The sequence below is a fragment of the Microtus oregoni genome, unplaced genomic scaffold (assembly GCF_018167655.1).
Source record: "Microtus oregoni isolate MIOR12 unplaced genomic scaffold, Mior012 000055F_ref0000237, whole genome shotgun sequence".
Lineage (NCBI taxonomy): Eukaryota > Metazoa > Chordata > Mammalia > Rodentia > Cricetidae > Microtus > Microtus oregoni.
In genome coordinates, this window is record NW_024543831.1 from 11895635 (window position 1) to 12115482 (window position 219848).

Here is a 219848-nt window from a genome sequence, read left to right on the forward strand (position 1 = left end):
CATCAGCTTCAGGAACAGTGAGCCCAGTCGGACCTGGAGGAGAAAATGCCAAAAGAAGACAGAGGTCCAGGCACCTTCACCAGTGGCTTCTAGCTATAACCTGGCATGTTGGGCCCGAGTTTTTAAAAACAAAAGCAAACGAACAAGCAAAACGAAGTTGATGAAATGAACTGCCTTCCCCCTTAGGGATGGTTGGGGGGATTTAGGTTTGAGCGACTCGTCTGCTCTTTAAACGGCAGCAGCAATAGGTCAGATTCATAAAGTGAAGCCAAAGATATAACTGGACTGAAAATAAGACCAAACCCAAGAAAGAGATGCAAAGGGCTGAGGCCTGTGACGTGGGCGACTTTGGGAGCTAAGAGCAATAGTAGGGACTTCCCATGAAGGGGAATTAGCAGAGTCTTAGTTGAAGCCAGAGTACACCCCAGTCCTTGAGGGGATGCTGGGAGGGGTGGAAAGCCTGCTTGCTGTTAGCTGTTCACAACCTTGGCTGACTAGAGTATGTATTATCTTTGATGTGCCACAGTAAGGGTGGGGGGATAGAGGAGGAGAGAGAGCATATGGGGGAGGGGGTCTGGAAAAAGACAAAGGACCAAAGGGATGGGGAAGGAGACAAAAGAGAGTACTTGATCAATGTGATCAGTGACCAAAGCATAGCATACATACATTACATGTATATGACAATATCATAGTGAACACTCTTTTTCTGGAGTGGGGCAGGTTTTCACTATGTAATCAAGGCTGTTCTGGAACTTGCTCTGTAGGCCAGGCTGGCCTCAAACTCAGAGATCCCCTTGACTCTGCCTCCTGAGTGCTGGAATTAAAGGCATGGGCCACTATACCCAGCAGCTCAAACTTATTCTAAAAAGTAACTAATATATATCAATACAAAAGGTTTAAAAGGCACAAGATGTAAACTTTCTTAAAAAGTAAAGCCCTCTAGTCAAGAAACATCCATTTTACTGTCACAGTAAAATGTTTCTTACATATGCTATTCAATCGCTGATTTTCAATTTATTAATCAAATAAACTACAAAAAAACAACTTGGAATGATTTTTTTTAATGGCACAATGAAATAAGCTCTTTGTGTGATACTTGTAGTTTTCCTATAAATCTCAGATGTATAGAACATCAAAATATGCTCACAAACAAAGAGCTACAAGCAAATTAAGCAATCAGACCTACAATAAAATAAGAATTGGTGAATTCACTCCAGGCAAAATATTTCTTCCGAAGTCTGAGCAAGAGTCGATCCTCCTATGTGGTACATGCAGATACATGTGTGCAGTTACATGTACATGCTACCACGCATCAACGTGGAGGCCAGAGGAAGCCTTCAGGTCCTGCTCTATAACTCCCCACTGTGTTCCTTTGAGGCAGGGTCTCTCAGTACTTGGAGCTGCCTGGAGGGCAGCAAGAGCCATTGGACTGAGGTTACAGGACTGTGGAACCACACGCAGATTTTTTCCACGGGTGCTGAAGATTCAAACTCAGGTCCTCATGCTGGCACAGCACATGCTCCTACCCACAGAGCCATTTCCTCAGACCCAGATTTTTTTTTTTTAATAAGAGAAAAGAGGTAGAATTATCCAGCTACCTTCCAGGAGATAGCATAACCTTGACGTTGAGCTGGAACAAGCACGTATAAGTGGGCCAGTCTGCGGGTCTCTAACCCAGGGGACCACGTGACCTCCTGAGTCTGATAACTGGGATTTTTTACTACAAACTAATCTCCTATGTGACCTTGAAGAAGTGATTGCCTGCTCTCTGCCTTCCTTCTTTCATATTTAAACAGAGGAACTAGCCTCCCAGTAGGCCTTCAAAGGATGAAAGGAAATAAGTCATGGAAAGTACCTTAATGCTGCTTAATAGGCCCGGAACACATAAAACTTAATAAATGTTAGCTGTTACTGTCTATTACGAACATAGATTCTAAAATTCTAAATAAGATAATACCAAGTCGGGCACAGCAGTGCACAGAGGGAAGAGAAAGGTTCATGGAAATGTGGGCTTTCTCCCTAGAATACAGGGGCGAGTTCAGTCAGGTAATTCATTAATGTAATGTGTAACCTTAACAAATTATTCATCTGATGCAACCCTCACACACTGCTTCCTTAACTCAATAAACCCGGAGTATGGTAAATGAAAAAAACTTTACAAGCAATTTCCATTCGAGTCAGATGGAAAAAGGCTATCTTCTATCACCGTTTTTGTTTAGCCCTGCACTGGAGGTCTTAGGCGATGTGCTAAGTTAAAGTAAATGAAATTGCCAATTTTTTTTTAGGTCACAAGCTCCCCAAATCAGCAATTTATGTGATCTAACCTATAATAGAAGCAGATAAAGGCAATAAATTTTAAGAATTGGAGAGGAAAAAAAACTACTCGTATTTGCAGACAATATGAATGCTCTATAGAAGATCCAAGAGATGAATTATCAAACAGATAAATTATTAGGACTAGTGAGAGAGCTAGGAAGGTTGCTGTGTTCAAGATCAACTTAAAAATGATTCGTATCCCACAGGCGTCTGGAGAAATGACTCAGTAGTTAAGAGCACTTGCTGCTTTTACAGAGGACCAGAGTTTGATTCCCAGCACCTACACCAGGTGTCTCACCACTGCCTGCGCCTCCAACTCCAGGAGATCCAACAACCTAGTCTGGCCTCCACCGGTTCACACACACATGGGCATAGGCACACATTCAGACACACAAATAATAAAATCTTTAAAGAGTTATTTGTGTTCCTGTACACCTGTAATAATATTAGAAAATGTGGTGAAAGGCTGGGGCTGCAGCTTCATTGGCAGTGCACTTGTCTAACATGCCTGAATCCCTGGGTTCAATCCCAATGATGCATAAACTTGGCTTGGTGGTGCCTGTAACACTAGCACTGGGGAGGTGGAGGCAGGAGGATCAGAAGTTAAAGGTTATCCTTGTGTACATACAGGCCGTTCAGGATGTATGAGGCCCTGTCTCCAAAGCAAAATAAAAAGACTAGAAAATGTGACAGGGAATAGGTTCTATTTATAGTAACAATAAAATCCTTAGAATACATTGAGAAAAATTATGCCTGACCTTTCATAACCAGTATCGCTATGGCCTGAATTTCATGTCCTGAAGCTTAATCACCAGTGTGAGAATTCAGATATGAGCCTTTTGGAAGGGATGAAGTTGTGAGGGCAGATTCCTCATAGATGGGACAAGGGCTTTATGAAGTGCTTGGGGTGGGGCTGAGCCTGTCTATTCCACCTTTGACCCCTCCAGAGGATGCCACATTCTAGATACAGTCTTTGAAGCAGAGACTGGCTCTCACCTGACACCAAACTTGCTGAGACCTTGATCCTGGAACTTTGTGTGTTCTCCAGAGCTTTGAGAAAATAAATTGTTTATAAATTATCCAGTTTTGGGCATTTTGCTACAGCAGTATAAAACCTAAGAATTAGACAAGGAATGACCAATGGAAATTTATACTATACACATTCTGAATAGGAAGATTCCGTATTATAATTGTATCACTTCTCACCAAATTAATCTACAAAGTCAATTAAATTTCTGCCCAAATCCCCATAGGACTTTTCATGGTAAATGACAGACTAATCATAAAACCCATGAGAAATAAAATGGGCTACAATACAAACAAACAAATGGGCCTTTGCTGAGCTGAGAGGTGGAGTGCTGACCTCCCTCCATGTGCAAAGCCTGGACTGTCTCCAGCACAGCACAGCACAGCACAGCACAACAAAACAAAACAGAACTTTGCCTGATAAGGCAAGAACCTTACAGATTCTAGGCTAGCCTTTCTGTAAGGCCAGGGTGCCAGCCTGCTCGGCTCCTGGTAAGTGACCCCCTCCTGCATCAGGAGGGTTGCTTGTATCCTCACATGTTGGAAAGCAAGGACAGAGAGCCAGCAAGTGGACTGTTTTACATCTTGCCTCAGGAGGCTCTAACCCCACCACAGCAGCTCCATTCTTGTACCCCAGCCACCCCCAGAGGCCCCACTTCCTTATACCATTCCTTGGGGCTGGGGGTTTAACGTATGAACTTTGTCCATACAAAATAGTAAGCAACTTTTGTTTACTTGATTTCCAGAAAGGGTCTGTGTCTCCCAGACGCATCTAGAACTCTATGTAACTGAGAATGACTGATTTCTTGGCTTCTACATTCCAAGAGCTAGATTACAGAAGACTCTATCATGCCCAGTTTGTGCTGTGCTAGGGATGGAACCTAGGGCTTCGTGCAAGCTAGGCAAGCATCTACTACACTAAATCCCTAGCCTCTGAAAGAAATTTCTTAAACAAAAGCAAATGCCAAAAAGGGCATACCAAAAGGACACACTCAAAAGAAAAATGATGCTTTAGATTCTACTTGTTTTAAACTTGACACCTATAACTGTTGAAACTTCCACTCAATCCAACAAAACATGCACATGCCCATGGCCCACCCTTTCCACCCATAGGTCCACACCCTCACACAGTATGCACATTGTTATGTATGTGTAGTAGTAACCAAGAGAAGTGACGTCACAGGCCGTCATTTAGCACTGGGATATCTGCACAATGGAGAGAGCCCTTGAGTGGGGGCTGGCAAACCCCCACCTATCTGCCCAACAGCCTGTTTCTGTGCAGCCTAGTATGTAATTAAGTGGCCTATGTTATTAAGTAGCTGGACAAATGAAAAGCCAGCAGCAAAACAAGACTGTGTAACAGAGGCCCTCTTGATCTGCCAAACCTCAAGCATTTTACAGGCTGACTTTCCACACAGGGGCTTGCTGATCCTTAACCTAGAGTCACAGGTAACACCCAGGGACCGTCCTTCTAAGAGACAGGGACAGGTGGAGGAGATGGCTCACCTGGAAAAGTCCTTGCCACGAAAGCAGGAGGACCAAGTTAGATTCCCAGCACTCATGTATAAAGTCAAACGTGGTGGTATATACTCACAATCCCAGCACTGAGACAGCAGAAACAGGAGCATCCCTGGGGCTTGTTGGCTAGTCAGCCTAGTCTAATTGATGAGCCCCAGACCCCAATGATGGGCCTGTCTCAAAAGTAAGGTAGAATGACATACAAGATTGACCTCTGCATATATGCACTAGTATGTGCATACATACACATGTGAACATGCACATATTTAAAAAAAACAGAAAAAAGCATAAATGATATACCAGTTCCAAGACATTATTACACATGTGGACATGCACACATGAGTTGACATGTTAAAACATCCTTAAGGATACCCATGTAAGTAACAGGACTATGCAATTGCTCGAGATTCATCAGGAAGTGGGGTGAGCCAAAGGAGAGGTCCTATTTCTTTCTGAAATGTTTGGCTTCATAAAACAAGACCTGGGGCAAACATGTAAATGTTGGTAGCACTGGATGCTGGGACCCAGGTGGTGGGTATGTGATTGCTACAGATTTATATGTATTTGAAATATTTGTGATAGTTAAAACACTTTTCTATTTAAAAAAAAGTTCCATGTGTGAGGGTACTCAGCAGATGGACCTGCTGCCTCCCTCTCCCAGCTTTGCGCTTGGTGCCTGGCTGGCCCAGCTGGCCTGGCCTGACTCTAGCTGTAGGCTGTGCAGTTGTCCATAACCAGATAGGCAGGTTGATGGCCTGGCCTAGGGCTCTGCTCACAGTGGCAGGCTTTTTTGTTTTGTTTTGGTTTTTTGCAGTTGCCTGAGTGTGGGAGGAGCCAGCGGCTTGCCAGCTGAGGCCCTGGCTGCAGGGTGCTGGCTGAGGATGCAGACTGGCAGCCAGTCTAGGGTCTGCCACAGTGTCCAGCAGCAGGCAAGGGCCCGATGCCTCAATCCACACTTAAAATGTTGGGTGTTATGGTCTTCAACAAGTCATCCAGCTCTGTTTCCCAGGGGTCTGGGGCATTGGGCAACTCACATCCTGAGCTCTGTCTTTAAACCATGGCAACAGGGACTGAGCAGACGCCAGCCTAAAAGTGCCTGGCTTTTGTCTTCATTCTGCACGGCCTTTGCCTGCCTTCCTATCAGAGCTGATGCGCCTGGAGGGGCCCCAGAGAGGAAGAACTGGCTGAAAGAGGACCATGTGTGGGATTCATGAGGCAGAGAAGAAGGAGGGTCACCACTGTCTGCCATGGCTTTAGCATGATAGATGCCACATACCAACGGGTGCCAGTTTAGTCTCTTCTCTGCCCTGCATCTGGCTGCTCCCTCCAGTTGCCGACCCTTATCACTGAGCGGCTTTATTTTCTCCTGGGTGTGTTCCTACACCCAAACCTCCTTTCCTCCCTGTCAGCCATGAAGTGAACAGCTTCTTCCACAGGGTCCCCCTACCACCGTATTCCATCTAAGCTCAGGCCTTAAGAATGGGTTCAACAAACCTAGATGCAAAGCCTCTGAAAATGTAAACCAGAGCGAATCTTTCTTGGGGTTGCCTTGCTTGGGTGTTTATTCCAGCAATGAAACATTTAATCACCACACCCCAGACAAGGGACCCTGGGAGGCACAGTTGTCCAGCGACCTGGGTACTCATGCATGGTCCAGAGCTCAATGACTTGGCATGTTCAGGTTTCTAAGACTGACTCTCCCTAGACCCCCAATTCCCTTCCTACCCACACCTCTACTTCCCATCCCTCCACAGTTGTGTGAAGTCTGATTCCCACGGTAGGTCCTTTAGTGCATAACTCACACAGTTTTACCTCAGCCTAGTGAATTCTCTAAGGCGGGTAAAGAGGCAAGGCTGTGCTGGGCCCTGAGTGCTAGCAGATAGTGAAGGTGCATGCTTACCTCAGGGGGCCTTCCCCTGCTTCCCACCACAGCACCACGGGGGTACTTGCTTTGTCCTGAGTCTTGGTAGAATTAACTTGTGGTATTTACTTATTTGTGCATGTACACGCACACACACACACACACACACACACACAGAGAGAGAGAGAGAGAGAGAGAGAGAGAGAGAGAGAGGTGGGGTGGGGAACAGGGTCTGGCATGATGGTTCAGCTGGTAAAGTTACTTTCTATGCAGCCCAAACACAATACCAAGGACCCACTTGGGGCAAAGACAGGACTGAGTCCTCTGGACCTCCACTCGAGTGTGCTGTGGCATGCTCATCTCATCCCCACCACCGCAAAATAAATTAAAAAAATGTAAGAAAATAAAAGTTTTGAAATGGGTAGAAACTAAATAAATATGAAAAAAAATCAGGATTTGATTTTTCTCCAACCCACCTATTAACATAAACTTGAAATGGGATAAATGATAAAATGTGGAAAAATGATACTAAAAAGATAATAGAATAAAACAAGCCAGCTGAGGGAGGGAGATCAGCCTGGGCTAAGTATAGCAAGGATCCCGTCTCAAGGAACTAAAACCAATCTAACAGACAAAAAAGATTTAGGTAGCATTTTATAAAATCACTTTCAAATTCCAGTTTAGCAAGGAGATCAGACATTCTATAGGAAAGATTGAAAATGTGACCAGAAATGTTTTTGTACATGAAAAATATCATATGCAACAGGCCTGTAGTAAAGAATTCAACAATATTGAACACAGGATGATGTGGGATTTTCTTCTGTATATGTGTTGCTTTTATTGGTTAATGAATAAAATTGTTTTAGCCAATGGCTTATCAGAGCAAAGCCAGGCAGGAAATCTGAACAGAGATAGAGAGAAAGAGTAGGCAGAAAATAGGACACAGACTCTGGAACCTTCCTGGTAAGCCACAGCCAGTATATCAGGTGATATACTGATTAATAGAAATGGGCTAATTTACGATATAAGAGCTAGCTAGGAATATGCCTAAGCTATTGGCCAAGCAGCATTATAATTAATATAGTTTCTGTGTGATTATCTGGGTCTGGATGGCCAGGACCAAAAGAGCAGTCTCTGGTTACAACAGGGTTCATAACAGCACAAATCAATAGGAAAAAGACATTAGGAGCCCGGTGGTGGTGGTGCACGCCTTTAATCCCAGAAATTGGGAGGCAGAAGCAGGTGGATCTCTGTGAGTTTGAGGCCAGCCTGGTCTACAAGAGCTAGTTCCAGGACAGACTCCAAAGCTACAGAGAAACCCTGCCTCAAAAACAAACAAAACAAAACAAGAAGACATTAGGGCAGAGCATACAGCTTGGATGTGTGGCCTAACAACAATACATATGAATAACCAGAAAGTATATGAACCATTTGTAACTGTACTAGTAACTTTTAAAAATGCAGCCAGAGTCATGAGATATGCATTTATATCTGCCAAGCTGCCAGAGCTCAGAAAGATAATGCAAGAAGGACATTAGGGGAGGGGAGACTTTGAATAAGAGACACACCCCCTGCTGGCACTTTGTCACTGTTGGATGTGCGGTCAAAGCCCTAGAACCTTCCATCTGCTGGTATCAGAACTTTCGTTTCTAAATCTGGTTCCTACAGAGGTGACCAGGCATACGGAAAGCAAGGAGCTTCCATCACAATGGTACCGGGCGGGCTTGGAAAATGGGAACTGCCCAGATGTGTAGTCCCAATCCCAGTCACCTCTCCTCCAGCTCTCCCAAGGTCACTTCAGTCCTCCAGTCAGATTTGAGGGAACCAGAGTGGCTGTGATTTCACCTAAAGAGTCCCAACCCAGTATTTCTCTGCCCTGAGTCTCATAGCGCCCCCTAGTGTGGCAGTGGTAGGAAAACTCTTAAGCTTTCTAGTTCTAAAACCAGAAGGCAGTGGCTGCTAGGATTTCATCTGTGCTTTGTTCTCTGGTGTGTAGAAGGAAATAGAAAACACTTCCTGTTTCTACGAGGAGATACTTTAGTTTCTATTTTTAAAATAATGTCTCATGAAATTTCCCAGACTGGCCTCAAACTTGTCCTCCTTCAACAACCCTGTGTGGAAATTGTTTTGCTTTGGTTTCTAATACCTGGCTCCTTACTTTTAGGATGATAGCAAGGAGGCAAAGGGGAAGGGGGAAAAAGAGTCATTGTGTAACAAGTTATTGTTTGTTGCAAGGTTAAAAAAGTTGTGGAGATGATGGTGTTAGAGCAAGGTAAGCACCGAATCATACATCGCAAAGTGGGGTATGTGCGTGTGTGCGTGTGTGCGTGCGTGCGTGTATGTGTGTGTGTGTTCATATGGCCCAGGCTGGTTTGTGTGTGTGTGTGCGTGCGTGCGTGTGTGTATGTGTGTGTGTTCATATGGCCCAGGCTGGTTTGTGTGTGTGTGTGCGTGTATGTGTGTGTGTGCATGCGTGTGTGCGTGCATGTGTGTGTGTTCATATGGCCCAGGCTGGTGTGTGTGTGTGTGTGTGCGTTTGTTTGTGTGTGTGTGCGTGTATGTGTGTGTGTGCATGTGTGTTCATATGGTCCAGGCTGGTTTGTGTGTGTGTGTGTGCCTGTGTGTGTGTGTGCGTGTGGTGTGTGTGTGGTGTGTGTATGTGCATTCTGCCAGACTGGTTTGGATCTCCTGAGCTCAAGATATCCTCCCGCTTCATCCTCCCAAGAGTATAGGACTGTGCCACCACGTGCAAAGGACTTGCCTGGGACAGCAGGATGCTCCTCTAGTGTGTATAATATCTGGTATTTTCCTGAGATTGCCCAAGAACAAAAATTGCCTTTCTTTTTTCTTTTTCCTCTTTTGAATTTTCTCTGAGGACTTTAGCTCTTTCCCCATTGTGCTAAAAGTGCTTTACAAATGACTGTGGCTACCAAAGGGTCTTTCACATTTAAGGTTATATATGTAACTTGCAGAGCTGAGAGCAAACACAAGAGGAAGCAAAGTCGTAGGGACCCTCCAGCCTTCAGTGAGGAGCGTGTACTTCATGAGAGCATCACACCAGCAGCTCCCCTCTCGTTAGGCAGGAAACGTGTTCTCTTTATAGAGTGCCCTGAGTTTCTCCCTTAGAGTAGGACCCTCTGCAGCCATGACCTGAAGGAAGGGACATGAGCTCTCCTCATCCAGATCTTCATTTTCCCTGCCTCTGTGACACCTGACCCGGGGCCCAGAAACTCCCTAGCAGTCCCTGGCAATGGGCCAGCACCTCTGTGCCTTTTCTGGGTTTCTGTTCCCATGTTCTGCTCCTAAGGTCTTTATTTCCTTCCCAGTTTTCATAGCTGCTTTGAAACCATATATTTACAAACAATCTCCTTCTGCACTCTGTTTCTAAGCTTCAACTTTAAAAGAAAAACCATGGATCTATTACTTGGATTGGATCCTGCTTGCCATGTGTCCTTGGTGCTTGTCCAGAAGTCACAGGGCTGGGATTGGCACCAGATAAAAGTGAAATCGTGGTACTTTACACCAGGTAAGGTTTCTGTACCCCACACTGGGGAAATTGCCAGTGCTTTTTCCTCCACTGCCGCAGATCCCAGAGGTTGCTACCCCATCAGACCCACTTTCCTGCCCAGGACCACCTTGGTCCTGCCACCTCCAGATGCCTTTCTACTCACACTACCACAGCCAGAGGCCTTCCAGATACACAGATGCTCAGTGCTTCCCTGACCTTTAGAGCAAGTCGGGTCAGCATTGCTGCCCTTAGCATGACATTAGAGGCCTTTGGAGAACTGGCCTCTGCCTAGTCTTCTTTGTAGCTTCTCAGTGAGCCATGCTTTCTTAGCAACCTCCCAGCTTGGCCCATGCTGGCCACTGCATGGAGTGCCCTTTCGCTCCTTTTATTCCTGGATAGTTCAAAGCCTGTGTTAGGGGAAGGAACCCTTATACTCCAGCCTCATTGTTTCCTTGAGTGTAGAGGGACATCCATCAATGAAACATCCCTAGATTCTCATCTTACTACACACCACTTTCTAGGTCTTCAGCTGCTCATCTCAAGAAAGCTCTCCATGACTTGCCAAGTTGGGGTTAGTCTTCCATAGTTAATATATGCATATTTCCTCTTTTCTAAAAAAAAGTATTACATTTATTTAATTTTTTTGTGTGTGCATGTATGTATGTATGTACATGTGCATGCCATAGCAAGTAGAGGTATGAGGACAATGTGCAGAAGTTTGTTCTTTCCTTCTAGCCTGTAGAAACTAAACTCAGGTCATCAAACTTAAGAGAAAATACCTTTAGCCACTGGCAATCTCACCGCTCCGATTTCATCTTTTCTATAAAGCTATAACACTGGCATAGGAAAGGTGGGGAGAAACCGGGAGTCTTTCTCCAACTAGGCCAGACTGTACAAAAGAAGTTTCTTTTACAAATCTTGCTTCCTAATTTCTTTCCAAACACAGGGGATCTTAAAGCAGCAGAATACCCAGTTTCACTAATGGACTTTCCAAGTCCACATTGCAACTAATTTTGAAGAAGTATATACTACCTGTTGAGTTTTTGTGCCAATTTTAAAAAATCCACTATTATCTGCAAGAATGATTAAGGCATGACTCCTTTTCTTCCTGTGTGTCATTGACTGCATCCCAGCCTGCTTTTGTGGGGTTTGTAAAATACAGCTAAATGTGGAGAGCCAACAGGTGGAGGGGAGGTACAGCCCGCACTCCGGAACCGGCAGATAAATCGAGGTGTCTGGGGCACCCAGAGTTCCAAATGCTTAATACTTATCAGCAGCGGAAGCCACGGACACAAAGATGCACTTAGCTGCACTGCTCCAGGGAGAAAATGGGGGTAATTGAAATTAACTTGGCTCCTGCCGATTTTCCCTCCTCTGCTAATCACCGGGAAATCTGCTGCTGGATGAACAGGAGGGCCTGAGGGCCAATGCCCTGGGGAGTCCAGGGCTCAATTAAGCTCTGGAAAATTGGATTTCTGGCCCTGAGGCCAGGGGGCTGGGGTTGGTGTTGAGGCATGAGCTGCCAAAAGGTATTAGGCCAAGAGCTGGCCAGATGGGTTCAGCAACTAATTCAATCTGGCTTCCCAGAAACAAGACTTGGAAGGCTGGAGCCGTGAGCCTGAAGAACTGAGACTCTGGCTCCTAGGCTACAGCCCTGTGCTGCCTGGGCCCTCCTTGTGGCCCAACTCAAGGAGCTTTGTGCCTGGCACCTGATCTCTGTCAGCAGTGTATTGACAATCCTGCCAACCAATAGTGAATAGCAGTTAGGACTAGGAAAATCTCAGTCTTCAGGTGGGCGTTAGCTTGCTATAGTATGGGAATGCCTGTGGGTGATTCTTCAGCCCAGGCATTCATGTTTCTGAGAACTGTCACAGTCTATTAAGAAAGCAAAAGAGTAGTCAGGAAATGGGATGGGAGAGGCTGACAAAAAAGAAGATGGGCAGGGTTCACCAGAGTGCAAAAGAGACCCTCAGGATGGTGACAGAGGAACGTGCAGAGAAAGAAGCGGCAGAGAGGGACATCTACACAAAACAGGACAGAAGGGATATAGGCAGCTTAGAAAGAGAAGAGAGGAGGGAGGGAGAGTCCAAAGTAAGGGAGGCAGGCAGGAAGGCAGAGAAACCTGGAAGTGAAAGCAACCAAGGGAGCCTGGAGCAGGGCTTGAACTGGTAAATGGGACTTCTGGAGGAGAGGCAGGTGAGGTTTGGATGGTGGGAGAATTCAGCCATGGCTGGGAGCAAAATAGTCGTTGCTGGGGTGGCTGTAGGGATGGCCATTGTAGGCAGATGCTTCCTTGTCCCAACTACCTGCTCCCAAATAACCAACACAGAGGCTTAATATTAATTACAAATGCTTGACTGGTAGCTCGGGCTTATTACTAGATAACTCTTGAACTTTAATTAACCAGTATTTCTTATCTATGCTTTACCATGTGGTTCATGGCTTGTTACCTCATTTTTCTACATGTCCTGCTTCCTCCATGGCTGATTGGCATCTCCTCTGACTCCTCCTTCTTCTCCCCAGAGTACTCTGTGTCTGGCTGTCCCATGTATATTTCCTGCCTGGCTACTGGTCTGTCAGCTTTTTAGTAACCAAGGAGCATGATACATATTCACAGTGTACAGAAGGATTATTCCACAGGCTTCCCCTGTCTTATGTAACTAAAAAAGAAGTGCTTTTTAACATAGTAAAACTACACACATAGCAGAACAGTTATCAGTTATTAAGAATTACAGTTACGTATCCAGTCCATTTGGATTTGACAAAATTAGAGAAAATACTCTACCATCTATCTTATTTTTGTGAATCCAAAGTTTTGTATCTAATTTACCTTTTATCATAACTAAGGAAAACCATAACAATCTCGTCTTCAACTCCATCAGAGAACCCAGAAGGGTGAAATGTTACCTAATGACAGGGACATCTCACTCTTTGGATAGTTGCCCAGAGATCCTCTGTAATGTTGGGGCATCTGACTCTGGCCTATAGGCCTAGCATATCTGACAGATTTTCTTTTTCAGAAGCAGGAAATTCTGAAGGATTGTCCTACCCTGTCTTGGCAGAATTTGGCAGTCACCTTTATTGCATCCTACTGGTTTAGTTTGGACAGTATCTGTCGGCAATTGAGGCAAGGGCAGTTTCTTTGCACGTGTGACTAACTTTTGCTATAAAGAAAGCAAACTCCATATGGAGTTTCTTCAAAGCCCACCACCTTCTCTGAAGTAGATTGGTGCTTCCAGAGGCAGATGTGTCTTATAGTCATTAAAAGTCTTGGGTTTTTAAACATATTAAAATGCCATATTCTGTAGGTCTTTGAAGTGTTTGAAGATCATCTATCTGTCTAAATATATCTGTGTATAACCTTAAAAACAAACCTAACATGACCATAATTTTGGCTATTATAGATGACTATTAATCTGTATTCCTTAAATATACATTACATTTTTAAATGAGCTACATGAGCACAATACCTCAAGCAAGAGTAGAATTATAGGTACAGCCTAACAATAATATCTTTAAATTTGTATCAATAAACAAAATCCATACCAATGTAAAATATTTAAGATTAATAATTGTTTCTGGATTAATGTAGATTCAATAATCTATTCTTTTATTCTATCATTTCTATACATGCCCCCTTTTCTTTTAAGAATGAGATCCCTGAATCTAATCTTCTTTGTTTAGCTTTTCTCCTGACCATTACTAATAACAACTTATAACCACCACCCCCTTAAATGATAATAAATATCTATAACCCATTTTTTGGGAATATGGGCATAGTTTTTTAGACTACTTCCTGTTAACTGGGGGTGCTATTAATCTTTGAGGAAACTTTGAGAAAATCAGGGTAATTGTTAAGTCTTGGCTGTATTATTCTATGAGGCCAGATCATCTCAGAAGGCAAATGTTCTTCCTGACTAGAGGATTCTTTAAGACTTTTCCTGCCTCCATCAAGACTAATAAAGGTTTTAAACAGCCACATTTCCTTTATTCTTGGGTTCTTACTCTTATTCTGTCTTCCTGCCTCTCTCACTTGCTTTATTCCCTGGGCACAGAACCTTACATTATGATGTAGGTGGCACAGTTTGACAAAGACTCTCTAAGCCAGCCCAGTTCTGGGCCTGTCAGAGCTATGATGGACAGGTGCTTTCAAGCCTGCATATTATCCCCCATAGTTCTGATTGACATGTAAAGCCAAAGTTAGTCCTTTATCACTTTCAGCTAGTCCTTCCTCCCAGAGGAAGTGGGGAAACCTATGGCTAACTGAGGTGCCTATTTAACATATCAAAGCAGGTTCTCTCTCCCAGCATCCCTCAGTCCCTACAGGGTGAGGCTGGCATACTCCATCTCCTACCAGCCCAGGGGCTGGGCTGCCCTTCACCCATCTGCCCTTCCCTGTATAATCCAGTTGGTTAGCTGGTCTTTTGTTTACTTTTTACCCTCCTGGCCTCTTGGTCTCCTGACTCTTTCCTCCCTCTCTCCTCACATGGCTTAGGGTCAAATTCATTCTGGACTCTCCCAGATGTCCCTGCCTCTGTCTCTGCTCCTTTTATCTAAATAAACTTTCCCCTCCACCACACCTAGGAACAGTCATGTCCTTTCTTTTCATTTATTTCTTCATTCAAGAATCATATGCGGGGAGTCTCTTGGTTCTTCTGTGTCCAATTCTGTCACCTAAGACTTCTCTTGTGATTCTTTCAGGCCCTCCTTCCCAGGGAGCAGACCCACAGAGCCTAGAGGGACTGTGCACAATGCAGGGCTCTCTGGTAGGCAGATGTCCAACCCTACTCCTTCCAGCAGCTTGTTTACAGGTTCCCACCCTATCCCAATCCATTCCTACCCCAGGTGACCTTCTCCTGCCCATAGCAACCAGTCCTCTCAGGCACATGGGAGCTCCCGGGGACAGGGGTGTTGCAGGCCTAAACTTCTCTCCTGACACACAGCTCCATAGCCCAGTTAGTGGGCCTCAGTCTGGACTACCATCCCCTGGGGAGTGTTTTAAAGATTTGAGTATCTATGAGTGTGTATGAGAGTGCAGATAAGTGTGTGCTCTGTGTGCTTGTGTGTAGCTCAGAGGACCCCCTTGGGCAACAGTCAGTCCTTGCTTTCCACCTTGTGTGAGACAGGGTCTTTGCTGTTTTTCTACTGTGTCTATCACCCTAGCTGGTTCACAAGCTTTTGGGGAGTCTCCTGACTGCCTCTCATTTCCCTCTCAATCCCACAGAGATGCCGGGATTATAGACACTCAAGTTACATGTCTGTTCTTTTGGGGGTTTTTGTTTTGTTTGTTTTGTTTTTTTCTAGACAGAGTTTCTCTGTGTAGCTTTGGGGTCTGTGCTGGAACTCACTCTGTAGACCAGGCCGGCCTCGAACTCACAGAGATCTGCCTGCCTCTGCTTCCCGAGTGCTGGGTTTAAAAGCGTGTGCCACCACTGCCTGGTTTACGTGTCTGGTTTTTATGGGAGTTCTAGTGATCTGAACTTAGTTTTTATTGCTTGTATAACCAGTGATTTTATCCACTGAGCCATCACCTCAGACCCTTCTGGGGAGTTTTAAAGGCAACCAGCACCAGAATCCCACCCCCAGATACCCTGCTATAGTTGGTCTGAGGTATGATCCGGGATTCAGGAACTTTTTAAAGCTCCCAGAGGATCCTAATGTATACTCAGGATAAAGAACCAATGTCACACTTTGATTGTGTGACACAGAGAAATAGACCCGGAGCTGAATTGGAAGCTTCCTGCAGTCTTTCATAGTGTCAGAAAACGCCATTCTTGGAAGTAAAGTCATTGATGATCTTCCCAAGCTGTGGCCCCCAGGAGCAACAATACCAACCTTTGAGGCAAGATGTGCCCACTGGTGCTACATGCAGTCATGCTGGCATGACTGTTATGGGCATAACCAACTGCTTTCTGATGAAATTGGAGGCCCACTCCACAGAGGAACTTCTTTCCCAGGGCTGTAATCTCGCCCATGACTGGGAAAGGCCCACGTCCCAGGGAAAAACTGTTGCTTTATTACATGGACATGGTATCAAACTGCTGTCTCAATGAATCTTTATGCTTATGCCCGTATATTAATGCTGCCTTTGGTCTTGGTTGGAAAAACGTCTGTTTGCAGTAGGCAATGGTCAAAGTGCTGAGCATAAGTGACTGTTGAGTGCTGGGCCCTGTTGTGACATCTCTATCACCCATCCCCAGGAAGAGGGAGCATTGTAGAAGAGAGGACAGAAAGAATGCGTGCCTTGGAGGGTGGGAGGAATGCGGGAAATCACTGTTTTCTTGACATGACGTGGACGTGGCTGTTTTACCCATGAACTCATAGCAACAGTGGCTGTCTGTGCAAGACCAACAGAAGACTGGACCCAGCTGGGCGTTGACGATGCAGATCTTTAATCCCAGCACTCGGAGGCAGAAGCAGGTGGATATCTTTGAGTTCGAAGTCAAAAGGAGTCCAGGACAGGCTCCAAAGTTATAGGAAAATAATGTCTTGAAAAACAAAAACAAAAACAAAAATAAAACAAACAAAAACAAAAAAACAAACCCATCATCTTTTCCATCGCTGGTGAGGAGCTCCATAATACCTATTCCTCCCTGAGGAGACCTGAGCAGTTAACGGCTGTAGAAGAAGGGGAAGTCATTCTTCAGGGGTGCACCCACTGGTAAGTTGTTAATTAAACCTCATCTGCGCTTGTGCAAGCTCCCCTGATTAAATGCAGTGGGTCACTCGGTGGGGTGACAAGAAAAATGACAAGGAGAGGGCTGGAGAGATGGTTCAGGTGTTGAGAGCATTGGCTGCTCTTGCAGAGAACCCAGGTTTGCTTCCCAGCACACACATGGTGGCTCACAACCATCTGTAACTCCAAATCCCGGAATCTGACACCCTCTCTTGTCTTCTGCAGGCATGGCACGCTGCACATACATTTGTAACAGAACATACATGTAAAATAAAGTACATAAACCTAAAACTTTTTTTATAAAAGAAAAGAAAAACCATGAAAGTAGATGGAGGACTTATTGGAAAGAGGAGATTTGGCGGGAGGGGGAAGAGCATCCTGAGGGGAATTTGAGCCAAGTATATATAGCATGAGGTTGTGAAGGAATGCATACATTTAATGAAGATCTGGTATTCCTGAGCCATGGCTTATTTTTTTTTTTCCTTTGGATTTTTCGAGACAGAATTTCTCCGTAGCTTTTGGTTCCTGTCCTGGAACTAGCTGTTGTAGACCAGGCTGGCCTTGAACTCCCAGAGATCTGCCTGCCTCTGCCTCCCGAGTGCTGGGATTAAAGGCGTGCGCCACCACTGCCCGGCTGAGCCATGGCTTATTGACAGAGGCCCTAAGTGTTGGCTTCAGCTGGGTGAGACAGACAGGAGGGCAGGGTGATGATTGGTACCCTCTACACCTCTGCATGCTTTACCTCACTGGCCCAGGGGTGACTGTTCTGTCCCTCTCAGAGAGACTCTTCAGGGCTCCCACTATGTTCCTGCTGACACATCCGCTCCCAGGGAGGCAGAGGGGTTGGTTCTTTCCTGAACTGCCCCCAAGTTAATGCTCTAAGAGCTCAGGCCTGAGTACCTCCTGGTACTGAGGGAGGAATCCCTGTCACTACAAAGGCCTCGGAAAGTCCCTTCCTGTCTCTGAGTCTCACTGGCTTCCTGCATTTGTAATTCTCTCACTTTCAGAGAAAAATACCCCGAGTGGTCAGTTCCCAGAAGCTAGGCCTGGGCAAAACTAATCAGAGCCTCTAGAGGGCAGTTGGTTACCCAGCTTCACCCTCCCAGCAATGCCCAGGCCTGCAAGGTCCAGACCTCCAGAACTAATGGCTAATGCAACTAAAGAGGTCAGAGCTCTTCCCAGATGGACTGCAGAGTTCCAAGGAAGTGCTCTCTACAGACTATTATAAAAGCTTCCCCGTGGTCATCTGACAGTGTCATTAGCAAGCAGGTCACTGGGCCTGGTCCCTGGAGGATTTGGTGTCCAGGGGCACGAGTGTACCAGGGGCAGAGCGGTGGTACAGTAGAGCCATCTGAGGAACAAGGAGTGGCCAGTCTCCAAAGGCCATTCACCCCAGTCTCCTCATTTGACCACAGATGGGAGTGGCCATTTGAGTGACAGCAAACTCTAGACAGAGTAAGAGTTGACTACGTCTGCTAGCCCCACCACACAACCAGGAACACAAGTTCAAAGAAGGGAGACAAGTTATGACCACCCACCAGTAGCCAGGAAACTGCCAGGAGATGCAGATGTGCCCTGTGGGAGGAGGAAGCAGACAGCTCAGTGTGCCAGTGTGGTCCATGCACGCTAGGTGGAGAAACCAAGAGAGGTTAGACCTGTCGCCTTCCTCCAGAGCTCGGGACAACCCTAGGGGCGCCAGTCCCTGGTCTGATATAGAGCTTTAGGGGAGGAAGGAGTGGGAAGAGGGAAGGCACAGCTGATTGATCTCGGGAATCGGCCTCCATGAGGAGACAACTTTCCCATCTGACTCTCGACATCACACCTTGCATCACAAATCTAACATCCACTAGAGAACTCGGTCTCTGGGGGTGGGCAGAGCCTTCTGCCAGCCCTGTGCTTTCTCTGGTTCTGGACTGTCTGCAGGTATTAGACCCACCAGACCCATCACAGAGGACAGATGCAGTTCTAGGTGTGGTACAAAGTGTAGTAGGGGAGTGGAGAAGAAACACCATCTCTGCTTCTAAAAGCAATAATAATAATAATAATAATAATAATAATAATAATAATAATAATAATAAGATGATGATGATGATGATAATGATGATGATAATGAGGAGGAGGAGGAGAAGAAAAGAAGAGGAAGAAGAAGAGGAGGAGGAGGATGAAGAGGAGGAGAAGGAAGAGGAGAAGGAAGGAATACTATCTTAAGACTAAACAGGTGGGAAATTGCCTGGTGTTAAAACCTTTAGAGGAGGCAGGTAAATGTTTATAAAGCTTCCTGGCCCTGTGTTCTTCTAAGAGGGCTAAGAAGAACAAGGCTTGTGTGTGGTGGGGGAGGCAGGTTGGAGGAGTGTTTTCCCAGAGAAGAGAGGCAGGAAAAGACAGGGGTGTAGCTGAGGAGTGTAGGTGAGCTTCAGAGGCCCACTCCCCGGAACTGACAATGGCTTTGCATTCTGTAGCCCCCATCTTATACTGTTATCATAGAAGAGCAGCTTCATCTGGGCTCCCTCCCCTGTCTCAGAAGCTCTGAGGCTTTTTCCTTTGTTTCTTAGCACATTACCCCTGAATGGATCGTGTAGTGCTTGTCCTGTGTACTGGTGGGGTTCCTTCCTTAGACCTGGAGCTCCAGGGTAGATCTGGTGAGGCCAGGAAGGAGGGAAAGGACAAGACAAAACAAATTGACCTTAACTCTCACTTGGGGTTGCGGGGAGGGGTGTGTGTGAGATGTGGGGGTGTTGGGGGATATGGGGTGTGGGTGTGTCTTAGTTGGGCAGGGTTGGTTTGTTGATTGGCTGGTTGGTTTTTGAAATGGGATCTCACTGTGTGAGGACTTTAGCCAAGATTGACTTCAAGCTCCAGATCCTCCTGCCCTCCTGCCTCTCAAGTGCTGGGATCATGCACCACTATGCTCGGCTCAAGAGAGTTCTTTTTAATTGTGGTAAAATACACACAAAACTTACTATTCGAATCTTGTCAGTGTAGACTCCACTGATGCTTTCTGTTGGGTAACCATCACCCCATCTAGCTCCAGAACCTTCTTATTTCAAAAGAAATCCAAACCCAAGAAATGTCACTCCCCAACCCCTCCCCCAGGTAGTATCTCTGTGGCTTTGCCTGAGTCAGAAAGATGTTTCCATGTTTGTGGTCCATTTAAAATGCAAATAACCACAGAGGATGCAGAATTTGCATTTTCTATTTCATTCATTTCCACAACCCAGGCCATCTGCCCTCCTCTAGTTTAGGGGTGACTTCATCCCTGTGCCACATAGGTGACACTAGTCTAGACCTGAGGAGGCCTGTGAAATATCATGAAGGCCTCTGAGTCTCTTGGGTCTTCCACATCCCCATCTGGAAGCAGGAGAGGAGAGCTGCATGAATGTCCCTCCATCTTCTTGATCAGTGCACCCTTTCCTACTGCGGCACAGGGGGCTGGGTTCTGTGCTCTTCCCAGGCCTGAGGCTCTGCGCCGCCTGTGTAAACAGGCACAGCAAAAAAACAAACCACAAACAAACATTTCTCTTCATCCCTCCTCGGACCCTTTGCTTGTGCTTCTTGGCCTCCTAGATGTTGTTGTGTGGCGAAAGGGGGCAGAACAGAAGCTGGGAGAGGCAAAGCCAGGCCATTTGAGGGGAACTAAAGGATGGCTGGGAGGACAGGGGTTGGCCTGCTGTGACGGGGGGGGGGGGGGGGGGGGGGGGGGTGAAGCCAGCGCTGGGTGTTGCGTTTCAGTGAAAACAATGAAGAGAGAGTAAGATCTGAACACTTCTGAAAGGCCTAGGCTTGGAGACAGCAGTACTTAGAGGAGACGTGAGGGATGCTGGATTGCACAGTGTAGTATGTGACATCAGTCCCTCCTCTGTGGATCCCCAGGAAACCAGGGCTGGGAAATTCTGTTCTAGTTTGGCACTTTTGCTCTTGGGTTGGCTATTTTTTCTGGTATTGTATTTATTGGCTTAGCTCTGTCTGAATTGCACAGAAGCCTCTTCAGTAGGTTTTGTCGCTGCTCAATTTGCCAGATACTGAGTTTCCTGTTCTGCAGGTTATGTTAACCACTTTAAAAGTCTGTCCGAGGGGGAGACACCTTACCGGTCACCTCTGGAACTCCATCTACCTAGTCCAGGGTCTCCTGAATAGAGAAACATTCCATCCAGAGGATAAACTGGATGGGGTCCTATGCTGCCAACTGAGGCACCTCACTCCTTCCTGCTCCTTATCCATAGGCTTCTACTTCTTGGACGCCAGGACTTTTCCCCAGGTTCCCTTATACCTGCTGAAGAACAGATGTAAAGCTTCCTCTGCCTGCCTTATGTATACTGGGTCACTGTGGCAGTCACAAGATTCCAACCAGGGACAGGCTACCGGGACCAGCAGAATAGATGTCCTTAGTATAAAAAGTTCCTCCATAGTGGGAATGCTTGCATTACTCCAGCAACACTGGAGGCTTGTGATGTGGGATTCCCCTCTGTATGCTGTGAATACCATTGGTGAATAAAGAAACTGCTTTGTGCCTGCAGCAGAACTATAGGGGAACAGAGCTGGCGGGGAAAACTAAACTGAATGCTGGGAGAAAGGAGGCAGAGGCAGAGAGAAGCCAGAGACAGAAGTTTTGAAACTTTGCTGGCAGGCCATGACCTTGTGGTGATGCATAGATTAATGGAAATAGATTAAATTAAGATGTAAGAGCTAGCCAATAAGAAGGAAGAGCTAATGGGCCAAGCAGTGATTTAAATAATATAGTTTCTGTGTGATTATTTTGGGACTGAGCAGCCCCAGGAATGACCAAACGGTCTCCTTGCAACAGGCTTGTGTCTGTGTCCACTCCAGCCAGCTCTAGCCCTGCCAATGTGGCCTTCTGGGAAGATGTAGGTCCTTGACCTAATCACAGTTCAGTCTTAGAGTCAATGAGCCTATTTCTTTTCTCAATGGCCTCATTATGGCTTCTGGCCACTTCTGAAATGAGGCAGTTATGTCTTCCTCTGTGGGCTGCTGGGAGGACAGAGAGAATAGATGCAATATGATAACCCCACACTCAGTTCAATGTGGCCTTGAAATGCCAACCCAGAACTTGGGTGCACAGCTAGTGTGTGTGTGTGTGTGTGTGTGTGTGTGAGAGAGAGAGAGAGAGAGAGAGAGAGAGAGAGAGAGAGAGAGAGAGAGAGCATGCATGTGCGCATGCCTATGCACTCTTAGAGCCTAGGGGGGACATTGGGTGGCCTGCTCCATTGCTCTTTGCCTTGTTTCCTTTAGACAGTATCTCTTATTGAACCGGAAGCTAGACTGGCTAGCCAGCAGCTCCCAATAATCCTCTGGTCTCTGCTGCCCTGACCCCAGTGCTAGGCTTACAGGAGCGTGCATGATCGTGTCCAGCTTCTTGCTTGGGTTCCCGAGTTTGGCTTCAGGTTCTCTTGCTTACACAACATGGACCTTATACACTTACCTCCCCAGCCCCCACCCTTGATCTCAAATGAAGCCTTTGAATTTCTGGAACAAATTTTTTTTTTCCCCTGGGCAGTCAGTTGGCCCTTAAGTCTGTGGTCCAACGCAAGGTTAGGAACTTGTAGCATGCAGAGAAGAAGAAGAGACACCTTTGTCTCTCTACCCAGCTTGCTCCTGAGACGGCCATATTTCCAGACATCATTTCTATTCTGTGGGGGAGCTTAGGGTCATTTTTGATATTCTACACTGCTGATGGTTAATTGGGGGGGGGCATGCTGGTCCTATGGTCAGGAGTCCACCCTGTTTCTAGCTCCCTCCCTCTACTTTGTCATATCCCACCCCATCCCTATCAGTGAGGTGAGCTGCCCCTGCCTGGGGAACAAAAGAGAGAACAGAAGCAGAGAAAAGTGGATATCTCAGGACCAGGACGTGATCCTGTTACAATTACGTCCATGTGGGAGTGGAGTCATTTCCCTGAGTATCCCTCCGCCTCCCCCCAGCAGTGGCCCTCCTGGGCCAGAAGGGAGGTATCTGTAGACATGAAGTCTCAATGGGGAGGGTACCGGGAAGTTCAGAGCCCTCCCTATGGTGTGCTTCCCACAGCCCCTTCCTAATTACTCTGCTTGCTTTAAAGCTAATTGGCTGAGAGCAGTAATGGGCTTTCACACTGGGGTTCCTAGGCCATATGGCTCAGTGCCTCCTGAGTTCTCCAGGGATGGCATTTGGGAAGCTGAGGGGATGACAGATGGGCCTGGTGACATTCAGGAAATTATGCGGACCTGCTCAGCCATGGGCCCGCGGCCCTGATTCATGGTGGGCCTCCGAGGCCAGGGCCTGAGAGGGAGGACAAATATGAATTAGTGATCACGGGAGTGTGTCCTGCCAGCTGCTGTAAAACTCAAGGGCCCTTTAAATAAAACTGATAACAGATGAGCGTCCAGGGGGCCCTCCCAGCCCAGGGGCTGACTTGTACAGGCAGTGGAGGAGTAACTTCACTGGCCTCCTGCCAGAGATGCATCCGTATCACACATCTTTGTCTGTCGAGGTGGGGGGGAGGGGAAGTTCCCTCTCTTAGCTGGGTCTGGAATGAAATCCTGTGTGTATATAACCTCTCCAGAGCTGGTACAGAGAACTGGTTAGTCTTCCATTCATGGACACGTACTGCCTTCTTTGCTGCAGGAAAAATGGCTAACAGTGTGCAATTGTCACCAGCAAGGGGCACATGGAAGAAGGGAAAACAGTCACATACACACCCCCACCTCCACCCCTGCACCAGGAACTTGGGGAAGGAGGAGGAAGGAGGAAGGAGGAAGGCTGGCCTAGTGCATGAAGCCACACAGGTGAAGATTAGACACAGGGGGCATCTGCTGCGAGGGAATCGTCATGTGTTAGAAATGACAAGAGCTGTGGGCGTTAGGCAGACCTCTGCTAGCCGTGGAGAGTCACTGGAGACTTTTGAGGAGGTAACAGAGCTGGAGACACCATGGAGAGAAGGCTAGAGGGGCTGAGACCCAAACCAGATGCTAAGGGCTAGGGGAGCATGGAGAAGACACTCATCACAGAGGTTGGGATGGTACAGCCAACAGTCACGTAAACTGCAGCCATAGCCGATGGGAGAGGGATCTAGAATTATGCCCCAATGGGAAGTCTGATGGCTGGACTAGGAAAGGGCCTCACAGTGGGTTTGAAAAGAGTGATGGGATTGTGTTTGAACATGAGTGCCTGAGAAGCAATGCAGGAAATGACCAGAAAGGCCGATGAGTCAGACAGAATCCTAGGCTTACATCCTTTACTTGGGGATCCCATCCACCCCTTGCTCAGTGACGGCAGTGGAGAAGTAAGGCAGCGAGGCTAAGTGGTGTTTGGTACGCACTACAGTCCTTCGCCTCCTGCTTAAGCAGAGAAGAGGAGATGAGAAGCCATCTGCTTCTCCATCCCACAGCAGAGCAAGTGTCTTTGCTTGGGGCTCGGCACCACGGCTCTGCTGCCCTGGATTCTGTGCCCGCGGTCTGCCAGGGTCTCTGTGCTGGCTTCAGAGAATGCGTCTCAGAATGAAAAACTAGGACTCAGCCCCCACCCATTAGATTAGAAAAACTAAAGTCCTGCCCTTTCAAATCTCAATTTCTTTTTCATTTCCATAAAAAAGACCACTTCAAGATAAATTTAATCTTCTTTTTGACCTCAATGACTAAATCTGAAATTGGAATTTTAATTCTCACACTCCCTGGCTGAAATGAGCAGTGTCAAGCCAACACTAGGCAGCCTCGTAATGCAGTGTGATGCCTAGCAAGGGGTTCTTGAGGCTCTCACTGGTGCTGCTGGAAGATGGAATCAGCTTGCTGGGAAGAGGCAAAGGCTTTGTTGGCTTTCGTTAGGAAATGGCCACTAACTGCACAACAGCTTTAGAAAAATGAACACATACACGTATTCTCTCTTTAGATTCTGCAGTCCTCACTTAATGATATTGCTTCAGTTTCTCCTGAGTGTCTACATCATCAGTAGGTTTTGTAGGACATGTATGAGGACAGGAGTCCACACGGATGAGCCTAGAAATTAGGGTACCTCAGGACACACCAATCTCACCCGTTGTAGTCTATAGCTAAGCCAATCAGAGTCTTGGCATACCCCCAGCCCTAATGATCACCTTGGGAAGTAGGCTCTTGACCTGAAGTGTTCTGTCAGAGTCAAAACTAAAACTTTCGTTTAGTAGTTTAGAAAATGAACACACAGACACACATATTCTTTTAATATTCATTTAATAGTTAAAGAAAAATGAAAGTTTCCTTTTTTAGATCAGGACTCACAGTCTTTCTCACTAGGAACCTTTTCACCAGAGGAAGTTGTATGCAGCCTGGGTAGGTAGGTATATAAGTCAAACATTTACTGATAATAAATCACAAATAAACTTATTTTAAAACAAATATTTAGTATACAGACAGTTTTAGCAGCTATAAGAGATGAACACAAAGTCGTATACCACATGAGGTAAATCTGCTTATTTATTTTTATACAAGGAATTAAATCTTGACTGATGCTGCGGGACACAGAGCATCTTTGATGAGTTTTAGAGTTGGTTGATATTTTGATTCTGTAATTTGCAAGGCTGAGAATGCCACTTTACATAAATATTCAGTACAAAAATGGAAGCAGTATGTTTAGGCTCATTACAGAATTGGGAAACTCTGTTGTGATTGTTGAAGCTATTCTGGGGCAGATTCTGCAGGAGGGGCTCGGAGCAAGGGGTCTGTACTCTAAGCAAGATCCAAGAGACATTGCCCTTACAATGATCTGTCTCTGAGCGTCACGGTGCTACCGTAGAGAATTCCACACGTTAGTTAATGGGCAGGTTTGGATTATCTGGTTGGTCCCTAGTGGCCCATGGTATCTTACACAGATCGCCAGTTCCAAGAAGAAGCAACCCATACTATAAAAAGTCTTCCTAGGCTGGCAAGATTGCTCCATGGGTGAAGGGATTTGCCTTCAAATCTAACGATCTGAGTTACAATCTCCACGTAGAAGGACAGAACCTATTGCCACAAGTTGTCCTTTGACCTCACACGAACTCTGTGTCATGTGCATGTGTGTGCACACACACAATAACTAAACATAAAAATTAGTGAAACATCCATCGAATCACCCAGCTATGAGCTTTACACAGGTGTCCATCCAGTAAGCCCTAAATCGCTAGGATACCGACATGGAAACACTGGCTCCCTTATCTGCCCTACCCCACCCCTTTCCCCCACCCCATAAAAACTGCTCAGAAGGAGGCTGCAGAGCTTCCCTCTGCTATCTTGCCTCAGTGGATCAAATAAACTCTCTGCTTGTGTCTTTTTCTATCTTAGTGAATTCTTTCATTTCTCATCCCTCACTGGCATGTCAATGCTATGACACACTAAACCTAAGTTCGCTTGATATTTTATGAAGTTCAAGTCAGTTACTCTATCAGCAATTTTTCTAAGCTGCTTTTTTGTTTGTTTAAGACAGAGTCCCACTAGGTAGCCCTGTCTGGTCTGGAACTTACTAGACCAGGCTGGCCTCTAACTCATAGAGATCTACCTTTCTTTACCCCTTGGGTACTGGGAATATACCACTATGCCCAGCTTAAACAGAAATTTAAAAAAAAAAACTGTTTAATTTTATTTTACTAGTATGAGTATTTTGCCTACATGAATATGCACCGCTTCCATGCAGATCAAAAAGAGGGTGTCAGACCCCCAGAAACCGTAGCTATTGACAGAGCTATAATGTGAGTGCCAGGAACTGGAACTGGATCTTCTGGAAGAACAGTCGGTGCTCTTAATTGCTGTACCATCTCTCCAGCCCATCAAACAGAAATTTTCAAAACCAAAATTATAATGCAATACAGCCAAAACATAGACTAATTTGGTACTTTTGTGCTGAGGGATGCTGGTAGAAAAACATTATAAGTCTTTGCTTTTTAAAAAACAAATCATTTTCTAAAAGTAAAAAAATTTGTTTGTACAGTAAGAACAATCATAATATACAATAATCTTGAATCTAAGCCAGATGTTAACAAGCATTTATTGGCACGTGCGTTCAGAACCAAAGTTTCAGTGAAGTTCTGTAATAGGTCACAGGCAAGTGTATCCAGAACCACCTTGGCTTCTTTATAGATCTGAATTTGCATTATTAGCAATGTGAATTGTTTTACATTGTTTTACAGAAACCTCCCACCGTTGTCAACTTTTTGCAAGCCCCATATTTATCAATGTGATCCCATACGGGGTTTCCGTCTCTCAGTTTAGGATGCTGTACTCTGGACTACGCAGAGGGTAGAAACGAGACCTAAGCTGGATGTGGTGGCACATGCCTTTAATGCTTTACCGTGAGTGTGCAGCCAGTAAGTTCCAGGACTGCCAGGGCTGTGTAGAGAGACCTGTCTAGAAGAAGCAGAAGAAGGAGGAGGAAAGGGGGCGGGGGATGAGTCCTGAAGCGGCTTCTGCCATTGTGTGATTGGGAGGAAAGCTGGACGGAAAAGTAAATGGCTATTCAGAAGAGCGCCAATCCCTGGGGAAGTCATGAAACACTCCCCGAGGTCCCAATCAAACTTTGACCGGTTGCCAGATTTTACTGGCCAGTCTACACATTCCCCCTGCTTAAACCAATTTGTAGCTGAAAGAGTTCTAATCGAAACAGGCACACACTGTGTACCTGCCATTTACATGGTGAATCTAATCCAGCCCTTAGAACAGCATTTTAGTTATTGAGCTTGGCAGTCTTGTGAAAGTGCAAAAGCCAGAGGTGAAAGTGATTTCCTGAGCACTAGGATAAAGGAGTATGTCAGCACAACGGGCCGGGTTTCTGTTGTCTATAGAAGGAGAGGAAGGACCTAGTTTTGTGGTTGAGTGGACAGAGGCTTACAGGACGGACCAGCAAAAGCAGCCCAGACCCTTGCAGATGGTTTGAGGATGGTCTCACCCATGTGCCATTGCTGATTTAAGACCACAGGTTGCGAGATATCAAGAGGCAGGGGCCAGGCTGATGGCTGAAATCATAGCCTTGCAGAGAAAAACATCTGCCCCTTGCACACAGAGGAGGCTTGACGTTTATACAGATTAATTCCAGTTTGACATTTGGACTAAAGGAACGGTTAACCCTTCCCCTCCCATAGGCCTGACCGGCAGGTGACCCCATCAAGCTGTTTGAAGCCCTTGCCTTGCTTCACGTCTTTCTCTAGGACACAACCCTGAGAGGAAGGGCAGCTGCTGTTCCTGGGCTCATTTGTCACCCTGGCTGTTTGGTTGGAAAGGCAGTCAGAGCTAGGTCTCGGTGGGTGAGCCGAAGGGGCAGATGGCAGCAAGCTGCATACCGGGGCTGCTCGGGGAACTTCTGCATGCCCTTTCACCTTTTCCTAGTGTGCTCTCAAGACTGGAGAGGGATGGCTTCCTTGACAGCTTTCCAATTCAATGCCCCCTCCCTTGTTTTCGAACTGTGTGCTTTTGTTCTGTTGGTTCATCTGGCCCTAGAGACAGACCTGAAAGAATCAGGCTTGTGCTGGAGTGGAAGCCTGGGAATTAGCAGAGCCCAGCGAGAGCAGGTTGGTTAGCTACCTGGTGGTTAGCTACCTGGTCAAGTCAATGCTTCTAGCTACCAGGTTGGTTAGCTACCTGGTGAGTCAAGCCACTGCTTCTAGCCTCTGAAGGAGACCTCTCTCTACACACCATACTGCTTCCTTCCTGCAAATAGAGAAAAAAACTAAAAGACTCGGGCTGTAGAGGTTGCTCAGTTGGCAGAGTGCTTACAAAACCCTGGATTTGTTTCCCAGCACTCCGTGAACCAGCTATGGTAGCATATGCCTCTAATTCCAGTATTTGAGAGGTAGAAGCAGGGGAATCAGAAGTTAAGGGTCAGGGCTGTGAGTGAATTCAAGGACAACTTGGGACACGTGAGACGCTATAGAAAGGAGAGAGAGAGAGAGAGAGAGAGAGAGAGAGAGAGAGAGAGAGAGAAGAGAAAAGGACAGTTGAAACTTAGTATTCACCAACTGCTCCCAGCCAGTTCTTCTCCCAGCACAGCTTCCAGTGCCCTTTCTCTCATGCACTCCCTCAGTGCCCTGTAGACACTGGGCACTACCCGCTTGACGCTCAGAGAACCCATCTCCACTGGGGCTGTGAGCTGATCAGGGGATCCCTCCTGACAGCACAATAGAGGATGTTCCTCCATGGGGCATCCCTGGCACACAGTTTTACAGATGCGTAAATGGTACCATGAGGCCTTTAACATTCATGACCCTGGCCACTAAGCCCTCGTTGTTCCTCCTCATTCTTTAAAGCCCCAGTTATTTCCAAAGCCCCAGTGGTGGTGGGAACAGTGGTCTGTTCTCCCGTCAGTAAGCTGAGAATATGGCGTTTGGAGTAAGTCGCCTGAGGAGCCAAGCTTTCCCTAGCAGAATAGATTTGAAAGTGTGGCTTCCAGATCTAGAAATTTTACCCCAGAGAGTAATTATGACTGTGACATGAGTTGGTGGGTTAAAAACACAAGACTCTATGCCAACACAAAATATTTTTAAAGAAGTCGGGTGGTGGTGGTGCATGCTTTTAATCCCAGCACTCAGGAGGCAGAGACAGGCGGATCTCTTTGAGTTCCAGGCCAGCCTGGTCTACAAGAGCTGGTTTCCAGGACAGGCTCCAAAGCTACAGCAAAACCTTGTCTTGAAAAAAAAAATTAAAGATTAATAACAGAAGCCGGGAGATGGCGGCGCACGCCTTTAATCCCAGCACTCGGGAGGCAGAGGCAGGCGGATCTCTGTGAGTTCGAGACCAGCCTGGTCTACAAAGGGAGTTCCAGGACAGGCTCCAAAGCCACAGAGAAACCCTGTCTCGAAAAACCAAAAAAAAAAAAAAAAAAAAGAGTAATAACAGAAACAGTATTAAGTCCTTTTGTTTTAGGACATGCCTATGTACAAAGTAGGAAATCAATAAAGAGGACTTGATTTTTCATTCTCAGAATCTACCTCAGCAACCATGGAGTGGCTTAAATGAGAATGACTCCCACAGGCTCAAGTGAGTGGCACCATCTTGAGGATTAGAAGGTTGTGGTCTTTGAGTTTGTGTGTCCTTGTTGGAGTAGGTGTGTCCTTGTTGGAGTAGGTGTGTCCTTGTTGGAGTAGGTGTGGCCTTGTTGGAGTAGGTGTGTCCTTGTTGGAGTAGGTGTGTCCTTGTTGGAGTAGGTGTGTCCTTGTTGGAGTAGGTGTGGCCTTATTGGAGTAGGTGTGGCCTTGTTGGAGTAGATGTGGTCTTGGTGGAGTAGATGCAGCCTCATTGGAGAAAATGTGTCACTAGGGATGGACTTCAAGGTTTCTCAAGATTATGCCAGGCCCAGTCTCTCTGTCTCTCTGCTTTTGGATCAGGATGTGGCTCTTAGCTACTGTTCCAGCAACAAGTCTGTTGTCATGCTCCCGGCCATGATGATACTGAGCTGATCTTCTGAAAATGTAAGCCAGCCCCCAATTAAATGTTTTCTTTAAGAGCACTGGGCGGTGGTGGCACACACCTTTAATCCCAGCACTCAGGAGGCAGAGGCAGGCGGATCTCTGTGAGTTCGAGGCCAGCCTGGTCTACAAGAGCTAGTTCCAGGACAGGCTCCAAAAAACTAAAAAAAAAGAGTTGCCATGGCCATGGTGTCTCTTCACGGCAATGGAACACTGACAAAGACAGACTGCAAACAATAGCAAACATTTATGGCTCCCCATTAAATATAAGGTAGTGAGCAAAGCATCCGACTCATTACCCCCACTGAATTCCCATGCAACCCTACAGCATGGGTTTGGTGTCTGTCCTCCACCTTCGAAATGAAGCAACTGCTTACTTGTAAAGTAGAAGGTGGCCCCCTGGGGCTGCTACTGCCTGCCTGACGGGAATGCAGTTACACTCAGACAGGTCTGTGCCACGGGTGGCCTCTTCGTTGGCACTAAGCAGTTGTGTGTAGCAGACATGTATGACCTTTAAAGCCTACAGCATTTAAACCTGACTTTTCACAAACCACGCTTGCTGACCTTGATCTAGAAAGCTTAGTTCCCACAGGTTATAAAACTAGTAAATGCTAGAGCCAGAAGCCAGTGTAGTTCAGTCAGACTTGGAAGGTATAGTCTCAGATGCTGTACGCTTTAGTGGGTGTGAGGGAGATTTTTAAACCGTGGTTATTGCTGTGTGATATTTTGTATTCTGACAAATAAAATTTGCTTGGAGTCAGAGGGCAGAGTTAGCCATTAGTTAACCACAGCAGTCTGGAGGTCTATACAGAGAGGAGACAGGAAGTGATAAGGCAGGGCAGAGAGGGGATCTAGGCCCCTTTTGTAGAGGTAGGAAGTCACTGGTGACTGCTCCCCTGCTCCTCTGGTCTTTCAGGTTTTTACCCTGATATCTTTTTTTAATTGATAAGATTAAATAGATTTATACTTCAGATTATTAGATGACGAAGTTGAGAAATATATATATTAAAATAAAATATACCAGCTTTGTCATAAAACATTCACAAAATGGTTCATCTAGACATTTTAAAGAGGGCAATTCAGTGGCTATGCAACCATCATTCCTGCCCTATTCCAGAACTTTCATCATTCCAAAAAGAAACTTGCAGCTCAACATGAACCCTGACCCCCTTCCACCCCAGCTGCTAACTAACTGACTTTCTGCCTCCCCCAAGTGGGAAGCACTCTGTCTTCATCCTTATTTTATTAGCGTGCTGTTCTTAAGACCCATGCATATCAAGGGTGTATCAGGATTTCTTTTTCAAAGCCAAGTAATACGCCACTGTTTGTTTCTAGAGAAGACGGACACACAGAGTTCAAAAGTCAGAAGGGACAAAGGAGGGCTGGGAGGCAGTGCATCCGTCAAGTGCTTACTTTGCAGGCACAGGACCTGAGTTGATAGCAGAACCTGTGCAAAAATGCTGGGTATAGGGGCACTCACCAGCAATCCCAATACGGAGGACAAAGAGGAGCTTACTGGCCAGAGCCAGTCTAGCCTAACTGATAAGCTCCAGTCTGACCAGTGAGATGGACGATGGTGTTCCTGAAGATGACACCTGAGATTGTCCTCTGGTCCCCACATGCATACACACGCTTACACACACACACACACACACACACACACACACACACAACACACAACAGCAAAAACCAAGATGAGGCAGAGGACCTAGCATGCAGAACAAGTCTCTCCATCTGCTCTCCCTGCCTCAGCTCCCCTCCCACGACAGCCGCTGCTGGGATTCTGTGCGTCCTTCCTGGGTGTCTGAGCACTCTGCACTCATGATTATGAGGCATCTGTAAGCTCATATTCACACCAGGGTGGAAAAACCAGACATGTTCTTTTGGCATCTTGTTGATATTTCTGACAGCATCCTGAGGCTTGCTTTCTCTGCATTTGGGTCCACTTCAGTCTTTTCAACAACTACAGATAAATGTGCCATCATTTATCCATCTTGCTATGTATAAACATGTAAATTGTTTGGGGTTTTTTTTTCTCAGTCATTCACAGTGTCATAATTGTCCTCATCTATTGCTTTTCTTTGATAGACTCTTGCTGTGCAATAAAATGGCTTCAAACTCATGGTCCTTTCGCGTTAGATGACTGGTCATCCCTTTCCCCTTGTTTGGCTTGTAGAATTTGTAAAGATGTGTGTGTGTGTGTGTGTGTGCGCTCACACGTGTGTGTTCATTGATGCTGGGATTCATGAAGAAAGAAGTTGCCACTCAAGCGCCAAGGTTCATGTTATAATGAGAGGGCAGTAGGGTGCAGGGGTCTCCTAGTAAAGGCATCGCTCAATGTGGGGCAAAGGTCCTAGTGTCAGCTGTGTACCCCATGTTTGTTGAGTGGCCAGAGAGGCAAGGAAATGCTCAGTGCAGCCCCCAGTGAGTACCTCCTGGGACCAGACAAGCCAAGTGTCTTAGGGTTTCTACTGCTGTGACAAAACACTGTGACGGAAAAGCAAGTTGGGGAGGAGAGGGTTTATTTGGCTTATGCTTCCACATCGCTATTCATCACCGAAGGAAGTCAGGACTAAAACCCAAATAGGGCAGGATTCTTGTTGCTCATTTCCTGGCTGCCCAGACTCCCGAAATAACCACACAAAAACTGTATTAATTAAATCACTGTTTGGCCAATCACTATAGCATATTCCTAGCAAGCTCTTACATATTAAATTAACCCGTTTCTATTATTTTATATTTTACCATGAAGCTCATGGCCTATCAGCAAGGTTTCATCTTGCAGCTTGAGTCTTTCTCCTCTGGTGGCTCCATGGCGTATCTCTACTCCACCTTCTTTCTCTCAGCATTTAGTTTAGTTTTTCCCACCTAGCTCTACTCTATCCTATCACAGACCAAGGCAGATTCTTTATTCATTAACCAGTCATATTCAGAGCATACAGAGGGAAATCCCACATAACCTCCCCTTTTCTGTTTAAATAAAAAGGAAGGTTTTAACTTTAACATAGTAAAATTACATATAACAAAAGAGTTATCAAGCAAGAATTACAGTTACAGTATTTATATCTACTTTATCTTTCATCATAACTAAGGAAAACTATAATTATATATTCTTCAGCTCCATCATGGGTTAAAATGTTTAACATTGTTACATGCCAGACAAACAACCATGCTATGCTCCCCCTGAGAACAGAGATTGACTGTCCCTCTCCATGAAGCAGGGCCTGTGGATTGAGGCTCCCAGCGCTAAGCCGTTTACCTGAGCTGGCATGGTTAGTGTTTAGCATCAGTGTACTGAGATTGAATCGACAGCTTCTAGGGCCACACTCCTACCCAGTGTTCTCTCAGGACAGAAGCAGCTGCGTGGAGGTGGTATGTGGTTGAGGCTAGAGGGGCACCAGGGTTACGGCTGAGAGAAGCCCACTGCCTTCATGTCATGGGCAGTCCCAGGTCCTTGGTGTCACTATGGCAGAACCTCAGCATGGTGGGAAAGGGTATCAGGGTGTTCTTGGTGACCCTGAATGTGTTCTGTTTTGCTATTTTTTTTCAAGACAGGGTTTATCTGTATAGCTTTGGAGTCTGTACTGGAACTTGCCCTGTAGACCAGGCTAGCCTTGAATTTGAGATCCACCTGTCTCTGCTTCCCAAGTACTGGGATTAAAGGTGTATGCCACCACCCAGCTTTGAATGTGTTCCATTGGAGGGAATTTGCTTCAACTGTTAACTTTTGAGTTCTTGGCATGTGCTCTGCCCAGTCATCCTACACTGCGCCCACTGTTGCCGTGTACTTGTGTCTCTGCTGCAGCGTTAATAGCTCATTCTCCCTGCTTCCCAAGCATCACTCTCAGAAGATTTTAGGGTAGTGTCAAAGTGGCCTCATAATCTCCGAGCTTCTGGGTGCTTGCAGCCCACGCAATAAGAACAGTGCTGATCAAAATTGTCTCTCCTTCCTGCTCTGGGTCCAAGCTGGGGATTCTTCTGTTCACCTGGATTTTCCCTGACCCCAGCTCAGCTCTAGCATACCTTGAGGTCCAAGTCAGCAAACTGGCCTGGTGACCCCAGATGAGACGGTGTGACCTCCGTGAATGAACTTGTTGGGCTGTTAGGGTGTGGTCAGAGTGGAAAGGTGCTGAATAGTAGGAACACAGGGAATGTCTGTGTGCTCCCCATCCCCAGCAAAAGCCACTAGAGGCTACCCACCCCTTGGTATGCGTGGTGGTTCCAAAAGCCCCCAGGGTGAGAGATGCATGAAATGGGTAAATCAAGGCAGGTGCAGGGTAAATACAACGCTTGTTCTTTGGAAACTCTAGTTGAGTTCAGGGGTAGGCATTTGATTCTACAAAAAAATAATCTGTTTCCAAATATTTATTCAGACTTTTGTGAACAGAAATTTTCAGGAGAAAAAGCCAGTGTCTTTGAAGCATAAATAGAAAGGTTTTGCTGAATTACTGGTATGCTTTCATTTGAAAGATCCCTTTGGGAGAGACACTAAAATTTTTTATTTATTTATTAAAGATTTCTGCCTCCTCCCCGCCACCGCCTCCCATTTCCCTCCCCCTCCCCCGATCAAGTCCCCCTCCCTCATCAGCCCGAAGAGCGATCAGGATCCAAGGACCACCCACCTCCATCCAGGTCTAGTAAGGTGAGCATCCAAACTGCCTAGGCTCCCACAAAGCCAGTCCGTGCAGTAGGATCAAAAACCCATTGCCATTGTTCTTGACTTCTCAGTAGTCCTCATTGTCCACTATGTTCAGCAAGTCTGGTTTTATCCCATGTTTTTTCATGGGATAAAATTTCTTTAATGCTTAGAGTGCCCAAGGTCAAGGTCCAGACTCGAGAGCTAACCACAACCGCCAAACCGCTGAAGGATGGGGCCAGCAAGACCCAGAACTGAATCCCACCCTCAGATCTTGACAGCCCAGCCAGTCCAGGAAGCTCCTCCTGCTTCTGTGAACAAAGTCTCTGGAGAAGCAGGGAGCTGGAAGGCAATGAGGAGGAAGAGGGGAGTGGTCGAGGCCAGGCCATGGGTTTCAGGCTTCTCTATGCCTTCCTGAGTGCAGGACTCATGAGCTTGGTGTCTGCATTTCTCACGAAGGATTGGTGCCCTAAGAAGAAAAGACTCAAGAGTTTGCTCTCCAAGAAGACATCTGTCTGAGGGAATGGGGATCATTGTCCACCAGAACTCGACCATGCTGGTGGCCTGGTCTTAGACCGGTAGCTCCCAGGATTGTAGGAAGTCAAAGTCTGTGGTATAAACCCAGAGGTCTGTGATAATCTGTGATAGATATCTGAGAGCTGGCTAGAACAACAGGCTGCTCAGGCAGCCAGGCTTCCTGCTGTCCATCCTTGCTGCCCACACACTCAGGGTTTCACGTACACTAGGAAGTGTAGAGGCCAGAGGTCAACAATTGGCATCTTTCTCCATCCCTCTTCATTTCAAGGACATGGATTATATGCTAGGTCCCCCAAATAAGAGCTTCTCTTACTATCTGTCCATGTGGGTACTCTATACACCTAGCACATCACAGCACCCAGTAACTGGAATGAGTACATGAACGGACAAAGTAGAACAAGTCATGAATGCTACAGGAGTTCTGAGGGCCACAATCAGGGAAGGTTCCCATCAGGGACTTTTAGAGAACAAGAAGTCTGCACAGGCACAGGATGGAGACAGAAAGATCTCAGAAGTGGTATCATCAAGGCCCGATGGAGACAATCAATCAGGTACCAGCGGGACCAGAGCAGAGGCTCCCTAGAGAGACAGGAAATGGCCTGGAAAGAAGGACTTGGCACTGCCAGTCACAAAGGCAGAGGAATGGTCTTAATGGCCTTTGGAGATAATGATTCAAACCTAAATGGTTGGTGCAGGCATCGTCTTTATCATTTGAGAGCTCTGGAGTGGTCCTTCAAAGCGAAGCTGTAATTATGTGCACGTAGCTCAATTAGCAAAGAGGTTGCCTAATGCGCATTAAGCCCTGGATTTGGTCCCTAGCACCATAGAAAACTGGGGGTGTTCAGCTGTAACCCCAGCACTCAGAAGGCGGAGGCAGGAGGATCAGAAATTCAAGGTCATCCTTGGCTGCACAGTAAATATGAGGACAGTCTGAGTGTCTTAGTTACTTTTCGGTTACTATGATAAAATATCATGACCAAGTCAGTGTCTAGAAGAAGTTTATTGGAGGCTTATGGTTCCAGAAGTTTCCGTGATGGTGGAGCAGCAGCTGAGAGCTCACATCTCCAACCGCAAACAGGAAGCAAAGAGGGTACACTGGAATGGCACGAGTCTTTCGGACTTTCAAAGCCTGCCCCCTCCATGCTATTCTTCTAACAAGACCGCACCTCCTAATCCTCCCCCAAATAGGGCCACCAACCGGGGACCAAGAATTCAAATGCACAAGAATGTGGGTGCTATCCCATTCAGACCTCCACCCTGAGCTATATGAAAATTTGAATGGACACACACACACACAAAATGAGAGAGAGAGAGAGAAAGAGAGAGAGAGAGAGAGAGAGATTAAAAAAGAGAGACAGACAGAAGAAGAGACAGACACAGAGAGAAATGAACCCACCTGTATTTTCTGGAGAAAGGACTATGCTCAACGAAGCCCTGACTTCCACCCCCCCCCCCAGTGCCACCCAAACCGGCTATGACGGTACCTACTTGTGTGCTGGCACTCAGGAGGTGGAGACGGGAAGATCAGAAGATCGATGTCACCCTCAGCTGAGCTCTGGGAGACTCTTTTTAAACAAACAAACAAAGCACAGCAAGAAGAAAGAAGCACGCGAGAGTCTAGGGAAAGCAGACACCAGCTTCTAGTTATTTTCCCACAGAGCTGGGACGATGGGTTCAGCTCGTGCAGAGTGACATCCGTCTTGGACTCAACACCTGAACAGAGAGTTGAAGCAGAAGATCCACTAGACCCCTTCAGTCCTTGCCTTAGCAGGCTTCCAGGACATCTAAGGAGACTGCAAACTGTTAGAGTCACACTGTGGTTTATAACAGGAAAGGAGTAGAATAAATCATCCAGGGGCCAGAAAAGCCCTAGGCACGGAGCCCCTCTTGCCCCCTCCCCAGGTAATCAGAATGACCACTCCCTAGCCTTGACAGGTGACTGTGATCACCAACCCGAAGGTCCTAAACTGCCACACAACCATCCAGTAATCCCAACCCCCACTCTAAATTATATTAGTAGATTATCCTTTGGGACATGAGACCCCCGCCATGAAACACCAATGCTTTAAAGGGGTGTTACTACTGGAGATTGTCTCCCTGGAGCTGAGAACAAAGGCCAGACCTTTTCAGAAGTAAGAACAAATGTTTTATATGTTCCATGCCACCACTTTGTTGTCTTTCCCACATCATCAAAGTATCTTTAACCGACTTGCTAAGGATGGTGTGCTGGTTTGAAAGAAAATGGCCCCCAAAGGGAGTGGCACTATTGGGAGGTGTGGCTTTGTTGGAGTAGGTGTAGCCTTGTTGGAGTAAATGTGTCACTGTGGAGGCCAGCTTTGAGGTCTCATATATGCTCAAGTCACATCCAGCGTCTCAGACCACTTCCTGTTGCCTACAAGGGTCAAAATGTCAGACTCTCAACTCCTACTCCAGCACAATGTCTGTCTGCACACTACCATGTCACACCATGATGATAATGGACTAAACCTCTGAAAATGTAAGCCACCCCAAAGAAAGATTTTTTTTCCTTTATAAGAGTTGTCTTGGGGGGGCTGGAGAGATGGCTCAGTGGTTAAGAGCATTGCCTGCTCTTCCAAAGGTCCTGAGTTCAATTCCCAGCAACCACATGGTGGCTCACAACCATCTGTAAAGAGGTCTGGCGCCCTCTTCTGGCCTTCAGGCATACAGACAGAATATTGTATACATAATAAATAAATAAATATTTAAAAAAAAAAGAGTTGTCTTGGTCATGGTTCTCTTCACAGCAATAAAAATGCTAACTAAGGCAGGTGGTATTGTTAGCTTTCATTTCATAGATGAGAAAACCGAGATGTGGAAAGGTTGCATGAGTGACATTTCACACACATTTCACACACACACACACACACACACGTTTCCATTCTTAGAGGGCCCTGACTCCTAAGAATGTGGGTGTCTGTTGGGGGTGTCAATGTGTCTGTCACAGAGTGTTGTCTGAGTCTTGTTAATGTGTATGTTTATATCTCAGCAACACACTAAAGAAAGACAAACTCTCAGTGATCCATCTTACATATGGAAGAAAACAATCCTGAGGCTGAGTGGAAAAGCACACAGCACAGCACAATGAGGCAGAGATGTGTCTAATCAAACCTGAGGAAGCAGGACCCTGAAGCTGGCTCAGTGCATAAAGCGCTCACCACACAAGCCTCGTGATGACCTGAGTTTGGCTTTTGTTGTTGTTCTTGTTTGGTTTTTAGTTTTTCAAGACAGGGTTTCTCTGTGTAGCCCTGGCTGTCCTGGAACTCACTCTGTAGACCAGGCTGGCCTTGAACTCAGAAATTCTCCTGCCTCTGCCTCCTGAGTGCTGGGTTAAAGTGTGCTCCACCACTGTCTGTCAACGACCTGAGTTTTATCCTTGGCACCCCCACAAAGGTAAAAGGGGAGAGCAGACGGCACAAAATTGTCCTCTGACTTCCACATACACACTGTTGTACACAGTGCACACGAACACAAGCATATGCACACACACATACACACATGTACATGCACTAATATACATACCATTTATCAAGAAATCAAATGTGAAAATAAGTGAGTTTGTTTGTAAGATAAATACAGAGCCAAGTGTGGTGGCACATGCCTGTGACTGTAGTTCTTGGGAGTCAAGGAAGAAGGACAGTAAGCTGAAAGCCATTCCAGGCTCTGTAGAGGAATCCTGTTTTTTTTAAAGTCTATCTAACAGTTAGGCAGCGGAATGAAACTTGAAGAGAATTTCATCTGGAACTCTGGTCACATTGATAGACATTCTTCCGCGTCTGTAAGAGTACCTCTCAGGACCTGGAGAGACGGCTTAGTTGTTAAGGGTACTTGCTGCTCTTCCAGAGGACTTGAGTCGGTTCCCAGCACCCATGGCAGAAGAGGCACAACCTCTTCAAGGGATTCAGTGTCATCTTTTGGCCTCCACAAGCCTCGGCACATACATGGTATACACACAGATGAACATATAATAAACATTTAATTTTTTAAAGAGCACGGGCCCCTGCACATACAGATGAACATATACATAAACATTTAACTTTTTTAAAGAGCGCATTCATAGTTTATTCTGTAGAAAAGACTCTCTACACACCGTCTTGTTTGTTCTGAGCTAGTCTAAGTCTCGGTGTTGTCCAGAAGGCCGCTCAGGGGCCATGTGAGACTTGGTAGCCTTGGTGTAAGCACCACCTTGCTCCCCTTCTACAGAGAGATGAGAATGAAGGAAAAGCAGAATCTCAGCCACAAAGCCAACCTCATGACCAGAGAGGCGGGACTAAGCTGTGGATTGACAGACTACCTTTGTTTCCCCTCCCTAAATAAACTGTTGGTAAAGATGGGAAGCAAGACAGAATTTCAGGAGCCTAGTCTGGTCTTCTAAGGTTGCTGGATCTTAGATAAAGTTCAGTTGAAAAATTCACTTCCTAGGGCTGATGCGCAACCTCAGCAGGTAAAAATGCTTGCTGCTAAGTCTGATGACCTGAGTTCGAGCCCTAGGAGAGAACTGGCATGCTCTCACATATGTGTGCACATGTGCCTGAGCACACACACACACACGTACACACACACACACACACACACATGTACACACACAAATCAAAAAAAAATGTAATAAAGGCTCATTTCCTTCCCCGGCCAGGAAATTACTTCCCCGGCACCAGGAAATCACTGATCACATGTTAATGGACAAAGCTCAAATGACCCCACTTAAAAAATCATCTTTCTTAAGTACTTAAGTAGCATTCTCTCTTTCTCAACAAACTAGGGTTCCACAACGCCCCTCCCACCCCACATCGTTCCACAAAGGGCCAGGCAGAGTCTGAGTTATCCCCATGCTGAGACCAGCTCCTCATATTAAGGAGAGAGAAAATTAAGCTTGGCCTATCACAGTCCTGTCTGATTGCAGTCACAGGATAAGCAAATCATTTTTATTTAAAACCAGAGAGCCCTATAATTTATTCATGAATGCCACACATTAGATCTCCCATTCTGATTTAGCTGCCTTCTTTGAAGGAAATTTATAAGATCTGAATTATGCACAAAATGCTCCCAGGCTAATAAAAAATACTCAAAATATCCCGCATTCCAGTGCAGTATGGCGGTGAAGGACACGAGCTCTGAAGCCAGATTACAGTGGGTTCAAATCTCAGCTTCACTACTGTGTGCCTCGATTTCCCCATCTGATGACTGGTGCTACAGATAAGAGTATCCAGTTCATAGAGCTGTTGATAAGGTTAAATAACAAGCATGTGTGTAAAAACACCAGGAACCATACCAACTGCTGAGAAAGCTTTCACTATTTTTATTTCAATTTCTGGTGTGAGTCTCTGACCAGTGAGATGCCTTGGCAGGTAGGGACACTTGCTGCCAAGTCTGATGGCTTGAGTTTGATTCCTCGGACCCACACGGTAGAAGGAAAGAACTGACTCCTACCAGTTATCCTCTGAGCTCCACAGTCCCCCCCCCACATGCATATATGCACTTGTGTGCATACACACACAATAAGAAGTGAACATCTAACATCTTACCCAGATAACAGGCATCCTTAGGCTGATGTCCCAGTGAAGAAGAGTTCCTTAAATTCTCAGCAACCACACAAGGAAGAATCACAGAGGCTGGCAGGAGGAGGGACCTGGTCAGAGATAGGATAGTTTGGGTCTTGGCTTGTTGGTGCAAAGAATATTAGTTCTCGTCTCAAGGGAATAAGAGACAGTTTATTCCGGAGCTAAAATTGAGTGACCATGGAACAAAGTCATCCCAGCTTCTGTGTTCCCTTGTGGAAGCAGTTTCATAGAGGAGAACAGAGAAAGATAGAAATCAAGGCAAGTTTAAAATGCGTTGGTGGGTCCTTCAGAGAGGTGGTTACAGCAAGGTGAGGGGGGTCTGGCCTGCTGGTCTTAGATGACAGGCTTAACTTTTGGGTTGTGGAAGTTAATGTTTATAGATGTTCAGCTAGAACCTCCAGCTCTCCCCCTGCATGGTCTGGAAAGCCTCATTTCTCTCTCTCTCTCTCTCTCTCTCTCTCTCTCTCTCTCTCTCTCTCTCCCCCCCCCTCTCTCCCCCCTCTCTCTCCCTCTTTCCCTCTCTCTCTCACTCTCTCTCTCCCTTCCTCTTTCTCTCCTTCTCTCCTCCTCCCTCCCCCCCCTCTCTCCAAACCCCACCTGCTCAGAGAGTCTACAAACAAAGGAAAGGTTCCAAAAAGCCCAGTTCTGCCTTCTTAGCTGCTACTACAGCTCCCTGACTCCCCACCAAGTTGCCAATCGTCCAAGTCCCCATCAAAAGCAGTGCTCAGCTTTGACCATACTTGGGCACAAACCTGGCTTGTATTGAACACATTATCTCTTGACTACAACCTATAAAACTTCTCTGCTTTAGCGTGGGGGTACAACTTCTTTGCCTCTATCTCTGGGGTTGGAGAACTCTCCTGGGAGTGGCTTTGCTCAATATCCCTGTTCTTATACTTTTCCAACTCAGCTTGGTCTCCCTTACTGTGTTGACAGAAAAACTGATTATGGGGGAGGGGTTCAGAAAAACCTATTAATATATTCCAAAAGGTTTTATCTGTTAGTGACAGGATGTTAGTTCTGACACGGAGTGGCTATTCAGGAGGTTAAAGCTAATCCAAGGAAAAACAACTAGCTGCTGGACCTGCACAAACTCTCCCACGTCACTGAAGTTTATCTCATGAGCATTCTGCCTCATAATTTTGTTACCAAGAGAGGGGTTCCCCCTTGGGGGTTCTTAGCCTAATTTAATAAGGGAATTTAGAAATGGAATCAGAAGAAACTTGAGGGTATTTTTACTAGAGCTTGAGAAAAAACACCAGGACAGGCAAGTTGAAAATCCTGCCTGCTGCCAGGAGGAGGGAGACAGAGATGAGGGAGGGAGGGAGCTACTTAAGTTATGGCCCAAGAAAACAAGCAGGTTCAGCAATGGAGGTTAGCAAGCAGCTGAGTGTTAGCCCAGCAGTTAGATGGCAGGAGGGTGGGAGAGCCTCAGAGAGAGGCCCAGTGTTGGGGAAAGCTAATTTAGGATTTAGGATTTTTGCCAGTATACAAAGGAAAAGAATAGAAAAAAGAAAAAAAAAATCAAACGGTTTTCTGAGAATTCAGTGTTGCTTGATGAATGCTCTGCAGGCAACCATACTGGCGGTAGTGTGTTATGCTGTGTGTGTGTGTGTGTGTGTGTGTGTGTGTGTGTGGTGTGTTCGCCTGCGTATATATGTATTCCATGTGTGCCTGCTGCCTTTAGAGACTGGCAGAAACTATTGGACCCCAGTGTTCTGGGGAGGATGAGCGCGTGAGCTCATTGTGGAGGTAATTAGTCCCCTCATGCCCTTAACATGTCTTTAGGTGAATCAGCTTTCTTTTGGGACGGGGGGGGGGGGAGAGGATAGGAGGTGGTTCTTCACCAGCTGATTGGCGGGGCCAGGTGAATTAACTCTTTTTTTTAAAAAAAAATTATTTGTTTTTTATATATACACTTTCCAGGATACAGTGCCAGAGATCTCATTACAGATGGTTGGGAGCCACCATGTGGTTGCTGGGAATTAAACTCAGGACCTCTGGAAGAGCAGGCAATGCTCTTAACCTCTGAGCCATCTCTCCAGCCACCCCCCCCCCCAGATTAACTCTTAAAAAGGAAGAAACTAGTATGCAATGTTTGGGTAGTTTAGAATGTCAGGTCTCCATATCCAGAGCCAGGGGAAGAATTTAGGCTCTTTCTTTCTTTCTTTCTTTCTTTCTTTCTTTTTCTTTCTTTTTTGAGCCAGTTTCTCTGTAGCTTTGGAGCCTGTCCTGGAACTAGCTCTTGTAGACCAGGCTGGCCTCGAACTTCCAGAGATCTGTCTGCCTCTGCCTCCGGAGTGCTGGGATTAAAGGTGTGCACTACCACCGCCCGGCTTATTTTTGGTGTTTTTTGAGACAGGGATTTGCTGGGGAGCCCTAGGCTCTTTTCTTTATCTTACAGGGACTTAGCAATGCCTGGATGCTACCACCATTTCTCACGTAAAGGAGATCCTGAAAGTGGGCTGCCCTTTCTAGAGCTACAAGGAAAAACACAAGGTGGGGTCTGTCAATGGCTTATACAAGGCTGGTGTTTCTAACATTCATTCCTCAAGAGCAGAGACCCCAAATCAATCAGGAATCAGACCACTGACCAGAGTCTTTCTGGCTTTTCTGGCTTCCATCCAGCACGGGTTCTGGCTTCTGCCAAGGACCTGAATTGGCCCCTAACCTTAACTCTACGTTATCTCTCCTGTCCTCCCCAATGTAATTGTCCCTAATGTCATCACTAGAGATTAAGTTTCAACATGAATTTCAGGAAATACAAACACTAAAATGTCAGAAGCGATATTTCACTGAAAAGGAAAGGCCACGGGAGTAGGTGTAGCGGCACATTCCTGTGGTTCCAGCCCTCAGGAGCCTGAAGAGGGGCTTCAATTTTGAGACCAGCCTGGCTACAAATTAAGTCCGTTCTTGGACTACTTAGTACTATCTGGTCTTAAACAAACACACACATACACACCAAGAAACAAAAAGGTAAATCTTGTCTCTGAATGTGGCCTTTCCTTGGATTTTATGTATTTATAGCCCAATGTCTTGCTTGTCATGTGCTAGCAACCCTGAGGTCCTTCTTAGAGAAGGGTTTCAGTGGTTTCTGAAGCTTCTCATACTTATATTATTGATATAAATCCACAATTTCTGGTTTTTTGAGACAAGGTTTCTCTTTGTAACAGCCTTAACTATCCTGGAACTCGCTCTGTAGACCAGGCTGGCCTCAAACTCACAGAGATCCACTTGCCTCTGCCTCCCCAGTGCTGGGAATAAAGGTGTGCACCAAGGGAGAGAGAGTTTAACACAGATTTTTGCTGTTTGTTGGTGGCATGCTGTAGAGATATTTCCTGATTCGGCAACAGTAGCAGAAAAAACGCTGTGTCATTTTAAAGCGCGACTTCCTGGGGCTGTGCCGCCATTGCAATCTCTGTCTGGCTCCTGCGGGAGACAGAGCTTTTGAATAGAGCATTTGGAGTAAAGTGCTACGATTTGTTTGATGGCAACTAGACTCGCTGTGTTCTCGGGTCTGCTCTGCTTGCTAACAAGCAAGTGCCTCATCTAAGAGAGGCTTCCTGACTCAGCTTCAGCTGAAAAACCCTGCAGCTCTGAAGAGGTCCTGCCACGAAACACTTAAATGGTGTTGACAAAAAGCTGAACGCATGCTTTTCGGTTTTCAGCCGTAGCAGGAAAAGAGCTGCGCCGTTTAAAAATGCCGGCTTTCTGGGCTGTCCTGCCAGGACAAACTCTGACTCTTTTACACAGGCGGTTTGTGCGGTTTGCAAGCACAGGCTGCTGAAGCTCGCTTGCTGGCTATAGCCAGTACCTCAGCCATGAGGCTGGAAAGCTAAGGAATGGGCTGGATCCAGCCGGCAAAACCACGCCTTTAATCCTACTGATATTGCTTGGTAAATTAAAGATTCATGTGGTCAGAAAAAGAGAGATATACAGTAAAGAGAGATTCAAAGACAGAGAAAATTTCTAAATGGTTTGAAGTGTGTTAAAAATATATGCAGACTAAAATTTAAAGTTCTTAAAGTAACAAAAAAAAAGGAAGAGAGTTGTTGTGTGTGGTAGCACACGCCTTTAATCCCAGTGCCTAGAAGGCAGAGGCAAACAGATCTCTGTGAGTTCAAGGTGTATTAGCTTACACCTTTAATCCCGAATGCCTGGGAGGCAGAGACAGGCGGATCTCTGAGAGTTCAAAGACAGCCTGGTCTACAGAGTTACTTCAGGTCAAAGACACAGAGAACCTGTCTCAAAAAGCAAAGAGTTAAAAGTAAAAATAAACAAAATAGAGGTTAAAACAAAGCTGTACAAAGATGGAAAATACACAGAGAATCTTGATACTGTATGCTATTATGCTCTCTTTGAATTGTTTGAATGCTGAGGAAGGAGCAACAGCTGCTAAAAGATATTTATTTATAAATGCTGCTGAACTAATCCGACATAGATATTTTGATGCCTTGACTTTGAAATTTGGATCTAAGGACATGATGCTTTGGAAAAGAGTTTCTTATTTTGTTTTCACAGAGGATGAGACGCTGTTCATTTCTTCTATTCCGATTTGGTATGATGGACCACGCCCTCCTGAAGGATTGTTGTGAACATCTTCAGAAAATTGCTTCGCTCAACTGCCAACTGAGATGAAACTAACACACAGGTTATACCATGAAAGACCTAATTAACGACGCCCCCATTCAGCAGGAAGCAGTTTGGAGAGAAATAACTGCGCCCATATTCCCAAATATTGTTTATAAATGTTCTTTTACATTTAAAGGGGGATATGATAGAGATATGAATAATTTACATTGATATGGATTTTGTTTTAGTGATTTAAGGTCAATTTTGTTATATGTATATGTGTTTCTGATCTTGATTAAGGAACTGTGATTGTGTAGTTCATTTAAAAATGTAATGTATAATTAGAAATATAGATTATTAATAGATAATCATAATAGTCAAGTGTGTAGTCATGTTAGTTAAGATTTTCTAGATGTACATAGATACATTTTAGATAGGCATTCTTCATATTTTTCAAAGATTATAGAATATGGCATTTTAAATGTTTTAATAATTTAGGACTTTTCATGACAATGAGACACTCTGCTCCTGGCAGCACCAATCTACTTCAAGAGGAAGATGGGCATCGAAGAGGATCCTTATGGAGTTTGATAGCCATTTGGGCAAGAAACTGCTCTTGCCTGGACTATTGCATAAACTGGACACAGAGAACCCGCAGAGAGAGGACTACTGAACTTGCCTAAGGTGAGATGATCTTTCCGGGTTCCTGATTCATGAAAGAGTCTGTGAGACATTCTGCAGGACACAACAGATAGTGACTGAACTGACTTTGAATTTTCCTGCTTTATGGAAATGTCTGCTGGATAGCATGGGCCTGAAGGCTGAAGATGGATGCCCCAACGGTACAAAAGAACTTTGGGTGACTGTCCAGGCAGCGAGATGTCTTTGTCATTTCTAGAGTTTGAAGTTTCTTAGTTCTTGTTTACTTAGGTAATATTATATTTTTCTGGAGTCTTTGATGGAGTTAAGAATAGTTAGTTATAGTTATAGTTTTCCTTAGTTATGATAAAGATTATTGTAACTTTTACTTGATAACTGTTTTGTTATATGTAATTTTGCTATGTTAAAGTTAAAGCCTTTTTTTTAATTTAAACCGAAAAAGGGGAAATGATGGAGGAAGGTCATTGGCTAATAAAGGAACTGCCTTGGCCCATTTTATTGGTTAGAGGATAGGTGGGAGGAGTAAACAGAACAGGACGCTGGGAGGAAGAGGAAGTGAGGTCAGTCTCGACATCTCTCCTCTCGGGAGCAGACGCCTGAGAGAGACGCCATGCCCCGCTCCCGGGATGAAGCTCCAACCCAGGATGGACATAGGCTAGAATCTCCCCGGTAAGCGCACCTTGGGGTGCCATACACAGATGATTAGAAATGGGCAGCAGTGTTTAAAAGAATACAGTGTCCGTGTAATTATTTAGGGGCATAAGCTAGCCGGGCAGGCGGCTGGGGTGTTGGGGACGCAGCCCCTCCGCTGCCCTTATTACTTCAACCACCTGACTATAGACCCACAATTTCTAACTTAGATTTGTTAGGACAGAAACCCAAGGTCATTTGTAGCAATGTATGCATGCCAGAGAGACCATGAACTAGCACAATCCAGCTGTAGAAGCAAGTACTAGGGCAGGACTTTCAATACAAGACTCCTTCAAATTCTTTGCTTGGATAGCAAAGAAACATCTAAAAATGGACACGAGGAAAGTTCTAGCCCTTTCTGCTGTGGATGGGTGTTTGCGGCTATTTACTGAAGAGGGTTCCGGAACACGGGATAAATGGCTTGCTAATTCGGTGCTGAATGGGGTAATGGGACACTCTTGGAAATTTAAGAATCATTCCTAATGGAACTTGCCTAATTGCAGTTCAACAAGCCAGTATACTTAAATTCAGAGATAAAGGAGGCTACTCAGAACAAAACGAGAGAAACAAATTTAGTAAGGGGGACCAGAATAGGCAGAAATCGAGATAAGGGTTAAGGTTTCACCCCAACAACTCTGTTTTCTCATTCGCTAGGGATCGTAACCGAGGGGCTGTGTTCTAACTAGAAGTTAACATAGTCCTTGGGGTGGGTGATTCGACCTTGGAAACTGCAGGGGTGACGTCTGCCGTTGCCAGGTCACTTTCAAAGACAGGGACGCTTGGGACCGAACGTTAGATGTTTGTAACGAGGAAACAAAATGAAAAGGAAGAGTGAAAACTGGAGAAAAGGTGACCAGAGGGCCGGTGAGTAAGTTTATATCTGCTGTCCTGAAATTCTTTTTTTTTTTTTTTTTTTTTTTTGTTTTTCGAGACAGGGTTTCTCTGTGGTTTTGGAGCCTGGTCCTGAAATTCTTAATAGTGGCCTCTTTCCACTTTCGGAAATGTATAGATTTGGGTGCTAATCACAGGAACGTCCTTCACAGATAAAACTCGCCAAAGGACCCAGGTTTTTGAATGGGTGTGGATGGACCGGACTGACAGTCCGCCTAATCCCGGCCTGGTCTAGGTCCCGCCTCTGCCCGCCTCACTCGTCCTAGTCCCGCCCTGCTCCCTTCCCCATCAAGGCCCTTCGCTGAGACAGCTGGACTAGGGAGGTCATCTTCCGCGTTGTTCTGGTGCCACCTGCAGGACATGTTCGGGAATTGCCTCCCCGGCCACAAACCGTGCTTTTAGCTAAACCATATGATCCCGAACCTGCAGTAAAGCCCAGATTAAGGAAGACCCAGCTGAAGCCTACCAAACTAAGTGCTTTCACTTATTCTTGTTCTCTGTAATTTTCCAGAAGGGAAAAGAAAGTCTATTTAATGCGCAGGTTTGTGGTGCCCCTGCTGTAGCCTCCTAGCCCCTTCTTAATTTGTCTCCAGAACCTTAACAAAAAAGTTAGGAAGGAGAGCCAGCAAGCTGAGCGGAGCTAGCAGGGTCTGGATGGGTACTCTTCTCGGCTGGAATTTGAACTCGGGAGCTTTTGTGAAGCTGGCCCTAATTTGAGCAATATTTCAAAGTTGCAAAAACCAAAAGCCTCATGGGGGAAGAAATCTATTATTGGCCCACATGAGGCTGTGTTGTGAATAAAGATAATGTCTTTCCTTTGGCCTGGAATTATTAATATGGAAAATCTCCTAGGACTTTAAGTAAACCCCGACTGTGACTGCTGTGGGTCCTAAAGGTCTTGGGTGGTGCAGACAAGCGAGTTCTGGGCTCACTAGTTTTCAGGGTGTTCTTTACAGAATTACTGGGTCTATGAAGTTTCCCTCTGTCCATAGGAGGTTTCCTTACCTACGTTTATCCTGACTGGAAACCTGTCTCCCCTGCTTGGACTTTGTCTCCGTAAAGTAACTATTGACAGGGGTCATTTATAGCTATTGTTAATTCTCCAGCTCTCTGTGTCTTCAGGCCAGACCTTTCTCATTGTATACTAGGAAGCCATAGGTAAGCTGCCAAAAGCCCAGACTCTAATAGGGTTCCCTGCAAGCCTCCCCAGAGTTCCTGAGGGCAGGACCTGGGGCAGCAAAGGAGCCGAGCCCAGCCAGGGCAACCTCAACATGTACAGCACACTCAGTCCGTGCCCTGAAACTCCTCACTCTTGAGTGTGGGCACCTGGAGGGGCATACGTAGGAAAGGTTGTACCCAATGTCCCTTGCTGATTCTCTTAGTAGACCAGTCACTGCACCAAGTGCTTTCCTTCATAAAAACTGAGCAAACCAAGGCCTGTTTCCTAATGGACAACTGAGAATTCAACATACTAAAATTCTCCACTGAAACCTCTTGAGCCAGACCCCCACAGTTCAAATTTTGCTCAATCCATGTTCCTACTAGTATGTTCCATTGAGCAGTGCTTAAAGCATTTATCTGCTTTCCTAACCCAAAGTACCAAAGTCCAAATTCCTCCAAACAAAAACATAGTCAGGCCTATCACAGCAATACCCCATTCCTGGTACCAACTTCTGTCTTAGTTAGGATTTCTATTGCTGTGGAGAGACACCATGACCAGCAACTCTTACAAAGGAAAATATTAAATTGGGGTGACTTACAGTTTCATTTACTAAACCTTCAATGAGGTTTAGTCCATTATCATGGTGAAACATGGTAGCATGCATGCAGACATAGGACTGGAGAAGAAGCTAAAAGTTCTATATCTTGATCCACAGGCAACAAGAAGTCAACCGAACAAGGCATAGCATGAACATAGGAGACCTCAAAGCCCATTCCCACAGTGACACACTCCTCCAACAAGGTCATACCAACTCCAACAAAGCCACACCTCCTAGGTAGGAGTGCCACTCCCTGTGGGGGTCATTTTCTTTCAAACCACCACACACCTCCTCAGATTTTTTTTTCATTTAAACATGTTATCTCTCCCATGAGACAAGGGTCATTCGTATTTCATTTACTATTGTAGCCCTATTACTTGGAGGTGTATCAGGCCCAAGCCTGATCAAGCGCATAGGCTATGCAGACTTGTGTCACTCTTGCAAATATGACTTAAAACAGGTGATTGCTCTACTGAGTGGTTCTAGTGTGGTGTCGTGAGCTGCAGGTGCCAGGTGCTGCAGGTGTCAGGAGCTGGGGGCTGAACCCTGCTTTCTCTTCCTAGGAGAGGAAAAAGCAAAAGAGAATGAAGACTCAGATGCAGGGTTGCAGAATGTCTGCTCTGCTCCACTCCAGTTGAGGCTCTTGGGGCCTGGGGAAGGGCTGTGAGTCACCCTCCAGGGCCTTCAGCGCTGCCTCTACAGGTGTGGAAGGTCACACTTCTCATCCTCACACTCAGTCACTGGCACTTCACACTTGAGCTGCGCTAGCAGAAGAATTAGACGAGTAAAAGATGAACCCCTTGCTCATCAACTTGACTCTGGGGCAAGCGGGGTGACAGGGTACGAGGAGGTTGAACATTCCAGTGGAGGCACCTGACTACCTTTAAGGATCAAGTGTGTCCCAAATATTGCATGGGGCACACTTACTCTACCCCCCCCAAATGACTTGGTGCTTATTCACTATTCTAGTTTAGCTGGACATCCTGTTCCTTGCTCAATCTCTCAGTCTTCACGCTGGGGCTTGTTCCATTCCTATACTGCTTGCTGCCATGCCTAACCTCCACTGCACGCTATCCTAGGCTCTCTAAGCACAAAAAGGAATAAAGCAGGACCCTAGCCTGAAGGAAGATGCTGTCTGGTGCAGAAGGCATAAATGAGCATAGATTCCCAAAGTCATGCAAACTGTTTCTGAACATTTGGGTCCTTGTTGAAACAGCGACAGCATTAGAAGTAATAAGAGATCACAGAACAAGAGGTTCAAATCCAGAAGCAAACCTGAATCTGTAGAAGAATATATATTGGACTGAGAGGACATAAAACCCCCATGAAGAGAGCAAGGTGGCCAGTTAGTAAAGTGCTTGCTGCCCACAAGGACCTGAGTTCAAGTCCCCAGAACACACATAGGAAGCCTCCTGTGGTGGCACATGCTTGTAATGCTAGCACCGGGGAACAGAAACAGGCAGGGCCCTAGGGCTCCCTGCTAACACCTAGCCTAATTGGTGAGCTCCAGACCAATGAGAGACCCTGTCTCAAAATCTAAGATCAATTGCACCCAGGGAACAACATACACAAGGCACAAGGTTGACCTCTGGCCTTCACATACACAAACAAACACATGTGCCCACATACACCATGCACAAATCCCCCCAAAAGATCACTGAGAAGGGAAATTGGTCAATACATTCTATTTAAGCATTTTTTTTTAACTGCCTGGAAGGAAATCAACTTAGAATCATCCTTGCCTTTAGGGACATACCCCAGATTAACAGCCTCTATTCTGAAGGTGTAGCTGACACAGAACTGTAAATGCATTACCAACCAGCAGAAGAGGAAGATATGGGTGCTTATATGGTCTTGGAGAAGATAACAGACTTTGTATGCTAAATATTCAGAACAGGAATTATAAGGAAAGCCAAACCACTATCGTATTGTTTTCTCTCAATGTCTCTTCTACCCTTTTTTCTGATATTTTCACAACATGTAGAAGTTTTGGATTTTACGTAATAAATATATCAGTGTGGATACTCCCACTATAATATAAAAAATTCTTATCAACTGATGGGGGAAAAGATGGGTCTATTAATGAAAATTTGATCAAGAAAAGGAATGGACAATTCAGCAAAGAAGACACAAACTCACACACACACACAAACACACACACAAACACACACACACACACGCATGTAGGCAGTGAAGGGCTGGTTCAGTGGGTAGAAGCATTTGTTGTACAAATACGAAGACTTAAGTTCAAATCCCCAAAGCCATGGAAAAGCCAGCTGTGTAATGCAAGTGTCTTCAATCCCCGAGCTCCTATGGGAAGGTGGTGGATAGAATCCCAGGAACTCACAGGCCAGAAAGCCTGGCTTATGTGGCAGCAAGCAACATAGAGTCCCTGTCTCAAAATGGAAGGTGAGGATGGACACTAAATATTATCTTCTGACCTCATCATGCCCACTGTAGCATGTACATCACACACACACACACACACACACACACACACACACACACCAGCAGTATTCAGTTTCACTAGTAATAATAAAAGGGAAAACCAAGCCTAACCTTCAGGAGGGCTTGAGGAAAGGACATTTGTCTCCTGCTGTACAAATGTAAACACTAGCATCCTATACTTCCTATATAGTCTGATATATGAAATTTAATCAGTAACTACTAATAATTTATTGTTGCATACCAGAGAGAACTTAAATGGGAGATGCTTGTTACACTACAGTTAACAGTAGTCTAAAGGACAAAAGCAATGTGCACAATCCGCAAACAAGGTAACTGTTGAGTGTATTGGGCATTCAGCTCCCTCACAATTCCCTGTCCTGTTCTGAACAGCTTGAAGTGTGGTCTTCCTGCCCTACAGCTCTCAGAGTATGCCCAGTTTCCTATATCCTTCTAATTTGTGCAAAGATATAAACAGTATTCCTTTTAAAAATAGGTATTTTGTTTCAAACATCAAACACAAAGCTTTCTCTTTTTTTCGAACATATAGGTCAGAGAAATAGTCACAATAGCTTATTATAGAATAATTCTGTAAAAATAGCAACTGTCTGATGATTCAAGAATATTTTATTCTTCTAAGAGGATTAGAAAAATCAGGTCTCAGGGCTGGAGGGATGGCTTAGAGCACTTGCCACTCCTACAGAGGACCAGGGTTCAGTTCTCAGCACCCACTTGGTGCCTTACAAATGTCTGTAACTCCAATTGTAGAAGGGGATCTGATGCCCCCTTCTGGCCTCTGCAGGCATTGCACACATGTGATGTGCATACACACACTCAAGCACAGACATATACACAGAATGAGCTCAAGTCTCCCATGCCCACCTGCAAAAGTATTTGCTCACCTGGGGTCTTCCTAAAAGTGTCCAGACATATCCCTACCTAAATTGGAGGTTCCGATTGATTTCTGGGGGTGTGGCTTGGCTTCTGTGGCCTGGGAGAGAACATTGGGGAGAGAACTAACCTGAGGTGGGATAGCACAGCCACCATCTAACGAGGCCATCTTAGACAAGCTACCTACTGTCCCCAAGGCTTCTTATCATTCATTAAGTGGGTACAATGGCCGCATTTCTTTTCTTTTCTTTTCTTTTTAAAATTACTTATTAATTTTGTGTGTAAGGGTGTTGTGTCTGCATACCAGAAAAGGGCATCAGATTCTGTGGGACTACAGTTTATAGGTGGTTGTGAGCAGCCATGTGGGTGCTAGAAATTGAACTAAGGATCTCTGGAAGAGCAGCCAGTGCTCGTAATCATGGACCACCTCTCCAGCCCCTGCCTCATTTCTAATGAGGCCAGAAAAGGGAATGCCCACACGGCATGCACCATGTCAGCACACAGCAGGCTTGTCTGTTCCAGGCCTCTCATTCTCCAGTAAGATTATTCATTTTTGGTAGTCACCAGCAGCAGAGTGTCCCCAGTATGCTAGCGTTCAAGTTGTAGGTGTCTTCATGCTATGTAGTATTGTCTTGCCCGGGCGCACCTGAACAAGGCCCACTGTCTTTGATACGTGTGTTGGGGAAGAGCCTGAACACACACCACAGGCTCCGACTACCTCAGTGCTTATGACCTGTGTTACCTGAGTCCTACTTCCTCTTGTGCAAAGAATGAGACCAGGCCAGCTCCTTCCCAAGCCTTCCCCGGGGGCTCTCAACAGAGGAATGCTGTTTCCACCTGGAAGAGAGGCTGGTTCACTTTATGTTAAGTTGAACCGAGGCAGCTGTCAAGGTTTTGATGTGTCCTCCCATCATTCAGGGAGGATATAGACGTTAGCCTTCTCCTCCCCCATGACCTCTCAGAGGTAAAAGGCTGCCAGTTTGGGGCACTAAAGTTGGCCGTCCCCAGCTCCGGACAGCATCCTCCTTAAAGGCAATCTCAAAAGGTACCAGATCTTCCCTCCAGCCTCTGCAGCTACTACACGGAGACTGGTTCACAGATTCCTACAATTCTATCTCATTTCATTTGTCCAACACTTTGGAGTGAATAGGTTTGCCTGAAGAATACTGCTCTGGCCTTCATGGATGCAGATGGTGGGAGGAGCCACCTTAGGCAATAACAGGGAAACTGCTCCAGGTTGGCCATGGGATCTGGGGTTGGCAGGTGTGCCCTTGAAGGAGATGCGGGACCCCGGTTTCTCCTCCCTGTCTCGCATCCTGATTGCCATGAGGTTTCCTGACAGAAACCCACAAACTATAAGCCAGGACAAGCTCCTCACTCTTTCAGATGACCATCCCAGCTGTTTTACTATAGCTTGAAAAGCTGGGGTGAAAAATGACTCAGCAGAAGGCCTGCTCGACAAGCCTTAGGACCTGGATTTGGATCCCCAGAACACATGACAAGCCAGGTATGGCAGCCCACACCTGTGACCTCAGCCTTGACGTGGAGATAGACAGATCCCTGAAGCTCATTGGTCAGGCAGCCTCACCAAACTGATGAGTATCAGGTTCCACAAGAGACCCTGTTGCAGAAGATAGGGGTAGCAAATGATGTAGAAAGACACCCTGCACCGACCTCGGGCCTCCACATCCATATGCACAAGCGTGTACACACTACACACAATCAGCCCCACCATACACACAAATAAATACATGAAATTGGAAAGCTGACCATCATACCATTATGACCATTTTCTTTTTACTGTCTTTCTTTTTTCCTTTCCTTTCTTTTCTTTTCTTTTCTTTTCTTTATTTCTTTTCTTTCTTTCTTTTTTCAATACAGGGTTTTTCTGTGTAACAGTCATGACTGCCCTGGAACTCACTTGGTAGACCAGGCTGGCCTCGAACTCACAGAGATCCATCTGCCTCTGCCTCCCAATTGCTGGGATTAAAGGCGTGCGTCACCACTACCCAGCCATTATGACCATTTTCAAGTGTGCAATTCGACAGTATAACATATGCTAAAAGTGCTACACAGTTTCTTGAACCCTCTTCGTACGAAACTGAAACTGCCAGGTAAACAATCCTAAGTCCTCTTCCCTGACTTCTACCCACTCTACTGTTTTTCTGTGTTTGACTAAACATCTGAAATAAGGTGAATCACACAGGATGTGGCTTTACGTAAGCATCCTTAGTGTAGCATTCTGAAGGTCTGTCCTTGCTAGAGCATGGGTCACAGTCTTCTTCCCTTTTATGGTCAAATAATAGCCCATTGTATATGTGGACACCTTTGTTTATCCATCCATCAATAGCACCCTGTTGGCTTACACCTCTCAGCTATGTTGAATAAGCCTTCTGCATCAAGAGAAAGTAAAAGCATTAACATGGAACTGTAAGGCGTTCTGCCATGAGGGTGGACACTCCACTCTCCGTCCTCTTGAGTTCCTTTAGATCGTTTTGTTTGTTTTATCTGTGTATAACCCCACAGCGTATCCACACACCCTCTCCACTGTTAAAAAGAATGCCGTCTTCTTCCTCCTTGAGGAACTTCCCTTTTTCCACTAGCTGTCATTGCTAAGGTCTGTACTTCTTGCTCTGCGGGTTCTTTTTAATTGCTCTGTGACATACCAGAGGGTGCAGAGCCTGAGGCTGCTCACACTGCCTCTTGGGTACGAGCTGGTGTGGCCACTCAGGAAAGTAGCTTATCTCGGCTTCAGGAGGTCAATGTCTCTGCACCTCACACCCCGACAGTGCCTCTCCACATGGGGAAGCTCCTGCCTGCGTGAAACCAGAGACGTATTCGCAGAATGCCCCCAACAGCTCAGCCGGCGGTAGCGGAAGGGTCAGCCGAGAGCAGCTGGCTGCACCGCGGTTCAGCAGGAAGGTTTTCTTTCTCCTGCCTTTCCTCTAGTCATGCGATGCCAGGAATTCTCCTGTGATTAGCTTGAGGACAGAAGTCTTGCAGCTGTCAGTACTTTGGTGACCCTCATGCTCAGCTGTGGGACAATCGCTACAGACCCAAACAAGAGCAGAGCAGATGGGGGTCCCCTGAGACCCACTGAGCAAATGGCCAGGTACTGGGTGAGGGGGGACAAAGAGAGAGAGAAATAGGTCCCTCTAGAATACAGACACACTAAAAACCAGACTTCGTGACCACTTGGGTCACTCAGGTGAATCCAAGAGGTGCTTATCCCCTCAAAACCCTGTTGAGTTTATTGGGGTGACCATTTACCAAGCACCTACCATAGCTGACAGTGTGCTACGCCATATTACGTCATTTCATTGGCATCATCCTGCCACTGTTCGTAACAGTGTACCCCAACCAGCTGTGTTATCTCCATCCATAGATGAGGAGCCAAGGCTCAGCATGGTCGACACACAGCTGGAGAACAGCTGGGACAGCATTAAAACCCAGGACCCCAAAACCGATCCCCCAGTAAAAGCAAGCAATGTCTGAGGGCTCAGGCTAGTTCGCTGCCAATGAACCTTTCTCCACGTGCCCTAAAAATAGCAAATGCCCATCTTTCATACAGCAAACAAAGCAGCAGCCCTTCCTCTTCGCAGGCACTTTCAAGGGAAACTTCTAGAGCAATGCTCCAAGCCAAAAGAGCCCTCCTCCACATCCGTTTCTGCAGGCCCTGGTGTGTCCATGTATGGAAGGGTTTCCCAAGGTGGCCTTCAGGCTTACAGCGCTGTTCTCAGATATGGGTCAGAGGCAGCATAGCACAGCCTGGCCATCACCATCGCAAGAGGCCGCTTGACTTTTCCACCAGTTGTCTGTTGTTTTCAAAGACTCCCTAAGCAGCAGGCGATGTGGAGATACCGTCTAACGTTAGCATTATCACGGACACGCCCCCCAGTCTCAGAGCCCAAGTATGCCATCTGTACATGCTGCCCCAAGCCATGTCCCAGCATGTCTTCTGCTTAAACAGATGTTGCCCTCTGCTTCCCTCTCACAGATGGCTGGAGCTGCCAGTGGTCCCTTAACACGTGCAACTTGGGGTCTGGCTTAGTTTCAGAGAGGTGCCTGGAGGAACAGAGGTTGGGCTGGACTGACTCCATGAGGGATTCCAATTTGCTGTAAAGTATTCGTTTAAGATGTGTTACGTTTGTTTATGCTGTGGAACATTTGTTTAATGCTGCAAAGATGTGTTGCATTCTTTTCTGTTGCATTTGTTTAACTCTGTAAAACTGAGTTACTTTGCCTGTCTAACACCTGATTGGTCTAATAAAAAGCTGAACAAACGGCTGAAGGCAAGGCCGAGAAAGGATAGGCAAGGCTGGCTGGCAGAGAGAATGAATAGGAGAAAAGAGCAAAGGGGGAGAAGGAACGAGAAAAGAAGGAGGAGGACATCAGGGCCAGCCACCCAGCTACACAGCCAGCCACGGAGTAAGAGTTAATAAGAGGTATACAGAAAGAGAGAAAGGTAAAAGCCCAGAGGCAAAAGATAGATGGGATAATTTAAGTTAAAAAAAAAAAAAGCTGGCTAGAAACAATCCTACCTAAACCTGGGCATTTAAAAGAAATAGTTAGCTTCCGTGTGTGTGATTTATTTAGGAGGTGGATAGTGGGTCCCCCAAAAAGTAAAGAGCCAAAAGAAGAAAAAAAACCCAACTACACCAGTCCCCTTTTTTGGTTTAGTGACTCCCCCAGATGTTTATTTTCCATATTTCAACATGATAATTCACTATTCTTCCCCAAGTTAACTGAGGCATGTTCTTCTCGTGTGTGTGTGTGTGTGTGTGTGTGTGTGTATGTGTGTGTGTCCCCAGATGCGTTCACCTGTGCTGACTTCATGTATCTTCTTCTCTCGCTTTCCTCCTTATTTTTTGAGATTGGGTCTCGTACTGATCCTGGTCAGGCTGGCTCAACAGTGGGGCCCCGGGATCATCCTGTCTCCACCTCCCCAGGGCTGGGACTTCAGGGGAGTACCACCATGTCCTGCTTTTTACTCAGTGGCGGAGATGCAAACACAGACACTTGCGCTTCCATAGCAAGTACTCTACCCAACGAACCACTTTCCTGCTAAAACTAAAGCAGGGCATTGTGTCCACTTCATTTATTATACAAGACAATGGCTGTGCTGTGAACCAGGGAGTGTGCTGGTTTTTTATGCCTGTCTCTGTTAATAACCCCACTTCACATATCAAGAAACGAAGACAGTAAACTGTTGTGTATGTCACAGCTTGTGTGCGCTGAGCCACCTTTGAGCTCAGCTCCTGTGCCACTGGCCATGAAAAATCTAAACTCAGCTACACAAAATTAGAGGGGTGTGTGTGTTTTCAACTACTTCTAAAGTAGGGACTGTGAGTTTGGAAGAATTCTACTCCGACAAGCCATAAAGGTTGAGATGAGCTGAGAACAGTAAAAAACTAAGGCTCTCTGAAAAACGTAAAACAAAAGCCACATGATGCCACTACAAGAGATGAAGATGGTGGCTTTCTTGTGATTGTCTTTTGCTGGCAGATCTTGAGTCACTAGTCAGCCTGTAGCCAGCTGTGCCTGTTCCTGGGACACACACACACACTGCTTGTTTGTGCCGCCTATGTGAAATCAGTGACTACCTTGGGTTAAGAGATGAGCATTTCACCAGGCAGTGGTGGCACATGCTTTTAATCCCAGCACTTGGGAGGCAGAGACAGGCGGGTCTCTGAGTTCCAGGACAGCCTGGTCTACAGAGCAAGTTTCAGGACAGCCAGGGGTACACAGAGAAACCCTGTCTTGAAAAAGAGAGAGACAGACAGACAGACAGACACACACACACACACACACACACACACACACACACACCACACACACGAGAGAGAGAGAGAGAGAGAGAGAGAGAGAGTCATTTGCAGAGAAATCAACTTTGAATCAGGTGACACAGAAAGATAAGGAACTGCTGTGGGAAGGAAACTTGCTTCCACAAGCTCCCTTTGGCTCAGCCACTTGAGCAGGGCGATGGAAGGAGCCTGCCACCTGATTCCAGGCTTCTCTCCCATCTCTTTCTTGGGGTCTTGTCTTCCCCTGTTGAGGAACCTCAATAATTTTCATATGTAAAACATGAACTGTTAAAATACTAATAGAAAGATTAAAAAGCACTGACTAGAGGCCAGGGAGATGGCTCAATGGGTAAAGTGTTTATCCTGCAAGCATGAGGATCTGAGTTCGATCCCTAGCAGGTGTGAAAAAAAGCCTGACACACCTGTAATCCCAGTGCTGGGGAGGAGGTGGCCATGAAGATCCCTAGTGCTCACTGGCCAGCTAGTCTAGGCAAACAAGCTCCAGGTTCAGTGAGGGACCCTGTTAAAAAAAAAATAAAGTAAAGAGAGATTAAGGAAGACACTGAACAACTGCCTCTGGCCTCTTCATGCATATACCCACACACATATGCCCCACCTCCTACATGTACATATATGAACACAAATACACACAAAGATAAAATAAAAAAATGACTAGCAAATGTAAGATGGGGTTTTATTACTAGACTCAAAGTCATAGTCATATTTGAGCACATAACCAGAAGAAACATAACAGATAGTATAACTGCCAAAACCATGCATGTTACTCAGTGAAAGTGCATACGGTGGCAACTATGGGGACTTGCTGCTACTCTGCTAGGACCTTGTCATGGCACAGTCAGCTCTAAACCAAGGCATCATGAGGTTGCCCAGTTGCCCATATTGAATGCTTACTCACTGTGGTAGTTTGAACGTAACTAGACCCCATGAGATCATAGAGTGTGGCACTATTAGGAGGTGTGGCTTTGTTGGAATAGGTGTGGCCTTGTTGGAGGTAGTGTGTTACTGTGGGGACAGGCTTTGAGGTTTTCTATGCTCAGAATATTGCCCAGTGACACAGTTGACTTTCTTGTTGCCCTCTAATAAAGATGTAGCCAGAACCAGGTCTGCCTACACATGGCCGTGCTCCCCACCATAATGATAATGAGCTGAACCTCTGAACTATAAACCACCACCTCAACTAAATGTTTTCCTCTATAAGAGTTGCTGTGGTCATGGTGTCTCTTCACAGCAATAGAAGCCCTAACTAAGATACCCGTATTCTGACAAAACAATGTGGATATCATCACCTTACATTGAAAATTTTTTGTTTTGTTAATTTATCTAACCTAGGTTGGAGTGATAAAACTAATATATGTATAAAAAATTAATATTTAAAGAATTACACTAGTAATAGAAAGATCAGTATTAACAATGTATGTTGAGCCAGGTGGTGGTGGCCCACATCTTTAATCCCAGCACTCAAGAGGCAGAGGCAGGTGTATCTCTCTGAGTTTGAGGCCATCCTGGTCTACAAGAGCTAGTTCTAGAAGAAGCTCCAAAGCTACAGAGAAACCCTGTCTCAAAAAGCCACAAAAAAGTATGTTGGCTCTATCCTGGTTAGTTTTTTTTTTTTTCCCCAACTTGACACAAGCTAGAGTTATCTGGGAAGAGGGAACTTCAGTTAAGAAAACAGCTCCATCAGATTGGCTTGTAAGCAAGTCTGTAGGGTATTTTCTTGATAGTGATTGATGTGGGAGGTCCCAGCCCACTGGGGGTGGTGCCATCCCTAGCAGGTTTTATAAGAGAGCAAGCTGAGCAAGTTATGCAGAGCAAACCAGTAAGTAGTGCGATTTTGCATCGTCTCTGCTGCAGCTCTTACCTCTGGGTTCCTACCCTGAGTTCCTTCCTGGGCTTCCCTTAGAGATGAAATGATTGATGAACTATAAGATATATGTGGAGATAAACTCTTTTTTTTAAATCAAGTTTGTGGTTATGTTTTCTTTTTTTAAAGATTTATTTATTTATTATATATACAACATTCTGCTTCCATGTATGCCCACACGCCAGAGGAGGGTGCCAGATCTCAGTACAGATGGTTGTGAACCACCATGTGGTTGCTGGGAACTGAACTCAGGACCTCTGGAAGAGCAGCCAGTGCTCTTAACCGCTGAGCCATCTCTCCAGCCCGAGATAAACTCTTTCCTCCCCAGGTTGCTTTTGGTCATGGTGTTTATCACAGCAACAGAAAGCAAATTAAGATAGACATTCATGGAAGAAGGACCCTAAGCAATTTTAGAAAGCTTGGACTATTTACTTTTTAATTTCTAAATGATGCAAATGATTCTGATTTAAAAATTCATTTCTAATCTCTGTCATCAGTCAATATGAGCAGTAATTCCTATGAAATCATAGTTCTGGATTCATTCATTTCCTGTGTGACCCCTTTTGATATGGGAATCCAGTGCTGTTGAGTTGAATATGTTCTATCAATTGCATGATGTGTTTGGTGTCAAGGTTTCATTACATGTGATGTGCCACGTCAGTGTTATTATTTATAAACATATGGTGGGAGGGAGGCTGGTGCCACTAGGGGCAGCTGTCCCGTGAGGGGCAGTGGTGGGCCACGTGAGGCCTCGGTGCATCCCCTTGGCAGGTGGGAGACCGCGGTGGGTGAGAAACAGACAGACACACCATAGAGAGAGTTTGGGTATAGAGTTTATTTAGTGGGTTATGGAGGGAAAAAGAAAAGGGGAAGAGGGAAAGGGAAAAGAGGGGAGAAGGGGGAAGAAAGGAGAGGGACAGTAGTTACCTCTTCAGAAGAGAGACAGGAAGAGAGAGAGAGATCAGGCTGTTGAGAAGCCTGGGGATCCACTTGCCTCAGCAGAAGGGGGAGAGGTTGGGAGTGGGTGGAGCTTATGTCTTAAAGGGGCAGGGTACCCAGGTGACAGAAAGATCAGCAAAACGATAATAGTCAAAATTAGTGTCAGCATCTCTGGTAAATAATGGAACTTGCTGCTTGAACTGGTAGAAGGTCCACTTTCAAAGTGTCTATTCTTTCCTCACATGAAAATCCATACTCAAGATCTTAAGCCAAAAGGCAAGTCTGGTGGTTCACAAGCTGACAGTTTTGGTACCAGATGAAACACTAAGAGGTTGGCTATCATTCAACTCTTGATAGAATGTTTCCTGAGACAACCAGCAGACCTCAGCATGTAAGCACAGCTTCCCATATCATCACATGAAGGTATCTCAAACTGAACACATTACTCAGCCTTGATGGATCTTTGCTATGTATTCTAGCATACCAAACGTTTGCAGAGGTTGGGTTAGGAGCATGATGTCCCCTGTGAAGGGGACCACATGTTGACACACATTCTGCTGCAAGTGTCTTAATCTGAATACAGACTTGGGGCCATTTGCCTGTAATCTCTGCCACATTACCAGTCTTCCCACATGGAACCTAGCGGCATCAGCTGACACAGTCATGTACTTTGATGTTCTGTTAATGGCCAACTACTTTACAATGTTCTAAATGTCCACTTGTGATTGCCATCCACATCTCAGCACAGACTGGTGGCAGCACACAGAGCCACACAGCTCTGCATGTCACACTTCAAATGATATCTCTCCACCTGATTCCCTTATTTCCAACTCCAGGACACCCACACTTTCTCCTCTACTTTGGTCTCTCTAGGCTCCTGCTCTCTTCTGCATGGGACCCTCACAATCACACCTTCATAAATTATTATCTTTTATGTACTTTTAAAGAAACAAGGTCTTACTATGTAGCCTTGGCTGGCCCGTAACTCACTATATAAATCAAGTTGGGCTCTAACTCATAGAACTCTGCCTGTCTCTGCTTTCCAAGTGTTGGGATTAAAGGCATGTATCACCACATCTAGCTTTAGGTATACACATGCATGTGCACATGGGTGAAGGTCAGGGTTGACTTCAGGTGTCTTCTTCTATTACCTCTACATCATCACCATCATTATCATGATATAATGTATTATAATATAATTATAATGATCAATAATTATTATTATTATCATTATTAAGACAGCCTCTCTTATGGAACCTGTGGCTTGACAATTTGGCTAGACTGGCTGGCCAGCATGGCCTTGGCGTTCTTCCTGTCTCTGCCTCCCCAGCGCTGGGCTAACAGGTGCACACTCAGCTTTTCATGCGAGTGCTGGGGATCTGAACTCAGGTCTTCGTGTTTGTATGGCAAGCACTTTACACACTGATCGATCACTACAATTCTCCACAGTTGTTATCTTGGGTTTTTAAATAAAGTTCCTCCTTGAATTAGCCTAGGATTTCTGTTTATGTTCTCTTTGAAAATGCCTTTGATAAAACCTATTAATGTAGCATTTTACCAGTCACAGCAAAGACAGGTGATATGTGTTCACTGGGTAAATGATTGGATAACTGTTTTGAAGAAATAAGATCATGTTTAGAAGGAGGTCAAATAGACTAAGAGTAGCCTGGGGGACTCCTAAAACGTCCTTTTTCCTCTGAATCTGGAGTCTTTGGCAGGGCCATTACTACTTTTGTATAAGTTGGAATAAGACACGGGTTTTGGAAGGACACAGCCCCTCTGAGTCCTAGGACTTGAAGTGTGGAGTCCCCCAATCCAGGCACTCCTTTCTTCTTTCTTTCTTTCTTTCTTTCTTTCTTTCTTTCATGAGACAGGGTTTCTCTGTAGCTTTTGGAGCCTGTCCTGAAACTAGCTCTTGTAGACCAGGCTGGCCTTGAACTCACAGAGATCTGCCTGCCTCTGCCTCTGAGTGCTGGGATTAAAGGTGTGCGGTACTACGACCTGACAAGCTATGCATACAGTCTTGGGTCATTCCATCTTAGATAGTGACATACTAAGTGTGATTCTCTGGGGCAGTCTTCTGCTACTCAGAATCTGTGGAAATATGTTATTCTTGTTTGCAGGATGATCTTTCCCCATGCATTTCTTCTTTAGCTTCTTGAATAGAAGAGGACAGTATTTGCTGGCATAATACAAATAAGTAATATTGTAGTTTGAGGGACACAGGAGTTCTGGGAGCAACTACTTATGTTCTGAATATAACCATGCCACTTTTGGGAGGGCCAAATGTAACCAGAGACTGCTCTTTCATTTCCTGGCCACTAGACCCAAATAATCACACAGAATCTATATTAATTACAACACTGTTTGGTCAATGGCTCAAATGCATTTCTAACTAGCTCTTATATCTTAAATTAACCCATTTCTATTGATCTGTGTATCGCCATGAGGGAATGACCAAAAGAAAGGTTTCCAAACTGGCATATTTTTCCTTTGGCAGCTACATGGTGACTCCCTGACTCTGCCTACTCTCTCTTTTTATCCCTGTTCTAATTTCCCACCTGGCTTTGCTCTGCTAAGCAATTAGCCAAAACAGCTTTATTCATTAACCAATGGTAATAAAGTATATTCACAGCATACAGAGGGGAATCACACATCATCTCCCCTTTTTGTCTAATTAAAGAGGAAGGTTTTAACTTTAACACAGAATAATGACATGTAACAAAATAGTTATCAAGCAAGGATCTAATTCATCTCTTATTATAACTAAGGAAAACTATAACTATCTGTCTTCAACTATTCAAATATTATATAATAAAGATAAGATACTATATTCCAGAAGGATATAATATTACCTAAATAAATGCATTGCTTCCTAGTGCATTGTAAGCAATTTACAAAGTTCTAGAATTGACAGAGACATCTTGCTGCCTGGACAGTCACCCAAAGTTCTTCTGTAATGTTGGAGCATCCATCTTCAGCCTACAGGCCCATAGTATCCAGGAGACTTTTCCATGAAGCAGGAAATTTGAAGATCTGTTCTTGTACTGGCAAAGTTCATAAGTTGTTTTCTTCTGTGTCCTACAGAATGTCTGACAGTTTTTTTTTTTCTGTAAAGCAAGAACCCTGAAGGGCCATCTTGCCTGCTTTAGGTAAGTTCAGCAATCATTTTTCTGTGAGTCCTGTACATCCATTTTGTACAGCATATACCATAAAGCAGCATAGGCAAAAGCAGTTTCTTGCCCAAATGGCTACACTTGTCACATTGAAGGCAGATTCCATAACAAGTTTCTTTAATGCCCATCAACTTCTCTGAAGTAATTAGTGCTGCCAGAAGCAGACATGCCTCACTGTTGAGAAAAGTCTAAGTTCTTAAAACATTTTAAATGCTATGTTCTGTAGGTCTTTGAAAGATTTGAAGAATACCTATCCATCTGCAATATATTTCTTTACATCTAGAAAACCTAACTATCATAACTACAAGTTTGACTATTATAAATGACTATCTAATAATTTGTATTTAATTATACATTACATTTTTAAATGAGTGTATAAACATAATATCTTAAATAAGAGTATAAATATACATATAACAAAATTGACCTTAAATTTGTATTGATAGACCAAAGTCTATACCAATGTAAAGTATTCGTCTCTATATCATGTCTCACACTTCTTTCTAAAAAAAGAGATTGACTGTGACCATTTAACCATTTATATCCAATCCCTTTTAAATGAAAACAAGCATTTATAAGCAATCATTCGGGAATTTGGGCATAGTTTTCTTTAAACTGCCTCCTGCTGTTTTTTGGGCAAAATATTTTTAGGGTTCATGGAGATCTTTCAGGTGGTTCTTGTTCCATCAAACCACATTAGCCTGGAAGGAATCCACAGGTACCCATCTTCTGTGGAAAGAAAAGCAGAACCTCTTTTCCAAAGCAACGTGTATCCCTAAACTAAAATTTTGAATATTAAATTTTGAAGATACCTTTAAATTATATATTTTGGTTTAGCTTAACAGCCCCCAGAATCAAATGTCTCTCTGCAGTCAAAAAATTCAAAAAGAATACAATAATATACATAACCCAGACTCTCTGTGTATATTTGATCTTTACATGGCTTATTTTTCTTTGCTCCTTTAATCTATGATTGTTTGTACTCTTTTATATTACTTTTACTGTCTCTTTAAAGACTTTGTTTTATTTTTTAAACCTATTTCTTTTCATAACTGTCTATACTCTTTTTCTTCTCTCTCCCAAGCCTATGTACATTTATCCAACACTGTGACCCATTCAGAGGTCTTTTTCATCTGAATCTGTCTTTATTGCATATCTGTAATCATTTTCTGACCAGGAGTGCTTTTTTTTTAAAAAAAATGCTAAGCAGGTGTGGCTAGGACCAGCTCTGCAGCACTGCCTGTTTGCTGCCCCATCCAACATGGCAGAGGTATGCTCACTGCCTCTGCGAACCATGCAATCATGCGCACTGCCCTAGCTCCAGGGACACAGCAGGTCTATAGTAGCACACTGCTCACAAACCCCATTTAAATGCAGGACCTCCCAAAAGAGCCAGAGTTCATGCCGCTAGCATGAACCAGGGAGTCTTCCCATAAAAAAGCCAGTACCGTTTTTTTTGCCACTAAAGCTGAGTCAGGAAATCTTTTAAAGGAGCCACACCTCTGCTTGCTGCCAGCAAATAGAGCCTATCTGAAAAAATGCAGCTGCCAAGAAGCTATGCTTAGCTCTGTTCTTTTGTGTCTGGAATCCCTTCCCAAGCTCTCTCAGGTTGTGTGTGGATGCAGTTGCCCCACGTTGGTGCACCTTGTAACCAAAAAGTGCTCTTCTGCTTCCTCCCACTCAGATCCAAATAATCACACAGAAACTATTTTAATTACAATAACACTGTTTGGTCAAAGGTTCCTGGATATTTCTAGCTAGATCTTATATCTTAAATTAATCTATTTCTATTAATCTGTGTATTGCCACAAGGCTGTGGCTTACTGAAAAGGTTCCGCTGGCAGCGTCTTTTTTCTTTGGCAGTTACGTGGCGTCTCCTTGACTCTTCCTACTCTCTCTAAATATTTCTGTTTGGACTTCCCACCTGGCTTTGCTGTGCTAAGCCATTGGCCGAAAGAGCTTTATTCATTAACCAATGGTAATAACGCATATTCACAGCATACAGAGGGGACTCCCACACCACCTGAGAGACCCTGTGCTGCCTGCCTGTGACTAAGAGCTGCTCTAGGGGGCAGAGTGGGGGAGAGCTGGCACTGTAAACCAGTTCTTTCTGGCTAGAATGCTGCTTCACTCCCACAGTGGGTGTGTAGATCTCAGGAGTGGGCTAGGGAGCAGGAAGGAGGTGTTCAGGAGAGCGGGTGAGGAAACCAAACAACTGTCAGGGCCTTGTGATTCAGACCTTCCAGTTGTAGAGGGAGTGATTTGGGTTGACATGAATTCCCAGAATGCCTGACACACCCACAAGCAAGCGGGCCTCAACCCATCCCAGGGACCTTCTGTTAACCAGCGGAGGGTTTGTGTGGCTTCTGCTCTCAGTGCCACTTCCTACTCTGCAATAAACAGCATGCCCCCCCCCCCCCGGGAGAGCATCGGTGAGAGTTCACATGAGAAATGGCTGAGAGGCGTGCAGGAGATCGACCCCTTGGTTTTCAACAGGGGAGGCTGTTTCAGAGGAACTGGTGCCCTGCCTTTGCTGGCAGCTAACACACCTTAGCTTCTATTATTTCTTAATTGCTTAAGCAGATTGGTCAACTGTTGGTTCACTGGTAATGACAGGAATATTTACTCTGTAATCAAATCAAAAGTGGTGACCCTGGGAGGACATGGGATGGCGCATCTGGGAGACAGGGGGAAGGGCTTGCTCTGGGGCCTGCAGAGAAACACCTTTCCCTGCAGCCGCTGGAATCAGCACTGGAAAGGAATGAATTCTCAGCATCTTGGAAGCTAAAAAAGAGTTCTGAGACCACTGCCCCTTTGTTTTAAAGATGGGGACACTGAAACTCAAAGAAATGTATTACTGCTGAAGATTACCCAGGAAATGATAAAGTCAGGATTAGAATCCGGGTCTCATGGCTGCTAGTTCAGTGTGCCTTCTAGAACGCTCTGCTGGCATACAATGTATCATTCTCTCCATTCATTTGTTCATCATTCTTCCATTCATTCATTTACCCAGTACTTACTGAACACTACTATGAGTTGACCCTGTGATATAAACATATAGATCTAGAGCCATAAAGTTTAGATGTTATAAGACACAGTAAGCAGGTGACTAAATAATAAACAATGAATTTGAGTGTGCCAATGATACCAGACCTCACAGACCTAGCTTGGCCCTGGGGAGGTGATAGTGAGTAAACTGGCTAGTTTTTGTTTGTTGTTTGTTTGTTTGTCAAGATGACACAAGCTGGAGTTATCTGGGAAGACAACCTCAATTGCCTGTCAGATTGCATGGAGGCAAGTCTGTAGGGCATTTTCTTGAGTGATGATAGATGTGGGAGGGACCAGACTGCTGGGGGTGGAGCCAACCCTGGGCATAGTCCTGGGTTTTATAAGAACACAGGCTGAGCCAGGGTGTAGTAGTACATTCATACCTTTCCCAGGAGGCAGAGGCAGGCAGAGCTCTGTGAGTTCGAGGCCAGCTTGCCCTGTGTAGTGAGTTCCATCCAGGTCAGCTACTGCTAGGTATGTGTGAGACCTGATTGGGAAAAAACCCAACAAAACAAAATAAAACAGTAACAGAAACAACACAAACAAAAAGATCAGAGCAGGGGTACAAAAGAGAGAGGAAGAGCAAGAGAGAGAGAGAGTAAGGGAGTGAGTGCAGACTGAGCAAATCGCGTTTCCTGGGGAACAAGGCAGTAAATACTGTTATCCCATGACCTCTACTTCAGTTCATGCCTCGGTGTTGCTGCCTTGAGTTCCTCTCTTGGTTTCTCCTGATGATGGACTGTAACTTGTAAACCAAAAAACCCCTTGCTCCCCAAAATGCTTTTGATAGTGAGGTGAAGGGAGAGGGGAAGAGAATTTGAGGCCGAGAGAAAGAATATGCAAAGGGTCTGAGGCAGGAAAGAGGTGGAACTTCGAAATAACAGAAAACAGGATCTGGAGCCTAAACTACAGATGGTCTAGGAAAATGAAATGGGTTTGGAAGAGAGGAGTTAGCTGGGCCACTGAAAGTCTGCCAAATGGTGGTCAGGATTCTGGATTTTATCAGAACCATTGGAAGGTTTTCAAGCCCAAGTGTTATAACCAGAGCTTTAAAGCTCACTGAGCTGAGTGCCCTGGGGGGAGCCAAAGAGGATGCCAGGAGTCACAAGGGTGACTGCAACAGCTCACAGGAGAGAGAAGAGGACTCGCCTCAGGTGGGGCTGATGGATGGCGAGGAGTGAAGGAGATATAAGATATTTAGAACAAAACTTGGTAATGAATGTGAAAATAGGGAGGAGGGGCGGCATTGGGAGTGACTCTCAGGGTTATTTGAATGAATACAGTTTGTGTGTTGTTATTTCGAGGTATAAGCTAGCCATGCGGGCAGCCGGGTGCTGGGGACGCAGCCTCGCCGCTCCTATTACAACAGAGTGGCGCCCAGACGTGATGGACTAAATCCACTTAAAAACCTGAGAAGGCTTAAAAATAAGGGAGAGAGAGTTTAACACAGATTTTTGCTGTTTGTTGGTGGCGTGCTGTAGAGAGATTTCCTGATTCGGCAACAGCAGCAGAAAAAACGCTGTGTCAATTTAAAGCGCAGCTTCTTGGGGCTGTGCTGCCAGCGTGAACTCTGGCTTGAAAGCATTTCAGTGGCTTTTATGGGACTGGATGTTTGTGTTCCCACTTGGGATCGTTAGGAGAGTGCTCTGAGACCGTGCTGATGGCTCAGTGCTCCCCGCCTGCACCTGGGCAGCCAGCCGAATCAGGCTTAGGCAGGCAGAAGAGCATGGCAGATTCCTGCCGCCATACAGAGACGCGTTTTCAGACTGCGCAGTGCTCTGCGTGTCAGATTTGGCTGTAACTTGGATGAAAAGAATTTCTGTGCTGCACGCTCAGTCTCAGAATTAAAGTGCTGAGTGCTGCTCCTACCTGGCGGCCCCAGAGCTAGCACAAAATGGTACGTCCTCCATTTTGAAATTTTCCTGACTCAGCAGCAGGAAAAAACCTGTGTTGTTTTAAAATGCCGGCTTTCTGGGCCGTCCTGCCAGGGCAAACTCTGACTGTTTGAGGCAGGAGGGCCGGCTACAGAGAGAGGACTTGAGTGTTGTCTGTTGTAGCTTGTTTGATGGCAAGGACCATCAAACACTGTAGACTTGTGGCACTGAATGCGGCTCTGGCTGGTACCTCAGCCACAAGGTTGGAATGGCAGAAAGCTAAGGAATGGGTTACATCTAGCCGGCAAAGCCACAGCTTTAGTCCTACTGATATTGTTTGGTAAATTGAAGACTCATGTGTTCAGAAAAAGAGAGATATATAGTAAAGAGAGATTCAAAGACAATGAAAATTTCTAAATGGCTTACTGTGTGTTAAAAATATATGCAGGCTAAAAGTTGAAGTTCTTAAAGTAAAAAAAAAAAAGGAAGAGAGTTGTTGGGTGTGGTAGTACACACCTTTAATCCCAACACTTGGGAGGCAGAGGGAGATTGACCTCTGTGACTTCTAGGTGTGATAGCACAGGCCTTTAATCCCAGTGCCTAGAAGGCAGAGACAACAGATCTCTGTGAGCTCAAGGTGTAGTAGCACACATCTTTAATCCCAATGCCTGGGAGGCAGAGACGGGCGGATCTCTGAGAGTTCAAGGACAGCCTGGTCTACAGAGTTATTCCAGGTCAAAGATACAGAGAACCTGTCTCAAAAAGCAAAAAATAGGCCATTACTGCCGGAAAAGGTCCTGCAGAGCTGAGCAGCCAAGATGTGTGACTTCACCGAGGACCAGACCGCAGAGTTCAAGGAGGCTTTCCAGCTGTTTGACCGAACAGGTGATGGCAAGATCCTGTACAGCCAATGTGGGGACGTGATGAGGGCCCTGGGCCAGAACCCTACCAACACTGAGGTGCTCAAGGTCCTGGGGAACCCCAAGAGTGATGAGATGAATGTGAAGGTGCTGGACTTCGAGCACTTCCTGCCATGCTGCAGACTGTGGCCAAGAACAAGGACCAGGGAACTTATGAGGACTATGTCGAAGGCCTTCGTGTGTTCAACAAGGAAGGGAATGGTACCGTCATGGGTGCTGAAATCTGGCATGTCCTCGTCACACTGGGAGAGAAGATGACAGAGGAGGAAGTGGAGATGCTGGTGGTGGGTCATGAGGACAGCAACGGTTGTATCAACTATGAAGAGCTTGTCCGGATGGTGCTGAACGGCTGAGGACATTTCCAGACCCCGAGCCTGTGCCTTGCCCAGTGTGGGATCTCCCTGTGGCCCCTCCTAGGCTCCCTTGTCACAGCACCTTGCCATCTGGTCTCTTCTGGATGTCTGTCTTCATCAAATAAAATTCTCTCTTTGCCCCCCCCCCCAAAAAAAGCAAAAAATAAAAGTAAAAATATACAAAATAGAGTTAAAATAAAGCCACACAAAGATGGAAAATACACAGAGAATCTTGATACTGTATGCTATTATGCTCTCTTTGAATTGTTTGAATGCTGAGAAAGGAGCAACAACTGCTAAAAGATATTCGTTTATAAATGCTGCTGAACTAATCCAAAATAGATATTTTGAAAATGCCTTGGCTTTTAAATTTGGATCTAAGGACATGATGCTTTGGAAAGGAGTTTCTTATTTTGTTTTCACAGAGGGTGAGAGTCTGTGGATTTCTTCTATTCCAATATGGTATGATGGACCACGCCCTCCTGAAAGGTTGCTGTGAACACCTTCAGAAAATTGCTTTGCTCAACTGCCAACTGAGATGAAACTAGCACACAGGTTATACCATGAAAGACCTAATTAATGACACCCCCATTCAGCAGGAAGCCTCCTTTGTTTTTTGAGACATGGTATTTTAATGGTTAGAGTTCACCAATTAGGCTAGACTAGACTGGATGAACAGCAAGCTCCAGGACTTCAACTGTCTCTATTTTCCCAGAGCTGGGCTTCAGGAATCTGACCACACCTGGCTTTTTTTTTTTTTTTAACATGGGTTCTGGGTATCAAACTCAGGTCCCCATGGGTTCTGGGTATTAAACTCAGTCCCCATGGGTTCTTGGTATCAAACTCAGTCCCCATGGGTTCTGGGTATCAAACTCAGTCCCCATGGGTTCTGGGTATCAAATTCAGGTCCCCATGGGTTCTGGGTATCAAACTCAGTCCCCATGGGTTCTGGGTATCAAACTCCAGTCTGAATGCTTTTATGGTTAGCCTATACTGACTAAGTTATCCTCTCAGCTCCTCCTGCCCCAGTCTTCTTTTCCTTTCTTTCCTTCCTTCCTTCTTTCTTTCTTTCTTTCTTTCTTTCTTTCTCTTTCTTTCCTTCCTTCCTTCTTTCTTTCTTTCTTTCTATTTTTGTATGGAACAGCTCAGAATTGTTAAAAAAGAAACAGCATTATCTGATCTTTTCTGGCTAACACCTGAGATAGACCTGTGTGTGTCTGTGTGTGTCTGTGTTTGTAGCCTTCAACCCAGGACTGTTTTGCTCATGGACCGGAAAGTCATTCCTTTGTGATGTAGTCACCGGGATGGACAGGGAGGAGAGAATCCTAGCTGTGATAGTGACCAGCCAACAGACACAGCCGACACAATTACACTTATGTAGCCTTCAGCAAACTCTCCTCTTAGAACCTGTTTCCTCCCTCCTCTACCCCTTTATCCGCCATTCTGACATGCCCAGTCACCTCTGCAAAGCTGGAATGGAGCTTGGCTTTTTCTACTGTTGTCAGAAGTCACTGAATAAAACCTGTTTTCATCACTTTAACTACTGTCTGGTGGCTTTATTGGTCATAGTCAGAACCTGCCCCCAAATAAAGAGATTGTTTAAAGAATGATTGGCAGCGATGGGTAAGGCAAACACCAGTAACAGGGCTTTATTTGTTCTTTTCCTTTCACTTTGTGTCTTGTGTCTTTCCAGGAAGGACACAATCCAGAAAGAGTAACACAGTAAGGCCAGAAGGAAAGCCAAAGGGGCCTGAGAGGAGCATGCTGGTGAGGGAACAGGAGGGGAATAAAGAACCCAACATAGCTTATTTCTCTCTTGGCCATGAGGTCTGGAGAACTGTGCTTGTTACTACTTAATTTTTCATATCTTGCAAGATGAGACCTAAATGTAACTAGAGAGATGATCTATTGATTTCAAGCTATTCAAAATCCTGTAATGCCTTCACCGATTATGGAAAACCACAAGCGGAATCAAGCTCTTGCTTCCAAGAATTTCTCCTGGAAATCACACCCCTTGATGCCTCCTCGATCCTGATGCCAGAAGAGGAAGATCCCTTAACCCAAACCCAAAGGATCAAGGGCCCTTACTCTGCTTGGTCGAGGGAGAAGGACTTTTTCTGAAACAGGATACCACTCGTGAAGTGTCAGTGAATTAGCTGTTTGTCTAGGAGCCTGAAGTTCAGGTGTTTGTAATTCAACCTCTGAGTCACTTCTATTTCAAGTGTCCTTTTGTGATTAGAAAACAGATCAAACCAGGAGCTGGGGAAGTAGCTCAGTGATTCAAGTGCCCAGCAGTGTAAACATGAGGTCCTGAATTTGATCCCCAGCAGTCACATAGAAAATATGGGTGAAAAACCAAAAAAAAATATGGGTGTAGTGGTACAAGCCTGTAACCCCAGAGCAAGGGAGGCAGATACAGGAGCTCTCCCGAGTTTGCTGGCGAGCCAGTCTAGCTCAGTCTCCAAGCTTCAGGCTCAGTGAGAGACCTTAAAAAAGTAAGGTGGGGCTGGAAGGTGGTACAGTGGCGGAGTGCTTACCTAGCAATCTGTGAGTGCCTGGGTTCAAACCCCAGTACCACCACCACCCCAAAATTAGGTGGAGAGTAATACAGGAAGAGACCTATTGCTGACTTCTGGTCTCCACATGCACATGCATCCAAGCACACACACACCAACAAGTACACACACAAACACACACACCAACAAGTACACACACAAACACACACACCAACAAGTACACACACAAACACACACACCAACAAGTACACACACAAACACACACACCAACAAGTACACACACACACACACCAACAAGTACACACACAAACACACACACACCAAACCAAAGCACTATGTATTGGCTCTTTAAAATTTCTTTGCAAAATTCTTCTATGACTGACATCTCTCTACCTTATATATGAATAGACTAACTTAAAATTATGTATTTATGTTACTGACATGTATCTATTCAATACCAATATTTTGGAAAATATAAATAAGCAGATGGAAAATTGAAATAGTCTGAAAATGATTGCCAAGAAATGTACATTATTAATACGATGGCACATTCTCCCAGGTATCTATACAGCCTTTCTAAAGGCTCTCAGTTATTCCATTGGGTAGGTAGACCCAAATGTTTGAAAGGTCCGGTTCTAAGACTCTGGATCCTTTTTTGTTCGTTTGTTTCTTTGTTTTTTGTTTTGAGACAGAGTGTAACAACCCTAGCTGTCCTGGAACTAGCTCTTTTAGACCAGGCTGGCTTTGAACTCACAGAGATCCTCCTACTTCTGCCTCCTGAATGCTGGGATTAAAGGCGTGCGCCACCACCGCCTGGCTTCCTTTTTTGTCTTTTACAATAATAAAAGTGTTCCTCTATACACATATTTGTGTGTGTGTGTGTGTGAGAGAGAGAGAGAGAGAGAGAGAAAGAGAGAGAGAGAGTGAGTGTGCATGTGCTGTATGAAGATAAGAAGTCAACACCAGACATCTTGCTCAATTGTTTTCAACCTTATTTTTTGAGACAGGGTCTTTCACTGAATCTGGAGCTCACTGACTCAGTTGCTCTGGCTGGCCAGGAAGCCCCGGAGAATCTTCCATTTGCCTCTCCATGCTGGGATTAGTTTCACGTTATCAAGCCCAGATTTTAAAGGTTTAACTAACTCCAGGTGTGAGGTGGACAGATCCAGCACCTCCTTAGGCTGAGTGCAGACACCACTGCCGTCCCACCACGTCTTCCAGATTTTTCAAGGTTCCTTTGAATAAAGCTCTCTATGGACTATTATTGTCTCTCAGATCCAGTGGGGCCATAAACGACATCTCCTGAACTGGTGTGATAGTTTCTAGTCTCACTGATACTCAACTTGCTTCAGTTTTTTCTCACTACTGACTTGGGCTGATCCAAAGCCTCTTTTTAAAAAAACCAAAATGGTTTTAGTTAATGTATAAAGTAATCATTTTACCCTAGCATTCTGTCTCTGTCTCTCTCTGAACTGTGTGTGTGTGTGCATGTAGAAGTCAGAGGACTACCTCAGGTGTTGCTCATCAGGATTTAGCCACTATTTTATAGTCTTTCATTGGCCTGGTATGTTAGGCCGACTAGCCAGTGACCCCCAAGGAGTGTGCCTGTCTCTGCTTCCCTAGTGATGGAATTAAAAGCATGTACTACTATACCTAGCTTTTAATTTAAACAAAAAATTCTTTTTGGAGGTATCCTAGCTTTCTATTGTTGTGATAAAACACTATGACCAAAAGCAACTTGGGGATCAAAGGGTTTCCTCCAGCTTTCAGCTTGCAGTCCATCACTCAGGGAAGTCAGGGAAGGGATTCAAGGCAGGACACTGGATACTGGAGGCAAGAGGTGACACAGAGGCCATGGAGGAGTGCTGCCTACTGGCTTGCTCCTCATGGCTTGCGCATCCTGTTTTATTTTATCACTCAGGACTCTCAGCAGGGGTGGTACCACCCCCAGTGGACTAGGCCTTCCACATCAATCCACAACAAAGCCTGCCCCACAGGTTTGTTCACCATCAACTTGTGGGGACATTTTCTCAGCTGAGGACTCCCTCTTCTTAAAGGACTCCAGTTTGTATCAAGTTGACAAAACAAACAAACAAAGCTAAACGGGTCAGGGGCCTGTGCACAGACCATGGAGGATGGCTGGGGGTCGGGGGGGGGGTTAAGGTGGGGAGGTGAGACAGACAGTCAGAGTCCGGGGTGAGGTGGGGTGGGGGTGGGGAATGGGACAACTTTGAGGAGCCAGTTTTCTCTTTCTAGTTTTACATAGGTTCCAGGAATTGCCAGGCTGCAAGGCCAGCAGGTGTGTTTACCTGCTGAGCCATCTTGCTGGCCAATACCTGGTTTTCCCCCTGAGGGGTTCTAGATATCAAATTTAGGCCCACTGTGCTTGCAAAGTAAACACTTTCCCAAGTGTGCCGTCTCCCCAGCCTCCATGATGACGTGTGCCGTTGCATTTTGCTCATGTCTTCTTCCTAACTCCCAGTCCTGAGAATGTCCCCTTCCTATTCCCATATGTTCTATTAGCCCTGCTCACCTTAGGATTTCTTCTCTTTTCCACAACCCTCTTTTCTATCTCACCCCAGTCAGTGGTGACTGCCATCAAAGGCTCAGTGTTGTTTGGAGTTGGAGAGCCTCACGGATGGGTATAAACTGCTCTGCTGGATTAGGCGTAGGAAACTAGTGAGCTAGGTCACTTGGAAAAGTGCTTGTCACATCAGCATGAAGACCTCAATTTGAACCCCAGAGCCCATGTAAAAGTCTGGGCACGTGTTGGAGACAGAAGGATTCTTGGCTTAATGGCCAGCCAGCCAGTTTAGAAGCATGCATGTGCAAGTCCCACACCTGTAAGGCACCCTATCTCAAAAAGCAAGATGGACATCTCTGAGGAATGTCACCACAGATTGAGACCTTGGTGTGCGTATGTGTGTGCGCGCACACAAACACACAACACATAAACATACACATTAAACAATAATTAAAAAAAAAAAACAACTAGGGGCAGACCAAATCTTGAGAATCTGGGTTTATTGTCTCCCTTTGATGGTGATTTTGTCCTCTTAAACCAGCATTAATCCTTTTTGTATAGTAATGCCAATTTACTTTAAATGTGGTGACTCTCACTAGATGAAACTATAGTTACTGGCATATATGCCAAGGCTTCAAAATCTAGTCACAAATGACATATCTCAGCTTGACCTTTCTCCTGGCCCCTGTCTGTAGTGTACACAGGAAGGATGTCTACTGGGAGGGTTCTTGACAAGGTTCCCATGTCTCAGAAGGAGACCTGTGATAATAAACCTTTCTATCTCTGGATACTTGGTCTGGATATGACCAGACAGTCAGTCTGGTAGACCCCTTTACCCCTTTCAAAGAATCTGAGTTCTTACAGCTTGCTCTTTTTCCTTTCTTCCTCCTTTTCTTTTCTTCCTCCCGCCCCCTCTCCCGCCCTCTCTCCCTCCCTTCTTTTTTTTCTTTTTCTTTTGTTTCTCGAGATAGGGTTTTCCAGTAGCTATGGAGCCAGTGGTGGAACTCGCTCTGTAGACCAGGCTGGCCTCGACTGCACAGAAATCTCCCTGCCTCTGCTTTCTAAGTGCTGGGATTAAAGGCATGTGCCACCACCACCCAGCAAAACCTGAGTTCTTGATATTATTAAGCACCAACCCTTGGGGGCTGGAGAGATGGCTCAGTGGTTAAGAGCATTGCCTGCTCTTCCAAGTTCCTGAGTTCAATTCCTGGCAACCACATGGTGGCTCACAACCATCTATAATAAGGTCTGGTACCCTCTTCTGGCCTGCAGGCATACATGTAGACAAAATATTGTATACATAATAAGTAAATAAATAAATATTAAAAAAAAAGCACCAACCCAACCAATCCTGCAGACAACTTTGCTTTTTGATATCTCATTACATGAAACAATATATTTCTTTATTGATTATGCCATTTTCAACCCCATTCTTGTTATTTGCATCACAACATACCAGGAGACAGTATTTTTCCTTTTGATATTTTATACTAAGCTTCTTGAGTTCAGACACTCTCCTCATCTTATGCTGTTAGGGCTTGGGGCACACAGATCCCTATGACAAAATAATTATGTGATAAATATTTGTACACATCTCTGAGATATCATAGATAAGATCGGTCGCAGTACAGAAGCTTTGTATCATCTTATAGCACTTAGAGATGACCAAATAAACCTTAGCTTGTTTAGCAATACCTGGTTCTGACCAGAATGGTCCCCTTTGTCTCCAATCCTTGTTTATAACTACTATGTCTGTCAGGATCTTGAGGACCAGGGGCTGAAAGAAAAAATGAATGACAGGTTACATCTGTGCTTAGGGCAGCACTCACAGCAGCGCAGTATGGTACTTCTAGCTCAGAACCCAGGACTGGAAAGCCTTCTTTCAGCCCGGTGCATGATGGGTGCTGCGGCCACAAGGCTCTACAAGTTTCACAGGGGAAAGTAATTTTCTGGAAAGATAAGACTGCAACATTTTTTAGGTCCTCAGTGAAAACCACGACCCTTCTGAAGCACCACAACATGGTACCTCAGAAATGAAAATAAAAACCCCCCAAAATGTCACTCTGTGTTGTTATCTTATAATTTCAGGAGTCTGAAGTAGGAGGCATTTAGGCGGCAAGGCTAAGGTACCTCAAGATCAGTGTAAAGGGGAAAAGCAGGGTCCCTTATCTAAAATATTAGAATTACAAAGCTGGATGTAGTGGGTCACACCTTTAATTCCAGCACTCCAGAGGCAAAGGCAAGGCCAGCCTGGACTACAGAGTGAGTTCCTGGACAGCCAGAGCTACATAGAGAAACCCTGTCTCGAAAAATAAAAACAAAGAATTTCAAGATGGTGACAGCAGGGCATTAAACTAGGCCCGGGGCCTTACTAAGCTAGGAGCCCTGGTACTGTATAGGTTGCATGCGCAGGAAGCTGGTCCTACCTCTGGAACACATGACTACATTTATATGTGCCTTCCTAATTACATGGTATTCCTTTAGACTGCAATGCAGTCTTTCTTCTCTTAGTGAGGGCACCTCGAATGTGCCAGGAACTGTGTCAAGCACTGGGGATTCTGGATAAGAGCGAGTATTCACTAAATGACACTGGTGTCTACTAGGCTCTCTCCATCCTGGGAATGCTGCCCTGAATTAGATTTCAGTGTAAGCAAGTGACAAGCAACAAACAGAAACAAGTTAACGTAGTGATGGGATACAGGGTATCTACATGGCTCCCTTAGCTTGGTTGGTCAGTAAGAATCAGTTTGACACATTTGAGCTGCGACTTCAACAAACCGGCCAGCCCGTGCAGCACAGTAGGAACTCAGGACGCCGAGTCTCTGTGTTAGCGTGAGCACAGAAACGTTTCCGAGAAAGACTGAAATAATGAAGCAGAAGCACGCAGGCTCCATCATCATCATCTCTGGCAAACGGGAGCGAAGGAGGGAGCATAAGTGGGGCGAGAAGGACCTTTCAGGAGCCACACTTAGAAAAGTGGTGGGTGGCTCAGCGCTGAGCGAGAGCAGCAGAGGTGAAGCAGCGAGGCGTGCAGGCATCCCTCCTCTCCCCATCCTGGCCGCGCCCAGCCCAGGTGAGTGGGTGGCCCGCGGACAACCACGCGGAGGAGCCACCTCCAGGGGCCCGCGCGCTTCCTGCTGGAGCCGACGTGGCCGGCGCGATAGGCCGCGCACGTGTCTGGCCGGAGGCCCGGGCGCAGAGGCGCGCGGGGGCTTCAGGCTCGTCCGCCCGCGTGTGGTGCTGCCGGCCCAGATCCTCCGGGCTGCGGGTGCCGGGCGCAGGAGCCCAGCCGCGGGGCGGAAGGGGGCTGGGTCATGAGAGGAGGGGGCGGTCGGGAGCGCGCACGGAGCTGGCGGGCGCGCGCCGGGGCGGGGGCAGCCCTCTCGCAGGCGGCGGCGGGGGCGGCGTCGCTGTTGCCCTTTTAAGCCGCGGGGCCGCCGCCTCCTGCGGGTGGAGTCGGTTACAAAGGCAGGAGCCGGCCCCGGCTCCCGCACGCCCGTCCGCTCGCTCGCCCGTCCGCTCGCTCGCCCGTCCGCCCGCCCGCCCGCCCGCCCGCCGAGGCCTCGCGCTCCTCGCCATTTTCCAGCCGTGCTCGGTCGCGGGTCGCGGCGGCGGGGGAGAGGCGGAGCCGCGAGAGCGCGGCCCGGGCCGGCCCCGCGGGGCGGTCGCGGCCGTGACGGCGGCTCCCGGCCCCGGCTCCCTTTCCTCACCCCTCCCGCCGGAGATGAGGGGAAGATGTCCGTGTCAGGGCTCAAGGCCGAGCTGAAGTTCCTGGCGTCCATCTTCGACAAGAACCACGAGCGATTCCGCATCGTCAGCTGGAAGCTGGACGAGCTGCACTGCCAGTTCCTGGTGCCGCCGCCGCCGCCGCCGCCGGGCAGCCCGCACTCGCCGCCGCCGCCGCCGCCACCGCTCACACTCCACTGCAACATCACGGTGAGGCGCCGGGCCGCAGCCCCTCGGGGCCGGGCGAGGGCGGACGGGGGGCGCCGCAGTCCCGGGACAAAGGGCGCCTGCTCCGGAGACCCCCGGCGCCCCGGGCGCGGCCGGTTGGCGGCTGGGCCCCGGGCCCGACCGGGAGCTCGGGGCTGCGTGGCTGGGAGGCGGCGGAGGCGCGTCTCGGCTCTGCGCGGGCCGGCTTTGCGCTGTTGGCCCCTTGCGGCCCCCGTCGGGCTCCGAGGTCGCCATGGCCGCCCGCAGCCGGCCTGCTCTGGGGACCGCGGCGCGTCGGTGGGCTCCCGTCGGCAGCCCAGGTGGAGAGGCGCTCGGGTCTTTTTTAGCTCCTCATTTCCCCGTCAGGTTTCAAACCCCTTCTCCTTGCTTGTTGGACCAGTTTTTTTGTTTCTGTGTTGGTCTCGGAGGACAGATGAACGCCGAAAGCTTTTGCATTTAAGGAAAAAGTTTAGGACGCAGCCCCGGGGATGGTGTGAACCATCGTGTAGCCCTGACCTGGCTCTGCGCTAAGGCGTTTCGAAAAAGCTCATGGAACCTTCCACGCGGCAGGTGGTGTGGCGAGTGTGCGAGCTGTCCCACTTGTGTTGAAGCTTGGACATTACCAGGAGGGGAAAGGAGATGCTGTCTAGTTTACTACCCGGAAAGAATCAGGTTGGAATAGAAAGCTGGAGAGACACGTGGAAACTTCTTTCTATTTAAGCGAAAAGCTCATTAGAAACGTACATGGTGAAATACCGAATTTTCAGTGAACTCCTTCCCCCATCGAAGTGTATCATGAGGCTGGCTATTTATTGTTGACTTGACGTTATGTGCAGAATATACTGTATAACAACAGGAGTTAGAGTGGAAGTTTAAATATATGGCTAAGATTCCTTCTGTTAATTCAATACCTAACTCCCAAGTGTGGGAGTTTGCAAAGGCCTTGGCATTATGCTAATTGACCTTAACATAGTTACCAGATTCTACAGGAGAAGGTGGATACTGTTTGTCCTGTTAGTTACTGTTATGTCCGAAAAACCAAAATACAAAAAAAAAAAAACAAAAAAAAAACCAAAACACCAAAAAAACAAAAAAAACAGCTGCCCCAATGTGCTTTAGTGAGGAGAGAATGCACTTTCTGAATATCTGGTTATGTTGTTGTGGGTATTGGTGTTTGAGAGCTTGGCAAACCAGTGCCTACTTGGAGAACTCACACTTCTTGGAGAGTTTTATATAACCATGACAACTACTGCGGTGTTATGAACTCTTAACGGGAGCATCTAATTTTGAGTAGGGAGCTGTGCCGACTAGTTTTTTGACAACTTGGCAAAGGTAGAGCCCTAGGGGAACCTCAGTGGAAATACCTCCTTAAGATTGACCCGTAGACAAGCCTATGGGGGCATTTTCTTCATTAATGATTGATGAGAAAGGGCCCAGACCATTGTGGTGGTGCTGATCCTGGGCAGGTGGTCCTGTAATGTAGTTAACGAAGTGATCAAGCCATGGAGCCAGTAAGGAGTACTCCTCTTCCTCCATGACTTCTGCTTCATTTCCTGTTTGAGTTCCTGCTCCGACTTCCCTCAGTGAAGGCCCCTTCCCCAGCAGGTTGTTTTAGCACAGCAACAGACACCCTTAGACAGGAACTGAAGGTGTGCCTCGGGAAGCTTGGAGGGGCTGGACATGTGAGTTCAAACTCGGAAGGCTAGAGGAAGGGTGTTCCAGAGAGGAAATTTCACCCGGATGAGACGCTGAAGCTTGAGAGAGTTGAGATCCTAGGAGCGGACAGTTAATGCACAGACTTGAGAAGCCCAGGCTTGTAGGCTGGTGAAGATTTCCCAAACATGGAAGGTAGACAGTAGTAGTCACTGTGAAGTAGATGGCTAAGTACATTGGCCTGAACAGTTGGAGGGTATTATTCAGGTAGAAGTTGAAGGTACCAGGACAAGGTACAACTGATCTAAATGATAGGGTACTAAATCTTGTAGACTGGCGAGCCACACTTTCATTCTGGTAAATTGAGAAAATATGTCAGCTTTCAGAACTCTTAATAATGGTGTGATATTAGAAAATACATGAATGTATGGTTTTGTTTATTCCAGTGGGTGTTGGCTGATGCTCTTGGCATGCTGGCATTTACTACCATGGGTACAGGGATGCTAATGTTGTGTAATGTTGGGCAGTCTGCCATGGCAAAGAATTATCTGACCTAAAATGCCAGCAGCATCCCATGGAGAACCATTTTGGAGACAAATATAGGACAGAGAAAGGATAATGATGACTTGGATTAGGCAGTGGCAATGGAAATGAAGACTCATATTCTAGGTGAAAGGATGCATTGATCTGTACTGGTGCAACATTGTTGTTAGTAGACCTTGTCACAGTTGAGCTGCTAGTGAGTAATGAGCAGACGTTATCAGAAGACAATTACAAATTCTCAGTAGGAGTGTATGTTAACTTCACTATGGAAAGCTAACAAACACCCAGAGCTAAACAGAGACATTGTGTACCCAGGCTCAGCTTATTTATTTATTATTTTATTCCATGTGTACTCCTGTTGGATTAATTTGAAGTGTGCTTCGGACATACTTTTTTTTCTGCTAACATTTTGGTATGTGCTTATAAAAGGTATACTTTTAAAATAGTGTTTTGATAATCTATGGGGTCTGCTTATTTAGGTTTTTTTTTTTTTTTTTTGCTCAGAAGGGAAATAGCAAGTGAAAAAATGTGGGTAGAATTTAAATACAATGACCCTGTCTACTAGGTTTGTGATTTGTTATTTTGTAAAGAGTTATAGGTCCTGAATATAGTGAGTTTGACCCATTCTTTAACTTTCCTTCTTTAGATAGCAGGAGTATTTATTGAGCACTCGACACACCAGGTCACCAAGCTACCAAAAAGCATCCTTGTGCAGTTTCTGTGATGTTTGGTTGATGACACCTCACTTTTATATACTTATGTACAGTTTCTGGATAATCCTCTGAGGATGCTGTGCCCACTTTTCCTCCTAACCTTCTGGTCAGCTGTTCTTCCTGTTGTAGAATGTGCTCCTGACTCCTGCCTTGTACCCTTCCCAGTCTGCCTGTTCCATGGTTGATTGCCCCTCAAGACTCTTTGTGGGTCATGTGCAGTTCATGGTAACATTTCCCATTCCTCCCTTTAGGTTTTATTTCTGCTTTATGGTTTCTCATGTTCTCTCATAGTTCTGATTATCTTTTCTCCAAGCTAGTTCTTAATGGTGTCGGGAGAACATTGTGTAATTATAATTTTATGCCTTATCTTTTCTTCACATTCATACTTGTTTTATTGACTACAGCCACTGAGGACTGAACCTAGGGCCTTGCACTTGCTAGGCAAACACTCTACCACTGAGCTAAATCCCCAACCCATGACCACTGTTCTAATTATATTATGTTTTAGAAGAGAATTTTCCCTATCTTGAAAGCTAACTGCTAAGAATTTTATCGGAAAGAGTGAGAACTGATGGAGGAAGGTCATTGGTTAAATAAAAAGAAACTGCTTGGCCCTCATTGGTTAGAAGATAGGTGGGAGGAGTAAACAGAACAGAACGCTGGGAGGAAGAGGAAGTGAGCTCAGACTCCACAGCTCTCCTCTTGGGAGCAGACGCCTCAGAGAGACGCTATGCTCCCAGCTCCCAGGCAGAGGCACGCGATGAAGCTCCGACCCAGGATGGACATAGGCTAGAATCTTCCCGGTAAGCACACCTAGGGGCGCTACACAGATGATTAGATATGGGCTAAATTAATATGTGAGAATTAGCCTAGAAGAGGCTAGATAGAAATGGGCCAAGCCAGTGATTAAAAGAATACAGTTTCCGTGTAATTATTTTGGGTAAAGCTAGCCGTGGGGGCGGCCGGGGGCCGGGGACGCAGCCCCGCCGCTCCTATTACTACAGAGAACATCAGAAAGTATCATGGGTAGTAGTATACAAATGCTTAAGATGTCACTGAGGACTTGATAGGAAATCTGTAATTTGGCTACATATGAAGAATAGTGTCAGAAGTAAAAACTCAGGCATAAGTGTTTTCCTTTCTAGTCCATGGAAACTGGGCTGTTTTGTTTTCTTTTCCCCATCATGTTTTATAAATTTGTCCTGCTCTTGAATATGAACCTCAAGGAGTCTTTATTTCTTTTCTGTGAACTCATGAAAGGTTATCTGTTATATAAACTTAGGTATTGTTTTTTTTTCATTTCAGTTAACAGGCTTGGTTGTCAGTCAGTACTAATACCCAGTTGTTATACTCATCCTCTAAGCAAAGCAGCTTCTTTAATAGCCTGTATGACTGTTTTGGGAGTTGGGATATGGCTTTCTTTTAGTCTTTTAAAACTACTTAAGCTGGTAGTTCCATTATGTCTTTTTGGGGAGTAAAGGGATGTTGAGATAGGGTCTCCCTATATTGCCTTGGCTGTCTTGAAACTTGCTATGTAGACCAAGCTGGGCCTGAAACTTCATACCTGCCTTTAGAGTGCTGGGGTCATGGAAAACTGTCTGGCTCCATTGCTTCTTGTATAGACTCGTTGGAATTTTAGGAGTATGAGTATGAGTGTGTATGTGTTCATGTGGGTACATGTGTTTGTGGATACAGGCAGAGGCCAGAAATCAGCTTTAGGTGTGTTTTTTTTTTTTTTTTTTTTTTTTTTTTTTTGCTATCTACTTTCTTTGAGACAAGGTTCTTTGACTTGGGGCTCACCAATTAGTTAGGTGGCTATCCAGTGGGCTCCAAGGCTCCATCTATTGTTACGTCTTTGGTGCTGTGCTTAATAGAGTATGTCAACATGCCCCCCCCCCCTTTTTTTTTAAACATGGATTCTGGAAATCAAACTCAGGTCTTCATGCTTGTGTGGCAGGTACTTTATAGTCTGAGCCATCTCCCAAGTCCCTGTACTGTGTGTGTGTGTGTGTGTGTGTGTGTGTGTAGGTCAGAGGACAATCTCGGCTTTTGGTTCTTCTTGCCTTCTGCCTTTTTAGAGGGAGAGTCTTATTGTTTGCTGCTTCACTAGGTACACCAGTATATAGGCGTATCCTCCTGTTCCCACCTCCCATTTCACCAGATTAATGCTGGCTTGGATTATATAGGCAAGGTGCTATCTAGTTTGGGGGTCTAAACTCCGGTGGTCAGACATGCATGACAAACAGTTTTACCTGCTGAGCCATCTTGCTGAGAGAGTTTTTCACTATTGTGAGGCTTGATAATTGGCCTAGGTAGTTGGCTCATGAGCCCAACTTGTTTCTGTCTCCCCCACACTGGGGTTATACAAATATACCACCACATCTGTCTGGCTTTATGTGCATTCTGAGAATCAAATTCAGGCTGTCATGCTTTTGTTGCAAACTCCCATCTGAGCTGTCCATCCTCCTCCACCTCCTTTTTAAAAGAGTCTTATTCAGCGTAGTTCAGGCTGGCCTGAAACTCCTCCCCTCTGTGTGTGCATGCTGTACCACACACCCAGCAGCAGCTGGAGACTCTTGGGAGTAAATTGCTGTTTCAGAATTAAAAAAAAAAATCTCCCACAGGAAGTAAATTAGTTGGTATAAAATTATTCTTTATATTACTTGTATACATATTGGTGTTTCTTCATGAATGATTGTCAGGCTAGTTTTGGTGAATAATTTTTGTTTAGCTAATTTCTTTCATAATTGCTAGAAGTCTCTCCCTCAACAGCAAGCTACTAAATTAACAAATGTTAGCTCTGAATCTGGGAGGGAGAGGTTAGGCATTACTTAATTTTTAGGATCTTAAATCATTTCACTTATTGTGTTTCTCCATAAAACAGTCCCTTTTTGCTCTGGAATATTATTGGAAAGCTTCTTGTCAACAGTACTGTACTATACCATACAAATGAGAAAGCGATAACCATTATTTTAAAAATACTTTGTGCTGGATAGCTCAGGGGAAGAGTACTCCATCTTGCCGAGCATGTGCAAGACCCTGAGTTCAAGACCAAGCTACAAAGAAAGGAAGGACATAAATTATCTGCTTTGTAATATCTATTCTTGGTAAATATCTATTCATGTTTTGTTTTTCTGGTCTTTATACTGATAAAAAGTAGTTCAGTCAAACTTGTACCAAGGAAATAATGAACAAAATGACTGCAGGGTCTAAGAATCTTTCTTTGGCTTATTCTCTCACAACAGATTACCTTTCACATTGAATTTGTAGAGAAGCTGTTGGAAATACCAGAGCTGTCATGTTAAGCTCCTGAATAGTACTTTGAGACCAGAAAGAGCCATTGTTTTCATTTGCTTGACCAGCTAATAATATAGGATCAGATTCCTTGTGCTTATCTGGCTTCTCCATCTCTGTTTTTATGCACTTTCTTGAGAGAAATGAAATTATGGAGAGGTTGGGTTTCCTTTTTGTGAATGATGGTATATACTTTAGTAACTTTTTTTTTTTGGTGGTGTCTGTAGGATGGGAGTGTTGAGCTTAGACCTGGGAAGGGGTAGTGTTAGGTAAGGTGTAGAGATTGAATGGAAATAGATATTGCCAAATAGAAAACATTACTGGAGAGAAACATAACAAGGCTTCCCCCTTGACCCTCAAGGCTTTTGTACTAGAAGTCTCTAATTGCTTCTAATGATAATTATGTAAAACAGTGCCTAATCAGAACTACTGAAATCATCCAGAGAATTTGCAGCACAGTTGATTTCAGATCATCTTCATTATTTTATTTGCCTCAGTTCACTTAGGAAGATGTTCTGAGAAGCTGTGGTTTGTTCTCTACTTTGGATATTGAAACAGTTTTTAGAACATGATGCAGAGTTTATGCTGAAAGTTGTTTCCAGTGGTGGATATTTGTAACATGGTAAACAAAACATTGTTATTGTGAGAAATTTAGAAACCAGAGAATCAGAACTGGGGGGATAAAAACCAAAAAAAACCAACTCTCTAATTTTAGCACCCATTGCTCTGAATTTTGGTGTCGTATCTTTCTGATTATCTTTTCCCTCAGTGTTATGTGCTGATTTTTTAAAAATTTTTTGAGTCAAGATCTTTCTGTGTAGCCCTAGAACTCTGTTTAGACCAGATTGGCCTCAAATTCACAAGAGATCTCCACCTCTGCCTCTTGAATTTGCAGTATATATATACTATCATACCTGACTACTCTTTTGAAAAATAGTAAACGAGATTGGTTTGTGACATTTTTCTCACTTAGCAGTGGATTTGTTTTCCTGAGGTCCTTCTCCAGTGTCTCCTCTTCTGTGATACTGACAGAATCATCTAATGAATTCTGTCTCCTAGTATTGGACATGCAGGTGGTGGTTTCTTCTCTCCCCCTCCCCCATTTTAAGTAATGCTCTGAGCATCAGTAGATGGAATCCTTGTGTATATAGAAAATGTCCTTGGAAATTTTCCTAGAGATGGTTGCTTGTAATTCTTGTTGCTGATTTGGTTTCTGAAGGTAGAACAGATTATATTGTACTGTATAGAAACTTTTCTTTCCAGCTACCAGCTTTTAGTTATCAGATTGGTAAAACTGTTAGCATTGGGTAAGGACTGAACATCACCACAGACATAACTACATGTCATGACAGACAGACATAGTTATCTACAGCCCTCTGGGAAGAAATTTGACCTTGTGAATTCTCTCAGTTAGGGCAAGGTGAATACTGATTACCCCAGGCTAGCCAGAATTATACCTGTGACCCCAGTTGTCCCAGAAAAAGACTTTTAGTCTGAGAGAAGACACAGATTTTCATGGCTTTCCCACCTGACCAGCTCATCAGTGGAAGTGGCATTCTGGCTAGTTTTATGTCAACTTGGCACAGGCTAGAGGTATCTGAGGAGAGAACCTCAGTTGAGAAAATGCCTCCTATATATGATTGGACTGTATGCACGCTTGTAGAGCATTTTCTTAGTTACTGATTGATTGGGGGAGGGTCCAGACCATTGTGGGTGGTGGCATCCCTGGGCTAATGGTTCTGTGTTCTATAAGAAAGCAGATTGAGCAAGCCAGTAAGCAGCATACTTCCATGGCCTCTCTGCATCAGCTCCTGCTCCCAGGTTTTCTACCCTGTTTGAGTTCCTGTGCAGACTTCTTTCAGTGGACTGTGACTCAGGATATCCAAATAAACCCTTCCTCCCCAACTTGGTTTTAGTACTGGTGTTTCATCGCAGCAATAATAACGCTAACTAAGACAGAACTCTGGACTTCTTTGGCTAGACCTTGTGTCAAGGGAGGAAGGTAGCAAAGCCTGCCCCAGTGGCACATGTAGGTTAATGGAGAATGGAGAAGGAAAGGATTGATGAAGGATAAGGGATTTGGCAGGAGAGAAGGTGAAGCAGCAGTTCTCAATATTTTGGGGGTCAGGACTTAAACTCATTTTTATCAGTTATACTTTTGGTATTTATCATTAGAAATTATTAAAACAGCCCTCTCTTAAGGGGAGGGAGTGGGAGGGAGGAGGGTGAGTGGGGGAGCAGGAGGGGATGGGAGGAGGGGAGGAAGTGTAAATTTTTGAATGGAAAAATAAAGTTAAAAAAGATTATTAAAACATTAACAACGAAAACTAGTCTTACATAGTACAGGTTTCTTTGGTGCATGTTCTGTCTTTGTTTCTACATTTAGTTTGTTTGAATTTAAAAAAAATACATTGTATTAACTGTATTTTATGTAAATGTTTTGTCTCTATGTATGCCTGTGTATCATGTGCATGTCTGGTGCCTAAAAAGGCCAGAAGAGAATGTTATATTTCCTGGAACTGGAGTTAGAGATGGTTATGAACCACTATGTGGGTGGTAGAAATTGAACCCAGATCCTGGAAGAACAGCCATGCTCTTAACCTCTGAGCCATCTCTCCAGCCCAGTTTTTTGATGCTTTAATTGAAGTAATGTGAACAAAACTCAACCTCAGATAACTGGTTGGAAAAGAAATATTTTAATAGCAATAGCCTCTTTAAATAATTGGGATCCCTATTCTTATTCTGGGAATGAAACCTAGGGCCTCAAGCATGCTAAACAAGTGTTATTACCACTGAGCAGCTTTCCCAGCTTGTGAATATTTGTGTGTGTGTGTGTGTGTGTGTGTGTGATACTTCACAAAACCTTGATCTTATTCTGGCATGCTATTATAGTATCATTCATTGATCATTGGGAAAATATTTGGTTGACATATCTTTAGACAGTGATAAGTTTCACTATACAATATTAAAATCTAATCTCACCACCAGTCTTTTCATAATACTCTGTGGAACTTCTAGCTTACACTGGTGGGTAAGTGTTCCAGGGTTTGCGTGTTTTTCTCTAAAGTTTGACTTTACTATTGGGAAAATGTACCATCCTTTGTTTTGGAAGTGACAGACTGTCTCTTATTTTTGAGACGACATCTCCCCAAAAGCCAAGTTGGAAGAAGCCTTGCACTGTCGTCTTTTCAAGTAAAAGTGTCTGCTCATGTCAGTTCATCTCAGATGAGTCACACATGCCTACTCGGGTGTCGTCCGGGATGCTCGGGTCTGCTCCTGTCTCATTAGCACAATAGTAAAGCTATAGAAGATGGAATGGATATCACCTTCACTGCTTCAGCACAGGCGTTCTGAAGTAAAACCCGGTCTTGTCACAGCTTTGTCTGTTTAAATACTAGCAGTGCAAGATTCTGGCCCACTGGAGTTAGGACCTCCGCTTGTGCAAAGGTAGCAGCAGTTTTACCGCTGCTGAATTTCTCGTGCCCTAGTGAAAATTGAGTAGAATAAAGAAGACCATCAACGGTGTAGTCTTCTTGTACTGAGGGGTCTAAGGCCTCTGAGAAACACTGAAATGAGTGCTTAGACTTGCTACCTAGCCTGTCTTTTCATGTATAGGATTTAAAATATAACATCTCAGGGGGAACTGATCTCCTCTCCCTAAATTTCTCTTAATGTGGTGTGGATATTTCACTCTACATCAATAGCTCATATGCTTATTCATTTGGACGTTTACTAGATAAACACTAATCTATACAGTGAACTTGCAGATCTATTTTTAGTTTTTAAAAGCTAAAGGAAATATAAAAACCAAGCAGTAAAAATGGTCTAGATGCTATATTCCCAAACTAGGCAGAAGAATGAAATTACACTACTCAGTAAGTGCCTTTCTTTAAGAACAGGATTAATTCTGAAGATACTTTACCTTTTAGCCTGTGAAGAGATTTGGAGCCAATAAAAAAATGAATGAAAGCCAGGTGGTGGTGACGCACGCCTTTAATCCCAGCTCTCGGGAGGCAGAGGCAGGCAGATCTCTGTGAGTTCGAGGCCAGCCTGGTCTTCAAAAGCTAGTTCCAGGACAGACTCCAAAGCTACAGAGAAACCCTGTCTCTTAAAACCAAAGTTGTGTGTGTGTGAGGTGAAGGGGAAAAGAAAGAAATGAATGAGAACACAAAAATAAACCAGCCATTGCTGGGCATACATGTAGATACCACTACTGACCACTAATTTCAGTAGTTGTTTTTTTTTTTTTTCCTAGGATTTGGTAAAATGCTTTAAAATTTTTTAGTTTTTGTGCTGCTGGTTCTGTTATAATGAGGTTATAGTTCCTATATAGTGCTAAAGAACTATTTGTGTAATGCAGTTTTCAACTACAAAAGTGTATTCAGTAGCTGATATCCACCAATAATGTATTTTCCCAGAGTCCCAGTAGAAAACAGTACAAAGGAGAAAAAAAAAATGTCTGTTAGTGGATTAAAGGATGTAATGCTTCCTTCATTAACTCACTTGAAAAAAACTTAAAATTAAAAAAAATAGTAGTAGCATTTCTCAGTAGTACTTTGTGTGATAGGATATTAGAATTTTATTATTTGATTAGCAATAGATGTATTATTTCTTTTTATCAAATTTAGAAGTTTGTTTTACTTAATTTATTTTATGTGTATAAGTGTTCTGCCTGCATGTATGTTTGTGTACCATGTATGTAATGCAAAGTCAGAAGAGCATCAGATCTCCTAGAACTGGAGTTACTGGTGGTTGTGAGCAATGAATCTGGGTCTCCTGGAAGAGCAGTCAGTTTTCTTAACTGCCGAGCCAATTAGACCTTTGGGGAAAAAAGGAGCATATGCTTGCTTGCATGAGTACACCATATGTGTTCAGGAGCCTGTAGAAACCAGGTGTTGGGATCCTTGGAACTGGAATTGCAGCTGGCTGTGAACTGCCTTGTGGGTGCTGGGAACTGAACCATGCTCCTTTGCAAAGAGCAGCAAGTGCTCTTTAACCACGGAACCATGACTTCAGCCTCCTAAGTTTAGAGTCTTTAGACAACAAACTTTACTCAGTTTCTGTGGATCAGTATCTGTGCACCACTTCCCTTGGTTCTCTGGCCTGTGCTCTTTCCTGGCGCAGGAACATGTTGGTGGAGGCTACAGTGATCAGAAGGCTGGAAAGGTCTTAGTTGTTGGCAGGATTCTTCTCATAGACTGTTGGCTTAATCTGAGGATTTTGGTTTCATTCTTAGATCTCTTTTTCAATTTCTTGTGGCTCAGAATTCTCCATAGGGTAGCTCACCATGTGGCACTGATTTACATCACCAGGATTAATTGCAAGACAAGAGTTGTGTTTTTGTAACTTGATTTCGAAAGTGATATTGGTACTTTTGCTGTGTTTAGAAATGAGTGGCTTAGCCGGGTGGTGGTGGCGCACGCCTTTAATCCCAGCACTCGGGAGGCAGAGGCAGGCAGATCTCTGTGAGTTCAAAACCAGCCTGGTCTACAAGAGCTAGTTCCAGGACAGGCTCCAAAACCACAGAGAAACCCTGTCTTGAAAAACCAAAAAAAAAAGAGAGAGAGAAATGAGTGGCTTAGTCCAAGGAAGGGGATTTTTACAGGGGTGTGAGTACAAAGAGGTGAGAATTAATTGGGGCCTACCTGGTATTTAGAGGCTGCCTGATAGAGTGTTTGAGAATACCATTGATGGTGTCTGTATTAAAATGGCTAACTCAGAAACACACTTGCGTGGCAGGTGAAATCTAAATGAGGACTGTGGCAGCCCTGTGCTGCTGTTCATGCTGCTTCTAACACCTGCTTTATTTAGAAAGCAGTCTTTAATGCTGATGTAGGTCAGTGGTGGAGCATGAACCTAGGCGTGGCTTTATGTTTGATCCTCAAACCCCAGAAACAAAACAGGTAGGAGAAACTATCAACATCAAGAAAAGGGTTAGGCAAGATCAGATGAAGGTAATCTTCATTTAATATGTCTGTTCTTTATAAAATTGTATTCTAAAGCCAGTCTGTAATCCTAGTACTTAGGAAGCTGAGGTAGAAGGATGGTCAAATTTGAGTTTACATATTGAGACCTGGCTTCAGAAAACAAAAGGAAAAACCAAAGAAATAAATTACATTCTCTGTTATAGTCTAAGAAGGGATGGAAAAATAAATGGAGTAAGTTCCACCTTTAGATTTCATTTTCCTTATTTTTAATTATGCGTTTGTGGTGTGTGTGGAGGTGGAGTGGTGGGTGTGTGTGGTGTGTGTGGAGGTGGAGTGGTGGGTGTGTGTGGTGTGTGTGGAGGTGGAGTGGTGGGTGTGTGTGGAGGTGGAGTGGTGGGTATGTGTGGTGTGTGGAGGTGGAGTGGTGGGTGTGTGTGGTGTGTGTGGAGGTGGAGTGGTGGGTGTGTGTGGTGTGTGTGGAGGTGGAGTGGTGGGTGTGTGTGGTGTGTGGAGGTGGAGTGGTGGGTGTGTGTGGTGTGTGGAGGTGGAGTGGTGGGTATGTGTGGTGTGTGGAGGTGGAGTGGTGGGTATGTGTGGTGTGTGGAGGTGGAGTGGTGGGTGTGTGTGGTGTGTGTGGAGGTGGAGTGGTGGGTGTGTGTGGTGTGTGTGGAGGTGGAGTGGTGGGTGTGTGTGGTGTGTGTGGAGGTGGAGTGGTGGGTGTGTGTGGTGTGTGGAGGTGGAGTGGTGGGTGTGTGTGGTGTGTGGAGGTGGAGTGGTGGGTGTGTGTGGTGTGTGGAGGTGGAGTGGTGGGTGTGTGTGGTGTGTGGAGGTGAAGTGGTGGGTATGTGCACATGAGTACAAGTGTGCCATATCCTTTGTGAGCCACCTGACATGGGTGCTGGGATGAGTAGTACATGATCTTAACCAGAGAACCATCTCTCCAGCTTACCCCCACCTCCCTTTTTGAGACAGAGATTCTGTGTGTATCCAGACTGGCATCAAACTCATGGGCTTCCTACCCCAGCCCCTAAGGTTTCCACTCCCAAGCCTGGCTCAGTGTAATACATTTTATACTGGTGCAGGAAAAAGAAAACTGCCAAGTAGTTTCTGTAATTACACTACTTGGAAGGTCAGAACACTGTGAGTGGAACATCTTGAAAAGTAGTGTTTGGAGCATTTGTGAAGATTTGGAGACATGTATTCCTTGTATTTATTTTAAAAATTCAGAACTAGATAAAATTTAGGAATGTCGCATTATTAAAAGGTAAAAGGTACTGTTAAAATTTATAGACTGAATTTTAAAGTGGGATTTCTTTTTAACTTGCCTTTTCACTTTGAGAAATTATTGTGATTCATATTTTCAAGCCCTGGAAAAAAGGTGAAAGCTAGAGATTCAGGTCAGGCTAGACCTGCTATTGCAGTCTTGAGTGGTGCTTGAGTACATTTCCTCCTCTTTGGTAAAAGGAACGCTTAAGGTATATTTGATTTTTAGTCATCCTGCTCATTTGGTAAAAAAGCTCTGTTGTTTGATTTTAAACTTACAAATTGTATAACATGGACGAGGCAAGATTAAACTGTTAAACTTAGCAACTTTAATTTTTAAACTCCACAGAGGTATCTGGTCTCTCCACATGAATTTCATGTTGCCTTTCTCCCTTTGATGCATTTTGTGTAGATCATAATCTCCTTGTGTTTAGTGGTGTGCTTTTAACTGCATATCTGGGCCGGTCTGTTTGTAAGTGTGTTTCACCTGCTGTCTCGATAACAGGAATCTTACCCATCTTCTTCACCAATATGGTTTGTGGACTCTGATGACCCAAATCTGACATCAGTTCTGGAACGCCTAGAAGACACTAAGAACAACAATTTGGTAAGGAGATGAACCAGTCTTTCCTTTTTTCCTTCTCATGGTCTTATAATAGAAATTAAGTATTAAGAGGTAATATGATAAAAAAGTTTATCAAATTAAACTTTACTTCATTTATTTCCTTTTCCTTATATTTTCCATCCCTTCTTAGATCGTGACACAAGTTGTTACAGCATATTTAATAATTATAATTTTAGCTACAGCTTTTGAAGTCCATCTCCCTCTTTCCATAGATATATTTCCTTTTTACATTAGGAATTGAGGTTCTTTTTTCTTTCATTCTAACTGTTAAACAAAGCAGACATTTTTGATAGACTGGCTGTGAAGGGAGGTCATGAGAGAATAGCATCAGTTAGTGTTAGGGGTTCCTTTGCTGACAGGGCTCACGAGTCTGCAGTAAAAGCCAAATTTATTGAAGAAAGGTTTGTTTGTTTGTTTTTGTTTGTCCACCTGTCCACACATTCCAAGACCCCTAGTAGAAATCCAGGTCTGTGAGTAACTCTGAGCTCTATGTAAACAGGTTTTCTTCAGTACATGGAACACTAAGAGATTAGTGGTAGCCAGTAGTAAAGCAGAATAGTGAATACCAGGCTCCATGTTAAAAAATACTTCAAAAGTTGTCTAGTTAGCGTATGTGGACCTTGATTATTACCCCTGGAAAACTAAAATTGTAGAATGTTTATCTGGGAGTAAAGGGGAACAGCTGTGTAAAGAGATTTATCTTTTGGGGCTGGAGAGATGGCTCAGGAGTTTAGAGCACTTCCTACTCTTGCAGAGGAGCTGAGGTCAGTTCCCAAGACCAAAGTTGGGCAGTTACACCTGCTTGTAACCTTAGCTCCAGGGGATCTGATGCTTTCTGGTCTCTATAGGCATTGTACTCAGGTGTACAGCACGCACACACACACACACACACACACACACACACACACACACACAAATCTTGTAAAAAGTATCCTTTTTTTTAATTAAAAATGCTTATTTATTCTTTGTAAATTTGAAAGTTACCCGTTGTGAGAAAACTAATAAGTTGTAGACAAAAAGAGAACATTTAGCGTTCCTATAATTTTCTACGTAATATGACCACTGTTGACACAATAGATATTTTTCTGCCAGTTTTTTCTTTGCTAGCAAAATACATATACTATTTCATATGTGTTTAAATAGTTGGGGTCATAGTTTGTAGTCTTACATCTCTTTTGAAGTTACTTTGTTTTTTTCATTAAATCCTAATGGAAAAATAATTGTTCTTTGTAGATATCGTGTTTTTTTTTAAATAACCCTCTCAGACCCCTATAAACTGTAAAGAGAGCAGCTAGAGAAAAGCAATTAAATTGTTTTCTTGAAGTGAATTTTATAAAAATATATATTTTTCCAAATGTCGCTGATTACCAGATAGAAAATACAATGTTATTTTATTGAGGATTACAATAAAAACTAAACACCTAGAGAATAAACTTAAATGTGGGAGACTTACATGAAGAAAACTACAAATTTTTCCCCAGCAGAATGTAATGACTTTGATATTATGTTCCTGGATGGGAAGACAGATGTCTAAGATGTTACAAATGTCATTTACCTCCGTGTATTTATATTTATAAATCTAATGCAGTATCACTAAAAATTACTTATTTATTTTGACTTTTGAAGACAGGATCTTGCTGTGTATTTCTGGCTGGCCAGGAACTTGCAAGCCTCTTACCTCAGCCTTTCCAGTACTGCGATTACAAGCTGTGTCACTATGTGTAACAAAACCAACAGATTTGTTTGTGGTATTAACAGAATGACTCTAAGAATAAATAATAAAATACAAAATTTAGAAAGGTAAAAGATTTATCCAAACAGATACTAAATGAAATAAAATATTGAATATTGGAACTAGACCATCAGACAATCGAAGTTTAGAAACAGTCATGCAAATGAGAATTTGAATAAGTAAAGCTGATATTTTAACTCAAGAAGGAAAGATCTTTCTATAGATAGGAAGTTAGACTCATTAATTCTTTAACTTGTCATAATAAATTATAGATGGTTTGAACTTATTCTTAAAATTCGGAACACTGTGGCTATTGAAATGGCTTAGCAGGTGAAGGCACTTGCCTACAAGATTGAGAATCTGAGTTCAGTCTCTGAGTCCCATATAGTAGGAGAGAAGTTGTCCTCTGATCCCCACACGTGTGTTGGGCACATGTCGTCCATCACCCCGCAACCTCCATAAGTGTAAAAAATTCAGGAAAAAAAAATGAAGAACCTAAGTTTGAAAAGTTTTAAAAGAGTTTAAATCTTAAGAGCCGTGAAAGTAGGAGGTAAGTTAGAAAAGCTAGGCAGGTACGTGTTGACATCTCCAGCAGAGGTGATGGGAAAGAAAGACAGACACAGCCCCCTGTTCCTCAGATTGCTTCTGAGCTAGGCCTGGTGGCACAGGCCCCAAATCCCAGCTACTTTGGAGTTAAGGCACGGAGATTGCAAGTTCAAGGCCAGTCTGGTCAACAAGTTGAGATCCTGTCTCAAAAGTAAGAAGATGGTTGAAACTGTAACTCAGTGGGAAAATGCCCACCTACCTTATGAAGGATCCAAGGCATAATCTCTGGTACTAGCAAAAAAAAAACAAATAGACTTGTCAAGTTAACTGGAACAGGAGTTAACATTGGACCTAATTATAGAAAGTAAATACTGAAGGAAAAAGCAACACATTTCACTCATAGCCTCTGCCAGTTTCTCATAATAACCTGGTTTCTAGAGAGAGGAGTTGTTTTGTTTTGACTTTTTAATTTACTTACTAGAGTCTAGACTCTGCTATTTTATGGACACTTATTTATTACTTGCCCAATCTAGTGGCTCCTTTTTTTTATTATTCAAATTGTTTTTTCTGTGATTGAAATATTCTTCTTGAACATGTATTACTTAATGCCAACCAATAAAGAATTTGTTAAATTTAAAAATGTGACATATAGTTAAATACTCCACTGTAGTAACAAGGAGTGCACCCAGTCTTTCCCCATAGTACACATAGGACATTCCAAGATAGAAGGCATAGAATACTAAGTAATTGTCCTCTTTAGTATACAGTGTTGTAAAATACATATTAGTGCTGGCTTTCTCTGTGCCTACTCCTTCCTTCCCGTAATTGTAGGAAGCTGTTAACGGAACACAGAAAAGTATTTTAAGAACATTGATTAGCTTCTCTGAAGCTCTGTGATAAGTGATGTGTATTCAAAGACAAGATGTGTTTGTCCTGAGCAAATTGCTAACCTAGTGGGGACTTCTATGAGACCACCATTCCCTGATTCTATTTCTTATTATCTTTTCTTGGTCTCCTGAGATGCTCTTCCTTGGTATGTCTCTTTATTATCTTTTTATTCTGTGCTTTCTCTTACTCGCATTACTTAAGTCATACTTTTATTATTGCAGGGATTCCTAACTCTGTAGCTCTAGCCAAAGTTTGTCTTCAGAGTTTGAAATCCATACGCTTACATATATAGATCCTCTGTGTCCAGGGGATCTTGCTTGGATGTGCTGTGGGAGGTGAATATCAGTTTACATTAGTCTCCATCAGCTTGTCATGCTTTCCCTCACTAATTCTCTTTGTAGAAATGAAATAAAGATACTGGTCGTCTGTGCCTGGCCCTGGGAACTTAAGAATTTTTTTTTATACTTCCGTTCCCCTAACCATAAACTCTCTAGTAAGCACCAAAGACTTGTCCATCTACCTTCTAAGTCCCTCCCTATGATCTTAGTTTCTTCCACAGTCCCTGAAGAGGAGGGAAGTATTAAAAATTAACTTCCTGGAAGATGAACACCCTGTTTTTCCTGTTGCCTGGTATGATGCCATCACACTGCTGTCGCCTACAGTACTCCTGCAGGATCCTGTCCTGGTCACCCTATCTCATCTCATTATGTACTACACATTCTGACTTACTGGATGGAGAGCAAATCCACAGTGGTGGGCCCTTTACTTCCCTTCAAGCATGAGGACATTTGTTTGGTCAGATTTAGTGTTTAGCCTTCCTCATGTCCACTTGGTCCTTATCCACTTTGGAAAGGCTTGCTCTTTGCTGGGTTTAACCCATTCTAATCCCGTTTCTGTTTTCTTAGTCCTCCATAGACTGCTTCTTCTTCGTATCTTTTCTTGGTCAGAGACACTGAGCTGTCCAGTGTAGTAAGCTCCTATCTAAATCAAAGTATTGCTCATCTTCTATGTTGGGATTTAAAAGCCCAGAATAATAAAAAGTATGTCTAAACATAGTTTGCCTTATTTACTTCCTTAAAGTATATATACCTACAAAATTTAAAATGGAAATTTAAAGAGCTGATTCTATTATGTCAGTTTTCCTAATGGTTTCTTTCTTTTCTTTTGGAGAGTGTTAATTTTAATTTTAATTTACTCCTTACTGTCTGTCCTGAGACAGTCTTTATTTCTTTGTTTTGCAGATGGGGAGACTAAAGCCAGGAGCTTAGGTATACAAGGTTATTTCAGGGCTCAATCTACTAGGTCACACTTGTCTTTATACAAATATGACTTTAAACAAATATGACTGTTGCATATGTAATTTCATAATCCACATGCAACGTTTCCTTTAGGTTTTTTTTTTATAATTTTTTATAGTCTTATGAATGCACTAATGTTCTCTTGTCTAAAGCTGCAAGTTTCCAGGATGTTAGCTACTAGACACTAGACAATGTCTGAACCTTCCTTCTGTGCCTTTCTGTTGGTGTTATTTCTAGTTACCATGTTGTAAGGACATACTAAGCTGTAGTAACTCTTTAAGAATAGTGATTTTCTTATACCAGCCGCTCTAAAATGTGTAAAAGACTGTTACTCCATCCGTAGGCTGCAGTTGAGCAGGAACACATTTTCATTTCCTTCTGGATTGATTAACAGTAGTTGTAGCATTATTCAATGTCTTCTAAGGGCTCTTTAACATAATGCTTATTTACTGAAATGTGTTTTGTAGCTTCGTCAGCAATTGAAGTGGTTGATATGTGAACTCTGCAGATTATATAACCTCCCTAAGCACCTGGATGTTGAGATGCTAGATCAACCACTACCCACGGGTCAGGTAAAGTAAACGTTCTCTAGTGTTGAGCTGAAATCAATTGTCTTAATCACAAATTAACTAGGATAATTCAAAAATTATTATACAACCTGTTTGGAAGTTAGTTTTGTGTCCTTAGTAAATTGCTTTAGGTACTAAAACAGCCTTTTCATTTCTTGGAGTTGTGTTTTATTGTGACAGGTGAGCATTTGTTCCCAGACCCCACTATTTTGGTTTCTGTTAAAATTTCTGATTTTTGTGTTTCTTCTTTGATTGTTTGCTTGTCAGTTACCTTCCCTTGACATACCATGTCCATAAGTCTGTCTGTGCTTCTTAAGGTCGAATGCAAAGTTACCTCTCCTAAGCAATGAAAATTTCCACCAATTGAGCAGTTACTCATGACTTCTAGACTTATCTGTTTAGCTAACAGTTACTGACTTTTTATTATAATAAGTCAGGATTTAGCTCTTATATTACCTACCTAACCATCCAATGCTTCCAAAACATTGTTTCATTATGAACGATCAGTTTGCCATCAGGACATTGGTGTTTTCTGTTAGGGCATTTCCTTACCTGTGACCATGTTTTGTTTCTCAGTGTCTTTTATAATAATACTTCTTAGCTTCTAAAGTTACGTTCTCTTTCTATGGTTTTCTCTCTTTGGAGCCATTGGCTCTTCTGTATTAGTTCTAATGAGCCATTCTCTGGGCTGACTGTACAGTTGTCACCTTGAGGTCTTTCTTATAAACTCTCCTAGAGTGAATCCATTGATTCCTGGATCTCATGTCATCTCTGTTGGCTTTCCCTCTCGTGTTTGTCTCTTATTACATTGTCAGATCAGAGCCAAAGCATGAAGGAATGGCTTATTTCTGAGTTAGCTTTTGGAAAATCTGGTTCAGAGTTGGGGTTTCACAACAAGCCCACACTGGTCTTGGTTCTGCTTACTAGCTCAAGTTCTTGGGTTCTTGAGCCATTCTCCTAATCACTCTGATCATTTCTTATTTGCACAAAATAGTTTTAATAGTTTGGCAGCACTGTGGGATATTCTGGAAATAGTGGTCAGTGAAGTACATGAGAATTGTCTGGGACATCCTTAGTATTAACTGCCGCTATGTTCTCTTTTTACTCAATGTTTGATGAAGTCATACATCTAGGATGAAAATTTTGCCTCAAAATTTCAAGAGTGTGTTGTTGCCTTCTAGCCAGTGTTGCTGCTGAGGCTGATGCCATCCGGAATCTTACTTCTGGAAGCTTCAGGAAATTTGTGCTTTCTTTGGTGTAATGAAGTACTACAATGGTGTCCTTAACTTTGGGTCTTTTTTCTTTCATTGTGCTAGGCATTAGTAAGGATATTCCTTCTCAGATTTGAGTTTCGATCTTCTTATCTATTTTTGTACATTAACTTTGCTTTTCCATCTTGATTATTTGGAATTTACTGATTGGACTTTTAAATTTTTGATTTCATTTTTTAGAGACAAGGTCTCTTATAGTTCAGGCTGGCCTCCAAAAACCCTATGTAACTGAGGCTGATGACCCTCTTGTGTCTGCACCTTAAATGCTAGAATTACAGACTTGTGCCACCATGCCTGGCTACTTTTAGATTTTAGATTTCTTAGTTTGAGTCTTTACATCTTTTGTATTATTCCTTTTGTTAATTTTACTATATTTTTATTTGTGTGTGCACGTTGTGTATGTATTGGTACACACATTACAGGAGTTGTTTCTCTCCATCATCTTCGTCCCAGGGTTTAACCCCATGTGGTTAGGTTTGGCATCAGATACCTTTATTCACTGAGCCATTTCACTTTTTCTCTTAAAAGATCTTGCTGTTCTTTCAACTTTTACTGTTTTTATATGGACAATAGTAACTTTTAAGGTTTTTTAAAAATAAATGCTTTTATGTGTATGAATGTTTTGCCTACATATATGTATGTGCACTATATGTGTGTAGTACCTGCAGAAATCAGAAAAACCTGTTGGATCCACTGGAAATGGAATTACAGATGGTTGTGAGCTCCTATGTGGGCACTGGGAATCAAACCCTAGCCCTCTGCAAGAGCAGCAAGTTCTCTTAACCGCTGAGCCACCTCTTTAGCCCCTCAGTTTTGTTTTTAATATATGTATCTGTTTACCACATGTTTTCAAAGCGGGATGGTTTTGAGGTGGATATGGTGGCACAAGTGTAGAACTCAGCACTTGGGAGGCTGAGGCAGAGTGAATGTTGTTGAGGCCGAGCTAACCTACAGATGAAGACAGGCTGGGCATGGTGGTGTACACCTTTAATCCCATGGGGCATTTGGGAAGCAGAGACAGGCAAATCTCTTGCATTTGAGGCCAGTCGGGGCTACACAATGAGACTTTGTCTCAAAAAATTAAAACAAAACAAAACCTTGATGCCTTAAAATAGTAGTTTTTGCTATTGGGGGGATTATCGAGGTTTAGGTGGGTAGTGTCTGCCTGCTCCATTTGAAAATTATTATTATGCACGTTCAGCATAGTATGGCTGTGGACAACTAGAGTGATCTTTATCCCCCAGCTGCATTCAGGTGTCCACCATGTCTTCTTTTTTCTTTGCGCCCCCCCCCCCCCACTCCTCGTGTATCTGGCATCTTTGGCATTTCTTCACATGGTTTCTTTCTGTACGTGGCGTCATTTCTCAATGGCCTCTTCAGAAGGCTTCTGTTTCTTCCGAGGTCCTTCGGAACTCTCCAAGAACACAAGAGTGGGCATTCTGCACATTCTTAAGGCTTCAACCTGGAACAGATCCAGCAGTCTGTGAGTTAAAGCAAGTCTCAGACCAGCCCGGGTTCTCTGTGGGCTGGGACACCACAGGCTTTGAATGCCAGGGGAGTGATTCTTCTCCAGTTTCTGAATGTGAGCCTGAGATCAGGAGCTTCTGATAACCCCTTCTTCATAGCAGTCTGTATTTGTTGTCTAGGTGTGATATTCATGAAGCTGTGTGTTTTAACACTTTCGTCCTCTCTGGTGTCTCTATTTTCTATTTACTTGTATTTTCTCAGTTTAATTATGTCTTGTTTTATACATTGTAAAGCCTGTCCTGAAATATTTTTGTATTCTTTGTTTGTTCATTCACATTTTAATTGCTTTTTACATATTTTTCTTTTGTACCGATGAATGATTTGGCATTCCTTATAGTCAAGACCTTATAGCATTATGCTGATTCTCAGCCACTCTTCCCCCTACTTTCCTACTTCTTAGTACTGAGTGCACTTTTGTCTGACAGATAAATCTTCCCCAGGTTTTGCGTAAGGAGGTGGAGGTGGGAATGCTTTGTATGTGAGTCTGTAGGCTTCTGTCTTGCTTGCTGTCCCTGTTGGCGGTGTATGCGGTATCTTCTTCAGGGTGCTTTACAGATGTGCTTTTGTCATTGCTGTCCCCTGACCTGCAGCTTCTCCATTGATTAGTTCCTGTTTGCAGCCATCTAAGGGCGATGGAGTCTTACCGCTCCTGGTAGACCCATTCCCTTTTCTTTTTTTTATATTTTTTATCTATACAATGTTTATTCTTTTGTAATTTAGTGGAGCCTAAGAGATGATAAGAAAAAGGTTTTAATTTTGTATCTGTTCAACTTTTATTTTCTACAGTGTCTGTGGTTTAATTTTTTTACCTACAATATATCCTGGACTTGAAGTCTGCCTTGTTTCTCCTGATTGTACATAGGAAGCTCATGGAGATATCTAAGATTATTTGTGAATTATGTAACAAAATGCCTTGATTTTGAATCATCTTTGCATTTTTCTAGTAAACATTGCTAGGATAGATATGGTATTTTTTTTTTCCTAATTTTACTTAGACTCTGAGATTATAGAATGGTTTTGTTTCTTTTTAGGCTTCTATTTCTATGTCAAGGTTATGACTTAGGAAGCTTTGTGTCTTTTTTCCATTATACAGTTTAAATTTAGTAAATTTCAAACAAAAGCAGTTTGCTTCCATTGGACATTTGGAAATACCTGGAAGCATTTTGGGTTGTCATCCCTAGCTGTAGCAGAGAGGTGGGATGCTGTTGGTATATTATGATTTGATAGGATGCTTTTAAAGTGCTGTGATGAGGTGTAGAACCCCACAATAGAGTAGTAGCTGGTTGAGTATGTCAACATTGCTCAAGTGGATAAACCTGGTTTTAATATGGTCAAGCCTGATCCATTTCTGAAACTGTTTTATTCTGATGATTAACCAGAGGCTTTTCTGTTTTAATATCTTAGACCCTTGGAGGAATCAGTTCTTTTAAAAATATAATGTGTTATCTTTTTCATCCCCCCGCTTTCCCTTCCCCCTGTATTTTAATTAGCTCTACCTTCTGCCTTCTACTTTTATTGGATTGTTGTCATTAAAATTGCTTCTCTGTATATGTGTGTACATGTTCTGTGTGAAGGCCAGAGAACAACCATGGGTGTTTCTCAGGTGCCCGTCCTTTTAAATTTCCTTAAAATTTATTTGTTTTTATGTGTATAAGTCTTTTACCCTATGTAAGTGCTCTCTGTGTGCCTCGTGTTCTTGGAGGCCTGAAGATGGCACCAGATTCCCTGGAACTGGAGTTGCAATGGCTTGTTAGCCACCATGTGGGTGCTGGGAACCTAATCCAGTCTGTTGCTAATTCTTGTTAAATGGCTGTCTCTCCGGCCCTCAGCCCCCTTTTTTGAGACAGAGCTTCTCACTGGCCTGGATCTTATCCAGTAGGTGAGGCTGCTGTCCAGTGATCTGCTATGTCTGACTTGGACACAGGTAGTGAGGATCCCCACTCAGGCCCTGTGCTTACATAACAAGGGCTTTACTCACTGGGCCATCTCCTCAGCTCTTAACATCAACGTCTTAACACAGTGCAAAGCTGTATATTGTGTTTGAGTGCTGGTTGACGTCATGTGAACAAGGTTAACACTTTTGTGTGTTTGAATAGCTAGTATGTCATCGGTCTGCTCCACCATCTAGTCACATGCCTATTAAGACTATAGTATGAAATACAACATATGTTGAAAATATGGAAACTTTAAGCTTAGCATAATGTTTGGTTACAGTGAATCCCTGGGAGCTGTTCTTCAGCTACCCCAGGGGAAGAGTTGGAAGGTTGTTAACAGAACAGAAGCCTTCATTGTACTCCTTCAGGTCTGCATAGCTAGCCATCTTCTCTGCTGTTATCATCATGTGTCCATTCTTGTGTAATTTAGTGTTGCCTGTTTTTGAGCTCCATGTTAAGAGTCACACTGTGTAGTTCATGTTTTCTTTTTCAATTCCTTTTTTATTCATTGTTCAGGTAGAATGTTTACCTATTTGCCATTTGAGTGTTGATGGATGTTTAGGTTGTTTCTAGCCAGCACCCCCCTCCCCACCTTAGGAAGAATCTTATTGTGGATTATCTATTTTGTTTGTATTTCTGGATACTCCTATGCAGTCATTTCCCTGGGGCACATATGTAGGAGTTACTTTGCTTTGCTAGGACATGAATGTCTATTTTTTAAAAAACAAAAAACAAGAGTTATCTAGACAAAACTTTCTTTCAGCTGACTCTGGGGGCTACTTTTGCTTTTGTTCATAAGTACATGTAACCTCAACTGCATTATCAACAGTTATGTAGACTGTGCTATTGGTGTAATTGCTCTTATTGCTCAGGCAGACCCCTAAATAATACATTCTAGCCTTGTTTTTCCTAGAAAGGTTTGGTTTATGGAGATGTGTATGGTGTGCATGGAGAGTGTTGTATACTTGGTGTCAGTTTTTAGTGTGTTGTATAGGGAATCCACTAGCACACACAGCTCTTTCTGATGGAGCTAGTTACAGAGTTCAAAGTTCTTTTTGGGGGTTTCCCAGTTATTTACATTTTTACCTCTTATATTTATTGTTATAGATGAAACTCTAGTGACTGTGTGATAACTATTTCTGTGTGTTTCATTGTTCCTGTCAGAATGTTGGTTTGGTTTCCTCTGTAACTGTGGACTCTGTTTTGCTTTTTAGTATTTCTCTGGAGTATCCAGAGTCACTTAATACGATAAACTCTTTCTCAGATCTTGCCACCGTTTGTCTCTTCCTTTCATTCTCTGGATGAATATTAGACCTTTATATTTTTGTCCTCTGCATCTCTCAAATGCTTTATTTCTAACTGCTCAGGCTGCCACTCATCTCCTTTCTTCATACTCTTGTCAGCTTGGTTGTCTTCATTATAAATGCTTTGTTTAGAGGAGCTCTGTGGCTTTTTACTGTTTTTCTTCAAATGTTTTTTATTTCCCAAGACTACCTTGTCTTTTTTTTTTTTTGTAACTTGTTCTTGGTTTGTTCTCAACAGTGCTAATGATTTCAGTAAGACTTTAGCTCTGTCTTGCCTTGCCTTAGATCTCTTGTTTGGCCTTTCCGTGTGGCACCTTTCAGGATCAGTTTTCTATTTGTGGTACTTGGTTATTTGCTCATTTTAGGAAAGTATGGCATCAGTTAGTACAGTTGCCCATAGAGCTGTCCACAGGATAGTTACTTTTCTCTGTTGTCCAGTATGTAGAACCCGTACTCTCCTGAAGACAGAGGATGGGGCAGTCCTGGCAATTGTGGCTTCCAACTCCGGAGTCTGCTAGAAAATTCCACTGTTGTGTTGAGTTATACTGAAAGGATTTCTTCTTTTCTCTTTGGTTTTAACACATGTAGTAGTTGAGAGGCCATCGGTTTAGATATGGTTCCTGTAGAATAGATACGGTTCCTGTAGAATAGAGCGATAATATTAAGTGAGACACCTTAACTTAGCAGTTGCTCATGCTAGACTCCTGTGGCTTTCTCAGCCAGGTTGGCTAAAACTTTGTTAGTAACAATAGTATCCATTTGCTTTATGTCTGCTGTTGTCTTGTAGTTGTGGGTCTGTACACTATTTTCTAATGTAGCAATACTGTTTTTATCAAAGTCCATCACCTCCCCCAAACCCTGTTTTGTTTTTGTTTTGAGACTGGAGTTTCTGTCCCCTGCTCAGGCTATCCTAGAACTCACAAAGTAGCTGACCTTGAACTCAAATCAGTCCTCCCTGCTGGGTTCACAGGCTTGCCCTACTGTGTGTGTTTTCAGTCTGCTTTTGGAAAGAAGCCTATCAACATGTTCAAATGAAGGCCTTAGGATTTCATGTGCCTAATTGGCTTTGTGTTTTTGTCAAATTACCAATCCTTTAGGAAAGAGTATTGCTCATCTTACTCACTTATAAAATGTTAGACAAATACTGGTTTAGTCACTTGTACATGTTTTTCAGGGCAGACCATGTTGTGCTCTTCCGTGGGGAGGATTATTTCTCCTGTTGTTCGATAGTTCTTTGTCAGTGCCCCTTCAACGTTAATGTTTCTGTTGGTGTCACTCATGTTCAGAGCTTACTTAGGTAGCCATGATGGTAAGACTTCATGAATGTGGCCTCTGTGATATTTCTAGGGGACCAAAATCTCATAGCAAACTTCTTTTTCTTTTCTTTGGCTCTTACAGTCTTACTGACCCTTCTTTGCTATGCCTGAGCCTTGATGCATGAGTTGTGTTGTAGGCTGCCGTTTAGGGCTGGACACGACCAGCTCACTTGTTTGTTCTTTGCAGTTTGATTGGTTGTGGCTTTCTATAATGATCTCTAAGTCTTGCATTAAAGTGTATTTGAAGACAGATACTTTGGGATAGGTTCTGAAATTAGATTTCAAAAATGCTTTTCACCCTCGGTCACTCAGACTTGTATTTGGGACCTTGGGATTATTTGGGTGGCTATGTTTTCTTTTTGTTTTTGAAAAGATACCAAAAATAATCTGGTTTGGAAATGAAGAAAAGGGTGAACCACAATAATTTTGGGAACTGCTTACTTTTCTCATTTAGTCCCAAGGAAAGGAATGATAAGTGTTTAAAGAGATTTGGATTTAAAACAGGCCTAAGCTTATGCTGTCTATACCTGTACACATTTTCCAGCTCACTGAAGAGTAATGTGCTCTGTGACAATGAACTTTTTTTTCCGCTTAAGACTTGTGTTCTTGGAGCATCTAGGAACAATATACCTTGAGGCTTCTGAGGGTCCTGGTTGGTCTGATTTGATCTCTGGTCCTAGTTTCTTGATATTTTAGATATCTAGTTCCAAACTAAACCCACCTTTATGAATATAAATTTCCATATTGAGAGCTGGCAAACTTTGCTCTGGCCGGAGACTTCATGTATTACTGTTTATAAAGACCCTTTCTTAAACCCCATTTGACTCCTGTGCAAGTGAATAGTAAACTGTGTCTTAGGAGAGGTATTTCATCCCAGGCAGACCGGCGCTTCAGTCACAGCCTTATAGTGTCTGTTTCTTTGTGACCTACCTGACCTTTTAAATAAAGATTGTAAGGCAGGTGGATTTATTGAAAGATTAAGGTTTTTCAGGTTAAAGGAGTAGATAGATAAAGGAAATAATAATTTGGAGCATTTATTATATGCAGAAGCCTTTGACCATATACATATAGCTATAAAAGTAAACATTTTTTGAATTTTCTTTATATTTGATTGCTTTTGTTAATTCTTAAGGCATCTAAGCTCTGCTCATGGGACTGCAGTGACAGTGGTTAATGGTGGCCAGCTTTGTGATGTGTTCTGTGTGTCTGTGTTCTGTGTAGCTTTGGCACATTCTTTCTCTGTTTCAGAATGGGACAACTGAAGAGGTAACTTCAGAAGAGGAAGAAGAGGAGGAGATGGCTGAAGTAGGTATTTATATAAGAATAATATTCCATGAATATTTATAATTTTCTCCATTTAATTTTTATTATTTTTGGTCTGTGTGTTTGTGCTATGGCATGCACTTAGTGGTCAGGGGGCAACATTTGGAAGTCCATTCTCTGTTTTTCAAGGATTGAACTCAAGTCATCAGATTTTCAGGCAGTTGCCTTTACCAGCTCATCTATACATCACAGTGGGTCACAGCTCATGCATATATTAGTGTTTGACACATTTTAGTAATTCTTAAATCTCCTTTTTGAAGTAGTGTTAATATTGAATAACATTTGTATTTCAAATGGGATATACTTTCTAAACCCTGGCTTTGCATCTAACTAAGTTATGCCTTTGAACAAATTATTTTATCTGAGGGCAGTAAAAAATCTTTATATTTAATAATAGTATTTAGCTTATAGTTTGGTTAATTTTAGGAAGAACTACTAAGTTTAACATTTGTGTTTACAGCTGGGAAGATGCCTCAGTCAGTAAAGTACTGAGTTCAGATTTCAGCAACTCATGTTTAAAATAGAAAGAGCTTGGTGGTATGGCTTGCATCTATAACTCCAGCTCTGGGAAGGTAAAGATGGGGGAATCTGTGACTCTTAGCCAGATAGTCAGCTAGATTGACTCAGTGAGACTTTGTCTGAAAAAGATAAGGTAGAGAGTGATTGAGGAAGACTGAAAATTGGTAAGAATGATTGGGCCCCCAGCTTACAAAAAAAGGATTTACTAATTTGAAAGTTTGGCCTTAGCTTAGGTCTGTCCTTACTAGCTCTTACAACTTAAGTTAACCCATATTTTTAAATCTATATTCTTCCACGTGCTCATTACTTCATCTCTATTTGGCCCAGCCTCTATAGCAAATTTCTGGCTATCCTCCTTTTATCTTCCCAGAGCTCTCTGTCCCTGGAAGTCCCGCCTAACCACTTCTTGCCTAACTAATGGCCATTCAACTCTTTATTAAATCAACCACAGTGAGGCATCTTCACACAGTGTAAAGGAACATCCTATAGTTCCTCTTTTTTGTCTAAATAAAAAGGAAAGGTTTTAACACTAACATAGTAAAATTATATAAGATAAGAACAATTGTCAGGTAAAAATTACATTTACAATGCCCAGTCCATTGGCATTTGGCAAATTCAGAGAAAATACCACATTATTAATATTATCGTGGTGAGTCCAAAGTTTTGTGCCTAGTTTACCACCTAGCATAACTAAGGAAAACTATAACTATCTGTCTTTAACCCCATCAAAGACCCCACAAGGATATACTATTGCCCGAGTAAACAAGAAATGCAGAGCAAGCAATTTCCAAAACTGAAATAACAGAGATGTTTGGCTTCCCGACAGTCATCCAAGGTTCCTCTACAATGTTAGGGCATCTATCTTTGGCCTACAGGCCTAGAATATCTGGCAGACTTCTCTGTGAAGCAGGAAATTTTTGAAGGACTGTCCTACCCTATCTTGGCAAAGTTAGGCAGATGCTTTCCTTTGTGTCCTGCTGGTCCAGTTTGGACAGCATACTGCCAGCAGTTGAAGCAAGGGAACTTTCTTTGCCCAGGGGCTACCTTTTCCCATAGAGAAAGCAAACTCCATATGGAGGTTCTTTGATGCAGACATGTCTCACTGTTATGAAAAGCCTTACATTATTAAATATGTTAAATGCCATATTCTGTAGATCTCTGAAGTGTTTGAAAACCACCTATCTAAAATATATGTTTGACCTTGAAAACATACCTAACATGACTACAAGTTTTGATTGTTATAGGTGACTAACTACTAACCTGAATTTCTTTATTATTCTAGATAGCTGGCTTTTCATTTTCTTGGAAATAAAAGCATAACCTATTCTCCAATACAACATATTTTTTGATTTCCATTTTGAAGTGGAAGACATTTTTAAATTTATAGTTTGGTTTAATTTAGGAGTTTTCATAATCCAGTGCCTCAGCAGCTAATGTTTGCTTATTAGCAGTCAAAAAATTTAAAGTCAACAAGATACCATATAGGATCCACACTGTATTTTTATGTGGCTAATCCTTTTTATATTGTTGTATTCTCTCTTTAAAGACTTTATCTTATTATTTATAAACTATTTTTTTCTATGGCTGTCTATACCCAATTTTTTAAAGCATACACACATTTTTTAAAACACACTATAGTTAGAGGTTTTTTGGGGGGCGGGTCTGGATCTGTCTTTACTGAGCGTTTGTATTGTTCTCTGATGGTGTGATGTGAGACAAATCTTAAACTGCTATGTCAGCCACTGCATGGTTCAGCTTAGTACATGGCACTGGTATATGCCACTGGCAGCTGGCTCTAGCCTCAGGCAGCAGCTGGTAGCCATGCCGCTCTATGCTGCTAAGCATCAGCCTGCTAGAGAGACTGTTGGTCTAGGAAATTATGTTCAGCTCCTTGTCTAGAACTTTTCTTAGCTTTCTTGGGCCTTGTGTTTGGATATTTGAGCCCCCTGTTGGATGCCATTTATAAATGGATTTTTTTTCCTTTTGTGCTACCAACTCACAAAAAGTGACAGAGACTTATTATTAATTATGAAAGCTTGGCCATAGCTTAGGCTCGTACCATTGGCTCTTAAACTTAAATTAACTCATATTTTAAAATCTATATTCTTTCATGTGCTTGTTTCATCTCCATTTGACCCATCCTGCTTCCTCTGTGTTTGGCTGATCTTCCTCCTTTCATTTTCCCAGAGCTCTCTGTCCCCAGGTCCTACCTAATCTCTTCCTGCCTAGCTCATGGACACTCAGCTCTTTATTAAACCAATCACAGTGAAACATCTTCATACAGTTTAAAGGAATATTTCACAACACATTTAGTCTCCATAACCACACGAACACAGTATAAACATACACAGTTTTATATTTGAATGAAAGGAAAATTCAAGGATATCACAGGGACTGCTTGCTGAAAATAAAGGACTTTCTTTTAGTCTGTTTTGTGCTGCTGGAATTAGAATACTCAAGACTGGGTAATAAATGTTTGCACAGTTCTGGAAGCTATGACGTTTAGAATCAGAGTGCTAGCTAGCATGTAGTGTCTTGTGAGGACTTCCATGCTGTGTCTTCAAAGGGTAGAAATCAGAAGTGGAGAACACCCTAGCCAAATGACCTGTTCAGCTTCCTTTATAGAGGGTTTGATTTCATCATTGAGGAAGGAGACTTCTGTTACAGGCCATATTTCTTTCCACCATTTGTTTTTCAAGACAGTTTCTCTGTATAGCCCTGGCTATCTGGAACTTGCTCTATACCATGCTGGTCTCCAACTCAGAGATCCTGCCTCTGCCTTGTGAGTACTGGGATTAAAGGTATGAGCTACCACTGCCTGACTCTTTGAATCTTTTCAATTTTTATATTTTATTGTGATCTTAATTGAAATAGAATAACATTGCTTTCCCTCGAACCTCACCCATGTTCTCCCACTCCAAAGTTGATAGCTTCTTTTTCTTTATTATTGGTATATATGAATATATGTGTTTGCACAAGTATGTATATTTGCTGAGTATGAGTATATGTATGTGTATCACATGTATGTATATGTGTATATATATATGCTGTTTGTGTGTGTATATATATATATATATATATATATATATATATATATATATATATAATTTTCCCTCTCCCAACAGTCAGTAATTGCTTGTAGGTCTTTGTCTAGGAGTGGGAACCCCTGAAAATTTTCCTCTTCTATTTTACATGTCCATTAATATTGTCATTGTTCTAGTCTTTTTTATTAATCTCTTTTTAAGAGAGACTTTCACAATGGATTTTTTTTGTTACTTTGGCTTTTACAGTCTTTCTGCCCCCCCTTTCTGTGATGTTCCCTGAGCCAGAGATGCAGGAGCTGTGATACAGATGTTTCCACTGAGGCTGGGCTTCGCAGGATCCATTGATCTTTGCATTGTGTCCAGTCATAGTTTTCTTTGATGGTCCCCATTTGCTGTAAAGAACGGCTGTTTTCATGAGGGGTGGTAGCTACATGTGTGGGTAAGAGGAAAAGATGATTTAGAATATAGTAAGGAATTACACTGATTTAGTAAAGTTGCAGTAGTTCACTTTTTTCTAAAGTACATGGCTTCACTAGTTCCAGGAAAGCCGCCTAGGTGTCTAGTACCAGGCACGATTACTCTACTATTGAGTGGGCCTTTCATCTAGATAGACAGCTGTTGGTTGCCTCCAACATATGAATGCCATTTATTGCACCTTTATGCATATTTTGCCATAATTGAAATTGTGCCTTGCACTTGGGGAGGGCTGCTTTAATTGCTCCACTTCCTTGGCAGCTTGCATAGTATTTACTGGAACCATGGAGGGTAGACAGGACGGAGGCTCCTGGTGAGATCCAGCTCCCAAGTATGTGGTGTTGTCAGCAATAGGGAAGGTCTCTTTAAAATCAGCATATCACCATACCTGATTTTTGGAGAGGACACACTCAAATAACAAATTTTAGAGTAACTTTCCAAGGCATTAAGTAATTATCAGTCACCAAAAGAGTTTTAGACCTCGAAGCTTTGAATTTAAATTCAGGTTTTGAAACAAAGATCCAGTCCTCCATTGACCAGATAAAATGAATATGAATTTCATGACCTTTAAAATAATTGGGTTTTGTTTTGGATCTTATAATTTATTCAGACTTTATTTGAAAAAAATCTATTTAAAATGTACTTTGAGAATATTTCAAAGCTAAAGAAGTAGTCACTTTTTTGTATCTGGCAGCAGAATAATTCCTAAAATTATTCGTTTAGACTGACTATGGTTGGTAGACTGCTTGCTTTACTGTTTTCTTGCACTTTAACCTGGTGGAACAAACTGCATGAGAGCATTAAACTTCCTCCTGTCCCATTCGGTATACAGAAAAATAATATTAGATTGACAGGGCTGAGTGGTGGCGTATAACTTTAATCTCAGCACTTGGGAGGCAGAGGCAGGCAGCTCTCTGGGTTCCAGGACAGCTAGGACTGTTATACAGAGAAACCCTTTCTTGAAAAACAACCCAAAAAGATTTATAGAGAACAGTGATGTTTAGGGAAGTGACTTAGGAGATGTTAGATTAAGACAGGTAAAAAGGATGACATTTTCATTTTATTTGAATTAACATGGGTAATGTTGGGTGTGGTGTGATTCAGGGTACTGGATGCTATCCTCTAAGGGAGAGGAGAGATGGAGTTCTGTTGTTGTACATAACTGGATAGAAAAGACAAAGAGTAAGAGACAAACATTTTTGTTTCATAAGGTTGTTGATCAGGAGACCATAAGCAGAGAATAGAGTGCTGTGAATATTGAAAGATAAGGTATATTTCGGATTTGCTGATTAAAATTCAAGCAAAGTGTGTGGATGGAAATGAGTTGAGGTCGAGTTGAGTTCGGGGGAGGGTGCCATATAGCCTAAGGAGGCAGTCATTGAAATTTTGAAGACAATAAGTATAGGATAGGAGAGAAGCTTAAGGACATGAAGCCCTGTGCAGAATCTGTCAAGAATAGAATGTAAAGGGCTGAAGGAGACCACTAGGTTTGTTTTGGATTGAAGATAGTCACTAACCTCAGTCCAATTTGCAGGAAAAATATGCAATCCAAAGTGTTGAATAAAGACTGCTGCAGAGGTCTTGGTGACTGTATCTTAGAATAGCAGATGCTTGAGAACAGTAGGGTCAGAAAGCTTGGGCATAGATTTTTGTATATGTTAGAGCAGATGAAATGGGGAAAGAGCAGAATGGACTGGGAGAGTTGTTGGTCTGCGGATATTTTTCAAATTCCGTTTTTGAAAACTTCACCCTGATGTAGGAGGGTCTTTACCTATCTGTGGCGGTCGCCTCATTACCACATCACCCGATTATAGAAGTCCGTAGGTGCTTACCACAGATAATTTGAAGCACTAAATGTAGATCTCAAAGCCTTTCTAGCATTTTCTGTTTCAGTTCTTGTTTTGATAGCATGGAGATTCTATATATTCCATGTTTTTTTTTTATTTCCGGGTGTTTAATTGATAGAAAAAAAATAATTATGTGTCTGTCTATAGCTTGGCTGTTAAAGTACTGACCTTGGTCCCTGAGCATCACATAAAACAGTGTGCAGTGAAAGGGGCCAAGGAAAAAAATACCCGGCTCCCTGACTAGACCAGAGAACTGATCCAAAGAAAAACACCCTGACCCTGACTTGACCCCAAGACCAGGGCTTGAAATCCCACCAATTTCTGTGCTTGCCACAGAGTCAGGCTGCAAAAACCCACCAATCCCAAGCCACCCTGGAAAGCTCCCAAATCCTATATAAGCTCTGTACCCTATTCAGTCTGCAGCTGCTTCTCACCCTACAGGTAGGCTCCTGGATTCTTTTCTTCCCAATAAATCTCTTGAGTGAGGTTTGTTGTGCGGTGTGACACTTTTGCCAACATACAGTATACAACACCATATAACCCATATGGTCCACAACACCATATGGTCCCCAAGCACCATATAAAACAGCATGGTGGCACTTGCCTGTAATCTTAGCCTCAGGAGACATAGAGGTATCAAAAGATCTGGGTCATCTTTAGCTACATAGGGAGTTTGAGCCAGCCTGTGCTACATAAGAACATGTCTCAAAAATAAAGAGAATTAGGTTGTTTTTAGTATTTTAATGACCATATGATAGATGATCCACTGAATTAACTGTTTTGCTTTTTTTGGGTATGTGTAGATTTTTTTTTTGTAATTATTAGAACGAAGTAGATGTAGTTAAGCCTAAATTAGTGTTCACATTTCTTAGAATAAAATACTGGAGGTCAGGTTTCTAGAACAAAGTATAAATAGCTGAAGTTCTTAACACCTGTCACTAGATTGTTTGAGAAGTTCCTCATAATAGATTTTGAAAGATGGCATATTTGGCAATAGTCATGACTTTATGAAGCTGTGAAACCTGCTGTATTAACCCTGCTTTCCTCCTAACAGAAGGCATTGAAGAAGAGGACTTCGGAATGGAATGTGGGTTCCTTGTCCTCATAGAGTAGATGCAGCCTTCCTTTCTTTTACTCTTTTTATTCCATTCAAAATTATCTTTTGTCTAGCTTCTTCACTAGCGAAGAAGAGAAACCTGAATGAGCCTGTTTTTTTCTTTGTAGGATATAGAAGACTTGGATCACTATGAGATGAAGGAAGAAGAGCCTATTAATGGGAAAAAGTCAGAGGACGAAGGGATTGAAAAAGAAAATTTGGCAATATTGGAGAAAATTAGGAAGACTCAAAGGCAAGACCATTTAAATGTAAGTGTGACTAAGTATCTAGAACGTGGACTCTGGTTAAATAGTTACAAGTAATAATTGGGTAATTCATTAATATACCAGTCTCAACTGTCCTCTGTTTCCAGCCTTAAGTGGTGGATTCAGTCATTTGTTTTGTTGACCTAGGCTGCTTCTCCTGATTGTTTGTTTGTTTATTTATTAAAGATTTCTGTCTCTTCCCCGCCACGACCTCCCATTTCCCTCCCCTCCCCCAACCAAATCCCCCTCCCTCGTCAGCCCAAAGAGCAATCAGGGTTCCCTGCCCTGTGGGAAGTCCAAGGACCACCCACCTCCGTCCAGGTCTAGTAAGGTGAGCATCCAAACTGCCTAGGCTCCCACAAAGCCAGTGAACAGAGCGAGGGCATTTTGTAAGCGGAGCCCCTGGCCAGTATGCTTCTCCTGATTGTTGACAGCTACTTTCTACCCTGTTCATCTGTTCTTCATATCTTGGAAACATATACTGCTATCTCTATATAATAATCCTCTGATGGTTAATTGTCAACTTGATATAACCTAGAATTAAGATGGGAAGAATCTCAGTGAGGGGTTATTTACATTGAATTGGCTTGTAGGCATGCCTGTCAAGGAACTGTCTTACTAAGTTAACTGATGTGGAAAGACTCAGCCTATTTTGGGTGACACCATTCCCTAGGTAGGGAGTCTTGAGTTTTGTAGAGAAGACAAAAGCAAACCACAATCAAGCAAGCAAGTGGGTGAGCATGTACGCGTTCATTTCTCTCTGCTCTTGACTGTAGGTGTGGTATGACTACCTATTTGAAGTTCTTTTCTCGGCTTATCCAAAGTGATAGACTGTGACATGGAATTGTAGATTGAAATAAACCCCATTCTTTCCATAAGTTAGTTTTTGCTAGGGTATTTTTATCACAATGACAGAAACGAACCTAGAGAAAACCCCTCTTTTCATCCTATTGTTGCTTCTTTACTTGCTCCCCTACCATGGTTTCTGTATGTTTAGATTCAGCCTCCTACAGAGTATTACTGGGACTCTGTCTCCCCATTAATCTGACCTCTGTCTTTCATGTTTAACCAACCCAGAAGTAATTTTTCTCTTTGGATTTACTTAACCCCACCCCTCACGCTCTACAAAGTCTTACTATGTAGCTCTGGATAGCCTGGAACTCTGCATAGACCAGGATGGCCTTCAATTCAGAGATCTGCCTGTTTCTACCTCCTGAGTGCTGGGCTTAAAGGTATGCACCACTATGTCAGGTGATTTATCATGCCTTTTGTGAGAAGCAACATAGCAGTATGAGGTTCATTGTTTGGTGACAAACAACGCTTGTGTGGCCTCAGATTGTTCAGCTTTAAAATGTAGGCAAACAGTGCATAGCCTTTGGATAACTTACGAAAAATGAAGTAAGTAAGTGTGTGTGTGTGTGTGTGTGTGTGTGTTGCCCAGACAAGGGAAGTATGTAATGGTACTCTGGTTATTTGACACCTACTGCCCTGAATTAGAGCAGCTTATTAAACTCCATGATGTCAGGGCCCGGTGGGCAAACACTGTGAATAACTTGTTATGCAAGTTAATATCAAGAATTGTAACAAATAAAGTCTTATCCTTCCTTCAATCATATTTCATATGCTAATTTAATTGGCACTTTTATTGAAGAGAACTTTAATTTTAAGCCCACATCTTTATTATTAAAGTAAGTTTGTAGCATCTGAACTAATACTTTACTTGCTATGTCTTATGATGGGCTCTCGTTTGTATGCTTTATATAGTTAGACCAGCTACGTATTATTGGATACTCTGACATGATAATATAAGACTTAAGTGCTTTATATTACCTTCCCATTTAATCTTCATAGAATCTTCATAGCTGTTGTAGGAATTAGGCACCCTTCATATTTTATAGATGCAAAAACCAGGGCTTAAAACCAGCTCAAGGACTGGGAGATGGCTCAATGGTTAAAGTGGTTGCTTCCGAGCAGAGAGTGTTAGGGTTGGTGTTCAGATCCCTAGAAGCCACATAAGTGTATTGTGGCCAGCCTATATTTCTCAACTGAGAAGGCAGAAACAGAATCTCCTGAGCAAGCTGGCTAGTTACACTAGACTGTAGTTCAATTAAAAGATCCTACCTCACTGAATAAGTTGCAAGGCAATCAAGAACCATCTACTGCACACATCAGCTTTGGGCCTGTACATGCATGAGTACACATGTACATTTGCTCCTACACATGAGTGTGCTACAGGTATGCAGATCACATGTATACCATACATATATACATTAAAAAAACTAGTTCAGAATCATATAGCTGGGAAATAGACCTTTGTAACTTTTTTAACAAACTTTAAGCTTTGTGATTTTTTTTTAAAAAAATTATTTTTGCATGTGTGTATGGGAGGAGGGTGCCTGCGCTAGCACACACATGAATCAGAGGACAACTTGTGGATATCAGTTTTCTCCTTGTACATTGTGGGCCCTGGGAAGCAAACTGAGGTCATCAGACTTGGTAACAACTGCCTTACCTGCTGAGCCCTCTCAGTCTAAAATCTTCATTTTTATTTAATGAAAAAAATTTGCATTCAGCTTCATCTTTGGAAATGTCCCAGTGCTGTGAAGGAAAACCAAGCTGTGTGAAGAGAGTGTGCTGTTTTCTTATGATGTAGCTAGACGTCAAGTGTAACATCTTGTCTTATTAACTGGAATCCTGTTTCAGTCCATGCCGTGTCATGGTGAGGACCTTCTAACATTTTTAGAAGTTGTGGTTTGAAATAGACTCATACTGAACTCTAAGCTATAACAGAATCTGCGGTGTTCTGGGCATACTGTGAGGCATCCTCATGATATGAACAAGCTAGACATGTCTTCAGATTTTTGTTTTTCTTGTTACTTCATAATTCTTTATTCAGTTGAGCTTCTTGCCCTCCTTTTCTTTCGTTTCGTTTCCTTTCCTTTTTCTTCTTTCCTCCCCTCTCCCTCCCCTCTTTTTCTTTCCTCCCCCCTCCCCCCCACCAGACAGGGTTTCTCTGTGTAACCCTGGCTGTTCTGGAACTCACTCTGTAGACTAGTTTGGCCGTGAAGTCAGAGATCTGCCTGCCTTTGCCTCCCAGTTGGGATTAAAGGTAGTTCCACTACTGTGTGGTACATCTTTACTTCTTAATGTTGAATGTTGTTTCCCCAATGTCATTGTAAAGTTTTACATCAGACTCTGATATCTTAAGCTTTTAATTACGTGTTGTTTCAGGGTGCAGTGTCTGGGTCAGTGCAAGCATCAGATCGACTGATGAAGGAGCTCAGGGACGTCTACAGATCACAGAGCTACAAGGCAGGTGAGGCCCTGGTTCTGCTGGCCATTTGTTCTCTCGGGGGAGTGATGGAGGACCATTTAGCCTAAACTGGCTTTGAACTCATTATTTTTTTTGTTTAATCGTGATGGGATTAGACATGTGTGCCTCACACCCATTAATGTAGGAAGACAGAGTTAGAAATTTGTATTGACTTTATTTTAGGGATGCAAAACTCAGATTTAATGAAATTCTAAAAGATGTAGGAGATAAAATTAGTTTAATTTTTTGTATTTAAAAAAATTATACAAAGACACCATAATTTTTCTTTTGCCTTCTTCTTGATGGGGATAAATTTATGATTTTTATCTTCTGTCAAAAGCATGAGTAGTACTACTTTTTAAAATAAGTAAGGTTAATATATTTTGTTGTACTAGAAAAAACTTGCTGAATTTATTTTTATAGTTTTCTTCTGAAACAATAAAACTTAAACATAGGAGTGGTATTCTTTTCAAAATTGATGGATTTCCCCATTTCATAATTGTATGAAGAAAATGTTCATTTTCAGGGCTGGAGATGTAGCTCATTGGTAGAACATTTGTATAGTGCATGGGGCCCTGGGATTCATTCCTCAGCAGTATGAATTAAGAGAAAAGTCTTTATTATCCAGTAAGATTTGAGTGCTGGGCTGGAGAGATGGCTCAGAGGTTAAGAGTGCTTCCTGCTCTTCCAAAGGTCCTGAGTTCAATTCCCAGCAACCACATGGTGGCTCACAACCATCTGTAATGAGATCTGGCGCCCTCTTCTGGCCTGCAGACACACATGCAGACAGAATACTGTATACATAATAAATAAATAAATCTTAAAAAAAAAAAAAGATTTGAGTGCTATAGAGCCCGAGGGAAAAAATTATTGCAGTATTAATAGGCAAGAAATAACCAATTTAGGAATAATTGGCTCAATTATTCTGGATTCATCAAAAATTAATGTGAAGTTGTTTTAAAGATTGGCTAGGGTGTGGCTAAGGACTAGAGAGTGGTTTAGAGCACTTAGCTTCTGTGGAGGGTCCATGTTCAGGTCCCAACACTCATGTCAGAGGCTCCCAGCTGCCTCTAACTCCAGGTCTAGGGTGTCTGAGCCCATGATGGCCTCCACAGGCATGCACATATGTGGCATAGATTGATACACACATATATAAAATAATACAAATAATAAAAAATAAGTTACATGTATGCTGTAAAAAGACTGACAGAGAAAAAAGACATCTCAAAGGTGAAGATTAAAGTAGTTTATATAGAAGGATTCTATTTTCTTAGAAGTATCTGCATACATAGAAAAATTATTTGCATAATATGTTTTAAGTGAAAGTGAGTAGTAATCAGTTTTTTTAATTCATTAAAGTATCTTTTAGTTGATAGCTTTATTTTTTTATTATTTTTTGGGTTTTGTTTTTTGGAGACAGGGTTTCTCTGTGTTGCTTTGGAGCCTGTCCTGGAACTAGCTCTTGTAGACCAGGCTGGCCTCTAACTCACAGAGATCCACCTGCCTCTGCCTCCCGAGTGCTGGGATTAAAGGCGAGAGCCACCACCCACCACCTCAGCTTTAATTATTTTAATAGTAAAAATTGACTGTTACTGGATATTTAGTATATTTAATATGTAAATTTATTTACACTAGAGTAATACATAATCAAATGAAGAATAACCAATGTGCCTGTGTCTTCACAGGGATTTATTCAGTGGAACTAATAAATGACAGCTTATATGACTGGCATGTCAAACTACACAAGTAAGTGCCTCTTATGCAGATCTACTTTCTACAATGAAATTTTTTTTTTTTTTTTTGCCTCATCAATTTTATACTTTTATATTCTGGCATTTACCTGGACATTACTACTCTGGAAGTAGTTGTTAGATTGATTAAGGAAGCTGTTTCTGAGGCTTCCTGAGTAAAGTCAGGGAGGAAGGTTGAGTATTTTAAGACAGTGACAACTTAGAAACAATATGGAACTGTGCAGTACTGTTGCTCTGTGAAGTAAGGAGGTGTAGGCGGTACGTATAGAAGTGTTAAAGAATTTTTTGCAGTGATCTACTTTTCATGGTTTTACTAGTGGTAAATTTATTTCCTTAAACTCCTTGGCTAAAATTATAATTTTAAGAAAGTATATCATCAGAACGTTTTTGAGTTTGAAAAATTACATGTATCCCGCTGTTGTTCTTTGAAATGACTGTTAATTTTAAATTCCCTTTGTTCCCAAGGAACTAGAGCCCATTGTGACCCATCTTTTTCTGGAACTGTGGATCACTTTAGAACTTCTGTTTGAGCTTACTCTGGGGCTCTGTTGTCCCTCTTGGACTGGTTCAGTTGGAATTTAGTAAGAAAGGGTTTTCTAACCTTGTTTGAACTGGCTTTTGTTTTATTCTTAGGGTTGACTCTGATAGTCCTTTGCACAGTGATCTTCAGATCTTAAAAGAAAAAGAAGGCATAGAATATATTTTGCTTAACTTCTCTTTTAAGGTAAGAATATTGTAATGGGATTCCATGTTCTTCTAATGGGTTCAGCTGCCTTGGAAACTAGAATATATTCATATCCTATATAGTTCAGCATTGATTGATAGATTGATTGATTGTTTGATTTATGTCTCACTGTGTAGCCTTGACTCGTCTGGAGCTTGTTATCTAGACCAGACTGGCCTCCAACTCAGAGGTCTGCATGCCTCTGCCTCCCGAGTGCTAGGATTAAAAGTTGATACTGGACCTGTCTAGTTACAGGAAATTTATGAGATATATATATTCCACAAGACGTGAGTGCTTAGACAGACGAGGAAACATAAATGAGAGTGTTCAGAGTAGCATTGCTTGTCATAACTCTAAAACAAAAATAACCCAAGTTACATAAAGTGGAGAGTGTGGAATCTGTATGATACACATATTTGAGAAGATAAGCCAGTCTTCTATACAGTGTTAAGCAGAAGGAACTAGGCTCAATTCCTAGTCATTTTGTTTAGTTCCATTTGTATAGAGTTCAAAAGTTTGTAAAACTAGTATTGTATAGGATACACATTGTCAGTATAGGTAGGTGAAAATTGGTCCTTTAAATGAGATATTCTTAGACATTATAATGGTCTTTAGCCATAAAACATACATACTTCTACTGTACTGAAATTGCATGGGGCAGGGGAACCTGGTAAAATTAGAAAAAAAAAATTCTAGGAAGACTTTTTAGGTAAGCAACAGCAAGAAGAAAGCTCAGAAACACTGAAGTTGAGGCTCATACCTGGGCAGCAGAACTAGAGAGCAAAGGGGCAGTCACTATACATATTAGGGCAAGGAGCTGCTGAGTAGAAAGGGACATCTGTGGGCATCCTGCTTGCAGACTTTCACCTACTAGAGTGTTGGTCACGTGGGCATCCACTTTACAATACTTTGTAAAGGTGTATATTTATGTTCTTTTCTGAGTTTGTGTTACACTTGGTTATTTTGAAGATGTTAAAAATAAAAGTTAAGAAAAGATCTAGATAAAATGTTGTGATTTAATGTATAATATAATAAAATCTAATGATTGAGAACCTCCGCTAGATTGAGGTGTTTTGAGGATTTACGTTGAAGTGATGCAGGGCTTCTCTTTGCCTTGTTCTTCTGAGTTGAAGAGGACTAGTGTAGCAGTTGTCACAGTTACATTGTTTGTCGGTCCACATTCCTTTACCCAAGTGACTTTGAATTGTCTCATGTTCTTTAAGGCTCTGGATTTGTCTTTCTGGGGACAAGGGAGCTGGCTGTTGGGCTGTGGAGAAGAACATGGCAAGCGTACAGTGTCTGGGATCTGCCCTTTGTGGTATAAACCATTCATGGAGGGTTTTAGTGTCTGCTCAGCTTCTAGTTTTGTCGTGAACAGTCATCACGCTTTCAGCAGTGCTGGGGAATAGTGTCTAGTAATTTCCAGGAGACCAGTTGGAGGCTTTGACTGTAGTCCTAGCCAGAAATGGTATAGAGCTTGTTTATGGTGTTGGTGGTACAGTAGGTGAAACAGGATTTAAGATTTTTTGAAGGAAGAAACGAAAATATTAAAGAATAGTCTCTTCATATTTAGAATTTATAAAGATCTTTATTAATTGAATCCCAGAGCACAGTTTATGGAGAAGTCTCTAAACTCTGATGTAGACTTACTTTTTGAAACTGAAGGCAGTTCTCAAGTAATCAAAAGAGATTTTATAGTTAATCATTCAGGATCATGTGTTTAGAGATCGTTCTAATAATAGTTCTGTTCTTCCAAGCTGTGTGTCCCACGTTTTTGTTAATCTGTTAAATTAGAGATAGAATTGAAAGTTGGCTGTATGTATGAAAGGGCAGATGTCTTTCTAACTTGCAGTAGAAATCTAAGATAATCCATTGTAGCCACTAGAAATGAGCCTCTTCTGCTGGGAGGATTGAATTTTTTTTTTTTTTTTTTAAAGACAGGATTTCTATGTGAAACAGCCCTAGCTGTCCTGGAACTAGCTCTTGTTGACTAGGTTGACTTTGAACTCACAGAGATACACCTACCTCTGCCTTTCCCAGTGCTGGGATTAAAGGTGTGCACCACCACCGCCCAGCCAATTTTGATAATTTTTATGTTCCTGGAAAGCTTGTGAGCAGGCAGGGAAAGTTACTGAAAGTATGATAATTGTTTTTCAACTTTTTGTCCTCTTGGAAATAATTGGATAAAGCATATTTGTTCCTATCTTGCCTCAAAATGAGTTTTAAAAATAGCATCACTTCCCTTTCAATCGTGGACATAATTTCTATTAGCATCCCTTGGTCTCTCTTCAACAGGAGCAGGAAGTCGTTTCACCTTCCAGCTGCTGTGGGAAGTTATGGGTGGCTTTACCGGCCTGGTTGTCAGGAAACTAATTTCTAACACTCTTGGTAGCTTTAGCTACTATCCGCATGATGAGATGTTTTTCCACCTTTTTAGGGTCAGAGAAGGGACAGGTCCTCTGCCTAGACTGAGATCCCCCTGTCCCTGTCTCCCTAGTGCTGGAGTCACCGGTATGTGCTGACATACCTGACTTCCCTTGGTCCAGGCATCTCTTCAGCATCATCTTTGACTTTTTGAAGCCACTTAGCTATTGTTTTGAATGTTACTATTGATATTGGGCTTAAATCTACCACATTATAGGTGATTTTCTACTTTATTGTGCTATGTCCCCCACCCCTTTAGATTTTTCACTCTTTAGACTCTACCATTTCCTGCCTTTTAGCTTAGTTCTCTTACTCCTCCCATATATATCCTCGAATTGTCAAAGTCCAGTATTCATTTTTTGCTCTTGTAGTCTCATAGCCTTAGAACATTTGAGTTCATGTACTCAACATATGGATTTACATTCTACACTTGGATTCTGGGACCAGACAGATTCGGAATTTTCATGTTCCTTATTCTCAGGTTGTATATAGCATGATCTTTTTCTTGCCTGAAAAATATTGTTGAGTATTTCTTTTTAGTACAGTTTGTAGATGGTAAAATTTGATTTGATTTGATTTTTCTTTGAGACAAGGTCTTGCTATGAAGCACAGATTGGTCTCAAACTCTTCCTGATTGCTGGAGTTACAGGCATGTGCTGCTTTGGCTGGCTTTAACTGCATGCTTGAGGAATATAGATTTTTTAGGTTGGCAAGTTGCTAACTCTGAAGATACCTTTCACCTCTAGTCTTTCCTGAAAGTGCTCACAGTGGCCAAACTTCAGGGGTCTTTGAAAAATTCTTATCCAGTTTTTCTGCCCTGTTCTCTTTCTAAGGCTTAAATGTGTGATAAAACTTGTGACTTGTTATTTTTTTTTTTTTTTGCATTTTCCCACCCTTTCTACCTCTTTTGACCTTTTCTAACTTCATTTTGGATGTTTGTGATATTTGTGATGTGTTTTTCTATCTACTGAATCTCTTTTCTGCAGTTTGCTGCTGTAGTCTCAGTCACTCATTAGGTTGTTAGTTCTTGTAGCTCCAGAGTCCAGAACCTATGGATTCCGTTTTACTATATGCAGTTCTGCCGAGGTTTGGCTGCTTCTTCTCTTCCTCTCAGCTGTTTGGTTACTCTAACATGTGCCTGCTGACTCTGGTTTTGCTGCTCTGCTTCTGTCTTCTCATTGTGTTGTCCTTTTGTCTTAAGTCTTAGTAAGATGCACATTATATGTGAAAGATTGCAGAGGGGTTTACGGTATTGTATTCTTCCCCGGGGGGATTAACATTTGCCCCTGCCAGGGCCACAGGCAGTGGGGACATGTAGAGAATCAGCGATGGAGAGGGCTGAGAGCCAGACTTGACTCCCTGTGAGGGCAGTTGGCTGTTGTTTCCCTTAGGGCCCAGCCTGACGTGCAGAAGGCCCAGGTCTTTCTTTGGTGTGTTCCAGCCCCTTCTCTTGCCTCCTTGCTGCGAGTCTGCATTCTGCAGTTTGCTAACTTCCATTCCTCTTCTGGGCCTACCCACAGCCATGCTACTTAGTGTACAATGTGAGTTAATGCAGTTCTGCCCTATTCTATCCTGACTTGAATTCCATATTTGACATTTTTAGTTACCTGTTTCTCATCTTTAGTTTGGTACTAATTTCACTTTTATGACCTTTATGTTACCAGATAATAGGAGGATACATTTTTTATTGATTACTTGAAAACCTTCTAAATATTGCATAATTAAAAATGATGTTCTTAAAATTGATTAAACTTGCATTTTTCTAGGATAATTTTCCATTTGATCCTCCATTTGTTCGAGTGGTGTTACCTGTTCTCTCAGGAGGGTAAGTTACATACATATTTACTTTTCTATGATTGTGCGTGTCAGGGTCCTTTACAGAACTGGCTGGACACTGGGACGGTAGGATTGCTGAATTTTTTCAATTTTGTGTCAAGTCAGTTGAGGGAGCCAGAGGATTTACATTTCTAAGACATCCCCAGATGAAACTGAGAGCGCTGACTTGGGGTCCACATTCAGGCTGGTACAAATTAGTTATTTATAAGTAGATATCATAATGGATTTTATTTATAGATATCGATCCTTAAGAATTGGTTTTTAGCTGAGTATGCCTGCCTGTAATCCCAAACTGTCAGAATCTGATCAGGATTGTGAGTTTCAGGCTAGCCTTGGCTGTACAGTATCCATCCATCCATCCATCCATCCATCCATCCATCCATCCAGATATGGATATTAGGTAATGTAGTCAATATTTATTAAGATCCTGTCTTTTGAAAAAGCATTTTCAAATATAGATCATTGAGGATTTCAGGAAAGTTATAGTTATTGTGGTTCCCATAGGCCTGTGATATTGAGTGCAGTCACAGTGATAACTGGGAAACCTGAGTTGACTGGAGCTGATCCCAGTGTAGATAGGTGTTTGCCATACAGCCATACTGAATTTTATATTGCTTCTTTTTGTAGTTAGGAGGCTATGGGAGGCATGGAAAAGATCAAGTTAGTTATGAAATGTTTCATAGTCCCCCATATAGGAATCATTAAACTGCTTGTAGGGGAGCAGGAGAGATGGCTCAGTTATAGAGCAGTTGTTTCCCTTCCTAAGAACCTGACTTCAGTTTCCAGCATCCACGTGAGTTGGCTTCCAGCTGCATGTCACTCTAGTTTCAAGGGATTTAACGCCCTCTTCTGGCTTCTGCAGGCATATGCACACACGGATGAAAATAAATCTTTTAAGAAAAATTCTTTGAGAATTTTCAAGTATTCAGCTAATTCCACTTTGTGAAGCGATTCCTACTGTAATAATAAAATCTAAAAATATTGTCCCTAGGCTGATCATTTATGTGTTTGAGAGAGTAGTAGGTTACATTTTGTTTATAGTACTGGTGACTCCTAAAGACAGACTTCAAAACTTCTTAGAATAGTCTCTTGTAATATAGAAACAAATCTGCAAAGCAAATAAGTATAGATGCTATGTTTTTGAGATCACATCCTGCTAAGATTTCTCAGTGTAGTCAGAATATGTATGAACTGATGATGGGACTGCAGAATATTGCAGAACTGGCCAATAGTGTCTTTAAAGCTCAGCTAAATAGAAAAACAAACAGAAAACATGGCCTTAAATCCATTTTTGTGATGTATTGAGCCATTTAGATGTCTACAACATGATCTGGGAATACGCCTTTAAAAGTTGACTTAGCTGCCTGTGGCCCAATTCTTTGCCGTATCTCCCAAAAAGTTCTGTGGTATATTAATAGGCATTTTGGACACCAGACTAAGTGATATTCTTTCCAAAGGTACTTCTTGGAGACTTGATGTGATTTTCCAGAGACACTAAATAATTTCTTCTAAATCTCTCTTCCACAAAGATGCTAAATAACTTATTCTAAATTTCTTTAGTCTTTTTTCCCCCTTCACTTTGGCATCTCAGGAGATGGTGTCCTCTGGTTTGTTGTTTGGGAAGTGTTGCACTGTCAGAATCCCAAAGTCCTGAGTGATGTTCAGAAAAGCTGAAGTGAACCCTTAGGGATCTTGTTGTTACTTTTGGCAAGCTGTTATAGTGCTGTTCACAGATACTGTTAGAATGAGTAGAGATCATAGGCTAAGAGCACAGAACAAAGACGTTTAGAATTGTAAGATTCGTTTTGTTACTTTTAAACGTTCCCTACATGCTTTTGGATTAGGCAGGGAAAGTAGCTTTTCTACCATAAAACTTGGGCCATTTTTGGAAGGAGAATATTAGGTAACCTAACCAAATATTTACATACACAAAATAAACATAGGGTGGAAATAAATGGCGATTTTTAAACTTTTGTATCTCTTGCTAAAAACACTAGCCTTCACCTAGCCAAGTATAGCAACACTAAAATTGCTATAACATTATAAATTGTGTAACAAGTCATTTTCCCCTCCTTTCTCTGGTAAGCACACTTAACCATGGATATTGGATCCACCTGTCATTAAATGGTATAGGAAAAAGGAAATAACAATTTAAAAAATGTTCTAGGAATGGAAGAGATGACTCAGTTGGTAAAATGTGTGCTGAGAAACTAGGACCTGAGCTCAGATCCCCAGAACCCACATAAAATCTAGGTATGGTGGTTTGTGCTTTTAATTCTAGCACTGGGGAAGTGGGGCCAAGGAGAAATCCTTGAAACTGATTGGCTAGCCAGTCTAGCCAAATTGGTGAGCACCAGGTTCATTGAGAAGGCAGCTGAGGTTTATTTCTGGCCTTCATACCAACATGTATACATAACAGACATGCACCACATAATACACAAAAGAAAGGAAAAACATTCTAGAGAGACGGATCCTCTGACCGTACTAAGAGTTTAGGATGGTGATGTGATGCTAGTTGAGAGACCCCCATGCTACTATTGTCTTAGGGTTCAGTGGCAGAAACTGCCAGGCAAAGTCAAAATAGCTTTGTTTTTGTAGTCCAACTACTAAGAGGAAAACTGCTGACTGAAAATTTCTGAAGTATGTCTAAAACACAACTTTCAGTCCAAGAAGACAGTTTAAATTTTGTGAAGCTATGTTAGGTGGTTTGTGGGCTCCACTGTGGAGTCTCAGTGTGTTGGGGTGGGGACACACTCTACTGTGCTGCCTCAACAAAGCAGCTAAAGCAGTTCAGACTGTACAGCTCCCTGCTGCTGTGTGTAACTCTGGAGAGGGCAGACAGCAGAGCAGAGTTTGCAGCCTTGCCACAGGGTGCAGGGAGAGCTGCAGGGACAGAGGAACACTTGAATGCCAGCTAAGAAAACAGTTTTGACATTGGAAAAGTTTATAATTATTCTGTTCAATTTGTTTGACAAGTTGATTGTATTAGAGTAACAATTATAAACATTTGAAATGGGCCCCAGTCTTATGTCCCTAACAACAGTTTCATTGTTATATGTTACCTTGTAATTTTGTGTGTGTGATTTCTTAGTAATGCTTTAGAAGTTAAGGAATATTTATATTTAAAGGATTTTGTATGCTTGCTTTCTTTTTTAAAGGTACGTGTTGGGTGGAGGAGCATTATGTATGGAACTTCTTACAAAACAGGTAACTCTTGTGCACAATTCTCAGTCTTGGTGGACTATTTCCATAAATTATCTGGGTTCTAAGAACAAAGTTCTTAAATGTAGCAGCTTAAATTTTTTTAAAAAAATGTTAGTAGCACCAACTTTAATAAACAAAATCTAAGGTAAACTGGTAAAATTTCGTTGTACTTTGAGCTCAGTCCATGCTGGAACAACCACTGAGAGTAATGTCTATTTAAAATTATAATTCATTTAGGTTTAGATGTTTAGGACACAGGATTGTTTATATGATCCTAGAAATTGTCCAATATTTTCCTCTTTGCTACAAATTTTTTAGCACGGGTTTGCTGTCAGTGGGTTCTTCTGTGATGTTTCATTAGGTTTTCCTGAGTGGGAACTATGAAGACCACTGTGTTTTTTCTTCCTGTAGGGCTGGAGCAGCGCCTACTCTATAGAATCAGTCATCATGCAGATCAATGCCACCTTGGTGAAAGGAAAGGCCCGGGTGCAGTTTGGAGCAAATAAGGTACGTACTTCAGAATTCCACAGACATGCTGAGGTGCCCTCAAGCTAGCGTAGGTCACGTGTGAGGCATATTTCTGTCTTGATTCTAGTTTTGACGTTTAGTTATTTTTATACCTATGAGTGTTTTGCCTGGATGTATGTGCTGTGGACCACATGTGTGCCTGGTGCCCTCAAAGGCCAGAAGAGGACATTGGATGAACTGCAGTTATAGACAGTTGTGAGTCACCACGTGGGAATCAGAACTGAACTCCGATCCTCTCCAAGAACAAATGCTTTTAACTGATGAGTCATCTCTCCAGCCCCCGTCTCAATTATTTTTGAGACAGCTGAATTTTCATTTGATTTTCTTGTTTTAGAGAGTGAAGGCAGGAAGCACATGTGTAAGACAAGATGCTCACTGCAGTCCCTTAACCCCACTTAGTCTTTCATATTCACAGACATGTTTAGTTTGAGCTCATTATTGTAAAATGTCACATCCTAACTGCACAGTTGTCTTCTGATTGCACACGGATGCCGAGACGTGTGCCCACACACATGCACATACAGTAGTGTTAAAAACATGCTGTTGATGTATGTCGGTGGGTGCATGTGTATGTAGTAGGGACAGCAATGGGGAGGACTGGAGCTCTGTAAATATGTATCAGTATAGAGACTGTCTTTGGAAGGACATTCAAGTGTTAAGAACTATTGTTTCTAATAAAGTGTTTTGAAATACTGATGGGGTCAGATTAGGGATGAGGTTTGAATTTTGTGTTCTTCAAATTTGTTTTTGCCATATATTTATTACTTTAGAGTATTTTTTTTATTTTTTATTTTTTTTATTACTTTAGAGTATTTTAAATATTTACACTTGGTCTTAGTCAAGAAAACAAAATATAATATTTTAAATGATCTTGTCAGTTATTAATTGAAAGTAATTGAATATACATGCTTTCTAAAAGCTGAATTAACTGACATAAATTTACACATGCTGGAAAACAGAGTTCCTCTCAGCAGATATGATCAAGGTCAGGTTAGAAGAATGGGCTGAAAACTTGGTAGCTCTGTGCAAGCAGCAGCCTTGGGAGAGGTGGATGTCCAGTCTGTCTTCAGTGAGAACAAGCATGGCCTTAGAAGGATGGTAGCCAGGCTGTTTCCTGTTCAGTTAGTAGGAAATAAAAACTGTAGCATTAACTGGAGGCTGGCTATACAAGTAATAAATCTTTACAGAGTCCTGTTCCGGAAAAGGTAGTTCCCAGCACTTGGGAAGCTAAGGAAGATTGCAAATTTGAGGCCAGCAGGCTACACAGGAATTCTAGGCTCAACTGGGATATATGTAAGGAGACCCTATCTCCAAAACCATAAAATAGGGCATGCTGAAGTACATAGTGTGCATGTTACAGAGGGAACATTAGTGAATAGTAGTGAAGTCCTGGGGTACACAGTCTTCGGGGCAGTGCTGACCCTGCTTCTACACTCAGGACAGGTGTCCCTTTGTTTCCATCATCCTCTTGTGGAACCCTGAGTGGTGCTCACAAGCCCAGGAAAGATCTGTTTTATTTTCATCTTTTCCGGTGCTAGGGAGTGACTAAGCAGCCTCGTCTAGTATTTATAATGAGCCAGGTTGTGGTGCCAAATATAAGAACGTTGGTCTCCACAGGCTCTGTTGTGGTTCCCTGTGAGCTGCAGTCACAGCTCTCACAGAAGCAGACTCATCCTCCACAGAAACATGTTTCTAATTGAAGCTTGTAGGCTTCCCAAAGATTAAAATCAAACAAACAGGGAATTCAATTAAAGATTACAACTAGGCCACCCAGGCACCCGATCATAGATAGGGGTAAGGACTGGGTTAGAGGCTAGTGATTGAGTGCTTACTTAGTGTGTGTTCACTCCCCAATGCCGCAAAACACAAAAACAGAACAAAATAGCAACTTTATTTTGAAGTGCAATATAATTTATGAAATGTTGAAGTTGGGCACATGGTCACATGCCTATCACCCCAGCACTTAGAAGGTGGAGGCAGGACAATCAGAAATTCAAGGTAATTTTGGCTACATAGTGAAATCAAGGCCAGGCTGAGCTACATGAGACCCTTAAAGCCAAAGGAAAGAAAACATTTAAAAACAGAATAGTGAAATTGATCATTTAATAAGACCAGGAATGGTGTTAAGAGAGATCTGAAGAAGAATTTAACAGAACATACAAAGTAGCTTAAAATTAAAGAGAAAAACCTCAATTAAACCACAGGGAGAAATAGACCAGTCTGCCAGCAAAGAAAGAGGTCTGCATGTGTGACTTTGAGTACTAGCAAGCAGGCTGTCTGGGAACCAACAGAGCCCTGTGCCCAGTACTGGATCCCTGTCTCCTTCCCAGCCATACGTGGAAAATAGAAAAAAATCACAGCAGATTATTTTATAAGACAAGGCAAACAATACAAAAAGCTTGTGGTTTGCTACCTTCCAAACCATATTATTCAAATATGAAATTAAGTTAGAAGATAATAATGAAGAGACCAATTAAAGGACAGATGAATTTGGAAATTAAGTGCCTTTCTGAATTATAGTTAAAAATCAAATATAAAGGTAAAAATAATTTTTAACTACAATGGCAATAGTAAAATTCTAAAAAACCCTCCTAAAGTTGTTGAGTGAAGCCAATCCATAATGCTGAAAAGAAAAAAAAAAGACAGATACTCTCTGATCCCTAGTTTAGTTAAATAAGACTGGTAAGTTAGTATGCCAGAAATACATGGTGTTCTGTATAATTTCAGATTTATACAGCCCTTTGCTTAAATGGGATTTAAAAATAAAATTCTGCAGTGTCTGGGACAGCAGCAACAGTGCAGGGCTAAAGGAGGGCTCAGAACGGTAGTGAAAGAGGAGGAGAAAGGACAACCTCCTCGGACATGGAAGAGGAAGAAGAGAGACTGGAGGCAATGAAGTTACTAGGCTAGGGAAGGTGAGAGAGAGCAGAATCCACCAAAACCTATCTTGTTAAAAAATGTTGGTACGTAGTTTCTTGTATGCTAATTAAAAAATAAAAACAGAAAATAACAACAGATCAAAAATCCAACTCACTGTTACAAAGGAGTCAAACCAACTAAAAGAAAAGGGAGAGATTATTGAAGGTGTAAGCAGACGTCTGCTGCTGACCTTAAAGTGGAGGTTAACCATCAACTGTGTCTGCTGTCCAGAATGGTAGAGGCAGAGTGGGCACAGTATCCCATGATCATTTGAGAGTATGTTGTGTATATTTTGTTATGCTTAGTCTGTTTCTCTTTTATTTTTCTCTTTCTGGAAAAAAATTAATGTGTATGGATGTTTTTGTCTAAATTTCTTATATGTCAATGCACCATATGCATGCTTGGTGTCCTCAGAGTCCAGAAGAGGACCTCAGATCCCTGGAACTGGAGTGGGAAGCCACCATATGGGGTTCTAGTAATCAAACCTTGGTGCTCAGGAAGAGCAGCAAGTGTTCTGAACCATAGCCCATGAAAGTATTTTAAAATTTTTCTTTGCTGCCATGTGGTGTGTGTGTGTGTGTGTGTGTGTGTGTGCGTGTGTGTTAGGTGCCTGATGGCAGGGCTTTAGATTACTCTGTAGAAAACAGCATCTGTTTACAACTGGTACAGAAATGAAAATAAGGGACTCACAAATGCATAGACTTGGTCAGCTGTACTGAATAGTAAACCAGCAAATGAGACCATAGGGAGGGTGTGGCTTTAGTCAGTGGTGAGGGACTTCTGGGAAGTTCTGTAGGGATGCATACAGATGGTCTTGGCAGTCATAATGGAACACTTGAGCAAAGCCTCAGCATGGCAAAGGCTGGGTCCTGACGCAGCAGCTCCTCTCTAGGTGTTTTTACCATTTGGCAAATGTATACAGGGTTGGTCTTTGGACAACAGCATTCACCCTTGAAAAGTACAAGAAACTAGAAAATGTAGCTAACTTGAGTAAGGGAAGTGGGGATGGGAAGGTGTTGGAGAGGAGGCCACTTGTTCGTTCCTGGCTGCTCAGCCCCAAAATAATCACACAGAAACTGCATTAATTAAATCACTGCCAGGCCCATCAGCTTTAGCTTCTTATTGGCTAATTCTTACATATTAATTTAGCCCATTTCTATTAATCTGTGTATCGCTACGTGGCTGTAGCTTTCTGGCAAGATTCCAACTGGCTTTTCTCTCCGACAGCTCCATGGTTTCTCTCTGTCTCTACCTTCTCCCTCCCAGTATTCAGTTTAGTTTTCTCCACATACCTAAGTTCTGCCCTGCTACAGGTCTAAAGCAGTTTCTTTATTCATTAATGGTAATCACAGCATACAGAGGGGCATCCCATATCAGGAAGGGATAATGTCTCTATCTACATCTTGTCATTGTTCATTACTGTGTGTTTGTTCTGCAGCAGGCTGTATGATGTGCTACTGTAGGTGTGTCTGATAGTAATTGAAGTTAGGTGTAGGCCATCCATGCCTGAGGAACAAAATTCAGTCCCTTGGTGCCTTAGACAAAATTCCTTATTTTAGTCAAAGGAGGTGACTTGGTGGCAATTGTGAGCATTCTTTATATTTCTAACTACAAATATTTAGATGCATGGCACCTGAGCTTAGTGTCTTCTTGTCTGGAAGCAGCATCTCATGGACTGTCCTTTTGGATGTAAGAAGGAAGAGTTGGGGCGTTACTCATCTAAATATGTTTCCTTTGACTTGATCAGATAGTGTGGAGACACATACTAGGATTATAAACTTTCCTGCTTGACCAGTGGTAGGAAGACTTTAAACAACAACTCTGAAGTTTGTGGGGTTTGGTGAAGTACAATTCTGGTTTTGTTATTCTTATAAAATTGTAGCAATTATGGAAAGTTAGTAACACAAATCCTCTGGAAATGAAAATGTCCTTTTAAGCTCAGCAGTGATGCATCTGTAAGTTTACTCTGATGGCTTTCATCTGGCTGCAGTTTTGATTTAATAATGTGTATTTCTTTTTCAGAATCAGTATAATCTAGCACGGGCCCAACAATCCTATAATTCCATTGTACAGATACATGAGAAAAATGGTATGTTTAATTCAATAAGTACTTAGTGCCATTCATGAAGTTGTACACAGCATGCTGTTGTTTGCCTTGTTTATTCCTGTGTTTCTGTCTTAATTTTTTATCAAATATTGTTAATTATAGTGGGCATACTTTTGCTGTATTCATAATTTCTCAATAAATCTTAACATTGCTTCTTTCTGTACCCTGAAGACTTGACCTAAATGCCTTTGAGTCTGAACCAAGAATTCAGCTTAGTGGATAAATCCCGTTGCTCACTTGAAACATATTCTGTAACTAAAGGAATTGTGCGAGCAACTCTGTGTAGGAGCTCTCACTGTGCTTGAGCAAGCATAACAGGATCATAACCATCTGCTTCTGAAACATCTTCAGCTTCGTACTTTGGTAGACCTTCCTTCCTTCCTCTCTCAGGGTCAAACCCAGAACCCCACCAGGCAAAACATTCTATTGCTGAGATATAGGTTTACTGTTTGAACAAGTCTTGCCCTTGTTCTTGCTTTTCTTTTCTTTCTTTCTTTTTTTTCCTTTTTTGTTTCACTTTTTAAGATAGGATCACACTAAGTTGCCCTGGCTGGTTCTGAGATCACTCTGCAGTTCAGGCAGGCCTTGAATTTTGAATCCTTCTGCTTCGGTCTCCCCAGTAGCTGGGATTTTAGGTCTGCATCGCCTGGCCTGGCTTGGAAGACTTGTTTGTAAGTGCCATTTATGTGTCTTCCTAGCTCTGTTTTTTTTTTTTATTTAGTCCTATGATTTATTTAGAAAAGAAATATGTGTTTTGTGTGTATGTGCTTGTCACCACACATACCATGTGGGTTCTGAGAATCAAACTCAGGTTTTCTGGCTTTGTGACAATTGCCTTCACCCACTGAGCCATTTCTGTGATCTCTTTTAGCTCCTGTTTCCTCATCTCTAAAGTTGGCAAAGTGTCCTTTAATAAACAGGAAGAAAAAGAATAGTACCCATGCAGCGTACTTTGTAACCAAGTGCCCTGAACAAAGAGTTCATTGTAGCATGGGAGGGAAGCTAATGCTCTTTTGTGCAGAGTAGAAGGAAGTAACTTTCCTAAGGGTCAGCATCTGTAGTAAATGGTCTTAACTTTCTAGAAATATGTTAGTTGAGCTGGGAAGTTAACCGTGCAAGCATGAGGCCCTGAGTTTGTTCCCAGAACCCACATGAAAAGCCAGGTATGACAGCAGATGCCTCTGATCCCACCTGTGGAGAGACAGAGAACTCTCTGGCCAGCCAATCTGAATCATTGAGCTCTAGGTTGAGACCGTCTCAAAAAAAGGGAGAGCAGTTGAGGAAGAAACAGGATGTTGGCCTCTGGCCTATGCACACTCAACTTACATATGTATGTTCGTTTCTAAGATTAAATTTGTGTCTTGTACGCTTATTTTAATAACAATGCCACTTGTCACTTTTTCAGTGATACTTTTAGAAATAATAGTCAAAACCAAGTCTTAAAGGAAGGTCTTACAATTTCTAGTATATCAGTGTGTTCCAATGCCTACTTTGTGCCAGGCAGGCATGACTGAGCATCTAATTGCCTTTCTATGAGAGTTTAGACTTATGTGGAGTAAGAGCAACAGTCCTCTTTGCTCCCTTTTCTTTCTTAAGGCAAACCCTACAATTGACATTCAAAGATATTTATAGAAAATGTTGTGTGTGTGTGTAAGCCTTGCATTGATAAAAGAGTAGTGGGTTCAGTATCAGAAAACAATTCTAGTTTCCAAAGTTTTACATCTTTTTATTTGTTTTAAATTGACAAAATTGTGTGCTTATCATGTGTAACTTGATGTTTGGACATACATTATGAGATTACTAACTGTGATAGACTTCCTCACATACTTAGAATCTTATGTCATGACAACACTTTACCTACCAGTATTTTTTTTTAATTGTAATTGCCAGGTGCTTTTTAAATACAAAATTGAAATGGAAGGTTAGCATGTAGACTACTCTTAGTTCATGCTGTCATTATCAACTAGGAATACCATTCATATATAGGTGTTGGAAACTCAAGTGTGGTTTATTCATATGCAGTGACTTGATACAGTGAGCATATATGAATGCTGGGTTAGTAGCCAAAACACAAGTTTAAGTTTCTACAGTAGTGTTAAACAACAAAATTATGAGTAGAGACTGGACCTGATCTTAGTAGTGCCTTTTCCTAGTTGCTTCAAGGATTGAAGTAGTTAATGTTGTTTCCTTTTTATTTTAGGCTGGTACACACCTCCAAAGGAAGATGGCTAACTACACTGACATATGTCTGGACCAATGTCGCTTTAAAGAAAATCGTTCCAACGTGCAGACATAAGCTTTTGAGTGCCCGTATAACAGCAGTACCGAAGACATTAGCTAATAGATTATATAGCGGATAATCTGTCAACTGACATCCAGATACAGCCTTTTCATTTTGCTCACTTTAGGTATCTTGGACTGAACAGTGGGGCCTTTACTGTATTTTTCCTATTAAGTACACACAATAGCCACTCCCTACCACCTCTTTCTTGAAAAGTGAAATCTTTTAAGCAAGCAGGGAAGTCAGCATCAGTTTACTGCAGCTGTGAATTTACAGTAACCTTCTTATATTGAGCCTATGGGGTATGAAGATTTGCAAAATCTTGTTCGTTTAGAGCCAATAAAAGTTTAACTGATGGTCAATACTGGTTTAGGAATTTTAGGTCTTCTAAACCATAGCCTTTTCAGGTCTGAAATCTTTTTATTGCCAAAATTATGACAGGAAGCCTCTTCATTAAATTGTTAACTTTTTCATGGTTGTGTGAAAGTTTGAACTGTTTCTGTTTGAATAGTTATATTCTTTCATATTAGGGAAAGCAAAGTGAGCCATTTGTGAGCAGTGCTTTCCCCTGCTGTGCTGAACCTGCCTCCTCCGGTTCAGCATTTTTTGGGAAGAGCCACAGTGTAGAGCCCGAAGTTCTAAACTATGAAGTTATTTTACCTTTCCACTTATTAACGGGGTGTTGCAATTGTTGATAAACTGATAAACTTCTAAACTGATTGGTACAAAGACTCCTTGAGCAAAAGTATAAAAGATACCTAAATTGGAGACCATTAAATTTTTTTGCTATAGCCATACAGTGCTTTTCCATCAGAAGACCAGTACGAATTCTGCATATGTTAATCTTTTATACGATGTGACACAAGTCAATGTGCTTTCCATTTTACCACCTTACCTGAATCAGTACTCTTTGTTGGTAATAGTTTTTTTTTAATAATCCTGAATTTGATTTAAATATAAACTCTATCTATTAAGCACTTTTAAGAAGAAACCCAGAAGCACATTTTCCTGCACAAACCAGTACAGAGTATTTTTCCTTCTTGTTTTCTTTTTGCTTTTGTTTTTGATTTTCGAGATTTCTGTGTGTAACAGCTGGCCTTGAACTCACAGAGGAGTGTTGGGACTAAAGGCACGTGCCACCATCACCTGACTCAGAAGGTGTTTCTTACACATTTGATTTTAGATTCTTTTCTTTTTCTTTTTTAAACTTTGCAAACCACATTCAGGAAACTTGGCACTGTGCATTTTGTGTTTTTAATTTTTCCTGATTCTGTTTTGTTGGTTAAGAGGACAGGTTAAAGATACGTGGTATTTTTGCTCACTTGGTTCCCTTTAAATGATTGTCAGTGCTCGGATAGCAGTGACAAGGCAGAATTCTTCAAAGCAGTATAAAGTTCCTTAAGCCTTAAGGCAAAATCTTGAATACATTATTGAATTCTTTAATATCCTAGTGGCTAGCGGATTTGACAGCTGCACATTTGGCATGCTTTGTTTTTTGGATTTTATTTTTCATTGCAGATTTATTTGGCAATGTACAGTAAATTTTGTAAACTTGCATCAAGTTTATGAATAAAGAACCATTTAAAAATCACTTTGTCACCTTTCCCTCATAAGAAATGCTGTGATTCAGGTGTCTCTAGCTCTACTAAAATTCTAGTGTAGGGTATTTAAGAGAGGATGGGTGTGGAGAGATTTCAGGGGTGAAGATGAAGGCTGATTTAATGAGAGAGGTAGGGAACCTAGAATTGGTATGCACAATCAGTGCACTCAATTTTTCTTTAGCCATTCCCTTTACAGTCTTTAAACTCAAATGCTTGTGGGTTTGTTTGTTTGTTTGTTTTTTGTTTTTTTGGGGGGGGGTTGTTGCTGTTGTCGTTTTTGTTTTTGTCTCATTTTCCAGCCCAGGCTATCTGGCAGGGATATTGTGGCTCAAGTACTATTTTAATTATATCCCTAATTTTCTCAGGATACTGATAGCACACTCCCTCTATTGTCTTATGATCCTTATACACACCGCTGACAGTTTATCTTACAGGCTTTAGCTCAGTATGTTTGGATAATACTCTTTTTCTCCGTGACTGAAATTTGCCATTCATCTTTGGTTTGGATGTTTTATTTGAATGCCATCCACCCTACTTCATTCAGAAACAGTGGCCCACTCCGAAGGTCCTCTTAGGTGTGGGAATCTTTAGAAGTCCTCCTCTTTAACACACTGCCTTCGCTTTCCCTTGGTCCTCATCACATGCCGCTGTTCACCCCCAATGGGTCCATTGAATAGTTTGGGGCCTATAGTCCTGAAAGTAAGACTTTGGGATTCCTGGAGACCCTGGGACCTGCTGGGGTTTTTATTATCAGAACGCATTTGGGGTTTCACACATTCTCGAGGTACAGTGAAGTGTTTGGAGACTGTTTGCCATCTATGTTTGCTATTAAGTAGCCATAAGGTTTCCAGAGTAAAGTGGCAGTTTGTTACTGAGGGGCAGGGTGCTTTTAAAGAGGTTTTTCTACATTAAAAACAAAACAAAGCCGGACGGTGGTGGCACACGCCTTTAATCCCAGTACGCGGGAGGCAGAGGCAGGCTGATCTCAGTGAGTTCGAGGCCAGCCTGGTCTACAAGAGCTAGGTCCAGGACAGGCTCCAAAGCTACAGAGAAACCCTGTCTCGAAAAACAAAACAAACAAAAACTTAAGTTGTTAATGTGTTTAGATTATCCCACGTTAAATTTTCTTGAGAAGCTCAGGTTTTCGCCTTGTGAACCTCCTGCCTCCATCTTGCTGGATTAGTCATGCACCACCATGCTCACCTCAAAATGTAAATATATCAGTGTCAGGGGTTATGAGGCCAAAACAAGAAGCACCAGGTCAAACCAAGTAGATGGGAACCAAAACCCCTTCAATCAGGAAACAACTGGATTCAGTTGGAATGAAGTTGAATCTGTTCTTTTCATTTATGGTTCAGAATATGTATGTGAACCACGGGAAGGTTTGTTAAAATAGACTCTTGGGCCTCGTCTCCTGTTTTTCAGTAGCCCTGAAATGAATGAAGATGAAGATCTAGTACGAGCAAAAGCATTCTTCCTATTTTGAAAATGTCGGTCTGCTTTGGTGTATGGTTCTAGCAGCAATTATAGTGGCCAAAGAATAGCGAGTGCTATTTAAAATACTCGTTTAAAATTTAAGGGCTAACGTGTTAACCAGATTCACTGAATATATCGAGTGTTTGCAGCCGGCTCAAGGGCCAAGCTGCACCGTTTCTTTCCGGGCGAACAGCGCAGGCGTTACAACGCGGCGCACAGTGGCTGCCGTAAGACCAGTGCCGGAAGCTGTCCGCCGGAAGTGGAGCGCGCGCCTGCTCAGTGGGCCCGGGTGGGCGGCAGTGTGCCCGGCGCTCGGCTTCTGAGCTTCCGTAGGGCTTCTGGCCGGTAGGCGAGGAATGGAGCCGGTGGGCGGCGGCGGCTCCTCCTCCACCGACCCGCGAAGTACCTTCGTGCTGAGTAACCTCGCGGAGGTGGTGGAGCGTGTGTTCACCTTCCTGCCCGCCAAGGCGCTGCTGCGGGTAGCCGGGTGAGGGCGAATGGCGCGGGAGAAGACTTTCGTCCCCTTGGGTGGCGGGTCTGCCCAGACCGGGATCCCTGCACAGGTCTCCTGGCGCTCGGCCCCTGCAGCGCTGCAGACGGCGGGAGCGGTCCTCCCGGCGGCAACCTTTTGTGCTTTTGCGTCCCCAGAGTGTGCCGCCTATGGAGGGAGTGTGTTCGCAGAGTGCTGCGGACCCACCGCAGCGTGACCTGGATCTCCGCAGGAGTGGCGGAGGCCGGCCACCTGGAAGGACATTGCTTGGTCCGCGTGGTAGCAGAGGCGCTTGAGGCAAGTATGGGTGTGTGCCGTGGACAGTCATTTGCAGGACTGGTGGGCCATCTTTCAGAACTTTTTTTTTAAATCACGATTATGATACATGCTTTTGCTTTTAATTTGGGGACCTTTGCTCGTGGTCCGGAAAGACTTTGTAGTAAACATCAGGTGTTGTAAGGGCGTGCTGCAGATGCTCATTAGATGTTGGGCAATTGAAGTTAACAGGTGTCGTTGTTAAAACTTCTGCAGACCCTTCCTTCACTTGTCTCTGTTTTGCAATGAAGGCATTCTTATCAGGGTCACACACTAGAAATAAACTAAAATTTATACCTAAATTACTTAAGTCACAGCCCTTATCTCATTTGCGTCCCTGGATCCAGGAAAGTCATTACACCGGGAGGTGAAGACAGATTATAGAGCCGGTAGTGAAGTTCCGGTATCTCACTGAGAGGCAGATACCCTTGAGAGGAAATTGCCAATTTGACGGCCCATTACATCTCCCTTAGTATGTATAATATGCAAACATGAATGTTCTATTCAACGACAGTGTCACCTCCAGATTGGAAAATTATCATCAATACATGAGTTTATTAGAGTTTGTTTTTGTTTTGTTTTTTCAACTGAACACAAGCTAGAAAGAGGGAACCTCAAGTGAATGCCATCATCAAATTGCCCTGTAGACTAGTTTGTAGAGCATCTTCTTTATTCGTGTTTGGTGTGAGAAGGTCCAGCTCACTGTGGGCTGTACCAGCCCTGGGCAGGTGGTTCTGGGGTATATGAGAAAACACACTGAGCAAGCCATGGAGAGCAAACCAGTAAAGATGGCTCCTCTGTGTCTTCTGCTTCAGTTTCTGCCTCCAGGTTCCTGCCTTGGTTTCCTTCTGTGAACTGTCATCAGGGATATGTAAGCCAAATAAGCCCTTTCCTCCCCAGATTGCTTTCGGTGCTGGTCAGTACCACAGCAATAGAAACTAAACTAAGATAATACGTTACCTAAAAAGACATCTGAGGTTGGCCTGAAAGGGACTTTCACTAGTCAAATTGGAGATAACTTTAGCATTAAAATAAAAGATGATAGTAATAAATGCATCCTTCAGTAAGAGACTGCAGACATACTGTTGTCTAGTTTTCAGACTCCCATTCAGATTTTGCCCCATTACTGTTCTTGATAGCAAAAGGATTCAACTCCCAGTAACTTTAACTAAAAGTTTCTTTTTTTAAAAAAAAAATCATTTATTTATTTGTTTATTATATATACAATATTCTGTCTGTGTATATGTCTGCAGGCCAGAAGAGGGCACCAGACCTCATTACAGATGGTTGTGAGCCACCATGTGGTTGCTGGGAATTGAACTCAGGACCTTTGGAAGAGCAGGCAGTGCTCTTAACCACTGAGCCATCTCTCCAGCCCTAAAAGTTTCTTTAACTAAAATGTTTCTTTGATTTGTTCAGTTTCACCAGCTTGTCTTTTCCTGCCAGAACACTTAAGAAAATCTAAGGCTAGTTAATTTGTAGAACATTCACAAATTGAGTGTGACTGAGGTTGATTAGATTTCGTCAGGAATGATGGGAAAGCAAGGGTGTGTTCTCCCAGTATTCTTCCAGGTGGCCTCTGGTTTTCATTTGTCTCATTATTTTAAATTATTTGATTCAGGTGATATCTACCAGAAGCCTCTACCTTTAAATTTTCTGGCCTGCAATGAATAAGTATTTCTGGATAGAAACTTTGAAACTTAGTCTTCTCTTTCCTTTTGTTCATATATATATATATGTATATTTGCACATGCTGCTAGTCTCTTATTCAAAGCTATATCTGTTACTGTGTCTATCTTGTGCTTACACTGTCTTTGGTTTGACTAGTGAGCTCCCAATCCAGCTTCAGTGTCTTTTAGGGATGACCTTACTTTTTTAGTACCAGATGTTTTTAGCTTGTTTTTTGCCTGCTTCATTTGGGAAATTAGTGGTTTCTCTAGTAGTCTTGATTGCTTTTAGTGGAAGTTGGTATTTAGAACTAAGATTTGTACTGTGTAAGTACTCACTGCTGCTGAGGGGTTTGCTGCCTCTACTTTAGCCCAGATAGGAGTACATGTATGTATCTGCATATAGTTGTTCTTTGGTATTGTCAGGGTATTCGTTGCCCCATATTGAAGTCCACAGATGCTCAAGTCCCTCATAAAGTGGCATAGTGGGGCTGGAGAGATGGTTAAGAGCATTGCCTGCTCTACCAAAGGTCCTGAGTTCAATTCCCAGCAACCACATGGTGGCTCACAACCATCTGTAATGGGGTCTCGTGCCCTCTTCTGGTCTGCAGGTATACACACAGAATATCATATACATAATAAATAAATATTTAAAAATAAATAAAGTGGCATAGTATTTGTATTAACCTGCATAGCTCACCCTCATATTTAAATTTAAATCTCCAGATTATTTATACCTAATCTAAGTAGACTATATAAGTAAATAATGACAAGAAAAAGTTTGTACATACTCATTAGAGATGCGCCCACCCCCTTTTTTTAAATAGCCACATTTGAGTCCTTGAATGAAGAGAGAGGTGGAAAGCTGACCAGATGTGTATCTGAAACTATGTTTCTATCTGTGCATGGAAACTCTTGCGTTTCTTTAAATGCAATGTGTCCAATCCTACCTAAGATTTTGTCTCACTTCCTCTCATGTTTATATCTCCCTTTTTGACAGTGGGAAACCTAGCTCTTAAAAAAACAAAGCTTTTATTTTTGTGTCTGTCTATATATGTGTACATGTGTGCAGGTGCCCATGGAGGTCAGAAGAATGCATCGGATCTTTTGGAGCTGGAGTTAACAGTTGATTGTGAACTCTGTCCTCTGAAAGAACAGCAGTCGATCTGATCTCTCCAGCATCTCTCCGGCCCTGGCTCTTGTCTTTAATGTGCCTGTCCCAAGTGTGCTGTCCTCAGTTCCATGCTAATCTTGTGTAGGTTTTCTTCTTTGCTCTTTGGACTCTTGGACTCATACCCAGAAGGCTGGCTAGCCTCTCCCAGGCCTGTGGGAGTATTGTTCTCTCTGATCAAAACCCTGCAGTTTGTTTGTCAAAATCTGTTATTTGGGAAAATTCAAAATACTAGCAAAGCTTTTTCCACAGAAGTGTTTTCTGGAGCATCATATACAGTGAGGGAGCTTAAAACAACTCACTGTTCAGTAAAAGAAGTCATGAAATTATAAATTGCAAGGTACATTCAGTGATAAGATCTTCATAAAGGGGCTGGAGGGATGGCTCTGTGGTTAAGAGCATTGTCTGCTGTTCAGAGGACCTAAGTTCAGTTCCCAGTCACAAATGCCTGTAACAACTGGTTTCTGAGGGCACCTGCACACACATAGCACACATTTGGACACATACATAAGAAATAAAAAGTTTAAAATGTTGGAAAACAGATTATTAAATTATATACTTAGTGTCATCTAGTCCTGTGATTTTTTTTTTTTAATGCTCTTTTAAACTACCTGTGGCTGTTTTCAACTTTTTACCACAGTAGGCATTATTTTTTGGCTGTGAATTTCATACATTGTAGTGGTTGTTATATACAGAGAGTCTTAGACCCATTTTTGGCTCAAGCTGGCAATGTAGCTTTGACCTCTCTGAGCCTTAGGTTCCATTTTTATAAATTGAAAAGGGAGAGCAATAATTCTTTTGTGTGTTTATTGGGTTTGTCTAAGGATTAAATGGCAAAAAGATAATGTATATTACATGTTATTTATAATATATGGCTATAAATTTTCGATGGATATTAAGAATTGTCATATCACTATTAAAGTTCAGTTAGTAGTAGCCCTAAAGAAATCAAACTCTTGAGACAGAAGCATAGTCTCTAAGTGATACATGCTGCTTTCTCTGTGTTTTCCAAATCATCTTGTGGATAGAGTATTTTAATACAGATATAAGGGGAGTTCCTTAACGTCCTTAGAAATATTTTGAACTTTTTTATAAGCCAGCTTGCCATTTGTAACTTGTTTGAATAGTGTAGTCCCAGGCTCCTTGTGCTACAGTGAGAGTGTTTGAGGCTTGGCGTAGTTCCTAGTGAGAAATAGGAAGGGAAATGGAGACGTGTGAGTGCCAGAAAAAAAGAACCTTAGAATCTCAAGACGAGGCTTGTATATTTATCTAAACACAGGACGCTCAAGGCCTGACTACTTTGAAATTTACCACTGGTTATGGCAGAGGCAGAAGCAGGCTCTGACTCCTTCACTCAGCAAAATTTCTGGGTGAAATAATCCCACGGTTTATTATGATTATTAATCCAATAGACCAAGTGGGTCTGGTAGCTCAGTGGAGTTGGAGGTACTGGACGGTCTGCCTAGCCATAGCTGAAAGGCAAGCAGTCTGAGTGTTGCCAGTGTTTTATCTAAAAGGGCTTCCCAAAATATGTACGAACTCTGGAAATTTAAATTGTGTCAAGTAGTTACTTTAAAAAATGTCAGTTGAGGGGCTGGAGAGATGGCTCAGAGGTTAAGGACGCTGACTGTTCTTCCAGAGGTCCTGAGTTCAATTCCCAGCAACCACATGGTGGCTCACAACCATCTACAATGAGATCTGGTGCCCTCTTCTGGCCTGCAGTCATACATGGAGGCAACACACTGTATTGTATACATAATAAATAAAATCTTTAAAAAAAAAAAAAAATGTCAGTTGATCCGGGCGGTGGTGGTGCACGCCTTTAATCCCAGCACTCGGGAGGCAGAGGCAGGTGGATCTCTGTGAGTTTGAGACCAGCCTGGTCTACAAGAGCTAGTTCCAGGACAGGTTCCAAAGCTACAGGGAAACCCTGTCTCGAAAACCAAAACAAACAGAAACGCCCGATAAAACCAAGAATTTGTATCCATAGGTCATAGGTCTTACCCAGCCCACAGAATAGTATTCAGTGTCTTTCATTGGTTTATCTAGAACCTACTCTGAAACATGTAAACCACCTCCAGACTGCAAGGCAGTGAAGTTGTGCTCCATAATCTGCACATTATTCCATTCTGATAGAAAAGCACTTGATAGAAGGCTTTTCCATTTAGTGCACACGTGTCTATGATGGGAGGCGTAGGAAAACCAGTGGTCTGAAGAACCCTGCTCAGAGTGGACACAGCACAAGCTGTAAGGATGTCACATGGAAGTCCCCAGTACAAAGGGTGTGGCATCTAGGAGCAGGCGTTGAGAGGTTTGTTCTAGGGTACGTTAAAGGAAACAAGTTTAAGGTGCTTGGCAGCTAGGGAACATGTTTAAGTGTGGGCAGGTCTGGTAATACTGAGCTTGGAGCTGGAAAGGAAAACCAGAAGGGGGGTTCAACCTATGCACCTGCTGCCGCCATCGGGATGCTTCTTATTTCCGTTCCTGTTAAGTAAAGTGAGAGACAACTTTAACTGGTAAACCAAATATCTGTTCTAAAAGAGTAAATGAACTTCTTGAGGCCTGAGATAAATTTGATGTGAAAAAAAAAAAATACTGCTACTCAGTAAATAAACTGATAAGAGTAGGAATGACCCATGAGAAGTAATAGGACTCGGGGAAGGGAGGAAAGGAGGGAGGCAGCAGTGAGGACTCAGGGTGGAGGGAGCAGTGAGGACTGGGATGGGGAGGGAGGCAGTAGCTTTTTTGTCCTTAGGGATAGTGGCGGATACTTGGGGAGCACAGAAGCATTTACAGAGTCAGATCCAATTATCTTTTTCTTTGCAGAATGTTCGCATCTTACCACGGACCGTCCTCTACATGGCAGATTCTGAAACTTTCATTAGCCTGGAGGAGTGCCGTGGCCATAAAAGAGGTATATGTAGAAAAAAGGGTTGGGCTTTTGTTTCCAACATTTCCTACTGCTAAGTGCAAGCCTTCCAGGGCTTTGGGGCGCCGTTCCTGTACTCATGCCTCTGTTTGGCTTGAGCTAAGGAGCCCTTTGTGTGCAGATTGATGTCTGACCTCCTGGTCTAACTGGAACAAAGTTTTTCAGAAAGATTTTTGTTTTGAAATACTCTAAGCCTCCAGTTGTACTTCCCTTTGTTAAAACAGGAGCCTGGCTTTGGTTATCCAAGCCTGTTCATGTATGATGCAGCGCTATGGGATTCCAAAGCTGTTTGCAGACACTCTGCATTCTTGACTTGCTAAGGGGAACCCAGCTCAAGAACACAAGATGGGGCCCTTTGGCACAGACTTTGATTTGTACATTGTCTGGCCTGAATCTGACTGACTGGAGTCCAGTAGTAGTTGTGCCATGACACCAGCTGAACAGAGATCCCATAAATAATAGCACCTCTCAGACTCAGTGCTGCGCCAAAGTTGATGCCTTTGGGCAAAAGTAAGGACAAGGGCAAACTATTAATGGCAAAGGGTAGGTTTAGAATTCGAATAAAACAGACACAAAAATGGGGAAACCGCTTATTTTAATCAAAATATTCAAGCTTGCCAGGTGGCGGCACATGCCTTTATTCCGAGTTCTCAGGAGGCAGAGGCAGGTGGATCTCCTTGAGTTCAAGGCTAGCCTGGTCTACAGAAGTCAGTTCAAGGACAGCCAGTACTGTTACTGAGAGAAACCTTGTGTACAAAACAAATCTAAGGTCCTCCCTCCCTCCCTCCCTCCCTCCCTCCCTCCCTCCCTCTCTTCCTCCCTCCCTCTCTTCCTTTCTCCCTCCCTTTCCTTCCTCCCTCCCTCCCTCCCTCCCTCCCTTCCTTCCTTCCTTCTTTCCTTCTTCCCTCCCTCCCACTCTCCCTCACTTTCTCCCTCTTTACTCCCTCCCTTCCTATCTCCTTCCTTTCCTCCCTCTTTCCTCCCTCCCTCCTTCAATTGCTTCTTCCTTTTTCTTTGAGATAAGGTCACATGTAGCCCAGGCTGGCCTCAAAAACTCACTGTATAGCTAAGAGATTACCTTGAACTTCTGATTATCTTGCTGTTGGAGGAGGACTTGTTCATTCCAGCACCCGGCTAGCTTACATCTGAAATAATCACACAGAAACTGTATTGATTAAAACACTGCCTGGCCCATTAGCTCTAACTTCTTATTGGCTATCTCTTACATCTCAGTTTAACCCATCTCTATTAATCTGTGTATCGCCATGTGGTAGTGGCTTACTGGAGATTCTAATCAGTGTACATCTAAGGTGGAGGATCCATGGCTTCTCTGACTCGCTTTCTTCCACCCAGCATTAAGTTCTGTCTCCCTGCCTAAGTTCTGCCCTATCACCAGGCCCAAAGCAGTTTCTTTATTCATTAACCAATGTAAGCAACACATAGAAAGAAGGACCTCCTACACCATCTTGCTTCTATCTTCAAGTGCTAGGACCACAGCATGCACCACTTTGGGGTTCATGTAGCACCATGGCTGATGATTGACCGATCGAACCTAGGCTTCTTGCATGCTAGGCTGGTCCTCTACCAATTGAGTTATGCCCCCAGCCTCATAACCTTTTCGGTTGTTAAATATTACTTTTTGTGTCTGTCTTTTTTTTTTTTAACACTGTTAGGTTTGACAATGAAAAGTGGATATTTAATAATTGTGCTGCTTTATTGTTACAGCGAGGAAAAGAACTACCATGGAGACAGCGTTTGCCCTCGAGAAGCTGTTTCCCAAACAGTGTCAGATCCTTGGGATTGTGACCCCGGGAATTATAGGTGAGAGAAATTAACGACTTATTTTTTGCTTAGTTTAATGTGGGGTCCCGTGGATTGGTGAACTAATTATAGCTGGAGAGCACACATTCACCTTTCTGGTGGCATGTAAAACCAAGAGCAGTAGACATCTGTCCTGGTGGAACCTTGTCCTCGGTGTCAAGTTGTTGAGGTTCACAGTTCAGATCACAGGGCTGCCTAAGAGCAGCATATAACCTGACTTCCTTAGCCTTTCCAGGGAAGGAAGGGTCTCATTGTGCCTGCCCCATTCCTGTCTGGTCAGTTCACCCACTCTTGTTTCCTGCAGGCGGGGCAGCTGAGAGTGACAGGTTACAGTGCGTCTTACGGAGAGACTTGTTTCTCTGCATGCTGCCAGCATGGCACATGAATTTTTGCTGTTACTGTTTGAATTGTTTCCTGTTGATGTAGCGGTGGTCCAGTGGTTAAGATAACTGGATCAGGATTCCAGCTGTACCACTTAGTGTCTGTGTTACTTTGTATAGCTTACCTGACGTCCATGAGACTTGAGTGTCCTCATCAGGGAAATGGGAAAGCGCCTTCTTAGGAGGGCTGTGAAGATGCAGTGACCCAGCACATCTGTGGCCTTTAGAGCAAACCATGCAGCAAGATGTCAGCTGTTGTTTTCTGGAGCCTTGCAGGTGGTTAGTTGGTAAAGTGTCTGCTGCACAGGCATAGAGGCCCTCATCAGCTCTGGACTCCCATACAAGCACCCTGAAAGACTTTTGGTTTGCATCTCAGAGTCCTGTGCAGTGAAGCACAAAGGGTTCTGGGTGTTTGCAAATGAATAGGGCCTGCTCTTCTCTGCCCCACCAGCTCACCAGCTCCTTACCGCAGGGCTGCTGTAGCTCTGTACACACTTGGACTAATGAAGCAATAGCGGTGACTGTGGTTTTCTTCCAACTTTTGAGTTGACTTTAAATAGCTGGTAGCCTTCACCTCATCACTGGTCACTGTTGGATACTAATGTAGAGTCGGGCACCTTCCTCACATCTTTTTTCTCGGCTCTCATTATATCCACTGCCTTTACTTGAACACAACTGTGCTTCTTAAAGTTATCTGCTGTAGGAATAGGGGCAAGAAAGGGAAGGCAGCCTTGGTGGCATCCTGCCTCCCCAGTAAGCAGTCGCAATCCCAGCTCTCCTTAGTCACTGCCTTGTTCTGAGCAGCTTAGGCTTTGTGTTGCTTTATGTCCCCATGGTCTTATGTTTGTGGTTAAATACCATTCCATCTGCTTTGGTCATGGTATGGCTCTGATGTTTGCTGGGCCCTCCTCATACTAGTTGCAGTCATTTAAATAAGAATGGCCCCCACATGTTCATAGACTTTTGAGTGCTTGGTATCCAGAGAGTGAAATTGTTTGAAAGGATTACAAAGATTAGGAGGTGTGGCTCTGTTTTGTTGGAGGAAGTTTGTGATTGGGGATTGTAAAAGGACACTTCCTGTCTCAAGTGCCTGGTCCCAAATAACCGACTTAGAGGATTAATCGCCTGTGGAGCATGCCAAGCTGGCCAAGCTGCAGGAATTGTGTGGAGGATCGTGCAGGAGACTTCGGCAGGAGACCATGGTGCTGCGAGGCTGCCTTCAGGAGAGCCAGGGTGGCTGCCTCTCCGCTGCTTCCCTGGTTATGCTGTGCCCGGCAGTGAAGGGCACCATGGCCACTCTACTTGATGGGGCTGAGCAAATGCTCTGCTGATAGCTCAGGCTTGGTATTAGCTAACTTTTAAATTTAAATTAACCCATATTTCTACCTATGCTTTACCACATGGCTGATGACTTGTTACCTCATTTTCTACATAACCTGCTTGCTTGGCAGCTGGCTGGCATCTCCCTGACTCCGCCCTTCTTCGTCCCAGTATCCTCTGACTCTGGCTATCCGCTACTGGTCTGTCATGTGAATATGAGCAGTACCTATCATAGTGTAGAAAAGGATTGTTCCATAGCAGGGGATGGGCTTCCTTCTCTGCCTGCAAGCCAGGGTGTGGTTTTCAGTGACTTCTCCAGGACCACTCTTGCTGCTTCCACGCTTTCTGCCATGATGATCGTCAGCCTCGGAAACTGCACAAGCCTCCAGTTGAAGCTTCCTTTTGTAAGAGCTGCCTTGGTCGTCGTGTTTCTACACAGCAGTAGGACAGTGGCTAAGATACTGGTCTTACCAGGCTTCTGGTCTTCACTGCTGATGCTTTGAGCTTAGCTGTTTCTTTACTTTTGGCCTGACAGTCCCTGCCACAACCCCTATTCTGACTTCTGTGGTGCTAAGGTAGTTTTGCCAGGTCAGTGTCTTATACATGGTTGTTCTCTTTTTGTGTTTTGGCTCTTTACTGGGTATAAATATTTAACACGTCTCTGAGATGGATTTGTTACATTATAAGTAATTCCTTTAAAGCTGTGTGCTTGCATGTGCAGGTCAGAGGTTGTCAAGTGTCATCTTCTGTTGTTCTTTTGAGACAGGGTCTCTCACTGAACTTGAGGCTCACTGTTCTAGCTAGACTGGCTGGTCAGTGAACTCCAGGGGTTTGCCTTTCTCTACTTCCCACTTTGCCTGACCTTAGTGTGTGTCTGGGGTCTGGTTTGGAAGACTCTGGTCTTCATGCCCGTACAGCAGATATTTTATCAGCTGAGCCATGCCCCCCCTTCATTTAAGTGTTCGAGTCTTTCTATGATATAAATGGGACAAGATTTATTTTCCCATTCTTGTTTTGATAGGCTGTGGTTTTTCTGATTCTAGGTATTGTGAATGAGTCTGGGTTTTTTTGTGTAAGTTTTATAAGTTTCTCTGAAACTTAAGGAGTTGGACTTTCTTGGTTTTAGCACTGACCTAAAAAGAAAGGCAAGTTTTCCAAGGTTCTGCCATTCTGTGCTCAGGAGCAATGGTTGGAGGGTGCAGTTGCTGTGACCGTTAGTCAGGCTGGTAGATGTGAAGATACTCTTGGATGCTAAGGACTAGTTGTATGCTCACTGGGTACTTGTCTTTGGCTTGTGACAGGGCTGGCTCACTCTGCTGTGGTTTTAATGTGGACTGTCCTGCATCTACTCACATTTAAACACTGTTTGTGTTTCCTCCTGCACTCTGTAGGGGTTGTTTGTTGTTGCTGTTGGAACAAAATACTGGCCGAATGCAGTGGGGTGGGGAACTTTCTTAGTTTGCAGTTGGAAGGTGCATCTTGGTGGGGAGTCATGCGGCAGAATCTTGAGGAAGCAGGTCATGCTGCGTCCTTACTGAAGGAGCAGAAAAGGACTGTAGCTGCTGCTTGGCCGCAGGACTCCAGGCTCTGGGACGGTCGGCCTGCAACCCGGTCAACTTAACCTGAGGCACTAGCTCAGGCCTACCATGAACTTGCTTCTTTCTTTTCATGTTTTAAATATACAGTCTGTGAATCGTGTGGGGTGTGTCTTTTGGGTTCTTCTCTTCGAATACCGCCCCCCACCCCCACCCCCCACTCCCATCCCACCATCCCTCAGCCCCTTCCCCCACACTGTGGTTTGCATTTCTAGAAACTTAACACTTAAAAAAAATTTGTGTGTGGCGTTGTGCCTTCGTGTATGTGTGTACCATGTGCACGTGTGGTGCTCATAGAGACCAGAAGGGGGCATCAGATCCCTTGGAACCAGAGTTAGACAGTTGTGGCCAGCTCTGTGTGACAGGAGCTAAACCTTGGTCATCTTGACTCAGTGACTGCGGACAATTTGTATACCTGCTTTTTCTCTGTTTATAAAAGCATTTCTTTTGTTTGTTTTTTCGAGACAGGGATTCTCTGTAGCTTTGGAGCCTGTCCTGGAACTAGCTCTTGTAGACCAAGCTGGCCTCGAACTCACAGAGATCCTCCTGCCTCTGCCTCCCAAGTGCTGGAATTAAAGGCGTGCGCTCAGCTTTTTGAAAGCTTTTCTTTCTGAACATATTTGAAAGTGTGTGGTGCAGGGATCACAACCCTAAAATTGCCAAAGAACCTTGTTTGCTCTAAGAGCATCTGTTTGATAACAGCCTAGCCTGCAGTTAGGAGGATGCAGTGGGCTGATGAAGGTTCTTACTAACGCCAGTTTCTGTTAGGAGGATGCAGTGGGCTGATGAAGGTTCTTACTAACGCCAGTTTCTGTTAGGAGGATGCAGTGGGCTGATGAAGGTTCTTACTAACGCCAGTTTCTGTTAGGAGAATGCAGTGGGCTGATGAAGGTTCTTACTAACGCCAGTTTCTGTTAGGAGGATGCAGTGGGTTGATGAAGGTTCTTACTAACGCCAGTTTCTGTTGGCTGTCCTCATGACGCTGTTGTTTTCTCTCTAGTGACGCCAATGGGATCAGGTAACAACCGACCTCAGGAAATAGAAATTGGAGAATCTGGTTTTGCTTTATTATTTCCTCAAATTGAAGGGATAAAAATTCGGCCCTTTCATTTTATTAAGGACCCCAAGAATTTAACACTCGAACGACATCAGCTTGCTGAAGTGGGTAAGTTGTTATTTACTGTTTTTACTTACTTACTTGGTTTTTTGAGATAGGGTCTCACTACATATTTCTGGTTGGCCTTGATTTCAGAATCTTCTTGCCTTTGCCTCCTGAGTGCTGAGGTTTCACAGGTACATGGCACATACTCAGCATTGTTATTTATTATTAATTGCCCATTTGTTGATTAACTTCATCTGTTTTAATTCTGGCTAGCTAGTGACTTCTAGGCCACTGTTGACAAGGCTGGTGATTGGTCCAATTCATTTCAAATTGTTTTATTGCCATGAAGTCCTAGATGACCCGAGACGAACACCTTTTATATAAGTATTCTGTTGCTAAGCTTGCGCATGAGTATTTTACTTGCATGTATGTAAGTATATGTACTGTGTGTGTGTGTGTCTGCTGCCCATGGAGAGCAGACGAGGACATAGATTCCCTGGAACTAGAATTATAGACAGTTGTAAGATCCGTGAATGCATGCATGTGTTTAATCGTAGCTGAATTTTGAATCTTGATCTTCAGTAGACTTTTAGCAATAATTTTGCCTTATTTTTGTTATTTAAAACAGAAAAACCTAACATTTAAAAATATCCCTAGTAACCATTTATTATACAAGTTTTTAGAAGAAAAAGGTTGGCGCTGGAAGAGAAGGCACGGGACTTGAAGTGTGAGGAAATACACAGTCAGGATTGCTCCCAAGTTTGAGAAAACAAGTGTGGACGGATTGAAGTAGGTCTAGTGTCAGACTTTGATGGGGAAACTTACTCGATACATAGGCAGCTGGCTACTCCAGCAACGCAGTGTGAAGGCTTTTCATCGTCTCCCTCCGTGATGTATTAGCACGCAGACATGTCACGTAATAATCAATTCCCTGCCTGTCAGGTTTCCTTGTTGCTGATATGCAAATCAGCTGTTGAGTCCTTGAACTTTTATAGGTTCGTTTCACTTTACAGACAAGGAAATAGGTTTGGAAAAGTTAAGCTTGTCCCAACTTAAAGACCAGCAATAGAAAAATGGGAAAGTTTGGGTTTGTGGCTCAAAGGACGGAATATACATACTGAGAACGGCTTTTACACCGTCTGTAAACAGGAGAGTTAGAGTGGCTGTGGAAGGGATGGAGCCGAGCAGTAAGGTGTGGGCAGCCAATGCTCGAAGCCCTGCATGTGGGCTCCGTAGAAGGCTGGACAGGTGCAGGCACTCTGTCCCCATAGTGGGACTATTTAGAAAACAGGCTTGAGCTTCAGGATGGCTTCCAGGATGGTTGAGACTACTTCCCCTTTTTCCATGTGCATGCATGTTGCAGTGCATTTGTGTGGAGACCAGAGGTTGGTGTCAGTGTCTCTTGACACTGACTTCTCTTGAATAGCCATGCCATTGGCCCAAGTGATCACGTCCTGGAAGTGACACCCATTTCTAAACTAGACTTGAATGTTGTTCCACAGACTTCTTCCTACTCAGAAAAATATGTTCCACAAAAGAAAAGAGTCTCGATGTGCCCGACTCATCTGTATGAGGGAGGACCCTTCAGAACTGTGCAAACCTGAGGTTTACTATGTGGAGAGTTAGAACTGACCCAGGGGCAGAGTCTAAAGTTTTATTTGTCCGTAATTGATTGTCTTGTCAGCAGCTCCATGCTGTGACCTAAAGGTAAAGTTTCCTAGATTTCAGCACAAAAAAGAATTCCAGGATGTGCTAGTGTAAAGCATAGTTAGTTTATTAAAGAAGGTTTTTAATATAAATTTCAGCATGGGGGTTGAGAGATATTCAGGGAGAGTGGATGTGGGCTACTCAGAAAAAAGGTCACATGTCATTGTCTTTACAAAAACTGTCACTAAAGGATTGCTGAGAAGTTAAGCTGGGATGCAGGACAGGCATTTGATAAGACAGAACTCTAGGTCACCAGCATGGAGTTAGATGCTAATGTGCTGGGAGTCTTGATTCTTAATTGTTCAAGCCTGAGCATTGTGGTCGGCGGGGCTCCTTTCCCTTTCTTTCTAGCCTGCTTCAGTCTTGCTAAGGGACCCTTCCTTTTATCACCATGGAAGGCATGTGGCTGAGTTAAATGGAAGCATCTGTGTAGTTAGGGGCTGCATTTTCTTCCTGTCCCAGAAGCCACCTGTTGTAATACTGTTCGGTTTCAAATGGCTGCTGTGAAAACAGGCTGCCGGAGACTCGGGTGGAAGCGTGGCGCTCTGGGAATGAGACACTACTGGTCCCTTGAGCCTTGCTGCCTGCTAGTGGTAGAGCTGCTTTTAGACCACGTTATAAACTCTAGGTCATTGGCCCTTGTGGACTTGGAATGTGGAACAACCCAACATGGTCCGCTAGGCTGCTGTTCTGTCTATAACTGTCCTTGCTTGTGTGAGGCGTTGACTGGATTATATTCAAATACCGCTTAGGTTTTTATTAATGGAAAGCCAGGAACTTCAGTGCTGCGCAGCACCTCTGGTGCCAGTCAGTCAGCAGGAATAACAGCTCGTTGTGGTTTAAGGCTGTCTTATCTCTAACTCCTCTGCAGGTCTTCTGGATAACCCTGAGCTTCGCGTGGTCCTTGTCTTTGGCTATAACTGCTGTAAGGTGGGAGCCAATAATTACCTGCAGCGAGTGGTCAGCACTTTCAGCAATATGAACATCATCCTGGCTGGAGGCCAGGTGGACAACTTGTCTTCACTGACTTCTGAGAAGTAAGCCTGTGCACTTTGCTTTTCTCCCAGGGTGAATGGAAACGGCTTCAGGTTCTTGCAACAAATTCGAGGAATCAGTGTGGTATTGTATGCCAGTACTATGAGGCAGGAGAATTTCTTGAATTCAGTACCAGCTTGGTCTACACTGATGACTGCCAGGCCAGACAAGGCTACAAAGTGACAGCCTGTCTCAAAAAATAGAAAAGGAATTGCTAATGTACCAATTCATTCAATTTTGCTGTTGCCAAGAGGCTCACTGAACACAACTCTGCTTGCAGTCAAAAAAACTAAACTTGTATTTATTGTCCTTTAAGAACATCAGCATTAGGCTCCTTCAGCACCGCCTGTTGATAAATTTTACAGCACTGGTCCTCCTTGTGATGTTGCTCCTGCAAACAGAGAAGTCACTAATGAGGCTAAAATAAATGCATAAGGCTTATTTCAGTATAGAGTTGAGTTGCTAACTGGGAGATAGAGTGATGGAGGAAGGTCATTGGTTAAGTAATAAAGAAACTGCTTGGCCTCATAGGTTAAAACATAGGTGGGAGGAATAAACAGAACAGAATGCTGGGAGGAAGAGGAAGTGAGCTCAGAGACACCATGCTCCCCTCTCGCGGGCAGATGCGATGAAGCTCCAACCCAGGATGGACGTAGGCTAGAATCTTCCCGGTAAGCGCACCTAGCGGTGCTACACAGATGGTTAGAAATGGGCTAAATTAATATGTGAGAATTAGCCGAGAAGAGGCTAGATATAATGGGCCAAGCAGTACTTAAGTGAATACAATTTGTGTGTTGTTGTTTCGGGGCATAAGCTAGCCAGGCGGCTGGGGTGCTGGGGACGCAGCTCCATCGCTCCTATTACTACAATAGAGGTTTCATAGAAATAAGGAAGACTAGGTTTTTAAAGGAAAAGAACTAAGGTGAGGTTGAAGCAGCTTGTTTATGCCCTTGTGTGGAGTTTTGAGTGAGCTGAGAATGGACTGCCGCTAGGGTCTGTGCGTACACTAAGCTGAAGGTCACTTTGAGTCAAATCCTGGGGTTGGAAACTTGCAGCGGGACTTTGCAATCTCATCTCTGAATACTTTGAAACAAACTTCTACTCTCAAAGATGCTCTCTGTGGGTCTCAAATTCTCTCTTGATCAGATTGTAGCCATTTAAAGTGTTTCCTTGAGAAGGAGGTACATGGGTCAAGTGTTTCTGACAAAACTCGTCAGGCTCTAACACTCAGGGTGGGGTGGCATCTCCCTGCTCTTCTCCAGGGAACAGCAGTGGTATCTTACTGGTGTTCCTTGGCCTTCAGTTTTGGGACCTATATACTAGATTTTATTTATTTTGTGTGTGTGTGTGTATATGCACCACTGATGCTTGGTGCCTCCGTATCTTAGTTTCTTGCTAACCTGGAGATCTCATGCATTCTGTAGATTCAGTTGTTGATAAATGTAATGGGTACTTAAGGTGTCTGTTTCCTCCCAGCGGGTGTTCACTGTGTGCTTTATAGCTTTACTAAGCATAAAATGTTTGATTGAAATAAGTCTTTACAGGGCTGATGAGGCACTCGCCACCAGGGCTGAGAATGTAAGTGCAATCCTTGGGACCCACATGGTGGAAAGAGGAAGGACTCCTTTGCTCTCCGTCCATATGCCATGCTGTATGCATGCTCACCAGACTTGCACACAAAATCAGTGTCATAGGAAAAGGGCAGGAAAGATATGTGTGTGTCTGTTACATGAGTGAAGGTGCCCTCAAGGACCAGAGGTATTAGGTTATGAATCCCTGTTGTGGGGTGCTGAGAATCAGACTGGGATCTCTGTATAAGCAGAACACACTCCTAACTTCTGAGCCACCTCTCCATCCCTCCCCCCAGTTGTGAAATTTTAAAATTCAAACTCAGGCTCAAAACAATAAGACAGGAAGCATTGAAATCATAGTTCTTTAAAGGCTAGTTAACACAAAGCTAAAACCTGCAGAGTTGAAAATCATCCACCATGATTATATATATTTTTGTTTGGTTTCTTGAGAAACAGCCGTGGTCATCCTGTAACTCACTTTATAGACCAGGCTGAGCTCGAACTCAGAGATCCACCTGAGTGCATCTTTTTCATAATTTATCAGTGGATGATGGGGTGCGATGCCATAATGTCAGTCATACTCCATGGGATAGGACTGTCAGTTCGTGTCAGAGTGCTTGTCAGCACCTCCACCACAGACCCGGTGCAGATCTGTCTGGGACGAGAAGTCTCGGAGTAGAGCATAAGCTGCAAAGGCAGCAGAGCTCCCTTCTTAGTTAATGATTTTCTGTTTCTAGGAAGCCTCTGGATATTGATGCCACAGGTGTGGTTGGACTGTCGTTTAGTGGACAGCGAATCCAGAGCGCCACGGTTCTCCTCAGTGAGGATGTGACTGATGACAAGACGGCTGAGGCAGCCATGCAGCGTCTCAAAGCCGCCAACATCCCCGAAGAGAACACCATCGGCTTCATGTTCGCTTGCGTGGGCCGGGGCTTTCAGTACTACAGAGCCAAGGGGAACGTGGAAGCCGACGCCTTTAGGAAGTTTTTTCCCAGCGTCCCCTTATTCGGTTTCTTCGGAAATGGGGAGATTGGATGTGACCGGATAGTCACCGGGAACTTCATACTGAGGAGGTGTAATGAGGTAAAGGAAGAGGACCTGTTCCATAGCTACACGACCATCATGGCGCTCATTCACCTGGGGGCCTCTAAATAGGATGTCTTGTGGAGACTGGCTCTCACAGGATGTAACTTTGGGGGGTTGCCTTTTTCAGAAAAATGGAAACTTGGGATATAAGTATTTTAAAACCAAACTAGCTCCTTGTGCTTTGAAGCTTTGGTGCTCTGAGATCATGTTGAGTGAGTTTTAATACATAGATGAAGGACAGCTTTGTTCACAGATCAGAAAGTGGGAGGAGGCCACCAGGAGGATCAGTAACCTGTAGTTACTGATGAACATGTAGCAGAATCATGACTTTATTTTCCCTTAAAGGCGAAAATTAAAGAGATGGTGGAGTCTTTTTTCCTGCTTTTCAGTTTTCTCAGGAGCTGTAACAAATTTACTGACTTTTTACTTTTCTGATGAAGAACTACCTTTGTTTTCGTACTATATAAAGTTGTTCTCGTAGGTAAGTTAGCATTTTCCTCTTCACGGTAAAGAGACTGTAAGGGAACAATCTTTTTCACATAGTCCTGAAAATTATATCACCATATTTTGGTTTTATACCAATAAAATACACTTGAAAACCCACCAACTAGTATATTCGCTGCTTTTGATGAGACATGACGGTTGTCAGCTATTCCGCTGAGAGCCTGGAGTGGAGAGAGAAGTGAGGAAACGCTGGTTTCCCCTGAGCATTGGCACTTACAGAGCACGTGATGGGACTGTGTCCTTAATAGCGCATGACCTTGGATTGTCCCTTTCTCCTTACTGCTTGGAATATGGGTAGGTCATGAGTCACCTTGGACACTACAGAGAAGTCAGTACTCCATTGCAGCGAGGACCACAGGGATCCTGGGTGTCTTCTCCTGTATTCCCGTAATGGACTTGTGCTGCCTGTTCCTAGACTTGTACAGGGTGGACGTTAACATGGATTGCACCAGGTCGTTGTTGGAGGATATGCTTACAAGGTGACATTTCTGTACTGGTCAGTGGTTTCTACTAAAAGGACACTAGATAATTGGTAGGGAAAATCAAATACAAGTATTAAAAGAAATAATTGCAGTTTGTCAAAAAACAAACATGCCTAGAAGTGGCAACTGCTGCAGATATATATAAAGCTGCAAAAGTAATCAGATTTAACCAACGCCGAATGAGCACGGCAGTGAAGGTGTGTCCACATACTGAGCTGCCTCTCAGTAGAGACTCAGGAGATCGCCAGCAGCAAGGCTTTGAAATCACCGACTTCTCTACACCGCCAAGTGAAAATGCAGTGGGGACTCTAGTTTGTTCAGGAGGGCTGCCTCCAGGAATACATTTCCATCCCTTTGGTCCAAGAGAAAGGGAGTGGAACCTTAGCATGGAGTGCAGAAACGGTTCAGCAGGCAGAATGCTCCTGTGAAGGGTATGAGGGGCGTGTCCAGTAGGAGTCTTCTTACCTTAGTTTTCCCAGTTTTGTTTAAAATTGATTTACGAGGCCAGTAGCAAAAGACAAGTGGTTTGTGCTGCAAATCTAACAAAATGAACATGCAAAGAATTTCAGTAAAAATAAACTTAGAAATCGGAGTGCTTTCTAGACACTTGAAATTTTTCAATAGAAAAAAAATGCTTTTTTTCATTTTATAACCACAAAGTCTGGCTCAAATTAACCTCACTGTAATTTCAGTTTCGATGGAAGCAGAAGACTCCCAAACCCATGAAAATAAAGGTAATTTCCCTTATTTTCAGTTGTAAGCTGGGTATGAATTGGGTTGATGTTGGGTTGGAAATGTGAATGAAACCTAGTAGGCTCTATAGTAAGAGCCTGTGTTTAACAGGCAGAGCGACATTGTTACTGTGTACAGTTACCAAAGTTAATATCGGCTCCTTTTAGGGGCGAGCAGTGACGTGCGCCAGATGTGGTTTTGTTATGGATAGTTCACTTCTTTCCTGTGCCACATCTAGAGATAAGTTTCTAAAACATTGTGCCAGTATGAAGTAAAAAATTCCTGGCAGAAATCAAGAAAGTTATAGGGCAGGTGTTTTGGAGATAAGAGTGTTGCATTTAAGGCAAATTTTTGTCCTATTTTTTGTTCAGGTCAGTAGCAGACAAAAACAGCATGATGGCGTTAGTTTTAATAGAAAATGATTTGGCTGAGAAACAATTTGAGACCACTGTTTTTACATTTTTCTTACTGTCCAAGGTTCAGTCACCCTGTGTTTACTCAGTAAACACCTCATCCACAGTCTCCCCAAATCAGAGCTACAGACCGCAGTGAAGCACCCTGGCCAAGACAATCCATCTTCAAAGTGGTTGCTAGGTTCTGTGATGTTTTCAGCTCCTTTCTCCCTTGTGACAAAGATTCTTAAAACCATAGAAGCCCAGTTCTCATTCATGAACTGGATGAAGTGGAAGAGACCCTCCCCCCATCTGTAGAGTTGTGTACAGCTGTAGCCCTCTAGATAGTATTAGAGGTGCTAGGTTGGTTGGATTCTTTTGATTTTTGTCTCACTTGGGAGTTGGTGGGCACTGCTTGTAAAAGCTGCAAGGATCCACAAATGCCAGCCAGAGTCAAGAGAAATGGGTGGAGATGCAGAATTGACCATTTGAGGAGAAACATTAGGACATTCGAAAGCCACCACACAAACACCCAGAGAAGCCACTGTTCTAACACCCTGACCTTTCTACTGTGCCTGCCCCCTAAGCTCAGGGACCAACTGCCTGTCAAAGGATTTCCCAGCCAGTTTTGGGGAAACTGGCATAAAGAGAGAATGCTGTATAAATAGTTGAATACAAGGTGTGTGTGTTGGGGGGGGGTTGTCAAATGACAAACCTGTAGAAGGTTTGGAGAGTAAACAAGTGGGTGATAATCTTTTGTTAAAAGACAAACCAGCAAACCTAGAGATAGAGAGGGGGCAGAGGTGGGATAGGGTGGGGGATGATATTATTAAAATAATGGCATACCCAAAATGAAAAGTAACAGATCTCAGAGGAACAGAGAAATGAGGTCTATTCAAAGAATCAAATGCCAGCCAAGTTGCTCAGCTGAGTTTGATGTCCACGACACACGTGATGGAAGAAGAGAGCTGTCCTTTGACCTCCACACATATGCTGTGGCATGCATTTGAGAATTTGAACACATAATTGAAAAGGAAGATAAGCTGGTACTTTCTCTAGTGAAAGTCCAACGTGAAACCTAGAGACCTCATTCAATGTGCTCACAGCAACTACAGAAGATGAGAAGGGACAGAATCAGTGTCTACAAAGAGGAAGTTAGGAAAAGCCCCCACATCTCCTAAAAAAACCAAATGACCTCACCAGAGACTTTCAGAGGCCACTGGAACTGGAAGAGTATAAACAGGTGAACCCAGTGTGAAGGATTTGTGTGATAGATACAGACCACTGCCCAATCAGCACTGCTGTCTTCAAGAAAAACTAGGAAAGCCATTTGGTAAAAATCATTCTTTTGTGATTAAAAATAAAACCAACTAGGAGTACAGGGAAACTATGTCAACAAAAAGGCCACCATGAGAACATACGGTGAACTTCCTGTCTGGTGGAAGGATGCTTGCCTGCACCATTGCTAGTCAACATGGACTGGCTGGAGCGGCTGGTGTCAAATGGGACAAAAATAAAATTACCTGTTCACAAATCTTATGATCTTACATACAGAAAACTAAAGATTTCACAGGAGACTTTCAGAATCAGTAAAGTACTCATAGAAGCAGGGCACAAGGTCAACACAGGAAACCAGCATCATTTCTGTACTTCAGCAGTGAACAAACATTAGAGCAGTTCTTTCTACAGCAGCATCAAAAACAGTAAAATACTGGGAGGTTAACCAGAGGTGGGAACTGCCACAGAAATGATGGAGCACATCCATGTTGATGGGCTGGGAATCTACAGGGATTCCCAAGGCAATCTACAGGGTCAGTGTAATCCCTAGCAAAACATGACCTTGTAGTACTGGTTTGGTTTGTTCAGACAGAAAATACACCTTAAGGTTCAAGTACAATCTCAAGGGACAAGGAGTGGCCAAATCTTGAATATTAAAGTAGGGTGAGTCATCTGATTCCAGAACAGTGATTCTGGCTTCAAGATAAACTAATGGGACAGAAACGCTTAGGGAAGGGACCAAGATTTTTCAATAAGGAAGATACAATTTTCCAGAAAACAGTGCTAGAATTAGGAACTTAAATAATGTCATATATTAAAATTAACTCAAAATAGGTTTTAAAAACAATAGTAGGTTAAAAAAAACTGTCCAACTCTTGGAAGAAAACGGTGGAAAACATCAGGATAATGGATTTTACAGAGATTTTGTGGAGTTGTTACCAGATTTTCAGGGATCAAAAATTAGACATAATGGAATTAATCAAAAATTAAAATTTTGTGCATGACATGAAAGTAGATCATACTTAAAGAGCAAAAAAACCATACATAGACTTGGTAGCTATACTTGCAGCCCATGAATAAGGACTTAATATCCAGAATACAGAACTAATGTACAACCACACACGTCTAATTAAAAAGTGGCCTGGGACTTAAACAGGTCTCCATGAAAGATACATAGATGACTAACACACACTGATGCACGGGAGAATGCAGGTTAAACTCCAATGAGACATCACCCCGTTAGGATGGTGACTGTCTTCCTTCTCCCTGTCTCTCTTCCACTCTCTGCCTTCCTACGACACAGCAGGTTGTATTCATAAGTGTGTGTGTGTGTGTATATATATATGAATATATATATATATATTCATATATATATACACACACATATGCACATACACAAAATACATAAAATTCTCAGAAAAAAATGTAAAGCCATCAAATAAGAGAAACAAACTCCAGCCATTAAAATGGAAAATACAGCTGTGAACTCTAAAAGGGAAAGACTCTTAGATGGCGGACGGTGGGGAAGAGGCCAGTCTGAGACTCCTTACCATATGATTGCAGCGCTAGAGTCCGGAAAATACGAAGTGAAGACATCAGTGGTTGTCACAGGTCCACGGGGAGAGGGAGAGTTGAATTTGGGAACAGGAGAGCTGTTTAGGGAAGGAGACTCGGTGACCTGTGATGGTGGACACACAACAGGCATTTGTCAAAAACTGTTTACTAAGGAGCTGAGTGGGAAGAGGTAGGTAGGAACTACACCGCCTGCTCGGATTTCTTGAGCAAGCCTCCACTTACTACGGAGTCATAGCCTGCCCAACCTTCTAGAAGCTGAGAATATTCATGAATCATTTAATACACACTTCACCTAACAAAACCCTGTGGCATCCACGGCTGTCCTGATCATAGATGAATGGAATCGTGAGATAGTGTGCTGCTGATGGCCAGCACCCAATGACGATATCTTACCACATATTTTGAGCTTTGGAAAGATACTCAGTTTCTACAGGATGAGTACCAGCTTCACTAATGTGGCACAGCTGCCAGTGGACCACCATTGAATTAAACTGAGGTGGGGGCTGCCTCTCAATCAAGTCTTCTAAAGTAGTTTAGTTGAACATGTGAGGGTCACTTTCCACTACCTCAACCCCTGACACTCCTGGTTTGTTAAGTGACGATTGGGTGAGGGGAGGCTGTGTGACACACAATTGTTGCCTCCTCCAAAGAAATGAAATTTGCTTTCTGCAAAATATGCACTAAAAAAATTACAGGTCAGGGGGCTGGAGAGATGGCCCAGTGGTTAAGAACACTGCCTGTTCTTAAGTCATGAGTACGATTCCCAGCAATCAAATGGTGGCTCACAGCCATCTGCAATGAGATCTGGTGCCCTCTTCTGGCCTGCAGGCACACACACAGATAAAACACTACACACAATAAATGAAATTACAGGTCAGGTGATGAAAATAGGTCTGGAACTTGGTAAATGTTCTGAATAATTCTATGTCAACTTGACACAGTCATCTGAGAGGCAGGGAACCTCAATTGAGAGAAATGCCTCCCTGAGATTTGGCTATTGAAGCCCTGCAGGGCATTTTCTTAATTAGTGGTTGATGGGAGCATGCCCACCCACTGTGGGTGGAACACCCCAGCTGGTGATCCTGGGTCAGGGCTGGAAGTCTTAGGTTCTATAAGGAAGATGGTGGACAGGCCACGCGGAGCAGGCCAATAAGCAGTGCCCCCCCCCCCCCCCCCCCCCCGGCCTCTGCATCAGCTCCTGCCTCCAGGTTTGAATTCTTGCTTTGACTTTCCTCAGTGGACTGTGGTCCAGGATAAGAAAGTCAAATAAACCCTTTCCTCCCCAAGCTGCTTTTGGTATCGTGTTTGATCAGAGCTATGATAAGGAAAGGAGAACTAAAGTGTTACCTTCTCTCGCCGTGCAGTTTACTTTCTGCCTGTGTAAGGTGACCGCAATAGTGCCCTTCACTGGGTGTGCCTTCAGTGATCTCTGTGACCTGTGGAAAGTAAGATTGTACTTGTGCACCCGGTTTTCTGCATATACATGCCCACCTACCCTCTTATCTGCATGTATAAACCTGCAGCTTCTGCTTGAGGTGAACTTACCTCAGACACCTGCATCCGCAGCAGCTGCCCTACAGCACCTGTGCACAGTGGGTCAGCATCCCCATGCTAGTCTTTCAAGTGCACACTTCTGTCTTCCTGCTGCCTGAAGTTCTAACAAGCTTAATGACTGTTCTAAAATATTCACAATTCCATTAAAGCGTGATCTGAGAAGAAAAAAAAAATATTCACAATTACAAAGGGCTGGGTGAGGGTCCAGCCCAGGGCAAGTCGCTGATAACAAAGACAGCAGCAGATCCCAAACATGGTAGAAACAGCAAACACAAGGATGGGAGAGTCCTGGAGACAAAGCTGCTCTAGTCAGCATTCCCAAGGACCTGCCGCTGAAGACCAAATAAATGCATAGGGGAACTTGGGCTTGGAGGCCGGCAACACACCCAGCCATGCAAGGAGCAGAACTGATCCCGTAATAGTGTCCTGTGATCTCTGCACACCCCCACTCTTACAGAGGAAAGACAGAAAAGCATGGGTTTGGAAGCCAGACACATCTGGGCTTGACCTCTGAGCCTCCATTTTCCTTTGTATAGAACGTACCTCTGAACCAGACTCTCAGAAATGGTCCATCTGAAACAAGCACAGTGACAAGCACACATAGGCACGGGGGCTCGTGATTAAGTCACAGGCTGTAGGGACACGAACCATGGAACACATGCTGGGGACTTGAAGCTGTGGGTTCTCTCACTGAACTAGTAAGGAGGGTTGCCAAGAAGCCTCATCCCAGAATGCCCTGTTCTGGTCCCTGATGGACTGAATCGAGGCTTTGGGAGTGGTGGTTTTCAGCACCAGGGTTGACTATGACCTCTGACCTTTGTAATTTTCACAGCACAGGTCAGAGCTGAGGCTGCTGAGTTTGTCCTGGTGTCTGTAATGGGCTCATCTCAGAGGGCAGCTTTTATCTCAGCCTGAAGACCTCATCTCCTTTGCGGTGCTATGGTCTTAGACACTAACATTGCTTGGCCAGAGAAATGCCTAGTCCGATAAGCTAATTTTGTAAACTAAGCCCAGAACTCATCCTATTTTGGTTTTTGGGTGGTGTTGTGGTCTGGCTGTCTTTTTTTCCTCCATTAAAAAAGACTCATTTGGGGCTAGAAAGATGGTTCAGCAGTTAAGACCACTAGCTGCTCTTCCAGAGGACCCAGGTTCAATTCCCTGCGCCCACATGGCAGCTCACACCTGTCTGTAACTCCAGTTCCTGAGGATCTGATATCCTCACACAGATATACATACAGGCAAAACATCAATGCACATAAAATAAAAATAAATAAATCTTTTAAAAAATACCCACTGTATCCAGGCGCGGAGGCTCACACCTGTAACACCAGCGCTTGGGGAGGTGGAGGCAATGGGATTGTTTCAAGTTTGAGGCACGTCAGAGCCCCACGGTGAGCCCCAGGGCATCCTGAGCTCTGGAGGGCAACAATCTCAGAGAGATATTTTTTTATTTTTTTATTATTTTTAACTAATATGTCAAGAAAAAAGCAATGCAATTTGAATTTAAACTTTTCCCCAGTGTAGGGTGTATTTTATATATAGAAAGGCTGTGAGATTGCTTCCTGTTCTTTTATTATGTGTATGTGGTATGGGATGGTTTCTGTGTTCATGGGGTCAGAGGGCTAGGACCCTCTGGGAGCTGGAGTTACAGGTGATTGTGAGCTGCAGATAGGTGCTGGTGGCTGAACAGTAAGATCAGTATGTGCTCTTAACCAGGACCATCTCGCCACCTCCTCCTCTTATTTTTACAAATGTGTCTTTGCACATAGGAAAGGGATAGTGTGTTTTATCTGTGCACAGTTTGTAAGGGACACATCTTTTTGGCGTCTTGGAACTGATGGTGTTGAGCACATGGGAGCTCAGGGCATTGTCTGGTAACATTATTCACGATGGCGTGTCCTTCATTGTGAAATACGTAAAAAATTTACCATCTTAACTACTGTCAAGTTCAGTGACATTAGGTAAAATCATATAACAGGAATAGTCATCATCTCCAGGAATGTTTTCATTATCCCAAACTGAACCTTACACATTAAACAATAACTCTCTCCACAGTCCCTGGTAACCACAGTTACGATTTCTGCCTCTGTGGGTCTGACTGCTCTAGCATCTCATTTAGTGGAGTTACACAGTGCTTACTTTGGCATCTGGCTTTTTCACTAAGTGTAATGTCCTCAGAATCCAGCCATTAGAATTATTCCCTTTTAAGGCTAAGTAATGCTCCATTTATGTGTTTCTACTTATCAATTCATACATCACTGGACAGATGAGTGGCTTTCCACCTTTTGACTATTAAGAATTCAGCTCCTATGAGTGCAGGTGTAAAGATATTTGCTTATGTGTGTAACCCCCAGTAGTCAACTGTTGGATAAAACAGTGATTCTGGCAGCTGGAGAGATGGCTCAGAGGTTAAGAGCACTGACTGCTCTTTCAGAGGACCTAGGTTCAATTCCCAGCACCCACATGGCAACTCACAATTATCTGTATTTTCAGTTCTAGGGGATCTGACATCCTCACACATATATACAGAGGCAAAACACCAGTGTACATTAAATAAGTAAATAAATCTTTTTAAAAAAGGGTAATTCTGTAGTGGTGGTTTTTGAGACAGGGTTTCTCTGTAGCTTTGGAGCCTGTCCTGGAATTAGCTCTTGTAGACCAGGCTGGCCCCAAACTCACAGAGATCTGCCTGACTTTGTCTCCCAAGTGCTAGGATTAAAGGTGTGCACCACCACCACCTGGCTGTGATTCTGGTTTTAAGACCAGTCATTCCATTTAGCACAGTGACCATAACATTTTATATTCTTACCAGCAATACACAAGGGCTCCAGATTCTATACATCATAGCCAACACATGGTCATTAAACAGCCCCTGCCCTAATGTGGGAGGGGTCCACAATTCCCTTTTTATCTCCCCAGTGGTCAGTGAGGCTGAACACCTCACATGCTCTTGGAGAAATGTCTATTGAAATCCTCTCCCAGTTTTTGAACTGGGTTGCTTTTATTTGTTATGAGTTATTTATTCCGGATTATTTCTTGTAATTAATTTTAAGTTGCTATTAAAACAATAGGTTTCATTATGGCATTTTCATATATGTGTATCATTAATGTTGCTCATATTTGCCCCACTACGACCTTCAATGTCTTGCACCCTGCCCTGTCCCCCTTCCTCCTCTCTGTAGTGGGATTAGTCCCCTGAGCACTGGCAGAGTAACTCCATCTTGCAGTAAGATGCTATTTAAATGTTCTACGTGCCTTCCTAGAGTTGGTCAGTGTTTGTTAAGACCAGCAAACCTCAGCAAAAGAAAAGGCAGCATCCCCATGGACACTAACTTTCCTAGATCTGCTTTATCTGTGACTTGTTGCCTGAGCCACAGTCACCTCTCCTGACTTAACACTAGGTAGCACTCTTGAGCCCAAGTTTGTATCAATTCTGGTGCCAACTAAACCATATGGAATCAGAGCTCAGTGACTGAGGCTTGGGCCTTTGATGTATCTGTGAGTCCTTACGGCCCTATAAGTGACCCCAATGAACTTAATCACGCCAAGCTGAAACTGGCAGAATCTTTCTTGGGTCTCTCTGTGTTTGTTCGAGGTAAATAGATGTTTCTTTACAACTTTTCCAGGAAAGTCCCACACCACTCAAAAAGTTTCCTGTCTGTTTTCATGCACACATATGCACACATGTAATGAATTCTCTTCATTAATCCCACAGCTGCAGGGGTCGAAAGTCTCTTATCCTGTCCTGTGGACTGCCTCTTTGTACACAGTGTCCTTTAATTTCATCAACTTTTAATTTTGATGAAGTCCAAATTATCTAGATTTCCTTAGTTGACTATGTTTAAGTGTTGTTTACAAGAAACCATTGCCAAGTCAAGCTTCGTAGAGTACTTCTCCGAGTTTGCTGGAGTCTTAGAATTTTGGGTCTTCTGTGGAGTCTCGTTCGCCCGGAGTTCATATGGTACTAGTGGTGCAGCTTCGTGTTTTAGTAGATTCACACCCAGCCTGACATGGTTAGTTGAAAATTTGACTTCTACCAAGTTTACTAAGATATAACCCACAACTTACAACTTTACATTCACTTTCATATCCTATTCACTGGCTTGAAAAGATTACAGTCATCTGGCCACAACTATGACCCAGTTTTTAAACAGATCCATCGCCTGGGGGTACTTTCCAGGGCTGTTTGCAGTCATTACCTTAGGAGCCCACTCGCCTATCTTAGTATAAAGGTAAATGCACACGGGGCATCCTGAAGCTTCTACCACACAGCACAGCTGACTGTGACCGTGTGACAGACAGCGTGTGCAAACATGCGGTGCTTGGACAGGTATGACTCTCCATTTTATGGGCACGGCAATGGACATTTGGGTGATTGCCACTCCCTGGTTACAGGGAGGAATGCGGTTGTGAATATTTGGGTTCATATTGCAAACCCAAGCTCTCATTTACTTGGGTAGCTGACGAGGAAGGGAATTGCCATACAAACTTGTTCCTTAAGAAACCGTCTGCACCATTTCATACTTACAACAACAACGAACTGTGCGTCCCCATATCCTACAGACTTTAAAGAAATAAATCACAGCAGCGGTAGTATGTTAACTGGTATTTTGACTTTTCAATCTTTTAATGGATTACAGTGTCAAGTATTTTTCATGTGCTTAGTAGTATTTTGTGTATTTTCTTGGTAAATGCCCACAGTTTAGTTCAGTTGTTTCTGTTACTGAGTTGGTCTCAACTTCAGTTGAACAAGTTCATATTTTGAGATGTGTTACAAATGTTTGTTTTAAAAGTTTCTTTACCTAGACATTTCCGATATATGGAAATATACTTTACTTTTAATATTAATGCTCTATCTTGCAAGATTGATAAAGTACCAGCTGGTCTCATATACTGTACTCCCTTCAGTGTTTCTAGATGAACTTATGTAGAATTGAAAGCTTGGCATAAGTTCAGCTATTTGGGGGTGGACTGTCATTGAAGAAATGTTTCTATACAAATTCAATCAATGGATATGGAACTGTTTGAATTATCATTAAAAACTTAATTTTACATATCACTCTTCAGATTTTTTTTTGAAAACAGAGTGCATGTAGCCTAGGCTAGCCTCATTGTAGCTGAAGATATCCTTGAACTTTTGTTCTTCCTGTCTGTATTTCTTCTTAGGGGCTGTAACTATAGGTCCACATAACCATCCCTGGTTATATGCAGTGCTGAGGACAGAACCAGGGCATCTTGTAGGCTAGGCAGGCACTCGGTGCATGAACTGCATCTGCAGCTCCTTAAATGACCCTTCTTTGGTAGTTTTTATTCTTCAATTTGTCTATTTAAATTATGCCAAATCTTCTATCACCCTGTTGTAGTATTGGTAGGAATGTCACCCAACCTTTATTGTTGTTGATGTTGCTAACTCCTGGCATTTCCCCCCTGAATTAACAGTATTTTTTGGACACAGGGTGTCATCTCAGCCTGGGTCTTACTGATGCATTGAGATTATGTGGCCAGCAAACCCCAGAGCTCTTCCTGTTTCTGATTTTCCCACAGTAGGACTATAGGAGCCTGCCACCAATGCCAGATTCTTTAAAGATTTATTCTAAAGTGTGTGTGTGCGTGCATATTGAGAGCGGAGGTCAGCCGCTGCTTCAGCCTGTCCATTTCTCGTTGTTTTCAAGTAAGAGGAAGGAAATCTAGCACTTGCTGTTTAGCCAGAAACCTCAAGAAAGCTTAAAAACTGGTTTATCCACAGTTCTCCCAAAGATTGGCTCACTCCTAAGGTACCTCCCCGCCACAGCCTCCCCAGCACAGCCCACATCAGAATGCTTCTGCAACCCTGGTCCTCAGATCTGCCGTAGCACATTACAGCGGATACAATCATTTCACGGTGGAAATTCATATAATTTCATAATATTTTGGGGGAAAATACTACTTCTGTCATACTGATAATAAATTTATCCTCATGTGCAAAATAATGATTAACACAAAAGCCATGGAAAAGTTTTTGAACGCTTGTGAACACAAGTCCGTGAACAGAGCAATGAAGATCTCATCCACACCTCTAAACATTCCATACTTCCCGTACTCACTGTGGTGGGCCCCGGTGTTTCTCTCCACCAGGCTGATCTCACACTGGACTGAACTGGCCCTCTGAAAGTGGCCCTTCCTGCATCAAAGAGAAGAGAAAGCCAAATGGGAAAGGGGTGATTGGAAAACACGCCAGAAGAATCAGAAAGAAAATTAAGCTTGAGTATTTGGAAGCTCATTCTCTTTCTAGAACTTCCTAAAATCGTAGGGCTGCCCTAATGTTGTACCCGCATTTAAGCACCCCACCAGCAGAGGCCACAGTGACACTTGGGGTGCTGCTGAGCCTGCGGCATGGGAGCCTACGGTGTGGTCCAGATGCTGCTGGGGAGCTGCTGAGCCTGCGGCGTGGCCCAGATGCTGCTGGGGGTGCTGCGGAGCCTATGGCATGGCAGAGATGCTGCTGGGGAGCTGCTGAGCCTGCGGCGTGGCCCAGATGCTGCTGGGGGTGCTGCGGAGCCTATGGCGTGGCAGAGATGCGATGTCAGAGCTGTTTCTCTAACACCATTGTGGACCCTTTGTGAACCATGGGTGGCTTTAGTGAACAATTCTAATTTGCGACATTAAACACCATCAACTTTGGGTCATCTGACTATAACCTTAGATAAAACTATTAAATAAAAATAAAATGTAAAAGTGGTTTATTTTTTTCAATATGCCAAACCTAATGTAGTAACTTACATTAGTGAAAATGAATTTACATCATATAGCCATAGCAACATGACATTTTCTAAAAGCACACCAACCTCTACCCTAAAATGCCAATTCTAGAAGATGTTTTAGCATTGGGGGTTGGGGGCATCTTGACCTCATTCAAGTGGCATCATTTCCTAAGTTATGGAAAATCCAAAAGGCCCTCAGGTCAAAGCACTTTCAGCTACCAGCGGGTTCAGTCAAAGAATTGTTTGCTTCCATTCTTTTTTCATTTATTAAATATTTTCCCCCTCCCTTTCTTTTCCTCCTTCTCTGCCATCGTGTATGTGTGTGTGTGTATGTGTGTGTGTATGTGTGTATGTGTATATATGTGTATGCATGTGTGTTTGTGTGTATATGCATATGTATGTGTATATGTGTATGTATATTCATATGTATGTGTATATGTGTATATGTGTATATGTGTATGCATATGTATGTGTGTATGTGTATATATATGTGTGCATGTGTATGTATGTGTTTATGTGTATATGAGTGTGTGCATATGTGTATGTATATGCATATGTATGTGTGTATATATGTGTATGTGTATATGTGTGTGTGTGTATGTGTATGTGTATATGTGTGTGTGTATGTGTGTTGTGCATGTTTGCCCATGTGGAGACATGAGAATGTCAGTGTCCTCCCTATCGTTCCCTGCCTAACTCCCTTGAGACAAGGCCTTTTTGGTCTTTTTTTTTCTAAGTTTTTTATTTAACTGATTTTTATTGAGTTCTACATTTTTCTCTGCTCCCCTCCCTGCCTCTCCTCTCCCCTTCAACCCTTCCCCCAAGGTCCCTATGCTCCTAATTTACTCAGGAGATCTTGTCTTTTTCTACTTCACATGTAGATTAGATCTATGTAAGTCTCTCTTAGGGTCCTCATTGTTGTCTAGGTTCTCTGGAATTGTGATTTGTAGGCTGGTTTTCTTTGCTTTATGTTTAAAAAACACTTATGAGTGAGTACATACGATAATTGTCTTTCTGGGTCTGGGTTACCTCATTCAATATGATGTCTTCTAGCTCCACCCATTTGCTTGCAAATTTCAAGATGTCATCATATTTTTCCACTGTGTAGTACTCCATTGTGTAAATATAACACATTTTCCTTATCCATTCTTCGGTTGGGGAGTTTCCAGGTTCTGGCTATGACAAACAATGCTGCTATGAACATAGTTGAGCACATGTCCTTGTGGCACGATTGAGCATCCTTTGGGTATATATCCGAAAGTGGTATTGCTGGGTCTTGAGAAAGGTTGTTTTCTAATTTTCTGAGAAATCAACATACTGATATCCAAAGGGGTTGTACCAGCTTGTGCTCACACCAACAATACAGGAGTGTTCCCTTTACCCCATAACCTCTCAGCATAAGTTGTCATCAGTGTTTTTGATCTTGGCCATTCTTTTTTTTAAGATTTTTTTATGTATACAACATTCTGCCTCTATCTGGCCAGAAGAGGGTGCCAGACCTCATTACAGATGGTTGTGAGCCACCATGTGGTTGCTGGGAATTGAACTCAGGACCTCTGGAAGAGCAGCCAGTGCTCTTAACCACTGAGCCATCTCTCCAGCTGATCTTGGGCATTCTTACAGGTATAAGATGGAATCTCAGATTTGTTTTGATTTGCATTTCTCTGATGACTAAGGATGTTGAGCATTTCCTTAAGTATCTTTCAGTCATTTTATATTCCTCTTTGAGAGTTCTCTGTTTAGGTCTGGACTCCATTTTTTTTTATTGGATTATTTGTTCTTTTGATGACCAGTTTCTTGAGTTCTTTGTATATTTTGGAGATCAGACCAATGTATGATGTGGTGTTAGTGAAGATCTTTTCCCATTCTGTAGGCTGTCATTTTGTCTTGTTGACCGTGTCCTTTTCTTTACAGAAGTTTTTCAGTTTCAGGAGGCCCCATTTATTGTTTCTCTCAGTGTCTGTGCTACGGGGGTTATATTTAGGAAATGGTCTTCTGTGCCAATGCGTTCAAGTGTACTTCCCACTTTTTCTTTGAGGTTCAGTGTAGCTGGCTTTATGTTGAGGTCTTTGATCCATTTGGACTTGAGTTTTGTGCATGGTGATAGATATGGATCTATTTTCATTCTTCTACATGTTGATATCCAGTTATGCCAGCACCATTTGTTAAATATGCTTTCTTTTTTCCATTTGATATGTTTGTGCTTCTTTGTCAAAAATCAGGTGTTTGAAGGTGTGTGGGTTAATATCCGGGTCTTCGATTTGGTCCTCCTGTCTATTTTTATGCTAATACCAAGCTGTTTTCAATACTGTAGCTCTAGCTCTGTAGTAGAGTTTGAAGTCAGGGATGTGATGCCTCCAGAAGTTCTTTTATTGTACAGGATTGTTTTGGCTATCCTGGTTTTCTTGCTTTTCCATATGAAGTTGAGTACCATTCTTTCGAGGTCTGTGAAACTTTTTCATGGCTTTTGATGGGTATTGCATTGAATCTGTAGATTGCTTTTGGTAAGCCTGCCATTTTAAAAAATATTTATTTATTATATATACAATATTCTGTCTGTGTGTATGCCTGAAGGCCAGAAGAGGGCACCAGACCCCATTATAGATGGTTGTGAGCGACCATGTGGTTGCTGGGAATTGAACTCAGGACCTTTGGAAGAGCAGGCAATGCTCTTAACCTTTGAGCCATCTCTCCAGCCCCAAGATTGCCATTTTTACTATGTTAATTCTACCTACACAAGAGCATGGGAGATCTTTCCACTTTCTGGTGTCTTCTTCAATTTCTTTCTTCAAAGATTTAAAGTTCTTGTCATACAAGTCTTCCACTTGTTTGGTTAGAGTTACTCTGAGATATTTTATGCTATTTGTGGCTATTGTGAAGGGTGATGTTTCTCTGATTTCTTTTTCGGCCCATTTATCATCTATGTACAGGAGGGCTACTGATTGTTTTGAGTTAATCTTGTACCCTGTTACATTACTGAAAGTGTTTATGAGTTGGTAAAGCATGGTATAGGATACTTCAGATTAGAATTTTCTTCTTTTTGTGCCAGGGTCTCACTTTATAAACTATAGACTATAGACTATGTATAGCACAACCATATCCAATCCATGCACTAACCCATAATGATTACATATGAGGAATAAGAAAGCTTTGATTTTTAAGCCATTAAACTGTAAGGTTGCATCAATCTTTTTCTGTTGCTATACAAATACCCTTGACTGGGTAATTTACAAAGAACAGATGTTCATTTAACTCATGGTTCCAGACACTGAGGTGTCTAAGACCACGGCGTTGACAACTGTTCATCAGGTAAGAACTATCTAACTGGGTCATGGTATGACACAGGGTATCACATTGTGAGACCGAGCAGCAAGTCAGAAAAATTAGGATTAGATAAGCTTATCTTTTGGCATATTTTGCTGGAAAACATAATAGAGGGATTCAGAGTGAAGGGTACAGTCCCATGATGACTCATGTCTACTTTGTAACATGCTACTCTAAACGCACTAGATTAAAATTTTCTCTCTCGTGGTTCTATTGGTTGACTGCTAAGCTCTTTCCCCCTATTAGAGCCTCTCTGTGTTTGCAGGCAACCAGTAGATAACATGAGCCACCAGAAAGTTCCAGTAAGCAGGATGCTTAGGGAGGCTCATTCAGAGATGACTAGCAATTGCTGCTGACTGAGAATCGAGCTGGAGCTCTTTCTTTTCTCTGCTTAGGTTTCTTACAAGACACTGACTGATTCAAAGATGGAGCTTTTGGTCCACTCAAAGGCTGTGTGATCAGCTGTAACATTTACCCAATGTTCATGACTAAAGCACTTGTTGTACCTTCTAAAGAAATAAATTCTATTTCTTATCGCCATTCAATGGCTTGGACCCAGAACGCTATGACTGCCGGACAAGCACACCATGTCTGAACTGCAGAGCCCTAGGACCAAATTCTAACTCTTGCTGGTTGAGTGGCAAGGTCACACTGAGGAAGGGCGCTTGTAAATGGCCGATCACACAGGAAACGCAATCCGATGCAATGGGCTGGTAAGTTTTGTACCTGAAACACTCCAGATGCAAAAATTATGGGTTTCTTAAATGATACTTTGGAATAAAGCACACCATAATGTACATGACATAATACACATTTAAAAAGAGCAAAGTCCCTCACAATTTTAATAAGGGTTTATGAGATTATTTAATCTACACATTATTCTTAGAATATTAACTTCTCAAGACAACTTGGATTGTTTTACAATGACCATAAGCTCCATTTTCATAACCAGATGAGAGTAACCCATGCATATTTAATACTTATTAATCAATACAAAATAACTACTAAACTTAATTTCATGCTCGCTTTTAAAAATAAATTTCAAAAAACATTGAAGAGCAATAAAAAGGAATCAATGCAAGTAATCTTTGATGTGTGTAGCCTTGAAACATGTCATTTTTCCCTTTTGTTTCTCTTAGAAGATGCCAGTTTCTCCAATTTAACCTTCTGCTTCTTTATCTGTCGCTCTAGATTTAAATAGCTCATGAGTTTAGGCAACATGTCTACCTTCTTGGCCACTATGATCATTGTGTCTGGCACATAACAAATGTTAGAGAAAAGACTGACAACACACATCAGCCATGTGCTTTAAGCTTCTAAAGCACTGTGTGAGTCACGTAGCCTTTAGTACTCTAGACTTCTTTAAAAACACCTCCCCTAAAGCCTTGTGTGACGACATAAGTATAATTACTGTAGGGAGGGTGGGTTCTCCTGGCTTAGAGACATCACAGAAAGAGATGATGTCGGTGGCAAGGAATGAGTTGACTTGCTTAAGATGTTTTTAAAATGATTTATGATTTATAACAAAATTGTATTCAAATGATAACGGCGGGCATAAAACAGTATCTAGAGAAACGTCTGGAAGTAAAGAGCATGCGCGTTACTCAGAGACCGCGGCCTTGTGTCTCCACTTCAGTTACCTGCACAGAAGGCAGAGCGCTGCAATGGCTAGCGTGAGCAGGATCGCCAGGGCCACGATTGCTGCCGACAGGTTACTTCTGCTTTGGATGCTGGCGCTTGGGAGAAAAACCTCTTCGCAACGAGCTCCTGTGTAATTCTCAATGCACCTGTAGGATAGAAGTTCAGATAAAGATCAAATCTGTTCCCTCTGTGTCTGTGGACAACACAAGGTCCCCAGCTGGAATGAAGGGAAAGGCCTCTACGTTTCAGTCTGTGAATATGGAGCAAAAAGGCTTGAAGTGACGCTCAAAGAGCCACGGGGAGAGACAAGTGCATTATCCTACACCTGCCTCCGTCTCTTTCCAGCTCTTCAGCAGCTTAGAATTGAGAGGAACTGGGTAGTATTCAGACTCCATGTGCAGACAGTGTCGATGCCTTCTAGGCTTGTCTTGTCTTCCTGCCAACTTTTTTTTTAATATTTAAATCATTTATTGCCATTAAGTTACAGATCTGAACCTGCACACTATGGAAAACACTTGTCACCACTGGAAAGCATGGGTAGACGTGTGGCCGACTGAGGGATACACTGTAGTCATTAAAGAAAAGTCAAGAATGTAAGTGCTTATAGTTATAAAACTTTGTTCCTTAGATTTTTATTACACAAATCCCAATAGATAATATACACATTACTACAGATAAAACCATCATTCAAAATTATGAAATTAGTTGCATATTTTGAACTACTCTTGATGAAGACAAATTTCAGCATTGATAAGGCAGGAGAGAGTTGGTTTGGGGACTCTCCCTTTTCTATAATGTTGGCATGGTAATTAAAGACGGTATTCCGTGTTCTTCTCAGCAAGACCATCGATGCCGATGCGACCTGTGGCCATCGTGGCAGCAGTGCTGGGGCTCTGTCCCTTTCCAGAGCCGATCCTCGCACTGCTACGCAGTTGCCTTCTTACTCATCTCGTAGTTGATGAGCCGTGCTCCCTGAATCAGCTGGGCCACCTCGTTTGTTACATGGCACGCAAACAGAAGCCAGTTTCGAGGCTGCAACTTGTAGGCAAATCTCATGAATGTCAAAGAATAGCAGCAGAGGGCGAAGGTCATGCGCCCACTGATGATCTCCGGAGACTTCTTCATGTCATTGATAGCAGCAATGGGGAGACCCCAATTGGCAACTGGGCCCCAAAAGTGCGTACTCATGAGATAGTCCCGGAAGTCCTTGCTCTGCACATAATCCGCCGCTTTGCGCACCAGCGTTCCAGCCATGGCCCTGCGGTCGGCGGTGAAGCCGCTATCCACACGGATCTTCCTGCCAACTTTTGCAGATGTGTCTTGCGATACTGTTCTAGTTGTCCTCAACCCCCTGACTCAAATGATCCTCCTGCCTCAGCTTTCCAAGTAGCTGAGACTGCAGGTGCATGCCACCAGGGCTTAAAGTCTGCATTTTCAATGGTGTAACTGTCAGTATATAACTCAAATTCACCTGCAATTTATTGTATTTTACATAGATGTGTAAATGAATGCAACTTTTCCTCAAAATTTTTGTTTCTTCCAAACTCAGTTGTTGAGTACGACATCCCTTCCCTACTGCTCAGCAGTGCCTTGTGGAACACACGTCAGCTTTTTATGACTAAGAGCATTTCTATCTTTCTTCAGAGACAGCACGAAACAGCAAAGGATACCACAAGGCCTCTGGTATAAGCAGCCAGCTCCTTTCCCCTCTTAACACGCTCAAGGAATTAATATACATTAATAAGAATTATGCTATTCAGCATCCCATCAATTTATTTCCAGCTGAATGTAAAATAAAAGTATTTTAGCTGGAAATGGTGGCAGGCAACTATAGTCTTAGCACTTGGTAAACTGAGGCAGAAGGATCCACTAAAACTTGAGGCCAGCCTGGGCTACTTGATGAGTTTTAGGCCAGGCAAGGCTGGAGTGTGAAACTCTATCTCAAAAAAAATTTTTTTTCTTTTCAATATGAACATTTATTTATAAAGTAACTCAAGAAGTTATGTAGGAAATTTACAAAGTATATGTAATAAAATGAGTGTGGCCGGGCAGTGGTGGCGCACGCCTTTAATCCCAGCACTCAGGAGGCAGAGGCAGGCGGATTTCTGTGAGTTCGAGGCCAGCCTGGTCTACTAGAGCTAGTTCCAGGACAGGCTCCAAAGCTACAGAGAAACCCTGTTTTGAAAAATCAAAAAAAAAAAAGAGTGTATGTACATACACATACATGCATACACACTTTAAGTTATTCTTTTACCAAAAAAAATGAAAGAGTGATTTTGCAAAATTAATTTTCCTCCTCCCCTTTTTCAGATTAGTCAGGTATTTAGAAATCTATTTTCTCGGCCTCCCACTTACACTGATAAGGACAGGAGGCCTAGAAAACTCCATGTGAACTAATTGGTTTTAACAACCAATGTGACAGGATAACTAATAGCCACATAAAAATAAGAGGGGGGAACAGTAATTTTAGCACATGGAGTGATTTTGGTGACCAAATAGCCGATGTTTTATGAGCCTCATGTCATCCTGATGAAGGCAGGAGGTTGCTGCTGTTGGCTTCGCGGGAAGCTTTAAACAGTGTAGCAGCTCTCTGAAATTATCACAAAGATTGGCTTGTAGAGACACGAAAGGAATGTGAGGGCAATATACAAGCGACAAACTGAAGCATCGAGTAAGAGGTATTTGGGGGAAAGCTCATAATTACTTACAGTACAAACATTAAAATACTATTTTTCCTTGGACTGGAGAGATGGCTCAAGTAGTTAAGAACACTGACTGCTCTTCCAGAGGATGTGGGTTCAATTCCCACTACTCACATGGAGGTTCACAGCCATCTATACCTCTAGTCCTTGAGGACCTAATGCCTTCTTCTGGTCTCTGCACCAGACACGCACACGGTGCAGGCAGGCAGACATGTGAACAACTCACTCATACACATCAGATAAATGAGGAAAATGTGAATGTACTATTATTTTCATAGACTAAATTAAACACACATGAAAGAAAAAAGATAAGTAAAAATTCATTTCATTCTTCTCTAATTTTACTTCCCGCTTCCCAGGACAGACAGACAGACAGATACACATACACGCATTCTTCAGAATACAACATCATAAGCTGTAGTTCATATCCTTGTATGAGGTCACATAACTTAGTGCGTGGGGTTATAAAAATTTGGGCAAAAAATAAAAGAGTTCTGAACAGGCAAAGACCACAACACAATTTGCAGTAAAATTGTTGGTGATTCTGGCAGGGCTCATGTCCTCTCAAGGCAGCTTCATTCCGAACACACACCACACACACTTTACACTGCACATGGAGTTGGCACGCAGCTCCGACAGCTGCTGCCTGTTCCACCTCGGCTCTGATTTAAGATCATTGTATTTTTTTTTAAAGATTTACTTATTTATTATGTATACAACATTCTGCCTCAGTGTATGCCCGCGCGCCAGAGGAGAGCGCCAGATCTCATTACAGATGGTTGTGAGCCACCATGTGGTTGCTGGGAATTGAACTCAGGACCTCTGGAAGAGCAGCCAGTGCTCTTAACCTCTGAGCCATCTCTCCAGCCCCCAAGATCATTGTATGTTATAAACTGTTGCATTTTTATTGTGCATACAAAGGAATTACAGGAAACAAAGGCTTTGATATTTTCCTACTGTTGTTCCGAAGCATGAAAATATCAAAAGAGTATATCTTTGGATAGTACTGTTAGAACATTTGAATTTGAAATTGCCATTTAACTTGCTAACTTTTTTTTTATAAAAGGTAATTAAATGAATTTGGATTGGGATTGAGATAGAATTTCCAGTAATTTTTGAAATGGCCCTAAGCATGCCTCTACCATTCTGTACTACATATCATGGTGAAGAAGTCTCTGCATTGAGGATCAAAGTTTCCATTATTATGAAAAGTGTTGAAGATGCTTCATGGCATTCAGTACCAAATACGCAGCTAAGGTTTAATTCTTTCTGCAAAAATAAGTAAGCACATGCATCTCATTAATATGTAAATTTGCTTTAATCACTAATAAATGGAAAAATTATTTTAGTCAAGAATTGTTTTAAAATACAAATTCTTGGCATGCAGTATAATTTTATATACTTATCTACATAGGGTCAGGGAGAAATGTCTTAGGAGAAAAGGGGTAGTGGGGGGTGGGAGAGCTGATTACTAATCAACTGCCTACCCTAGAGAGTAACCCAATGGGCCCATGACATCCAACACACACAGTACGAAACAAACTCAGGAAGAGGTGGGTTTCCACGAGATAAAACTCTGCTGTAAATTTCAGTTCCAAAAGTTGCGCTAGAGGCATGAGAATGCAATAAAAACTCCCCCATGATTTCCTTAAAATTATTTTCTATTTAAATAGAATTCGGTTAACATGTATGCCTTACAGAAGATTTTAAAAAGAAAGAGAATTTAGCCACTGAGGGAAAGTCCTGGACCGTCTGGAATGAAATGTGCAGAAGTTCGGCCATCAGATCAAGGACTGGAGCAGACTGGAAAAGGTATGGCAGAGAGAGAAGCAATCGATGGAGTTCCCTACCATCCACATCTGGCAAGAAAGTAAAACACTGATGGAAATTTTAAGCAAAATAATGTCAAGAAAAAACCCAAACCTTGTCATTCTTCACCTCATTAAAAGAGAACTCTGAGAAAGGCAGAGACACAGTGTGCTGCTGGGTTAGCCTACTGGTGAATTTTATTTTCCAGATATTTATTATATAAACAGGGAACACTGCGTGCCCAGTGCTGTGCGCAAGAAGTCTGTTCTGAAAGCTCCAGCTAACTTAGGAAGATGTTATGGCCTCGGCTGTAACACAAATGTTAGACTTAAAGCAAACGTAAGTTGGGGAGAGCAGAGGGCAGACAGAGCGGACCGGGACTAGAGCTAGTGGGAGCTGAAGAAAGGCACGGGCAGGTCAAGTGCACAGAGCTAAGCAGCCTCTGTTTTTGTGGAATTAACTCTTGCTAAAGCATTCCTGGGGTTTACTTCTATACAGGCTGCCAAGTACCAAGAGGCTGTGTCATCGAATTTGGTAAACACCATGTGATAAAACACTTTCCTGGAACGGGTGCAAACACCCAGGGACACAGAACCTTCCAGACTCAGAATCCACATTATACAGCATCTTCCAGATGCACCAAGAGCCTCAATGTCAGTAAAGAAGCCGCGTTTAATATGCTGGGCTTGAAAAGAGTTCATCTGATTATAGTGGTCAGGGAAAGTTGTTATGACATTGAAGGCCTTCAGCAAGAGTGAAGGAATCAAACTTCCTTGTGAGACTTAGACAGGAGGACTAGTGCAGGTTCAAGGCCAGCCCGGACATTTGGCGGTGACCCTCTTCAGAAACAAAAACAATCAAGAAGTTGTACTCCTGAGCAGAGCTGCTGTGTTCCAAAGACCAAACACTGGACTTCAGGCTGAAAAAGCTAGTTCCCTGACCCCATCGTGCTTGCTGTGTATGCCACTTATGCTTTATGATTTTTAAAAGTATTGGGGCTGGAGAGATGGCTCAGCAGTTAAGAACACTGACTGCTCTTCCACAAGTCCTGAGTTCAATTCCCAGCAACCACGTGGTGGCTCACAACCATCCAAAATGAGATCTGGTGCCCTCTTCCGGCCTTCAGGCATATGTGCAGGCAGAACATTGAATAGATAAAAGTCTTTAAAAACGTTTAAAAGTATTTATGTATTTTACAGCCTAATCACAGTTTCCTCTCCCTCCTCTCCTCCCAGTCTCTCCCCTACCTCCCCCTGCCCCCATCCACTTCTGTTTCTATTGTCACTCAAGCTTTAAAACACAAAGTCAAAGTAACAACTCCCGCCTCAATTATTTCATTTAGCCATTTTCACCAACAAGACATCTAGCCGTGCCTTAGGCTAGCACGGCAGCATGCAGGTGAAAGAGGAATGTCTCTTTACGAAAGCCACATTTACACCAATGCTGGACTCCAGGCAGGAAGCTAGGAGCACAGTGGTCAATAAACACATGACTATTACAGCCCCCGAAACAAGACACAAGTACCACGCTCTAAGAGTCACTAATGAAGGAAGACTCAACACCAAAGCCATGTCATTCAGACAGAGATACCCTGGGAGAACAATTCTACCACTGTGATCCCCAGAGCTGACCCCACTTTACCAATACTCTATGACAATCAAAGTTCAGCCTGAAACTCATGAAAAATGAGAACAATCCAAAAATAAAATATTTACAAGCATTCAAGAAAATACACTGACAGCACGTCTTAGATCCACTAATTCTACTCCTTACGGTACAAAAATACATGGCCAAAATTCTGTAAAATGCCAACCAGATCTGTACTGTTGTGGGACATTATTTTAAGTTGTGTTACATTTGTTTATGCTGTGGAGCATTTGTTTAATAATGCAAAAGTGTGTTGCATTCTTTTATGTTACATTTATTTAACTCTGTGAAGCTGTGTTACTTTGTCTAAAACACCTGATTGGTCTAATAATAAACTGAAAGGCCAATAGCGAGTCAGGAGAAAGGATAGGCGGGGCTGGCAGGCAGAGAGAATAAATAGAAGGAGGAAATTTAGGAGGAAAGGAAGAAGGAGCAAGATCAAGGAGAGGAGGATATCACAGGCCAGTCACCCAGCTACATGCAAACCATGGAGAAAGAAGTAAAGAAAGGCGTACAGAAATAGAGAAAGGCAAAAGCCCAGAGACAAAAGATAGATGGGATAATTTAAATTAAGAAAAGTTGGCTAGAAACAAGCCAAGTTAAGACTGGAAATTCATAACTAAAAATAAGCCTCTGTGTATTTATTTGGGAGTTGGGTGGCAGGCCCCCGAAACAGCCAGAAGAGTGAAAAGAGTATAAAAAAACCCAACAACACTGCATAGGCCAAGAATGCAAAGATGACTGGCGCACAGGCTTTGCCTCTCATTACCTGGCACCACAAACGCATTCAGCATTTTCCAGCTTGATTATGCCTAGAGAGATTCAGCTAAGACCCACTCTTGTAGAAATGGCTGTTTATGTCATATTGTAACATTTGCACCACCAAGCATAGATAATTATGGGCACTTCAAGTGGGCTAGCCCAATTTAAAAGCAAATCTTAGATTCCTTCAGGATTGATTGTCAGCCAGCTAACTCACGTGTGGGATGAGTTTCAGGGAGTATCTGGATAGAAATGGCCACACTGTCCGCACGGAGAACCATCATGCTTGCCATTGGGTAAGTTACTGCTTGTAGATTTATAAAATTTACTTTAAGTAAACCATGGAAAAATTTCAAATATTTTCTTAAAGTAGCTAAAGCCCAATGAAATACAGCAGGCAATGAGCAAGTCATAGGCTGTGAACACAACCTTCATCCCCAAGTGTGCACAGGCCAGTCTGTCCCAGTGAATTCTGGGAGAAGGGCCTACACACTACTTCACAGGAATACTGAGACAAAACTCTGTGGTTTGTGAGCTTTCATAATATTGTCTTCTTTCTCCATGCTAACAAAACTATCTGAATCTCTGTCTTCGCTATTTTGCTTACCTCAAAATTAAGATCAGGGAGAAAATTCCAAAAGTCCCTCAACCCAAACTAAAGTGTATTGCTTTTTAAAATGTCAAAAGATAAAGTAAAACTAAAAATAAAAAATACGCATACAAGGCACAGTGGCACATGCCTGCAATAGCAGCATTCAGGATGGAGGAGGGGTAAAGAGCTCAAGAGCAAGGCAGGGCTCAGCAGAGAAGGCCACTGGCTGCTGCTCTTCCAGAGGACCCCAGTTAAGAGTCCAGCACCTACAACTGTCTATAACTACAGTTCCAAGGGGTCTGGTGCCTCTCCTGGCTTCCTCAGGTACTGCACATGGTACACAGATGTATGCTGATAAAACAGCCATGCATAAAATAAAAATAAATAAATCAAAACAGAGAGAGAGTTAGTTCAAGGGTAGCCTCAGCTACACTGTGAAGTTTGAGTCCATCCTGGGCTAGATAGACTTAGTCTCAAACAAAAAACATATGTATACTTTCCATCACTTATGTCTTAGAGATTATATATATATATATATAGCATTTATATGTAAAATTATTGTCACGTTTTCCCTTAAGAAATATTTTCAGTTTATGTAAAGTCTATTTGAATATAAATAATAGATAAGTGGGCCTTCCAACTATAGACATTTTCCCCTGTTCATGTCTTTGAAGGGTTCATTAACACCATCAAGTAGGAACATCTGGAAAGACTGGAGTCGTTCAAGCAGAGGTTTAAATGTACAGTGTTTATGCTGACATCTTACCTTCCCAGGCTGCAGGGAAAACCTCATGACCCAACTGGAATAAGACAAAGAGAAGCCAGCATCAGTTCACTTCCTGACAGAAGAAGTTAAGGGTAGAGCTACGTGAAGTCACGGCTGTTAGTGTTCCGTGTAGAAACTAAGTCTTACAGATGATAATTGAATTCTATTTGGCTGTACTCCAAAGGAGATGAGGGATGATAAACACAGGTACCCAAGGGATAATCAAAATCCAGGCACCAAGACATAATTGTGTCAACTCCATTATGCAACAATAAGAAGCGAGCAGGGGGCTGACCGCGTTGGTGGTGAGGGGTGAGTTCAGCTCTTGGTAAGGCAAGCCAGGAAGATGAATGTGACAGAGCAATGTGTGCACTGCTCTCAGCCACAGCTTGCGCTGTGAGAGAGGTGTCAGCAGACAAAGTCAGAGGGTCGGGAGATTTATGCTCCTAAGTTCTGTTCTAAACGCTGAGGTCGAGAGGTATGCATCCGTTGTTTCTGCTGAGAACACTAATGAGGGAGTCTATAATCAGAAGGAAGGTTACTAAAATAAAAAGCATTAACAAAATGCATAAATGGAGCAGCTGCTGGAGGCATTTGCATCTGTTCTATTATAAGCACCCAGGCTGTTATTTCTGCTCCGTAAAGGTGTTCTAAAGATCAGCCTAATTCCAGATGTTTAATAAAACATACGACACAGTGTCAAAGATCAAAGCAAAAGGACTTTGCTGAGTTTAATACCAGAGACATTTTGAAATTCTTCCTTGAAGTACAACCTTCTACTAACTCAGAGACCCAGAGGCTGAATCTCATCTGAGGATCACCCCATTAAGAACTGACCTTAAGGGGGCTGGAGAGATGGCTCAGCAGTTAAGAGCACTGGCGGCTCTTCCAGAGGTTCTGAGCTCAATTTCCAGCAACCATATAGTGGCTCACAACCAACCAAGATGAGATTTGGTGCTCTGTTCTGGCCTGGGTTTCAAAAACCCAACTCAGGCCCACTGTCTCTCTCTTCCTGCTGCCCACTGATCTGGGTGTAGAACTCTCAGCTACTTCTGCAGTACCATGCCTGCTTGCATGTATAGCTGCATACCTCCATGTTCCCCACCATGACAATGGACTGAACATCTGAAACTATAAGCAAGCCCCAGTTAAATTCCTTCTTTTATAAGCATTGTTGTGGTCTCTTCACAGAAATAGAACACTAAGTCAGGTGGGGTCCAGCAAAGCTGGGACAAAAAGACAACCTACAAGTAAATGAGATGATGTGCCAACTACGGAAGCACAATAGATTTTCATCTTTTTAATTTATTGTTTACGTATACAGTGTTCTGCCTGCGTGTGTGCCTGCAGGCCAGAAGAGGGCACCAGATCTCATTTTGGATGGTTGTGAGCCACCATGTGGTTGCTAGGAATTGAACTCAGGACCTCTGAAAGAGCAGCCAGTGCTCTTAACCTCTGAGCCATCTCTCCAGCCCCCCTAAGTCATCTATCCAGCCCTCCTTTGTCTTATTTTTGCATGCCTTTGCATAGTCTTTTATAGATTACATGATTGTTTTTCTAAACAGTCCTTGGTCCGTACAATCACACGACAGTGGTTTCTACCTGCCCAAGAATAGCATCGCCACTGCTCCAGGGGGGCAACAGAGCTCAGCTAAGTCACAGAAGCAGGAAGCCACTCTGGTTAGATCTGTGGCCATGTGAGCAACCTACATTTTGGCAGAGTCCTGGTGGAATCAGAACTTACTAAGTCTCAGTGGGTGACTGTTCACACTAGATAATGCTTCGCCAAGTTAACTTCCTCCAATCACAAAGCTGAACACCATGTACTGGTTGGCTCTGAGGTGATCTCTGGACAAGTCACAAAATATAGAGGAAAGCAGGGCAGCCCACGGGGCCTGGCCCAGCTAGTGATGCAGGCACAGGTGAAGACAGATCTCTCCTCCACTCTTGTGGCTTCACCATAGTACGTTCTGGTTGGAAGTTCTACTTGGCTGCCTTTGTGTCTAAACTGTCCAAGATGCCAAAGGCTAGAAGGCTCCTGTCTAGATTGTTCTTCAGAGAAAGACTTTGACATCAACCACAAAACACATTCCCAGATGCATGGCAAACATACTTTCTGAGTTATCTGCCTCCACGGAGACCTGTACTTTACCTTTGAGCTATTTTACAACCCTGTAAACTGCAAACCTTAGGAGGCTACAAGTAAATTCTGCTTGGAATACAAGAGTTCGCTGTGCGGGTCCACATCAATTCCATGCCTATTCACACATTACTGAACTTTCCTGAGTCAGCTGCAACATCTCTTGATCTTCTTGTAAATAAGAAGATCCTCAAATACACCTCTGACACATGCTCATTTTTGGTTTGTGAAAATCGATTGTCTCTTTTATAAATTTTAAAACTTTTAGAGACTATTTGGTGAAATGCTCAGTAGACTCACTGGGTAGAGTGGGATGAATGGGGGCACCCGGGGATGACTGCACACTGGGGCCTTATATTGCCAGGGAAGCCTGCACACTGGGCCTGCGTGCTGGGTATCTTCTCCCAGTTCTCAGAGGTGAACTCAAGGAAGCAGAGCTTCAGACATGCCGGTTCCCTCATATTCTGGGCTTCCCATCCACTATCATTTATCTTATGGGTTTTGTTGTTAGTTGTTGGGGTTCACTTGTGCTTAACAGTTTGCTTCCCGTTAGTAAGACCATGCGGAAGGCCCTGGCTGGACTATCCAAACATATGAGCAGGTGGCTGATGCCCAAGAGTATCTTTACGGAGAGAGAATGATCACACAAGGAAGAAGATGTATACATAGAGGAGATTCTTAGAGCAGAAAATCTCTCAAATTCAAAGAACTCTGTTTGGCCTGACATATATACTGACCAGTTCTGAAAGTTCATTGTAGGACAATAAGAAATATATCTAATATTCTAATACCTTAAATATAACAAACTTAAGAAAGTTATTCTTATCAAAACCACAAAACAGTTTAAGAACTCAAGTTATATTAATAGATCTTTGTTAAGTAAGATTAGCTTAATTTGACTTAATATAAATAGACTTTTCTCTGATTTAGAAGACTGAGTACATGCCTACGTTTTATTTGACTTAAGATCTGTTCTCTAAACTTATGTGGGTTCACTGATCAAATAAGCTATTACCTCTTACATATGGTTAAAAATGTTAAGAATGTAAAACTGTTCAATGAAATCATTATTTTTCTGCTTTACTTGCTTGACAGCAAGTGCCTTTACCTTCTGAGCCCTCTCATTGGACTTGATGTTTGGGTTTAGAGATGGGGGTCATTCTAATTTTGCTCCTTTTCCCTTTAAGTGATGCTAGGGATAAAACTCAGAGCACCCTGCATGCTGAGCAGGTTCTCATCACTGAGCTGTCCCCTCAAGACAACATAGCCCTATACAGCCCACAACAGAGGCACCATCTTTATTAACATAATACAAATCCCTTATTCACTCAGTATTTATTCGTTTTTCTCAAGACAGGGCTTCTCTGTGTTACAGCCTTGCCTGGAACTTGCTCTGTAGACCAGGCTGGGCACGAATTCAGAGCTCCACTTGCCCTGTCCGAGTGCTGGGATCAAAGGCACGCACTGCCGGGCAGTGGACAGTGGGTAGTGGTGGCAAGTCCCAGCAGGGTGAAGTCACTTGCTGGCAAGCCTGATGGACTGAGTTCCATCCCCAGAACCTGCATGGTGGAAGCAGAGAAGGCCCTCCTACAAGCTGTCTTCTGAGGTCCACACAGAAGTTGGGGCACCCTATGCACTCACTCACACACCCACACACAGATAGCAGAAAGAAACATTAAAAAATTAAAATCTTAAAAGGATGTGTGTAGAGGTTGAGTGTAAGGTGTGCAATGTGTGTGTTTGTGACTTGTGCCTGTCCACGAAACTGCCTCTTCCGCTAGACAGTTCCAAATGACCCTGAACCTAGCTCTCCTTGTGAAATGGGAACCAGTTACTGGGTTAAAAGTTACAGCTGCTGTGAGCAGGGAGACTACTAGGAACAACTGTGATGGACGGAGACTCCAGTGAGCACACACACTTCTGCTTTTAAAGAAAAGTAGTTTTGAAAACAGCAGTTCTTGGTTGTTTTTTTTACCTCAAAGCCAAAGATGGTAAACTAACCCAGGCTAGGAACTGCTGGCACAGAACATAGAAGCACAAAGAAGAACAGTTGCTGATTCATTTGAATAAGAGGGTGGCTACACACACACACACACACACACACACCACCTCAGCGTTAATGATTAAATGGTTGCTGCCTGGGGCTCACTGAGGTTTTTTAGACTCTAAAACGATTTGTTTGTTAAGGGAATTTCTTTCTTGTATCCTATAAAGTGTGTTCTCAGTTCCCAGTACCCTGATGACTGGCTTTCAGGGGATGAGCCACTGTTGTCTGTCCAGAAAACAGTGATTCAGCATCTGTCTAGGATGCTTTTCTGTGCTTAATGCTGAATTTTACATTCTGGATTATTTATGGGAAGAAAAAAATTAACTCAAAAAGAAGGGAGGGAGGGAAGGAGGAGGCAGTGACTAAAGCTCTTTATGACTGATGCTTTCTACTTTTATTTTAAATGTTTGCTGTCCCTTTGAGGAAAGAGACATCCAAGAACTCTTTCTTGGGCACCCACGATACTATAGCCAAGGGCTCCAGTCTCCTCACTAAGTTTTAAATCTTGCTTCCCTCAAATTGAACCTTGAACACAGAAAAAAAAAATCAAAATATCATTCATACTCTTGGGCCCAGCGAGGCCGCACAACAATGGGGACAGACCACCAAAGTCTAAACCAGAAGCAAACTTTATTCCAGAAACCAGATTTCAGGAAAACCAGAAGCAAACTTAAAAAGAAAAAAAGCAAAAGAAAAACACCACGGAGCAAGAAGCTTACCAGCTAGCTGAGACCACAGACAGAGTTTGGGCTTCTGAAGTTGTAGCAAAAAAAGAGTCCTCGAGGTCCCCTTCTTATAGTAAGGAGTACCAAGCATTAGGTCTGAATAAAGGAATCCTTATAATCTGAAGGTAAAACTCAGACACAGATTGTCTTACTTTACGATCTTCATCCTGGTACTTCCACGTGGTGTTTACTGAAACCCTGTGCTCTCCCCTTGATGCTGCCAGTTTCCCATAGCAGGGACAATGCCTAATCAGAGGTCCCCCTAGCTCTTAACTCAGCTCATATCTGTCGTTGATCAAGGATGGCCAGGAAACTAAGAGAGAAGCTCTGGCCTTGTGAATAGATCAGCCAGTTATAAAATGAGATGACCTAAGCTGATGGAGGCTTCTTAAGCAGCTGAGAAAATAGCTCACCGTGAAGACTGATCCTTGATCTGCTGAGAAAGCTGTTGGTAGTCTGCTTAGGTTTACAGATTTATGTGTCTTTCTTCCTATATCCTGAGTTTCTGTATTCTAAACTCTGGTATCTATATTTCTATTCATATATTTTCATTCTTATTTCTAGACCCTTCACATACCTTTTAAAAAACCTTAAAAATCACTGTCTTTTACATTATAAAAATAAAAATAAAAATGGTAGAGAGAGAGGAACACATCAAGTTAAAATCTCTAGATGTTCCTGGAGCTTTCTCAACACACTCTATTCCATATGTTTGTGTCTTTGCTTGTCTGTTTTAAGATGGAATTATGCCCTTCTTGATCACCAGGGCCAGAGTGACTCCCGTCTCTACCTCCTGAGTAGCTATTGTCACAAGCATGTACCACCATGCTCAGATGTCACGAAAGGTTTACCATACAGATCAGAACCCATGTGAAATAGTTACACAATACACTCCAGTGGAGATGTTTGCCCTTCTCCATTATGATATTATTGGTTATAGGAAGAAATGAACCACAGCCATTACCTGCCACCTAAACGTCTCGTGTTTCTCTTCTGGTGCGCGGCGTATGTGTGTGCGTATGTTCATGTGCATGGGTACATGTGTGCACAGGCCAGAGGTTGATGCTGGGTGCCTTTCTTTAATCACTCTCCATTGTATTTTCTGAACGCGAAGGAGCTCACCATTGAGGCTGCAGCGATCAGGCAGTGAGCTCCCAGGATCCTTTCCTCTCTGCCTTCCTAGCACTAGGGCTACACAGACCTGGCTTGAGAATTAGAACGACAGGAAAGCGCACTGCAAGTATCCTACTCTCTGAGCCGTCTCCAGCTCAGTTTGTTTTAATCGGGTGCTTGGAAAGGCTCTGAGTCACATGGGAAATAAATGACAGGTACAGCTTAATTCTTCAAAGAAGAGATTCTTGGGAACAAGATTCTAAGATGATAGGTATTTATAGAACATTCACACAGACCCAACCGGCTGAGTCAGGATTTCCCAGGATCCATTGCACAGTAGACTGCTTAGGAAGGCAGCTCGTTAACTCCAGTCATGAAGAGCACAGGACAGCACAAGCCACCGAGGGATAACTGTTACAGACACTTGCTTAGATTGCTATTAATATTTTAATGCCATATTCTTTTTACATTATTTTTTTTCTCTTTCTTCAGAGGGTATCTATAGCCTACAAAAATTTGCTAAAAATTGCTTTTATAAACTAAAACTAAGCTGGGCGGTGGTGGCTCATGATTTTAATCCCAGCACTCGGGAGGCAGAGGCAGGTGGATCTGTGAGTTCGAGACCAGCCTGGTCTACAAGAGCTAGTTCCAGGACAGGCTCCAAAGCTACAGAGAAACCCCGTCTTGAAAAACCAAATATATATGTATATATGTGTGTGTGTATGTATATGTATATGTATGTGTGTGTTGTGTGTATGTATGTATATATGTAAATATATATATATATATACTAAAACTAAATATTTGAATTACCTGATTTTTGTTGACTTGCATTATCTAGCATCTATTCCTATAGAACAACACTGTTTTTACTTGCAGGTCTCGCATCTAACCAAGCCCACTCAGGACGAACAGCCTGGTCCCTGGCTTACAGGCCCTGAAGACAAGAATGTCCTTGGCTACCAGGCTGTGAACCTCAGAAAACTGGGTGATTTCAAGACAAGAAGAATTCACTTATATTTCAGTACTGCCTGTGAAATCTGGAGGATAGTCTCTTAGGCGTGGTTTCCTGACCTCATAACAGCCAAGAGGCCTTTGGAACTCTGCTCCAAGACCCTTATTGAAATGCTTAGGGAAAAGTGAGTGCTGTAACTCTCATAGATTCATTACTGAGTGGCTAAGACTCGTAAGAACAAACTCACAGTGCTGTCAAGACTCTTCCTCATTCACAAAAGTCCACACCAGACGTGTATGACCAAGAACAATGGAGCATCACATCACAGCTACTGGAAATGGCTGGGGGAAGATCACAACTTCAAGGCTAGCCTGACCTGGACTACTTATCAAAAACCTGTCTCAAAATAAAGAGTTTTAATTTTTTAAAACAGAAACAAGAAACCTGGGTTGGAAAACTGGCTCAGCAGCTAAGAGCATCAGCTGCCCTTGCAAAGGACCCAGATTCAGTTCCCAGGACCCATGTAGTGGCTCACAACCACCTATAATTCCAGTTTCATGGGGCAAGGCATGCCTGTGGTGTAGATACATTCTTACAGACAAAATACCCATTCACATAAAATAAAAACATCTAAAAATAAATATTTTAAAAAGCTTTCTTAAAATATGCAAAAATTAAACACCAGAAACCCCAAATCATTTAATCAATGAGTAGGCTGATGAACTGAATTGATAACTCTCAAAGGGAGGTGCACAGGTGGTCAGTAAGAGCTCAACAAGTGTTCGACGTCCTTAAACCATCTGAAATGCAGATCAGAGCCGCTTTGGGATCCACGGCGTTTTAGTCAGAATGGCTACCCTCAGCCGTCAGGGAAACAAACGACGACAAATGTTGAAGAAGATGCAAGGAAAGGAGTTCCTGTTCACTGCCGCTTAAAGTGTAACCAGTGCGGTCGCCATAGAAACCAGCAGTAGGGGCCTCAAGAAACTAAAAATAGAACTACGGTACACTCACACACACTCACGGTGTACTCAGCTATCCCACTCCTGGACACACGCCCGAAAACGATGTGCCCTACTGCAAAGATACACGCATATCCATCCCATTGCTACACTATTCACGGTGGCAAGGCGACACAATCAGCTTAGCCATCCATCAACAGCTGGGCAGACAAAGCAAATACAGTGCAGTCCAGTGGAATTTTGAGCAATCACAAAGAAAAATGAAATCATGACATTTGTGGGAAAGTGAATGGAATTGGAAATAATTATATTAAACAAAACACGCCAGATTTAGAGATAAATACGTGTTCTCTTATACGCAGAACCTAGATCTATGAGTGTGTGTGTGTGTGTGTGTGTGTGCTCACTCGTATGCATGCATGGGGGTGGGATCCTGAGAGAAGAGAATTCATGTGACATTAAACTAGAAGTGGGGCTAACTGGGAAAAGGAAGAAAGGGACCAGTCAGAGAGGTCTAGGGAGCACAGGAGATAGCAGGGGGCGGGGGCAGAGTGACAACCAAGAACAAATACAAAACATGCATGTGTGAGGATGTACCCATAACACCTATGGCTTTGTGTGCCAACCCCCAAAGATTAATAACTTAAAAACAGCAAAATAGTTCAACTGATAAAAACACTGCCAAACATGACAGCCTAGTTAGTTCCCAGGAACCCATATGTGAAAAGGAGACAACTGACTCCTGCCTGTTGTCTCTACATATGTGCCATGACATGTGTGTGTGCGCACACATGCATACATACACACATACAAAAACACACCTGCACATGCACACACAGCACACTCACACAGGAATGCACACACACATACACACATACACACACAGCACACTCACACAGGAACGCACACACACATACACACATACACACACAGCACACTCACACAGGAACGCACACACACATACACACATACACACACAGCACACACAGGAACGCACACACACATACACACACAGTACACTGATGCAGGAATGCATACTCATGCACCCCCCCCACACACACACTCTGAATGTAATTGAAGGGGTAGGGAAATACTTCAGTAGTCATGCACACGTGAACAAGGCCCTACATTCAATCTCTAGTACTGAAAAAAATAAATAACTTTGGAGATTACTATAATCATGACAAGATGTTTATAAAAATTATGAAAGAATTTGGAATGGGTAAAAACAAAACAACAACAACAAGATGTAAAAGATTCCTGGGACCTGGGCATAATGGTACACACCTATGACCCCAGCATTTGGGAGGCCGGGGGAGGGAGGACCAAAAGAGTTCAAAGCCAGCCTGAGCTGCTGGAACCCATCTCCCGAGAAGTCCTGGGGGCCTGTGTGGTGGGCTGAGGGGGCTGCTCAATGTGCTGGGTCACAAGTCTGAGGTTTGTAGACAGCGTATAACATGGCAAGGGACTCTTTTCTGCAGAAATACAAATAAATTCTGCCTGGTGAGGCACAAATGATTAATGACCTGCAAATATTGATCAATTTATAAGTTCTTTTCAGAATCCCTAATATCTATATATACATCTGTTGCTTGAATTTTTGAGCTGTTGATAACATCTTATTGATTTCCTAAGTCACTATCCAGTTAAAATCTTTGGAAAGTTTGTTTATATTTGTATGACTATGCTTTTACCTTTTCAAAACAATATTTTAAAGGGTAGCCAGGTGGTGGTGGCACAAGCCTTTAATCCCAGCATTCAGGAGGCAGAGGCAGGCAGATTTCTTTAAGTTCGAGGCCAACCTGATCTACAAGAGTTAATTACAGAAGATACAGAGAAACCTGGACTTGGAAAACAAAACAAAACAAAAAAATTTTAAGGGTTCCAGAACCTTGGAATTCTTATGCCCTGACTGAGCTGCCATGGAGAAGGGGACAGAAGACTACACACTGTCACTTGGTGTTTGGGCATCACAATATATCACAGATTTCTAGCATCTGACTGAGGACTGAATTCCAGCGTTCAGGAAGCTAGTTCAGCATGAGAAGTTAGGAAGACAAAAGTCAGGACAAAACAAATTACCCTGGGTCAAGACTTAAAAGAACTAATGAAGAATCATACTTTTAAAGTTTCGTTCACTTGCCATCCTACCTCTAATAACTAAAAATATAAAATTAAAAATGAGAATTCTTTCAGATTTACAATATTCTATAGGTTAATTTTCTGCTATATGTACACTGCACCCATGGGCAGGAGAGAAATCTCAAAAGTAAATTTTAAAAAGAATGGCAAACAATAAAGCGATTAAAAACTCTATTCGTTTTATGACGAATCAGGCGGTAGGTTGGTAAAATCCACTGGGAACAGACCCAACAAGGTTCCCATCAGCCCTGAAGAAATCTACGGAGGACTGGAGAGCTGGGGCCGCCGTCTGCTTCTGCTCCCAGTTCAGCTGCAGAACCCGTGTAGCCAGCGAAAGACATTAGGCTACTTGGTGACGTTTATACGTTAGGGTGACTGGAGATTTTCAGAAGGAATGCACAGTATAAGGGGGAAGTCATGACCTAAGAAGAGACAAGAGAAGTGGCTCCTGCTGTCTCCCAGCTGATTCCTAACAGCAGCCACTTTTCTTGGGTTGTCTGCAGGGTGAGTGCTCCCAAGCACAGGGCTGAGACGCACAGCAAACAGCTGAGCTGCAGGATAAAGGAAAACTGCCTGAAATAAGTCATTGGTATCTGGAGTCTCATATCCACCTTGAGGCGGCCCAGAGGGATGAACTGTTTTGGAAGCATGCAGCACGCCAAGGTGCTCATTGTAGGAATGATTTAAGCAGGAAATGGCTTAGAAACAAAAGACAAAATAGAGAAAGAGATAATATAAAGATTTTTCTTGTTGCCAGAGGGTTAATGCAGTTTATACATGTTAATTACATGCTCTACCCGTGAGCTACACCCCAGCCCAACAATGCAAATTTTGAAACACTAAACAAAATTCTCATCTAATCCTTAAGTTTATGTATAAAACTGGAATAAATTGCATATGTACAGAACATTTGAAAAAGCAATATTTACATAAAATCGATAAAGGCATAATAATCATCCCATTTTCTGCACTTTCTCTAAGTTTTAGATGGTCACAATTCTAAGTGTGTAAAAAGCTAAAAATGTAATTAAATATCTAAAATTTGTCCTGCATTTTCTCCCTGTTGGGTTGCTGTCCTCAGTTGGAGTGCAAAGACAATCGCTTGCTTTTATTCCAGATCGTAACTTAGGTAAATTTTTCCCAGCATGTGGCCCTAGCAGAAATGCTGCCAGCTGGGCAACCTTGGGACAGCCCAGCACGGCTATACTTAGGCTATGACAGCATCAGCCTGTGCTCTGTCAGCAAAACTGGTCAGACTCTCTTTCCTTCTCTCCGAATTGGACGCCTTTTGAGGGCTCCAGGTGGGGCAGGTGGGGGTGGGGTCATTAGGCTTTTAAACTGACATTTATTTGAATATAAAGATTTTAGCACACAATTTTATCTCAAAGTACTATTAGTCAAGGTAAAAAATGCTAAAATTAAATGGGCTTAAAGGACTTAATTTTATTGAGATTTCTTGTTTATTACATTTCCTGTTTGAATCATAACTATTTTAGTTCAGTAAAATTCTGACCAAAGTCACCAAAACAAATTCCCCACACCAATGCCAATCATTTTCAATTTCACTGTGTTTAACTTATAGAAGAGGTCAGTACACTGAATATATTGCATTTTAATAGTTGTTATTGTCAAATTTGTTAAATTATTAATTTTTCATGCCTCTAGGTACCCTTAAGGAGTATTAGTTGAGGGAGAAGGCATGCCCTGGGTATGGTTGGACCGTCTGACAGGCTAGTTCTAGGGCAATAAAGGGGGACAATTGTTAGTGTGGGCGCCCTCTGCTTCCTGCCCCACCACTCTCACCAGACACGGAGGAACAAGATGGCTAAAGCTGCCCCAGAACAACTCCTCCCTTTTAACTGTTTTTCTTGGTTTTCATTTTATCACAGTGATAAAATCTGATTTCAGAAAACCCCCAAATAATTACTGGCTATATTTATCTCACTATAGAGATATTGAACAATTGGTGAAAGAATTAGTCTTAAGGAAAACATTATAGTTGACATTATAGATAACTAAGGTTCTTCCCAATAAGTCAGTCAGAAAAGGAGCGATATTTCATACCTTAGCTTGGAAAGTTCACATCTGTTCTTTACTCCTTACCAATGCTATGCAGATACCGTCTCACTTTGTGAGAACCTAACAGAGACATACGTAGATCTAATCTACATGAGAAGTAGAAAAAGACAAGATCTCCTGAGCAAATGGGAGCATGGAAATCATGGGACAGGGTAGAATGGGAGGGGAGCAAAGAAAAAGAAATATAATAAATAAGTAAATAAAAGCTAATGCTTCCAGAGCTGGATGTGGTGGCGCACACCTTTAATCCCAGCACTCAGAAAGGAGAGGCAGGGATCTCTGTGAGTTTGAGGCTAGCCTGGCCCAAATAGTGAGTTCCGGTCCAGCCAGAGCTACATAGTGAGACCCTGTCTCAATGTATGAATGAATGTATGAATAAATCAATGAATGAATGTCCTTCCTGAAGGCAAACCAGTTCATTTTGATTTGCAGAACCAAATGTCTAGTTTTCAGGGATGGAAGCAGGGGGCTGAGTATTAAATAATGGATTGTGACTTTTTTGTTTACGTTCATTAACTTTTTGTGAGTCTTGTTTTGTTTTTAAAGGGGGCATGGCTGTATTGTCCCCAGGGACAGTCTGCTGTTTGAGACCAGTGATGTCCCCCACTGCCATCAGAGAAGCCTCTTATACTGCAGCAGACGGTACATCGCAGACACCAGTAACTGACAAAGTTCCAAGACTAAGTGATGGCGCAGTGGTCAGCCCTCTGTCACCCCCTCCAAGGTTCAGGGAACACTGTGCAAGAAGGAGCGGAGAGAATGTTAAAGACGAAGGATGAGGAGATGAGGCAGCAAAAGGATTTCCTCCGAACACAACACAGCATCACACTGGAGAATTCCCTGTGACTGCGGCTGTCTGCAGAACACCTGCACTGCACATGATCGACCCCCATCACTCCACCACAGATGAGGAGGGGTCCTGGCCCATGAGCTCCCCTCACAAGGAAATATTGGCAGTTAATGATTGTTGTGGGGATGGTTATTTTCTTCAGTGGTGTGGTCACCGGAAAGTTGCTCTTGCTCCCAGAAATAACCTCTCATCCAGGATCAGGCAAGAAACCACACACAAGAGGACATGGAAGTGGAGGGGACTTGCTGGGGAGAAAGGATCTGGGAGAGGACTCATTATATAAATACATGAAAATTTCAAACAAGAAAAAATTCAGAGGAAAAATGACACGGGGAAAATTACTATTCTAATGCAAGGCCCTTAGAAGAGACAGTGAAGCCAGGGCAAGGCGAAGAGGGATGAAGCCTCTGGTCTGGCTCTCTGTGAACATAAAACTACCTTGAAAAAAAAAGCCCCTTTAAAAAATAAAGACTACTAACAGGGAAAGAAAGTAGAGGTAAGTTCCAATGTAATTCCCAGGTTTGACGACTTCTTAAGAATGGATCAGCATAGAGTCATCCCCAAGGTAACCTTTATTATAGCAAACATACATAAAGTGAAATTGCAAAGGAACTGGTCCAGAAGAGACCAGGCACATGCTCCCAGGTCCTCCCCCATGCAGGCAATGAGGGAGAGGCCCAGTTCCTGCAGGCGCATGCTCCCAGATCTTCCCCAGTGCAGGCATGAGGGAGACACCCAATTCCTCCAGTAACAACCTATGACAACATTTGTGAAGTTCTGTCTACCACAGAGACTTCTCAGAGACTCAATGCCCAAGGATTTTCCTGGCAGCCAATCACGACCTCACCTCTGTCTAACACACACCATCATCCCAGACTTGCTAAAGGGAGGCAGGTGTTCAGGACCAACCACACGGCTTGCATAGTGAGACATCCCCATGTAGAGAAGTTTTACACAGAGAAAACTGGGTGCCTGCCAAGTACTGTACAAACAAGCAGGCCTGTCTAAGAGCGACTGTCTCAAGTGTGCCACACAAGCTCTACTCTTGACTAATACAAACAGGGCAACCTCATCTGTGACAACTGTGAATTAGAGGAACACTGAGTTATCATTGTTCTGCCCGAGGGGAGGGGTAGCACACATCTTTAATCCCAGCACTTGGGAGGCAGAGGCAGGTGGATCTCTGTGAGTTCAAGGCCAGCCTGGTCTACAAAGCAACAGCTGGAGCTGTTACAGAGAAATCCTGTCTCAAAACACACAAACAAAGCCTGGCTTTTTTGCTGCCTTCTGCATTGAGTGAGCTAGCCGGGGCAGTGCTGGGGAACTTGCCTGGTGGTGATAATCAGGGAAAGCTGGTGGGCTAAGGTGGCTAACCAGCCTAGATACCACCCAGGCCCAGAACCAGGGTTACGAGTTAGCCCACCCCAACATACACTTCATCTGTGAACTGTTGGAGCATGTGAAGAGACCAGCGGACCTACAGATATAAAGCTGCAGGATCTCCCTGACACAGAACAACAGGATACCCGAGGGGTCCCAGAAAAGTCCTCGTGTTGATAGTATAGCAGAAGCCAGAGGCCTTGAACTAGACCAATGACTTATTGTAATGAACACTTGCAAGTAAAGACGCATGTCATGTACCAAAGGGTTAGAAAAAAAAAGGTAAAAAAAATTTCTGCTTGATAATGAGGCGCTTCCACATGTAGCTGGTAGGAACTGTGATCCCACATGGAGCATCTCAACAACATCTACCAGAATTACAAATATCTCTCTACCCTTCAGCCCAGGAAGATTCTTGAACTGTGCTTGCATCTGTAAAACAAAGGGTTATCCATTGTGGCACTGTTGTGCAAAGCAACCCAAACTAACATATTCATGTTCGTGTTGATGCTCATTTAAAGAAAGTGATTGACTGGATGGTGGTGGCGCACGCCTTTAATCCCAGCACTCGGGAGGCAGAGGCAGGTGAATCCTGTGAGTTTGAGGCCAGCCTGGTCTACAACAGCTAGTCAGGACAGCTTGTACTATTACACAGGGAAATCCTGTCTCAAAAAAACAAAAAACAAAAAACCAAACCAAAACAACAACAAAAAAAGTGATTGCCCTGCCAGTCCATTAATTACTACATCCACGGGGCCTATAGACGGGTTCAAGGGTAAAAGAGCTTGCCACCAAGTCTGATGACCTGTGTTGGACCCCCAGAACCCAGAGTGGAAGAAGAGAACTGACTCCCCAAAGCTGTCCTCCACAGGTGCACTGTGGTATGCATGTTCCCACCTCCCATACATACACATATACAAGAAGCAAATGTTAAAAACATCACATATATAACCACATACAGTATATAATACTTGATGACACTAAAACAAATATCGCCTCTGGTTTAGGTATTTACTGTAATACACATTGCACCACTATAGACGGTGAGCTGTCTACTTGCAAAGCTTTCTGTTAAGAACTGATCTGTGTTGCTCTGGCAGTGAGATGACGCACTTGTGTTTACCACATCACTTGACGGCATAAAGAGGCTGTGTTAGGCGACCCGTCTTGCACCACCTACGTCTGCACAAGCACGTTATCTATCATGTTGGCACAGTGACACAATCGCGTAACACACTTATCAGAGCACACCCCGTCATTGAGCAACAGAGAGCAGTGATAGGCATCGATTTCTGCTGGGAGAGAAAGAAGCTTTAAAACCGCTCACGTGGGAATGGAAAACAGGTCCAAGGCAGGAAGAGGTGAAACTGCACATGGCGGACCCGTCACTATGGCTTGAATTTGTTTACGCCCTGTGAATTTGTCATCATTTTTAAAAGAATGTCAGCAGCTTCTGGAACCCACACTGAAGGAATGGCGGGAGACGGCTGCTAAAGGAAAATCTCTGCTCACGTCTCTGCCGGACACTGGTAGGTCTCTGGACAAACAAAACTGTTAGTGCTCCATGTTCTGTGTGTCACAGTGGCCATTACTTCTGAGCTCGGCGTACACTAAAAAATCCAAGGAACCAAGCAGCCATCCCACTTCTAATCTGAATATGCAAATCTGCCGGCTTCTGTGTTAACCTCTGGGAAAGATTATTGGCTAAAGACAGTGGGATCGGTCTACAGATGTGAACCCACGGAGCCTGTGGGAGACTAGAAACACGACTTTATTCCAGACAGTGCTGCACAGAACCATAGAAAAACTTCTAATAGTAGAAGAACACCATCTCTGTTTTGCCTCAGATCAACACCAGGATGCTTGTCCCCTTCTGATCTCCATTTACTGTTGCCAAGGAACTGCTTTTAACTGGGAGCATAACGATGACGATTTATCTGCAGCATCTCAATGCCAGCCAGCGAGTCAGGTAGTGGAGAAAAGTGTTTGCCACCAAGTCTGATGGCCTAGTTTGATCCCTGGAATCTACATGATGGAAGGAGAGAACTGACTCCTACAAACCGTCCTCTGATCTCCATATGTGCTACGGCTCATGTACAAGGACACACACATACGCACACAAATTTAAATATAAGAAAAGTCTTAGAATACAAAATACTCTAGTTCTCATTGATTCTTCTTATATACGTATATTTCTATAATATAGGATATATGTCATATGTATAATATATATATAATATAAATAGGAGATATATGTCTGTGGGACATTTTATTGATTACTAACTGGAGTGGGAGGGGTCTGCCCACTGTGGATGGTGCTGTCCTTGGGCAGAAGGTCCTGGGATGTACAAAAAGCTGACTGAAAAAGCTATGTCAGTAATCAGTGTTCCTCCATGGCCTTCACTTCAGATCATGCCTCCAGGATCCTGGCCCGACTTCCCTTCAAGGCAGTGACCTATGTGAGGTAATAAATCCTTTCTTCCCTAAGTTGCTTTTAGTCATGATATTTATCACAGGAACAGAAATCTAAGAGAGCAAATCTAGTCCACCTATGCCATCAGGCAGAAGACATAGACTCAGTGCCACAGGATCTCTGCAGTAACATCGCTATTCTTTCATTGTTGATATTGGCAATTTTATCTATTCTTTCTTGGGTTCTGAAACAGGAAGATTATCATTAAGTTTGAGGCCAGCCTGGGCTACATAGTAAGTTCCAGGCCAACCTGGGATACTATATGTATTCTTGTCTCAAAAAAATATTTTGTAATAAGAGAACATATTCTATGACAAGGGTCAGAAAACATGTTTTCTGTAAAAATAAAGTGGACGTTTTAGGCATTGTGATTCATAGTGTCTGCAGCAGTACTCTAGGTTATAGATGTTATAAGAGTATTTGCAAAAATGGAGGTATGAATTTTATATAAATCACCTATGTCAGAAAATACTCTTTAAAGACACTTTCAAATGTAAAACCATTATTAACTGATGTCTATAAAAAGTGGTGAAGGGCCGGGTGGTGGTGGCGCATGCCTTTAATACCAGCACTCGGGAGGCAGAGGCAGGCAGATCTCTGTGAGTTCGAGGCCAGCCTGGTCTACAAGAGCTAGTTCCAGGACAGGAACCAAAAGCTACGGAGAAACCCTGTCTTGAAAATCCAAAAATAAATAAATAAATAAATAAAATAAAAAGAAAGGAAAAAAAAGTGGTAAAGGGAGAGATTTGGCCCATGGGCTTGCTGATCTTCGTTCTGAAAAAATTCAATCACAAATTCACTAGGAGATTCCTTAGCTCAGCATAAGTTATATCTTGGCAACTGCATCATGAACATTTAATAGAATAAAAATGATAAGTTCTACCAGTAGTAATTCGGTCTAGCGGGGGTTGGTAGAAGTTCTTAGGATAATCTGTCTACCAACAACTGAGAGAGGGACATTAAAATCTCTAATTAGTGGACTTATCTATTTGCCTCACTGATTTTTCAAATATTTCATGCATTTTCAAATTCTGTTGCTACTTTCATACATATTTATGATTTTTGCGCCTCCCTAATTAACAGTTCTTTCCATTATAAAATACTCATCTTTGCTAAAAAGGCTCTAAGAGCCGGAAGACGTGGACATCTGCAGCAAACAGGTCCAGGCAGATGACACACCACTGCACACATGAACTCATGGCGGCTGTGGCTGTTGGCATCAGGCCTACATGAGGTTAGGCAAAACCCCAGCACAAAATCTCAGGAGCTTGTGTGGCTCCACCCTAGCTGACCAGCTAACTTCTGTTGGTGTTTATTGTGGGAAGAGTCCGTTTCCTTCTGAGGTATGATCCCTGAGAAGCTACTCAAGCTCCAGAGGCCCCACCCCCACGCACATGCAGGCAGCACTAAGAGGACTCAGTGGGTTTTGAATAAGGAACAGAGTAATATGAAGTTGGGAGGGCAAACTGGTGGAGGGGAAGCAGGAGAACCAAAGGGGAGGAGAAGGAGTCTGGAATAGCTCAAAACATTACATGCGCATATAAAATCTCAAACAATAAATAAAATGACATTTTCTACTTCAAAAAAGTAAGACATTCCTCTCACCTCAGGCGATCCCTGCTTTGAGGCTTACGTCCATCTGATACCACTATCATTACTCCGGCCGTGGCCTACTGTTTCCATGCTGTAACTGGTTTTGTTCCTTCATCCGTTACCGTGGCTTGTGAAAGTTTCTATCCTCCCCTCTCTCTCCTGCCTTGTTGCATCCATGTGTGCTACTGTTAGTACATTCTTAGCAGGCATGTTTGGTCCACCCACAGTTAGCAAAGTTGATAGGTGGATCTCGGTCTGCCCTGAACCATCACCCTTTGCACCTCAGCTACTCTGTGGAGTTTCCACGTCCTCCTTTTGGACTGAATTGTTTTTAGCATTTCATTCTAACATGATCTTTCAGTTAACTCTGTATTATGTTCCTGAGGTTGTAATATTCATTATTTTTAAAAATCTTTTTTATTATTTATTTTTACTAATTTATGTATATTGATACTTTGCCTGCATTTACCTCTGTGAGAGGGTATTGGATCCTGGAGTTACAGACAGGTGTGAGCTGCCATGCGGTGCTGGGAATGGAACCAGGGTCTTGAAGAACAGTCAGTTCTCTTAACCACTGAGCCATCTCTCCAGCCCCTGCAATATGACTTCTTAATTTGTCATAACATCTTCCCGCCCTACTATGTCATCAACACCTGCTCCTCTGTGCTCTGTGGTCACGGATTACGCCTCTGCATGATGTGCCCCACAATACATCTTTGGTTTAAATAGTCCTAAGTATCTTACCTATGCTGTAGCACAAGAGATAGTCTGATATGCATTGTGTTAGTGTTCTCTAGAGTCATAGAGTTTGTGGAACGAATAAATTCCTTAAGTTATTCTCTCTATACATACATATGTTCATATATATTCACATATATATGAATTTATTGGAGTGAGTTACAGGTTGCAGATCAATAATGGCTAGTTATGAATGTAAAGTCTAAGAATCTAGTAACTGCTCAGTCCCATGAGGCTCGGTATCTCAGCTGGTCTGCTGGGATTCCGAAAAAGGATGTGAAGTGCTGACGTAGGCAAGGCCCAGCAGGCAAAACGAACCCTTTCTTCTTACATTGTCCTTACATAGGCTTCCAGCAGGTGTCACCCTGATTAAAGGTGTAGCCCAGGGTCTGGATTATAAATATGGCTTCTTACTTGTGTTAGACCTTAGGGAGAGAAAACGCCTGGCTCTCATTAACTCAAGTCTATATTAGTTATAAGTCAGCATGCTCAGTTTCAACATGAATTTCTGTAAAGCCTACTCAGTGTATGTCTGATCCCGATGAGATCCACCACAGTGCAGAAATGTCAGCTGTCCAGCACTATGGCCACAAAGCCCTCGTCACAGTCTACAACACCATTAAGTCCCTAGACACCCGAATATTAACTGCATTGAGTAGTGAAAATTTTGTTTTAGCTATAAGAACTTGAGACTCATTTTTTGTATTGTTAAACAATTAAGGTTTAGGTTTTTTGTTTGCTTGGTTGTTTATTTTTGAGATAAGCTCTCACTATGTAGCACTGGGTGTCCTGGAACTCACTCTGTAGACCAGGCTGGCCTTGAACTCACAGAGATCCATCTGCCTCTGCCTCCCAAGTTCTGGGATTAAAGGCGTGTACCACTATGTACAGCTAAGCTTTGTTTTTTAATGTACCATGTATGCTTGACTACATCAGACAAAGAATAAAGATATAACGCTGGGGAAAAAGTCCACTGAGAAGTCAGGGAGATTAAGTTAATTAGTTCATTTAGTTGATAGTCATACAAATTTCCCTAGATGCAGCAAGAAAAGAAATTCATTCACAAAATTGGAAAATGTGCCAAATTACTTCCAGCAAATTATTGCTAAAGTGGCTAATTATTTATTTAGATCTACTAATCAGCATGTTTATTATTATTTTATCTGCTTATAATCTTGTAGGAATCCGATGAAATGGTTATATCAGAATATGAAAGTAAACAGGGTCTAATTCAAAACTCAAAAAATTTCCAATGAAATGCATTATGGGTACCGCATAATGAGGATCCATAAATACCAGCATTGCACACTTCCATCTGATCACCAGGATTGCTGCTATATTTGGAGTTTCATTTCACACATATTGGTTGAGATGATTTGTAAAAAGGATGAAGTAGGTGTAAAACAGAGGACACTATCTGTCAGTCGTCCTAAGGCTCCCTCCTCCCCTGCCACTAAAGCACTTTCTCAATTTCATACTCTATCAGACTAAAAAAAGTCTGAGAAGTTCTGAGGAGATGATTCGTTAATGGGAGAAGGAAACTGTGAGCTAAATAAGACTGAACGCAGTTCAGTAACATTCTTGTACAAAATCTCAAATAAACTTTATGAGGTAAGTCTATCCACTAGCTTCCCTGGTAGAAAGCAAGACGATTTAAAGTTTTTGGTACCAATTCAAGTTCATGGAAAATTTAAAACCATACTACATCACATGGTATTTGTGATAGTTATTCATATTGTCAACTTGACTAGATTTATAGTCACCATGGAAACACGTCCCCATGTATATCTATGAGGGTGTTTCCAGAAAGGTTTGACTGAAGAGGAAAGCCCTATCTTGAATGTGGGCTGTGGTCACAGACTGAATAAAAAGAATAAATTGAACATCAACATTAATTTCTGTTTCCCAATGGAGCATGCAATGTAGTCAGCTGTGTCAAGATCCTACAAACTAGAAGCCAGGATGAGCCCTCCCTCCTGTCACAGTTCCCAGGATCACTTGGGAAGAGGGATGCTCATCTGAGGAAATGCCTCCATCAAGTCAGTTTGTGCGAATGCCATGGAGGAGCCTTCTCACCTGCTAACAGAGGTAGGATGGCCCCGCCCACTGAAAGCAGTACTGTCTTAGGTAGGGAGGCCTGGATTACACAAGAAAGGTAGCTGAGCAGGCCAGAGGAAGTGAATCACTTTGTTCCCCAGGGTCTCTGTTTCAGCTCCTGCCCCAGCTTTCCCGTTTGATGGACTGTGAGGGGCCAGTGTGAATCAAATAAACCCTTTCCTCCTCGAGTTGCTCTAGGTAACAGTGTTCATCACAGCAGCAGCTAACCAGTGCCCTCCCTCGAGTTGCTTCTTGTTGCCGTGAAAGCAAACTCAAATGCCAGTAGGTCAATGCAGCAAGTTTTTCTCCATCCACCATACAGTCTAATGCCCAGTGCCAACCCAGTGAGCTTCTCAACCTCCTGGTTCTGCTTCCTGGAAAATAAGGCTCGCGGGTCACTGGGAAGGACTAGCCAGGGTTGCAGTGTTCCAGGAGATGGCTTTAAAAGCTAAAATTGCCAGTGGCTGGCATCTCTTCTGTTGATATCCACGGGGAGGATCTGTCACATGGACCCAACTGAAATGCAAGCAAGACTAGGAAATGGAGAGGAGCAGACAAGTCTACACTGGACACTAAGAGTGGGTAGCCTAGAGGATGGTAAACTATCTTAAGAGAATATTACATGTGTATATATATCCCATATATCCTTCATAAAGGGGAGAAATCTTGGATGAGTTTCAGAGCACACTATTAATTTTGACCCTATACGATGAGAACTCAACAACTATCAGAAACTTCACAAACAATAAAAGACTTCAACAAAGTAGCAGGGTGTTTATTCCAAAGTCAATCTTACTCAGCAACTGTTCTACACCTATTCTATGTCGAATAAAAAAATAAAACAGAACATATAAAAACATTCTTCCACTTAACTTATATCCTACCTGAGGGAGCTAGAAAGGAAAGAATGAATCAACATTAAGTAGTAAATCAGTAGATGGTGAGGGTGTGGGGAAACAGTGGGAGTGTGAAAGTGGGTATCAGCTTCCAAGGAGAGGGTGATAAAAAACATGAAGGAAGTAAGGGGTCGTCTGTGAAGAAATCTTAGAGAAAACACTCTATGAAGAAATCAAGAGAAAGCACGGAAGGAAGTGATAGAGAGTACCTGAACTCAGACCCTCCCAGTGCAGGGAACAGCAGGGAGGCTACTGTGGTTCAAGAGATGGGTAAGGATTCAGAGGTCAGAACAGAGCAGGAGGCTGTGTCCCTAGGGCTTTAGAGGCCACTGACTTTTATCAGCATGAGAAGGATCCAGGAGGTCCTAAGCATAGAAATAACCTACTTTTTAAATTCATAGGGGAAACTGATTTTAATAATAAAACATGAAATGTATGGAATAAACTCCCTTCAGGAATGTTCAAAACATTTATATCATGCTGAGGACATTCCTGAAGTACATGAGGGGGTCTTTGAACAAATGGAAATACATTTCTCAATCTTAGATAAGAAGTTCCAGCATTATAAACAAATAAATGTTCCTTAAGTAAACTTAATGCAATTAAATTGAAACCCAAGAAACATGTTCTTTTCCTTCTGAACGGATAAATGGATTCTAAAGTTCATATGAAAAAATAAAAAAGCAAGGACATCTATGAGCAGAGGACAAAGACTAGACTCATTGAATGTTAAACTCACTAGAAACCATCAGCGGCTAAGGGAGGTCGTTACTGGCACAGCAATAGGGAGTAGATGCAGCCCCTGTGCTCGTGGGGCCGGTGAGAACTGTGACAGCCAGAGCCACGATGCTGGGAGAACAGAGTGGGTTGTGCTTTCAATGCGTCTCCTCTGAAATGCATGTTCAGACTTACCCCTCACTGTGTGCTACTGAGGATGCAGCTGTGCTTGATACCCGGGAGCAAGCTAGCACAGGCCCAGTGAGGGCTCCAAAAGCCGGTTCTTTGCTCTTGGATCTAGTAACCTCTAGAACTGGGAGGAATACATTTCTATTGTTTATCCAGTCTCACATATCTTGTGAGCAGCACAAACATACTAAGCAAATATTTTACAGAATGTAAACTTTGATCTGTATCCACATAATATACAAGGCCCAAATATTTAAAGAGAAGAAAATTGTCTAAAGCAAACATGGGCAAATTCCTTATAAGTGTAGGCCAAGAAGGACGTTCCTTACTATGACTGAAATGCTAAGGGCTTTAAGAAGTAACAGAATTTGACTTCAAGAAAACAAAACAAATACAAGGAAAAATATATAGGTTAGGTTAAAAAGAAAGAATAAACTATGATTTTCTACAACTGATATAATATTTAAAAATATCCAAACTTATAATGGAAGTTCTAAGAGGAAATGAATAAAAACCCTAATTATTAAAATAAACAAATACAGTATAAAATATTTTAATTATACTTAAACAGTGACATAGTCAACTCAAAGAAGGATCAGGAGAATATGATTTTAAAGGATCCTGAGATGCTATGTTTTATTTATCAGTCTGGTAAAACTCCAGAAGTTTGTGCTCTCTTTTTCAAGGGTATACCTGGAGAAATGGGTACCCAAAGACCTTATTAGTGAGAGTTCAACTGGCTATCATATCCAAAGTCCTCTGGAGATCAAGGTGGTAACACATTAAAATCACTCTAGCCACCTCTCTCACAGAAATGTGTTTTACATAATGGGTAGATATAAGCTATTGCTGAATAGGTACCCAGTGAGTTTCACAAGGTAAGCGTAGAGATGGGTAGCGATGATGATTGCACAGTGTTGGGTGTATTTAATATACTGATGTGTTCATTTGAAAGTGGTTAAAATAATAAATTTTTTGTTATGCATATTTTGGTACAATAAAAGCTTGAAAAAATAATTAACATAATCCCAGCACTCGGGAGGCAGAGGCAGGCAGATCTGAGTCTGAGGCCAACCTGTTCTACAGAGTGAGTTCCAGGACAGCCAGGGCTACACATTAAAAACCCTGTCATTTATACATGGATCTAATCTACATGGGAAGTAGGAAAAGACAAGATCTCCTGAGTAAATTGGGAGCATGGGCACCATGGGAGAGGGTGGAAGGGGAGGGGAGAGAAAGAGAGGGGAGCAGAGAAAAATGTATAGCTCAATAAAATCAATAAATTTTTTTAAAAGACAAAAAAAAACATCTTGAAAAACAAAATAAGTAAATACTTAAAAATAAAAGTTTTAAATACCATTTAAAATACCAACCCAAAAACTATTAAAATGCCCATTTTAAAAACAGAAGTCTTTGATTTTAAGATGCCAATTTTCCTTATACATAATCTAAAGATTTAATCTCATTTAAAGTCTTATGGGTCTTTGTTCTTATTTTGGAAGTTGGAAAAATGATTCTAACGTTTATCTCCGACACAGTGGTAAAGCAGATGAGGTAGTCCACATTGAGCTGAGGCCTAGCTGCAAAGAATCCCGATCACCAAGTGGTCAACCTAGTATTACTGTTGCCTCCAACTCCCTGACCAAAGCATGTGCAGATCCTCTCTGAAGAACTGCAACACCAAAGGCCTTGAATGACCTTTATAGTTTCCACATATAATGTCTGACACAGAATAAATAAGTGACCAGGCAGGGTGGTGCAGGCCTTTAATCCCAGCACTTGGGAGGCAGAAGCTGGTAGATCTCTGTGAGTTCAAGGCCAGCCAGGATTACATAGTGAACCCCTATCTAAAATAAATACATAAATAAAATGGCTGTACAAGTACTCAAGGTGACCTCATCAAAACTGAGCACCTCTATATACTACAACAACAACAGGCTCGTCTTAAGACCCTTAGGGACTTTTAAGATATATTGATTAGCCAAAACATTCTTGAGAAAGAAAACTGGAGGACTCCAAGTACAATATTAAAATATTGTGACAGGGGCTGGCAGGATTGTCCAGTGGGCAAGGGTGGTTTTCACCAAGCAAGGTAGCCTAAGTTTGATTCCTGGATCTCACAGGGTGGAGAGAGCCAAGTCCTGCCAAGTTGTCCTCTGACCTCCATACAGGTCATAGCATGCACATCTCCCAACATATAAATATATGCTAAAATATTAAATTGTGGTAAAAATGTAAATGCAGACTATGGACCAAATGGAGTAGAAATACAGAGCCCAAAAATAAGCCCTCACACACATGGGCAAGTCACCAAGCCCATGCCATGAGGAAAAGAGAGCTTTTTACCATGTGAGATTAGAAAAACACAGAAAAAAAAAAACAAAACAGCACAAACAAAAACCAACAAACTCATACCAAACACAACATTAATGTAAAATAGATCAAAGACCTAAACATAAGGTAGGGACAATTCAGAAGAAAGCATGGGGAAGCTTCAGGGGTCTGGCAATGAATCCTTAGATATGACAACCAGAGAAAAAATACTTGTGACTTAATAAAGAATTAAAACGTTTCACACGTCAGCCCTCATGCTAGTGTAACACTGGGATGGCAGGGGCAAGGGAAGGAGACCCCACACCTGCTTAGACAGGATGCAGGAGGCTTCACAGAGAGTAGGCAAGTCATGTACCTCACGGACGGAGGACAGCATCTCTGGCGGGGAAGTAGCATGGCTCAGTGCACGATATATCCTAATTTAATACATGTAACTCAAGGTCCTAGAGCTAAAGGCAAGTACGGAGCTGGCCGTGGCAGTAGCATACGCCTGGAATCCCCGCCAGCATGGGTTACGTAAGAGTTCCAGGCCAGCCTGGGTTAGTTACATAAGAGTTCCAGGCCAGCCTGGGCCAGTGTGAGATCTTGCCACAAAACAAAATGAACCAAAACACACTGAAAAGGTCAGAAGGAATCTTTAAAGTACAGTAGAAATCATAGGGGAAGATGGTTAAAAACAGGTTTAAAATTTCAATACTATAACCAGAGAAACAAAATTTGATTAACTCTCATTAAAAGAAAAACATTTTAGACATAAAAACATTTGGATTTTTTCAAGCTTATTTTGCATAATTTACAGACACACCTAATAAAAAAACTGAAGGGAAATTCTACTAGTCAAATACTCAACAAGGGACAACTGGCTTAACCACCCTAATGTCGATGAGATAGATGTGGGGCGGTAGGGAGCACTATTGGGGACAAAGAAGACCACTATCACACAATGGTGAGGGGAATTTCACCAGGAAACAATCCATTATCTATTTACATGGACTTAATAATATTACTTCAAAATATTTTAAGCAAAAACTAGCAGAAACCCCCTGAAATTTCAAAATCGCAGAAGGAACTTTTGGCATAGCTCTTTAGCTATTGACAAACCACACAGATAAGAAACGCAGATAGAAGACTGGGGAAGTAAGAAGCTTGGACTAAGGGACACGTACAACCTGTACCTGTCACTCAGAACCCACATCCCCCTCTAGCATAGGTTGACCACTTCAAATTCTATCCATGAACCAGAATTCAAAGCTAATTTTAATACACACCAAAGATTTTTTTTTCTTTTTTTAAGACAGAGTCTCACATTGTCTCCCATGCGGGCCATGAAGCGGCAACACTTCTGTCTCCAGCCCCTGAGTACTGAGAATGTATGAGCACCACACTCAAGATAACATGGAGGAATTCATATCAGTCACTCAATTAAAATGCTAGCTTGAATCATTTACTTAAAGACTAACTAGATAAATTATATAAAGAAAACTAGAGTATGTTCTGAGAAAGTTCAGTGAGAAGTATAGACAAGAGGGAAATGCCATTTACTGTTTGCAGGGAGAGATTGTAGCAGATGGATAAAGAAGATTCAGACATTGCCATCTTCTTTCCTTCTTTTTTCTAATTCACTTAGCTATTTCACTAAGAATACTAATCACTGATTCAGACATAAAATTATTTCTAAGACTTCAGCATGGATAATGGATCATTGAGTCAACACAAGACACAAGACATGCCTACAGGTGGTGAGATAGAATGGGGCTATTTATATTCCAACAAGAGTGATGAGTAAATAAATGACCCAAATATAAAGTAATAACTTTTCCACGTTTCTGTAGAAGTCCACAGGGAGAAGAAGTTAGTGTGGATTTGTGATGGGCTGAAAGGTTAGGGAGAAAGTAGCCTTAAAAATATGAGTAGGTTTTGAATGTGGCTACGTAACAAGAGGCAGAATAGTTGGAAATTTAAGGTAAGCAACATAATCAAAGTGTATTTAGCACAAACAGTGCTTCTAGACCGAGCACTGACCAAGCATGAAGCAAAGGCCGCAAAGGTAGGTTTGGTACCAAATTATAAAAGGCTCTAAAAACTAGGCAAAACAGTGAAGCTTTGGCCCATAGGTAGTAGACGTGTAGGCACAGGGTCTGTTGTTCAAGTTTCTTGATGTATCCGGTGCAGTGATGTGGATTGCGGCTCCAGGAGTTAAGTCTGCAGACTGTGCCTGGGGTCATGGAGGTCTCAGCTAGGAGACCAATAGTGAAAACAGAAAGGAGTGGAGAGATTGAAGGACATAGGGCAAAGAAGAAATCCTGCCGACAACTGGCTGAACCAGCAATACCAGTCAGAAGTGAGTCTGTGTTTCTTGATGGCAAGATGACTGGGAATACAGGAAATATATGAAAGTGTGGAAAATGAATTTACCATCCTCAGATGTTGCTATTGCACTGTCGGTGAGAACAATATTAGAAATGTAGTCCTAAGGTCCTTGGAAAGCAATTATTTTATTATAAAATACATGATTTAAAATATAATATCATTCAACTCCCCTTGGCCTTCAGATGCCCTATTCCTTGACTTTCAGCCTTCCTTGTCCTCCCATCTCCTGCAGCTCGATCCCCCTTCCTCCAGGGTGTTGAACAACTCTTGGTCACATGGTTCACCCCCTGCCTGATGGGACCAGCCCCTCTAAGCTCTTACAGAGACACGATGTGCTGGCCAGTCTCCAGAGCCTTTATTCTCCACCCACCACGGACTCAGAGCATGGTGTCAGCTACTTAGGAATTGCTGCTCAAAAGTGGAAATCAAGAAGAAACTCAAAAGATTCTTAAATTTAGTATTTTACCAGGAAAACTGCCTGTTCTCGTTCATTGAAAATAACTTTTTGGAAATGTACTAAAAACACATTTATTCAAGTAAAAAAGCTGCAGGCAATGGAGCTTCCTTCCCATTTTAATGAATCTCCGAGTCCTGGTGTTTTTAATACTGTCTTGTTTTGAGACAGGGTCTCACTGTGGTAGCCTAGGCTGGCCTGGAACTCATAGAGATCTGCCTGCCTCAACCTCCCTAGTTCTGCTATTAAAGGAATGTTCCACCATGTCTGGCTTTAGTGCTGTCTTTTAACTCAGTGCAGACAACTCAGTGGTTCAAATGTTCTGATCACAATGTGATTAAGTCACACATTAGGGGATTATAACAGAGAAAAAAAAATACAGATGTAAAAAAAAGTCACAATGGAAAATTTAAACTCAAAACTGAATGGTTAGAATTTGGAGGATGAACTACAAAGTCTTTCCAATCTCCTGAAACAGTAGCTACTGTCTATTAGAAGAGATGGTCAAAGACCAGTTAGTTATTTTGTATTTACGTATTCTATATTAAAGCAAAACGTCTTGTTTGGCTTTTCATACTAATGATTTCTTGAGATGTTTTGCTAGCAATGTTGAACAGACCACTTTTCTGAAACTGCTACACTTCAGAAGGTTCTCGCAGTGTTCTTTATAATCTCTCTAGGCTGATAACCACGAACCCGTTTTGAAAATGAACACCACACTGAGACTGTTTTTCTTCCAGCATCGAATTGTCCTACATAAAGAGAACAGAGCATCCCCACTCCCCTTCACCTTGCCCTTTTTACCTTTAAAGGCCCTTCTCAAGGCCTCAGACAGTGAGAACTGCAGTCACCCTCTCCCCCAGTCCCTTTCACTCACCTACAGAATGGGCTGGGAATAGTAGGAATCACATAACATATCCCCCCATTCAGGCAAAATGACCTGAGACTGGGGCCACAGGGCTCCTCGTGATCTACAACACACATGCATATGAAATAGAGAGAGCGGGTTAACCTTTTCTGATGCCACCAGGAACTGGACTGTCTAACCTAAGAACGAATCAGCATTTACAAGAGAATGAAGTTTTCTTTTTCTCAGGTGAAAAAAATCTTACTCCTTATTTCCTAGGCCAGGGTGTCTATCCCTTTGAAAGAGAGATCATTTTGTTCTAAGGGTCTGGCTGCTGACAATAATAAATCTAGAAGCTGTATAGCAGAAATCAGAAATCTGCAGTCAGATTACAGCACAGTGATGAGGGAGGGGCTTGCTACAAAACAGCACAGTCTGGAGAGCCCGTGTGATACAGACACATCCTGAACAAAGCGGTATTTAGATTCTTACTCTGCTTTTTATGACTCAAATATATTTTAAAAATTCTGAAATTGTAGTGGAAAAAAATTAGATAATTGAAACAGACTCTAATTTCTAAAAAAAATCTTTACATATCAATGTCAAAACTCAAAGGAAATATAATTGAATAAGGTTTGATTTGCAAGGATATTTCAGCTAGAGCTTGAACTAGGGTCTTCAGGAAAACTGAAAACTTAAAACTGTTGCTTAAACACAGCCTAAATGTTCAGAATACCAAGGAAAGGAACCATGTCTTCTCTCCTGATTTCCTCTTTCCCTACTTTTCCTCTAGCTTTACTTTCTCTTTCACCTTTGACCTTTCTGTAATCAGTCTTCATCAACTACTATTTATTATGAGAAACTTGAGAACTTCTCCCTAAAGAGACCATCATATCGCCTTAAGATTGCATGTTGCTAGTTCCTTACTATTTCTGTCCAAAACATGATCTAGATTTATCTAACGTGCAAGAGAAAATGGTATTACTTCCATTTGGCATTCAATGTGGAATTAAAATATAATACGCCACTAAAAAGTCTTGCTAGTATATTGGCCTCTAAACTACTGATGCCTGTTAGGATAAAGTTGTAAGGAGCTCCAAATCCCAGTCTGAATTTTTAAAGTTTAAATTTTCCTTTTACTTTGAAATGAGAAAAAATATGTTCAGCTTCTCATGGCAACTATGAAAGCATATTTTAAAAAGTATAAAAAGTAAAGAGGGAAAAACCCCAGACATACAAAGGATTTAAGTGTTTAAAAAGAAAGTAAACTGGCCTAAACTAGTTTTTTTTTACTCCCTTCTCTTATACAATACCATGTTTCTTAATAATCTAACTTCTGACATTATGTAACAATTTAGGAGTGACTTGACTAAAATGTAATGCTAATTATCATTCCAACAGAACCAGGAACGGCAACATTTTAAGATTAAGGATGGAATGAGACAGCCACACTGGAATCAATGTCTTTGACTTTAACTGCATTACAAGTTACCTCTCGGTAACACCTGCTGTTTTATCAGTAAAGGAAACTTGTCTGACTTGAATTACTGCCTCTGAATATACTTTTATCCTGATTTCATTCAGTTCGTATTTGAGAAGTTGATACAAGAGAGAAAGCTAGAATCTGTCACTTTGTAAAAATAACAACAAAAACCAAACAAACAATAAAACATGTAAGTAAAAAGTAACATAGTTGTATGTTATAGAGGTCTTTTAAAACTAGAATGTTCTGGAAGACTTTACATGGGAGACAATATAACTTTATATCAATATACATTTGCTGTTTTATTGCTAAGCAAAACTCACACATAGACAAAAAGTATGAGCTTACAAGAAATTACCTGTTGGCATCTTAATTTTTAAATAGCTTCATTCTTGGTGAAAGGATTAGGGTTGAAAGACAGCACCTAAAATAATTTAAAATTTATATTTTAGGGGAAATTATCTTGCTTTTGAGGGCATTATAAAGTGTCAAATGTTCAATCAGCAAAACTAAAATGTTGAAAAAACGTGCATGACAGAATTTGAGTGTCTTAGCTACACACATTCCGCTGAAACATGAATCCAACAAACAAAGGCCAGCGCTAAGGTTAGCTTTGGGTAAGGCTTCAGTGTTGCCGAACGTGCATGAAGACGTCAGCAGCATGGTCGATTGAGTCATTTCGGAGCATCTGTGCTTTTCCATGAGGCTTCTCAGAAAGCTAACTTCCCAGAAGAACCCATACCTCCCAGTTTTCCAACTTGTTGAAAATGGGTCCTCCTTGGAGAAAAATCTCAAGAGCACGAAAAAGTTTTGCACTTCGGTTACAATGGTAAAACTTTTCTAAGTGCTCTTCCATGTCTAGTAGAGGTCGCACACCCTGCCTGTCAATCCACTGACACATGCCTTGCTTTAAACAGCGCCTGCCATTTGGCAAGGCAAGGTAAATAAGGGGACTTGTGTGTGACATTTGCTACTCTAACAGAAACAAAGGCTTCGGAAAAGAGCTGAAGCTGTCATACTTACATCGTGACGGCAGGTTCCTGACTTAGTACAGACACTGCAGTGAACGCTTAATCCACTGCTTCAGACAAGAACAGGTGCAATATCAAAGTCTTCGCCTGACCAATCTCTTTTACAGTCAGATGGGGGTGAGGGAGAGAGGGAGGGAGGGAGAAGGGGGAAGGGAGAAAGAGAGAAACAATCAAGAACTAACACATAGTAGAGTAAAAGTATATCAACTGATTCCTTCTTTTTTTTTTCTCCCCCACAACGAACAGGGCTTACCTCAGCAAACATTTATATTCCCACACAAAAGCAAATTTTGCTAGACATGCAGCATTTCACAAGTTTTTGAATACTGAGCACTTCGGCAGCGGTGACTTGCACTTTACAACAAAATCAAAAATCTGATTTATGTCCCTTCAGTGTGGGCGAGGTCAAGGCAGACCAAGGTGTGCACAGAGGTCAGGAGCAGGCAGCTGAGGGAACCACTCCCACATATTTCCAAACTGCAAGCGGGCAGGATTTCACCCAGGAAGTTTGCTGCACTAGGTGGCACCCTAAAGCACGGTCCAAGTTTCAGAGTTATGAAATTGAGCTGCTTTCTTTAGAGTCTTTACTCATCTCTGCGTGCCCTGCTAACTTGCGAGTGTTATGTAAGCTTGTGGAAAAAAGCATTTTGATGCGAAACTAATGGGCAGGCGAACTACAAGGCTTAAAAAATAATTCCCTTCTAGACTATGTAATATTTATACATAATGACTTGGACCTACAAAACTGAAGGCAACAATAGCTGTAACTGAGCTCACCCCTATGTGCCAGCCGGGGATGGTGTAATTAGTGGGTCTGATAATATAAGCTACCTGAGAACCGAGACAAAGCCATTTGAGCACGCTGCCGCGGTCTCCTTGAATCCTGGTGTGTCCAGTCCTGTGGTGTCTGGAGAATGCTGTCTCCTTGGAGCCATCCGTCACCTCTGGCTCTTACAATCTTTCCACCATCTTCAGTGCATGCGATCCCTGAGCCTCATATATATACTAAGAAAAGTTCCAAAAACCATGTTTTAAAATATCAATCTATAGATCTGTCTAAATGAAATCTGGGTGTTTCCTTCACATAATTATCTACAGTATACTAAGCATTTGGATGGTGATGTTTTCTACAAATCACAATTCAGATAACATCATTAGTTCATGGGTACAAAACACAGAGACAAACACATTTGTTCTCTAATATATATAGCTATCGTCAAAAGCTTACTATATATATATATATAATATTATATATATATAGTAAGCTTTTGACTATAGATTTATTTTCATTGCCACATATTATCTCCCACATTCAAAGGAAATTTTTATAGCTATAGTAATTACATACATATGTACATATATATACATAAATCATTTTAGCATACAGTATTTGAAACTAAAAATGAGATGATAAAAATATCCTTCACTATTTTATTTGAATTAGGAAGCTATTATACTGTCAATAGTTTTCATATGTCAATATATTAATATAGGAATGAGCACTAAAGATCATGTGGGAAATCACGTGGCTTTTCGCCATTCAAGATGCATTTATTAAGAGAAATATTACAATTTGTACTGAGTATCATTTATACACTAAAAATTAGTAGCAAGGAGAACTATGTGATTCTTTATTTTATCATTTAAGACAGAGTCTTGCTGTATAGCCCAGGCTTGCCTAAAAATTGTAGTCCTTTTGCCTTAAACTCCCAAATGCTGAGTTTGCAGATGTGAGCTACCTGGATGCATGTGATTCCATCTTAGAAAATAGGATTTCCAAGCTGGCATTTCACTGAATGGAAGCCTTGGTACTTAAGAACAATGTCTCCATTTACTGTGAACACGTGTGCTAAGTGGTGAGCTCTTTTAAACAAATGCCCTCCTCCTGCTGGACACAGGAACGACAAGCATAAACGAGTAACTCTGTGTCTGGCTGAGTCATTGTTGTGCTTTGGATCTTAGGCTTATGTGTTGGATGGTTGGTTCCTATCTGATGGCACGGCTGGGAGGTGTCGGAGCCTTTAGGAGATGGGACCTAGTGGAGGGAGTTAGTCCGTTTGAGATGGCCCTTAGTGCATCTCACAGGTACATAGCGACCCTGGCCCTTCCTGCTTCCTGGACACCGAGATGAAGGGCTTTGCTCCATGTTCTCTGAGGTGATGTTCTGTCTCCCACAGGCCCAAAAGTAACAGTGCCAACTAACTACGGACCAAGGCTGTGAGCCAAAATAAACAACCTCTTTATTTTACTTTTCTCAGTGTTTCCATAGTGACAGAAAGCTGAACAAAAACTCACACGTGAGATTTTTACTTAAAACAAGGATAATTCCATGTGAGTCAATCTACAATTCTTGCCAATTCCTATGTATGTGTGCTATTTTATTATTTAAGACAGACTCTTGTTGTGTAGCCCATGCTGTATAGCACTACAGAAGCACACATCAAACCCAATAATATGGGTTAACTAGTGAGGAGAAGTGAGCGACTCCAAAAGCAGTGTTATTTTTAAGTAACCTTGGGGAAAAAAGAAGCATTTGTAAGCAGAAATGAATGAACATTACACACAATGTCCAAAAGCACAAAAAGCCAAGGTGGTCAACCAGTTGTTGGCAGGCCCGAGGCCGGGATGTGTTCGGGGACATATGTGGTAGGTTACAGTTCACAGGAGTGTGAGTTTGGTGGAGAAGGCAGTTCCAGGAACAAGGAAGGTGGACCCCAGGCATAAACATCATCCGAAGAGCAGCAGGAAGTCCCTGAAGAGTCTTTGGCAATGGAGTTGCATGGTCATATTGGCAAGTTAGGAAGTTCATTTTAATGATAGTATAGAAAATATTTGGCATCAGAAAAATATTATTAATTTTAGTAATCAAGTATAGTGGAGAAGTAAAGTAAATGGAAATCAGGATAAGGAACAGCAATTAAAAGGTATCCTTAAGAGGCACACCATAGAAAGCAGAGTAAGGAAGAAAAGAATCAAAGGTGGTTTTCAAATGCTGCTGCAATTAAACACAGTCTAACTATCAGGTAGATGAACTGACGAGAAGCCTCCTCAGACCAACTTGAATCGCTAAATCACAACAGTGCCAATATCAAGTTCTGACAAGGATACAGAGAAACCAGGACCCACACTCATGGCTGGCGAAACTATGAAATAGTACATCTACTTTGGGAAATACTTTGGGAGTTCTTGAAAAAGTTAAACACAAGGGCTGGGAATACAACTCAGTGACAGAGTGCTTGCAAGGCCAGCAAGTCAATTCCCAGGGCCACAGGGGAAAAAAGTTAAGTATACACTAAGCATATAAATGCATATGAAAGAAATGAAAGCACAGGTCTACACGAAGACCTTTATGCAAGTTTTCAAAACAGCTCCATTCTTGCTTTCCTCAAACTACAAAGTATCCACACATCCATCAGCTGACAAGGATAAACAAGCTGTGGGGCGAGCACGCAATGGAACACTGCTCATATATGTTAAGACAAGGATGAACTTAAACATGCTAAGTGAAAAGGTGAGTTACAGAAAAGCACACATGGTTTTACTTATGTGAAATGCATAGAGAGGCAAATCTGTAGAGACAACAGTAGAGTAGTAGCTGCCTGGGCTAGAACCATAAGCTAGAGGTGAATATGAGCAATCTTTTCGGAGAGACAAAACTGTTACAGAACTGGGTTATGGAAATGGCTATACAACTCTGTAAATGTAAAAATGTCACAGAATGACTCATGTGTAATTCTACTGTCGAAGACAAGAGAATACAGAAATATAATCCATGAGTAAGATAATGATTCTTACCTGAAATACTGTAATGTTTTGAAGGAAAATGGCCCCCATAGACTCATTGAGGGCATTATTGGAGATTTCTACTTTTGGGAGGAAGTGTGTTACAGGAAGAGGAAGGGGGGCTTTGAGGTTTCAAAAGCTCAAGCCAGGCCTAGTGGATATGGTCTCTTCCTGCTGCCCTAGAAATCCAGGTGTAGAATCTCAGCTACCTCTCCAGAGCCATGTCTGTCTGCTTGTTGCTATGCTTCCCACCATGACATTGGACTAAACCTCTGAAACTGTGGCCAGTTCTAATGAAATGTTTTCCTTTATTAGAGTTGCTGTGGTCATGGTGTCTTCTCTTCACAGCATAAGAAACCTTAAGACAGACATACTAAGCTTTTAAAAGACTTATTCATGTGGGCGGAGGGAGCATGCCATGTGTGAAAAAGTACCTGCAGAGTCTAGAGCAGTGGTTCTCAGCCTTAATGCTGTGACCCTTTAATACAGTTCTCCAAGTTATGGTGAACCCCAACCATAAATTGCTACTTTATAACTGTAATTTTGGTACCACTATGAATCGTAAAGATCTGATATGCAACCCCCAAAGGGGTTACGATCCGGTTGAAAACCACAGGCCTAGAAGACGGCATCGGATCCCCTGGAGCTGTAGTCAGTTGAGAGCATCACACCATGGTGCTGGGAACCAAACTTGGGTCCTCTG

General features: G+C 42.8%; 4 protein-coding genes and 1 pseudogene across 9 annotated transcripts; 3 read left to right on the forward strand and 2 right to left on the reverse strand.

Annotated features, from left to right (window-relative positions):
- The first annotated feature begins 70469 nt into the window (after positions 1-70469).
- Positions 70470-71086, forward strand: LOC121438354 (annotated as a pseudogene).
- A 7856-nt stretch (positions 71087-78942) lies between these two features.
- Positions 78943-137572, forward strand: Ube2q2 (ubiquitin conjugating enzyme E2 Q2). Of its 4 annotated transcripts, none has more exons than XM_041638536.1 (13): positions 78943-79062; positions 93821-93922; positions 98872-98976; positions 107574-107630; positions 114757-114897; positions 118126-118210; positions 119893-119953; positions 120592-120682; positions 124873-124931; positions 128101-128149; positions 128558-128653; positions 133616-133682; positions 135901-137572. In XM_041638536.1, exons 3-13 carry the CDS (start codon positions 98947-98949, stop codon positions 135930-135932), a joined length of 768 nt encoding a protein of 255 aa, XP_041494470.1. In that variant the 5' UTR covers positions 78943-79062; positions 93821-93922; positions 98872-98946; the 3' UTR covers positions 135933-137572. The 4 variants fall into 4 exon arrangements, with proteins under 4 accessions (XP_041494470.1, XP_041494469.1, XP_041494467.1 ...); XM_041638535.1 differs by lacking the exon at positions 78943-79062 and adding an exon at positions 79415-79925; XM_041638533.1 differs by lacking the exons at positions 78943-79062; positions 98872-98976 and adding an exon at positions 79416-79925.
- Positions 137573-139348: 1776 nt separating this feature from the next.
- Positions 139349-158976, forward strand: Fbxo22 (F-box protein 22). Its single transcript, XM_041638347.1, has 7 exons — positions 139349-139545; positions 139707-139845; positions 145528-145615; positions 147356-147451; positions 151747-151911; positions 154427-154592; positions 156899-158976. Exons 1-7 carry the CDS (start codon positions 139415-139417, stop codon positions 157314-157316), a joined length of 1203 nt encoding a protein of 400 aa, XP_041494281.1. The 5' UTR covers positions 139349-139414; the 3' UTR covers positions 157317-158976.
- On the reverse strand, positions 153602-215735 carry Nrg4 (neuregulin 4). 3 transcript variants are annotated; one of them, XM_041638348.1, is made up of 11 exons: positions 215616-215735; positions 215355-215460; positions 214690-214755; positions 212879-212972; positions 175469-175615; positions 169848-169924; positions 163756-163919; positions 163558-163646; positions 162186-162313; positions 158699-158772; positions 153602-154981 (listed from the first exon to the last, which is right to left on the reverse strand). In XM_041638348.1, the coding sequence occupies exons 3-7, from the start codon at positions 214697-214699 to the stop codon at positions 163897-163899; spliced, it is 351 nt and encodes a 116-aa protein (XP_041494282.1). In that variant the 5' UTR covers positions 214700-214755; positions 215355-215460; positions 215616-215735; the 3' UTR covers positions 153602-154981; positions 158699-158772; positions 162186-162313; positions 163558-163646; positions 163756-163896. The 3 variants fall into 3 exon arrangements, with proteins under 3 accessions (XP_041494282.1, XP_041494284.1, XP_041494283.1); XM_041638350.1 differs by lacking the exon at positions 158699-158772; XM_041638349.1 differs by lacking the exon at positions 215355-215460 and having other exon boundaries at positions 215616-215722.
- Positions 176071-176723, reverse strand: LOC121438201 (mitochondrial pyruvate carrier 1-like). Its single transcript, XM_041638351.1, has one exon. The coding sequence runs from the start codon at positions 176721-176723 to the stop codon at positions 176394-176396; it is 330 nt and encodes a 109-aa protein (XP_041494285.1). The 3' UTR covers positions 176071-176393.
- Positions 215736-219848: the final 4113 nt, after the last annotated feature.

What these genes read in the sequence shown, in the direction of transcription:
- Ube2q2 (XM_041638535.1), top strand. Translation starts at nt 79,725, where the DNA reads ATGTCCGTGTCAGGGCTCAAGGCCGAGCTGAAGTTCCTGGCGTCCATC. An exon ending in CACTCCACTGCAACATCACG is followed by an intron (nt 79,926 to 93,820) that starts GTGAGGCGCCGG and finishes TCTCGATAACAG; the next exon opens with GAATCTTACCCATCTTCTTC. An exon ending in TGCTTAACTTCTCTTTTAAG is followed by an intron (nt 120,683 to 124,872) that starts GTAAGAATATTG and finishes GCATTTTTCTAG; the next exon opens with GATAATTTTCCATTTGATCC.
- Fbxo22 (XM_041638347.1), top strand. Translation starts at nt 139,415, where the DNA reads ATGGAGCCGGTGGGCGGCGGCGGCTCCTCCTCCACCGACCCGCGAAGT. An exon ending in TGGTAGCAGAGGCGCTTGAG is followed by an intron (nt 139,846 to 145,527) that starts GCAAGTATGGGT and finishes TTTTCTTTGCAG; the next exon opens with AATGTTCGCATCTTACCACG. An exon ending in TGTGACCCCGGGAATTATAG is followed by an intron (nt 147,452 to 151,746) that starts GTGAGAGAAATT and finishes TTTTCTCTCTAG; the next exon opens with TGACGCCAATGGGATCAGGT.
- LOC121438201 (XM_041638351.1), bottom strand. Translation starts at nt 176,723, where the DNA reads ATGGCTGGAACGCTGGTGCGCAAAGCGGCGGATTATGTGCAGAGCAAG.
- Nrg4 (XM_041638350.1), bottom strand. An exon ending in ATTCCCAGCCCATTCTGTAG is followed by an intron (nt 175,616 to 212,878) that starts GTGAGTGAAAGG and finishes TCTATCCTACAG; the next exon opens with GTGCATTGAGAATTACACAG. An exon ending in AAACACCGGGGCCCACCACA is followed by an intron (nt 163,920 to 169,847) that starts GTGAGTACGGGA and finishes TTTTCTTCTCAG; the next exon opens with ATCACGCTTTAATGGAATTG.